This window comes from Rhinopithecus roxellana, chromosome 2 (genome assembly GCF_007565055.1).
Source record: "Rhinopithecus roxellana isolate Shanxi Qingling chromosome 2, ASM756505v1, whole genome shotgun sequence".
Lineage (NCBI taxonomy): Eukaryota > Metazoa > Chordata > Mammalia > Primates > Cercopithecidae > Rhinopithecus > Rhinopithecus roxellana.
In genome coordinates, this window is record NC_044550.1 from 132253786 (window position 1) to 132540577 (window position 286792).

Consider the following 286792-nt stretch of genomic DNA (forward strand, 5'->3'; position numbering starts at 1 on the left):
CAAGGGTTAAATGGATAAACAAAACGTGGTCCCTCCTTACCACGGCGTAACGTTGAGCCGTACAGAGGAGTGAAGTGTGATATGTGCCATGATGTGGAGGAAACTTGAAAGCAAAGTGAAAGAAAGCAGACACAGAGGACCACACACTGTGATTCCGTTCACATGAGATGTCCAGAGCAGGAGCTCTGTAGAGGCAGAAAGGAGATTGCTGGTTGTCTAGGGCTGGGTTTCAGGAGGATAAGGGAGTGATAGCCAAAGTCTGCAAGGTTCTTTTTGAAGGATGAAAATGTCCTAAAATTGCGGTGATGGTTGCATGTCTGTGAATCTACCAAAAACCACTGAATCACACTCTTTCCTTCCTTCCTTCCTTCCTTCCTTCCTTCCTTCCTTCCTTCCTTCCTTCCTTTCTCTCTTTCTTTCTTTCTTGAGTCAAGGTCTCACTCTGTCGTCCAGGCTGGAGTCCAGTGGTACAGTCACAACTCACTGCAGCCTCAACCTCCCAGGTTCAGGTGATCCTCCCACCTCAGCCTCCCGAGTAGCTGGGACTTACTGGCGTTTGCCACCATGCCTGGCTAATTTTTTTGTAGAGTTGGGTTTTACACCATGTTACCCAACATGGTTTCGAACTCCTGGACTCAAGGGATCTGTCCACCTCGGCCACCCAAAGTGCTGAGATTACAGGCGTGAGCCACTGCACCCAACCATGATGTGCGAACTACATCTCAATAAAACTGTTAGGCCAAAAAAAAAATCTCAGTCGAGGACCCTTCCCCCAAGCGGCTTCCTCTGCTGGCCTCTGCCCCTGCCTGGTCCTGACGTATTCTGCTTGTCTGTCTCTCTGTCCACCAGATGGGGGACCCTGAGGCAGGGACTGATTCGCGCACATATGGACAGAGAGCCAGGCCTGGAAGTGCTGCTCATTCTATGCTCATGGGCTGACCTCTGTGACAGGATTTCTTTGCTTTTTAGGGGAATTCAAAAAAGATTCTGCCACATACTCAAAGCACCCAGAGCCTCTGGAAGAAGAGAAGGGACAAGATTCAAATGAGGCCAAGTCAGAGGAGGAAGGTGAGGGCCCCGAATCCCTTCTGCTCAGAGGTCTGCATTCAGAGAGTTTTGCTTCACTCGACTTGTGTTTCTTGCAAGGGTTTATCTATAGCTTGCTGAAAAGCGAGTAATCAAGTTCATCAACTCCCTGGCAACTGTGATGACCTAGGGTTTATAATCCGAGTCAGAGTAACCTACAGAGAGGTTATAATATTAAGTGGAACAAAACAGAAAAGCCGCTAGAAGAATAACAGTAGTGAAAATTACAATCAGATGAAGAATAAAGTTTTCAATGAGGTATAGTTCTAAGCACTTCATACAAATAACCTGTCGTAATTCTCATAAAAGTACTACGAGGCAGGTACTAATATCTCCTTCTAAAGATAAAATGCAGCACAGAGAGGTTAAGTAACTTGTCCAAGGTTGAACAGCTAGTGAGTGGCCAATCTGAGATTTAAATCCAGGCTGTCTGGGTCCAAGAACTCTGTTCTTCACTACTTCTCAACAATGTCGACTATGTAAAATGACACACACATATAAACCCACATCGATGGTAATGGTGGTTGTCCCTGGCCGACAAGATGAAAGAAAATATTACATAATTCTTCTTTCTGTGTCTGCCACATTTTCCCCAATGGATAGATGTCACTTAAATTATCAGAGGAAGAAACAAACTCCATTAAAAATAATTTCAAGGGCTGGGCAAGGTGGGTTACACCTCTAATCCCAGCATTTTGGGAAGCCGAGGTGGGTGGATTACCTGAGGTCAGGAGTTCGAGACCAGCCTGGCCAATATGGTGAAACCCTGTCTCTATTAAATATACCAAAATTAGTCAGGCATGGTGGCATGCACCTGTAAAAAAATTTCAAGAATGAACTGTTTATACAGGGGTACCAGCCATCACCTGCATAAGGAGGTAGGTTCTAGTAGCATCTCCATCTCCTTTTTTTTGTTTTGTTTTGTTTGAGATGGAGTCTTGCTGTGTCACCCAGACTGGAGTGCAGTGGCACGATCTCGGCTCACTGCAACCTCTGCCTCCCAGGTTCAAGCGATTCTCCTTGCCTCAGCCTCCTGAGTAGCTGGGATTACAGGCATGCCACCACACCTGGTTAATTTTTATATTTTTAGTAGAAATGGGGTTTCACCATATTGGCTAGGCTGGTCTCAAACTCCTGACCTCGTGATTCACCTGCGTCCACCTCCCAAAGTGCTGGGATTACAGGAACATCCCCTTTTAAAACTGAAGACACTGTAGCACAGAGAGGTTAAGTAACTTGTCCAAAGTCGCACAGCTAAGGAAGGGGAGGTTTTGGATTGAAAAGAACAGACAATGATGGTCTTCTCTTCCCTTTCCTCTCAGTCAAGGCATTGGAGCTCAGGGAGCTGAGGAGGACTGTAGAAAGAGCTGGAGCAGAGGAGGAGGCCCTGCAGAGGCAACTGGTGGAGTTCCAGGTGATGGCTCCATGTGCGTGCCAGAGGCTTGGGGAGGGAAGCACCCAGGTGGCTCAGCTGGTGGGGGGGGGCCACCTGGAGGTGCCTAGGAAGCAAAGAGTAGATACCACTTGGTCCACTTAAAATGGTACTCTACAAACCCTGCATGCTAGGATGTGTTTGCTATGTACCCTCATAAAATACACAGTGTTTGGTCCCTTGGTGTTCCTGGTGCGTAGGAATCTGTGCTATGAGCCTGCTCGTGTTGCTTGCTTGTTTCACTCAATACTCTATTTCATCCATGCTGCCACATGGCCTCTGGCCTCTTCTGTCAGATCTGCCTTGTGGGCCCATTCCACTCCTGGCAGGTACCAGTTTTCCCCAGCTCCCCACACCCATAGCCAGGAGTATGATGAACATCCTTGCACATGCCCTTTTATGGAGCTGTGTGGTGGGCTCTCTGGGAAGAGGGGTTACCTGGTCATAGGCAGTGTGTGGTGTGGACTCTTCAGTGGCAAATTTTGTAAGTTTATGCAGTCATGATGATTCCCGGTAATGAGAACAAAGGGAATAAAATGAGGAGAAACCATGCGTATTGTCACATTTTAAATATTTGTTGTTTTGGCTAGATGTGGTGGCTCCTGCCTATAATCCTAGCACTTTGGGAGGCTGAGGCGGACAGATCACCTGAGGTCAGGAGTTCAAGACCAGCCTGGCCAACTTGGCAAAACCCCGTCTCTACTAAAAATACAAAAAAATTAGCTGGGCATGGTGGTGCACGCCTGTAATCCCAGCTACTTGGGAGGCTGAGGCAGGAGAATCACTTGAACCCGAGAGGTGGAGGTTGCAGTGAGCCAAGATTACACCATTGCTCTCAAGCCTGGGCGACATAGCAAAGTTTCATCTCAAAAAATAAATAAAATAAAATGAAATAAAATTGTTGTTTTATTCTGCTTATAAAATTAACATGTTCATTGAGACTAGGCATGGTGGCTCACGCCTGTAATCACAGCCCTTTGGGACACCAGAGCGGGTAGATCACTTGAGGCCAGGAGTTTGAGACCAGCCTGGCCAACATGGTGAAACCCCGTCTCTACTAAAAATATAAAAATTAGCTGGGTGTGGTGGCAGGTGCCTGTAACCCCAGCTGCTTGGGAGCCTGAGGCACGAGAATCGCTTGAACCTAAGAGGTGGATGTTGCAGTGAGCTGAGATTGCACCCCTGCACTGCAGCCTGGGTGACGGAGTAAGACTCTGTCTCAAAATAAATAAAATAAAATAAACATATTCACTGAAGAAAATTTTGAAATGTTAGAGAAGTAAATGAAGAAAATGTAAACCCTATTGTTAACATTTCAGTGCAGCAGTTCTAGTCTTGTTTTCTATAAATATCTGAATCTACCCACCTATTTCTCTCTCTACCTAAATATATCTGCATATTATTTGTATATCTGCATATATAGAGATATAGTTAGGTATATTTATTTAGATAAATATAAGATAAGACATAGAGATAGAAAAATGGAGAGAGAGACCCCCATGCAGCCAGTGCCAAGGAAAGGCTGTCTCCCAATCCGTAGAAACACCTGAAGATGGTGATCAGCAGCTTTCCAATTAGATCGCAGGAGCTGGGCAAGTGGGCTCAAGCGCGAACACTAAGAGGCAAAATGGTGGAGTTTAACTGGTCTGTAACCTTCTAGGAAAACTCCACTGGTAAGAGAAGCATGCCTCAAAAGAGCATGAGTACAACTCTGGTAAACACACTGCAAATGCAGCGCCCCCCAAGTACTGGCAGGCCACTGTGAATACAGACAGCCCACCCCAAAGGAAGAATCGGGGAGAAGGGACACAACCCGGCAGAAGCATGCCAACATATAAAACCCAGGGTCAAAGGTCAAACCACTCCCTTGATCTCTCAAGTCGCCCGCTTGGCCCTCTTCCAAGTGTACTTTACATCCTTTCCTTCCTGCTCTAAAACTTTTTGATAAAGTGTCACGTTAGCTCTGAAACTGCCTCAGTCTCAAACTCTGTCTTATGCCCCTAGCTTGAATTATTTCTTCTGAGAATGCAAAGAATTGCGGTTGCCGCAGACCCATATGGATTCACCACTGCTAACATAAGTATATCCCTTGTAATATTTGGGATATACTTATATAAAAGGTATCCATTGTTTATCTGAAATTCAAATCTAATTGGATGTATTAGTCTGGGTTCTTTAGAGGGACAGAAGTAATAGGATAGATCTATATATGTAAGGGGAATTTATTAAGTATTAATTTACACAATCAGAAGGTCCCACAATAGGCTGTCTGCAAGCTGAGGAGCAAGGAGAGCCAGTCCAAATCCCAAAACTGAAGAACTTGGAATCTGATGTTTAGAGAAGGAAGCATCCAGCATGGGAGAAAGATGGAGGCTGGGAGTCTAAGCCAGTCTCTCCTTTCACATTTTTCTGCCTGCTTTATCTTCTAGCCTCACTGGCAGGTGATTAGATGGTGCCCACCCAGATGAAGGGTGGGTCTGCTTTTCCCAGCCCACTGACTCCAATGTGAATCTCCTTTGGCAACACCCCCACAAACACAGCCAGGATCAATACTTTGTATCCTTCAATCCAATCAAGTTGACACTCAGTATTCACCACCACACTGGGCATCCTGTATTTTATCTGGCAACCCTAACACTGACCATGTAGCTCATTTAGCTCAACCCCTTCCTGTCATCACAGGGAATACAGGTGCCCAGAGCGGGAAAGGGGTCCTCCCAGACACACAGCAAATTGGTAGTAGCTATCCCCAGGCACCTGAAACTGAGACAGGGCTTTTCCACAAAGTAACACAAAAGTGGCAGTTCCCAAGTGAGGAGGGGCAGTGCCATGGTCCAGGAGGTGCAGTGGGTGTCTCAGGCAGCAAGTGGAAGGATTTGCCTGCAGAGGGTGGGCAGGGTTAATTCTGGCCTTGGTGCTGCTTCCAGGAGCCTGCAGGACCTGAAGCCCACCCCTTCGCCTTCTTTTCCCCACCTGCCACAAGTGAGTTAGAATAGCTGGGGGGGCTAATACTTCCAGTCTCAACGTCAGCAGACACGCCCAATCCCCACACTCAATCTTATCTCCACCTTAGCTCAGGTGGGGCGCTGAGCAGGGCACCACCTCTCTGAGCCTTGGGTTTCAGATGTGTAAAATGGGGTACCAACACCTGATGGGGTTACTGCAAGAATGAAAGCAGATGTGATGCTTGTATCCTGCAGGGACTCTAGACGTAGTTATTCGTGTTGTTATTGACAGTCACTCTCCCAGGATCAGTTCTGAGAGATGCCGTGATAATAACACCTGGATGGATCGCCTGGTGTGTGCCATGCCTGTGCTGACTGTCTCGTCTCGTGTAATCCCCGTGGTTGAGCCTTATTGCTAAAGTGATTCCATTCACAGTGCACCTTGGGGTTCAGGTTGGGCCTTGGGTTTCATGTCTGGCCAGCAAGCAAGCCCCCCAGCTGAGGTGCCCACACATCTCCACCCAATGAGCCAGCACTTACAAGACCTAGGGCCACCATTCTGGGTCACTGGGGAGGAAACAGCCAAACCTGGGCCTTCAGCATTGCGGGTGAGGCCGGGGAGCGGAGAGGAGTGACGGACACAGACACTGGTGCACACACGCCCCCTCCCAGTGGGTCGGGTCACCAGTGCCAGCCTGGCCTGCACCTGGAACTTGGGTCCCAGGCCTTGGCAGGACATGCTTCTCTGCACAAATTTAAAGTACCCCAGGAAACCAAATCACTAGGGGTGACAGAGCACAAAACAGGACTATGGCTGCCCTGGGACAAAAAGGAATGGGCCGGGTGGGGAGGCTTCCCTGGCAACAGAAGGAGAGATGACTGCACTCATCAGTGAGCCACGACTGTGCCCCCTAGCAAGCAGAGCTGTGGCACCACAGTCTGAGTCACCCTGCTGGGACAGGAGGCACGGTAAGAAATGGATTTTACATACGATCCAGCACACAGATATAACTAAGACCAAGCCCTTGCCCAACAATATTTACTGCACTTCAGAGGTGCTCTCTGACCCTTTGTTTTCTTTTCTATTTCATATTTTTTCAACTACTGTGCACAGCCCACTAAATTGCTTTCAGGACTTCCTAATAAAGCATTGGATCCAGCTTTAAAATCTTAGACAATCCTCATCACGGCCCCTTTAAATTTGACTACCCACTTTTATGACCAGACAAGATGAAGTTGTGGGCCTGAACTACTTCCTCTCTTCATGCTGGGAAGTGCCTAGACCACAGTTGGGGGCCGGCCAGCCCTTCTATCCCAAGAGCCAGCCCCTGTGGCCCCTGAGGCCCCTGCGTAAATATGGAACTCTCCGGCCAGGATTGGGACTGCCAGGCTCAAGCAGTAAACTTTGTAAGTTATTACAAAACAGAAGTGCACACAGGGACACTATAATAAAGCTTATCGGGAGTTACTGAAACTCTCCAACAAGTTTAGAATCTCTGGTTTCAAAAACTATTGCAACATTATAACCAGCAAATATCCAAAACTTAGAAATAGAAATAAAAGATAAAGATGGTCACATTTGACTAAAAGAACAACATTTTTGTACCAAGCTTTGATGACACAATTATTAAAGAGGAAGATAATTTTAAAATTAAATTTCCTTTGTAATTCAAGATACAGTGATAGAAGGCACAAATGGGCAATTACACTGTAGTGCATTCAAGTCTTAAAGCCACTGCTGGTTCTTTGTATGACCCCCAGAGGTTACAGGAAGGTCAGCCATGAAACATTAAAATATCACTATCTGTCTACATTTAAAATTTAATTCAGATTCACATAAAAATGATTTGTATGAAGAGTTAACTATTTTTAGAAAAATTGTTCTGCAAGAATCATCAGCTCTAGATATACTGACATTTGCATTTCAAAATTATCAAAGATGTATCTCAAAGTTATTACAGCCTATAAGATACCCTTAATAGCTCCAATAACAAATGCATCAGCAGAAAGGTCCTTCTTAAAATGAAAAGTGACCTAAAATGACTTGTGAGCTTGTATTTGCCAAGAGCAACTGACGTCATATTCAATTAGATCGATTAAAAACAAAGTTGCTAAAGGCATAAGCTTTGAGGACCTAATAACTGAATTTGCAGAAAAGTGAGTCAGGGAAAGCTTCTAATCCAGTTATCACATTAATAAAGTTATTATTTGTTTTATTATATAAATAATGACAACCAAAATATTATGTTGACAAATTTGTAAGTTGATGTTGTTACTCATGCATCACTATCATCCTTATTACATTGTATAAGTAATAAATTTTTCAAGGGAAAAGTTTTCTATTTAACCCCTTTAACTAGACTTTCCCCCTGCTTTTTGAAAAAGGGGCCTGAATTTTTATTTTGCACTGGGCCTTTCAAATTACGCAGCAAGGGATGACCCCGCAGGTGGGAAGCTCCGGGCTCTGAGTGGACTGTGCCATGCTGTCTGTGATATCTACTAACATAAGAGTGTCTCCCCTCAAGAGTCTACCAATATGTTACTATGGATGTGGGGAGTACTGGCTTTGAATCAAAAGATCCTTGGTGAAAACCCCTGCCTCACTACTATGTGTCCTTGGGGAAGTCACCTCTGCACCTTTTCTTTGGCATCAGGTAGTGAGATGGCACAGGGAAGCCCCTTTGTGGGGACCTGCATGGAGGGGAACATAGATGACTCGAAGTGCTGAATCTCTTCCCTGCGCAAAAGTGTGCTCTAAGCACCAGCCGCATCGACATCACCTGGGAGCCGGTTACAAATGCCGAATCTCGAGCTCGCCCCAGACCTACTGAGACAGAATCGGCATTTTAATAATATTCCAAGATGATTTGTAGGCCTGGGAAAGTCTAAGAAGCGTGGCCCTAGACAAACTGTTTGGGGCAATATTACCTGAGTGCTTTGCCCTTTAAATTAGTCCTAATTCTTGCTATTCAAAGTATGACCACTAGAGGACACAAGAGTCAAGCGGTTAGTTGATTTGCCAAGCAGGAACTTGGAAAAGTCGGCCGGGCGCGGTGGCTCAAGCCTGTAATCCCAGCACTTTGGGAGGGCGAGACGGGCGGATCACGAGGTCAGGAGATCGAGACCATCCTGGCTAACACAGTGAAACCCCGTCTCTACTAAAAATACAAAAACTAGCCGGGCGAGGTGGCGGGCGCCTGTAGTCCCAGCTACTCGGGAGGCTGAGGCGGGAGAATGGCGCAAACCCGGGAGGCGGAGCTTGCAGTGAGCTGAGATCGGGCCACTGCACTCCAGTCCGGGCGACAGAGCGAGACTCCGCCTCAAAAAAAAAAAAAAAAAAAAAAAAAAAGAAAAAAAAAATGTCACAAACAGGGCTGGGAGTTACCTCCAAGAGTCAAATCCTCCTCTACAACCCCGATCCCCACCCCAAAGACAAGAGCTTTCTGCTGACCTCCTCAAAAGCATGGTTTTTATTGGGAGGACCAAGGTGAGGGTTGGGGTTTTTTTTGTTTGTTTGGGAGTTTTTGTTTTTGTTTTTGTTTTTGTTTTTTTGAGGCAGAGTCTTGCTCTGTCACCCAGGATGGGGTGCAGTGGCGTGATCATAGCTCACTGCAGCCTCAACCTCCGGGGCTCAAGCAATCCTCCCACCTCAGCCTCGCGAGTAGCTGGAACCATAGGTGTGCACAACAACGCCCAGCTAATTTTGTTATTTTTATTTTTGTAGAGACATGGTCTCACTATATTGCCCAGGCTGGTCTCGAACTCCTGGGCTCAAGTCATCCTCCCACATCAGCCTCCCAAAGTGCTTGGAGTTTTCAAGCACTTTGCCTCCGTGTCCAGCCTCAAAGGCATGTTTAACCGGAAATGTGCATTGGCAAAGGGCCTCCAGATCTGAGGTTGGAGGACTGATTTCCACAGCGGAGGCCCTACAGTCGAGCCAGCCTGCAGGGATGTGGGAATCCAGGACTGGGGGGCTGGGGGCTTGCACGGCGCTCACTGCTACCAGGTGACCTTGGGCAAGTCACTTCTCTCCTGGCCCTCGTGCCTCTATCCTTGAAGTGCAGGCAGTTGGAGCGCAGGATTCCCAGGGCCCCTCTCGGTTTTAAAGCCTAGGCTTGGATGGTATGGGTCTTTTCCTGTTGCAGCTTTCTGGTTTGTGCCCCAGAATTTGCCAGGGAAATAGAACCAAGCTCCAAGCTTCTGTCTTCGGAGATAAGATGGCCTTCTCTTCCTGTCATCTAAGGCCCTGGGAGGCCCTAGAATTTGGAGTGTCCGGCCCGCCTGGACTATAAAGGTACCCAGCATCCCAGAGGTGATGCATATTTTTCTGTGTCAAGGGGGCTCTGGGCATGGGTAGGGAGGTGTGAGGTCAGAGACGGCAGAGCTGAGGGCACAAACCCAACCATTTCACAGATGGGGAAACCAAGGTTCAGAGGAGGACATGGCTGTAGCCCGGGTCCCTGTAGCCGAGTCAGTGGTGGAGCCAGGACTTGAACTCAAGTATTGGAGTGCAAAAGGCGGCAGCCCAAATGCTGAAGGCGTCCTCCCGAGGGCTCTGGGCCCTGGAGTTGAGTGGGTGCTCATTGCCTGGGTCTCTGGGGGAGCTCGCACTCCCTGGCATTCTCCTGGGCACCTCCTACCCTGGGCAGAGCTCCAAGCGTTGGCCAACAGAGCAGGACGGGCCAGCAGGGGCTACCCACAGTCCTAGTGTTCTTGTGGTTCCTGCTAAGGTAAGAAGAGCAGCAGGGGGCTCCCTCCCCACACTGGGTCCTATCCAGTCCTCTGCTTGGCTCCAGGGGCACTCACTGGGATCCTCAAGCCTGCTGGGCCAAAGTGGTAGAGGCCATATAACCCCAGAGCATGGCTCTGACCAGGCCACTTCCCTGCTTAAAAGCCTCTAGGGGCCAGGCACAGTGGCTCACACCTGTAATCCCAGCACTTTGGGAGGCTGAGGCGTGTGGATCACGAGGTCAGGAGTTTGAGACCAGTCTGGCCAATATGGTGAAACCCCATCTCTACTAAAAATACAAAAATTAGCCAGGCATGGTGGCGCATGCCTGTAATCCCAGCTACTCGGGAAGCAGGAGAATCACTTGAAACCGGGAGGCAGAGGTTGCAGTGAGCTGAGATCGCACCACTGCACTCTAGCCTGGGCAACAGAGCAAGACTTCGTCTTGGGGGGCAAAAAAGGCCTTTAGGGGCTTCCTATTGCCTGGGTGATACAGCAGGTGACATCCACACTCCTCAACCTGGTGTTCGATGTCCTTCGGCTTGGGACACAACCTCCTTGGCCGTGCCCACCAAGCTGTCCTGCCCAAGGGAATCTCTTGCTGGGCCCACTTAAGCCCAAGCCTGCCTGCCCACCTCCCTTTTTCCATCTCTGTTTATAGAGCCCCTGCCTGGTGCCAGGCAGTGCTGTAGGCACTGGGGAGGCAGCAGTGAGCAAACAGAGCCCTCCCTCTTTGGACTCACGTTCTAATGGGAGGCAGGCGAAGAAATCAACAGCTAAGCTTATGGCACCCAGCAGGGAGAAAGGAAGGGGGATGGGATGTTAGGGCTGCAGTGTCCCCTAGGGTGGCCAGGGAGGGTGTCTGAGAAGGTGGCACATGTGTTGGGATCATGAACTGGGCGTGGCTGTGCAGCATCCAGGCAGAGGGAACAGTAAGTGTAAGGACCTGAGGCAGGAGTGGGCTCAGCATGTTCCACCATCAGCAAGGCCAGCTTGAGACCAGTGAGAAAAAAAGGTGGAGGTGGGAGTTGGGGCCCACACCGCCAGGCCACGCAGGGCCCTGTGGGCATTGGAAGGACTTTGGCTTTTACATTGAGAAGACAGAAGCTCCTGGAGGGCTTTGTCCAAGGACTGATGAGCCCTGACATCACCGGCTGCTCTGGTGAGCCTGGAGGGCAGACAAGGGAGGAAATGGGGAGACCATGGGAGATGACCCATTTCCGCAAACCTGGACCCCTGTGGATGCTGTTCCGTCTACCTGAGCCCCTCTCTGCAAGCTGTGCTTGGAGGACGCCTATATGTTCATGAAAGCTAAGCTCAAATGCCATGTGCCTGCTCTGGTACCGGATACTGAGCCTTAGGAAGAAAGCAGGGGGTTGGGCTGGTTTTGCCACCATGGAGTGGTGCACCTGGCCTTTTACACAGGCCCCCAAGCCACCCAGCAGGGCCTGCTGGACAGCCTCACCCAGACCAATGGAACAAAATCTGTGTTGGGGGATGGGGGGTTGAGCTTCTGGTTTCAAAGTTCTTCCGGGGGTTTTAACGTGGGGCTAAAGGTCAGAGACACTTCACTGTCTGTTAGGAACCGCCTGGGGCTTTGGGTTAATTTGTCTCCCTGGGGTTTTGTGTTCATTTGTCTTGCTGGGAGTAGGGCCCAGCGAGATCGTCCTAAATTCAAATCCTACAGCAGCCATAGCAGCTGTGGGATGTGGTCACTCAATGTCTCTGAGCCTCAGTCCCTCTTCCATAGCCCCAGGTGCCCAGCAGGCCGACAGGGGCTGTGGCCGCCTCTCCCACCTCTTTGAATTGGCCTGAGAGACAGACGTGCATCTTCCGGAGAGGACCGTCAGGCTAAAGGAGGCACAGCTAGTGTCTAACTGGAGGGTGGGTTCTAGGGAAGTGAAGATCTATAATGAGGGAAATGAATGAGTGTGATCCTGTTTCTCATACCACAGTGTGTGAGCCTGTGCAAATGCCATATCTGTCCCCTCTCAGGAGAACCCTCTCTCAGAGCTATGAAAATTCCTACCTTGCCTCATTCAGGCTCTCAAAGTCTGAACTCTGTCACTTTAGAGCACAGGACTCAAATGTGACTGTGCTCAGGAATCAGATGGGGGTTGGGTTAGGATGCAGATTCCCATGGGCAGGTCCAGGGCGGAGCCCAAGATTGCATTTCTAGCTCATCCTTGGTGATGCTGGCACCACTGGAAAAACAGATGGCACTTTGAATAGCAAGATTGCAGCCCCTATGCCCTACTGACACAGAATCTGCAACGTAACACTATCTCCAAGAGATGCACTTGCATGCTAATGTTTGAGAATAACCAGTGCAGAGACTTGGAAGAATGTTTATTTGGGCGTTCAGCATGCCCTAGAAAGAGGTCAAGAAATACGTTTGTCATTCTAGTCTCCTTTCAATAACTGTGAGTGCCTCTTTTGGTTTATTGTTAGGTATTGAGTTATTCAGATAATGCCTAGTCTGCTCCACAAAACCCTCTGTCAGTGTGTGCAGTCATGCCTGGCCCCCCGTGGGGGAGGGACAGAGGTTGTACAATGGCCTGGGAAAGGTGTGGGTTCTGCAGAGAGGGAAGTTAATTTTGGTTAAGGCTGCTTACTTGGTGCCAGCTTTTGTGCAGATCACTGCGCCTGGATTAGTTACCGTATATACTCCTCACAGCAGCTTTTGGAGGCAGATATTACTCCTGTGTTACAGATGGGGAAACCAAGGCTGGGAGGAGGAAAGGCACTTGCCCAAGGCAAGCTGGCTAGCAGAGGGTGAGACTGGGACTGAAGGCAGGCTTGTGTGTTAGATGGGACCAGGCTAGCTGCGGCAACATATCAACCCCAGATTGCAGGAGCCTGGTCAACAGAAGTTCATTTTTGTTCCCTAACAGTGCAAGCTGGCGCTCCTGGATGGTGGGCCACCTTCCTCCACACGGTGACTCAGGGACCCAACCTGCGTCTAGCCTGTGGTTTCACGCTCCCCAGGGCTTCAGAGGGCCCCCTCCTGGCTGGCAGCTGGAGGATGACTGTGCAGAGACGGTAGAGGCTTCTTTAAATCCACAGTGCAGAAGTGGGATGTATCATTTCCCAGGCTTCCATTGGTAAGAAGCGGTCACGTGACCACACACAGCCTGAGGGCACTGGGAGCTGTCACTCAGGCTGGAGTGCAGTGGCTCAATCATAACCCACTGTAGCCTTGAACTCCTGGGCTCCAGTGATCCTCCAGCCTCAGTCTCTAGAGTAGCTGGGACTACAGTTGCGGGCCACCATGCTGGCTGATTAATTATTTATCTATTTATATTTTTTGTAGAGACGGTGATATGGTTAGGCTTTGTGTCCCCACCCAAATCTGATCTTGAATTGTAATCTCTATAATCCTCACATGTCAAGGGAGAGACCGGGGAGGTGATTGGATCATGGGGGCCGTTTCCCCCATGCTGTTCTCATCACGGTGAGTGAGTTCTATGGGATCTGATGGTCTGTAAGGGGCTCTTCTCCCTTCGCTCAGCACTTCTCCTTCCTGCCACCTTGTGAAGAAGTTTCCTCGCTTCCGCTTCACCTTCTACCATGATTGTAAGTTTCCTGCGGCCTCTCCAGCCATACTGAACTATGAATCGGTTAAACCTCTTTCCTTTATAAATTACCCAGCCTTGGGCAATTCTTTATAGCAGTGTGAAAGTGGACTAATATAGATGTGGTCTCACTGTGTTGCCCAGGCTAGTCTGTAACTCTTGGGCTCAAGCGATCCTTCCACCTTGGCTTCCCAAAGCACTGGGATTACAGGTGGAAGCCACCGTACCTGGCTGGGGTTGTGATGTTGGAAAATCACACAGCCTTGAAGTGAAAAAGGCTCTGAGGTTCTGTTCATCCATCGGGCAACTAAAGCTGCTCTGCAAATCTGGCAAGATGATCATCCAGCCTCTGCCAGACAAGAAGCTGCAGCAGGCCCAGTGACCTGGAGTCACCCTCTGGTAAGGCTGCTGCCCTGAGACCTGCGTTTCTGGGATGCTGCTGACCTCTGCCCTCCAGGCTGACCTGAGGCTGACCGGGAAGTCCAGTGGTTCGAGAAACGAGGAAAGGTGGGAGTGCTGGCCCTCCCAGTCACCTCTCACCCTCCTCAGGTCACAGTGGTTATCTGATTGATCAGTCAATAAATACCCTGGACTGGTTGCTAGGGACAGTGTGGGTGTACTGCTTGAATGGCCCCTAAATCCATGCCCACTTGGAACCTCAGAATATGACCTCATTTGGAAACAGGATCTTGGAAGAGGTAAGCAAGGGAAGATGAGGTCATTATGTGACCGGCGGCGAATACCCTGACATTCCCAGTGGGTTGGGGAAGCCTTCTCCTGCCCTGCTCATATCTGTCTCACCACCTGTAGCAGCTAGGAGGGGCCCTACTCTGAGGACTGGTGCCCTTTTAAGGAGAGGAGTCCGGGCACAGTAACTCACGCCTATAATCCCAGCACTTTGAGAGGCCAAGGCAGGCTAAGGTCAGGAGTTCAAGACCAGCCTGGCCAACATGGCGAAAACCCATCTCTACCAAAAATACAAAAATTAACCAGGCATAGTGGCGGACGCCTGTAATCCCAGCTACGCAGGAGACTGAGGCAGGATAATCACTTGAACCCAGGAGGTGGAGGTTGCAGTGAACCAAGATTGGGCCACTGCACTCCAGCCTGGGAGACAAAGTGAGATTCCATCTCAAAAAAAGAAAGAAGAAGAAGAAGAAGAGGAAACTGGATACAGACACAGAGAAGCTCATGCCATGTCAACAGAGACAGGGAAGACTCCATGGAACAATGGGGACACGATGGGAGTGATACCGCCGCAAAGACCGCCAGCAACCAGTGAAGCCAGGAGAGAGGTAGGGACCCAGGAAGGAGCCAACCCTGCCCACACCTGGGTTGCAGACTCCTGACCCTAGGACTGTTTGGGAGAATGCATTTCTGTTGTCTGAAACCACTCATTGTGGTGCTTTGTCACGGCAGCCAGGGCACCACCAGCAAGGGGCAGAAACCAGTGGGCGAACCATCTGCAGGCCAGGAAGGGAGAATGAGGAAGACGCAATTCACAGGCAAAGACACAAACAAAATACAAACGAAGGAGACCAAGAGATCCTGCATTGAGCAAGGGTGGGAGGGTGCAGCGGAGGGCAGCAGGAGAGGACGCCATGTGAAGGTGTGGGGAAGGAGGACTAAGAGTGAGCGCCTTTGTGAAGCAGGGACTCTGGGCAGAGAGAGCAGCATGGGCGAAGGCCCTGGACTGGGAAAGAGCCTGGTGTCTTCAAGGGACAGGAAGGAGGCCGGTGTGGCTGAGTGGGTGCGAGGGGCAGACAGGGGCCTGAGCTCAGCGGGGAGGGTCGCTCTGGGAGGCCACGGGAAGGAGTGGGCGTTTTCTTCTAAGTGCATCAGGAAGTCTATGGAGGGTTTTAAGCAAGAGAGTGACATGATGGGATTGATGTCATTTGGACTGCTGTGTGGAGGATGTGAAAACATCCATCCATTCATTCATCATTTCAACAAGTAATAATACAAACAACCTCAGGACTGTGACCAGGCCTGTGGATGAAAGAAATGGCAGAGAGATCACAGCCTTGGGGAGTCAGGGCTGTTGGAGAATTCCCCTCTAAGATGACCTGGAGCAGGGAAGAGTGCTCCAGGGTGGGCAGCGAGTGCAAAGGCCGGCTGGCGGCTCACACCCCTGCAAGCCATCTCTCCTCCAGGCTGGAGGCGGTGCTTCCCACAATTACTTCTCAAGACTTTTTCATTTTGTGAGAAATTCCTGATAATGATGCTCTCAGCTTTCTGTCAAAGAGCTCAATTTTTCCTTAGGCAGTACCGATCTTAATCGTTATGGTCAAGAAATTTTATAAGCACTTTATTTTTAAATTTTTTGAGACAGAGTCTTGCTCTGTCGCCTGTGCTGGAGTGCAGTGGTAAAAGCTCACTGTAATCTCCTCCTCCCAGGTTCAAGCAATTCTCATGCCTCAGCCTCCAGAGTAACTGGGACTACAGGCGTGTGCCACTATGCCCAGCTGATTTCCGTAATTTTAGTAGAGATGGGTTTCACCATGTTGATCAGGCTGGTCTCGAACTCCTGACCTCAAGTGATTCTCCCGCCTCAGCCTCCCAAAGTGCTGGGACTACAGGTGCGCATCACCATGGCCAGCTAATTTTTGTATTTTTAGTAGAGATGGGGTTTCACCATGTTGGCCAGGCTGGTCTTGAATTCCTGACCTCAAGTGACCCGCCCTCCTTGGCCTCCCAAAGTGCTGGGATTACAGGTGTGAGCCACCGAGCATGGCCTTATGAGCACTTTATATTTTGCAAAGCCTTTCTGCAGTTCAGTTCAATAGCCCTTCCCTTGGCCCAGAGGTGTGGGGAGAAGGCAGATGTGCACACAGACCTTGTCTTACCTTCGGGAAGGTCTGACTCCATCTGGTCACACAGGATAACCGCTGTGCAAGTTCCAAAGCAAGGCCAACATAGAGACACATGCCCAGGTGCACTGATGTGAAACGTTCACCCATCATTCAACTCCCAGAGGGACCTCAGAGGCAGCAGTCTAAAATGTGGCAGGTTGATAATGAGCTGGTGGTCAGGGTGTGTCTGCAGGTACAGAGCCCCCCTGCCAGGAGGGAGAAGACAAGATTTGGTCCTTGGCTCTGTGGCCTCGAACAAGCGTCTTAACCTTTCTGAGCCTCAGTTGCAAAAGATCAATTCCATTTGATTCCCACAGGAGGCTCTGAGCCATCAAGAGTGGGTCAGGCTGGGCTGGGCACGGTGGCTCACGCCTGTAATCCCAGCACTTTGGGAGGCCAAGGCGGACAGATCACCTGAGGTCAGGAGTTCATGACCAGCCTGGCCAACATAGTGAAACTCCACCTCTACTAAAAATACAAAATTAGCTGGTCGTGGAGACCAGCGCCAGCTGCTTGACAGGCTGAGGCATAAGAATTGCTTGAACTCAGGAGGTGGAGGTTGCAGCGAGCCAAGATCGCGCCGTTACACTCCAGCCTGGGTGATGGAGCAAGACTCCGTCTCAAAAAAAAAAAAAAAAAAAAAAAAAAACAAGAGTGAGGTCAGGCTGGGCATGGGGCATGAATTCTGCCTCTATCAACTACCACCTGACCCCAGACAAGGCAGTAAAAGCTCTATTTCCTGAACCATAAAATAGGGGGAGTGATGGAACCCACCTAATAGCTGTTCCTTCTTTAAGACTGAGCTCCAGTGCCACCCTTTCCCAGCCCCTCGCAGTCCATCTCTGGATCCTACCGTCCATACTCCACACTTGCCACCCTGAGCCTCATTCTGAAAATACCTGCCTGTGCTGCTTTCAAAGCTCAGCATGTCTTGGGCCCCTGGTGTCTCTCCAGGCAGGGTCTCTGCACAGATGTCAGGCCAGACTGTCCCTCTTTGCTCAAGGACAAAGAGGATGAGCTCTCAAGGTGCCAACCTGTGGTCCCTGAACAGGGGCAGGACAAAGGTAAGTAGAATTGAGAATCGCCACCAGGACTATACTTTCCCCAGGAAAAACTCGAAACGAGTTCATGTAGCATTTTGGGTCCCACCAGAACGGCAGCCCTAGAGAGAGTGCCAAGATCATTCCTACACCCAGGTTTCTTCTCTTTCTCTTACCAGAAGCTCTTTGGCATGTCACAAAGAAAGTTGCAACCAGAGCCTGGCAGCTTCCATTGTATTGAACAACTAAGGAAAACAATGATCTGTGATCACAGCAAGCCTCTGGGTAATTTATATTTCTAAAGATTGTCAAAAACAGTATCTCCTTTGCTAAAACTGTTCAAATTGCTCCCACAAACATCAAAAGTGCTCCCCACCCCGCCCCCCACTTTCTCTGCCTGTCTCTATGGCAACATGGAGCTGTGCTATTCTGATCGCTGCTGCCAAGCCAAGCAGGTGTCCGGAAAGTTTTGGGAGGATTCTGAGTTGGGTAATTTTTGGCTCTTCTTGACATTTCCTAAGTGCCGTGATGCCTAAAATTTTGTTCTATTGTTTCCTGCTAAAGTGAACAAGAAGTTCCCTCTCCCACCAGCTCTGGTTTTTCATTTTTCTTTTTATTTTTCTTTCTTTCTTTTTTTTTTTTTTTGAAACAGAGTCTTGCTCTGTCACCAGGCTGGTATGCATTGGCGCCATCTCGGCTCACTGCAACCTCCGCCTCCCAGGTTCAGATGATTCTCTTGCCTCAGCCTCCCTGAGTAGCTGGGACTAAAGGCACATGCCACCATGCCCAGCTAATTTTTGTATTTTTTGTAGAGATGGGGTTTCACCATGTTGGCCAGGATGGTCTCAACCTCTGGCCCCGTTGATCTGCCTGCCTCAGCCTCCCAAAGTGCTGGGATGACAGGTATGAGCCACCGTGCCCAGCCTAGCTCTGGGTTTTGAAAAGATGATAGGAGGGACTCAGGGCTGAAAGAAGTGAGGGAGGAGGCCAGGCGTGGTGGCTCTCACCTGTCATCCTGGCACTTTGGGAGGCTGAGGCAGGTGGATTGCTTGAGCCCAGGAGTACAAGAGCAGCCTGGGCAACATGTAAGACCCCAACTCTACAAAAAATACTAAAACAAAAAAATTAGTTGGGAACGGTGAAGTGTGCCTGTAGTCCCAGCTACAGGGTTGCTGGGATGCTGAAGTGGAAGGATTGCTTGAGCCCAGGAGGCTGAGGTTGTGGTAAACTGAGATCATGCCACTGCACTCCAGCCTGGGTGACAGAACAAGATTCTGTCTCAAAAAAAAAAAAAAAAAGGAGATGCTGCAAGTGCTCCTCCGCCCCAAACCACACCCCCGGTGTGTTTGTCTGAAAAAAACATCTTTTGTGACCTGTGTGTTATCTTCTTTACAGCCACCTGAAATGCAGAAGGGGAGCTTGCTGGATTTCACAGATGGATAAGTGTGCGGTGGCATTGCCGCAGGAATTGGAGGCTGTCGGACCAAAGAGGTGACCCAGAGTGGCCATGGGCACAGCACTCAACCTCAGAGCCTCTGGTTCTTGGTCTGTAGCCTGGGGATGATCCCACCTCCCAGGTTGTTGTGTGGATTTAATGAGTCACCAGGTGTAATCAGTATTCAGGAAGGGGTGGCAATGGTCTCTGGTGTGGTTATGGAGGAAACCGATGTCCACCAGCTCCACTTCCACACAGGTTAGCTCCCAGGTCTTCCCCATAACCCTTTGGGGCAAAGGATTTACTGAATTGACGCTCAGGGAGGTCCAGTAAGTTCCTCCAGGTCTAATGACATTGCCTAAGCGTGTCATAACCCCTCCCCATGCTCAGTTCCCTGATTTAAAGTCAGTGCCTCTTGGAAGCAATCACAATGTCCTTCAGAAGGTGAGGAGATACGTAAGTGGATCCATAAGCTGTAGTCCATCCAGACAATGGAATATTACTCAGCAATAAAGAGAAATGAGTTACCAAGCCATGGAGGAAGCTGAGCTGCATATCACGGAGGGAAGGGAGCCAGGATGAAAAGTCTACACATGGCACCATTCCAACTCTGTGACATTCCGGACAGGGCAAAACCATGGAGATTGGGAAAAGATCAGTGGTTACCATGAGGCAGCAGGAGGAAGGGATGAATCAGTGGAGCGTAAAGAGCTTTAGGACAGTGATGCCGCTCTGTCTCATGCTGCAGTGGTGGTCCATGTCATTCTCCATTTTTCAAACCCACAGAATGCACAATGCCAAGGGTGGACTCCGATGTAAATGCTGCGCTCTGGGAGATAGCAATGTGTCAGTGCAGGTTATCCATTGGAACAGGTGTGGGGGAGGCTTTGCATGGAGAGCGGTGGGGTCTATGGGAACTGTCTGCACTTTCCACTCAGCTTTGCTGGGAACCCCAAACTGCTCTTAGAAATAAGGTCAATTAAAAAGGCGTAGGGGGTGGCTGGGTGTGGGGGCTCACACCTGTACTCCCGGCACTTTGGGGGGGCAGAGAGATATGGGAAGACCACTTGAGCTTAGGAGTTCAAGACCAGCCTGGGCAACACAGCAAAACCCCTTCTCTACAAAAATACACAAAGTAGCTAGATGTGGTGGTGTTTGCCTGTAGTCCCAGCCACTCTGAGGCTGAGGTACGAGGATCACCTGAGCCTGGGAAGTTGTGGCTGCAGTGACCCAAGATCGTACCACTACACTCAACGGAGTGAGACTCTATCTCAAAAATACTCAGGGGAGTAGGGGGCAGGATAAAGCCAGCACCTCCTCCAGGGAGCCTTCCCTAACCACCGTCACCCGCTGCAATTTCTCCCCCTGCCAGGAAGCTGTAGGCTGACATCACTTCTCCTCCAGTTAGTCCCTCCCTAGAATAACAGTGGCTGGGGTTTCCAGCTTCCGGACATAATAAGCCCCTCCAGGGCAGGTACAGGGCTGTGTGCCTTAGACCCTTCCACCTCACACCATGGCACCCAGCGAGACCTGTGAGGGAGCAGGTAGCAGGTGTTGAACGAATGCCCCTTCCTGCCAATGACTGACATTTGTAAGAGAGACTCAGCATGAAATGACAGCTGTGTGGTGTGGGCACATTGATGTGCTCAGCAAATGAGGCCCCTGCTGCTGCTGTGTCCTGTGTCCAGTGTCCAGTCCTGGTGACACAGCCCTGGGACCTGAGACCTGTGCCCAGGCCCCTTGCTGGCTGCTGTCATGGTCACTCTTCCCTGCATCCAGGGCAGGCTGGGCCCATTTCGAAGGTGAGGGCTTGGGGAGGTGGGGGACCTCACCTGGCACTGCTCAGTGACATAGGGGCATGACTGGGACACAGGCAGTTCTGGGAACAGCGCCTCTCCCCACACAGGGCATTTTCCTTCTGCCTCAAAGTTGCTTTTGCATCCTGGCTTTTTTTTTTTTTTTTAATTTCCCGAATGAAACTTCCCAATGCACTTGGTGACTCATCTGCGGGCTGTTAAGTGGCACTTGCTCTCTGCCTTCAGAGATGAGCACATCACGACTCAGACCCATGGGAGGGCTCAGAGCTACCCGGTGACAACACAGTATGTGTGTGTGCAGGTGGGCGTGTGCACGGGGGTGTGTGTGGAGGTACTGGCAGGCGTGGGCCTCTGATGTGGCACCAGCCCTGGTGACACAGAGCCATGTGACCAGCACCAAGCCCCCCACGACACCCCCACCAGCCACAACTCCAGCCACTTGGGCTGTGATTCCAAGGAGACTGCAGAGTGGGCAGGGAACTCAGGTTTATAAAGGGAACATTGGGAAGGAGGGAGAAGGAGTGGCGGGCCCAGGGTGGGATACAAACAGGGAAGTCGGGGAGAAGGAAGGAGGGGGGTGAGAACCCAGAGGCTCTATGGTACAGCAGCTTCAGGGTGTATGATCCTAGGGAGCTTCCATAGCCTCAGACTCTCGGACAGTGAGGGAGGCCACCCTGTGTGTCACATCGTTTTACGAAGATCCATTGGGGTATAACAGCAAAGAGGGCTTCCTACCTTAGGCGTGGTCAAGGCCCGGTGGGATCGCCTCAGAAAAGAGGCAGCGGATGAGGCACGTGGCCTGAGTGAGCTCCAGACCTTGCTAAATTGCAAAGGCACCCATGTGGCTCCTCTGCTGCACCCCTATCCAGGACTCCCCATAGAATGCAGACTTCTGGTCCAGCTGACCTGGGCAGGACAAGCTCTCCAGGTGGCTCTATGTGCACAGCCTGAGCTAAGCACCTCCGGCTTGGAGCATGGCTTCTCCAGCTTGCTTTATTTATTTATTTAGAAACAGGGTCTCACTATGTCGTCCAGGGTGGTCTTGAACTCCTGGGCTCAAGCAATCCTCTTGCCCAAGCCTCCCGAGTAGCTAGGACTACAGTCACATGCCACCACTGGCTCTAACCTTAATGGGCATGCAAATCCCAAGGGCATCTTATTAAAATGCAAATTCTGACTGAGGAGGTCCATGGTTGGCAGGGGATTCTGCATTTGTAACAGGCATCCAGGTGACTGAGGAATGTTGGATGCTGATGTTGCTGGTCTGGTGGACTCATCACACTATGAACCACCCTGCTTTATAGTATGGGTCTCAAATGTTCCTCAAATCCCCCGCCAGGAACCGGTCACAATGCAGATTCCCGGGCCTGGCTCCCAGGGATGCCGACATGGGTGGTCCTAGGGTTGCGTTGTGCTGGAAGTCCAATGTGTGGCCACCATGCCCCGACATGTTCTGTTCTTTTCTTATCTCTTCTCCTTTCTTTTCTTTTGAGACAGGGTCTCACTCTGATGCCCAGGCTGGAGTGCAGTGGTGCAATCTTGGCTCACTGTAGCCTCGAACTCCCCAGTTCAAGCAATCCTCTCTCTTCAGCTTCCTGAGTAGCTGGGACTACAGGCACGTGCCACCACGTCTGGCTGATTTTTAAATTCTCTTGTGGAGATGTTTTTTTGCCATGTTGCCTAGGCTGATCTTGAACTTCTGGGCTCAAGCAGTCCCTGGGGCTTGGCCTCCTGAAGTGCTGGGATGACAGGTGTGAGCCACCACGCCCAGCCAGCACTACATGTTTTTTGTCGTTGTTGTTGTTTGTTTGTTTTTTGTGATGAAGTTTCGCTCTTGTTGTCCAGGATAGAGTGTGATGGCATGATCTCGGCTCACCGCAACCTCAGCCTCCCCAGTAGTTGGGATTACAGGCACATGCCACCAAGCCCGGCTAATTTTGTATTTTTAGTAGAGATGGGGTTTCAACATGTTGGTCAGGCTGGTCTTGAACTCCCGATCTCAGGTGATCTACCCACCTAGGCCTCCCAAAGTGCTGGGATTACAGGTGTGAGCCACCATGCCTGTCCCATGTTGTTTTAATGTCACTAACTCAGTGGGCTAAAAACTCATTGCCACAACTGAGTAGCTTAAACCACAGAAATGGATTCTGCCACAGTTCTGGAAGCTGGAAGTCTGAAATCAGTATCACTGGGCAAAAATCAAGGAGAATCTGTTCCCTGCTCTTCCAGAGTCCAGGGACTGCCCGCATCCCTTCACTTGTGGCCACAGAACTCCTATCTTCAATGCCCGCATCTTGGAATCTCTCTCTGCTCCATGTCCACATCAACTTCTCTGTGTGTGACCAAATCTCTGTCTGCCTCTCTCCTGCAAGGAGATCAGCCAGGCTAATGGCCCCTTCTCAAAGTCCTTATTTAATCACATCTGCAAAAATGCTTTTCTAAATAAGGTACCATTCACAGGCTCCAGGAAGTGATCTTGGTGGGGGCCTGGTACCCCAATAGCCTGTAAACCCCAAACTCTGCTGTCTTTCAGATGATAACTCACCAAGCCTCTGTTTTCATTTCCTTTCAGTACTTGGCATGTAGCCCAATGCCTGGAACAGGTAGGATGTCACTAAACATTTATATTTTTTATTTTTATTTATTATTATTATTGTTATTGTTATTGTTATTATTTTTGAGACGGAGTCTCACTCTGTTGCCCAGGCTGAAGTGCAGTGGTGTGATCTTGGCTCATCGCTACTTCCGCTTCCTGGGTTCAAGCGATTCTCTTGCCTCAGCCTCCTGTGTAGCGGGGATTACAGGCATGCATCATGACGCCCGGCTAATTTTTTTTTGTATTTTTAGTAGAGATGGGGTTTCACCATGTTGGCCGGGCTGGTCTCAAACTGCTGACCTCAAGTGATCCACTGACCTTGGCCCACCAAAGGGCTGGGATTACAGGCATGAGCCACCACGCCCGGCCAAAAGTCAGTAAACGTTTGTTGAGTAAATGGAAGTAGGTTTTATTTTTTTTTTTATTTTTATTTTTTTGAGACGGAGTCTCGCTCTGTCGCCCAGGCTGGAGTGCAGTGGCGCGATCTCGGCTCACTGCAAGCTCCGCCTCCCGGGTTCACGCCATTCTCCTGCCTCAGCCTCCTGAGTAGCTGGGACTACAGGCGCCCGCCACTGCGCCCGGCTAATTTTTTGTATTTTTAGTAGAGACGGGGTTTCACCATGGTCTCGATCTCCTGACCTTGTGATCCGCCCGTCTTGGCCTCCCAAAGTGCTGGGATTACAGGCGTGAGCCACCGCGCCCGGCCGGAAGTAGGTTTTAAATAGGTGTAGGGAAGGAAGTGGGGCAAGAACTTGAATGCAGAGTCTGAAAATCATGGGCAGACATCAAAGGACTGAACTATGGAGGGCATATTTGGATGTCAGGTTAAAGAGTTTGAACACTGTGCTGTGGGCAAGAAAGAGCTTGTATGAAGTCCTGGCATAGGTGACCATTCACTCATTCATTCATTCATTCAATACTCAACAGCAACATGCAGAGCTCAGCTCTTGGGGGAACGAGGACAGGCGTCCTAAAAGAGATAGCATTGAACAGCTGGCTCTTTCTCCCACCAGAGCTGTGTTTTAATGAGTTCTAGTATTTCTAGCAGTTATTGCTTTAAGTGTGTGGCTACTAGATTTTCTGGCTCATTCAGAGGCGTGACAATGAAATCTCTGTGGATTGTGCCTGGCACCCTTACATAAATACCACTCTGTTCCCGTGCATGCTTTCCACCATGCATTCTTCCTTATCAATAGTAATTTGCCATTTTGCAAATGTCCGCTGTGAGCTTCTACTTCTCAATATTTTTGGTGTGTTTCTTGTAAATAGCGCTTAACTGGACTTTAGTTTTTGCCCCACTCTTACAGACTTGGGATGGGAAATTCAGCCCATTTGCCTGTGTTATGAAGTCTGGTAGCCATGGCTTTATTTACTTTATCTCATCTTATGTTTACTGTCATTAAGCTTATTGTTCTTGCTAGTATTTACTTTTCCCCCTTAATTTTGCTTCCTTACTCTCCCTCCATCCCTCCCCCAACTTCTACGTAGTAATTCAGGAGTTCTACTCTGCTTCTTTCCCGTGAGTTACTACTTTCCAATTCCTGAGAGTCATAATTAAACCAATCTTCCCCTGCTAATGTATTAAAAGTAAATGGTAATGAAGCCCCCCTCTCCACCACCAAAAGGCTTTCCTTCCCCACTCACCAAATCAGATCCTTTTACTTCCTCCTTCTCCCCTCAACCAAATGTGGTCTTAAAGTATTCTGACTTCTCCGTGATAAGATTCTATTTTCTTTTTTTTTTTTTTTTTTTCAGTTCCAGGCTAATACAACTTTCTCTTGCAGCATGTAGCTTATGTTGTAAGAATCCTTATGTGACATTGCTAGTTACAAAATCACAGGCACATGTGGATTAGCCATACTGTATATTTTGCAAGGGTCATTGCTCAACACCACTTCCTGTTCTGAGCGTTTGCTCTATCTTGAAATCTCTACTGTGATTGAACTGTCTTGGTGACAGGGGAACTCTGAATATCTTGCTCTGAAAGGGGACATGACTGGGGTCCTTTCTCTGTCTTTCCACATTGGAGATTTTCTTTCTTTTGTCCAGACAGATGAATCTTGTAGTAGCCATGGTAAGGGTCCTTGATCCTATAATCAGAGTCCCCAGGACATTGCTCCAAAGTCCCCTAGGAACCACTTCGACTTTCCTCCCCCTTAGATGTGACCTGTTCTTTCTGGAACTCTGCAATACCCTCTCTTTTCCCTTGGCATCTGGGATTCCCAGGGACACTTTCTCCTGGCACTCTGCTAACCTCTGTTTCCCCTATAGCTCTTCCTGCAGTACCTGTCCTTTGCGTTATACACCTCCTGGAACTGTCTTTCCAGTCTCTGCTTTTTGTACTGATGATTTTCAAGTGCTTTTCCTCTATATCATACAGCATTTACTCCACATTATCTTCCAGTTTGCTCATTTGTGCTTACCTCCTCTTCTCTTTCTGAATTTGCCTGTTGCTTTTTCAGTCTCCAGCTCCGTGGAGTAAGTTCCGTGTTGCTGTGTTCTGATGGAGACTCCCTAAGCTGTCTTGCAGATTTTTGTTGTACTTTCTCTCTTCCCTTAGACCTCCACAGGAGGAACTCTTCAATCTGTCCTCTTCTCTCTGCTTAAGGAGTCCCTGCAAAGGGTTTGCGAAGTGCGTCAGCCTCTCTGTGATTGTGTGTTCACATTAACATTTATTATTTTCTTAAATGTGCATCAGTCTCAAAATGTGAACAGTAATCATCTTTGAGTGATTTTTTTTCTCCTTTCTACTTTTAAGTAATTCTCCAAATTTTCTACAGTTAGTGTATGATAAGGTGGAAAGACATCTTCAAGACTTTGGGCAAATAACTATGTCTGAGCCTCAGTTTTCACATCAATAAAAATGGGCCCAATGCCACCTGCCTCCTTGGGTTACCAGGGGGGCCTGTGAAAGTTGTGAAAGCACCTAAGCCAACCTGGACAGAGCAGGCAAGGCTCACGGCAGGTTTCCTCCTTCCTCTGCGAGCCTCACAGCATCACAGGTGAACACTGGGGATCGAGGGTGGGCAGTGGGGGCAGCTGGAGAATCAAAGGAGGTGACTGACGTCAACTACGCCACTTTGACAAAAGTCCTCCAAAGTAGTGTGTTCAGAACTCATCTCCAAAGCCATCTGGAATATCTGCTCCCAACATGTTGGTAAGTACTATCTCCGGCAGTCACTCCGAGCCGCAGTTTCTGCTGTGATAACTAGGACAGGTATCTCAGGTTGGCTGTGGGGACCAGAGACAGAGCAGGCAGGGTCTCACATTCCCGAGGGCCTCTCAAGGATAGACTCTCCTCTCATCTCCAAACCACGCCTCCCAGACAGGAACCAAAGGAGAGGGTCTCCAAACTGCCGGAGCCTTGCTCACTCCCTGGGCTAACACAAACTTTAAAGGAATCCCACAGTCACCGTGTGAAAAGCTTGCTACATTGCATTTGATTCTGTGCACTGAAAGCAGCACTTGGCTGCAGGCACACGTTTCAAACAGGCCCCATTTTTCCATCTCTGCTGCTGTTATTAGGGGAGCCCTTAGACGCTCTTGCAGCGCCGGAATAGGCGCTCAAGACGTGTGTTAATATTGCAACAGCAAATGTAATGAATCTGCAGTTGGGGCCGCTGAGACCGGAGTGGTGGATGAAAGGTGGCCGGAGCCTTCTCTACGGGTCCAAACCACCTGTTACAGGAGAAGGCAAGCGGCCTCGCTAAGCAACTGGACGTTCTGTGGCCGGGGCGGGGCCGGGGCCCTAGTCCGCTCGGAAACTTTCGCTGTGGACGAGCCAGACCCGCCCTCTGGCCCCTCGGGCCCACCGCGCAGGGGGAGTGCCCGGCAGCAGCTAGGCGAGGCGCACCCTGATTGGCGGAGGTGTGGCGTGATTGGCGGTTGCACCGACCACTCAGCAGGCCGAGCTGGCGCCGCATCCGGGGGACCGCGTCTGGAGTGGAGGGCGGCCGAAGGCCCCGCCCCTTCCCCGCCCCCTCCTGCCGAGGGCCGCGCTAGCCGGCTCTTCGGCAGCCAGTGTAGTTTGCTCCGCCGCGGCAGTGGCTCTCCCGATTTTGCTGTGTTCTGCTGCTCACGAACAACTTTACTGCCGGCCCAGAGACCCCAGGGCATCGCGGCGCCGCGTGCAGCCCACTCACGGGCCGGTGAGTACTTCGGGGCTGGGGCCGTGGCGCGGTGGCGCGCAGGAGGCGGGCAAGACCCCTGAGGCACTGCCCACTTCGGGCCTCAGTTTCCCCTTCCGAGCTGATGGGTGGCTGGTCCCAAAGTCCCAGCAAGGTCCCCGAAGTTGGAGAGCCGCGGATCCCGTCCGCTCTGCAGTGCGCAAGGCGACCCCTGTCCCGGGCCCGAACGGGTCACTAGGGGGGCGCGCCCCGGGTCCCCGCGCGCTGTCGCCTGGAACCCCGCCGCGGGCGGGACAGCAGGCCCGAGAGGCGGAGCGGCCGGTGAGCAGGCCCCCTCCCCGCGCCATCCTCCCGGCCCCCGAGTTGCCCCGTCATGCCCCTCCCCCGCAGTCTCGGGACCCACGGCCGCCCTCGGTGCCCGCCCGGTCGCTAGAACGCGCCTGGACCCCCGTGAGGTGTTGTGGGGGGAAGGGGAGTTCAGTCCCCCAGGGGGACCCGCCCGCCCGAGGGGCAGCTTAGGGGTCACTCTGAATCCCCACAGCCCACTTAGGAGCACCGTGGCAGTTCCTCTCCCTCTCCGGGTCCCTCAGTAGAGAGTTGAGGGTGTTCAGTGGCAGCCCCTGGACCCTGCCTTGTATGAGCTCCACCCTCTGGATCATTAGTTTTTTTATTTGATCAACGAAAACTTTCTGGAGAATCCTGCCCAGCTCTTTTGGATGTGATGGCGCCCTGGCCTCTCACCCACTTAGTAGTTGATGTTATGAATTCCAAGGAAGTCGCATTTGTGCAACCCCCACCCCCCACCACCCAGATTTAACCCTCTCAGTAGCCTTAGGTGGAGAAGTTATAGTCCCCATTTGGCACCCCAGGAAGCTGAGGCTCAGCAGGGTTTGGTGCCAGCCCAGGACCATGAAGCTGATCAGGACGGAGTCTGGTGTGAGGCCTCTGCCCCGTCTCTCCAGAAGCAGCCCGGCCTCTCCTCACCTTGGACGATGACCCCTGGCATTTGGCCCAGGGCTTTGCAGTTTGTAAAGGGACCTTCTCTTCTGCCAGCATCCATCACTCAAGGAGCTGTGCCCTGGGTACCCCATGTGCTGGCTGCCCATTCTCTGCAGCAGGGTAGGGAGACCACAGGAACCTCAGAGGCCACCTTTGCCACTGTCCCCACCTGTTTACTTCTGTCTCGAAGGGTCTGTGATTCCCACGGAGGCTCCGTTGTGTTCAGCCTCTTTTCCCTGCCTGCTCCTTTGTCCTTCTCCCTTCGCAGACACAGGAAGAGTTGGCTGGGAGACCCCATCTCACCTTCTTTCCCAGGATGGAAGAGCATGGAGGGTGTCTCTGACTTGGGCCTGCCCTGCCCATCCCAGACCAGGGCTGGACAGGCTTCTGGGGCTGGTCACAGAGGGGACCCCAGCTCAGTCTCAACCCCCAGCGATGTCTGCACTGCCAGACCCCAAACACCCATCCATGACAGTAGCAATAAGAATCATAATAGGTCAGGAGCTTTATGCTACATGCTCCCCTCCCCTCCCATGGCCCTACCTCCAGAAGTGGTACCACCACAGCCAGCCAGCCCCAGCTGCACACCAGACCACCCCCTGTGCCCTTCGTTCCTCACTCCCAGTTGGTTCTCTCCTGTCTCTCCTGGCTCCTGAGCCTCACTTGGATGCCTGCCCTGGTTCAGGACCCTTGCCTCTCCCTGAATGGCCCCCAGGCTCCTCCCTGGTCCCGATCCAGGCCTGGCTCCACACAGCCCTGCTGGTTCTTCAGCTGCCACTTCCCTGTCGGCTATCGGGTCAAGTCCGCCTCCTGAGCCAGTATTCTTTCGGGCCCTCAGGGACCCGCCTTGCTGCTCACTCAGCGTCTCCCTCCTGTGTCCTCTCCCCAGCAGTCACCTCCCAGTCACCTGCATGTTCCTGGCCACAAGGCCAGCTCACTGTCCCTCTGCTGCCTCCACTCCTGCGCACACCCCCTGCTGGAATGCCCAGCCACCTCCCACTTTGCCTGGCTCCTGCCTGCTTGTCCAGAAGGCTCAGTTGAGGCCTCCTGCAGGATTTCTGGCCTGCCTCTTCCCACAGTGGAGTGAGGGCCCCCTTCTGTGCCATCTTTGTGGGTATCTGTTTAGGTGTTACCCTTCCCATCTAGATGAAGCTGTTCCAGTGCTGGCCCTGGACGAGACGAGACTTCTCTAGGTCAGGGGTGCCTGGCACAAGATGGACCTACCCTCAGTCCACACCTGCTGCCCATCCAGGCCAGGCCTAGAGCAGGTGCCAGGTGTGTGGTGGGGGCTTGGCCACTATGGCTGTCATGATTGCTGCTTGGGGCAGTCCCAATTCAAATCCCTCTGTGTTCTGTCAGTGTGCCACATTGGATAGAGCTGGAATGTTCCTTGGTTTGGCCCTTAATACTCTGAGCAAAAAATAGGTACCTGGGATCCATCAAGGGCTTTGTGCCCTTGTCTTGAGGAGGAGCACTGTGCCAGGGGTCAGGCCATGCCAGAGCAGACATCCCAGGGCCGGGACCTCCTGGGCCTGCTCCCTTAGGGCTTGCTCACAGATGGGTTTTAAAATAACATTTGCTTTAATTTCAAAAACATTACACACTCATTATAGAAAACTAGGGAAATATGTTTAAAAGAAGAATAAAATGAAACCACGCATAATCTTTCCCCAGAGACAGCAAGTATCTTTTTTAGGGGGCATTTTCTTCCATTTTTTTTTGCAGATACATTTTGTTTTCATCCTAAACAGACTCTTGCTAATATCTTCTCTGGCTAATGCTTTAAATCCTGCCTTAACAGTGTTATGCCGACCTTTTCCTTGTCTCGAAACGTTCATGTACGAAGTCACGTTTACCAGCTGTACAGCACAGCATTGCACCATATGGAGGGGTGTAGATTTTACAGCCAGCCCCTTTCTGGACAGTGCTGAAAGTGCCATGTGACAGACATTGTATGTGAGCCCCGAGGGCATCTCCAGTGGCTCCCCTGGACTGGCATCCTGGAGGCGGAAGCACTGATCAGAGAGAGCGTGAACATCACCTCGGCTTCCCACGGGGGCTGTTTCTGAGGCGCTGGCTTGGGAGGTGGGGTTGCCCTCGCAGAGAGAACAGAATGGGGGTGGCCTGGGTGAGGGCCAGAGCCTTTAGGGCAGAAGGCCACATGTGGTCATTCTGCTGTGGGTCTGAGTGGATGCGTGATCCCTGCAGCCCTCTCCGGGTGGTGGCCTCTCAGCTGAACTCCTTATGTTTGGATGGGATAAAAATACACCACAGTGCTCATGGGGAAAGAATGTTAGCAACTTTGCTTTTGTGGATCTTACACAGTGACGGCTTCTAAGCCACTGCTGTGGTCACCAGTGGGGAGTTGAGGCTGAGCACCCCACCGTGCAGGTAGGGATCTGGGGGTGCAGAGTAGATGTCGCTGGGGACGCCTGGATGCTGGGATCTGGGGGAGGGACTTGCTAAGGTCCCACAGCATTATTGCCTGGATGGTGCTCCTGCCCTAGGCCAGGCTACCTCAGGCTTCTGCCCACATACATTAAGTGCTTAACATAGGCCAGGCAAGGCAGTGTGTCTTCCGAGTGGATAAGCCGCAGCCCCTGCCCTCAGGGCTCACAGTGGCTGTCACACTCAGGAAAACTCAGAGAGGGAAGGACTAGACAGCAGCTCCTTCCACCAGGAGAGCTTTTCTGATCTATCATTGTCCCGGGACCAACCATGACCGGGTTTGCTGGGTTTGAAATAACAAACCCTTTGATCCAAACCAGACTGGGCCAACCCTCAGGGAATCTGAAAATTAATCCCCCGTATTCATCCATTCTTACTAACCACAGATTTTCCTTTACACTGTTTTTTTTTTTTTTTTTTTTTTTTTTTTTTTGAGACGGAGTCTCGCTCTGTCGCCTGGGCTAGAGTACAGTGGCCAGATCTCAGCTCACTGCAAGCTCCGCCTCCCGGGTTTACGCCATTCTCCTGCCTCAGCCTCCCGAGTAGCTGGGACTACAGGCGCCCGCCACCTCGCCCAGCTAGTTTTTTGTATTTTTTAGTAGAGATGGGGTTTCACAGTGTTAGCCAGGATGGTCTCGATCTCCTGACCTCGTGATCCACCCGTCTCGGCCTCCCAAAGTGCTAGGATTACAGGCTTGAGCCACCGCGCCCGGCCTGTTTTTTTTTTTTTTTTTTTTTCAACTGCAGTGTGACATGGTACATAGGCCAGCAAGAATCTGGTTTCCTGAAATGCCTTTTACGAAGTGTTTTCCAACTGAACATGCCTTTGTTTAGCACCTGGGTGTAATGGCTTAGGGTTTTTTTTTAATGCCCAATAGTTTGCTTTCTCTTCCATCATACACATAATCCCCATAGCACCCCTATGTGGGAGGTGCTATCCCCGTTTTACATGTAGAGAAACAGACACAGTGAGGTCATGTGGCCACTAGTAAGGGTAACCGACCCCATGCCATGTTGCTTCCGGCTGTAACTTCTAGCAGAGGGAGGGCTCTGATGGAGAGGTGATCACCTGAGTGCTGTATGTTTACCTGAGCAGGTGAGGAAGACAAGGACTCAGGAGAGACATAGCTTGGAAGCTCCCACAAAGGAGGTGTTGCTGGAGCTCTTGACTGGAAGGGTGCTTAGGGTCTAGGCTGGGGGAGGGGGATAGGAAGGCATTCCAGGAAGAGGGCCCTGCAGAGAGGGAAGTGTGGAGGTCAGTGTTTGTGCGCTGATGTTAAAGGGTAGCCAGCGTTTTGCAGCGATTGGGCCCAGGGAGAGAGGATGCAGTGGCAGTCGGATTTCAAAGTCATCGTTTTCAGAAATGAGCTTGCAGAATCGTTAGAATTGGGCGGGTCTGGATTTGATTTTCAGCTCTGGTACCTGCAGCTGTTTGACCTTGAGCAGGTCCCTACCCTCCCTGCACCTGGGTTCCTGTCTGTGAAGTGGGGTGAGGTTGAAGGATAAAACATTTCCCCATCTATAACTCTGGGATGACAATAGGATCTACCTTCCAGGGCCATGCGAGGAACTCATGACAACAGGACCTACCTTCCAGGGGCATACAAGGAACTCATGAGAAAAGACAAGTACCGAGAACACAGCCATTGTTCTTAATGGCAGAGATGCCCTGGCGTAGGTCAGCCCTCAGTAAAGGTGCCCTCCCTCTCTGTCTGAGAAAGTGACACCTGATTTGGGGGCAGTGGGAACCATGGGAGAGAAGGTAGACATGGCCACATGTCATTTGAAGACCTGACTTTTCACTGTCTCAGGTGGTCCGGTGGCCTGCAGGACCATGGTTCTGTTTGCCCACAGCGTGTGGGTTCTGCGTGCAATCCTGTATTTCTCTACCACAACTGACTAAGAGGGCGCTTAGGTCTGCACGTGCAGTTAAATGGCTGCTTTTGTGGAAGGTGCCAGTTCCCAGGAGCTTGGAACTTGGAAATAGGACGGAGCAGGCTCCCAAGCTTGACCATGCATGGTTTGCACCTGGGGGATGTTTTAAACTGAGGACTCAGTCCCTGTAAGGAAGGACCATGTGGACTGAAATATGCAGAGTTCTTGAGCGGCACGGATCTGATCTTTAGGACCCATTTGCAGTTGGGAATGGAGCAGAAATTGTTGTGTGTGGGACCCTGGGGCCACTCCTGACTCTTCCAGTCGTGGCTGCCCCCAAAAGTGACCTCTGGGCACCTCCTGGAACCCGGCTCCGTGCCAAGCACTGGGTGTTCAGAGGTGGCCGGGGGACTCCCTCGTGCCACCCATGGTGACTGGTCTCACTGGTCCTCACAGTTGCCCTGTCCCCATTTTCAGATGAGGAGGCTGAGGTGCAGAGAGGGATGTGGGCTGCTCAGGACCACACAGCTGGTGGGCACAGAGCCAGGAGCACAGCGCGGCGGCAGCTTGGGGCTGGGAGCGAGATTCTCTGCTTACCAGCCTCTCCCTGCTCTGCCCCTCAGAGGATGGCTGTGGCCCTGAGCTTGGGAGGGTCATTTGGGAATCTGAGGAAAAGTTTCCACTGCCTCACATAGCAGGTACAAGGTCCAACAGCTTCAGGGGTTTGCATCCCACCCCTAACGCCTCTCATCCAGGGCCCCATCCGGGTCCCAGGGCTCGGGATCCTGCAGCGCTTTCAGCTCTGTGTCTGTGGTCAGTGGTTGTCCTTCGTTACAGGGATGGTGGTGTTTTTCCATGTTGCTAAGCAGCGAGTGAGGGCCTCTGTTGAATAAAATAAAGCCCTTGCTCTGGTGTGACACGGGTCACAGGATCTCTGTGCACTCTAGTCTCTTCTGATGCCCCCACCGCACTGTTTGCCTAGTTTGCTTTTTACTATGTGTGTTGATTTCTGGGGCATCAGTCCTGTGACTTCGGTGCTACGGCTTGGGCCTGGGGTGGGGGCTGTGGAGCAGCAGATCTGGGTATGAATCCCAGCTCCACCAGTTTGGCTCCCCCACTTCTCTCCCCTGCCCTCTTCTCCCCTCCCCTCTCATATTTACTTAACTTTACTCAGTACCAGTGTCGTAGTTTCCTAGGGCTTCCATAAGAAACTACCGGAAACTTGGCGGCTTAAAACAACAGAGGTTTGTTCTCTGATGGTTCTGGAGGCAGAAGTCTGAAGTCAAGGTGTGAACAGGGTGGGTCCCTCCCGGAGTCTCTGAGGGAGGCTCAGTTCCTCGCCTCTGTCCAGCTTCTGGCAGTGGCCAGTGGTCCTCCTGCTCCTTGCCCGCTGTCACCCATCTCCACGTGGCTCTGTTACCCTCCTCTTCCTATAGGCCATCAGCTATTGGAGCCAGGGCTTCCCTACTCCAGGCTGATCTCATTTTAAGATCCTTAAGTACGTCTTCAAAGACCTGTTTTTCCAACTAAGTGCACGTTCACAGACGTTGGTGGACACATGATGTGGGGCCCAATTCAGCCCCCTGCAGCTGGGCTCCACACGGGTGATCTCTGGGTGTTGCTATCATCATCCCCGTTTCTTGGATGAGGGAAGGTCAGGGTTGTGTGGCTCATGCCCGGTGAGGCAAGGACTCCAGGCCTCGGCACTTGCCGGTCTGAGATTGTAAGTGCCGTACCATCTGTAGAGTCACATGGGTGAGTGTCCTCCCGCGGTTTCCTCCCTGGAAGCAGGGCTGGCCCATGGGGGCTGTGCTGAGTGTTCGCGAGATCCTGTATGGAGTGTCTGGCAGCTCCTGCCTGCCTCCCTCTGCTTTTCCATCTCCAGCAGACACTAAGTGCCAGAGTGGACTCTGCCGGTGCTGGGTGGGCCTGACCCTGACTTTTCTTCCAGGCAGGATGGACTCTGACACTGCTCCACTGGGCCCCTCCTGCCCACAGCCCCTGTCAGCACCGCAGCCCCAGGCGCGTTCCCGACTCAATGCCACAGCCTCGTTGGAGCAGGAGAGGAGCGAAAGGCCCCGAGCCCCCGGACCCCAGGCTGGCCCTGGCCCTGGTGTTAGAGACGCAGCAGCCCCCGCTGAGCCCCAGGCCCATCACACCAGGAGCCGGGAGAGAGCAGACGGCACCGGTAAGGGGGCAGGCTGGGAAGCCCAGGCTGGGGCTGTTCAGGGATAGCTGGGTGGGAACGGGGTCCAGCCACCCCTGGAAGGTCCCCCCGCCAGGTCCCCTGCAATTCAGCATTGTGCAGCTCCCATGCTGTGCACAGGCATCCGTCCGCTGGGGCCACCCACCTCCTCAGAGCCTTGCACCTATCACCTGTGTGGCACCCACTCGAAGTGGTGCTGGTGCCCTCACCCCTCTGCAGTCCTTCTCTTCTCAGGGCCTCTGCAGCACTTCACAACTTCCGTTTGCAACAGCATCCAAACGTATGGAGTAAATTCACGGGCCCTCTGTAACCAACTAGGGTGGCAGGCCAGAGGTGACAGCCACACTGTCGGGAGTGAGGCCACATGTGGGCGAAGCCCTTGGTGCTGAGTTTCTCCTCTCCCTGAGGGAGACTTGTGAGGGAGGGGCACGCTTCACCTCCATCCTGAGGCGGGATGCTGGGGCCCTGGATGTTCACAAGCAGAGATAAGGCCCTTGCTGTTCACTGGCAGAGCTGACTGAGGCCCTGGGTGTTCACAGGCAAAGCTGACTAAGGCTCTTGGTGTTCACAGGCAGAGCTGACCAGGCCCTGGGTGTTCACAAGCAGAGATAAGGCCCTTGGTGTTCACTGGCAGAGCTGACTGAGGCCCTGGGTGTTCACAGACAGAGCTGACCAGGCCCTGGGTGTTCACAAGCAGAGATAAGGCCCTTGGTGTTCACTGGCAGAGCTGACTGAGGCCCTGGGTGTTCACAGGCAGAGCTGACCAGGCCCTGGGTGTTCACAGGTAGAGCTGACAGGCTTGTTGGTTCCCAGGTGGCGGTGTGAGGGTAGTGGGTGTGAGCCAGAGGAGTCCGGCCCCTGGGCACCTTCTCCAGCTCACTTAGGCCTCAGTCAGCCTCCACTTTTGCTAGAGAGGCCGCTGCCAGGGGAGCTCAGTCCCAGCTCATCACTGTCCCTCCTGCCCATGCAGAAGCCCCAGATCCATGGTGAGTTCCTGCTGTGTACACCAGCCTTGTCCATGTGCCAGAGCGGGACTCCTCATGGCCATCCTGAGAGGGGAAACTCAGGCACTAAGTCTAGGTGACTTGCCAAGTGACCCAGCGGGTGAGAGACGAGGCGCTTGAGTGGCCCAGGTTTCCTTCTTGTTCCAGTCACCTCACTGGCAGGGCCATGGAGCCTCCCTGCTGCGGTCGCAGTGCACTGAGACTCCCATGTACCGCTCATGCTGGACGCGCCCTCAGAATCTCACTGTAGCCCTGGGCCCTGTTTGTCTTTACATCTCCTTAAAAGATCACTGTGCTCCTCCGCTTTGTTTTGGAGGCCTCTGGGTGGACGGGGCCTGACCCCGGGATTTGGGCCCAGCCTCACGACTTCGGGGGAACAGAGACCAGGGCTCGGAAGCTTGGTTTCAATCTGGGTAGTGAGAACAGCCTGCAAAGGACAGAGTCCAAGACTGTGTGTGTTTCAGATAAGAAGAGTCAGGAAGCAGCTGTGGTTTGTTTGGCATCTGTCTCCAATGTGGGGGTGGTGAAGAGCAAGCCCGGAGTGCTGCCTGAGAGCCCAGCCCCCAACACCGGACCTGCAGCTGGGGGCAGTGGGCGTCCCGTCTCCCAGTCACTGGTCACTGATGTGGCCACAGCAGGCCTGGCCCTGCATGCCCAATGGCCACAGGGAGGGCAGGGCCCAGCGTCCCTGCCAGGAGCAGCTGCTGCGAGAGTCTGTTATTTAGCTCCCCTGTCCAGCCAACATAGATGGGTGAGCGTCAGTTAACATACCAACAGGTGGCAACAAGGGTGGCTATTTAACTGAAACGTCCCTGAGCCAGGCATCTTTTTAGGGCATTAGCCCACTTGCTTCTTTAACAGCCTTGGGGGGCAGGCTCTGCTGCTGCCCCATTTTTCAGATGGGAAACCGAGGGATAGAGGGCTTAAGCAGATGACCTGGCGTCCTGTGGCTGGTGAAGGGTGGAGGGGAGATTTGAACATACCCTGGAGCCTGTGCTCACTATGGACCTCAGGTCAGCTGTGCCCAGGGATCCCCATGTCACAGGCTCAGAAGTACACAGAGCAGGTTGGCCTGTCCCTAGACCAGTGCCTGGCCAGGCCCTGATGACAGGAGTGAAGGCTCAGGCCTGCCCTCCAGGAGCCCTGAGCAATATGGGAGACAGGAGTGAACAAGGAACTACATTCTGGGGGCTAAGCGCAGCGCGGGGGACAGCCCACCTTGCAGTCCCCTAGGGGCCCCCCAGGAGAGCCTGGTCACTCTTCAGGGCATCAGGAAGACTGCCTGGAGGAGGCACCATCGGAGGCCCATCTGAGCTGCTCCTTGTCCTGTACACTTGGGAAACAGGAGAAGAGCAGCCTTGGGGTCGCCCTTCTCTGGTTGCCTCCATGAGGAACTGACCCCCTTCTCAGCCCGCCATTCAGCAAGGTTGGGGCAGGGCTGCTTCAGAAACTTCACTGGGCTGGAGCCCCACGCTTCTTTCCCATCCTGGCCCTGTGGCCTTGGCAAGTCACTTGCCACCTGGGGAACCACTGCCGATGGGTCAGGGCTTAGAAACTCAGGGGCTCCTGGGCCCAGACAGGTAAAGAAAACAGTGACTCAGGCTAGAAAGGACACCGCAGGCAGCTGTGAGGCTCTTGGGCGTCCCTGTGCCAGGGCGTGACTCCTCATGGCAGCCCTGAGAGGGGAAACTGTCCTGTGTGGAGTGTGGATGCCCGTGTACTGAGAAGTGCTTGTCTGTTCTGATTTTTGACAGCAGCCCAAGTGATGTGCCAGTGGACCAGGGCCAGCACCTGCCTGTCCATGGCTGCCCCAGGGCTGTTGGGCGGGGGGCTGTTTCTTCACAGGTAGCTGTGGTGAGTCCTGTGATCACCTCAGTGTTGTCCTCAGCCCTGGGGGAACCTGTTGTTCTGCTCAACAAGAGAATAAAGCTGGGCTGGTCACACCTGGTCCTAGGTGATCCAGCAGGCACAGAGACCTAGCGTTGACGCCAAGCCACTCAGTCACCATGATACTGCTGTGCGAGTCCACGCCCTGGCAGAAAGTCTGTTCTGGGCCTGTTCTGTTTAGCCCTGGGGCTAAAGGGCAGGCTCAGATGCACAGAGGAACGGGCCTGGTGCAGGTGGGAGGAAGGAAAGCTTCAGGCTGGGCGTGCTGTGGCTATCATGTGCTTAGCCTGTGCTGAGTGTGTGCTAATCATGTGGCTCTGGTGGGCACTCAGGCCTCCTGGGCACCAGCCGAGGCCCCACCCCTTCCCACTGTGCGGCCCTTAGCTCTCTTGCTGCCTCGGTTATTCATAGGTCTACTGGTAGGACACGGCCCGGGGTTGGTGGAGGAGGAAGGAGGCGAGATTCGGGAGCTCTCCGAGCCGTACCTGCCACTCCGTCTCCGAGCAGCAATCTCATCTCTACAAGTCTCTACAGCAGTGCTGCCACCACCTTGACCGGGGGCCCACCCTACTATGAGGTGGCCCAGCTCACTATGAGACTCTGGGGCAGTCATATGCCCTTTCTGTTGACCCCAGTGGGCGGCCAGCCCACATGGCTGCTGAATCTGCCAGGCCTTCCAGCCATTGGGGGTAGGGGGATCGCTTTGGCAGCCACAGGGACACATATATGGACAGGAGCAGGAGCCCTGGGGAGGAGGTGCACCCCACCAGGAAGCACCCACCAATGCTGACCGAGGCTGCACTGCCAGCCAGAGCTGCTGAGTGAGGGACGAAGAAGGGCCTTCGGGCGTGGGGAAAGCAGGCACCCCAGCTCCTACACTGAGGGCACCCTGGGCAGAGAGGGAGCCCAGCAGAGGGCACCCAAGACCCATGAGGAATTGGCCATGGTGTCAAGAGGTCAGCCAGGCCAAGCAGGGTCCCGAGGGTCAGGGAAGGGAGAGGGGATTGTTGTGAGTGGGCCTCAGCTGTCAGATTTATTGTTTACATTAAAGGCCAGCCAGGAGGCGGAGCAGAGAGGAGTAGCCAGGCCACAGGAAGGCTGAGGGACAGGTAGACAGGGAGGGGAGAAAGCCAGGGTGGCCTCTAGGTTTCTGGCTAGGGCTGCCAGGTGGACGGTGGTGGCACAGCAGGAGGTAGGGTCCTGGGGGTGGTTCCCAGCGGGGTGCAAGCATAGTCTTAGATGGGGGCTGCAGGGGGCCCTAGTGGGGGCTGGGGCTCTGATGCAGATGTAGGAGTGCATGGAGCCCCCGCTGCCCTGGGGACAGGCACAGCAGGAGGTGCTGCTTGGGGCTGTGCTGGCTGCTGGGGCACCTGCCCTTGATTATTTAGGAAGCAGCTGTCATGTCTGTTCTGTATCCTGACCTGGCCCATCTGATTGCTGTGCTCCTGCTGAGCCCCCCACACCACACTGTGAGGACTGGCCGCAGGATCTGGTGAGGCTGAGTCTTCTGGGAACTTGGCAATGTGCCTGTCTTACTTGTACTCCAAGCCTCGGACATCACCTCCAGGAAGCCTCCCACTGCGAGTGAAGTCTACAGTCGTGTACACAGCCCCAGCCCTCACGGGTGGACGTGCTCGTTCTCGCCTGGCCCAGGGCGGGCTGTGGTAAGCTCAGGAGTCCTGCCTCTCAGTGTGGAGCCCTCGGCTGCTGGCACCCCAGACTGGCATTTGGCCATTGCTCAGGAAAGGTCCACTGGGTCAGCGATGGGGGCCCAGTCCAACGCCCCTGGGCAGGGCCTGTTAGAAGGAGCCCTCCCTGCCAGGGCCTCCAGGCCACTGTCTGCCCTGTTCCCACCTCAGAGTTCAGCCAGCCCTGGGAAGAGAGGGCTGAGGACCATTCAGCCTGTTCATTCATGCGAATCATTGTCAGTGTTCCAGAGGCTGACAGGATGCCTGTAGTGCAGGGTGAGCTCAGCTTCCCCATGTGGGGGATGCCCCCGTGGTGTGAGGCCACCACCCTGTGCCTTGTCTCTGGCACAGGGATGATGACAGCACACAGCACATCCTCTTTTCTTTCCACCTTTCCCTTTGGCACAGCCCCTTGTTGTGGGCGTCACGAGAGGAGCAGAGAGATCGTGGAGGTCAAGGGCTTGCCCAGGACCAGTGAGGCAGGGAGAGGGCAGCAGCACCCTTAGATATGGGAGGTTTATATTGTATTTATTTACTCCATGCCTAAGATTGCACTCTTAAGAGCATTTGACATACATCCAAAAATTTTAAACACTATAGAAGCATGTCTGGATGCATCAGTAATGTGAAGGTGGAAGCCAGCTGCCCTACTCCCAGCCCACTCTGGGAGAATTTTGTGCACGTTTGGAGCCAGCTGTTTGGGGAGAGAGGCCCCAGCCACTGCCCCTTGGGTGGACTTGATGTTCTGTGTTTGGGAAGAAGCCTTCTCTCCATCCTTTTCTCTTTCTGCAGAATATCTGTTTAAGTCAGGGAGTTGAGCTTGGCAGTTCAGCTGCTCAGCCAGGCAGGTGCTGTGTATCCTGGACTACACTAGGATTTGGGGAGGAGAGAGGGCAGCTGCAGGCCCTGTTTGCAGTGGCTCCCTCCTGGGATCCCCGTTGTTCCTCCCCACATCTGCTCACTGTGTACTGTCCAGTGCCGTAGTGGAAGCTGGGGGCAAGATGGGTGAGACCCATGGACGTAGATGGCATCCATGAAGGCTGGCGGAACCTGTGATAGACGGTGGACGATGACCCAGGTTCCAGCAAGAAATGGCAGTGGGCTGTGCTGGGAAGGGGCGCATCCTGGAGGAGGCCCTAGATAGTGCCTGAGAAAGTGAGGATCATTGACTGATTCCGCATGACATCCATGAATCTCTCAAATCCATAGGGCCTGTGCGTGACAAATAATTAAAAAGGTGACGGGTGTTCTCCATGGAACCTCACAGGGGGAAGGAGACCTGCCCATGGTATCCAGCTCTGATCACACTGCTGTTTTGTGATTAATAGGCAGACGTTAAAGAATGAATTAGATTCAGGACCCTTTTAGTTGCAAGTGACAAAATCTCAATGTAAGTTGACACAAGCCAAAAAAGTAGAGGAGCAAGGGGTTGATGAGGCCGTGGATCTGCGGAGCCTAGAGTAGCTTGCTTCAGGCATGACTGGGTCCAGGGGCTCGGGTGATGTCATCAGGAAGTACTCGCCCCGCCCCCATTCCACTCTGCTTTCCTGTGCTGCCTCTCTCTCAGGGGCTCTGCCCACAGGGTGACCTTCCACAGTTCAAGCTGGCATCCGTGTGCCAAGATCAGCAGAAGGGGAAATCCCATTTCCCAGCAGTTCTAGCACAAACCCTGTTGGGCCATGTCCATCCTGAACCAGGTGCTGTAGTCAGGGAGATGACCTGGCAACTCTGATTGGCCAGGTGGGGGTGCAGGCCTTCTATGCGGCACAGGGGACGGGGCAGTGCCACCTAGACCATGAGAGTGGGGGGGTTCCCCAAAAGGGGCATCAAGGTGCAGTCATCAGAAAAAGCAAGGAACGAAGGTCGAGCACACAGAAAAACGTGTGTTTCATGGGCCTAGGTGGTCCACACTGATGCAGCCGGCTTCTGGGGGTGATTTTTCTGGCACTGAGCAGTGAGCATGCTGGGATTTGCCTTTGAGCCCGTGAAGACTCCTGCTTCATGACTAAGCTAATTGGTCTTCAGGACAAGCCCACCACTGCCATATGGAAACTGGAATAATGAAGAGAGTGTCTGTCCATCTCAATGAGATTCTGGGCCGGGCGCAGTGGCTCGCACCTGTAATCCCAGCACTTTGGGAGGCTGAGGCAGGCGGATCACCTGAGATCAGTAGTTCGAGACCAGCTGGCCAACATGGTGAAACCCTGTCTCTACTAAAAATACAAAAAACTTAGCCGGGTGTGATGGTGGCCGCTTGTTTTCCCAGCTACTCAGGAGGCTGAGGCAGAAGAATCGCTTGAATCCGAGAGACAGAGGTTGCAGTGAGCCGAGATCACACCACTGCACTACAGCCTGGGCGATGAGAGCGAGACTCCGTCTCAAAAAAAAAAAAGATTCTATATACTGGGGAGATGTCTTGAAATGTCAGGCTGTTGGCCGGGCGCGGTGGCTCATGCCTGTAATCCCAGCACTTTGGGAGGCCGAGGCGGGCAGATCATGAGGCCAGGAGATCCTGGCTAACACGGTGAAACCCCATCTCTACTAAAAATCCAAAAAGTAGCTGGGCGAGGTGGCGGGCGCCTGTAGTCTCAGCTACTCGGGAGGCTGAGGCAGGAGAATGGCGTGAACCCGGGAGGCAGAGCTTGCAGTGAGCTGAGATCGCATCACTGCACTCCAGCCTGGGCAACAGAGCAAGACTCCATCTCAAAAAAGAAAAAAAGAAATGTCAGGCTATGAATAACTTCTGTGAAAAATTAATTACGCACTGGAAGAATCTTTTTAGACAACCACACAGGCTTGGACCTTCCATGTTTTGATTTTTTTAAAGGGAAGAATAATATGGCTTGTGAACTTGGTCAAGTAAAGAGATTGGAATTCGTGAGAGGTGCTGGCGTTGTGGTGAGAAGCACAGCAACGGCCCTGGGGTGTCCTGGGGAAGTGGGGAGGGAAGAGAAAGCCCCCTCTTGTGAACAGCGACTCTGGACCACTCACTGCGAAGCATGTCTTTTCATCATAAACCATCCTATCAGACTGATGTTAACGATCAGATGGAAGCTGCTTCGGAGCAGTGATGTGACTTGCACCAGGTCACACAGCACCTTATTGTTGAGCGTGGATCCTCACGTGGGTCTGTGTCATTGTGACCGTTCACACTGCTGTGTGGGCCCGTGGCCTTGGTGCCTGCAGGCTCTGTGTCTGCAGTTCCTCTAGGAATTGTGAGCCTGCTACTGAGCCTGCAACCAGAAACTGAGCCTGCAACGCTGGGGGGCTGGCGGGGCGACGGCAGCAAGGAGGGAGAACTGTCCTTGATGGATTCAGGGAGCACCGAGGCCTCGGGGCTCTGGGGAGGGTGGTGTCCAAAAGGGCTGCCCTGCGGGGCCTGATGCCATCTCTGAGCAACGTCCTTGAGGACCCCGGCAAGGAAGCCGGGCCCGAAACTCTGTGCAAGAGTTGCATCCACGGAGAGTTAATGTCCAGGGAGAGGGGTGTCCAGGGAGAGGGACATTCAAGGAGGGGTCGTCCAGGGAGGGGGGCCTCCAGGGAGGGGGGTGACCAAGGAGAGGGGCCTCCAGGGATAGGGGCATCCAGGGAGAGGAGCCTCTAGGGAGGGGTACATCCAGGGAGGTGGGCTTCCAGGGAGAGCGGTGTCCAGGGAAAGCGCCATCGAGGGAGAGGGGTGTCCAGGGACAGGGGCGTCTGGGGAGGGGGCATCCAGGGAGAGGGGCCTTTGTGTTGGGGAGTTGCCCATCCAGAGGGCTGGAGTGCATGTGCCTGACCACAAGAGCTTGTGAAGAATCCATCTAATTCTTCCCTTCTGCAAATGCATGTCTCACCCACACAGCTTCACCTGTGAGGGCCTCACCTGCCGCCTGCAACTTTGAGTTGTCCCAGCCTCCCTCTGCCCTCTGCAAACTGGGTGTGGCCCTCCTCTCTGCCTTGCACCTGGCCACATCCCATGCTGTCTCCCACTGGAGTCCTGTCTCCCGTACACGTGGGTCCTCTGAAAGCATTGGCCAGGCAGCATTTGGTGCTGCAGAGCTGGTTCAGAGCCTGGCACGGGATGGTTCTGGGGAGGCCCTGGGTGAATTGGATCAGAAAGGCTGGTCCTCAGTGTGGTGTTACTGGGAACCATGCAGCCTGTCCCATTGTCAGCCAGGCTTGGGTGAAATGGATAAGACTGCATGATGCTTTTGTACATTCAGATAACTTCTTAGGAAGTAAAATACAGCACGAACTGTAGTTGATGTTTGCACCCTTGGTCTAATAATTCAAATGGAGAACCTGTGCTAGGAAAATGACTTCCCAAAAGAAAAGAAACGGTTCATGGCACCATTGTAGAAAACAAGAGGTTATTGGAAGCAACCTACGGACCTGATGGAGAGGAGAGGAGAGGCCCAGTAACCTGACTGTGTCTCCTTGACAGATCTAGGAGCCACCAAAACGGTGAACTGACTGCAGCGCATCGTGGGAAACCAGAGGACGATCCACTGCTGTGGACTGAAAGTTTGTGTCTCTCCCAGATTCATGTGCTAAGATCCTCACCCCCAGTCCGATGGTGTTAGGAGGTGATGAGTCATGAGCAGTGGCTTTACGGTGGAATTAGTGCCCCTATAAAAGAAACCTCAGAGAGCTCCCTTGCCCCTTCCACCCTGTGAGGACGCAGCCAGAAGACCTGAACCAAAAAACAGGCCCTCAGTAGACACGGAGTCTGCAACACTATGGTCTTGGACTTCCCAGTCTCCAGAATTGGAAGGAATACATTTCTGATGTTTGTAAGCCACCAGGGTTGGTCTATGGTATTAATATTTTTGTTATAACAGCTCGAACAGACTAAGGCGTTCACTCTTAAGAAGGAAAAGGTAATATCAAGATGTATATACACTGATTGTAATCTCCAAAAAGATATGTTTTATGTTGGTACGATCATGGAAAACATGAACTTGATCTGTTGGGGTGCTGGGCTTTAGATGCAGGTTCTTTGTATTCTTTAGGTCATGGGCTGTCAAACTTGAGTCCTTGGATCTTTCTAGAGCCCCAGCTGGAGCAGGCCTAAGCCAAGGGGCGTGATGGTGGGACTTGGCTCTGTGCTCCCCTCCTTCCCGTGCCTCCCACCCCAAGAGCTTCGAATTGGTGTTGAACCACCCCACCGCGTAGAGTTTGCTCAGCTTGCTCGGGGCTGCTTGTGATTGGAAGGCAAGCAGTGACTTTCTGGGCATCTTCCCTCCCCTCTCTGTGTCTCTCTGTACTCCTGGCCTGGATTTGAAGGTGACGAACAGCAGCAGATCTGAAGACCGTCCTGCCATCCCCTCCATCCTTCTGACAAGCGACAAAGTTGGCTTTGTGACGTGTGTGTTTGTTTCTTCTGTGTTAAAGGGCCTACAAAAGGAGACGTGGAAATCCCCTTTGAAGAAATCCTGGAGAGGGCCAAGGCCGGGGACCCCAAGGCACAGACTGAGGTGAGGACTGCAGTGCCGGTGGGGACTTCAGGACGCTGCCCCCAGCACGACGGGCCTGGCCGTGAGCTCCACAGCCCACAGAGAAGTGTTGGTGCCTGAGATTGGGGTCAGGAGCCAGCATGATGCACCCTACCCCACTTGAGCCCCATGTTGATGGGGTGCCCATGTTCACTGTGCCAGTTTTCCTCCTGGCACCCCTCTGGGGAGCAGCGCTCATCCCCCTTTTGTCCAGCTCACACCTCATCTTGGGCATCACCTCCTCCAGGATGACCTCCTGGCTTTCTGCGGCTGCCTGGTCTGTGCCACCCCCCAGCATACACTGTGTATGCTGCACACTCTTGTCTCCCTAATTGGCCTTTCACCTGGCTGTTAGCTGTGTGCACAGGGCCCTCAGAACAATGACCATTAACTCAGCATCAGCCACGGGCTGGGCTTCGTGCCAGTGCTGGGGACGTGATGTGGCCCTGTCTTCATGGGTGACAGGTTAGTGGAAGAAGTAGACCCAAAAAACCCAAGTAGACACACAGAAATACAATGATTTTGAATTGCGGTAAGGGGAGAAGCCAACAGTAGGCTGAGACAGGAGGTAGCCGGGGGTCCTGTGTCCTCTGTGGAGGCAAGTTCTCACAACCTCACTCTGTCCCCTTGCACAGGACTCAAGCAGGTGACCACAGTTATCCTGAGCAGTTTCCTGCCCCCTCTTCTCCCTGAAGAGGAGAAAAGCTTCGATGCAAAACTATAAATGAAGAATTTCTGGCCAGGCGTGGCAGCTCACGCCTGTAATCCCAGCACTTTGGGAGGCCGAGGCAGGTGGATCACCTGAGGTCAGGAGTTCGTGACCAGCCTGGCCAACATGGTGAAACCGTGTCTCTACTACAAATACAAAAATTAGCCAGACGTGGTGGTGCATACCTGTACTCCCAGCTACTCAGGAGGCTGAGACAGGAAAATCAGTTGAACCCAGGAGGTGGAGGTTGCAGTGAGCTGAGATCGTACCACTGCACTCCAGCCTGGGCTACACAGTGAGACTCCATCTCAAAAAAAAAAAAAAAAAAAAAAAAAATTATTTCCTGACCTCACAGCCATATTGTACTTAAAAGTTCCTCCGACATCCATTTGCCTGGGCATTTGGAGGCTGGGGGAGCATAGTGAGCCCTTTTATGGGCTTTCTGTGCCCCGGGCCTCACTTTTTCCATCTGTAGAATGAGAAGATTGAACCATTTTAGCAGGGATTTTTTTTTTTTTTTTTTTTTTTTGCAAAGGGCCAGATAGTGAATATTCTGGACTCCGCACAATTTCTTGTGTTGCTCAGCTTTGCTGTGGAGCACATAAAAGCAGCATGGACAACATGCAAATGAGTGGTTATGGTTGTATTTCAATAAAACTTTATTTGCAAAAGCAGGCAGTGGGCCAGTGCCAACCCCTGGCTAGCTGGCCTCTCTCTAGCCCTGGCTTTCTGTGGTCCCCTGACTGTTTTGAGAGGTGTAAAGGACCCAGTCATGGTTCTGGTTTCCATGCACTGATGGTGAGCTTTGGCAGGCAGGAGCAACTCAAGGAAGAGAACCTGTACCAGTCGGAGCCCGTGATGACTCCTTCACTGTGTGGATGAGGTGGCCACACCTTCCTCACCTAGTTTTGAGGAGGAGCGAATGGCTGGAGGCTCAGTAGGGCCTAGCCTAGTGGACATGCCTGGTGTGACCCCATTTCCGCCCTTTCCTTCCTGGCCTGGGTGACAAAGGGAAGTGGGTGAAAGGAGGTGGGCTGGCTGGGAGCGTGGGGTGGGAGAGGGTCTGAGAAGCTGGAGGCTGACTGGTGCCTGTCTTGCAGGTGGGGAAGCACTACCTGCAGTTGGCCGGCGACATGGATGAAGAACTCAACAGCTGCACTGCTGTGGACTGGCTGGTCCTCGCCGCAAAGCAGGGCCGGCGGGAGGCTGTGAAGCTGCTTCGCCGGTGCTTGGCGGACAGAAAGGGTGGGTCTGCCTGAGGCTTAGAACAGCCTCTGGAGGGTTGAGCAGCTGGTAATGCTGCTTGCTAACTGAACAACTAAAATGTTACCAAACCTAATGCCGGTGATGCTGTTGGGAAATTTCAGTTTCTGTTTTGCTGGTGGCCTTGTCGTTTTAGACACTGTTTCTGGACCTAAGATGGGATATTTAACAGACCAAGCCATTTTCATTCTGTTTGGCTTGTGTTGGTGTCTCCAGGTGGTAACTAGACATCCTGCTCCCCTGCTGGGTTCTGATCCAAACGGAGACGTCGATCCTGGGTTCAGCTGAGAGGTAGCTTCCCTGAGGCAAAGCTGGAGACCGTGATGTGACCTGCAGTCAGAGCGGCCCATGCCCCTGAGCTGACGTCCATCCGGTCTGGGTGGACCAGCTGAGGGGCTGTGGGCCCACGCAGAGCTAGGCAGGTGTGCTCACTTTGGGAGGAGGCAGGCTGACCCTTCAAAGATAATCTCTTTCAAACAGAGAGGCAGGGGAGGAAAGGGATGCAGCTCAGGCCACGGGTGCTCAGTTAGGACGTTGTCCTGCGCAACGGAAGTGGCTGTACCTGGTGCCGTGGGGCAGTGTGCTTCCTGAAGATTCCATGTCTCAGGGAAGGATGAAAGTGGGTGTCACAAAGGTGTTTTTTGTAATGATACCTTTGTGTAAGTATTTTATGCTTATCATAGAAAACTTGGAATACGTAGAAAACATAAAGATACAAATTACTCATAACTTTGAAGCCCAGAAGCAGCTCCCATATTTTGGTGTATTGTCTTCTGTTTTTTGTTTGTTTGTTTTTTGAGATGGAGTCTCACTCTGTCACCCAGGCTGGAGTGCAGTGGCATGATCTCGGCTCACTGTAACCTCCACCTCCCTGGTTCAAGCAGTTCTCTTGCCTCAGCCTTTTGAGTAGCTGAGATTACCACCCCAGCTAATTTTTGTATTTTTAGTAGAGACAGGGTTTCATCATGTTGGCCAGGCTGGTTACAAACTCCTGACCTCAGGTGATCCACCCGCCTTGGCCTCCCAAAGTGATGGGATTACAGGCGTGAGCCACTGCACCTGGCTTGTATCATAATATTTTAAGAGTTACGTTTACTATACAGAGTCTTTCTTTGAAAATTAAACTGATGGTTTTGAAAAAACTAACAGTGGCATTGTTAGCCAGAATTTCTCACCAGTCCGGCCTCCTGATTCCAGAGCAGGTGGAATGATCTGGAGGGGGCTCAGGCGGCCCACACGGCTCGTTGTCAGGAGCCAGGGATACCCCAGAGGCTGCTGGAGCAGAGCGTGCAAGGGAGGAGGCTGGTTGGCTCCCTGTGTTTCCCCCAGCTGCATACACCTTCTGATGTGCAGTTGTGCTTTCTGATTTGAAAAGAAATACGTGCTCACGTGGAAAATTTGGGCAATGTTTAAAAGGATCTCCATGCGAGTCCTCCTGCCCTCTACTGGGTTGTGTGGGCGTCCCAGGCCGTTGAGGGTAAAGGGAGGAGGGTAGCCGCTGACCAGCAGTAAAACCTGCTCTCCGTCTCCCTGCTGTCCGAGCCTTCCTTAGAAAGGGCTGAGCTGTGTGTGAGACAGAGGAAAGCTCTGTGGACACAGGGGTGGCCCTGCCAGTGCACCCAGGCTTGTGACTGCAGTGAGACCACCGTGGGTTCAAGACAGCTCTGCCTCTTTCTGAATGTGTGACCTTGGGTGAGCCAGAACACAGGCCTGTGCCTCGGTGTCTGCACCTCTGAGAGAGGGATAGCAGCACCTTCTGGGAGGGTGAAATGGGAACAGGAGGAACAGGAAGAGGCTGCCTCCTTCCCGCCACCACATAGGGGGCGCTTGGGGCTGTCTGCTGCAAGACCAGCCTGGCCTCCCAACTGGAGAGTGGACGTAGCAGGGGCATGGTGCGATGTCCTCCTGGGCCAGGTGTCCATCCATCCTTCCCTGGTAACCAGGTCCTGACACCTTGTATGAGTCTCCCTCGAAAGCCTTCCAGGCAGAGTTGGCGGAGTCAGAGTGGCACTGAAAGCTCTAGGCAGGGCACACAAGGCCTTGACCATGTCCTGTCCCTCAGGCATCACATCCGAGAACGAACGGGAAGTGAGGCAACTCTCCTCCGAGACTGACCTGGAGAGGGCCGTGCGCAAGGCAGCCCTGGTCATGTACTGGAAGCTCAACCCCAAGAAGAAGAAGCAGGTGGCCGTGGCGGAGCTGCTGGAGAATGTCGGCCAGGTCAACGAGCACGGTGCGAGGATTCACCCTGGGCGCCAGCCTTCCCACGGGGCCAGGACCTTCCCTCAGGGGCGGGGTCTTCCCACAGGAGCTGGGACCTTCCCTGTGAGGACAGGGGCCTTCCTTGTGGGGACCAGGGGACCAGAACCTTCCTGTAGAGACCATGCCTTAGTGGGGAGGTGTGTGGGTGGCATTTTGACAGCATCTGCCCTGACTCCAGTGCTCACTCATTGAGCAAACCAGAGGGTATTCTGCCCAGTGCTCTCTGACCACGTCTACCAATGGGACGGACTGTGTCCATCACCAAGTGGGAGCACACTACAGGGTGTGGAGTTCACCCTAGCAGCTGGAGGTGCAGAGGTGTGGTGGCCCCTGCACTGCCTGCCCTGGGGCCCTGTGATCCCCAGAACGTAGGACGCCCCTGGAACTGGTGTGCCCTGGGAATAGTGCATCCGTTTCTGGTGGGCTGCAGGGCACGAGGGGATGGTCAGCCTGTCTGACTGTTAATCCACCCTGTCCCCTGCAGATGGAGGGGTGCAGCCAGGCCCTGTGCCCAAGTCCCTGCAGAAGCAGAGGCGGATGCTGGAGCGCCTGGTCAGCAGCGAGTGTGAGTGCAGCCCCGCCCCGTCTCACCCATGCCTCCTGGCCTACGCCTGCAGGACAACTTCTCCTTCCTCTGTGACCCCATCCTGGCCTGCCCCGTCTGACCCATGCCTCCCGGCCCACGCCTGCAGGGTGACCTCTCCTTCCTGTGTGACCCCATCCTGGCCTGCCCCGTCTGACCCATGCCTCCCTGCCCACGCCTGCAGGGTGACCTCTCCTTCCTGTGCGACCCCATCCTGGCCTGCCCCGTCTCACCCATGCCTCCCGGCCTACGCCTGCAGGACAACTTCTTCTTCCTCTGTGACCCCATCCTGGCCTGCCCCGTCTCGCCCATGCCTCCCGGCCCACACCTGCAGGGTGACCTCTCCTTCCTGTGTGACCCCATCCTGGCCTGCCCTGTCTGACCCATGCCTCCCGGCCCACGCCTGCAGGGTGACCTCTCCTTCCTGTGCGACCCCATCCTGGCCTGCCCCGTCTCGCCCATGCCTCCTGGCCCACGCCTGCAGGACAACCTCTCCTTCCTGTGTGACCCCATCCTGGCCCTGCTAGGATCTCAGGCGGTCCATTTGGGGGTCAGTGTTCTGGATGCTGGGAGTGGACACTGCCCACTTCGAGTGCATGCACAGGACAGAAACCATGATGTGCCAGTCCCTCCTGGACAGGGAAATACTGGGGGTGGGGACCAGCAGGGGAGTCCTGAGTGGGGAAGGATGAGGAGGGCGTTAGGGGAGGGGCTCCGGGCAGAAGGAACAGCATGAGCAAAGGCCCAGGAGACCCAGCGGGGTGTGGAAGGGGCTCTGCCCCAGCGTAGGCCCTTTGTAGGTAGGCAGGGAACAGAGCGGGCAGAGCCTAGGCCGGGGGTTAGAGCTCTGGGGCACACTGAACTGGGGGTGCCTTTCGGATGTTTGTGGTCAAAGAATGTGAAGAGACTTCACATCCTCCAGGTGCAGCTGGCCAGCCTCACTGTCTTCCATTCACGTGGGGTAGACTCTGCAGTCTGAGGCACTGGGAGCTCCTGTCCTGGAGAAGATAGATAGGCGGGGGGCTCAGGGGCTAAGTATCAGTGGGGGCCTGGGCCAAGACCCAGGTCTGCCACAGACTCTTCTTGTGACATGGGCAGGTCTCATTTTATTTTCTGGGTCTCAGTTTCCCCTTCTGAACAGTGAGATGATCAGACGACGGGACTGAGGGACCTCGCCTGTCCTAGGAGCCTCTGTGGCATGTAGAGCAGAGTACAGGTGGGAGCACGGATCCCCTCTTCCCGCTGGGCCAGTGAGAAACTGTCCAGAGGGTGTGGTCAGAGCCCTTGCCTCTGCGTGGGTGGGCATGGTGCTTGGGCTGCTGGTTTCCTGCTCCATTTGGGGGAGACAAAGAAACGCCTCACATGGAAATGGGAAGAAATCTGTGACTCGGAAACCCAAGGACCAGAAGGCTGTGACAGTGTCCTGCCACTGAGGTGGCATGGTGCCTGCTGTCCTGAAGTGAAGCACCTCTGGGCAGGAGCAGCCCAGCCTGGGTCTCCATCCTGGGTGGCACTGCAGGCAGAGTCTAGACCCCAACCTCACTTCCCACTCCCACAGGGGTTTGTGGTGAGCCGGGCACACCTGCTGCTGGGCCCAGTCTCTGCTGCTGGCGGTGAGTTAGGAGTCAGCACGGCCAGCCTGGGGGCCCCTCCGCCAGGTCCTCAGGGACAGGACCCCAGCACCCCCATTGTTTCCCCTCCATCAGAACGTTCCCATCAGGCATCACCTGTTTCTCTGCCCGCTTTTCCAACAGAACTCCCAGAAAGGGGTGTCTGTCGTCCCCTTCTCTCGCTCCCCCTCCCATGCTCTCAGGCCTCTCCCACGTTATTCCACCAAAGTGGCTCATCCAGGCCATCAGTGACCTCCTTGCTCGGTCACTTCCTGTCTTGTCTGACTTGATCCGTTGGCAGCGTGGGCAGAGATGACTGCTCTTCTCCTTAGAGCCCTCTCCCCGGCCAGGCCCGGGGCCCTCGCTGCCACACTGGCTGCTCCTTCTTGGGGTCCCTAGACTAATGTTCTGTCTCTCAGGACAGGACATCCTGCCCGAGGTATTCATCCGTATGAGGACAGGGGCCTTCCTTGTGGGGACCAGGGTCTTCCCGTGGGGACTGTGCCCTGGTAGGGAAATGTGTGGGTGGCCTTGGTGACCACTCTTGTGTGTCAGACGCCGTCCTCAACCCGCAAGCCCCCAGCCCGCCCAGGTTGCCCATGCGCCTTCCACATCTCCTGAACCTGGCTGTCCCATGGTCAGCTCACAGCTCGGGTGTCTACCGTGAGCTGCTGAGGCCTGTGCCACCCGCCACCTGTGTGGGCCCCCCAAGGCTGCCTCATCTCTCTTTGCTGCTGCTACATCTGGGTGCTGCCCCGACTCCTCTCCTCTCGCACACGCAGCTGATCCATTAGGAGGTCTGTCAGCACCCACTATCACGGCTGCCATCTTGGATGCAGCCTGTCTCCTCCCTAGGGTTTCTGCAGCACCCTGGCTTGTCTCCCTCTGCCCTGCCCCAGCATGGTCCTTTCTTTCCCATCCTTCCCATGGAGGCCTCCTGGACACCATCTCACCCACAGCAGCTGGGGTCCTTCAGGGTCCTCATTCCCTCCTTGGGAATCGTGTTGGATGGAGGGGTCAGTGGGCGTGTAGCTCTCGGTGGATCGCGTTGGGTAGAGGGGTCAGTGGGCACGTAACAGGCTCTTGGTGGAACATGCTGGATGGAGGGGTAAGTCGGCCCATGGCAGGGCGCATGTTGAATGGATGGGTTAGCAGGCATGTAGTAGGCCCATGGCAGACACATGTTGGATGGAGGTATTAGCAGGTGCACAGTAGACCCTGGGTAGATCATGTTGAACGGAGGGGTTGAGGGCACAGATCATGTTGGATGGAGCAGTTGGCAGGGTGCTGGCCTACAGGGCGGCTTGTCGCCTGTGCTGTGAGAAGCCACATGCTGGCTGGAGGTAGAGGAGGCTGTCAGCATGCACCGGAGATGCAGGTTGTGAGGCTTGGTAGGTGAACTGGGTGAAAGGTGTGGGTAAGTGGCCTCCAGGCATGAGGAGCTAGGCAGAGAGGGACACTTGGGGTGGGGGACAGCACACCCAGGGGCCGGGGGCCAGGATTGGAGGCTGGCACTCGGCAAGCCTGCCCCCTTCCTTCTCACCCAGCCTGGTCCTCACCCCTCAGGCCGCCCAGGGAAGGGTTTCCTCCACCTGAACCCACTCAGCTCCTGTCTTAGCTTGGCCCCACGCCACCATCCCCAGCCCATTGCTCTGTGATAGGGCGGCAGTGGGGCTGCAGTGTGGGGCCCCCATGCTGTTTTCTCTCATGCTTCAGCCAAGAACTACATCGCACTGGATGACTTTGTGGAGATTACTAAGAAGTACGCCAAGGGCGTCATCCCCAGCAGCCTGTTCCTGCAGGACGACGAAGATGACGACGAGCTGGCGGGGAGGAGCCCTGAGGACCTGCCGCTGCGCCTGAAGGTGAGTGACCGAGACCCCAGTGAGGCCGGAGCCTGCCTCCCAAGGACTCGCACACCTTAGGCAGGGCACCTTCCAGGAAGCTGCAGGTGAGGAGGTTCTCGCCTATCACAGAGTGTCCCAGAACCGTGCCGCTGGTACCTTGGGACATCATTTGTCCTCATAAGGATGTGTCCCCAGGAGGGAGGCCTTTCTTTTCTGAGCTGTCAGGCTTAGAAACCAGGGGCAGTGTTGGGCAGGAGTGCTGGGATGGCCAGCACAGGGCCCTCGGGTCTTTCTATGCAGAGTGTAAGGGGCGGTGGGGCGGGCTGGAGGCCGACTTCCATCTAGACTTCGTCACTTAGCAGATTTCTCCGTGTATGTCCAGAGTGGAGGCCAGTGCCTTGAAGATGCCTTCCCCCAAAACAAAGTGCCATGTCCATCAGGCCAGGGAGGACCTGCAGAGGCACCCACTGCCCCTGGACCTGCAAGGGCTCAGGGAGCGAGGCCAGTGTGGGAGCGTGGTGGGTGGCACTTGTGCAGGGTGACATTGGGCACACCTGTAGGACACAAGCAGCTTGGGCGGCAGGAGGAAAGTGGGGAGCAGGAAGCCCAGCAATGTGGGCCTGACAGCTTGTTTTCTTGGCCGTGTGGCCCTATGGCCTCTCACAGAGTTGCCCACGGTTCAGCTTGCATGGTTCAATTAGATGTGTGCCTGTCTCACTCTGCAGAAAGCACCAGGATTTCCAGAAGCTTGGCCTTATGACCCAGGATCCCCAAGCTGAGGCCAGCACAAGGGGCCCCAGCAGATGGTTGTCACAGTGCCTGCGGGCAGCATCATGCAGACACCCTGGGGTTCTGTCTTCTGAACTGACTGAGAACCTGGAGGAACTGCCATCAGTGTGTTCAGATGGGTGCATGAGTCAGGGCCAGGACCAGGAGATGGTTGGGCCACCAGCTGTCAGGCAGGCAGTAGGCTGAAAGGTCACCATCCTGGAGCCAGGGAGAGAGTCAGAGTAAGTCCACCCTCTGGGGGGGAAGAGCAGGAACCCAGGTGCTGCAGGAGCAGCTTCAGCCCAGAGAGCAGCAGGCACAACAGCCCTGCTCCAGGGACTCGGAGCCAGATGAGTCTGAGTGTGAGCCCCCCGAGTGCCCAGAGCTGCGAGTCCTCTAGGGTTGCAGGTGGAAGGCTCTGCTCCTCCCACTTGTATGTCCAGGGTATGACACTGACCCATCTGCCGAAGTTCTGAGACATAGGCCAGGATGGCCAAGAACTTGAACCAAGGGAGCACATGGTTTTTACTGACGGTCTGCTCAGAGCTGGCCCTAGGCAAGCATATTCACAGATTGGGTGCCATCATCTCCTTACTAATGGGAGATGAGGAAGCTGGGATTCTGGCATGGTTTTGGCAAAGACACTCCCGAAATGCCAGTGAGGGTCACAGGTGAAAGGGTAACTTGGAGAAGACCCTTGGGCCAGGCGGCCATGGCCCAGGTGTCCCAGTTTATGCCGTCTGGTATAAGTACTATTATAATAATGCCTCCTCGCGTATGTATCCTATTTGGAAAATTATGTCACCTACTTATGGATGGTGAGTCCAATATTGTGTAGCACCTGAAAGTCCTATTTATTTATGTTACTTAATGACAGGGTCTTGTTCTGTTGCCCAGGCTGGAGTGCAGTGGCACAGTCACAGCTCCCTGCAGCCTCAACGTGCCAGACTCTAGTCACCCTCCCACCTCAGCCTCCCAAACAACTGGACGACAGGCCTGGGCCACCACACCCAGCTGATTGCTTGAAACAATTTTGTAGTGATGGGGTCTCACTGTTGTTGCCTACGCTGGTCTCAGACTCCTGGGCCAAGTGAGCCTCCCACTTTGACCTCCCAAACTTCTGGGATTTAGGCGTGAGACCCTGTGTCCAGCCAGCCTGAAAGTCCTTTTTAGAAGGGAGAGATTTGAACTATTCTGACAAGAAATAAACAAGGCTCCGTTTCCCTTCGGTTTTTGAAGCTGTCAGAGCACTTTGATTCCTTTGCAGCTTGTCTTCTTAGAAGTCTCTTGTGAGGGAGGTAATGAATCGTCACAAGCATCTCCCAAGGCTGAGAGCTGTCCCAGCTTTTAGTAGCCGTTTGCGGAACAGAGAGGTCTTCACCCAAAGTGAAAATGGCAGATGCCTCTTTGTGAGCCAGGCTTACTCCCACAAAGAAGGTTCCAGACTCCACACAGTTCTCTTCTGGAGCCTGGAGGTGCAAGCTGTCATCGTAGATAAAATCCTCTGAAAACAAACTTAATGATATCTTAAAATCCGAACATTTTTAACGTTACATAATTGGAAAATCCGACACAGGAACATTTTTGCCCAAGGTTGGAGCAGAATCTCGTCTTGGCTCCCTTCCGCAGCCCGCCTTCTTCATGGGTCCGCTCGGCCACCTGTGTGGTGATGCTGCTTCCTGGTTTCTCGTGGCCGGCAGAAGGGCTGATCACCGCGGGCCCAGACAGAGAGCTCTGCAGTGTTCTATTCATAGAAGCAGACTCCTCGCTCATTTTTAAAAGTTCATTCTTTTTCCGTCTCCGGAGTTGCATTTGTTTGAACCTTCTCTGCAGAAAAGGATACTGAACTTTTTAATCCCATGTCAGAGGAGGGTCTTGAGTGGGCACTGCAGGGAGCAGAAATTGGGGCTTTAAAAAGAGAATCGTTCCCTGGTCATTAAGTTCAGATGGATGGCCAGCCCCTCCACACTGTCTGAGCAGAGGCAAGATGCCATCCGACATAATGTTCTAGAATCTTCCTTGTCTTTTAAAGGCCCTCTCAACCAGGTGGCTGTATGTGTTCCTCTAGGCAAAAGAATGTGCATGGCTTTGAGTAAGACGGGATTTCAGATGAATTTTTACCAAGGCCACCCCCTTGCTACCATGGTGGTCATGCGTGAGACAGTGGTAGTAAGCAGCGGCGGGCCGGGCCACCTTTAGTTTTCCTGCTGTTAGCAAGGCCCCCACACAGGGATTAACTGAGCAGGCTGCCGGCTGACGCACATGTTGACTCATTTCTAGCTGTTGATTTTAGCCGGCTGGCCTGGCATCATACTCCAGGGGCTCGCCCCAGACAAACCCTGGAGTAGGTTGGTTTTCATAAATGCCCTCTGGCTCTCTGGCAAGCATTGGAAATGCCCTCAAACCCTGTAGTGCCTGGTCTTCCCTAGTCATCCCTGGCCATCTCCTGGCAGTGTGAGCACCTCTCTGCTCGCGGAGAAGGTTGTTGACCCCAGAGAGAGCTGGGGGAGCTGTTAGCTGCTTTAATCATTTATTTGCTTGTTACAAAACAGAGATTGAGTGGACTGTGACAAATATATACGAAGCAGCAGAGCTGTTCCCCCATACGTGTAGACGTGCATGCACATACTCCTGAACACTTCCGTTTCCTCCATGAGCCTGCCCCTCTCCTCTCCTCTGTGGAAGACTCAAGTCTATGTGTGTATTTGTGCGTGCACACACTCCTGAACACTTCCGTTTTCTCCGTGAGCCTGTCCCTGTCATCTGTGGAAGGCTCGGTCTGTGTGTGTAGATGTGCATGCACACACTCATAACACTCCCGTTTCCTCCATGAGCCTGTCCCTCTCATCTGTGGAAGACTCAGTCTTCCGGTTGCTTCCAGGTGTTCTGGTCCTCCGGAGCTGACAGCCAAGGCTCTTGGCAGGTGAGGGCCACATTCTGGTGTTGTTACCCAGTTGCCATTCACCTGGGATCCCTCCTTGGCCCTCTGGTGGGCCGGGTGGAGAAAGCCTGCCCCAGGGGGTTTGTGGGGCTGGTGCTTCCCCGAGGCCCTGAGCTCGTAGGGTGCAGCTGCCACTTCTTGTCTGTCGGTGCTCCAGCCTGGCTGTGTCATGTAGCCCCTCAGTGGACTCTGGACACGCAGCCAGGCTTCCCTACCCCCATGTGGGGCCACCCCCTAGGCGTCCACTTCCTGGTGTTGGTCCAGGCCCCTGGCACTTCTGAAGATGCCCAGACCCTGCTTCGTATGCCACACCATGCTGCATAAGCACTGGCACCATGGCCACTTTCTTCCACATCCCCTCCAGTCCCTCTGCCTGGCTGCCCCGTGTTCTGGCAGGGCTCAGGGCCTCTTGAGTTCTGCACAGACCAGGCAGGCATAGGGGCTTCACCCCATCCTGATGCTGCTCCCAGCATGCCTCCCTCAGCCCTCTGCTCCTCTTGGCTGTGGTGAAGGCCAAGAGCTGCTTCTGACCTCAGCGCTGTGTGCAGAGCAGGGAAGCAGGACCCAGAGGTTGGGGGAGGGCAGCCTTTGGCCGTGGCTGTATGGGATTGTGTGCCTATTATAAGTACCATGGGGGGCGTGCGCTGGTGTGTATGTATAGGTGCACACGTGTAGGGTAGGTGTGCATATGTGCACGTGTGTAGGGGTGGGTGTGCATGTGTGAGGATGCACGTGTAGGACTGGGTGTGTACGTGTGTGCACGTGTGTAGGGGTGGGTGTGCACCTGTGTGAATGCACGTGTGTGTAGGGGTGGGTCGCGTGTGTGTGAATGTGTGCATGTGTATGGGGTGGGTTGTGTGTGTGTGTATGTGTGTGAATGTGTGTGCGTGTGTAGGGGTGGGTTGTGTGTGTGCATTTGTAGGGGCGGGTTGTGTGTGTGTGAATTGTGTAGGGGTGGGTTGTGTGAATGTATGTGTGTAGGGGTGGGTTGCATGTGTGTGTGTGCATGTGTAGGGGTGGGTTGTGTGTGTGTGAATGTGCGTGTGTAGGGGTGGGTTGCGTGTGTGTGTGTGTGCATGTGTGTAGGGGCGGGTTGTGTGTGAGAGTATGCACGTGTGTGTAGGGGTGGGTTGCGTGTGTGTGAATGTGCGTGTGTAGGGGTGGGTTGCGTGTGTGTGTGCGTGTGTAGGGGTGGGTTGCGTGTGTGAATGTGCGTGTGTAGGGGTGGGTTGCGTGTGTGTGTGCGTGTGTAGGGGTGGGTTTGTGTGAATGTGCGTGTGTGGGGCGGGTTGTGTGTGTGTGCACGTGTGTGTAGGGGTAGGTTGCGTGTGTGTGTGAATGTGCGTGTGTAGGAGTGGGTTTGTGTGTGCACACGTGTGTAGGGGTGGGTTGCGTGTGTGTGAATGTGCGTGTGTAGGGGTGGGTTGCGTGTGTGTGTGTGCATGTGTGTAGGGGCGGGTTGTGTGTGTGAGTATGCACGTGTGTGTAGGGGTGGGTTGCGTGTGTGTGTGTGTGAATGTGCGTGTGTAGGGGTGGGTTACGTGTGTGTGAATGTGCGTGTGTAGGGGTGGGTTGCGTGTGTGTGCATGCGTGTGTAGGGGTGGGTTGCATGTGTGTGTGAATGTGCATGTGTAGGGGGTGGGTTGTGTGTGTGTGCGTGCGTGTGTAGGGGTGGGTTGCATGTGTGTGTGAATGTGCATGTGTAGGGGGTGGGTTTGTGTGTGCACGTGTGTGTAGGGGTAGGTTGCGTGTGTGTGTGAATGTGCATGTGTAGGAGTGGGTTTGTGTGTGCACACGTGTGTAGGAGTGGGTTGTGTGTGTGTGCACGTGTGTGTAGGGGTGGGTTGCGTATGTGTGTGTGTGAATGTATGCGTGTGTGTAGGGGTGGCAGGTGGCCTGGCAGCTGCTTCTCAGGGTCTTCTGCCACAGGGAGGGCAGTTCAATCGGCCACCCCGTGCAGTTGAATGGTGTCTTTGCTGGGAGAGTGGTGCTGGTCCCTCTGCCTGTGTCTGCATTGACCTCCCTTTTCCTGACGCTTGCTCTGCTGCGCCTCCCAGGACTGCCTGCGGCTTCCCCTCCTAGAGCCCAGCCTCATGAGGATTGCCGTTTCCCTTCATGGAGGCTCAGGGAGGTGACGTCCTTGCTGCAGTGCAGAGCTGGGTCACAAAACCAGCTCCCAGACAGGCATCTTAGGGCTCCATCATCTCTTCATGTGGGTGACCCTGAGGGGAGGGAAGTGGGGAGCCCGTGGCTGCTGGAGGTCTTGCAGGGAGAGAAGCACACATGCATCTGGTCACGCTGGCAGAAGGTGGGGAGCCAGGCACAGGACAGAGAAGGGCTCCAGGCCCAGAAGAGGGAGGGCCCACAGGGACCGCGAGCGTGGGGAGGGCCACCTGGAAAAGGATGGAGGGAGGACTACTAGGATGGGGTCGGCGACGGGAAAACGCAGGGGTGCATGTTCCTTTTGCCCAGAGGCAGGGTGGTCAGAGGGAGGCGTGAGGTGGGAGCGGTGGGGGTCCTGTCCTAGCCTGGTTCCCACATACTGTCTTTCCCCTAGGTGGTCAAGTACCCCCTGCACGCCATCATGGAGATCAAGGAGTACCTGATCGACATGGCCTCCAGGGCGGGCATGCACTGGCTGTCCACCATCATCCCCACGCACCACATCAACGCCCTCATCTTCTTCTTCATTATCAGCAACCTCACCATCGACTTCTTCGCCTTCTTCATCCCGCTAGTCATCTTCTACCTGTCCTTCATCTCCATGGTGATCTGCACCCTCAAGGTGTTCCAGGACAGCAAGGCCTGGGAGAACTTCCGCACCCTCACTGACCTGCTGCTGCGCTTCGAGCCCAACCTGGATGTGGAGCAGGCTGAGGTCAACTTCGGCTGGAACCATCTGGAGCCCTACGCCCACTTCCTGCTCTCTGTCGTCTTCGTCATCTTCTCCTTTCCCATCGCCAGCAAGGACTGCATCCCCTGCTCGGAGCTGGCTGTCATCGCCGGCTTCTTTACTGTGACCAGCTACCTGAGCCTGAGCACCCACGCAGAGCCCTACACGCGCAGGGCCCTGGCCACCGAGGTCACCGCCGGCCTGCTGTCGCTGCTGCCCTCCATGCCCCTGAATTGGCCCTACCTGAAGGTCCTTGGCCAGACCTTCATCACTGTGCCTGTCGGCCACCTGGTCGTCCTCAACATCAGCATCCCCTGCCTGCTCTACATCTACCTGCTTTACCTCTTCTTCCGCATGGCGCGGCTGAGGAATTTCAAGGGCACCTACTGCTACCTGGTGCCCTACCTGGTGTGCTTCATGTGGTGCGAGCTCTCGGTGGTCATCCTGCTGGAGTCCACCGGCCTGGGGCTGCTCCGTGCCTCCATCGGCTACTTCCTCTTCCTCTTTGCCCTCCCCATCCTGGTGGCCGGCCTGGCGCTGGTGGGCGTGCTGCAGTTCGCCCGGTGGTTCATGTCTCTGGAGCTCACCAAGATCGCAGTCACCATGGCGGTCTGCAGCGTGCCCCTGCTGCTGCGCTGGTGGACCAAGGCCAGCTTCTCTGTGGTGGGGATGGTGAAGTCCCTGACGCGGAGCTCCATGGTCAAGCTCATCCTGGTGTGGCTCACGGCCATCGTGCTGTTCTGCTGGTTCTACGTGTACCGCTCAGAGGGCATGAAGGTCTACAACTCCACACTGACCTGGCAGCAGTACGGGGTGCTGTGTGGGCCACGTGCCTGGAAGGAGACCAACATGGCACGCACCCAGATCCTCTGCAGCCACCTGGAGGGCCACAGGGTCACGTGGACCGGCCGCTTCAAGTACGTCCGCGTGACCGACATCGACAACAGCGCCGAGTCGGCCATCAACATGCTCCCGCTCTTCATCGGCGACTGGATGCGCTGCCTCTACGGCGAGGCCTACCCTGCCTGCAGCCCTGGCAACACCTCCACGGCCGAGGAGGAGCTCTGTCGCCTTAAGCTGCTGGCAAAGCACCCCTGCCACATCAAGAAGTTCGACCGCTACAAGTTCGAGATCACCGTGGGCATGCCATTCAGCAGCAGCGCCGACAGCTCGCGCGGCCGCGAGGAGGACGACGTCACCAAGGACATCGTGCTGCGGGCCAGCAGCGAGTTCAAGAGCGTGCTGCTCAGCCTGCGCCAGGGCAGCCTCATCGAGTTCAGCACCATCCTGGAGGGCCGCCTGGGCAGCAAGTGGCCTGTCTTCGAGCTCAAGGCCATCAGCTGCCTCAACTGCATGGCCCAGCTCTCGCCTGCCAGGCGGCACGTGAAGATCGAGCATGACTGGCGCAGCACCGTGCATGGCGCCGTGAAGTTCGCCTTCGACTTCTTCTTCTTCCCGTTCCTGTCGGCGGCCTGAGGATGGTCCGCCATGAGGAGCTTCCAGTGCATGTTGCCGTGAGGCCCTTCCCCAGTGTGGCCCCAGCCCGACAGGCGTGCACCAGTGCCGTGTGTGCCCACGTGTGCAGACCTTGGCTGCAGAGACCTTGCGTCCATGTGTAGATTGCGTGGACCCTGACAAAGGGGTGGCCGCTGTGTAGCTCTGTCCACTGTGAATGCCGAGTGTGTTGGGAATTGCATGCCATCTCCACCCCGAGCCCAGCCTTTCTGAGTGACGTGGGTGTGCCAGGCTAGACTAGGAGGTTCCTGTGTCTCGAAAAGCACTTTACAGATGAGATTCCCTCTCCTCCCCCACCTTCAAGCGCCCTGTTGCCTCTTATTTACTTTTGTGTTGGATTTGTTGTTTAAAGAACCAAATAAGCATCTATGTAAACTCCACAATAGCGTTTCTTATTTCTTTGGTCACTGCTAACCCTTAGCAGCCGTTCCCCTTTCCTGGGGGACGTGCACAGCAGCTGGTGCTTATCATGTGGTCAAGGCCCGGCCCCAGCAGAGGCTGGGAGAGGCGGCGCACTGGCGGTATGTCACACTGAGCTCAGCACCACAGGCTGCCTCATGACCCTCCTGTCCAGCAGGTAGTGGGTGAATTTGTGAGGGTCTTGCCTGAATCCATCGGGACTGGGGAAACAGAGAACACTGTGGTGGGGGGTGGGATGAGGGGTCCCTGTCAGTGCTCAGAAGAGCCTGACTAGGTTCAGTGCTGTGGAGCAGAGAGCCAGGGTCCTGAGTGGCTGAAATAAAACCCTCTAGTGGAACCTGCAGTGCTTTCCTTCCTTTCTTTACTGAAAAGAAGTCTTTCTTGTACATGCGCGAGAATCAGCAGAGCCCGTACTCCTGTTGAATGAAATGCAAGTGCGGTCTGAGTTACAAAAGAGCAAGGTTGATATTTCACAGTTGACAGCTTCCTGCCAAAGCCAGACCCTGGCTTCACCTCCGGCTGGGGCATCTGCTGTCACTGTGGGGTGGCCTGGGCATGGGCTGCCTGTGCAGAGACACCTGTGCCGAAGGTGACCATGGAGTGTCAGCCCAGCCATCCTCTCAGATCTTACTGAGCGGAAAGTGCACAGTCACTTTCCGAATTATCTTCGAATTCCAGTTACCCATGAAGCGGAGCCTATAGGGTGATTCGCGGTGTGGGGCTGCCGCCCATGCCAGGGTGTGTTGTGAAACCGCCTCCTGTGTTCCCTCACCTGCCGTGATGACCCCATGGAATTATAAGCAGAACGTAGTCATTCGGGGGTGCCCGAGCAGCTGGAGGTCCCTCAGCAAGCCTCACCCCTCTTGGGCAGCCTGTGTCTGTCCCAGCCCCTTGGGTCTTTGGTGTCTCCCCTGAGGTTGAGGACATGGCCTATACCTGCTCCTGACCCCCGTAGGCTGGGCTGCTCTCTGCTGGGCAGCAGGCCTCGCCTCTTTGCTGTGGGTGGGGAGTGGCGAGTGGTCACACGCTCTGGCTTGGCCACCTGGTGTTGCCGTGCAGGATGTGGCTGCTCCATCTTCCTTGGACAGCACTGGGTGGTGGCAGCTACACCCCACACTGTCCTCATCCTGGCTTGTCCTGCCTGGAGGGGCTGTGTGAAACCACACGAGAGGCAGGAGGTGTCATCACTCCGAGCCACGTGGTGTCATCACTCCGAGCCCCGGGCTCGCCCCTGGGATTCTTTCCCAGGTGGTGAGATGAGGTTGGAGTTCAGTCCCATTTCCTCTCCCCATCCTGCGGATTTGTGAGGCCATGGAAGACCCTTGCTCTGTGACTCTGCCCCCGGGATCCCCACTGACTGTGCAGAGGAGGGAAGCCGCATGATGCGTTCCAAGTGGACAAAGATGACAACACAGCATCTCACAACACCTGGATGAGGAAGATGCTGTAACATCCCTCTTCTGCAGAAGAGGACACCGAGGTTCAGAGTGGAGGCCATAGCACAGTAGCACATGGCACATAGCACAGCAGGAAGGATGGAGCCCCACCTGTCCCCTTCCCCTGGGCCACCACGCTGCCACTCAGCACCGCTGATTAGTTTCTAACCAACCAGCAGAGGCACAGCTTGGAGGAGGAGTGGTGCTGTCTTTTGGGCATGGTCCGGAGTTCCACTCATTCTGCCACAAAGCCCTATACCACTGGGCACCATTTAACACCTGTCCCCAGGCCTCGGTGTCCCGATCTGTAAAATGGAAAGTTCTGGGCTAGGTCAGTGGTTTTCAAAACTTCTTAGCAACACCGTTTTTTGTTTGTTTGAAATAGGGTCCCTTTGTCACCCAGGCTGGAGTGTAGTGGTGCTGTCTGGGCTCACTGCAGCCTCCACATTTGTCCTGGGTTTTACGGAGAGGCTCTCCCCCCTCCGCACCCCCCACCCAGGAAAGAACCTGCCGTCTGCAGAAACAGCAGTTATTTAAGACCCCATCCCGGCCACCTGCTCTGGGCTGGGCCTTCACCCCACGGAGCTGTGGGACAACCAGGGAGGGACCGGGGGCAGAGTCTCACTTTGTTTCCATGAGGTAGTAGCATTTGAGAGAATGAGTCAGGAAAGACCCAACTGGGTGGTGCCATCCCAAGTGCCAGGAGAGGGTTTGGCACCAGAGTTTCCGAGCCCTCTGGAAGCCCAGCTCCCCAGGGCGTTCTTTCAGGGGGCCTTCACTGTCCATTCTTGGGCGGCGAAGCCATCAGAAAGACCACTCTGCCTCCTTTGGACATGCTCTTAAAGACCAGGCATTCAAACAAGTTCAATTATTCAAATGCTTTTTTCCTTTTTTTTTTTTTTGAATCCTACATCATGCAAGTGCACGCCCAAGTGAGGTGACAAAAACCCACATTTCTGCAGATGCCCACGAAGCAGGACCTATATCTCTTGAGTCTGGTACCTGAGGACAGAATCCTGTAACCACCCCAGCTCCCAATCAGCAGGATGGGGTGTCGGGGCTATCAAACAGCCACGTGGCCCAATGCATCTCATCCGGCAGCCCGGGGAAAGCATGCTTTGACGGCCAGGCCCCGATCCGATACATGGTGCTTCCTCTTCATGACAAATAAAATGAACACTCCTTCACTCAAAATATTGAGCCCCTGCTGTGTGCTTCACTCTTCCTGGCACAGGGGATGCAGCAATGCACAGAGAAGAGCCCCTGCCCTGCTGGGAGGGGTGTTTGTGGGGAGATGGACCACGCACCAGTCAGTGAATATAGCACAATAGCAGGTAGAGAAAAGTGCTACAGTCATCTACCGTGAGCGCCGTGATGCTCTGCCCAGTTTCACCAACATTAATGGAGCACCCACTGTATGCTGGACACCATGCATTTTCTCATCCTGGCAGCTGTTGCAAAATAGACAGTTCCCTCGTGAAGACTGTGGGCAGTAGAATCGCAGCCCCCAAAGATGTCCGGGTCCTAATCCCCAAATCATGTTCCTGTGTTCCCTTGTATGGCAAGAGGGACATTGCGGATGGGATTCAGTTAAAGATCTTGATACCGGGGAGATGATTCTGGACTTTCCTATCCAGGAGGGCCCAATGTAATCTCAAGTGTCCTTGTAAGAGGGAGGCTGGAAGGTCGGGGTGAGAGACTGGAAGATGCCACCCTACAGGCTTCAAGATGGAGGAAGGGACCATGAGCCAAGGAATGTGGGCGTCTCTCACGCTGGAAAAGGTGAGGAGATGGTTCTCGCCTGCAGCCTCCAGTGAGACACAGCTGGAGTGATGGCGTCTGACTGGGCCACTGACACGGCTCTAGAGTCCCAGATTCCCACGCCCCCGCCCCTCTGCATGGCTCCTGAGTCCCTCTCTGAGGTGTCTCCTGGAAAACCCTTGGATTCCTGCTCCCTGCCTGTTGTCCCTGAACGTTGCTACCTTTTGCAGCTAGTCTGTCCCTCTCTGAGGCTCATGATGTCATCTGACTGTGTGGGCCCCACGCGTAATTCTAACAGCACCCAGGTAAAGATAAAGGGGCTTTGTTGTTTTTCTAAAAAGGACTTTGCTGTTGCTTGAGTCACTCATAACTTGATCAATTATGTGGAGCTCTAAAAGCTTCCCAGTTGCTAGGAAACCGCACCTTGGAGGCTGGCGAACCATCGTTAAAGTTGCTCCTAAACGGTTGAACCTCTCTGGTGACTTTGGAAAGTAGCCTGGGAAAACAAAACAAACAACAAGAAAACAGAAAAGACTTGGGTTCCCTTTTCTTTCTTTCCAGAAGTGATCAAATCAATCAGCTAAACTCACTGCTTCTAGCTTTCCTCTGACTAGATGATGTGCTTTTTTTCTGCTGTTAGCCAGAAAGGCCATTTTCTTCCTATTTTAGTCACAGAATAACCTGTCTCTTTAGGACAGTGGGGTCCTGTGCTGAATCCCACCCCCAAAGATGGAAAGAACGCGGGTGCTGCGTTGTGGGAAGCCCCAGCTGAGACTAAGTGTATAATGGGCTGAGAGCCGAGAGCCTGGCCCGGCAAGCCAGGCAGTGAGGGGACCCGGTACCCCACTCCCCATTTCTGCTGGAGCTGGAAGAGCCCCAAGGACATCAGAGGAGGGAGCTGGGGCTCAGAGCTGGGTGGGGCAGCTGACTACTCCCTGCAGAACACCTACCACCTGCCAGACACTAGTGGCTGATTTGTGGACATGCTCTCAAAACCCTCAGGTGATCTGCCTGCCTCAGCCCCCCAAAGTGCTGGGATTACAGGCATGAGCCACCGCGCCTGGCTTATGATTACTTTTTGTTTACACTGTGCCTAATAATTATCTAGTTTTTTGTCTATTTTTTTCCACATTGATCACTAATTCATTTGTGAAAAATAGAAAATTCGTCTCAATGTGTTAAAACTATCAGATAAGCTCTCGATTTCTGCTTCCCCAGCCCCCGTAGATTTGTTTTTTGGAACTTTCCATCTTCCTGTGTCAATCTGGACTGTTCACTCTCCAGGCCACCACCCAGCTGTCACCCTGGGGACTCCCTCACTGTCACCCAGGTGTTCCCTTTGCGTCTCTCCTCTGTGGTATCCCTGTTTCTGGGATCCCAGATGGATTAGCTAGGAAACAGGCTAGGCTGCTATAACAGAGACCCCCCCAATACAAACAACAGTTTATACAACACAGAATTGTATTTCTTTCTCAGGTCACCATCTGAGTAAGTGGCCTAGGCTAGTGTGCTGGCTCTAGGCAGGTTTCTTCTCTCTTGTCGCTCTCTCTCTTTTGACCCACATTTTCTATCCTGAGATCTAAACTAGCTGCTCCAGCTTCTGAAACCGCCTTTGCAAAATTATAACTGAGGAAATTACAACAGTGAAAAAAGTCAGACCTAACTGACTCCATCTTCCTTCTAACCTTTAAGCTGTCCTTGTTCATTCCTGGACATAGGCCAGACTAACTTTGGGAAGGACTTCAGTTCATGGTTTGACTGAAATAAATTGGTAAGAGCCCTTTCCCAAAAAGACCCCCCTTCTTGCCTGGGGTCCAGTCTGCCTTTGAAGGACTAACAAATTAGCTACGAGATTAGAAATTAACAGTTTAGGGGTCATGCAACCTCTGGCTCCAAGAGTCTGAACCTCCCCATATTGCTCCTGGGGATAACATCACCATTGGAAAACCTAAGACCAGTGCTTGAGCTATTTTGCAGACCCTGCACTCAATGGATCAGCCAACACCACCCAGACCAGTAATCAGGCTCAACCAGTTCTACCATTGTACCTAGGAAGAGAAGATATTAAGAAGACCTCACTTCAAACCCCCTGGGATTCCATCTCCAACCTGACCAATCAGCACTGCCCACTTCCCAAGCCCCTACCCACCAAATTGTCTTTAAAAACTGTGATCCTGGCCGGGCGCAGTAGCTCATGCCTGTAATCCCAGCACTTTGGGAGGCCGAGATGAGCAGATCACTTGAGGTCAGGAGTTCGAGACCAGCCTGGCCAAGGCAGTGAAACCCTGTCTCTACTAAAAATACAAAAATTAGCTGGTCATGGTTGCGGGTGCCTGTAGTCCCAGCTACTCGGGAGGCTGAGGCAGGAGAATCGCCTGAACCCAGGAGGTGGATGTTGCAGTGAGTCAAGATCGTGCCACTGCACTCCAGCCTGGGTGACAGAGTGAGACTCTGTCTCCAAATTAATTAATTAATCAAATTAAAATTAACACTCTGATCCCCGAATGCTTGGGGAGACTGATTTTGAATAATAATAAAACTCCAGTCTCCCACACAACTGGCTCTGCATAAATTACTTTCTCCATTGCAATGCCCCTGTCTTGATAAATTGGTTCTGTCCAGGCAGTGGGCGAGGTGAACCCACTGGGCGGTTACCCTTCTAGCACTGCGTCTACAGTCTGGCCAGCATTTAGGATGGGAGGGCAGGTGAAAGACAGGCTTCTCCCCTCTTACCGCAGTGCCTGGAGCAGATCACTTCCATGTCCTCTCTGTTGGCCCAACCTGGCTCTGGCGGATGATCCTGTGTCCGGACAACAACTCCACTGTGATGTGCAAAGGGAAGGTCAGATGTCAGGGACAACCAGGGGTCCCTAACTCATGTGTTTCCTTCTTTCCTGGTTTCGTGTTAGCGATGCACACCCTCCAGCGGCTTCCTGAGAAGTTGTCTTTACGTGAATGGGAGCCAGTTTGAAAACTTCCCCACCGTAGGTCCATACCTTTGGGTCGTCTCCTCTCGCAGTGACCTGGGCTTGGTCCTGTGACTTGTTTTGGCCCATGGGACGACAGTACATGTGACACAAGCAGAGACTTGAGAAGCAGGTGTGCCTTGGGGCTTATCTTACTGACCTTGGGAGCTCCAGTGTCAGAGACATTGGAACCACAGTGACTCCATCTTGAATGGGGGCTGGGTAAAATGAGGCTGAGACCTGCTGGGCTGCATTCCCAGGAGGTTAGGCGTTCTTAGTTAACAGGAGATTTACAGATAGGGATTAAGTGAACAATGTTTACCGAACAGACCCCAGACTTAACAAACCCAGGAAATGTCCTGATGTCCCAATACCTTAAGAACAAAAGCATTCTTAGTTTAAAAATAAGTTTGGTGGCTGAGCACGGTGGCTCACACTTGTAATCCCAGCACTTTGGGAGGCTGAGGTAGGCAGATCACCTGAGGTCAGGCGTTCAAGACTAGCCTAGCCAACATGGTGAAATGCATCTCTATTAAAAATACAAAAAATTAGCAAGGCATGATGGCTGGCGCCTATAATCCCAGCTACTTGGGAGGCTGAGGCAGAAGAATTGCTTGAACCTGGGAGGCAGAGGTTGCAGTGAGTGGAGATTGCACCACTGCACTCCAGCCTGGGCGACAGAGCAAGACTCCATCTCAAAAAAAAAAAAAAAAAAAAAAAAAGGTTTGCTGTAAAGATTCTTGCAGAAGAGAGATTCTTGCAGAAGAAAAGATTCTTGCAGAAGAGAGATTCTTGCAGAAGAAAAGATTCTTGCAGAAGAGAGATTCTTGCAGAAGAAAAGATTCTTGCAGAAGAGAGATTCTTGCAGAAGAAAAGATTCTTGCAGAAGAGAGATTCTTGCAGAAGAAAAGATTCTTGCAGAAGAGAGTAGTTGCACAAAGATGAACAATCCCTAGTCACCAGCCCTAGTAGCAGAGCACACCTCCCCCAGGATTTTGCGGCTTTGTTATCTTATATACAAACAAGCACTGTACCTAAGGCACATGCATTCCTCCTCTTGCTCTTGGGAACACCCTACTCTGCCTGTGGACAGCAATTCCTTCTTGCCTTTACTCTCTTAATAAACTCGCTTTCACTTTACTCTGTGGACTCGCCCCGAATTCTTTCTTGTGCAAGATCCAAAAACCCTCTCTTGGGTCTGGATTGAGACCGCTTTCTGGTAACACTGGGGCGATCACAGGGCTGGCCTGGGACAGCCCACTGGGTGACAGAGACGCCTGCTGATGGCATCTGTGTTACCCTGAGCCAACCAGAAAACCTGTGAGTGAGGCTGTTCTAAAACATTCATCTTCAACTCTGCCTCCCAGCCCACACACGGAATTATAAGAAACAGTCAATGTTTACTTTTTTTTTTAAAGACCCTAAATCAAAAGCTAATTGGTACAAAACCCCGCGTGGGTAAAACGTCTTTGTTTCCCTCTCAAGTGTAATCAATAGTTTGAAGGGGCATAGCCAGCATTTGAGGTTCGAAAATTTCTTCTTAGAGTTTGAAAGCAGCGCTCCCTTCCCTTATTGCTGCTGGGAAGCCTGAAGACGTATTCTGATTCTCCTAAGCCATGGTTTACAGTGTTCTCAGTCTCCCTGAGTTCTGATTCCTCAAAGGGATGGCCCTGGAAGTGGGTGGGCTTTCTGCCATCGTGCCAGGCACAGTGGTTTCTTTTCATCTGCAAAGTTTGATTCTTCAGGTCAGAAAAATTTTGAATATTTTCTTGCCTCCATTTTCTTTGTTGAACTCCTCATATCTGTGTGCTGAGGCCTCTTAGAGGAGGTTAGCTTTGTTGTTTATTTATTTATTTATTTATTTTGAGACAGAGTCTCACTCTGTCACCCAGGCTGGAGTGCAGTGGCGCAATCTCGGCTCACTACAAGCTCCACCTCCCAGGTTCAAGGGATTCTCCTGCCTCAACCTCCCAAGTAGCTGGGATTACAGGCGTGCCCCACCATGCCCGGCTAATTTTTGTATTTTTAGTAGAGATGGGTTTCACCATGTTGGCCAGGCTGGTCTCCATCTCCTGACCTCAAGTGATCCGCCTGCCTCGGCCTCCCAAAGTGCTGGGATTACAGGTGTGAGGCACCGCGCCCGGCCGAGGTTATCCCTTCTTCTCATCTGTTTTCTTTGGGATTCTCCTTGATTTTTTTTGTTCTACTTCCTGAGAAATTTCCTCAACCATATCTTCCAATCTTTGCAGAAATCTTTATTTTTGCAATCATGCTTCTAATTTCCATGGTTTCCTTAGAGTCTCCACGTGTTTCCATGGCTATGTTTTCCATATTCTCTTATGTCTATGCAGATATTCATTATCAGAGTTTTGAAAACTATATTCCACTTGGCACTGTAGCTAAAGGTTGCAGCTGTGGAACTGAGCGCCAATAAAGCCCCTGTCCGCAGACCCACAGAACAGCACCTGCCTTCCTCCTGCTGAACCTGAAGCCCAAAACTCCCTCTTGAAATCCAGAGGCAGGGCCTGGCTCCTGGCAGGGTGCAGGGAAACTTACCCACACACTCTCCTGCTTAGCTCAGCAATTGTGGCAGGTGGGGCGGGGCCTCTCTGGCTTCCTGAAGAATCCAGGTACCCTGTCGTTTCTCTCCCCCGAGGCTTCCATTCTCTGGGACCCTCAGGCACGTCTGTGGGGGAGAACTGAATGAGGAGTTATGTGCTACCTGTGTGATTGTGAGCTAATTCTTTAACCTCTCTGAATCAGTTTCCTCATCTGTATCATATTCTCATGGAGAGTGTGTGTGTGGAGATCATGATGGGCCACGCGCACCTGATGCAAGACAAAACAAGACAACTATCATTACGGAGTGTCGTGTGCCAAGCACTGTGTTTTGCACTATCCAAGTTAATCTTGCCCTTTCTCTCCCACCACAAACCTACAAGATAGGGAGTCCTATTAGCTCCATTTCCTCAGTGATGAATTCAGAGCTAGGGAAAGTTAAGAGCTGAATTAGGAGTTAGAGGCAGCAAACCCTTGATGTGAACCCAGCTTCCCAGTGCAAAGCCCATGGGCATCCCCACTTGCCATATTGCCTCCTGATGGGCTCCACCTCCATGAGATTGGACTCATTAAAAACAAACAGCATCCTGGGCCTCGTTTTTGATGTAACATTTGTTATTTTATTGGAAAAAGCTGGTATTAACATATTTATAGTTTTATTCAACAATTGGGTAATTTGTGAGACACCAAAGAGAAAAAGAATGCACCTATGAGTTACAGAGACCAAACTGATCAGGGCTGACAACTTGACCACCATGTATCCCACACCACGACCACCACCACCACCACCACCCCCACCTCCACCACCACCACCTCCACCACCCCTACCACCACCCCCATCACCAAGAGCTTCGTCCTCAGAGAAGAGCTAAATTTAAAAAACCCAACAACTTCACAATGACCATGTGAACGCCCGTACATTCGAGAAGACCAGAAAATGTAAGCAGAGCAGGGATGCAAGTCTGTGACTGTTACGCTGGTCCTTCCGCCATTTCTGGTTTTGTCCCTCCCACTGACACCTTTTCTTAACACACATTTTATCTTCACAATTTGCTTTGGACATCATTATTTTCCAGGGATCCAAAGACATACTTTTCCTCAAAAAAGATCTTTTCCTTTCTTTTTTCTCCTTTTTGGTTTGGTACCCAAAGTTTAAAACAGAAGTAAGGAACTAGGAACCGTATTAAGACCTCCTTTTGAAGAACATGTAAGATTCATACTTTGAAGATGGTAAATGTTAAATCTATGATGTGACAGTAACCTCTAGCTGCAAATACAAGTTTCCTCTCTTAACATTTGACTCACAAAGGGAGATGGATCGCAGCAAATATCCAAGTAATTGGTAAGGCCCTCAGAGCTGGGTTTTGGCTTCAACACACTATCTATACAATTAACCACATTCTCAAACCTCTTTACAAGGGGGAAAAATGTAATCCAATCCTTTGATTGTTAAATTTAATTAGAATAGATATGTACATATAATACTGTCCAGGTCAACTGGATTTTATAGTGATATATAAACAAACATTCTTCATTCACGTTGATTAAAAAAAAAAAAAACAATGATCCATTTCCCTGTGTACATGTTATATGGCCAGAAGTGAGTACACATGCACTTTGTGCTTTTACACACACAAAAGTCTACTGTAATCCACTGAGAATAACCTCAGCTGGGTCTATTTCCTGGGTTATGTTACATCTTGTAAAAAAACAAAACAAAACAAAATGGTTGGATTTGGCTGGGTCTCTGCTCCTCGCTTTCTGAATCAAAATGCCAAACTACGTGGTTCTGCTGTGAGTCCATGAGCAAAGCCGACTCAGAGCGGTGGGCAGGTGTGGTATCATCAGAACAGGAGCATCTACCATGGAAGCACCACCTTCTCTGTGGCCCTCATTGTCAGAGGGGCAGAGTTCCCGAGGGACATGTCCTCTGGGACTGTGTGGTCCTTAAAGTACAGGTATCCTAAAATGGTCAGAACATGCAATTTCCTTTCAGAGGCAGTTCAGTGCATTGGCTCAAGGAGGGTGCAAGCCCAGGTTGAAGTGGAGTCCCGGGGAGGGCCGTACTCCTGAAGCCACCAAGCAGAGCAAGGAGCTCCAGGGGTCTTCTCCTTCTTCCATCCTGCATTTCAGTTCTCCTGGACCCTTGTTGTAGCCAAGTCTGCCATGTCCTATTTTCCAAGACAGAGAGGCATTCCTTTCCAAACCTTCCATTCGAGTGTCACTTAAACATGAGCCACCCACGAGATGGACTGGAGAGAACCTTGTGTGAAGACCCGGACGGGCTCCTGACACCACTGCTTGGCGGGCGCCTGCCATGGGTGACCTGTGCATCTGCTCAGAGCCTCAGTTTCTTCTCGTGGACAGAGGGGATCCTAAGGTTTCCTCTTATCCCCAGCATCCAGCCCAGAGCCTGGCACGCTTCAAGAAGTTGGTGCTTACGATGGAAATGAATGAACACCCACCTCACAGTCAGGAGGAAGATTCCAAAAAATCGTGAATGGGAGCCAGTGTCCGCTCCAGGAAGGTGCCCAGTGAATGCTGGAGGGTGAGGGGAAAGCGGCTGCAGGGAGGGCTGCAGGGGGTAAGTCAACTGCCTCTAGGGCTGAGCACCATGCCCAGCACACAGGAGAGGCTCAGCAAACAGCAGGTGAATCAGATGAGGACACAGGCACGCAGAAGACAAACCCCACCCCGCTCCTCTTGGGAAACAGAACCAGATCTGGGACCTGGGATGTTTCAAGACGTTCAGAAAACCTAGGAAAGAAGCTTGCATCTGCAAATTCTCAGCATGAATTCACCATTCGAAAAACAAAGGTGAGATCATCAACTCTGAGACAGGGCGAACTGCCCCATGTATAACCAAAAGACCCCCTGGCTGGCTCGTTTGAGATTCGTCATCTGTCCCTGGAGCCCTGATCTGGGACCGGTGAGGCCTGGCGGGGAAGCGGCTCCCATCAGCTCCGGCCCCTGCAGCAGGACGCACTGGAGTGAAAAATTAACCCGGACGCATAAAAAGTCCTGTTGATGTGGTAAAGACCGCAGACCGAGACGGTGAAGGGACGTGAATGAAAGAACCCTGAACTGTAAGACTCCACAGTCATGTCCATTTTATGATTCGTGGCGGTGAACGCTTCCTTTCCTTTTTATTTTTTTTTAAACAGACAATTACTGCCAAACACAATTCTGGCCTAGGGAAGCTGGGGTAGGGATGGGGGCTCAGGCTTCCTGTGTCCACACACTGCCACCTCTGTGGCCGTCCTCGTTGGCGCTGTGACTTCCTTCCCCTCCTTGCGTTGCGGTTGTGAAGATCATGTCGGGGATGACTTGCGCAAGGCTGGGTGGCGGGGGCCGGGATCTGCACGTACCTAGTGCATGTCAGAGTTCACCTTGTCCTGGAAGATGTACAGGTTGTTGGTGGCAGCGATGGCAATGATGTTCTCAGCCGGGTGCCAGGCCGTGTGCAGGATCTTCTTGGTGAAGTCCAAGCTGTCCACACTGATGTCGTCACGCCGGCGCTTGCCCCCCACGCACACACGCCGCGGCTTGAGCACAGCCCGGGGCTTGCTGCTTTCCCGCGAGGCCTCCAGGGTCACGTCCCGCTTGGTATTCCGATCGAACATGCGGAAGAAGTTGTTGTAGGCCCCAGTCATGATGACGCTGGTGGGAGAAGGAGAGGCGTCAGGCGAGGGGGAGCACAAACCTCTTCTCAAGAAATAAGCCCAGGTGTGGGGACTCACACCTATAACCCCAGGACTTTGGAAGGCCCCAGTGGGAGGATCGCGTCAGCCTAAGAGTTCAGGACCAGCCTGGACAACATAGCGAGACCCCACCTCTACAAAAAAAAAAAAATTTTAAATGACTGTAGTCCCAGCTATTCGGGAGGCTAAGGCAGGAGGATCACCTGAGCCTGGGGAGGCAGAGGCTGCAGTGAGCTGTGATTGTACCGCTGCAGTCTAGCCTGGGTGACAGAGTAAAACTCTGTCTCAAAACAACAAACAAACAGAAAAGAAAGCAAGCCCAGAGCCGACAGAGCCATCACTCCCTGGAAAGGGAACGCACACCTGCCTCTATTCCCCTGTCTGTTGGGGTCTCTTATATCCCCTCACATGTCAGCTGCCACCAACACGTAGACTCTGGGGCCAGGAGCTAAGATCATTTTTATGCTCTGCACCAATCATCATGAAAATACCCTCCTGGCCGGGCGTGGTGACTCACACCTATAATCCCAGCACTTTGGGAGTCCGAGGCGGGTGGATCACCTGAGGTGAGGAGTTTGAGACCAGCCTGGCCAACATGATGAAACCCCGTCTCTACTAAAAATACAAAAATTAACTGGGCATGGTAGTGGGCACCTGTAATCCCAGCTACTCGGGAGGCTGAGGCAGGAGAATTGCTTGAATCCAGGAGGCGAGGTTGTAGTGAGTCGAGATCGCACCACTGCACTCCAGCCTGGGCAATAAGAGCAAAACTCCGTCTCGGAAAAAAAAAAAAAAAAGAAGAAGAAGAAGAAAGAAAGAAAGAAAAGAAAAGACAATGCCTTCCTGTAATTTCTGTTAGTCCAGGAGAGAAAGCCCTGGCCTTCCAAAGGGACTGTGCGACCACAGCAGGAGGTAGACACGGAAGCAGCTGGGACAGAGAACCACCAGGCCCTGCTTCCCTCCAGGGGCCCGCCTGTCCCAAGGAGTCAGGTGAATAAAGGAACACGCATCGCCATGAGGGACGGGGCGAGCGGTGCTGACGTGCAGAGGCTCACCGCCCTCACCATCCTGCTAAAGAGAATTCCACACCATTTCTTTGCTCTCCCTGCTCCTAAGGAGGGGATCCTGCTGGTGGGAGGAAGGATAAGTTCATCGACGTAGTAAGAGGCAGGAGAGAAAGCACAGCTCTGTGGGCCTGCGCCCAGAGGAAGGGTTTTGGGGTTTGGCCTCTGCAGGGCCCTGGAGCAGCTGTGGTGCGCGAGGTAAGCGGGGAGGAAGAGGGCATTCCAAAAAGCAGCCACGAGATCAAGAAGTTGTCCTGCTGAAGGCTCTTCAGGGAGGAAACCCTGTTTCCTTTTGGAAGCCAAGTTGGGCTTCCTGAGGTTAACACTGCTCTGAGACAGAACCAGGCGGATCCCTGGGTCTCCACGAGTTATGCACAGAGGACAAAAGCTCACACGTGAGCTCAGGCACTGTGGTCAGGGGCTTGGGCTCTGGCCAGTCCCCCTGGGTCTGGATCCCAGCTCTGCCCTACCCTGGCACGCACCCTATCTTAGTTTTCTATCAATATTGGGGTCAACAAGGGAATGCAGCCCCTGGTGAGTGCAAATCAGGGGACGCAGGCTGAACACCCCGCACAGTGCTGGGCTTGGGGCACTTTGTCTCTTGTTATTTACCAGGTACTTCTCGATCCTAATCGTCCATGTGACCGAAGCCACACCTGCTTTATATGTGACTCAGAGCCTGGGACAAGGGAAGCAACATGAGCGTGGGGCTGGGTGAATGAGTCCCACAGAAGGACCCTGCCCAGGCACCACAGGCTGAGTGGGGGAGGCCACACTCCCCGCGCTGGCACAGGGGGAGGCAGCCCCCTTTGTTCTTCAGGGAACAGTTCACATAATGAACCTGCGTGATTTCACACAACGCTGGCTCTTCTGATCCATTTAGTGGAAGGAGAGCGACATAATTAAAGTTATTTGCAACCCACACAGTTCCTGATCTTCCCTCTGTTCAGTGTGGAAATCAGCTGACACGTGCTCTGGGGGAGAGGGAGGGGGCCCCTCTCATCCTAGAGCACCAAGCCGCAGCACCATAAGAGCCATTCCTCACATTCATGCAGGTTTCTTAAATTCCAGAAGATTCCCTTAACAGGGAAAAGGGCAGGTGAGCTGCTTCACCTCTCCTAGCCTCATCTGCACGTGGGATCAAAACGCCGGCTGCTTTCAGCCCCAGTGCTCCCCTCCTCTTTCCTTTGGGGACAGAAAGGCTCCTGCCCACCCCATCCCCACTGGGGCTTATAATCCCAGCTGCTTGGGAGGCTGAGGCAGGAAAATTGCTTGACCCCGGAAGGCGGAGGTTGCAGTGAGCTGAGATGGCGCCACTGCACTCCCTATCCCTGTGAGCTGTCAATCACAGTGCTCTTTCCGCCCCCTGGCCTGGCCAACTGGGTTCAAAAAGTGGGCATGTGACCCACACAGAGCCAATCAGATCCTTCCATGAGAGTTTTACACAGTCCCTGGGAGGGGTTTGCTGGCTGAGGATAATGGAAAGGGAATGATTTGGGAGTCATCTCCGAAGAGGGAGAGGACGAGGCTAGTGTGTAAGGAGAAGCAGGGAGAAACAGAGATGGGGAAGCACAGAGAGAAGAAAATGGCCCTACGGATACAGCATGAGCTCCTGGGGAAGCCTTGCCCCGGGACTTCTCTGAGCAAGTATAGGCGTGTCTGACTCCTGCACCTGAGCACGCTCAGCTGGCACAAATCCCTCCCACCAGGCAGGACAGATAAGGAGAGCTTCATGGAGGAGGGGACGTTGGAGCTGGGTGTGGGAGGGTCTGCGAGATTCCTCCAGGTGGGTAACCAGGGGAAGGGCAGGCCTGCCAACATGATAGTCCACGCAGGATCACTGGGACCCCTGCCTATACAACTGGGATCTTGCTGAAGGCATCACACATGGTCTCATCCCCAAAGCGGCCACAAAGGTCACAGTTTCCTAGAACCACTTTCCAGCTGAGCTGACTTAGAGAGGCCCAGGGGCTTCCTCAAGCACACGGTGGAGAGGGGTAGAATGTGGACCAGAAACTGAGGGAGTCCAGCAGGAGAGCTGCTGCTTCTCCACAGCGCGCTGCCCATCCGTGTTCTGCCGGCGCTGGGAAGCCCCACTGCAGGGTCCATCGGGCGGCCACCATGCAGCAGCCGCGGCGGTCTGTGGGCCGGGCCAATGGTCAGAGGGGGTCAACAGGAATACGAGGGCAGCAACTGGGAGCCCGCGAGGATTCAAGTTTGCTTTGGTCTGCAAGGATGCGGGGACTGGGGGGGAATCCTTGCTTCTCTCCTGAGCCTCTGAGCCCCTGGAAGGCAGGACCCAGGATCTGTTTATCTTGGACTCCTGACCATGGGGCATGTTGTTCTCAGAACAGTGCTCAAAGTAGAGTGGGAGGTGGCACACCTCTATGCCTTCTAGAAACATCCACAGCCACTGGACGCACCTGCCGTCCCAGTGAAGGGCTCAGAACAGGTTGAGTCATAGTAGCCCCCCAGGGCATGCCACCCATTGCGGGAGGTAAACAAGGACAGAGGTTCCAACCGGGCAGACAGAGCCAGGTGTGCAGCGAGAAACAGGGAGGCGGGTGGGGGACCACTAGGACAGGGCGTGGCTGGCGTGTAAAGTGCACGCAGGAAGTTGCAGGTGGGAGGCAGGACAGGAGAGCCCAGGCCTGGACACCACTGTCAGCTTGGAGGAGTTTCGCGGCTTCCCCAGTCCTGGGAGCAGGCGTCACCTGGCCGTGGGTGCCCCCTTGTGGTAGCTTGAAGGAAGGATGGGCTGTGGGTCGCAACCAGTGGGGACCTACCCCCCAAAATGCACAAGAGCTGCAGGTTCCTCTCCTCTGATTTGAATAGACCCTCTTGGGGCCCACTGCACCAGGGAACCCCTAATGTGTCAGGGCCTGCAGCTCAGGAGCATGGGAGGAGCCCTGTCTGCTGGGGGTGTCTGGGATCTATCTGGGGGCAGGGCCTAGAGAGAAGGTCCTGTGTCCTGCCGACCCAGCTGTGCCAGTCCAGCCCCAGGCCAGGCCTCCATCCTGGTTTTCTAAGTATCCTTTAGTGGCCCCCTGTGATCACCATGCCGGCCCCTCGCCTGAGCTCGGGCTCTGCTCAGAGACCCGCGTGGTCAGGGGGAGCTCCAGGATGTTGGCAGCTCTCAGGAATCTCCTTCCCTGGACACAATGGCTTGGCCCCCTGCTTGGATCCAGCCCTGCTTCCAGGGGGCTCCCTCCTAGTCCTGTCCCTGCCATGTCCAACCCCTCCTCTTATCCCACACACCAACCCTGATGGTCCCAGTCCTGTGCCCAGAGCCAGAGAGTCATAGCATAGTCATCTCACATGACCACCACAGTGCCGGCCACTCTCAGAGGTCTGGCAGAGCCAGACTGATGTCATCCACAGAGTGGACACCCCCACCAGGTGACGCCCGAGTCAGGGCTGCTGGCTCTCACTCTGCCCTCCTTGCCCACCACACTGGACAGGACTGCAGGGAAGAGGTGACAGTACATGGGCTCCTGACGGGTGGTATTCTGATCTAGCAGCCAGTGTGGTCTTTATCTCCGCACTGTCTGTCACCTGGAGACCCACTTCCGGATCTGGGCAGCTGGACTAGGAGGCATCCGGTCCTTGAGGAAGCAGCTGTAGGAGACACTGAGAGGCCACCTCTCAGCTTCTGAGCTTGAAACTCACAGATGGAGAATAGGCTTGTCCATTTCAGAATCTTATACTCGGCAGGAGCCTGAGCACTAAGCTGATGTGATTTGGGAGGGCAGAGGAGGGATTTTCCCACCTCCAGAATGGAGGAAGAATCCCAGAGAAGAGACACAGAGGTAAGGACCCACGGGTAGAGGTAAGGGGCCCCTGCCACGACCCCCTTGTCTATACCCACCCTGGGCTGAGCCCAGGCTAGGGAGACACAGGAACTCACTTCTGGCACTTGGGGGCCACTTTCCAAGGAGGTGAGTTTGAGAGACAGCTGGACCTGTGGGTTATGACCAGCCCTGGAGGGTGCAGGGGCTCCGAGGTGCCCCCGAGCTTCAGCGGGCCTGAGTGGGGTGTCACCAGGAAGAGAGGGAGACAGCAGTGGTGATGGGAAGAGGGGTGAGTAGGCCGATGGTCAAAGCCATAGGGGCGCAGGGCTGTCTCAGGGCATGCAGGTGTGGATAGATGATGGTGACCAGGTGTTGGGCTACAGCCCTCGCCCCTGACAAGCTGAGAGAGGGGAGCACATCACTAGGGCCCCTGAATTAACTAAATATGTTCCCACTACTGCCTATAGGGCAGGCGCCAACATGGCTGTGAGGTTCAGTGACAGAAGATGAAGAAAGTTTCATGTCCTGCCCCTTGAATCTGAACGCTGACAGTTGGACCTGCTCTGGAAAGCATGGGCTCCACCCGGACACCTGGACCCATCAAGGCTGAGTAGCCCTGTGCTGCCGGTCACCGGGATCCTAGCCCAGGCCCCTGCAGGGAAGAAACCCTCCCTACGGTGAGGTGAGGTGTGGGCGGAGGTCAGGGCTTACCTGTCGCTCCCATTCCAGGCACATTCAAACTTGTCGAAAATGCAGTCATTCTCGTATAAGGAACAGAGCTTGCTCCGAAGGTAGTCGTGGACCTGGTGGGAGAAGGGATGAGGTGAGTGGATGGGGCACCCCGATCATCCTGGCCCCTCCACAAGGAGGGTCTCAAAGAGCAGCAAGGGTTTGCATGCCCTGACACGGCCCGACGCAGCCCTGCTCATCTCAGCAAGGGTCTGAATGCCCTGACACAGCCCAATACAGCCCTGCTCATCTTATCGGGGGGCCCACGACCAGGCGACCAGGCACATGGCTGACCTCCGAGCTGTGGCCAGAGACGGGAGCAGCACCCAGGAGCAGAGTCTACTGTGACAAACAGAACGCCCACAGCACAGGGGCCAGGACTGCCTGGGGGCCAGGTCCTGGCTCTGCCCTCCCAGCTGTGTGATCTTGGACAAGTACTTCACCTCTCTGAGCCTCAGTTTCTTCAAACTTAAAGTGATAAGAGGGCGAACCCCACAGTAGTTCTGGGATTAAGTGCAGGGCAGGCCTTTTGAGGGTAATGATTACCAAGAACACAGGGTGGCAGCCATGAAGAAAGGGGAAGAGGGAACCTACACAGGTTTCTCATCTGTCCACCGCATGAGTCACTGAGGCTCACAGGGTCACACAGCCTCTAAGAGGCTGACCAGGACCCCTCCCCACGATTCCCGGACCTCACAGGAGAGATGGTGACATCCCATGACCCGCATCCACCTGACTGCAGCCGGTCCTACAAGCCCGGCACCCGGAGGGCCTCATGAGTGCCAGCCCTCTGCTGGGGCTGGAGCTGCCAGGACAATAGCGCACGGGCTCTGCCCTCTGGGTGGGGAAGGGGAGGTAACTGGGTGCCATGGAGCCTGGTTTCAACTCCCAGAAGTTGAAAATAACAACCAATGAACACAGAAAACGTGAAGGGTGGTGTGAATATCAATTTTGTGTGTCAGCTTGGCAGGGCCATGGTACCCAGATCCTCGGTGTTTCTGTGAAGACATTTTGTAGGGAAGGTTAACATTTAAGCTGATAGACTGAGTAAAGCAGGCTGCCCTCCGTCATGTAGGGGGTCTCGTCCAATTAGTCAAAGACCCTGACAGAACAGACAGACCTCCCTGAGGACCGGTGGATTCCGCCAACAGATGCCTGTGGGCTCGCACGATCACTGCCCTTGGTCGCCAGCCTGCTGGCCTGCTCTGTAGATTTAGAACATGCCCCATGAGCCGATTCCTTCAAATCTCCCTCTCTTTCTCAGTCTCTCTCCCCATCCCGTTGCTTCTGTTTCTCTGAGCCATCTGACTAACACAGTGGTAAGGGCTACACAGGAAAACAGAGTGGCATTAGGGGAAGCAGGATTGGGAGGAGGGGCCTGCTATTCACTGCAGACAGGATGGTTAGACAAGGTTACTGGACTCCCGCCTGGGGCCCTGCTCATCCTCCCCAGCCCCCGTGTCCTCCTGGTGACCCCAGCCTTCCCCTTGGGCCCCTGGGCTGCAGCCCCACCAGGCTGAGGGTCACTGTGTTCCTGTCTGTCTGGGACCCTTGAAGGTGAGGCTGAGGTTCTTCCTTCTCTCTGGGCCCAGGGTCGAGCACTGTGCTGGGCACAGGGTACTGGCTCAGTATGTGTAACAACTAAAATCAAGGGGGATGAATGGCAGCAGGTTTTAGTGTTCATGTCCCATCCCGGGGCTGCATTTTTGTGTGTCCCCCTTACTCAGTCCCAGCAGCCTTAGTGCTGCATGCTTCCAAATATGCATGCTGTTCTCTCTCCCGTGCACTAAGTCTCTCCTGCCCTCTAGTGGCAGGGTGAGGAAGAGCTCTGGAGAAAGACAGTGAATGTCAATCTGAGGTCTGCTGCTTGCTGGCTCTGTCACAGATTCGCCATCTAACTCAATGGTCTTCCAATAAAATGGGATGGAGAGAACACCGGCCCTACCTCCCAGGACAGCTGGGAGGCTTGGATGAGGCAAAGTCTACTATGGACTTACCTCAGTGTGGCTCATTCAACACCCATCCCCAGCCCCTTCACCCCTTCCTTCTTCAACCACAGAGGCTGTCAAACTATTAATTTTCCCAGCCACTGTGGTGGCTGCTGGGGACCCATTCTAGACAATGAGGTATAAGAAGTCTTCTGAGAAGCATTCTGGGGAAGATTATACAATCACAGTGAAACACGCAATAGACCCCAGGGGTGAGATAAAGCACATTTCCTATTTCCTGCCTGGAATGTAGGCAAAGTGCGTGGAGGTGTGGCAGCCACTTTGCCACCACGAGGTACCACATATGAAGGTGGAAAACCAACGCCCAAATGATGGCAGACTGGATCACAGAAGGAACCACTGTGGTGCTGCCAGGGTCATGGAGCACCCCCACCTTCCTGAAGTGCCCTCTCAAGACTCCCTGTGGTGGGAGAAAAACAGCCACGATTTGTTAAGCACTGCATACCAGCCGAACACAGTCCTGCTACACACAATTTCTAGCACATCATAAGCCACCAAAAAATGTTGGTTGTTGTGCTGCTTTTATGTAGTTATTACTATTATTTTAGCATCAATAGATCAGCTGGGCCAGATGCCAAGTGCCCAGCTTAGGGCCTCACCCTTCAGAGCAGTCATTCCCCTGCTTCGTGGGGTCCTTCATGAGAATTTCGGAAAGCTGTGCCCCCTTCCCCTGAAAATGCCGGTAGAAAACATTCCACGTAGTTTCAGGGGTTCAAGGGCCTTGGATGACCACAGGGATGGATGTAAGCGACTGGATGAGGGGCCAGCGGGGGTTGGAAATGTTCATTTCCCTGAGCTGCCTCCACAGGGAGCCAGAGAGTTGCTCCTGCAGGCTTGAGTCGGGCTTATCCTGTCCCTCTCCTAGTCTGGGGTCTCCGCCATTCCCACAGGGACAGAGGAGGGCTGAGTCCTGCCTGGGGTATGCAGTGTGAGGAGGGGGCCTGAGGGAGGAACTGGGGCAGCCGCAAGAACTCAAGTATACACACATGGCTGACAAAGGGGCGGTCCTCATAGCGGTCCTTGTGGGTGTGCGGCTTCCAGGGGCGTGCACTGTTCCTCTGGGGCCCGAGTCAGATCAGAGCAGCCCACCCTCTGACATCTGCACCCATTCCCAGAGGGGCCTGTGCCGCCCAGGACACCTCCCCGCCAGGTCTTGGCAGGGAGGAAAGGAAAGCGTAGGGCTCTGAGCCTGGGCTCTGAATCTGTCACCGCCCAGCCCAGAGACACCTCCCTCATCTCCCCACCTCTTAGTGCCCGGGTTCCCTTTCCACCAAATGGGATGATGGCTCCTTGTCACCGGGAAGTAAGGAATGGAGGTGACAGATGTCAAGCATGTGGTACCCCATGTGTAAGGAGTGACACCGTGAGGAACCAGCTGGGGTTTCTGATGCGGTGTTTTCCCACCCATGTTTGCACAGCCGGATCTTACTCATCCTTCAAGGCCTGGCACAAATGCCACCTCCTCCAAGAAGCCTCCCTGATCTCCCCACCTAACTGGAACCGGCTTTGAAGCCATCCCACATTTCTTTGAAGTCCACATTTTATTTTAACATCACATGAGTTTTGTTGTCTACCCCCTAACATATCTGCATGGATCAAAAGAGCAAGATAATAAATAATACTGTCCAAGAAGGGCCCGGACTTCACCTATACTCTGGGCTTATAGGCCTGTGCTGAGGATCTGGAAAGGAAACATGTGCCAAGTTCACCTCTGTGTGCGCTACTTACAGATGCACCCTGGGAGGGCAACGCTTAACCCACTTTAATGGTACAGCTCCGATACAGGCTCCCGGGGGTGAGGAGGGAAGCCATCATCTACATACTCCACTGAGGCCCAGCCTGACGCTCATCTCTCTTCCCACATCTCTCTCCTCCCTTGAATTGAGGCCCCTGGGCCTTTGTTCAGGGACATCCGAAGCTCCCTGTGAGGCAGGACTGAGCACTCCGACCCTCTGCCAAGCTATGTGTGAGGATGAGTTGCTGGATTTCTTCAGCCTCCGTGTCTTCACCTACAAATTGGGCATATGAAAGCCACACCTGGCTAGGAAGGCCCCTCCATGGGGATCTCAGCATAGGGAAAAAAGACCCAGGATTGGAGGTCTCCTGCTGTGGTGCCCACCTGGTAGGTCTCTATGGGTCTTGCCTCCATGTTCAGGTCCCAGACCTTGACTGTAAGGTAATCCCGGGTGAGCATGTAGCGGCCACTGTGGCTGAACTTCACGTCAGACACGGAGGAGATGATTTCCGAGAAGAAGGAGCGGTTACTGGGGTCCTCGGGCTCTTCAAAGACTGTGGAGACAGAGAAGCAATGGCCGTCACTGGGCTGCTCTCACTCACAGGGTTGGCATGACAGATGACGCTGTTTTGCACCTGGGCCCATGCTCTGTTTATTCAGTCATTCATTCATTCCTCAATGAGCAAAGGAGCCTGGTAAGATTCTGTGTGTGTAGAAATAGCCATTATTATCCCCATTCATAGCCAAGAAAATGGAGGAGCAGCTGGCTAAAACCCATGCCTGGGGAGTCAATGCTGGAAGAAAGTGGTAGAGTCGGCATTTGAAGCCAGATCTATACTTGATGTGCTGCCCTTTACTGCCCCCTACTGGTGATGCTGAATGCCAGACTGCAAAGGTGTCCTGACATTCTCAAATGTGCTGGACAATGTCCTCTACCGGGCTGGGCACTGCTTGTGGCTCTGACACTACCTGGCCCTGGGACCTTGGGTGGGTAGTTCTCTCTGTTCACGGTGTCCTGGGCAGGTATGGCTGAGCCCTGTCCACAGTGGGTTTTGTTTCACTGCCACGGGGGTTGTAACAAAATCAAATCTGACAGTCACGGAGGCGGTACAGTCTCCTGTGTGCCACCCACTGACCATCTCCTATTTTCTGGGAGCACCTGCTCCACACAGGAAGTTGCTTATCTGGTCCCTAAAGGCAACAGTTTGCTGCCCACCCTGAACAATTATAGACTGGGACAGAGTGGTCAATGAGGACTCCCCCGAGAGTGTCCCCTCCCCACTACCCCCATAACCTGGCCTTCCTGAACTGCAGAGGTTCCCAAAGTGGGACAAGGTCTCTAAGTTCATTTCTGCTGGTATCTGTCTCACTGGTAGCAGTGACCCTGGGGCTGAAGTAGTGTGGGGACTAGGACCCCTGTTGGGCCAGGCACTAACTCCCTAGGACCTGGGCCACAGACAGACCCAGGGAGCCATGGGAAGAGGACGTGATGGTAGGGTTGACAACCATTCACCAGCCAATCTGGAAGGACCTAAACATATGACAACCTGTCCAGCTGTCCCCATGGAAACCGGCTGAGTGGCAGCCTTGCCTGCTGGCCTGCTCTGGTTTCTACCCCTGAAACAGGGAGGCAGAGCTGATCACAGTGCCCTGAGGTTCCCGAGAGGCCCCTCCTTGCTGGCCCCTCTCAGCCACAAGGTCTCATGTCCTGCCTCCCAGGTCTGTCCCAGTCCCTTATCTCCTCATGGGAAACGGCAGCACCTCATTCTCCTTCCCGTCCAAGGTAGGCACTGTACCTGGCCACTGCCTCTCCAGAAATACAACTCCCGTCCAGCTCCCCTCTGCAGGGCCCAGTGGACGCCCTGATGGACTCATTCATTCATTCATTCATTCACTCACTCACTCAGCCAATCCAAACAGCACCTACTCTGTGCCAGGCCCTGGGATGATACAGTGACCAGCATAAAGCCACTGTTCCCGTGCAGCCAACATTCTCCTTGCAGAGACAGACAATAAAACAAGTGGCACCCTGAACTGCCAGGAAGCAGCACGTACTGGGGAGGAAGAGCCAGTGGGGAGATGGGCACTGGGGGCTGGTAGTTTAGGTAGATAGGGCCTCCATGGGAGGTGCTGTTTGACCAAGATCTGGGTAAAGTTGGGGAGAGATCGGTGGTGATGCCTGGAGAGGGGTGCACTGGGCAGAAGGGATGGCACATGCAAAGGCCCTGAGGCAGGGACACGCTGAGGGCCATGCAGACAGAGAAAGGAGTGAGCAGGGGGAAGAGGGATGCAAGGGGCCACCCACCCAGGATCTCATGGGCCACGGCAAGGGGTGAGGAAGTCACCATTAGGGAAACGGGAGCCACTGAGGTTTCAGAGACAGGAAGGATGAAATCTGAGTCAAGGAGGTAGGGAAGGGCAGGGAGGAGGCTGGAGTCCCCTCCCCATGAGGAAGGAAGTCTTCCAGGGCTGCAGAGTCCAGGTGTCACCACCCTGATCCCAGGCCACTGTGTGCGGGGAGGTGAGGGGAGGGGAGGGAAGCTGCTTATAGGGCAGGAAAAGGCTCCCACGTTTATGTTCATGCCTCTGGTATCCCCCCAAGTCAGAGCAGGCAGGCAGGAGGAAGGTTGCCCCCACAACCTCTCTTGAGAGCAAGGCCTCCAAACACCTGTCTCTGAAGCAGACCCCTGAAGCTCAGGAGCTCTAGAGCTCCGTCCTTAGCCTCTCCATGGCCTCTGAAGAGCAGTGGTGGCCTTCAACCCCACACCTCTGCCCTCCAAGCCGCGGCACTGCACCGGGTATCCTGAGGGCAGGCGGTCGCTCCTTCCAGTCCTGGTGTCAAGAACAGGAAGGTGAGGGAGCCCAGTTTATCCAGTAATAGGTGGTGTCATATTTTGGAATTAGAATGCTGTCAGGCTGGCAGGTGTTGAATTAACAAAACTCAAAACTGACAGTAGGCGCCTCCTTTTCCAGGAGCCCAACCCACCCCTCCACACACCCCCGGTCCCCAGGCCTGCCTCCTGACCTCAATCTCTCTCCACCGTTCAAAGGGATGCCCTGCTCAGTGGCCCGAGCTTTCCTCTTTTCACAAGGGCATGTTGAAGGGAGGACCAGAAAGAAAACCAGCACCATGGAAAGGAGGGGTGAGGCTGCTCGCAGGGGGAGCTGGGAGGGAACAGGCTGCCGGGGTCTGAATCCCTGAGCCCCTCGTGTGGCCTTGACTGCCTTCACCTCCCTGAGCCCTGGCCTTGCTCCTCTCTACAACAGGAGTCAAGGGTGCTTTCCAGGAAGGGGCGGGAGGAGGGGGCTGCAGCCAGGCCTGGCACCACCTTGGGTACAGGCAGGGCCTTAGGCAGCAAAGATCCTGTACAGAGTGAGCCCAGTGCACGATGAGTGCTGCAGCCCTACTGACTTCCCTCCCTCCTTTCCTCCCTCCCTCCCTCCCTGCCTACTTCTCTCCCTCCCTCCCTCCCTCCAAGCCCTCCCTGCCTGCAGAGTAGGACGGGTGGGGCAGGGGTAGTAAAATCTCCTTGAGGGTCACCTTGAGCTTCTGAAACCTCTGAGTTCTAACTGGTCATCTCACATGATAATGTTTTGTGCCCCAATAATAATAATTAAATTGGCATCGTTGTTTCTGCAGAGAGAGATATACATATATATATATATCTGTAGTTTTTCTTTGTTAAGCCAAAGAAGGATCAACCGCAGTTCCCTTTTCTCTCTGATGCCTACAGTAAAGAAAATCACTCTGAACGCTTGATTCCTTAAAGGGGTGGTGATGTGCTGCCTTTCCATTAGCATTGGGTAGAGACCTCATATTTGGGAAAAGCAGGGAGAGGGCTTGAGAGAAGAGGGACCCCTGGTGGCTAAATAGATGGAAACAAGGAACAGAATCTCAGCGGGACCTGGTGGCCCCCAGCACCTGCCCAGGTGAGTGGCGGGAACCCTGTCTGGCCTTAACTAGGCTTTCTGCCACTTGGGGGTGAGGCGGAGGTGAGTCCAAAACTAAGCCAGGGCGGCCTCTTGCAGGCTGACTTTGGGAGTGGCCTTAGTAGCCCCTCGCCCGCTCAGGGGTCTCTCAGATCAGACTCCCCCAAACCTGGAGGGCTGGTCTAGGGTTCCCAGCATGACTTGCAGGTGGATGCGGCCAGAATCACAGGGTGCACCGGCGCTGGGTGTCACAGGGCAGAGCAAATGGCCTAAGCTCCTACCAGCCTCCAGGAGGAAAAACCGCAAAGATCAAAGGCTGAGGGGACAATGGAATCGATAGGTGGAAACAGAAAGCCAAACGATAGTGGCCCTTGTCACCCCACTGCTGGCTGTACTCGGGCATTTCTGAGGGTTTTTAAGGACACAAGGAACAGAAATGCAAAAGATAGATGGGAAGGGATATTAATGTGCCTGAAAACCCATTCCTAAAAGTTCCTCTTTTTCTTTTTAGACATTTCTATGAAATTTTTGATACAATAGATTTTTTTGCAAAAGATAGTGGAATCTGCTATTTCGTATCAATCCCTGGCCCCGAGTGCACACGCGAACACACACACACACACACACCGCTGCACCTCCTTCAAAGCGTTAACAAGAGATAAGGGGTCTCCCCTATAATTGACTGAATCACTAAGGACGTTTTACAGTAATTATTCCTGCCATGGGTTTAAAGAAACGTGTCTCAGAGCCTCCGTCACTTGTGATGGGCCCAGTCCCATCTCAACCCACTCCCCACGCCCTAATTATTTAAAAGTTGGAGAGCTCTCCATCAGCCGAAATTTCCATCCTGTTTCTTTTTAATGGTTTTGCATAATTATGGCTCTCGTGGCTGGAGCTGGTTCCCTGACAACCACATCCCCTCCTCCCTTCGTGTTGCACGGTGTTGTGGGCACAAAGAGCCCTCCCCACCCCCACCCCCGGCTCAGGCCAAGGTGGAGGGGACCTGGGGAGCCCAACCACCGCGTGGGGCGGCTGTGACGGACCTGTGAATCAAAGGAAACGGGAGGTGAAGCCTGAGAGCGGGTGCCCGCCTTCCTTTCCAGCCTCACATACAACCGACAGCTCCTCCTTCTGCTTAAAGCCCTCCTTGGCTCCCCAGTGCCCACAGGATCCAGGATCAAGGTTTAGGCTCCTACCTGTAGCTGACCAGCTCCTTCTCAATGGGTCCCAACCAGCCTGCTGCTTCTGCCTCACACACGTGAGTTCCCCTCTGCCGCACACTCCAGCCCCCTTCCTGCTGGGCCCCTGGGGCACTGCATCCACTCAAAGGCTCGGGGGGTGAATATCTCCTCAATGTTGAGCCCTAGGCATCTCCCCCTGCCTCCCCTAGCCCCTGTCCTGCCATGTGGGGGCAGAGAGCAGAGTGGATCATGTTCTGTGTGACCTCAGACAAGCCCCTGGTCCTCTCTGAGCCCAGCTTCCCTCGTCTGGAGAAGCAGCACGACGGCCTCTTCCGAGGTCGTGTCTGACGGCGCTGGCCCAGTGCGGGGCTTGCAGTAACTGCTCAATAAAACCATGGCAGGATTCCTGGAGTTAGTTTCATACCATTGTCTCTCCCTGAGATCCCTTTCCCATTTTCAGCTGGTCTTTCTTACCAACCCCTATATATCCTCCAGAACCCCAGGCTCACACCTGCTTTCCGTGCATATTGTTCAGATGTTCTCTAAAGAAATCCAGTGCAGAGGGTAACTCTGCTGCCCCCAAGCCGCTGGGCACCTTCTTCTGTGGCACTGACAGGAGGGCCGAGTCCCCTCATGGGGCTGTAAGCTCCCTCGGGCCAGGGGTTCTGCCTTGGTCATTAGTCACTGGCCATCTTGGCGCCTCTGCCTAGCACGGACCCTGTCTCATGGCCCTGCCCTGCTCCCTGAGCAGAGAAGCTTGTGCTGCTGCCGCCGTTTCTGCTCCAGCCCCTCACTGACATCTTTCTTCCTCAACCTGAGGCAGTTCCACTGCAGTTTCCAGGCCTAGCATAGAAGCCTCGACCAACCTGGGGGTGGCCCCTGTGTGCCTGTGGCACTTGCTCTGTGGCCCTCTTGGTGGCACCTGCTGTGCCCCACTCCCGTCGTTGTCAGTGTGTGGACGACACTCCTCTGGGACTGGGGTGGAGGCCGATTGGGTTCAGACGATAGAAATGCATGGGCTTGAGCCATGCATTCAGGGACAAGTGCAGCTCAGTGAGGCCTCTGGAGAAAAAGATGGGGTGCGAGGGACCTGCAGGTGGGTACATGTGGGAAACACGGGAGGAGGTGGCCTGGAGGGGAGAGGGACCTATGGGGTCCCAGGTGGTGATCGCTCCGGGCTACTCTGGCCACGGTTCCCTCCTGTGATCTGATGGGATACAAGGCCATCCATGAGGGTGGAGTGGCCCTGAGCCTGCTGGCCTCACCTTGGGCCGCGCTCCAGGGGGAGCTTGGAGGGTCTGAGCAGCAGAAGAAGGACAATGGGGGTTACGGATCCCGGAGCACCCCTGGACACTGGGTTGCTCCTGGGTTCCAGGTGATGCCACTGTTTGGGGAGGGGCCTCCTGTGCAGCCTCCTTCCCAACCCCTGAGGCTGTACAAAGTGGGGAGGGGGCAGAGAGCTCCTACAAGGGCACGGGTGGGTACAGTAGGCGCTCACTGATGAAGAGATGACAGTTGTCACTCCCTGCCCAGCACCATGTGATCGAGCCCCGTCAAACAAAATAAAACTCAAGCCCAGCTGTGGCCCCCAGGCCCGCGGCACACTCTCCCCTCAACCCATCTTTGCACACAAGAGCCCGCCTCTCCACCTGTTCCAGCCACACGGGTCCTGACGTCAGCCAGGTTCCTCTCAGCCACTACTGTGGGGTGTGGCACCCCCGCTCCCATTCCCAGGCTCTTTCTCATCCAGGGACACCTCTCCTGGCCCCTGGGGAGCAATGCATCAGAGGGCTGCTGACGCCCTTCATGGAAACCTTCCCACTCCGAGGTGCCTATTTATTTACCAGTGCACTTCCTGTGGTTCCTCCACACACACAGGAGCCTGGTCTCTGCACAGAGCCTGAAGCCATCCTGGACCCTCCCTCCCTCTCCATCCAATCCAGCAGCAAATCCAGCAGGCTCCACCTGAGATGGGGCCAGGGCCCAGCACCTTCCCCACCTGCACGGGCCACTCACTCTGCGCACCAGCGTCTCTCACCTGCGTGAACACGCTTGCCCTCAGCTGGCCCCCACTTCTACCTCGCCCCTCAGCTTATTCTCCACTGGGCAGCCAGAGGCATCCTGTGAACACATGGCCAGGCTGGCCCACTCCCTGCTCAGATGGCCCTGTGGTTCCCGTCCCTTTCAGAGGAAACCTGAAGCTCTTGCCCTGGCCTGTGAGGCCTCCTCCAGCCACACACCTCTCTGACCTCACCTCCTCTCGCCAGCCTCTGTATCCAGCCACAGGGCCTTCACATGGGCTATTCCCACTGCTGGGGAGCTCTGCCCTGGCCCCGCACCCAGATAGCTACAGGGTCTGGGCGGGGGCTGGTCTTTCCGCAGCAGACCCATTACTAGAGTGAGTTGACTCCACACAACCCCTTTAAATGAACCCCACTCAGGTGGGGCACAGTGGCTCACGCCTGGAATCCCAGCACTTTTGGAGGCCGAAGTGGACGGATCACCTGAAATCAGGAGTTTGAGACCAGCCTGGCCAACATGGCAAAACCTTGTCTCTACTAAGAATACAAAAAGCCGGGCGTGGTGGCGGGCACCTGCAGTCCCATCTACTCAGGAGGCTGAGGCAGGAGAATTGCTTGAACCTGGCAGGCGTAGCCAAGATCACACCATTGTACTCCAGCCTGGGCAATACAGTGAGACTCCGTTTCAAAAAAAAAAAGAAAAGAAAAGAAAAATAACCCAGCTCACCCACAATTCCTGTAAGAGTTTTAGTTCTCAAGGCTTCTGTGATGAGTAAGGGAGAAAGAGTGCAGGCTGAAAGCATGAGACTCTCTGAGGCTCTATCTTGACTCTACTTTGCTGTGTGACCTTGGGCAAATGTCTTAATCTCTCTGTGCTTCAATGCAGTAGACAACAATGACCCCAAAGCCATCTATCTGCATCCTCCACCCTAGAATCTTTGCACCTGTTACCTCACATGGCAAAAGGGGCTTTGCAGATGTCATTAAGTGAAGGACCTTGAAATAGGGGGTGACCCTGGATAATCTGGATGGGCCCAATGTTATCACAAGGGTCTGTATAGGAGGAAGAAGGAAGGTCAAAGATGGAAGAAAGAGATGGGATGATGGAAGCAGAGGTTGGAAGGATGGGCCGAGGAGAGCAGGCAGCCTCTGGAAGCCTCTAGTAGCTAGAAAAGATAAGAAAACAGCCCACCCTGCAGCCTCCAGAGATAACACAGGCGGCTGATGCCTTCATGTTAGCTCCCTGAGTTCCAGAATGTACAACAGTCTTTTGTGTTGTTTTGAGCTACTAAGCTCGTGGCAATTGTTCCCGCAGCGATGGGAAGTGAGTATACAATTGCCCCTTGACCCTCACGCAACACAGGCTTGAACCTGCGGGTCCCCTGACGTGTGGTTCTCCCAATACATACACTGAAAACGTTTTGGAGATTTGCCACAATTGGAAACAACTCAGATGAACCCTGTAGCCTCAGATACACACACACACACACACACACACGAAAAGAAAAAGTTAGGCATGTCACAAATGCATAAAATCCAGGTAGACACCGGTCTCTTCCAATGTTCATCAGCTGTTGATGTTACCGGTCATGCTCCCCACCAACAGTCGCCTATTAGGAGTGAAGTTTTAGGGGAGTCAAAAGTTGAGTGTGGACTTTCAACTGCGTTCAGGCGCTGTCCGCACCCCTAACCCCCACATCATTCCAGGGTCAAGTGTATTCCATTTCCTCATCTGTAGGATGAAGAGTATAACACACCCATCATAGGTGCTGAGTGTTTAATGAGGTATAAACGGAAAACAGCATGTGTGTGCACTAAGCGTGCAAGGAATGAGCTGCGGTTATTATTTCACCCAATACCGGGCCAGGCACGTCGCTGGGGATCTACAAAGGGTCTCGGCCATCATCACCCCCTATTCTAAGAAATCCCGGTGTTCTGGGCTCTTTCTTTCCGTGGGCTCTGTGCTGTCATAAGCAGAAGTAACTGTCTATTTTGAGGACTCATGTACGGTTGTTTCCATGGTTACCCTGTCACCCTGCCAAGCAGACACAAGACCCGGATTTCTAGTGCTTCGGAGAAAGGTGGGAAGCTGCAGAGGGAATAGAGTGGCCTGTGTGCCCCCAGCTCTGCTCTGATGGAGGAGGGGTCCAGGGAAGTTACAGAGCTTCTCAGACCCTCAGTCTCCTCATCTGTCCAATGGCAGAAACGAGCACCTTCCTGCATCCAGGACGCTCTTCCTTCGCAGTTTGATTCTGTTAGGAAAATGATGCTGTGAGCACATCTCGGGGGTGTCACTATCAGCCGCTCCCTGAGTTTTGAGCAGTAACTGGATACGTGGATGGAAGTCAGAGGTGAAGAACTAATCCTAATCCCCAAATCTCTTTTTAAAAATTAGCTCGGCCGGGCGCGGTGGCTCAAGCCTGTAATCCCAGCACTTTGGGAGGCCGAGACAGGCGGATCATGAGGTCAGGAGATCGAGACCATCCTGGCTAACACGGTGAAACCCCGTCTCTACTAAAAATACAAAAACTAGCTGGGCGAGGTGGCGGGCGCCTGTAGTCCCAGCTACTCGGGAGGCTGAGGCAGGAGAATGGCGTAAACCCAGGAGGCGGAGCTTGCAGTGAGCTGAGATCTGGCCACTGCACTCCAGTCCGGGCGACAGAGCGAGACTCCGCCTCAAAAAAAAAAAAAAAAAAAATTAGCTCAAATAACAGCCATTTGTGTTCAGATTAAAAACAGCCACCACCTGCTAATTGGAAATCAGCTGCGTGCTTGATTTCCCATGAGAGCCTCAGAGCAAAACACAGCCTGGACAAGGCACGCGGAAGGACAGACACTTCAGCCACTCACCCCGATGTGTGGCAAATTAAACGAGGAGAAATGGAAGCTGTAAAAGCATGCTAAAAATTGCTGCACAATCTTTTTGCTGGCATGAAAGAGAAAGTGTCCGTACAGGATATTGAGTTTGAGAATGAAAAATATTCCAGAAAAATTTTAAATAAAATTTGCATAAATCAGTAATCAAAAAAGAAATTAAGCTGGTTTTTTAAAATTTTTCTTTTCTTGGCTGGGTATGGTGGCTCATGCCTGTAATCCCAGCACTGGAGGCCAGGAGTTCGAGACCAGCCTGGCCAACATAGCAAAACCCTGTCTTTACTAAAAATACAAAAAAAAAAAAATAGCCAGGCATGGTGGTACACACCTGTAATCTCAGCTACTCCAGAGGCTGAGGTGAGATAATCCCTTTAACCCAGGAGGTGGAGGCTGCAGTGAGCCAAGATCGTGTCAGGGCAATGGAGCCAAATTCTGTCTAAAAAAAAAAAAGAAAAAAATTCTTCTCTCTCTCAAAAGGACACCAAATAGATCTGCACACAAGTTTTCCTAAGATTTCAAGAAGCAGATATATTACATCAACTGTTCTAGAAAAAGAAAGAAAAAGCTGCCCAGTTCATTTTAGGAGAGTTGAATAATCTTAACATTGGGCAAAGAAAGTATAGGAAAAGAAAATTAAAAACCAACTTCGCCTATGACTGTGTGTGCAAAAAGTGTACATAAAACCTTAGTAAATCACAGGCGGCCCCACCCTGTCTACAGACTTGGGATCACTGGTGGGGGCAAAAGCCCCCAGAGGTCAGCATGATGCCAACCTCCCAGGTGAGTCACTGGGCACAGGCAACAGGCCCTTGGGGATTTCTCAGCAAGGACCTGGCCCCAAGGTCGCCCAGGCATAGTCAAAAGTCCTCAGTGGCCTGGAAGACACCATGTCCCTCTCTCTGCACCTCGGCCTGCCAGAGCCTTCTGGAACCTCAGTGCAATCCGGAGAGGAGCAGAATCTGCCGAGGCCCTAAAGTCAATATTCACTGCAGCCCTGGGAGCTGGGGGTGAAGAATGAAATTGAATGGAGTCATCGAAAATACTCATATTTCTTGTACTCTTGAGTTCGTTGGCTGATTCACACGAGGCTCATACATTACCAGGCATATGAAATTATGTGACTGAAATGGATGCGTCTGTACTTGGACTCACGCAATGTGCAAGGTACATGTGACCGCTGCTTCTGCCCTGGGGAACCAGATAGCACAGGCTTCGGGAGCCAAAGGGGGTCTGACTGCCCCCTCTGGCCCACTGAAAAATGTCACACTAACATTGAAGGGTACACAAAACTGTCCTATGCCTGTCTCTGTTCTCCCTAAATTCCACCCTTCCTGCACACACATGTTTTCTGATTCAAAGTTCAAATCCATCATTAAAATAAAAATACACAGAAAAATAAAAAGAAAATATCCCATCAGTTTCTTACAGCTCACCACTCAGGGACAACTCCGTGTATTTCTTTCCAGAGTTTTCTCTGTTTCCATTTTTTTTGGTGGTCATAGCCTTAATTTTGTTATCCCCTAAATCTTTCATCATCATCACTTCCCCATGGCATTAAAAAATCTTCTACAACAATAGTTGACATGACCAAACTATATCCTGTTACATGGATGTCATCATTGTCGACATCATTTTCTAGGCATTTTAAACTGGTAGCTTAACATTTTCCTTCTCTCCCTCAAAAGGATGCCAAATAGATTTACACACAAGTTTTCCTAATACTTCAAGGAGCAGATATATTACACCAATGGTTCCAGAAAAAGAAAGAAAAAGCTGCCTAGCTCATTTTAGAAGAGTTGAATAATCTTAGCATTTAAGATTAGGATGTTGAGGATGTTTCTGGATTTCCACCCGCATAAACAGCGGGGTGCCATGAAAGCCCATCCTCCTTCCCACAGGGCTCACACAGGGTCGGGGACTGGACCAGGAGCAGGAAGAGTCCCCTCTCTTCCCCAATATTCTCCCATCCCATTCTGATCCAGAGCTGGCTGCACACAGGCACAGCTGGAGGCCCATGCGGCCTGAGTCAATGGGCTGGAGGCGTAGGTGGCGTAGGTGGTGGGGGCAGTGCCCTGCAGTGGGCAGTGGAATGGCCCCCAGCGATGGCTGCGTCCTGATTCTTCACACCTGTGACTATGCTGTGCTACACGGCAAAGTCAAATTAAGGCCAAAGATGAAACCAAGGCTACAACTCAGCCATTCTTGAGATGGTGAAGTCATCCTGGATCATCAGAGTGGGGGCGGGGAGGACAAGGTGATCACAAGGGTCTTTAGACTCGAAAGACAGACAGGAGGGTCAGAGTCATGAGAGAGGCTTGGCTGCTGTGGGCTTGGAGAATGGGGGAGAGGGGCCACGTGCCAGGGAACGCAGCGCCTCTAGAAGCACCTCTAAAAGAGACAGGGAAACAGGTGTTCCCGAAGAGCCTCCGGAAAGCACCAGCCCACAGCACCTTCATTCTGGCCAGTGAGCCGGGTGTGGGACTGTGGCCTGAGACGATACATATGCCCTGTTTCAAGCCACCAAGTGTGTGGTCCTTTGTTGTGGTGCACAGGACACAGCCCCGGGCCCCCTGCACTTGGGGTATCTCAGCTGGTCTCTGGCCTCCCATCCGTCCACGGGCCACTAACTCCACACTTACCTCCAGGCGGCACTGCTGCCTGGACATCTGGCTGCCTACCTGACCCTTTTCCTTGGAACCCAATACGGGCCTCAGGTTTGTAGGTCTGAAGCCTGCCTGCTGGTCCCCTGCACCCCCTGTTGTTTCAGGCCACAGCCCCACCTTCACACACAGCTCGAACCAAACTGCAGAGTCACGCCCCACAAGGCAAAGCTCGACCTCCAAGCAACATCCCGAGGGGCAGCCAGGTGAGCCCTGCCCCACCTCCTAACCCCCACCCCCGCCCTCAGGGTCACCATTTCTTCCTGCAGACCCTGTAGGGGCCTCCGATGCCTGCTCCCCCAGGGACCCTCTGCAGCATCTCCTCCTCGTCCTCAAGTCCCCATCTCACGACAACCCACAGCTTCTCCTCAGCTCACCCAGAACAAAACCCAGTCCCTCCTTTGACCTACAGGCAATGTCTGGAGTCATGGCCACTGCAGTTCCCTCCTTCTAGAACATTCTTCCCCAGAGATCAGCATGGCCCACCCCCTCAGGGTGTCTGTTCCACTGTGATCTCTTCAGGGAGGCCCTCCCTGACCTCCTCTGTCCCTGCACTTGACTTTGTGGGTGTTGGTGCCATTGCTCGCCACACCCTGACATGCGTCAGGTGTGTGTTCACTGCCTGTCTCCCCAGCAGATGCCAGCTCCCGAGGGTTGGCCTCTGCTGCACGCCCATGCTGGGAATAGGCGCCTACTGAATGCCTGGATGGCTGAGTGTGACACACGGAGCGTGGACAAACCCAGAGGAGATGAAGGGGTGGATGTGGGGCCAGAACTTGGCCAAAGAAGGAGGCAGAAGTTGGAGGTTTTGGGGGGCCCTGAGCCTGAGTCCTGGGGCTGGTGTGCACCCTGTCTCTGACTGCCCAGCAAAACCAGACTCCCTAAGGCAACAGTGTGGCCCTGTCACTCCCAACCAGCCCTCTGCCACCGGCACCCAGGCTTCAGTCAGGCTCCTCTGGGTTTATTCAACAAGAGCTTATTTCCAGACACTGTGGTAGGCGCTGGGGACAGACAGTGAGGGGAACCAGATAACCAAAGTCCCCACCCTCTGCCTGGGGGACACCCCCCTCCTGCCTGGCCCCTTGCTAGCCCTGCAGGGCTGTCTGGGAAGGAGGATGCCATGGCCTGATCCCGCACCTTCAGGGGCCTCTGGGACAGCTGTGCAGTGTGAGCCCGTGGCCACAACCCAGTGCCAGGCAGCCCAGCCCTGCCACTACTGAATGTGGGTGACCTTGGGCCAGTAACTGGAACTTCTGTTGCCTCTTTTGAACAGCACCTCCCGGGGCTTGTGTGAAGATTCGATGAGCTCACAGGTGAAGCCCTCGGTGGGGGCTGGGCTCAGAGTGAGTGCGCGGTGTGAGCTGTTATGCTGGGGGTTGCTGTGTCACAAAATGTCCCCTGGAACTCATTCAGCCCCAGACCTCCACGGATACCCCTGTGGGACCCCCACAGCAGGCCCTGTGGTAGGCTCTAGGATGAGGGCACATGTTACAGACTCTGCTCCAAGGAGCCGGAGAAGATGGGCAGCCCACAGCAAGTTCGTCGGGTGTGGCTAGTTCCAGAAGAGGGGGAAGCTTTGGGGGCTGCAGGGCCACAGAGCAGGATCCTCATCTAAAGTAGGGGTCCGGGAAGGTTTCCGAGAGGAGATGACATTTAAGTTTGGTGCCTCCTTACCTTCTGGATGCCCTGACCCTCGTCCTAGAGCCCTGAACCTAGAAGCTGGGATGTTCCTAGCTGTGCAGGGACTCTGGGGGGCAGCAGGTGGCAAGACCAGGCTCCCCGACCAGCCAGCACTAAAGAAACAATGGGCTCACCCACCTTGACCAGTCCAGGACATGCTCATCCCATACCCACCACCACCCCTGCAGCAGCTGCACCAGGACAGGACATCCCCGCCCGCCCACCTGCCCGCTGCACAGCCCCCTACCCCAGGCACGGGCACTTACGCTTGGAATGCTTGTCACACAGGGCAGCTGCCCGCATGTCGCAGAGCCGCAGGGAGCCCTTGCTGCTGCTGTAGACGAAGAGGTTGCAGTGGTGCGGGTGGAACTCAGATGCTGTGATCACCTCCGTGAGGTCCTCCATGTTGGCCGGCTTGATGTCCACGATGTCTGGGAGCAGTGCGGTCAAGGAAGGGGCAGTTAAGCGCACCCTCAATGTTCTGCCTTCCTGGAGGTTTCCGACACCTCTCCCAGGCAAAGCCATCCACCCTTGCGTCTGAACTGCCTCTCTGTTCCTGAGACCCTCAAAATGCATCCCAGCCGAGTGTCCCCCTGAGCTGCAGACCTGCATGGTGAACCGCCTGCCAGCCCCCCCTTCTAGGTGCCTGTCCACTGTCCCCATGGAGCTGGACCCACCACTTCCCTCCTGACCTGCACCCCCCCCGCACCCCACCCCAGTGAGGGTGTATCAGTTCCAGCCACACATAGCACTGACCTGTGGAGCCCCTCTCCTCTGCCCTCCTCCCCCTGTTGGTTGCCAAGCAGAAGGAAAAGAACATTTATTGTGTGCCTACTGCATGCTGGGTGGTGGATGCTCTTGGAGAATGATTTCAAGTCTTCCCGGTCCCTCTTCAAATTGTGTCTGGAATTGAGTGTGTGGGCATCTGGGAGATCCCCTTCCTACCCCCAGCACCCACTCCCCTTCTTCTGGCCGCAGTATGGAGATTCTCCTTTGGGCAAAGGTTCTTCTGGGTTTTGGGGTCGGCCCCATCTTGGTTCTGATCTGTGCCCTCCAGCCCCCAGGACTTGGAATACTGAAAAGGTTGGGATGCAGCTTGGTCACCCCTGCCGGGCTGGGTGGTGTAGAAAGAAGGGGCTTCTATCTGCTGCCAGGATGAGGAGAAACCCTGGAGCTTGAGGGTGGGGCAGACAGTGGAAAGAGTGCAGAGAAAGATCTGGTGATGCCATTGGAATCCTGCATCAAGCTGAACCTGAAGCCATTCCCCACAGAATGTTAAAGATGGGAGCCAATAAATGTCCACTTTTTGTTCAGAGTCACGGACTTTACTGCATGCAAAGGCATGCAAAGGCAGTATCCCTGACTGTTACACTGGAGCACAGAGAAGATGAGCAACTTGCCTGGGGTGGCCCAGGTGTGAGTGGTAAGCCTGGATTCAGCCTCATGACTTCCCCGGCCCCAGCACCTGCTCTTTTCCTGGCCCTTCCCTGCTGCCCAGCAGCAGATCAGCATCTCTTGGAGCATGCAAGGACTGGCCCCCACCGAGCCTCTCTCCAGCTTTCCAGCTTCAGATCCCACCTGTCACCCTGACAGAAAGGCCCTCTCCCCTCTCACAGCAATGACCTTGGGCTCCGGTCTCGCCGGCCCTGCATGGGGCTTTGCACGGTCTGTTCCCTCTGACTTTTCAGGTGAATGTGAACCCTGGAGTCGGAAGGTCTGGGGTTTGAATCCCAGCTCTGTCACCTCCTGGCTGTGTGACCCTGAGCGAGTTCCCAGCTATCCGTGCCTCAGCTTCCTCATCTGTAAAATGAGTCAGCAGTATGACTTTATCACTTTTCTGTGAAGACCATCAGAGGCAAAGCCCTTCACACATTGTCTGATGCGTTGCAAAGCTCAACGAATGTCAGTTTCCATTATTATTTTCTCTCTGGAAAATACGGATTGAAACTCTGAAATCCATCTGCCCTCCCTCTTCCTCCACCCAAGCTGCTGCCTCTCTCAATAAGAAAGCAGTATTTGTAATCCCAGCACTTTTGGAGGCCGAGGCAGGTGGATCATGAGGTCAGGAGATCGAGACCATCCTGGCCAACATGGTAAAACCCCATCTCTACTAAAATACAAAAAAAAAAAAAAAAAAAAATTAGTTGGAGACAAGCCTGACCAACATGGCAAAACCCCATCTCTACTAAAAAAAAATTAGCGGTGGCATATGCCTGTAGTCCCAGCTACTCGGGAGGCTGAGGCAGGGGAATCACTTGAACCCAGGAGGTGGAGGTTGCAGTGAGCTGAGATCGCGCCATTATATTCCAGCCTGGTGACAGGGCAAGACTGTCAAAAAAAAAAAAAAAAAGAAAAAGGTAAGCAAGAAAGCAGTATCTTCCGACCTCTCTAAACACGAGGGTTTGTAAAATGCCAGGAAAAACTAATGGCTGATCTGTGCAGTCAGAAAGCACTTACAAGGGTCTCTGTGCTCGTGCTCCAATCTTGCCTCCCGGGAGCACATCATTAACCAGAAACTGAGAATCACATAAAAATAAAGAGGGAAAAACGAGTTGTCATCACTGCCTGGCTGGTTTCCCGGGAAACTACAGTTTTCCTAGTATGAAAAGAAGCAGCGATTAAATAATGAAAAATGATACTGAAGGGCCAAGGGAAAAAAGAGCCCTCCTCCTGCCACGCCGATTTCGCCAGCGCCCGCCCGGCAGCCCCACCCTCACGGGCCAGATACCTCCCATGGCTTTCCAGGACCTGCTACCCGCTCAGGGAAGCTCTCAGCTCCTTACTGAACTTCACTAAAATGGGATCCAGAGAAAAAGTGCAGCCACTGAGGAAATGTCACACACATTCACAGCCCATGGAAATGTCACAGCCCATGGACAATGTGCACTAGAGAGGCAGGGCAGACGGGGCTAAATTCTCTCTGCACACCCTGAGACACACAAAAGCCACGGGAGGCTTGGCAGCAACAGGAGTGCCCGGGAGGCCGGGTGCGGTGGCTCAAGCCTGTAATCCCAGCACATTGGGAGGCCGAGACGGGCGGATCACGAGGTCAGGAGATTGAGACCATCCTGGCTAACACGGTGAAACCCCGTCTCTACTAAAAAATACAAAAAACTAACCGGGCGAGGTGGCGGGCGCCTGTAGTCCCAGCTACTCGGGAGGCTGAGGCAGGAGAATGGCGTAAACCCGGGGGGCGGAGCTTGCAGTGAGCTGAGATCTGGCCACTGCACTCCAGCCTGGGTGACAGAGTGAGACTCTGTCTCAAAAAAAAAAAAAAAAAAAAAAACCAGAAGTGCCCGGGAATGTGGGTCCCGCATGAGTTCTGCTTGTGTCATCAGGACATGTATTCTCGCTGTATTTCCTGGGGTTATAACTCATGGGGCACAGTGGGTGCAGGAGGACTCGGTTGGGATGAAGTCAAATGCTGACACACAGGGCGTTCCCTGAACATTCCAGGTTCTCTCCCAGGGGAGACCTCTCCCTCAGCCTTTCAGGACCCAGAGTGGCCAGTGGCTTGTTGCTTCTGCCAATGAATAGACAAGTGAGGCATGTTACTTCCAGGCTGAAGTTTTGAGAGCCAGCGCGTGGTCTGCTGTGATACCGTTCCCTCTGCAGTGAGATCGCACCGAAGCCAGCCTGTGACGGACACGTTTGCAGTGTGAGTGGGAGGTTCGAAGTGGGTGTTTGAAGCCTCAGAGATCTTCAGGTTGTTTGCTACCACTGCAAAACCTGCACCCCCCGACAGGTTCAGCGTCCACCCAAACGCTCCTTCCTTTCCCACCTGGGGATGTTTCAGAACTTTTCACAGTATGTAGGAGGTCGGGCGCCATGGTTCACACCTGTAATCCCAGCACTTTGGGAGGCCGAGGTGGGCAGGTCACCTGAGCTCAGGAGTTCGAGACCAGCCTGACCAACATGCCAAACCCCGTCTCTACTAAAAATACAAAAAAAAAAAAATTAGCCAGGCGTGGTGGTGTATGCCTGAAATCCCAGCTACTTGGGAGGCTGAGGCAGCAGAATTGCTTGACCTGGGAGGCAGAGGTTGCAGTAAGCTGAGATCGTGCCACTGCACTCCAGACTGGGTAACAGATCAAGACTCCATCTCAAAAATAAATAAACTAATTAAGTAAGTAATAAAAGTACGCAGGGCTCCATTACATCTGTAGCCCTGTGGCAAACATACCCGAGCCACAGTAACCCAGGGCCGGCCGATGGGCACAGACACTCAATCGAGTACCCCATGTATAGGCTGGGGACACAGAGTCCCCAAAGGCAAAGGGATCGAGGGCCTGACTTTGGAGAGATAAAGTCCCCCAAACCTGGGTCCCACCAACAGCCCAGGACCATGGGGGAGCCATCACAGGGGAATCTCTCCTGCTGTTTCTCTCTGTCTTTGGATAGGGTGGGTGGTGTGAAACAATCATGTGAGTCACAGAGGCCCTGCATCCACATCACCCTGCAGAAAATCACTGTCATGGCCAATGCGGCAGGTCCCCCACAACAGGGTCCCCAAGGTAAGAGCTCCCTGGGGAGGCAAGCAGTCCCGAGCCTCTGAATTCCAGGGCCCAGAGCCGTGCCCAGAACCTCTGGGCAGCACAGGACCCTCCAGGGTGTGGGCACTGGGCTGGGTCCATGCTCACCTGGTGCCTGAGACCACCTCTCCAAGACCTTGGCTCAGGTGGCCATAGGACCTACCCGGGCCTGCAGCCCAGCTCTTTGCAAAAGAAATTAATTACCAAGTGGGGCGGTCCCTGGTGGCGCTCCCTCAATCCGTCATAACACAGGGGCCTGAAGATGGACTCCTGACAAGGGAAGTAGCTGTGGGAGAAGCCTCCGGGGCACAAGAATTAGGCCCAAACTCAGCTACCGCGAACACACCGTTTTGGCTCACATCGTGGCCCCCTGTGTGTAGACTTTGAAGCATTTGGCCCTGTGACTACACTCGGTGGCTTTAACTTTGGCAGGACCAGCACCAGGTCAGAAGCTGGGGACCCCCGGCTGGGCGTCTGGTCTTGGCTCTCACTGGGACATCATTTCCATTCTGCAAGCCTTGGTTTCCCCATCTGCAAAATGAAGGTCTGGGCCCTTTCCTTTCCAGGACTAACCGCAGGTGGCCCCACCCCTGCTTCATGATAGCCGCCTAAATCCTACTTGAAAAACTGCTTCACAAGGTTCATTTCAGGACTGGCCTCCCTTAGGAAAGAGCATAATTAGGCTCATTTAAGAGTCCCGCTTCCCCTGGCAAAGCGGCTTGAATTATTCACCTTCTGTTTTTCCACCTAATTCCACTCCAACTGTCTGGTGGGCTTTTGTTTCACTTCCAATCACACTCTAGCAGCTAAGAGTCATTTTCCCTGCAGGAAAAGTTTGTCAGACACAGGTAGGAATTCCAGAGAGCGGAGCAAGTTACGCAGAGAGGATGAAAAGGAGAGAAGGTAAAATCGCTCTTCAATCCCATACGCCTCAACCGAGCACAGACCATCTTTCTCCAGTGCGGTGGGTTGAAGAGTGGCCCCCACAAATACATTAGCATAGTATACGTCCATCACATCCTAATCCTCAGAGACTGTGGAGTGTGATCTCATTTGGGAAAAGGGTCTTTGCAGATGTAGTTGAAGATCTTGAGATGAGATCACCCTGGATTACCCAGGTGGGCTCTAAATGCAATGACAAGTGACCTTCTAAGAAACAGAAGAGGAGACACCAGAGGAGAAGGCCACGTGGAGACAAATGCAGAGATGGGAGTGATGGCTATAGGAACACCTGGAGCCCTGGAGCTGGAGGAGACAAGGAAGCCTCCTCCCCTAGAGCCTTCAGAGAGAGCATAGCCCTGCCAACACCTGGATTGAGAACTTGTGGCCCCAGGACGGTGAGAATATACCTGTTGTTTGAAGCCATGAAGTTTATGGCAATTTGCTACAGCAGCCACAGGACACTAACCCACCCAAGGTGCTTCTGGGAGTTGGAAAATAAGAGCAGACACAATGCCAGTGCTATGGGCGCCTGCACAGCCCCCCACACCAACAGCCCCCCACACCGACAGCGACCCACACCAACAGCCACCCACACCGACAGCCACCCCACACCGACAGCCCCCCACACCGACAGCCCCCCACACCGACAGCCACCCACACCGACAGCCACCCACACCGACAGCCACCCCACACCGACAGCCACCCACACCGACAGACCCCCACACCGACAGCCACCCACACCGACAGCCACCCACACCGACAGACCCCCACACCGACAGATCCCCCATACCGACAGATTCCCCATACCGACAGACCCCCCACACCGACAGCCCCCCACACCGACAGATCCCCACACCGACAGACCCCCACGCCGACAGATTCCCCATACTGACAGACCCCCCACACCGACAGCCCCCGACACCGACAGCCCCCCACACCGACAGACCCCCACACCGACAGCCCCCCACACTGACAGGCCCCCACATCGCGCCTTTTCTAGAACTCCCCATTTCCCCATCCCCAGCCCTGGGGCACCAAGCCAGGCATCAGGAGAGCTTCTTCCTCATTCTAAGCCCTTCCCTTGTCCAGCCAGTCTTCAGGTCCCGGGGCTCCTCCACCTGAAGCCCCTTCTGCTCTGCCCCTCAGCCCAGGCCATCGGCATCTCTGTCCCCATGGAGATCCGTGCCCAAGCTCAGCTAGAGTGAACTTCCGCAAACAGCTGCGGGACTCCTTACCACCCTGTGTGGGGGCCTCTCCCACTCCACGGAGGAGGTCAGATTTGTCCGGCCTGCTGCCCCTGCCTGCTTTTCCTCAGTCTCACCTTGGCTGCTTCTCCCTCCTTACCCGCCAACCATATCCAGCAGTTCGAAGTTGCCGGAACATTCCAAGTCTCTGCCTGACCACCAAGGCTAGGCCCTACCCATCTGCTCATCCTCAGGACCACCATGCTGTGTATGTGCCCATCTCTCCCGCCCTGCAGTCGGCTCCAGGGCTGGCTCCCCTACCTGATTCACCTCTGTGCCCCCACACCCCTCACACACGACCTGCGCAGAGCTGGTGCCTGGGACATGTTCACTGCATGACTGATCTGTGGACAAATATTAGATGAGGAGACGACTCTGAACCTTTCCCTGGGAACAGCCCTTCCAATTTAGAAACTCTGTTCACAGTCATTTGCCCCCAGCCCCAACCCAACACACACTGACAGGGTGTAGAAGGCAGCTGGTGCTCCGCTTTGCTTTCCTTAGGTCCAGAGACAGGTTCGGAGCGTTCCACAGTCAGTGAGCAGCAGAGCTGATACCTGAGCCAGGGTGCATGATCGCGAATCCAGCTTGGGTTCCTCTGCCCACAGTCCCCCGCAGCCGGGTCCCACTGACCCTTAGAAGAAGCTGCAGGTTGTGCGCATGGAGGAGGTGTCCGGTCAGCCCAGGGCATGATGGGCATATTCCCACTGCAGGGTCCTCACATGCACGCCCTTCAGATCTCTGCCTGAATGCTCCTTTACAAAGTAACCTCCTATAAATCTCCTCTGCCCCTCAGAATAAACATTTATTTTACCTTGCTTAATTATAGATTTTCTGCTTTCTCTTTTTGCAAGCATTAATCACTGTCTATTACATTATTGGCCTGTTTGTTGTTGTCTGCCCCCAGTGAGGGCAGGGACCTGCCTGTCAGGATTGCCACTGTACCTTCAACGCCTGGCACACAGTAGGTGCTTAGTAAGTAGTTGCTGACTGACTGAATGAATGAATCAGCCCATTGTGGTTCCCTCTGATCAGGGCCCAGGGGCAAGAGGTTGCAAACCATCTCAAGGGGAAGCAGAGATAAGAGGCTTGGTCAAGGAGGCCTCAGGGTGTGAGGGGTTTTTTACGAGCCGATGGTCACTGATAAAGGCCATTCAAAGGGGCTGTCCCCCTGCAGTGTGTTGAAAGTATTGCTGCTGTGGTACAAACGCAAGAGCGCTGTGCTGGCTGGGCATGGTGGTTCACGCCTGTAATCCCAGCACTTTGGGAGGTTGAGGTGGGAGGATCACTTGAGGTCAGGAGTTCGAGACCAGCCTAGCCAACATGGTGAAACCCTGTCTCTACTAAAACTACAAAAAAAAAATTAGCTGGGCATGGTGGTAGGCGCCAGTAATCCCAGCTACTCAGGAGGCTGAGGCAGGAGAATCACTTGAACCTGGGAGGCAGCGGTTGCAGTGAGCTGAAATCATGCCATTGCACTCCAGCCTGGGTGACAGAGTGAGACTCTGTCTGGAGAAAAAAAAGAAAAAGAGCGCTGTGGTCTGGGAAGTATGTCACATGTGCTGCTGGTCCAGTGAAGTCCATCAGGAAGAATGGGTTTCTACACCACTTCCTCTGGTCTCCACTGCACTCTGCTCCAAGGCCCACGAGCGAGATCTTTTTAGGTTGCAAATACTGGCTGACCTGCTTGTGTCATTCACCTGACTGTGGGCAAAGTCGTTCTCCTGTTTATATCCCCCAAACCCCAGCCAAGCACCTGGTACCTGCCGCAGCTAACACATGCAGCAGGTTGGCTGCACGGGACTAGCTTTGCATCTGTGGATCATCCAATCCCCTCTGCCTTCCGTGAGTGAGGTGTGCCCCTTCTACATTGGAAACAGAGGCTCGGTGAGGAAAAGCTAATTGCTCAGGGACAAGGAGAGAAGGGTCAGACCAGGGCTGGGACTCAGCTGGGCTCAAGTCTTCCACACACCCTCTGTGGCTCCAGAGTGCGATCCCTGCCCCCTGACGATCTGGGGGTGGCTCCAGCTCTGTTGTTTGCTAGCTATGTATCCTTGAGCAAGTTTCTGAACCTCTCTGTGCCTTGGTTTCCCAAACTTCAGAAGAGCAAATGCACTCCACAGCTACCAGATGAGGATGGGGTAAGGTAGTCTACGTGAAGTGCTGAGAATAGGACCAGGCTCAGAGTGGGTGCTCTGTAAGTGAGCTGCTGAGAAGGTCTGCTGGATGACAGGCCTGTTCTGCCTGGCTGCCAGGGACCGACCCCAGGTCCGAGCCTCAAATCCGCCTTTCATCTGCTGTGGAGCCTCAGGCCAGTCTCTCACGCTCTCTGGACTCTGTGTCATCTGAGGCTCAGGGAGCAGGAGGAGAAACTCACACCTGCAGCCATAGGCATGAAACAGGGACCGTGAAGTCCTGGGCAAGGAGGGGCTGTCAGGTCCCTGGAGGGGCCCAGGGACCTGGCAGTTGTCTGGCTCCAGCCCCCCATGTCTTGAAATGAACCCCCTTTTCCTTCCAGTAGCCGAGAGCAAACATTCAGAAGAGTTGGCAAGTATTTTCTGCAAAGAGCCAGAGAGTCAATAGTTCAGGCCTAGCCAGATGTAGGATCTCTATCGAAACTGCAACAACTCGACTCTGCTGTTGTAACAGAAAACCAGCCAGAGGTGCTAGCTAAACAAAGGATGGCTATGTGCCCAGAAAGCCCCATACACGGTGGATTTGCCCTGCCACCCACAGCCCCAGGCCTAGAGGAAGGGGTGCAGTCTTGCTTGGGTCACACAGCCTCCCTTCTTTACTGCACACAGCCCCAGGTTCAATGTCAGATGGAGCAAGTGCAGCCCTGGAGGGACAGGTGGGCCTACCCCGGTCCCCCATCCACAGTACAAGGAGCTCCTCACCCTGGTGGGTTGGGGTAGGGGTGCTGGGTGCCCCCAGCTGTTCAGACCACCCCTGGGAGCTCAGAGCCTGCACCTGGGGGAGTCAGCAAAACAGGGTTTCTTTCACCAACGAGTGAGGTCTGCAGCCATCCCTGCCAAGGACACAGGAGGTGTGATCCACAGAGGCCTCCCGTATAGTCCTTGGGTATGCAGAGGTTTTTATGGAAACTCCTTCATCTCCCCATCAAGCTACCAATGACTCTTCACAGAATTGGAAAAAAACTACTTTAAAGTTCATAGGGAACCAAAAAAGAGCCCTCATTCCCAAAACAATCCTAAGCAAAAAGAACAAAGGTAGAGGCTTCACGCTACCTGACTTCAAACTATACTACAAGGCTACAGGAACCAAAACAGCATGGTGTTGGTACCAAAACAGAGATATAGACCAATGGAACAGAACAGAGTCCTCAGAAATAACACCACACATCTACAACCATCTGATCTTTGACAAACCTGACAAGAACAAGAAATGGGGAAAGGAGTCCCTATTTAATAAATGGTGCTGGGAAAACCGGCTAGCCATATGTAGAAAGCTGAAACTGGATCCCTTCCTTACATCTTATACAAAAATTAATTCAAGATGCAATAAAGACTTAAATGTTAGACCTAAAACCATAAAAACCCTAGAAGAAAACCTAGCAATACCATTCAAGACATAGGCATGGGCAAGAACTTTATGACTAAAACACCAAAAGCAATGGCAATAAAAGCCAAAATAGACAAATGGGATCTAATTAAACTAAAGAACTTCTGCACAGCAAAAGAAACTACCATCAGAGTGAACAGGCAACCTACAGAATGGGAGAAAATTTTTGCAATCTACTCATCTGACAAAGGGTTAATTTTCAGAATCTACAAAGAACTTAAACAAATTTACAAGAAAAAATCAAACCACCCCATCAAAAAGTAGGCAAAGGATATGAAGAGATACTTTTCAAAAGAAGACATTTATGCAGCCAACAGACACATGAAAAAATGCTCATCATCACTCGCCATCAGAGAAATGCAAATCAAAACCACAATGAGATACCATCTCACACCAGTTAGAATGGCAGTTATTAAAAAATCAGGAAACAACAGGTGCTGGAGAGGATGTGGAGAACTAGGAACACTTTTACACTGTTGGTGGGACGGTAAGCTAGTTCAACCATTGTGGAAAACAGTGAGGCGATTCCTCAAGGATCTAGAACTAGAAATACCATTTGACCCAGAGATCCCATTACAGGGTATATACCCAAAGGATTATAAATCATGCTACTATAAAGACACCTGCATATGTATGTTTACTGCGGCACTATTCACAATAGCAAAGACTTGGAATCAACCCAAATGTCCATCAGTGATAGACTGGATTAAGAAAATGTGGCACATATACACTATGGAATACTATGCAGTCATAAAAAAGTTCCTGTCCTTTGTAGGGACATGGATGAAGCTGGAAACCATCATTCTGAGCAAACTATCACAAGGACAGAAAACCAAACACCACATGTTCTCATTCATAGGTGGGAACTGAACAATGAGAATACCTGGACACAGGAAAGGGAACATCACACACTGGGACCTGTTGTGGGGTGGGGGGAGGGGGGAGAGATAGCATTAGGAGATACACCTAATGTACATGACAAGTTAATGGGTGCAGCAAACCAACATGGCACATGTATACATATGTAACAAACCTGCACGTTGTGCACATGTACCCTAGAACTTAAAGTATAATAATAAAAAAAGAGCACTTGAAATGTAGCTAGGGCCAATGTTGAAATGATAATATTTGGGGTATATTTAGTTAAATAAATTGTATTATTAAGATTTTTATTACTAAAATAATTTTATCATTAAAATTTATTTTACCTGTAAAAAAAAAAAAGAAACTCCTTCATCTCCTGCTACCAGAGGCACGGCCTGCTCTCCTGGAGCCCAGCCATGCGAGCTCAGCCACACCAGCCCCACATGAGGCTGGAGGAGGTGGCTGCACCTCCAGGAGCCACAGCAGCCAAGCTGCACCAGTCTGCACCCCGGTCGTCCTCTCCTGTAAGATGGGCACAGGAACCAAGGGCTGCTTGCTCCTCTACGGGGCAAATCTCTGCTGACTGGAAATAAAGCCAGGTACGTGAAATGAAGAAGCATCACTGGTTCAGTCTGGCAAGGAGCTCAAGTGAGGAGCAGGTATGCAAAGCACTCCACAAACGCCAAAGCAGTGTGCAAGTACTCATTCACATCATGAGGGGCCCCAGTGGAGACCCCACAGCAAGCTAATCGAAAAACCACAGCAAGTAACTGAACTTTGAGACATGGTGATAACCCCAGAGAGCTGTGCCCCAGCACAGGCCAGGCAAATAGTCCACTCCTGCAGGCAGGGACTGCCCATGTGCCAACCCCACCCAGGAGGAGGGGGAGGCCCAGGGCCCGCAGTGATTTGCCCAGGGCCACACGCAGAGCCCTGGCAGTGTAAGGACTGAAATCCTGGCTCCCTGACTTCCAGTCAGCCTCTTTCCCGCTGTTCTAGAGTAAACTCATTTCCACACCATCTACAGCTTTCCCCATGGGGTTGGCACCCCAAGAACCCTGATGCCAGCCTGGCTAGACTGGCTTGTGTCCTCAGCAAGGGGGACGCTGGGTGCAGGGCAGGGATCCATGAGAGAGAGGGCTGCAGCCTTGGGCTCCACCAATTTCACCGAGCACAGTGAGGCTCATCCAGATGTCTCATCAGGAGCCTGCTCTCAGGATAGAGGAAGCTGTCGCCATGGCAACCAAGCAACCACTGGAGTTAGGGATGGAGGCAGCCCTGCCAAGAGCCACGAAAGGCCTCCTGCATGAACTCACCAGGGATTCTGGATGTGGAGGTGCCCTAGAAGGCCTCCTGCACACAGAGGTCATCTTGAAAAACTGCTTTTTCAGCAAATCTTCTCCAAAAGATGACCTGACTACAAACATGAGCTGCAAACACTCAGACCGAGGCATGTCAGACCCTACAGGAGGATTCCTGGCTGCCGTAACAAAATGCCACAGACCGAGTGGCTTATCAATATGTGTTTCTCATAGCTATGGAGGCCCGAAGTCCAATAACAAGGTGTCAGCAGGGATGGCTCCTTCTGAGGCCCATCTCCTCAGCCTGCAGGTGACTGCCTTCTCCTTGTGTCCTCACGTTCCCATTCCTGCGTCTTAGCATCTCTCTGTGGGTTCTAATCACCTCTTCTTATAAGAACACCAGTCAGATTGGATTAGGGTCCACCCTACCAGCCTTATTTTAACTTAATCACCCCTTTAAGGCCCTGTCTCCAAATACAGTCTCATTCTGAGGTTCTGGGAGTTAGGGTTTAACACATGAATGGGGATGGGCAGACACAATCTAGTCTGTAACAGCCTCCTTCCCTTCTCCACTCAAAACACTTTAATGATGATGCAATTCCTCTTGGGGAGCAGAACCCAGCTTGCTGGAACCATGGGAAAGGTGCTGTTCTATTTCACCACTCCCTGCACAAGCCACTGAGCCCTGCACACTCTCTGTGTGATGAGCCCATCTTCACAGCTCTGCCACAGCCCAGCTCAGGTGATTCGTAAGTGCTTAGAACGGAATCAACCAAGCTATGAAAAAGGAAGAAAGTCCTGACTTCTGAATCACAAAGCCCAGAGCCTCGAAGTCCAGCCCCATTGCCTAACATCTGTGTGACCTCTTGAAAACTCAGCCTTCCTGCGCTCTGCTTCTCTTATCTGTAGAACGGGTTGATAACTTCTGCTTTGCAGGGCTGTAATGAGGATTTCACCAGATGACATATGTCACAGGACCCAGCACACGGCTACAGTTAAATTGAAGTTAGTTAAATTAGAATTCCCAATCAGAGTCTTTCTCTCCCTCTGGGGAAAAAAGCATACAACTAAGCAGGATGCAAAAGGTACAGTGCTTGTCACCCCCTGGGAGGTCTAGGAGGGTCTATGGCAAATGGCATGCCTTGGTTTCCAAGAATTGGGAGAGGGAATCCAAGGTTGGACAGAGACGGGACGTGCACCCAGGCAGCGGCACCCCCACAGCACTGAGAAGGAGCAGACCAGACCCTGCCCTGACTGCCGGGGCTCCCAGCCTGGCAGGGAAGCAGATTTAGCTCCACGATCGATCAATGGCCTAAGAGAGACACAGGTGCTCGTGTCAGAGATTTATAACAAGGCCCTGAGATGGTGTAGAGTCAGGGAAGGGTCCTCTGAAGCCCATGGTGAGTAGGAGTTATCCCGGCAGAGTCAGCAGGTGGGAAAGTGTTTGGGGTGAGTGTGTGTGTGTGTGTTGTGTTGGAGGGGGTGAGAGGGTTGAAGAGCGGGACTGCAAGCCTCAGAGGTGTGAGAGGCTGGATGGCTGAGCATGAGGGAGGGAGGCAGAAAGGGCGAGAGCCAGGCTGGAGAGGATGCGGCACCAGCAGGTCTTGGAGGGAGCATGGGCTCTGTCCAAAAGGAGAGGAGTTCTAAGGGTTCTAAGAGGGAGGGAGAGGCTCCAGGGTGATGGCGTGTGAGCTATGAGGGTAGAGGGGTCCTGACATGAGGCTGGAAGTGGCAGGACCCATCCTGAAGAGGGAAGCAGGCCAAGGGTCTGGGGCTCAGGACTGGGGTCAAGAGGATTTTAACAGGGAGCGAGTTCTAGAAATGCCAGGGAGGTCTGTCAGGAAGGGACAGGAGGCAGGCCAGGGTCGCACACCTCTACTATGCCACCTGCAGGGCAAACGGGAGGACTGCCATACAGCTACTGACAGCCATGCTCATCGCAAAACAACCTCCAATCTATCCTGCAATTGGGCCTGTCTTTCCACAGGACCTATAGCAAGAACCAAGAAATACGGCTGTCTCAACAGAGCTGGGCAGGCCATCAGAAGGACACTGGGCTCAGAGGGGCCTTCCGCAAAGGAGCCCACCTCTCAGAGCCCCTCTCCATTCTGCAGAGTTGGGACAGTGACAGCCCCCACCTGGTCAGTGGTCATGAGAGTGAAATGCAACCGGTGGCATCCTGCATTTGTTCATCCCAGCGCCAGGCAGGCTGCAACTGGGGTTGTTACCATCATGCCTGAGAGGCAGTGTAGCATGACAGTTAAGTGCATGGCTATGCATCCAGGTGGCTTAAGTCTGAATCCCAGCCCTGGCACCCCCTTTCCCTGTTTGACTTTTGGTAGATTACTGAAACTTCTTGTGGCTTTGTTTCCTCATCTGTAAAGGGGGGATATTAATAATGCCTACCACATTGTGTTGTTGGGAAAATTCAACCAGTTAACATGGACAGCGTGCTCAGAACACCGTGTAACACAGCAAGTAGTGACAGTGGGGTGGGAGGTGGAGATGCTGACCTCCACGCAGCAAGGGCTCACAACAGGTCAGCACCACGGACAGCGCCATTGCACTGCAGGAAGCCCTCAGTCATGGTGGAGGCTGACTGACCAACTGCCTGGCCTTGTGAAGGCTCCAGAGCAGTTGTGTGCTGGTAACTTGAACAATACCCTCTCTTCCGGGGAGGGGAGAGATTGATTTTGTAGTGTTTGTAGATATCTGTAGAAATCCTACCACCAGGCCGGGTGTGGTCGCTCACGCCTGAAATCCCAGCACTTTGGGAGGCCAAGGCGGGCGGATCACGAGGTCAGGAGATCGAGACCATCCTGGCTAACACGGTGAAACCCCATCTCTACTAAAAAAACAAAAAATCAGCTGGGTGTGGTGGCGGGCGCCTGTAGTCCCAGCTACTCGGGAGGCTGAGGCAGGAGAATGGCGTGAACCCGGGAGGCGGAGATTGCAGTGAGCCGAGATTGCGCCACTGCATTCCAGCCTAGAGAACAGAGCGAGACTCCATCTCAAAAAAAAAAAAAAAAAAAAAAGAAAGAAAAGAAACAGAAAAAGAAAAAGAAAAGAAATACTACCACCATGGCCAAATTCAAACTGCCAAAGAGATGCCCATGAAGCTGGATTTGGGAAGAGATGTGCACACCTGGCTGTTACAAGCCATGTGTGACCTTGTGTCATGCCAGCAGCTAGCAAGACAGAAGGTTGCACATAACCAGATCAAGGGAGACCTGGCAAGGACAGCCCACCCGTTTAAATGAAAGCCAGCTTCAGGACACCAGTCCAGCCAAGAGAGGGGGAAACTGGTGTCCAGGAAGGTGAAGCAACCTGCCAGGGGACCACATGGCAGGCCCAGGACAGAAGCCTCAGTGCCAATGCCTTTCCATCAAGGACTTTCTAAGGAGACCAGGGTCCTCCCCACCTTATTCTAACACCCATCTCACTTTATTGTGCTGGTTCCATTCTTTGAGCATCTACTCTGGACCAGGCATTACTCCAGGTAGATCAAACAAGGTCCCTGCTCTCATGAAGCCGCCAGTCCAGGAGGGAGAGTCAGGAAATGAACAGGGAATGAGGTAGGGGCCAAGTCTTAAGGGAAGGGGCTCGAGGGAGTCAGGGAGGGGAGGGACTAGTTCCGACAGACTGGTCAAGGAGGGTCTCTCTGAGAAGGTGTCCACTGAGTGGATGAGGGTGGAGAAACTTCACAGACAGAAGGAACAGCCAGTGCAAAATGACTCTGCTGCAGGAGATGGCTGGAAATATGGTGAAGGGTAGGGGGCCAGGAAGGCTGAGCCAAGGGAGCAAGGGGAGAGAGGAGAAAGTGAGCCAGGGAGGGGCCAGGGCCAGCTCCTGCAGGGCCTCGGAGGCCACAGAAAGGGGTGGAGTTACTCCAAGTTGGAAGAAGTTGCTGAAGGATTCTGAGCAGGGAGTGACATGATCTTGTCATTTTTATTTTTTTCTCATGTTGTAGGAGAACAGACTGTAAGGAAACACCTGGGGAAACACAGCTAATGAAGCAATGATCCTGCAGCTCAGTGATTTGCCAGGCACTGTGCTAAAGGCTTCCCACATATTATCATCGCACCCAGTCCTCAAGCAGCCACATGGTGTCAACAGGGGCTTCTCCTCACTTTACAGGTGAGGAGCTGGGGCACAGAGAGCCCAAGTGAGCTGACCAAGGCTGCAGAATCCCTATGTCTTGGGGCCAAGGTCTGAGCTCTGGCAATCTGGCTCCTAGACCTAAGAAGGGAGGCCAGTCAGGTCACCATCATGATCAGGGTGAGACAGTGTCCTGGACACATGCTGGGGACACAGAGGCAGGTGGGCTCTGGGTGCATTTGGATGATGGGATCACGGGACTCACTGAGGCTTGAGCAAGAAGAAGAGTATCTTCTTGCTCACCTAGAAAGTTCACCCAGGCAGCATCAGGATCCCCATTCACTCACAAAGTGCCTTCGCGCCAATTATTAAAAGACAGCTCTTCCTTGCAGAACTAAAAAGACAAAAAAGTCCCTTCTTCCCAAGGTGCTTGGCTTGGATCATCACCTCTTTTGGGCAGCAGACACCCCATACAACTATACTTGCAGGCCCTGCCAGAGACCCTGTCTGCTTCCCTAGCACCAATGCTCAACACAGAGCAGACTCTCGGCCAGTGCTACTGAATGAACCAGTGAATGCACAGAACCGCGGGCAGGTAGCGGCAGAGCTGGAGTCAGAACCCAGGGGTCCAGACTCCTGGCCGTCAGTTGTACGTATCTGATACGCTGTGAACAGAGCATTTCTGAGCAGGGCACCCCAATCTCCCTCTCTAAATTAGCACCATGGGCAGGATGAAAAGGCAGCCTGTAAGGTGCCCGACAGTGGGTCATGGGCTGGTGAGGGTTGTGTGTCTGCGTCGCATCAGGCCCCATACTCATCTGCCATTCTCCCTTCACAGCTCCTGGTACAGGAGACACACTCCCACGGGGTGGATGTGATAAAGGGGGTACAGAAAGACTGAGTGACTGATCAGGGTCAGTGGCAGACGCAGGGGTGGAGCCCGGGCTCAGGATCCGTTGGCCCAGCACAGAGCCTGCAAGCAGAGGGACCGTGTCTGCTCCCTCCTTTGTTCCTGGCACAGAGGACAAGCTGAGTCTTCAGGCAGGCATGGGCTGAGAGTTCTGAGCCTCCTGTGGTGAGTCGCTGCACCCCCTCCAGCCCACCTGGCCACGGGACCTGCTCTGTAAATGGGAATTAGAAAAATGTGCTCCAGGCCGAGGCTTGGTGCGATGCCAGTTCCCACCATGAGAAATCACTAAGGGAGAGAAAAATCAATCGAACCCTCTTTAAAATTATCTGGGTGCTAAAAATAAAGCAGAGGTCTATCCACTGAGACTTCCTGCGCAATTTGTTACCTTCAAGACGCATCAGACACAAGAAAAATCACCCAGTGCTGCATTAACAGTCTCAAAATATTGGTATTAAAGGACGCGAGAGGCTGCTTAAACAGATGTTGAAACTGCACCGTGAAAAAAGGAGTTTTACCCATCAGAGATGCAGGGATTTTATGAGAACCAACCTTAAATATCTTAGGGGCTGTTGTTTAAGAGACAAAATAAACCATCCTCTTGCTGGGCTCCAATTAGGCACCAGGCTCTTTATGTGAAAGATTTCTTTAGACCTTACAAATATCCCTTATAAAAGGGAAATTTCCCATTTTGCATTCAGGGAAGCTGATGGCCCAGAAGGCTGAGCAATGGGTCTGAGCCCAGGGCCGCCAGAGCCCAAAGCCTAGGCTCCTTCTCTTGCACTTTAGGGTTTGGGGTCTCTGATTCCCCACGAGCCCAGATCAACAAGGAGGTGTCTATATCCTAAGACCACACGGAAATGGTGAACTTCCAGCCCACTCCACCTACAACCGTTCACAAGCACCTCCTATCAAGGTACTTATGAAAGCCTACTTTCGGGTACTTAGGAAACCCCTGAAAGCCTACCACACAGGGCATGCAGAGAGGCCTCACCCCGGGTTCCTCATCTCAGGGCTGTCAACACAAAATGGCGGAGGCAGAAAACTCAATGTGACCAGGGGGCAGCCAAGGAGCTGCAGGCTTAGAGGGGCTCTGACCAGCCTGGGGAGGTGTGGCAGGGACAGGGCAGAGGCTGTCCCAGGCAGTGGGCTGTGAGATACTGCATGTGGGCAAGCAGGAGTCAGCCAGGGCAAAGAGGCAGATGGCACGGTCAGGAGAAGGGATGGCGGATGGCAGTGCTCCACCCCACCCTGCCCCACCCCAGGGACCCAGTGGCTGAAGGAGTGAGCCAGTGTGACCAGAGAGGTGGGCAGGGGCTGATCACCAAAGGCACAGGGCACTGTGGATGGGCTCAGGCTTTCTTCAGAAGCCAGAGGGGAACCCCTGAGAGCTTTAAGGGGAGCTGACATGGTCAGACCAGAGGTTCCGATGAGCCAATTTCACAGCTGTGCAAAAGGCTCTGTGCAGGGCAGGGTGAGATTCGGGCAAGTGTCAGGGGAGAGTAGAGAGGGCTCAGCACCTGTTTCCATTCTGAGGGTGAGGGAGAGGGAGGAGGCTGGGAGGGCTCCTGTTGCTTGAGCCTTGGTGACTACACCGAGACAGGTCACAGAGCCGCGGTATCACCAGGCTCCCTCCCTCCATCTGAGAGCCAATGACGGCATTCCAGCAGAGATGTCCTCTGAGTCACCTTTCTCATTGTGCAAGGGTCAAAGCAATGCCATCTTTTTCTCCTTTACTAAAAGACGTTTTCCTTTCTCTTGATACGGTTACTCAAAGTCAATTTTGCTGAGACGGAAAGTGTTAGTGATTGGACTTAGGAGACATGACGCAGTGGAAAACTCCAGTAGGCACGGAGGACTGAACAGCGTCATCGGGCCAAGTGAGGACCCCAGACAGCAAGGGTCAAAAGGACGCGAACCCCAAGTCCAGCCCACGCCTTTCCCTGGCTCTGCGTGGGCGCAGGCCTCCCGACCCTGGGTTTTTCTTGTCAGGACTAATCACAACTGTCACCCTCTGACAGCCAGAATCCACCCTACTGAGATTTGCTCAAAAGGTGTCTCAAAAATTCAGAGCAATTCCCAGCTCTGCATGGGGTCTCAGCTGCCGTTCTGGCCTCCTCCGATGTCAGAAATGAAACGCCTCCTCTCAATTACTCGGCTGCTGTCAGTCCCATCGCGGCACCTGCAGCCCACAGTCCCGACACCTTCCCTGCCAAGTGAGGCTTGTCTCTGTGGTGTGAACCCTGGGTCCCTGTCTTGTCACTGCGGCAGCAGGCCATGGGGAGTCAAGCAGCAACAGGCCATGGGGAGCGCCAGGTGCACTGAGGTTCCCCAATGAACTGATCCAAGCAGGGAGGTTTCCATGGCTACCACGTGCCCCTGGAGACTCCACTCAACTCCTGCCAAATGCCTAAGTTGACTGGTCAGGGCTGCCTCAAGCCCAGCTCAGAATCTTGTGCATGCTATAGACACACATTCTTCTATCACTAAGGCCATTTCGATAAATTAATACGATCATTTTCACAGAATGGGAAGTTACACAGAGATCTGACACTGAGTTACATGGCAGGGTGTGCGGCCAGGGATGTTCCCAGGATCCACCGAGGCCCCCGATCTGCCGACACTCCTCCCTCGTCACTGTCCCTTGCCTGGCTCAGATTCTTTGGTCAATAATCATTATTTTCACTCCCTTGCACACACCATCAGCTCCATATCTACATCTTCACTTGGCAAAAACCACACCCCTGGCTCACCCTGCACTGACCTGAGACCTGCAGCCAGCAGCAAGCGTGGCTGGAGAGAAATGTACATGGCTGTGCTGGCTGGGCCACCGACTCCCTGTAGCATCCACGGACCACCCGCTCCAAAGCCGGGTGTTTTACCAATGGTTTATCATGTGTCCACTCCTGCAGGTAGAATCTTTATCTAGTTCCAGCATTACCCACAAGGCCTGGCACACAGTAGGTACTTAATAAATACCTGCTGGTAAATGGTGTGCTCTGCAACATGTGGACAGGGCATAATCTGTGTGTTTGGGACGGGGCAGGAGGCAAGGCTCATGGTAATGGCCAGGGAGGACTTTGCAGTCCTGGGATGAACCAACCCCCTTTTCTTATTCACAACCAACTTGTTCGAATGTCCTGTGGCCAACCCGATCCAAAAATAGTTATGATACCACCCAAATCTATGACATCTCCATCCTTACAATCTCACTCCTCCACCGCCTCCCACCATGGCCACGTTCTGGACCTGCCTCTCACTCTCTCTCCCCGGGTCTCCTTGCTGGTCCTCAGGCCGCCAGCCTTGTCAGCTAGAATCCAATTCACCCACGACACACACCCATGGCACCTCCAAAGCTGACTAGTGACACGCCCCTGTTTACGGTACATCAATAGCTTGATAGCTTCCCATCCTCTGGAAGCAGGGAGGTGGGAAGTCAGCACAGCCTCCAGTAACGTAATATAGATGCAGACACCGAGACAGGATTCAACCCTTCTGATGAATGAGGGAGGATGTCTCTGTTTTCACTCTCCCACCTTAACACTGAAGCACATGTTTACCTCCATCTTTTCAGAGAGAACCAGCTTCAGGGTCTAAGGGCAACCTGGAGAGAGGTTGCAGCATCTGTTCAGTAGCCGCTGGCCACATGTGGCTATTTCATCTGAAGTATGATTAACCAGAACTAAATCAAATTAACGATGTCGCTCCTCAGTCACCAAGCCACATTTTAGGCACTCAGTAGGCACATGGGGCTGGTGGCTGCTGCCAGGTGAGTGCAGACAGAGCGGTCTATTATTACGGAAGGTTCCAACAGGCCTGAGGCTGGATCTTATTTCCACCATTTTGTGTGCATCGCCGTTATGGTTGCGGCTGCCTCCTGTTTATGGTATGTGATATACTTTAACTTAGGATGGTGAAATTCAATTCCCTTTCAAAAGAAAGTTACTTAGGCAAAAATAAAGCAACTCAATTTAAAGAAAACAATTTTTTTTTAAATGGGAAAAGTAAATGGAAGCATGTGGGGCACTGCGGAGGCAGTCAGAGCTGTGGGGGTTTTGTGAATGACTGGCTTTCGGGGCCCCCTCCCCAGGAGAACGCCCCCTGCCCACACCATCCACAGCGCCACAGCTCCGGCACCTTCCGCCTCCTCATGCATCTGCCTCCCGCACACCCATGCTCTCAGGCAGCCTCCTCGAGCCCAGGGAGCTTCCTACCCAAATTCCTTCTCTGGCCTCCTCGGCGGCCCCCGCAGCAGCTTGTCCAGACCCTGGGCTACAGCAAGGATGGCTCCCTCCCTTCCACTGCCATGGCAGGGCTGTGTCCCCCAGCAGCCCCTGAGCCCTCCAGGGAAGGGGTGAGTTTCTGTCATTCATCCCTGTGTCCCCAGGGCTCAGTGTGGACCTGGGAGTAGAAAGGCACAGGGAACGAATGGTTGAATACATGAAATGAAGCAGTATTCCTTCCATACTCCAGGGCTTCACGGTTCTTCAGAAAGGGCTTCGGCACCCATAGTGTCCTGGAATCCTCACAGCAGCCCGGACAGAAAAACCGCAGCAATTACCATCCCCACCGAAGTCCAGCAGGAAGGAGGTGGGGGCTCGAGGAGGGTGGCTGCCACTGTCCCAGGGTTGCAGGGGGCAGGCCAAGGCCAGGGTGAAAGCCCTGGACCAGGCATGGAGGCCCGAGCATGAGCTCCGGCTCTGCCCCTGCTAAATGGGGACTCTGGGCCAATCCCTCATCTCCTCCAGCCTCCATGTCCTCATCTGTGACATGGGGTGATCATCACATTACCACTGTCTCTGAGCACCAAGTGAGACAGTGAACGGCAGGCTGATTTGTAAACTGTACGGTACTGCCTAGGCCACTCAGTGAGCCCCACATCCTCCCCATTTGCAGACCTGGAGCCCCTGCTAGGAGACCGCCTCTCCCCCACATCCAGGGGCTGAAGGCGGAGCTGACTTCCTCCAGCACCAGGGAGAGATACAGGAGTCCGGCCTGGCCAATCACAGCAAGGCATTCACCCCCAATGAGAGCCCACGGGGTGCCATCTAGGGTCCTGCTGGGACAGTTCAGAGAGAACTGGTCTCATTTCTCCTGTACTTTATTCTGGGAGGGTGGGGCGTGAACTACTGGCACCTGCGATTGAAGCCACAGGAGACAGCAGAGGCAATCAGCTCAGAGAGCCATCGCCCATGCTGCTCCAGCCCCTGAAGCCACCAGGCCTGAAGCTCTCTTACAGTTACCCACATCTAACATGCTCGTGCAGCAGGAAGAGTCTAACCAACCGCTGCTGTGAGCACCGTGGACTGGTGGGGCCCGATGGCCTTTCAGCTTCAATGGAGGGTCAGACAGATGTCCAGCCCAGCCCTCTATGTACAGAGAAATCTGAGCTTCAAGCCTTCAAAGCGGCTCGGGTCCCAATCCTTCCTGGAAACTTTCTGGCCATCCCAATCCAGCCTCCTAGCTCTGGGCACTCCATGCTTTTGGGACAGGAGAAGGCAGAGACTCTGATGTTTCCTGACACCCACCAAGTGCTGACTTAGTGTTGGGCACATCACACAGAGGGGTTCACTGATGGTACCCTGCAGCTCTATGAGGAGGGATGATTGAAAAGATGGAGGCTCAGAGACAGAGATCACTCACCCAGGGTCACAGAGCTTGAAGGTGGCAGTCAGACCCAAACAGACTTTCTGCCTCCGAAACCCACACATGTGCCCCGCACCCTCTGGCTGGCTCAGGGGACATCCGATGCTTTGCTCTGTTCCCTTCCTGCTGTTTCCTGAGGGTCTCCCTGCCCAGCGGTCTCTGGCTGTGCCTGGCTCTCAGCCCACAAAAGCCAATTTTTACTCTCTTTCGCCCTTCCCGGACTGCTCCCCGCCTCCCCTGCTCCCCACAGCTATCCTGGCTTCTATTGCTCCGAGGGATACAGCCCACTGGTGACTGGTGCTGGGTGCCCAGGCTGCCTGGAGTTGGGAGGCCATCCGGTTGCATGGAGGCTCTCAGGAGGGTCTTCCCACCCCTTCCAAGACACACCTGGGCGGCATCCTCCACAAAGGGCAGTGTAGTGTGGAGGTTAGAAGCGGGGAGTCTGGGCCTGAGGGCCTGGGTTTCAAGCCCAGTTTTGACACTTGCTGGCTGTGAGCTTTGAGCTAGTTAACTTGAGTGCTCTGTGACTCAGTTTCCTCATCTGTAAAGGAGACTTATAACAGTACCTACCTCGTAGGGTTGCTGTGAAGATGAAATGAGTTAAAATGAATGCCTGTTGATGTCAGTCACAGAGCCTGGCACACAGAGCCTCACTGTATGTTGTTATAATTATTATCATCATTGTTTGTATGCAGAATAGTGACATCTCCGCGACCTGCCTGCCTGCCCACCAGCCCCCGCCTCCTGCTCCCACCAGCAGGTCAAGCCTTGCCCTGCCTGCAGGCCGGTGCTCATGCCATCACCAGCTCTCCCCTCAGCAGTCGGCGGGAATTGTCAATGCTGCTGCCCCCAGCTTGCCCTGACACGGGAACACCAAGCAGGGGGCTCTCAGGACCCCAACTCAGCTGGGCTTCTGACACCCTGGTTTGCGCCCAAAGCCCTGGTTGGGGCCCCAGTGCTGGTCCTCTTAGGCTAACACAGCCTGCCTTGGGCCCTGGTGGGGAGGGCCCCGAACAGCCTCCAGTGGACGCTGAGCCAGGCCAGCAGTCCCTCATCCAAAGCAGCTGAACCCTGAACTCTGTCTCCTTCCTGGCCGCTGATGAGGCCCCAGGATGAGGGGGATCATGGCCACCCTGAAGGAGGCGATGGGTTATGTGTGATGCTCAGCAACCGTGATTTTTGTGGTTTTCAGAAACAGACGTGACATATGATTCTGTATCTGGGCCTCACACGCATACTAGGAGCCAGAGGTGCCTCACTGAAGAAGTTAAACAATGCAGCCACCCCGAAACCAGCTGGCTGCCAACCAACCAAACCCGCTGCCCACCGGAAGCCACCCTGCCTGTGGGAGGCACCGGCCAGGCCATAGTGAAGGATACTGAAGCTCCTGTCAGTGATGGCCAGGTGCCAGAGGTTGATGCGCAGGTCATCCGCCGACATGTAGGTCTCGCAGTCACTGTTGACGGAGATGGAGTTGATGTGGTAGGTGTGGCCATTGGCAAAGATCCTCCGAGGGCTCACCTCCACCATCAGGTCCATGGGCTTTAGCACCGGCACCTGCAGAGGATGGGGAGGCAGGGAGGAGGTGAAGGCCAGGCGGCGGCATCAGGACATAGCATGCCGTGGGCACGTGATCCAAACTGGAGGCTGGAACACAGGGGTGGGCGTCCATCCTGATCCTCCGTGGTCTGAAATAGGCAGTGACAGATGGCAAATGCCTGCCGCCCACCAGCCCTGCATGAGAGGCGTGAAAGCTTACCCGCTGTGGGTCTGTGAATAAGTGGCTGAACCCTCCTATACCCCAATTTCCTTAACTCTAAAATGAAATGAAAAGATAATGTGGCAGAGCCAGCCAATTGTCTACCAAGCCTCCTCGCCTCCCTCCTGCAACACAGTGCTGTCACTGGGAAACAGCTGTCTACATGTGGACTACATTTCCCAGCAGCCTTTGTGCCCAGGCATGGTCATGTGACTAGTTCTGACCGATGGGATATGAGCAAAGTGATGCCTGGCCCTGATACAGTTAAGCAGCGGGAGCACCTCCCCATGGTGGAAGGTGAGGACCCAAGCCTTGGGGACTGAGACTCACGGGATGGGGATGGAAGGAGCCTGCAAGAGAGCTGTATCCCAACCAGCACACCCACACTGAACCTTCCCATAGTGAGAAATGCATTTCTGAGCTCAGCCCTGGACTGATGGGGTTGTTTTGTTACAGTGGTGGAATTAGCCTGACTCATACGAACTGTCATCTCAGATGGTTGGTGTGAGGGTCCTTGCCATGGCATCAGACATTGGACTTTCACAGCCCCGAAGGTCCCTTGCACAGCCCTGACCAACCCTGAGGCTGTCATCTGGTCCCATCAGCTTTCCTAGCCAGCGAGGCGTCACCTCTTGCTTAACTCTCCATCTCTCTGGTGCTCAGTCCAAGGCCTAGCAGAGAGGCTCTCCAGTGAATGAGTGAATATGTGAGTGAATGAATGAAAGGGCTGTGTCCCTGAACTCTCAGGGAATAGCTGAGATGGGAGGTGACAGCCTTGGTGCTGCAGTCAGAGTGACAAGCACTGAGCTCCTTTGGAGCAGAGGCAGCTCTGCAGCCCACATTAAATTTCCCCACACACCAGGGCACCCAGCGTGTGTGTGTGGGAGTGTGCATGGCTGAGAGTGCATGTATGAGTGTGTGCATATAAGTGTGCATGCATGAATGAGTCTACGTGTATGTGCATGTGTCTGTGCGTGTGTGTGTGTGTGTGTGTGTGCAGCACCAGTGTGAGTGCCAGCCTGGCTCTGGGTGGTTTTTGTGTCGCTGCCTCTGTGTCTTTGCTTCTAGGTTGTGTGCCTGGGAGTTGGTGTTAGTGTGTCTGGACTCCTCCAAGGCATCCTCCCTGCATGTATTCCTGTGTCAGATATTTTAGGTAAGCTGCTAACCTTCCCTTCCTTCAGAGTGCAGCCACTGCCCACCCTGGGGATCCCTGGACTCTCAGGAGAGACAGGGAGTCCAGCAGCTCTGGAGGAGGGCAGAGCATCACTGGCCCAGCAAAGTCTTGGCATCTCAATCTGCCTTCCCCTTCCTTCTGGCAACATTGCTTTCTGTTTTCTCCGGGCAGCCTTGGGACCCAATTTGCCCAGTGCTCCAGCCATTCGCTGCCATCCACCAAACCAGATCTCAAAGCCAGTTTTTTAGTAAAGGGAGGAAGAGAGAAAAGAAAACCTTCCCTAAGGTTTGGGGGTTTCATGAGTAAAACATGCTGCCTCCACAGAAGCCACAGTCTAGTCAAGGCGAGAGGCAAGGAAGATACAGATACTAAGGACAGACAGTGTTGGATGCAAAAGGCAAGAGTGGATACAGGAAAGATCACATTTTTCATCTGGCCTGTGCAGAAAGGTTTTACAGAGGTGAAGGCCAGTAGAGTTTTATAGGATGTATGGGAGTTCACCAAATTGACCAAGTAAAGAAAGGCCTCCTGGGGTGCCCATGGCCTCTCTGTGTCCCTCTGTCACAGCACTGACCGCCAGTGTGATGGTGATTCCATGTCTGTTTCCTTGGGGGCTGGGGACACGTTGGGGACAGGTACTGAGTTGAACCTTGCTCACCTCTAGGGCCCCAAGGGCTAGCCCAGGGTCTAGCGTGGAGCAGCTCCTCAGTAAACAACAGCTGCCTCCAGTGTGAACTGCGCAGGGTGGGTAGAACGCTGTGCAGGGTTGGCACTGGCGTGGGTGGAATCGGAAGCAAACAAGGTGAGAGGCAGGATGAGGACAGACCAGGGCACCCACATTCTCAGTGACAGTTAAGTGTCTTGGGATGTGTGTGACTTACAGAGAAAAACCTCCAACGCTGGGAGGGACATAAACAGGATTTTTATGAAGGCCACTGGCTCTGCCCCAAACACTAGGGTGATCAAGATGTGATCGCTGTATCCCTCCCTCTACATGAAACCCCCATAACCTTTCTTGGGACTGGGGATGGGTCAGGGGGCACCATCACCCTCATTACTCAAGATCGAAGCTAATTGGCTGCCCACTTCCTCAGAATTTATTTGTGCAATTTGCCGGTCATTTAAGCCAATGTATTTAAACATTTATTTCTTCTTCTCAGGAAGAGCATTGACTACCGCTTTATATTTATGCAGCTTACTGGATATTGGGCACGTGGGTGTCTGTTTCAGGTATGTCTGTTTCAGGCCTTTGTAGATGCTGCAGGCCTCACATGGTCCAGGTGTCCCTCTGCTCTCAGTAAAGGACTCAGGAGCCACAAAGCTCTGCTGACCCATTCTCCTTCTGCCTTGGCCTACTCACTCAGTTGAGCAGTTTTAGGTGAGTCACTGTCTCTCTCTGGGCCTCACTTTCCCCCTTCTTATAACAAGGGATTATCTGCCTTGCTCTCCACCCTCAGCTGTAGGTGAAAAACACTTTATAGCCATGCACCGTCCCTGCATGCTCACAAAATGCCTAGAAGAAACGTGGTCATCTCTGTGCTGCTGGTGAGGAAACTGAGGCAAGGGGCAGGGAGATGCCCGTGGCTGCCCAGCAGCCAGCAGCCCAGCCACGGTCTGCACTTGACTCTGGCTCAAATCTCAAAAGGTTTTAGAGCCCTAAAATCCTCAGGTGTAATAAAGAGGCGTGTGCCTGCTTCCTCCTCGCCGGAGCTCACCTGCAGTGATGTCACTGTGGACAGGTCCTTAAGTTTCCCCTCTTCATCCTTCAGGTTGTATCCTTCAGGCCTTTTATCTCGTTCGGTAATCTTCCATAATTTGATAGTTTTATCTTTAAAAACAGAACAAAATAAAACAAGTCACATAATTAACCAGATGGATGGAAGAGAAGATCCACTTTAGGAGGTCATGAGGCACCTCCCGGGGGAGGAGAAGGTTCTGCCAGCAGACGGCTTTGGACCAGAACTGCAGCTCTGCCTCGAGGCCTCCAGCCTTTGGCCTCCCTGCAGACTTCAGACCGGCCAGCCTCCACGGTCACGTAAGCCACTTCCTTAAAATAAATCCCCCTTTCTCTTTCCCACTCTCATACCCTACTGATTCTTTTTCTCTGGAGAACGCTGACTAATACAGGAGTCGAAACAAATGGCACCATGTTGATGAGAAGGAACTGGGAAGAGAATGGGCGTCAGTGGGGCATTTGGAAGGTACCCAAGGCCCTGCCATTAGGAAAGAGTGAAGCCGGGATTCAAAACCAGGCTGGGAAGCTTCGAGGGAAGGGGAGCGTAGGGAGTGCTGAAAGACAACCTTTTCTCCAGAGAGGCAGGAAGAAAGTGGCATGTCTTTTTTTTTCTTTTCTTTTCTTTTGAGACAGGGTCTCACTCAAATCACCCAGGCTAGAGTGCAGTGGCACCATCTTAGCTCACTGCAGCCTTGACTTTCCTGGTCTCAGATGATCCTTCCATCTCAGCCTCCTGAGTAGCTGGGACTACAGGCTCTCACCACCTCACCTGGCTAATATTTTTATTTTTTTGGAGAGATAGTCTCGCCACATTGCCCAGGCTGGTCTCAAACTCCTGGGCTCAAGTAATCCATCCATCTCGGCCTCCCAAAGTGCTGAAATTACAGGCGTGAGCCACTGCACCAGCCTGACACGTCCCTCTTAAATATTTTTAAAAGGAACAGTTGCATGGGGCTTAGCACTCACCCGAGGCTCCTGTCCCCTGGGGCCTGCCCTTCGGGAGGACCTCTCATGCCCTGCTGGCTCAGGTGACAGCTTTGCTGGGCAGGGCCCCTTACGGGACACAGACCCTGCCTTTGGGGTGCCTGGTGGGAGAACACCATCAGAACATCAGGTGCCCAGAGCGGGGGTGAGCCTGAGTTAAGAGGAGCCAAGGTATCACAGGAGGAATGCCTGGCTCAGTGGAGAGGTCAGAAAAGGCTGGCACCCAGCGAGGCTTATAGGATGAGGAGGGAGTTGGCCAGATGCAAGGTGAGGACAGCCTTCAGGCACAGGTGGGCTGGCAGGAACTGAGCCTAGTCAGGTTCAGGAAAGCATCGGAGGCCCTGCTGAGGAGCTTGGACATCCTCGGGGAAGGCGTGGGGACAGCACCTGGAAGCCTGGCTGGTGCTTGTGCAGCAGTTACTATTCTCAGGGGGTTGAGCAGCCACCATTTCACGGACCCCAAAAGGGAGCTGTGTCCACCCTGCTGAGGCTCAGGAAAGCAAGGCCACTGCCTAAGGGAGGCAGGGCAGGGACAGAATCCAGGTGTGTCCTGGCTGGACACAGTGTCTCATGCTTGTAATCCAAGCACTTTGGGAGGCTGAGGCAGGCGGACCAGCTGAGGTCAGGAGTTTGAGATCCACCTGGCCAACATATAGTGAAACTCCATCTCTACTAAAAAATACAAAAATTAGTTGGGCATGGTGGTGGATGCCTGTAATCCCAGCTACTTGGGAGGCTGAGGCAGGATAATCGCTTGAACCCGAGAGGCAGAGGTTGCCGTGAGCAGAGATCATGCCACTCTACCCCAGCCTGGGTGACAGAGCGAGACTCTGTCTCTCAAAAAAAAAAAAAGAAAAAGAAAGAAAAGAAAAGAATAGAATCCAGGTGTATACTACCCGACCCCAGGCTGCCTGGGTCAGCAGAAGGCCCAGGTGAAGGAGGATGGGCGGGGGGCGTGAGTAGGGGACCCAGGCCCATGGTGAGCCAAGCAGGACAGCCCTTGCCGCTTCCTCAGAGTGCAGCCTGGGAAGCAGGCATCGGGCCAGTCCCCAGGGCCTGAGGGGCACATGCTCCTCCCTGAGGCAGGAAGATTAAGAGGCCAGCCAGGGTCCTACACCAAGGCTGCTCCCACTGCCCCGCAGGGCCGTGGTGACAGCCCCAGTTTGGGGGTCTGGATTCGGCATGGGGAGGAGGGGTTCGCTTTGTGTCAAGTGTCCTCTGCATCTGCGACCTGCATCCTTGTCCATCACAATCCCTCATCCCAAAACAAAGACCTATAAAATGGCCCGGACGGCTCTTTTCACAGTGGAGGACAGCCCCGTGTCCAGCCATGGGGAGCGTCTGAGGGGGTCTGGCATCCTCACTCATGGGATTTACATGCTGCTCAAAATATTATTTTCTAGAAGTTCTAAGACACAGAAATGCTCACAATATAAGCGAAATACAAACCAGCATTTGGTAGAAACATCTACAGCCCGTGCCCCTGCATGCGAGGCCGGGCGGCGCCTCACCGTTGGTGGACAGGAGCGAGTGGGCGGCGTTCTGCTGCGGGAGCCACTTGATCTTGTTGATCTTCTCCTCTATCTCCAGGCTCTTGAGATAGTCAAACTCCGGCTCGTGGCTCTGGAAAGTGCTGTAGACGTCGTACTCGCCCTGGCTGTGGGGCGCATTTTTACTCTGCAGGGAAACCCAGAGAAGGGGCCTGAGCACCGCGACCCGCAGGGCGATGGCTAGGACCTCCGGGAACCCAGCAGGGCCGGCCGTGGGACCACGCGCCCAGCCGTGCCATGGATCCAATTCGAGGGTCAAATGAAACTCTCTGCAGTTTAAGCGGCCCATGACTCGCAGTGTGCCAGGGACAAGCCCTGCTCCTGCGTGATCCCACGAGCACGCACACCCGAGCCAGCTCACTTGCTAATGCGAATGTTCCCCGGCACCTGCTACATGCTGGACACCCCGCTAAGTCTTCCCCACACCATCGCATTCTACCCTCCAGGCCTCCTCTGCTTGAGCACCATGACTCTTCCCATTTCACAGACCAGCAAACAGAGACTCAGAGGGGAAGTGACTTCCCAGAGCCATGAGGCCACTCACTGGCCAGCACCCCTCTGCTGAGGCCTGCCTGACGCCAAGGCCGAGGCTCTGGCCACCCTCGTGTCTCGGGCCCTGACCTGCTCCTGGATTCCATGTGTCCAACTCAGGCCTGACTTGAATAAATGAATTTAGGAGCAGACTTTAACATTGGGACAGAATGTCTGGCAATGTCAGACCTGGATTAGAATCTGTCCCCGGCTTTCCTCAGCAGTGCTCGGCCTGGTTTAGGGAACAGAGCTCTTTCTAATAAAGACCCCTTCACCATGGGGCTCCCAAAATAGTCAGGTGATGAGTCCACTGTGTGTGCCAGGGACCACGTTCCCAGGAGAGAGTTCAAGTTCATACGACAACATGAAACCCCAACCAGCCCAGAACGATTTCAAGATTTCCTGGTAATTTTTTTTAAGTATCTATTTTTATATTTCTGTCCCTGTCTTGCTTTTGAAAAGCTTCAAAGTTCTCCAATATCTTTGCCTCCAATTCACTTCACTTCCCACGAGCACTCGTTATGACAAAGGTCAGTGGGGCCAGAAGGAAGAAAACACTAAGGGAGAAAAATTCAAAATGGAGAAAATCGCATCAACCAATCGAATCTTTCTGCAGCTTGGCAAAAAGAAGGCTGAGCTTCGCGGTGCCTGGTGGGACACCTGGTGCAGCTGGTGAAGCCCACAGGTGCTGGCAGAGTGCTGTGTTTGAGGAACTGATTTGCAGCTAGGATGTGCCCCTTGTAAACTATTTTAACCTTCTGCACTCTGGGCTTCTCATCTGTAAAATGAGGGGAATAGCCGCACTGCACTGCACCCATAGGGTCACCGTGAGAAGGATTATGTAAGCCATCAAGATAAAGTCAGATTCAGGGAGCCTCAGCTCATGGGCCATGCTCAGGAGTGAATGGAGGGAGAGATGATTCTGCAGGTCCTCTTTTCGCCCCCGCTTCCTCCCCTCCCTCCTACCTCCCCTTCTCCACCTCCTCTTCTCCTCCTCCCCTCCCCCTCCTCTCCTGCTCCATCCCCTCCTCCCTCCTCCTTGGTTTCCTGGATGTCTTCTGCAGCTAATTCCAGGCACAGTCCATGTTTGCTGGGGGAGACGCCCCTCTCTGAGGCTGGGTGGTGTGTGATGTTGCTGGCCACCATCCTGGCGTCGGGCAGCCGGGCTTCCATCCCTGGTCTGCTGTTCGCTAGCTGGGTGGCTTCTCTGAGTTCCCGCATCTGTCACAGGAGTGTGGATCTGACCCTCGGAGGTGAGCAGCGCAGAGTAAACGAGAAGCAACTCCAGAATACTCAGCAAGTGTTCTCAGTAAATGGGCTTTCGTCCCGAGGCTCTTTCAGCGTTCCAGAAATGTGGTCCTGGGCAGGCTGTCCAGGCCACTGCTGTCTTACCGAGAGTTCTGCTGGACAACAAGCCTCCGGGGGTGGGGGTGAGGACAGGGGTGAGGACAAGGGCCCAGGCCTGAGCAAAAACCACCTAGCCCAGCCTGAGGGCTGTGACAGCTGGGCGAGAGTGAGTCCTCCCGCTCCCCAGTCTGGCCAGGACAATGCAGGTCACCCAGGCAGAGGAAGGTTTCACTGAAGCCACGAGCTGGGGCAGCAGCTGGCTGTGCCACATCCTGACCGTTCGTCCGGGGTCTGGGACAGAGCGTGGGATGCAGGGAGCTCTCCGCAAACATCGGCTGAGGGCAGGGGGCTCAGATCCCGGCTTTGCCAGCCCACCAGGTGCACTCCCCCCACCACCGCCCACCACTCCCCCTTCAGCATTCCAGAGCATCCCATTCCCACCCCTGGAATCCATGCCCCTGGGAGATGCGATCCAGGCAGGACGCCCCACACCTCCTGTCAGTTAAAAGCCCTCCTTTGGGTTGGAGTATAGTCCCCTACCACCTCTCGCCACACCACCCCTTATCCCCCTTATCCTTATCCTCCTCCCACCATGCCCACCTCCCACCTGACTCTGCTCCCCACTCCTCCCACCTCCCACCAGACCCAGGGCTTCGCACCTCTGGTTCCCGCTGGAAGATGACGACCCGGCCGCCCTTGTCACCTGTGGCCAGCAACTCTCCCGTGTGGTTGAACTCAACGGTAGAGATGATGTCAGCTGGGAGGGAAACAGCAAGACAGGAAGGGGTGGCTGTCAGAGCCCGCCTCTCCCGGGTGCTCAACAGTACCACAGAAATAGTGAGCTCCCCACTCCCAGAGGCCCCACAGCCCTGGGCAGGAGGCAGCAGGGAGCCCGAGGGGTCAGGAGCATTGGCGAGGGGCCACTAACCTGTCCCCTCCTGCCCTCCTCTTCCCGCTACACTGGCTGCAGGGCAGAGATTTCGGGACTTGGCACAGGCCTGGGGTGACCACAGTGGCTGGCAGACTTTATAGTAACTGGACACTCATGGTAGTATCCGAAACCACCTGGATGTGGCCTCTTCCTCCTGTCTTGAACCCCCGACCCCCACCCCTGCCACCCAGGCCCGCGTGTTCCAGCAACCTGGGTCAGGGAAGCCCTTCCCAATATCTCCGTAGACAAGCAAGGCAACCCTCTGCTAGGGGCCCACTCAGGGCTTCCCACATAGTAGGATGGAGGTGAATTACCCCCTCTCCTTCAGACTCCTGCTCTGTGGCCCCACCTCCAGGCAGGCCTCCGGGATCGCTCTCTAATCTGTGCTCACAGAAGCGGAGCTCAGCCCTGCCTGCCCTGACCCTCCCTGCACTTCATCCCAACCGTGTTTCTTCAGGTCGCTCAAGAACCTTTCCTTATGGAGTCACCCCCATACCTGGAGTCTTCAATGCCCAGGGCTGGCCTTCCTGGATGGGCAAGTGTTTGGAGAAAAATGACAGCCCCATCTCCAGGCCCCACTTTTTGCATGTGGGAACTAGGGGAACACCCCTTCCGTCACCAACATTCTCAGGTTCTAAGAGTCACAGAGATGAGTGGCCTGCACATTCTGGGTGGCGAGCCCTGGGAGTGGGGGAGAGCAGGGGAGGACGGGGCCCTGGCCTAGAAGAGGAACCCCCGCTGGGTGACAGCTCACCAGCCTGAAGCCTGAGGCCTGCTCCACCACCAAGTTTGCCTGCAGCCCCAAAATGATTCTGACTTTTCATTTGAAGTCATTCCTAATATTTGAAAAGTAGAAGATTTCCTATAAAAATCCACATTTCCAGTATGTCTTGGAAGATGGAAAGTTCTAGAACACCATCCCCATAGGCCCAAGCAGCAACAGCTAGTAGGAGCCCAGGATAGCCCACTGCTGTGAATGGGACCTCTGTCGTTCTTTGCTCTCCTGGCCTGGACTCTGTAGGCTCCAAAATCTCTGCTACCACCTTTAGCAAAATGGATCTACTTTCAAACAAGCCACAGATCTGACCACTGCTCCCTGCAGCCGCAGAGAGGATGCTCCACAGGGCTCTCTGTCCTAGCCTGTGTTCTCCTTATGGCAGCCAACCTGATGGCCGAACTCCTGAGCCAGGACATCCCTGTGTCCCTCTACTCAAAACCCTTCATTTATCCCCGTAACTGAATTCTGATCTCTCCTCGACCTCACCCTCTGCAGCTTCTCCAGTCTCAGGTGATGACAGCTCTCTCGTTCACCTGCTTGGGCCCAAGTCTTGGAGTTGCGCTCTCTCTCCCTCTCTCTCTCTCTCTCTCTCTCTTTCTCTCTCTCTCTCTCTCTCTCTCACACACACACACACACACACACACCCCACATCCAATCCTGCCTGCTCAGCCTTCATAGCATATCAGGATGCCAGCCGCTCTCCCACCTCTCACTGGATGACTGCCACAGCACTTTCTCCCTGGCCTGGCTACGACGTAGCCTCAACAGACTGGCAGGAGAGAGGCGGGTAACACCCAGGACTGATCCTGGCACTCCCCTGCTCAAAACCCTCCAGCAGTTCCCATTGTATACTCAGAGGAAAGCACTGAGTGTTCTGAAAGCAGCACCCATCCCCCGCGGCCCAGGTGGGCCGCAGCCGGAGCCAAACCTTCACCTCTCCCACCGTGGACCAGGTAACCTGTTCTCTGCCCCCCACCTTGATTCTGGGCTTGTCCCTGTGTTTTGCTTTGGCCTGCAGAACGGCAATTCGACAAGCCGCAAACAGAGATGCAAAGGGGCTTAGGTACTGGGGGGTTGCCATCCGCGCCTCTGGCGGTGCCAGGAGCAGGACCTGCGCAGGCTGGCCGACTGGTCCCTGAGGGGGAGGAGGAAGAGCGGGTGCAGCAGAAGCCCCCCTACCCCTGGCCAAGCCCGCCTCCAGCTGGGCCCCGCTGACCCACAGAACTGGGCAAGCCCAGCCAAGCCCAGACCACAGAATCGCAGATGCAAGATGATGAAAATGTTTACTGTTGTATGCACAGGGTCTCGTGTTTTTAACTCAGCAAAAGGTACCTCCTCCCCTTCCCCAGCCTCATCTACTGCTCTCCACCTGCTTATTCCCCTCCAAATGCCAGGCTGCTTGCCCTTTCCCAAAAGTCCTGGCCACCTTCTGTCCCAAGACCTGCTCCCTCAGCCTGCAGTGGCTTTCCCGTGGGCACCAGCACAGCTCCTTCCTGTTCTTCCAGTTCCGCCCAACTGCTGCCTTCCTGGTGAGCACAGCTGGGACCACCTTGCTGAAATTGCTGTCTGCACCCCAGCGCCCTCATCCAGGACACCCTGACCATCCCTGCCCCAACCTAATCTGATGTTTTTCCTTCTCTAAAGGCTTTTATCATCTGTTGGCTGTCTTCCTGGCCAGAACGTCAACTCCACGAGGGCAGGAATCTCAGGCTTAATTCACAGCTTCAAATGGTGCCTGTACGCAGTAGCCACGCCAGAGATATCTATCCAAGATATCTCTGTTTTTCAGTCCAGGCCTTTTAGGACAGCTCCTGGCCTGCACTGGCCTTCTGAGCCATGAGTCAATGCCAGCTTTGAGGCAACAGAAAAGAGTGAGAGAGGATGGTTAGAAGTGGGATGACAGGCTGGATATATCCCTCCATCCATCAAGACAGATGCACATGTCATTAAACTTAAAAAGACAAGACAAGAAAAGCAGCTCTGTGGGAACACGGAAACGCCCACCGGGCATGGAGTCAGGAACAGGGTCAGGTGTGCTGACCCCAGCTGTGCTAGCTAGGGTCCCCGATGGGGCACTCATTCTTGCTCTTTCATATTAAAACCCCCTGAGGGGGAAGGAAAGGGATATAAAATTGAGTATAAAATGCTAGTAATGATCTACATCAATGATCATAACTATGTGAAATAAGGAAAGAAACTGTGTAGGGGGGAAAAAGCTGCAAGACAATTCCCCAAAATGTGAACAGAGGTAGCTTTAGGGTAGCTGGAATGAAATAATATTTCCTCCTCTTTCAACTTGTCCATGTTTTCTAGATTTTCTGTAATGAAGTTACATCATTTTAAAATAGCTATATTGAGGTACAACCAATATACAAACAACTACACATACATAACATATAATTTGATGAGGGTGGGCATACACATAGTGTATATTATTTTTATGATGGGAACATAACCATGCTATTAAATTAAAATGCCAATAGAACTATTGCTATCCAAAGCAAATGCGGTCCACAAATGCTGGGTGGTTGCCAAGCAACACACACTGATGTCTGTGGGCAATTTACAATTTATTTGTCATTTTCATATCTGCCACCTCCTTTAACCTCACGCCAGCCCCTGCAGGAGACACTACTGTGATTTCCATTTGGCAGCAGAGGAGATAGAGGCTCCCTCCACGAGAGACGACGCCATGAGCTCTTTGCAGACAGAAGTGCTGGTTGGAGTCTCGGCTCCAGTCTCAGCTGTGTGGTCTTGAGTAAGCCACACAACTTCTCTGAGCCTTGGTTTCATTATCTGTAGTGTGCTTATGGTGGAGCCTTCCCAGGATTAGAGGTTCAAGTGAGACAAGGAGGTAAGAGGGTGAGGGAGGAAGAGAAGACAAGGACTCCGGGAATAATGAATCACCAAAATGTATAGGACAGAAGCTAAAGCTCCTGGTCACCTGTGCTCTTGGCTGCCACAGAATTGACAACCACAAGCTCTGCAATGTGGCGATGGATCTGGGCCCCAACCTCACTGTGGATGGTCCTGCCTACCAGTCCCGCCAGTTGCCCCCTGCAAACATCTACAGAACTACCACCAGACCTCAGATCCCCTCTTGCCCAGGCCAGGGCATCGCTTCCTCCGGCCCAGAAGGAGCTAGTGGATGTTTAACATCTACTTATTTTTAGAGGTAAATGTCTTCAGGATTTGCCTTAAGAAAAGTTGCCTCCCTTGAATGCCAGAAATTCTCATCAGTAAGGCCATAAAATTCATTGTTTTGGCAGCCACCTCTGTGAAGAAAGTCCATCTTCTCATGTTGGATTATCTGACACATTTCCAGCTCCAATACCACCTCCTCCAGGAAGCCTTCCTGGACAGTCCCCTTTCCCCCCCTCCCCAAGTTAAGTGGTCTCTCCTACAACTGCAGTCTTCTATTTTATTCATTTATTTTTTTGAGACAGATTCTCCCAGAGTCACTCCAGAGTCACCCAGGCTGGAGTGCAGTGGCGGAATCTTGGTCCACTACAACCTCCACCTCCTGGGTTCAAGTGCCTCAGCCTCCCAAGTAGCTGGGATTACAGACACCTGCCACCATACCCGGCTAATTTTTGTATTTTTAGTAGAGATGGGGTTTCACCATGTTGGTCAGGCTGGTCTCAAACTCCTGACCTCAAGTGATCTGCCCTCCTCAGCCTCCTGAAGTGCTGGGATTACAGGTGTGAGCCACTGCGCCCGACCTACAACTGCAGTCTTAAGGCTATTGTGTGCTCTTCACAGGGTACTGACACCTCCTGCATGGTGCTGTCTGTCTCCACGTTGTCTCCAGCCTTGACCAGAGGAAACAGCGCCACATTGTGGTTGACCACATTAACCCACATTTCTTAAGTGCTTACTGTCCGCCAGGCCCTGCTCTAAACGCTTCTGGTAATAGCCTAGTAGCCCTAGTGCGGCAATTCTCTCACAAATAACTATAGACTATAAACTCTTGACAAAACAACAATAAAACGACGCTCTCTGAAGGCATCAGAGGGCAAGGCCTCAGCAGACGCTGCAGGCGGTCAGCAATTGGGAGGAACAGCCGGCTTTCCTGGTTTCATGGTTTTCAGCCTGAGGACAAGTCCCAGCCTGTGTCATAGGGCTGCTGGAACTCAGACGGAAAGCCAGAGTCTCACTGGCTTGACAGAGCAGAGAACAGAGTCTGAGACACTCGCAGCAGCTGGAAAAGTGCGGGAGTAAATCCTGGAATGAAGAGAGCCACCAAGACGGATCCCCAAATGGGGCAAATAAACTCTGCCCACATCTCGGGCTGACCCCAAACCACACACACACAGGACAGACTTCCTACAGCTGCAGCCCAGCCAGGGCTAAAAGCAGTGAACAGAGGCTCCTGCCACTGACCACCACTCACCACTGCGGGTGGCTTACAGTTGCTTTCAGCCAAGTTAACTGCTTGCAAATACAAAGCAAAACAAAAATGCTCTTTGGGGAGAAGGAACAAAAATCTAGAGTTGCTCTTATGCTATCATTCACAAGACCCAGGATATCATCCAAAATTATATGAAGATATACAAAGAAATAGGAAAACCAGCCATACTTAATATAACAGCTAGTCAGTGGAAACTCACCTGAAATGCGCTGGCTACTGCGATTAGCAACTAGAGCCTTTTAAAGTCGCTAACAACTGTGTTAAAAGATGTCAAGAAAATTGGCTCATACTTAATGAAAAGAAAATAAATCTCAGTAAAGAAATATAAACAACTTAAAAAAGAACTAAATGAAAATCTATAACTTAAAAATACCATGCCTGAGACAGAAAAAAATCACAGCTTAACAGAAATTGCTTAACAGAAAGTCTGAGAAAATAGAAGAGGTAGTGAACTTGAAGATGATCTCAATAGAAATTACCTAATCTGAAGAATAGGGAGAAAAAAAATTTTTTTAAAGAAAAAGACCCTCAAAGACCTGTTGGATAATATCAAAAGGTTCAACACACATGTGATTGGATTTGTAGAGGGAGGGGAGAGAGAATATACTAAAAAGAAGAGATGAAGAAATAATGACCGAAAAAATTCCTCAATTTGGTAAAAGACATCAATTTACAAACTTAAGAAGCTTAGCTAACTCCAAGCAGGATAAATATAAGGAAAATTACACCAAGATACATCCTGGTCAAAATGCAAACTACTAGGAACTGAAATAATGAGAAAATGTTAAAGCAGCTAGAATAAAAACAACATATTACATCCAGAGACACCGGGACTCAGAGACTGCTGACTTGTCAGCAGAAATAATGGCCCCAGAAGACTCTTTTAATGTGCTGTAAGAAAACTTTAAAACCTGGAAACCCAGAATTCTTAATTCAGTCGAAATATTCATCAAGAATGAAGGGCAGGCTGGGCATGGTGGCTCACACCTGTAATCCCAGCACTTTGGGAGTCCAAGCCAGGCGGATCATCTGAGGTCAGGAGTTCGAGACCAGCCTGGCCAACATGATGAAACCCCGTCTCTACTAAAAATACAAAAAAAATTAGCCGGGCATGGTGGCGGGTGCCTGTAATCCCAGCTACTTGGGAGGCTGAGGCAGGAGAATTGCTTGAACCTGAGCGGTGAAGGCTGCCGTGAGCCAAGATTGCACCATTGCACTCCAGCCTGGGTGACAGCAGTGAAACTCTGTCTCAAAAAAAAAAAAAAAAAAAAAAAAAAGAGTGAAGGGCAAAATAAATAGACATTTCAGCTGAAGCTTTCCCAAGGACCGGCACTTTCATCTCAGAACAATCCCATCGACCAATTATCCCTCTCTACTTACAGACAAGGAAACTTGGTCAAACTTGCCCACAGACCCCTAAGTGGCAGGGCCTTTGCCATATGCTCTTTTTGGTCGTCCCTGCCCCCACACTGCAGGGCCTGGAGCTGCCACTGACTGCAGCCTCGAACTCGGGGCCCCAGATCAGCCACTGGGAGCAGTGTTCCAAGTCACTCTATGTGGGTGACGAGAAGCCCATGGAAATTCATGCTGTCCTTCCTCCCTGAGGTGCCCCCTCCCTTCCTGGACGGCTCTAGGGCAACCCCCAAATGGAGAGGCACACAGGGACCACCAGACAAGGAGGCCTCAGCCAGCCCCCTGGTGCTGGGCACAGCACAGGCCTACCAGTGGGTGCCCGGAGAGGTGAGAGGTGGTGTCCCTAGTGACCTGCCCAGTAACAGGTCCCTGCACGCCAGAGCCAGAGACGGGCAAAGATGGTATCGTGGGTTGAACAACTAACCCCTGGTACCTATGTTAAAATCCTAACCCCTGGTACCTATAAATGTGAACTGATTTGCAAATAGAGTCTTTGCAGATGATTAAGTTAAGGTGTGGTCATGCTGGATTCTGGTGAGCCCTAGATCTAAGGACTGGTATCCTGATAAGAAGGCCATATGAAGACACAGCACACACAGATACAGGGAGGAGGCCATGGGGAGACAGAGGCAGAGGCTGAAGGTATGCATCAAGAATCAAGGGCAGGCCAGGCACGGTGGCTCACAACTATAATCCCAGCACTTTGGGAGGCTGAGCCGGGCCTTCCGATGCCCGGAAATGCCCGGAAATGCCAAGGATTGCCAGCCACCACTAGAAACCAGTGGGGAAGCCTGGAACAGAGTCCTCCCCGGAGCTGTCAGAGAGAGCCCAGCTGTGCCAGCATCACGATTGCAGACTTCTGGCCTCCAGAACTGTGAGAGAGCAAATTTCGGTTGTTTTAAGCCACCAGTTTGTAGCACTTTGTCACAGCTTCCCTAGGAAACTGACACACAGCTGAAACGAGAGTGTGCGGGCTCCAGCCCCCGAGAACTGGGCTACCCCCAAGCCAGTGGCACTTGCTGGCTTTCTTCTCCATGTGCCCGCTGGGGGAGACTTCACCCTTGGATCTTACAGATGCCCCCTGCAGCTTTCATCAAGGCCGTGGTAATCCAGTCCCAGCCCCACGACTTACGAGCTGTGCACCCTCACCCAAATCACTCACCCTCTCTGAGCCCTGACTGCCTCATGGATACAATGGGAATTGTCATCCCTGCCGGGCCATGGTTCTCCTAGGGTCAATGTGAAATTCATACGATTCTGTGGACTAGGATGTTCCCTGGAAACTCTGGTCAAGGCCTGCAGACAGGAGATGAACATGCTCGTCAGGGACTTCCTCCCCAGCACGGCAGGGGACTCACTCCCCTCGTCCATCACCATAAGTGCTGCTGACACCACTAATGATCCATCAGGGCTCAGGGCAGAGAGGGGGCCTTAGGCAAGCCCAGCTTAAGCCTTCTGATGAGGTTGTTGCATTTAATTAGCATTGTCAGAGGTATCAGGGCTGCTAAGGATGGAGGTGGGTGAGGAAGGAGGGGTCTGCCTGCTGCTGAAGGGAAATGTCAGGGAGAGGAAGGGGCTCCTGCAGTCATCAATGACTGACCATGGGCTTGGGGAGAGGATTTACCCAGCAGCGGGCTGACACTGGGATAAGAAGAGGGGGAGCCCCGACCCCACAGAGTCCAGGTCTAGCGGGGTAGTGTGGTGCCTTGGGTTATAATAGTAAACCTTCTGGGCACTTCCTGGGAGCCACGCCCCAGCTTTGGCACTTTACACCTATTACTGACAACTCCAAGAAATTGTTTTGTGCTGTTATCATCCCCATTGTGCAGACGAAGAAACTGAGGCACAGAGAAGACAACTTGCCAACAGCTGCTCAGTTAGTACGGGCAGGGGAAAGATTGGATTTCAGCAGGCTGTCTCTTGAGTCCTTGAACTTGCCCCCCAGCCCTGGTTCTCCTCGCGGCATTTATGGGGTCAGAGGTGGGGGGCTGAGGAGTTGGTGAAGGAGAAAGCAGGGGCTGAGCACAGGCCCCACCCACCTCTGTGAAAGAAACTCTCAAAAGGCCCAAAATGTTTCCTGCAGGTGGGAGACCTTAGCCTGAGACTCACAGCAAAAGGGTCTGGAGTTTGGGGCCTGATTCTGCCAGGGATGCAGCTTTTACCTCCACATACTTCCAGGGCACAGGGGAGAGCTGGCTTGGGACCACCTTAGGTCCTGAGTGCTGGCTGCCCGGAGGGGCATGGAGAACACAGCAGAGGGAGGCTGTGCCTGGGGGATTGAGCAAAGCCACAGGATGCTACTGGCCACAGGACATACAGCAGGGGCTCCCTAGGTAAGGACTCTGCAGGAGATGACTCTACAGGAAACTTCCAGACTGCCCTGTGAAGGACTCACGACAGGTACGAGCAGCTGTAATCACCTGCCAAGCGCACCCAGAGTGGGCACAGCCACCGGCAGGTAGAAGGCGGCCCATCCCCAGGCTCCCTTCCTAGCCAAAGAGAGCTGCCTGAAAGGGGCTGCAGCCAGCTCCTTCCCCATGTCGCCCTCCAGCAGGGAGCATGCCGGGCGGCGGGCGGCGGGAGCAGGCAGGGGAAGCACCAAGTCTGAGCAGAATCAGACTGTTTCCGGGACTGGACATCACTGCTGAGTGAGTGACGGAAGGCTGCTGGGCTCTCCAAGGGTGGTCAGAAAGACCAGGACCTCATCCCAGGCCAGGGAACGGAATATTCCTGATGGGATTTTGTGAGAGGGGCCTGAGAGTCGCAGGGCCACCGAGGTCACAGGCCAGGCCTGCTTGTCAGCCCTCTGCACTCACCTCCTGGCCAGCTACCACCCGGGAACGGTGATCACCTGATTACTGAATTCCTCTCTCGCTGAAGAATCCCCACATTTCATCACCATCCCGCCTTCCAGCGGGCCTGGTGAGAGGTTTCCTCCTGCAGCCTGAGCTTGGTGGAGGTGGGGCAGCTCCGAGGCCTGTGGTCAGAGGTTGGGTGGGAGAGTGGGGACGGTGTGGCCAGGGCAGATGGGCTCTGAGTTGTGCTTTGATCACTTGGCTGGAGGAAAATGTGAAGGGGCTGGTGGGAGCATTTTTAGGGGGTGTCAAGGAGTGTCTGTGTGGGGTGGGTGCCAGTTGCCACCTGCCCACTCATGTAACCTGGACACCCAGGACCCCAGGATCTGCCCGTCAGGGCTCTGCCACCCTGGCATCTGGCAGGACCCTGGGTCCCACCCTCACACACACCTTGGGGAGAGTCCCTTTTCTACCTCATTGTGGCTGTGACCCTAGGCAAGCCACCTCCCCTCTCTGGACCTCCCCCTCCTCCCCCGTTGTGTAGAGGACACGAGCAGATGAGGGAGGAGGCTGAGACGAGCCCGATGGTCGGCACTGTGCAGGGAACTCACCCTTATTGCCACCTTGAATCCTCTGCACACCCGCTGGGCCATGCCAGGCAAGTCCTGGACTTAATATCACCTCCCATGAGCTTGGTTTATAAAAAGAAAAGCACACCGCAACAGCAGACCTGGCGGATGATGAGTTATGTAAACATTTAAACTGGGCACAGTATCGATTTGTCTTAAAGGCCATGGAAAAAGGATTCCATGATCCCAGCCTCCACCCCAAGAGCGCCAGGTGAAACGGGATGCTGAAGCCTCCAAGTATGGTCCCAAGACGTGCCTGTGACCGGTGGTCAGCCTGCCAGAGCCGAGGGCACCAGAAACGTGTGACCGACACAGTGACCCCTTGCGGGGAGGGGCAGCAGGGGAAGCCCTGGGTGGGGCCGGAGACCTGGAGCTGCCATGGCTATGCCCTTCGCATGCAGTGATCCCCTGGGACTGCCACTGTGTAGAAAGGGGGAAAGACCTGCGTCTGAATCCCACCCTGACCAGCTGTGTGACCTTGGGCAAAGCGCTTCACCTCTCTGAGTCGATCTGTCCATCTGTGAGACAGATATGGGAACACACACCCCCCGAGAGGCCAGATTTACTGGCGCATCATCTAGCATGTGACCAACACGCAGGAAATACACTTAGTCATTCAATTATTCATTCAAAAGAATATTAATGAATGGCGAGTTCTTGTTTATCGGGTACAGAGTCTCTGTCTGGGATGATGAGAAAGTCCTGGAAATGGATGGTGGTGACAGGTGCACAGCAACGTGAATATACTTCATGACACTGAATTGTACGTTTAAAAAAGGTTCGTATGGTAAATTCTATGTCATGTATATTCTACCACAATAGAAAATTTAATTAAAAAGCATTAAATGAGCACCTACTGTCCCCTCAGCACTGTTGCATACACTGGAAATTCAGCAGCGCACACCCCCCAGAGAAAGCCCACTCTCTAACGGGAGAGACAGCCAATAAGCAAATTTTCATGGCAATAAACAACTCTTGGAGGGAGATATAAGGGCTAAGATGAAAACTACAGTATGGTAAATGGGATGGGAGGGGTGGGAGGGGTGGGAGGGGCTGTTTTAGCTGGGGAGGCCAGGGAAGGCTTCCTGGAGGAGATGCATTTGAGCAGAGACCTGAAGAATATGAGAGAGGGAGCCTCACAGATATCAGGTGACCAGCATGAGCAAAGGCCCTGAGGTAGGGTGAGTTTGATCTGTTGCAGGCCAGCAAGGAGGTTAGTGTCATGTGAGAGGGATGGGGCAGGACATGAGCTCAGAGAGGTGGGCCGGGCCGGGGCCCTGCACCCAGCAGGCTGGGAGAGGCCTGGGGATTTTATTCTGTGAGAGCTGGGAAGCCACGATCTGACTTAGGTTCAATGACCACCCCATCCTTCTGTCTCTCTAGCATGGATGAGCTCTTTCAGGGGTGGGCGTAGACCCTTCTGTGCCCAGTCCATGTCTCACACATGGGTGACTCTCAGGCTTGTTAAGTAAGTGCCAGAGGAAGCAGACCCTCGCTGGGCAGGCAGCGGGTGACAGGAACCTCTCCTTCACCCCACCCCTCATCTGCCTTATATGGCTTCTCTCTCGGGGCCTCCCTCCAGGTCTATGAGTAGAGGCGTTGCATCATGATGATTTCGTCTTTTCTGTTTTAGCATTTCTAAAGTTGAGATACAATATACATAACATGAAATTCACCACTATAAAGTGTACACTTGATTGGATTTTAACAGATTCACAGAGTTCTACAACCATCACCACAGTCTAATGCCAGAACATTCCCACCTCCCCAAAAACCCAGAACATTCCCACCACCCGAAAAAGAAACTCCACATCCGTCGGCAGCCATTCCCTATCCCCTCCTCTCCCCAGCCCCTGGAAATCACTAATCTACTTCCTGTCTCTATGGATTTTGCCTACTGTGGATACTTTACATAAATAGAATCATACAGCACGGGGCCTTTGGGGTCTGCCTGGCTTCCTTCACTTAGCAGAATGTTTTCAAGGTTCATCCATGTTGTGACACAGATCAGTACATCATTCTTTTTCGAGGCTGAAATAATAATTCCATTTTAATCACGGTGTCTTTTAAGACTGGTCCCTTTCTCTTCCAGCAGAAACCCAGTCCCCAGAAGAGAGTGAGAAGGGAGTCATGAGCCTACGAATGCCCCCATGTCCCTGGCCCCCAACCTGTGTCTACACCCAGCTCTGCTACTGCAGGAGCCAGAGCCAGCATAGAATGCTACTGCCCCTCCCATGGGCAGTGCACAAGGGACAGGATCGGGAAGGCCAGGGGCTGCGGCTGCCAGTTTCTCCCTGGCCAGGCCAGGTGGGGCCCGCCCGATGGAGTGTCTGCCAGCCTGGCTGGCCCAGAGGCAGATGGGCTTGGGGGAGGGTGGACGGGGTAGCTGTGGATTTGTCTGTGGTCAGGAGGATCCAGTCAAGCTGCTGGGTTTGACTCTAGTCAGACTGGACTTGCTCGGAGCCGGGATGACACCCAGTCTGGCTTCAGTACGACCAACCCTCCATTGGACCCCCGTGGACCTTCAAAGGTGACCAGGCAGCCCGAGGCGAGGCCAGCAGCTGGCCTTGGGACAGGGTCAAGGTGAGGGAGACCGAGAGAAGATCACATGCTTCCTGCCTTCTTTCTTGCAACACAGGCTCCAGAAAGCCCCACCCTGTCACCTGGGCTTCTCTACTAAAGACGAAGATTCCCAAGGCTCTGCCCAGGCGGACAGGACCAGAATGGCTGGAGCCTGGAATCTGCATTCTGACAGGTTCTCCTGTGATGTGCCAAGGTTTGAGAACCACTGGTAAAGGGGTGACTGGTAAAGCACCTCAGTGGGGCTGCCTGATTCTCAGCCAGTTATAAACAGTCTCTGGGCCTCAGTTTCCTAATCTCTAAAATGGGTTTCATATTCGGGATTGGTGGTGAAGATTCAATGAGGCAACAAAGACAGAAGAGTCTGGCACCAAGAAACTGCTAGAAATTGTTGCTATAATTATTGCTACTATGTACCCAAAGCAAATCACAGAACTATGTGGGCACTGAAGGAAAGATTAATCAATGGCAGAGAGAGGGAAAGGGTTTGAGATGTGGTGAAGGGTTTGAGATGCGGTGAACTGCTGCTGGGGAACTTGGTTCGACTGTCTCCTGTCCTGCTTGTGTGAGTCAGAGTCATTTTACCTCTGAGTCTCAGTTTTCCCATTTGCAAAATGGCAATAAGAGCCACCCCTGCCGTAGGGCTCTGCAAACTGTGATGTGCTGTTCCCATCCCAGGATGGGGGGCATGGAAGCCTGACACTGATGCGGACCGATAGCTTGAGTCTGAGCCGGGCCAGATGGCTTGGGCTGGCTTCTGTGCTCCCAGCACCTGGGGTCCCACAGGCCCTGTCCTCTCTGCTGGGGCTGCAGCCAGCTTTTTAGACCCCGGCCAGCAGGCGGGCGATGGGGGCCAAACTGGCCTGGTGACAAGAACACCTCTCAGGTCCCATCACATCAGCGTGTCCATGAGCCCCCTTCCCAGGCCTGTCTGCTCCAGGGCAGGGGTCAGGCTCTAAGCTGCTTTGTCTCTGGCCATTAATTCCCAGAGCTGGGTGCTGGGGTCACAGTTGGCAGAGCCAGCAGTCCCCCTCCACCCACCTCCCCTACCTCCGTCCTGGCCTGGCCATGGTCACCTCTCACCCACAAGCCTGCAGCTGCCTCCTCTCTGGGTTTCCTGTCTTCATCTTGACCCCATCCACCCAGTAGCCAGAAGGACTCTTCTAAAATGAAAACCTCATCTGGTGGCCTTCCCTGAAACCTTCCATGGCTCCCCACTGCCCTTTGAATAAAGGCCTCATCTGCCTGGCTCACCCTCTCCCTCCCCACTCCTATCACTGCCCCTTCCCTGTGGCCAGCCTGGGCATTGTTCATTTCCCCAAAGGAGGCCATTTATTTATCTGACAAGTATTAACTGAGGACCTACTAAGTGCCAGAGCTTATGCCAGGCAACGGGAATTCAGAAATGGACACCATGGGCATGTCCAGGCCCTCCCAGACCAGTCTGACCAATGGGGGTTGGGTATGCAGCAAGGACCACCCGGTGTCCAGGGTGAGGCTGGTTTCCACCTCCCTTTCCTCCCTCCTTGTGGAGAGGCTCCGTGTCTCGGTCTCTGGAGGACAGTCTGCTACAGGGTGACAGTCCACCCCTGTGAAGGTGTGGGGTGGGGTGTGGGCAGAGACGGGACCCCCCGCAGCAGGGGCTGATCAGCAGATCCAGCCTCTGTCATTGTCAGGGCTGCTGTGGTGTGCCAAGGGCATGGACCTGCCAGTAGGACAGAGTGGTCAGCTCTGGCTGTGCACTGGCCCCGTGACTGCTGGCAGCTCAGTCTCCAGAGGCTCGATTTCCTCCCCTGTGAAATGTGCAGGTCCTCCTGAGTGAGCTGCGGTTGCTCTCCAGAGGAAACTCTTTACTGGCAAGGAGCATCCTGGTGGCCCCCCAGCTGCAAGCCTTGCTCCCTGGCTGGTGTGAGTCCCAGCCTCCCCCAGTACCCCCTCTCCACAGGGCATCAAGGCTTATGGGCCCCCTGCAGGCAGATGTTCTGCTTGAGCCACCAGGCAGCAAACAAGGAAGTGGCTTTGGAGATGTTCCTGTCCTGGTTACACGTCGGCCACCCCAGTGGGACCTGCGTCACCGGGGAACTCACACAGGAGCATCACACAGTGTGCGCGAACCCTCGAGGCAGCCCTGGCAGGTGTGTGACATGCTGCCAACTTCCACACAGGGAAACCACAGCTCCCGAGGGTTGAACTTGTACTCCACCCAGGAGCAGGCTGCTTCCCTGTGCCTGGCGGACTCCAGGGCCTGTGCTCCTGATGCCATGAAATGCAGGTCAGGCCAGCCCCTGGTCCCTCCACTGTGGGACAGCCATGCACCTGAGCCGTGAGAGTGACAGAGCTGCAGTCAGGCCATGCCTTGTACCTCGTGGCCTGTACCCCTAAGCACACCACTCCCCTCCCAGCTGGGATCAGTGCACCCATTATAAAGATGAGCAAACAGAGGCACATTCAGCAGGGCTGACGGAGATAGGCAGGTTTGGAGTCCTCACTACCCCAGCTGCTGCCCGTGGGTTATCGGGCTCCTTTCCTCCAGTTTTTCCTGGAGACACCAACTCCCGGCCTGGGTACATTGTCCAGCTGCTGCCATGAGGAGGACCATGGCAATGGCCAGGGTGCTGGGCACCCCTCACACTTGCGTGTCACACTCAAACTGTTCACAAGCATGTCATACCCATGATCTCATTTAAGGGTGGTGATGCCCTAAGGGGTGGGCATTACTCTTCCCCTTACAGATGAGGAACCTGAGGCTCCAGGAGGCAGAGTCAGGGGTTTGCCAGTGCAGTTAATGATCAGATCTTCGGGTTGGGGCTGGGAGCGGGTAGAGAGAGGGCCCGGATTTGTGGTATTTGCCGAGCCCGTGGCATGAATACTCAAGCCAGGGCTGATTTCCATGCTACCCACAGTTTAACAACTGGCTCAAAAAATTCCTAAAAATGTAACTATTGACTCCCACGCACTGATGTGAGCCAGCTCTGGCTCCCACTGGGCCAAGTGAGTCACCTAAGTCCATACTGGCAGGAATCCTTAAATCCCAGTGTTCAACCTCAGAGCTTGGACTCCTCACACAGCCACACGGGCGCCCCTATAAGGGCAGCATGGCCCTTCCAAAGCCTATGTCCCAGTCAGCAGGACCCTCATCCTACACGAAGCCCCCAGCCGCACAGCAGAGACCAGGACAGGAAGCTGGCTCCGATGACAGCCAGGCCCCCAGGTACCCCCGCTGCTCCTCACCATGAACCAAAAATCACCCCAGGCCAGTGGGAGGCCTCAGCCTCGGGGCCTGGCTTGATAAACAGAATCTTGTTGCCTGGGAAGAAAAATCCGAAGGGACGCTCCCTGCGCTGCAGGGGTCTCCCAGCCGAGGTGAAGGGTGGAACAGAGGCGGCCCTGGGGGTCCCTCACTGACCTCTTTGGGGCAGGATAAACAGAAGTTGGACCAGAGGCCTCATACAAGACCCCCTCCCCTGCAGTCTGCCCCTCTGGGAGGGACATCTGGTCCCACAGCTTCAGAGGACCCCACCTGCCCAGCCTACTCTGTGCCAGCCTGGGGAGGGAAGAGCAGGCCCTGGTCCTCCTCCCACTCCTCTGTTTCCTCCTCCTCTCATAGAAGCATAAGAAGTCTCCGTCTCATCAGCAGGTATGGGCCAGTCTGGAGGCGAGGCTGGGCCCTACGCCTGGTGGTGCATGTGCAACCTAGGACAGCCACAGCCTTCCATGGGCCACACCGCCAGCTCAGGCCATAGGGTCCTGCCTCCACTTCCTCACCAGCATGGCAGCTCCCAACTGAGATCCCAGGCTAGTGGGGCCTCAGCCATTCCCCCAACGTTCACCAGTGCCCACTCTGCACCAGGTCCACAGTGGGGAGCCTGGAAGTCAGAGTCCAGTTTCTACCTTCGTGGTGTCAGTGGCTCAGAGGGAGACAGACAAGGAAACCAACACACTCATTTCAGCCTCACAAGTTCTTGGCTAGGGGTGTGTATCAGGAATGGTTGGAACCCAAAGAGAGGGCAGTGCAGCTGCCAGACCTACCAGTGACAAGGCTCACTTCCTCCTCAGTTACCTGGGAAAGTTACTCATCCTTACCAAACCTCAGTTACCTTATCCATAAAATGGGCTTAATATTCACACCTGCCTCAGAAGGTTCTAAGGATTAAATAAGTGAAAATGTGTTCCTATCAGAACAAGACCTAGAATAGCCAAAATGACTCTGCAATAAATAAATAAATAAATAAATAAAGGAACACAGTTGGAGGACTTACCCAAGCTGATATAAAGATACAGTGATACAGACAGTGCAGTCCTAGTAAAAGGACAGACATAGGGATCAATACAACTAAACAGAGAATCCAGAACTAGACCCACAAGTCTGTGGCGAACTTAGATTGTTGTCAAAGGCACTCAGGCAATTCCATGAGGAAAGTACAGTCTCTCCAATAAATGACTGGGGGAAAATGAATATCAACTCTTACACCATCTGACAAACTGACATTGAAATGCATCATCTACCTAAACATAAAAGCTAAAACTATGAGCCTTCTAGGAGACATTATAGAAGAAACTCCTTGCAACTTTGATTTTTCAAACAAGACACAAAAAGCATGAAAAACAACAAAAAACTGACAAACTGAACTTTATCAAAGCTTACACCTTTGCTATGTGAAAGAAACTGTTATGAAAAGAAAATGGCAAGGCATGGAATGAGAGAAAACATTCGTAGTACATGTATCTAGTAAACCCCTTGTAGCCCAGATGTATAAAGACCTCTTACAACTCAATAATATAAACACAAGCAACTTGATTTAAAACGGGCAAAAGATTTGGGCAGACGCTTCCCAAACCAAAATACAAGAATGGTCAGGAAGCACATGGTAAGTCACTCAACATCATCAGTCACCACAGGATGCAAATGCAAATCACAATGACATACCAGTGTACACCCATCAGAGTGGCAAACATTAAAAAGACGAGTAATATCCAGTTGGTGAAGATGTGGAGGAAACAGCCCCTCACACGCTGCTGGGGGAACGAACAATGATAGAGCCCTGTGGGAAACAGCTGGGCCGTTTCTTAAAGCGTGAAAATAAGCACGTGTCTACCATGCGACCCAACCATCCTTGTAACCAAGAGTAACGAAAGCTCACAAACTCACAGAGGCACATATGTACATGTTTATAGCAGCTTTCTGCACAGTAGCTCAGAACTGGAAAAAAACTCAAATATCCATCAGCAGGAGAAGGAATAGATAAATCGTGGCATATCCGTAGAACGGAATACTCATCAAAGAAAAAGGAACAGACCATTGACACACACAGCAACCAGAGGCGAAGCTCAAAAGAACCACACTCAGTCAAAGAAGCCAGACCAAAAAATGCATGCATCTATGACTCTACTCTATTCATATGAAATTCTGCAAAGGGCAGACTATCCTACAGTGACCAAAGGCAAATCACTGGCTACCCAGGGTGCAGGGCAGAGACAGGAATGGACCATATAGAGAACAGGAAATGCTTTGCAGGTGAAGGCCATGCTCCAAATCTTAATTATGGGGGTGATTTCACAAATATATATATATATATATAGCTTGCCAATTCTAAGAATATGGAAGTCTATACTTTAAGTGGATGGCATTTACTATACTTAGTAAAGGTTTGAAAAGTCTTTGTTTGTAGTAAAAGGGAAAGAAAGAAAAGCGGGGAGGAGTGCCAGCAGCCAACTGCTCTCATCTGAAACTTCCAGCAAGCTGCTAATTTAATCCCCTAAACGTAATCGAGTCGACCACCCAAGCAATCGCATTAAAGGAAACAGTCATTTGGTGCATTTTTCATCAACTAAGATCACTGATCGACCCACAAGTTCATCCAGATTTGTCCAAGGTGGTCTGATCCACCCTAGCCTTGGCATGAGAAATGTATCGTGCCAGTCATATGGTAGAATTCATTAATTGCATGCTGAATAAATTAACTATCACCTCACTCTCCCAGGTGCACACAGCGTCCAGGGGCCAGCAGGAAGCCATAGCCAGCGTGGGCAGCCTGAGCTGACCCTGGGAGATGCCCAAGGCTGCCCACCTCCATAGAAGAGGCCTTTTATAGGACATTCTCGGATGCTGAGAAAGGCAGAGTGAGGACCGTTTAGATGTGGCATTAGGGGTTCAGGTGAGCTAATGGGTATTCAACAGCCTGCAAATCAGTGGGCAGCTGACAGAAAGTCAAATGCAGAATGTCCAGTCCAGCTGGACAAGGGAAGTCTGTGGCTGATTGAAACCACTGAGGACAGTTGAGCCAAAGATGAGGGTCTTTGATGGGAGCCTGAAGTCAAGCCAGCCATGGCTGTGTTTCCTGCTGTCTCCATGTTGGGTTCAGTTAGGGCTTTGATGATCCTCAATGCATGTGAGTGCACTGAAGTCTCCTGGGGTTGAAATGTTTTCTCTTTTGTCTTCATCTTGATTGAGTTTCACCCATCACCTAAATCAGCAGTTCTAAGACTGTGGTCTAAGTACCTCTGGGGTCCCCAAGATCCTTTCAGGGGATCGTGGGGTTCTCCCTTTTCCAACTACTTATCTATTTGAGGATAGATGTTCGACAACACTTCAACCAAACAATGTATCACAACGGACTGAATGCAGGAGCCGATGTGAGAATCCAGCCATCATCTATTAGGCTAGAGATTAAAGAGACTGATACACATGCCACTCTTCTCACTTTTTAAAACACAGTTATTTTCCAAAAAAAATAGTATTTACATTAACATGTAATGGGTTTACTCTTTTTATTTTTCAATGAATTCATATATAAATCTTTTTAACTGTCTGAGTTTTCATTTCAAATTTGGCAAATATTGAAGGATATAGCCCACATACACAAAACCTCTTTGGGAGCCATAATAATTTTTAAGAGTGTAAAAAGCGATCCTAAGACCAAAAAGGTTGGCAACCATTGCCCTAAAAGTACGTTGGGTGATTTGGGCGTTTGATCTACTAAGGCATCTATTGATTTAAGCAACTAAGGTGTCTATTGACCTAAGTAACTAAGGCATCTATTGATGCAAGCCACATTCCTCAGTGCTTGGAGCTCCTGGCCCATCCAAGCCTCTCCCATGTTCTAAGACTTATGTCATTCATCATAAGATGCCTAGAGCTCAAAGGAGAAGTTAGGTTGGCCAATGGGACCCCTAAATGCAAATGTCTCAGAAGTGAACTGAAGCCGTCGCTAGCTGGCTGGCTGGCTCCTCAATCCTCTCTGTCATGCTTCGCTTCTGCTCATGCGGTCAAGGGGATGCGGAAGGAAAATTGAGCTGGGAGTTTTGGAACATTTCAAGGGGTAGAAGGGCCGCCACTCATATAGACAGTGTGTCGAAAGCAGAGACGTGTCCCACACACAACTCGATCAAGCGGCACATGGCAGGATATGGAAACTGACATTTAACCCAAGGCCAAATAAAATATCTATGAGCACATCATAGAAAGAACTTCTGGACTATAAAATATGAACATGAAAACAAGTCTCAAATTTTATTCAACATTTTAATCATTAATCGTCTTGGAAATATTAGTACTCCCATTATTCAGCTGGCCTGTCCCTCTAAGAAAAACCCACCCAGGGGAAGATTTTCCCCTCCATCTCCTGGATGTGGTTAATGGTAAGGAAGCAGTTTCACCAAAGCAACTCACAAATAGAAACTCTGGCCAAGGCCTAATGAAGGGGTTTCCGAGGATTGTCAGGAGCCATCTTCGGACTGTCTCCTTCACTTCTACGTTTATTTTCAATATTACTGTACATGCTTGCACAGTAAGTTGTTATGGACACGGGCTATGATGGCAACATCCGAGATTCTAGAGTCATTCATCCCAGAGACTTTCCAGATGAAGAAGATGCAGCTATTCAGTCTTCCAGAGACCAAGGGCAAAGGCAAGACCAAGGCCTGAAAGAGCAGCTGGGAGCCAAACACAGCACCAAGACCTAACGTCTGGAGTATCCCAGTCTGAGATAGCCCTTTGAGCTCCACCCTCCTCTGTGTGATCCCATGAGCCTGAGAGCCCTCTGTCATTGTAATTTTGTCCAAGTGGCTCCAGGGACCACACCAATGAGTGGTGGCCACAGCTGAGCTCAGGAGCACCCTGACGATGAACTCACAGAGGAAAGTCACAAGTGACACTGGAGAACAGCGCTGTTTATCTTCCTGCTGCTCAAAGGGCAGAACCTGGCAGGGGACGGTGGGTATCTACCATGGAAGCTACCTGCCGATGCCAGATACAGTACTGGATGCCTTCATACCTCACACAACAGAGTGGAGTCAATGGCACTGATATCAGAGCCAAGAACCCATGCTCAAATCCTGGCTCTGTCACTCACTCCCTGTATGACTTTGGGCCAGTTGCTCAACCTCTCTGTGTCTTGGCATCCTCATCTGCGCATTGAGGTTAATGATGGGGCAAGGATCAACTACCTTCTGGGGCTGCAGTGAGGGGCTGCAGCCAAGGTAATAGGCAGGAAAGCCAAGGTTCGAAGCCAAAGGTGCCCTGCCCAGGGTCACGGAGCAGATAAGTGGTACCCATAGGTACTCAGGTTGGCTTTGCATCCACACCTGTCCGACTTCCAGCCCTCAGCACTTTCCAATTTGCCTGCGGCTCTTCATACAAGCTGCCCCGTTTTCCCAAATCAAACAGCAGTTGTGCTAGGCTGAAGGGAAGGTATAATGAGCTGGCAAGGGTATGCTTGGCCCTGCCACTTCCCGGTTATGTCTACTCAGTGTTCTCACCTGCAAAATGGGCACAGTGCTACCTGCTCACCCTCCCTCTTTACTCTCCTCTCCTTTTTCCTTCTTCCTTCCTTCCTCCCACCCTCGCACCCTCCATTTCTGTAGACACGTCCTATGCGACCGCACTAGACCAGGAGTAGGTGGGACATGGAGCGGCTTCTGCCCCCTAGGGGCTCCCAGTCTCATGCGGCAGTCATAGATGTAAACAAGAACCATATGGCATGGTCAGGGCTGCTATGGAGGGAGACATGGGGATTCTGAGGGCCCAGCTTGGGAATCAGGGATGACTTCCTGGAGTAGGAGGCACTGCGTAACCTGAAAGGTCAGAAAGAGCAGAGACACTGCTAGTGGGAGGCATTCAGGTGGAAGGGGCATGCAAGTGCCCAGCTGGAACACCTATCCCATGGAGAGTGGTGGCAGAGAGGAGGGAGGCAGGACCTCAACAGCAGTTAAGAGCCTCAACTGCCCCCTCTGCAAAGCCATGAAGATCGAGAAAGACCGATACAGCAGAGGGAGTGCTACGCTCTGCACGTCTCTTGGCTCACTCACACCTTCAAGGACCAGCTAGTAAGACCAGGCGGCAGGAGGGCCGTAATTTCCACTGAGGCCAGAAGGGGCCACTTTGAGCTAATTAGAACCACTGAGCAGTCTGAGGATTTCAATTATGCACACGGCAGGACAGTGGGTGCCTTCTCACGTGGGTGGGAGATTACTGCCGCTGGCTGGGCTGTCGCTCTCATGCAAAATATTAATAAAAGGCAGGGCTCACAGCAATTCTCATCTGGCTGAAACGGGAGGATTGATCATCTCAGAGGTTGGAGCCTCAGAGACAGAAATGCTGGGAGCGGAGTGGAGCCCCTTAGCAACTGGTTTGGCAACAAGAATTACTCCTTGACCTCTTCCTCCTCACTTCCTGCCTCCTAAGTGTTTTTATTTGATTAGAAAAAAAGAAAAAGAAACCAAAATCACACTTCAATCCCAACTCTGTTTACAGCGGGGTGAGGCTGTGCTCCAGGGGCCGGGCTGCAGGAGGTCCCCACCCCCATGGAGGTTTCCCAAATCCTTCCCTGGCCTCCCCTGGGAGCATGCTGGCTGACGCTGTCTTTAAAGAGCTTGGAACCTTTCCACGGACATAAGTATTTAGTTGTGGAGGATTAAAAATACAACCTGGGAGGCTGAGGCAGGAGGATCATTTGAGGTCAGGAGTTCAAGACCAGCCTGGCCAACATGGTGATCAACATGGTCTCTACAAAAATACAAAAGTTAGCTGGGCGTGGTGGTGTGTGCCTGTAATCCCAGCTACTCAGGAGGCTGAGGCAGGAGAATCGCTTGAACCTGGGAGGCGGAGGTTGCAGTGAGCAGAGATCACGCCACTGCACTCCAGCCTAGGCGACAGAGAGAAACTCTGCCTCAAAAAAAAAAAAAAAAAAAATACAACAAACCCCCTCCTGCCTGACAAGGATACCCTGTGCTATTTCACCCGTCACTGTCACGGGAAAAAAGAGCACTGGGATGGGAGCCAGGGGACTGCCCTCTCTCTCCAACCTACCACCACCTAGCTGTGTGACCTTGTCTGTGACCTGACCTGCCTGTGGTGTCCCTGACTGTACCCATCTCATGCTGAGGTGCTCAGCATTTGTTCCCACCAGGAGAGTCGGTGTCCCAGGAAGGGGACGCCTGGGGACTGCCTACCTTAACCATGAGGCTGGGGTGCTGGGCACTGCAACAGACTTCTGGGGAGCTCTTTGGGACAAGAAAGGTCCTTAGAGGTCCCCCCCCCCATACACAAGTTCCCTAAAGCCCGGCTGAAGGTGCCTTGATATCCCTGAAGTGCAAGGTCCTTGTGCCCAGTAAGGGGCAGGCACAGACAGGCACCCTGTTGAACTTGTTCTTCCATGGCCAAGAAGGCAGCTACTTGCAGATACTCCTACCCTGTCTCGCCAGGGGCATGGAAACCCTTGGGGAGGGGCGCCAGCTGCTCCCGACCTCGCTTGTCTGCACAGCACTTTGCAGACACAAAGTGTGTTCACTTCCTACACTTGAACACTTGCAACATCAGTTGTGAAGCACCCAGGTAGCACGCTTGTCACTCTAAAGGTTTGGAGGGATGGCCTTAAGTTGCCTACTGAGAAAGCAATCACCGGAGGGGCTCATTAGGAAATCATGGTCCCTGGAAATTCTGAGTTGTGGAAGGACCCTGGCGTGGGGCCTAGGAATCTGTATTTAACAGACTCCAAGGGAGGTTCTAAGGAGGCAGGTGCCCATGAGGAAGCAGGGGTCTGCACCAAGCACAAAGGCGGGGAGGCATGGAAAAGCGAGGTGGATTCAGGGCGCCCACAAATGGCAGTGGAGATTCTGAGACACAGTGGGCAGAGCAGGTGAGGGGGTTCCATGCGTGCTGAGAGGCAGGCAAGGGAGCACCAACTGCGGTCAGGTCCGCCAGGCCCCGTGCCCTTCCACTGTGCCATCTTGAGCAAGGCACCGCACCTCTGCCTACCTCAACTGCCTCATCAGCAAAGTAAGAACCATGGACGTGACCTTCTTCCTGGAGTTACTGGCAGATTAAGTGAGTGAATAGACAGAAGATGCTCAGAAGTGTGTCAGGCACAAAATAAGTGGGATATGAGACTGAGGGCTGCTATTACCACCCTGCGCCCGGCAGTGTGCGGGAGTTTATATCCATCATCCCCTGTAATCCTCACAGCCACCCTGGAAGGTAGCTGCTATTATAATCAGTCTTCCCGTCTTACAGATGAGGAAGCCAAGTGAGCGGGTTCCCCAGGTCGCAGACGTCCCGCACGGCAGAGCTGGCTCAGGGCGGCTCCACAGCCACTCTGCTCTTCCCACAGCAGCCTGGCTGCTCCCACCTCTGCCTGTTGAGAACAGGAAGCTCAGTGCCCTAAACCGGCTCTCAGTGGGCATTCAACTGTGGCTTGATAAACAAATAACTGGATAATAAGTGCTGAACAAATGAATGGGGGGGAGAAGGGATGAACAGACCACAGGGAGGATAAAACCCTCTCTTCCAGCTCAGAGGCAGAAGGAGGATTCCCAATTTAATTACGAGGAAAGGACCCCAAGGGCAACCCCGTGCAGAGCAGTCACACAGCACTTTCATTACTCTTTATGGCTTCCTGGGCCCATTAGCAAATCCCCCAGGTTCCTGGGGAGTGATTAGACGGAGGGAGGGGCTGGGCCTACTCCTGGGCCACAGGGGAGGGTCAGGGTCTGGGAAGCAGCCCCTCTTGAATCCAGATGCTGACATGACAACATCACGAAAACCTCATTTGCAAACCCAAATTAGTGCCATCTTGATGATCATATAAAAGAAGGATGGGCCTATAAAGCCAGCCACGGACAAGCGTGGCCATGGGGAACGGCTTTGCGGAGGGGCAGGGAGAGTCCAGAAAGAAAGGTTTTGTCATCAAAACCCATTTGGTGACTTATGGATTTGGCATTTGGCTCGATTCTTTGTTTTGTATCCTGGCGGTGGTGGGGGGATCTCTTTTTCCCTTCACTTACCTATTACCAGTCTTATTAATCACAGAGCTATAGGATAGGGACATACATATATAACAATGAGAATTACAATTACCACAATTAAATTGAGCATTTATTAAGTGCTTGTGCTGAGCCTCACCCTATTCAGAGCACATTACAAGAACTAACATTTATTTTTGAACAATTTGAGACATTCTTGCCTTTCTGCTGTCTTTGGGTTTGCCTTCCTGAATGTGTCTGATGTGCTTCTTCTTCAAATTGACTCCCATCTAGTCCTGGCCAAGGAATCTAAAGCCCAGCCAGTGTGGACCAGCACCTTCCTCTTCAAATTGACTCCCATCTAGTCCTGGCCAAAGGGATCTAAACCCCAGCCAGTGTGGACCAGCACCTTCCATGGGGAAGTTGGTCTTTCATAACTCACTATCATTTTATGCATTTCAAAGCTTAGAAAAATAAAGTTTTTCTAAAACACTGACATCTCACTGCAATGGGTTAAATGGTGCCCCACAAAAGATATGTACACACCCTTGACTGGTGGGGGGGCTCACGCCTGTAACCCCAGCACTTTGGGAGGCCAACACGGGTGGATCGCTTGAGCCCAGGAGTTCAAGACCAGGCTGGGCAACATTTTGTCTAACATCTGTTGGATGAAAACCCTGCCTCTACTAAGGAAAAAGACAGAAAAAAAAAAAAAAAGAAAAAAATTAGCCAGGTATGGTGGTGCACGCCTGTAATCTCAGCTACTTGGGAGGCTGAGGCAGGATAATCCATTGAACCTGGGAGGCAGAGGCTGCAGTGAGCCGAGATCGCGCCACTGCACTCCAGCCAGGGCAACAGGGCAAGACTCTGTCTCAAAAATTAATTAATTAATTAATTAATTAATTAAAATAAAACAAAAAAACAAAAGATATGTCCACATTCTAATCCCTGGAACTTGTAAATGTGATCTTATTTGGAAAAAGGGTCTTTGAAGATATAATTAAGGATTTCGAGATGAGATCATCCTGAATTATCTGAGTAGGCCCTAAATGCAGGGACAAGTGGCTTTATAAGAGACACACAGAGGAGAAGACACAGGGGAAAGAGGAGGAGGTGATGTAAAAACCAAAGCAGAAATTAGAGTAATGTGGCCATAAAGCATCAAGAGATGCTGGCAGCCTCTAGAGAAGGAAGGATCCACCCCTACAGGCTACAGAGGGAACGTAGTCCTGTGGACATCATGATTTTGGACTTCTGGACTGTAGAACAGGAAGAGTGTAAGTTTCTGCTGTTTAAACAACCAAATGTGTGATAATATGTTATGGCAGCCACTGCAAGAAACTAACAAGCTCATTAATCAGAGATGAATGTTGATGGCGTGCTACGTGGCCTTAAAAGTGTGAGGCGAGTGGGGGAAGTCAACAATGACCCAGCAAAAACAGGACACGAGAAGTCAGGATGAATGGACTAATCCTGCAAAACTCCAGCAGATTTTAGGAGCATTTATTGCTAGAAACTCAACTGTTTTGTTTCGTTTTGTTTTGTTTTGTTTTTGAGATGGAGTCTCACTTTGCTGCCCAGGCTGGAGTGCAGTGGCACAATCCCAACTCACTGCAACCTCACCTCCCGGGTTCAAGCAATTCTCCTGCCTCAGCCTACCAAGTAGCTGGGACAACAGGCACCCACCACCACACCAGGTTAATTATTATTATTTTTTTTTTTTGTATTTTTAGTAGAGATGGGGTTTCACCATGTTGGTCAGGCTGGTCTCAAACTCCTGACCTCAAGTGATCTGCCTACCAAAGTGCTAGGATTACAGATGTGAGCCACTGAGTCCAGTCAAGAAATCCAACATTTAAAAGTCAAATACCCTTAGACAAATGGACTGGGAAGTTCTTAAACTATTCAAAAGTGGGCAAAATGGATTCAAAAATATGTACTTCCCCAAGGATACCAAGTAAAGCCATCATTTAGTGCTGCACCATCCAGTATAGGGACCACCAGTCATGGGTGGCTAATGAGCCCTTGAAATGTGTATAGTCTCAGCTGGGATGGATGGTAAGCATAAAACACACGGAATTTTAAAGATTTAATATGAAAAATGAATATAAAAGGTCTCAATTACTTTTAGATTGATTACAGTTTATACCATTTTGGATATATAAATTATTACAATTACTTTCACCTGTTTCTTTTTACTTGCATAATGTGGCTATCAGAAGTTTTAAAATTACACATATAGCTTCCGTTACATTTCTATCACTCAGCACTAACTTAGAGGATGCTGGAAATTATTGGGAATTTAAAAATTAAGTTGTATGTGCTCTTGGGTTGGTTAACAGGAAATCAAAGTGCCAGAAGAGACCCAGACCCCCAAAAGGATGCAAAAACCCCCACAAGGGGCCAAATGTTAGATGAGCTGATACAGACAGTAGAACTGGTTTCTCCTCCTCCGTTTCCCTGGTGCCTAACTTCCCCCAGTACATGTTCTTCACTGCATGAGCACACTCCCATGCTGCCCTCCACTGATTGGATCAAGAGGTAGCCACACCCTCCTAAAAGCAGCCAATCACCAGGCCGCCCAGAGAACTGAGCCAATCATCTTTCTCTCCCAGGATGGGTGAGAACCTGGGCCATGGTGAGCAGTAAGGATTCATTGGGGAGGATGGTGTAAACTGAGGCCACCCCGGAGCACAGGTAATCCAGAGCAGGCGAGTGGTTTCAGACCTCAGCTGCAGGACAATTACAGCGCGCTTGTATTTGGATTCCTTGACCCTGGCTCCTGCAAGATTGTGCGGGGCCTGGGAATCTGAATTTTAAACAAGCCCCTGAGCACTTGAGCCATAGGTGATCTGCGGGCCACCCTGAGAAACTCCAAGGGCGGAGGATGCAGAGGCAGTGGGTAGAGAGAACGGAGCCTGGGGAGTGGACAGGGGACTGGAGCTGGTCAGGAGTGTCACTGTCTCGAGGGCCTCTCAAGGATCCTGTGGCTTTTTTTGGGATTACAAATATTCACCTTTTATTTTAAATAAAATACTTGTTGATTTTTTTAAACATTAAAAGATGCCAAGTGTTGCATTTTATTCACCACCCCGGACAATTAAAACTGTGGAGACGTAGGCAAACAGCTAGAGTGAAAGCACATATAAAAGGACCATACTGGAATTAAAATTTTAAAAATCCAGGAGAAAATAGCAGTGTGTGTTCCCTGTGGCACCCAGCATTGTGCAGCACCCATTGGGTCCATTTTATGACACAAAATACAGAGAACAGGAACTATATGACTAAATAATTGCTATACTGCAGGAAGGTAATCAAGGCATCATTTTATAGTGAACTTTTATTTTAAAAATAAATACATTTTATGCTTAAAAATATACCATAAAGCAAAGGAGAAAGGCAAAAACGAAACAAGGTCACCTTGGCCTAGGACCTGTGAGAGTGCAGCTGACTCCCAGGCCAGAGAGAAAACAAGACCCATTCAGGGTGGTGTCAGTGAATTTCCTGGAAGACAAGCCAGTGATGCCAGGCCCCAGGCCCACCAGCATGGAACGGAGGGACCGAGAGCCCCACGCCCCAAATAACAGCTCAGTCCACCTTCTGGGGCTGCCCTGAGATGTGCCCAGAGCAGCCAGCCTGTGAGGAAGAGGACTGGAGGAAGCAGACACTGGGAACAGGTCTCGCTGCAGGAGAGTAAAGTGCCACCGTCACTGGCCAGAGAGTAGCAAGAGGGAGGCACAGAAGCCCCACAACCGAGACTCCCTGTGATCACAGACCAGAGGCTGCCACCCCCCATAACCCAGCCCTGGGGACACTGAGGTTGGTCGGGGTTCAGAGCTCACCCCAAGTCATGGGTAGAGCTGGGATAGAGCCAAGAGGAGAACTCAGGTCTCTGGCCCCAGGGAACACACCCCGCTCCCCAAACACACAGTCCTCTTTTATCCTCCAAGCCTCTGCCCAGACTTTCCCCTCTGCCTGGAACACCCTTCCTATCTTTTATCTAACATCTGGTGGATGAAAGTTCCATTTTCGCCTCCAACTGAGACCTTCCCTGCTTTCAGGGTTCGGGAAAATCTGCTCTCAGCAAGTAGAGTTTAAAGCGAGCCAGTCTGGTGTCACCATCTGCATGACATGTGTCCCTCAGAGGCCTTTACTTAAGCAGAGGGGGCTCCAGCTCCACACCACTGGGCAAGCTGGCTCAGGGCAGACACCCCTGCTCAGAAGCAGGCTCCCAGGCCTCAAGCCCACTCTCTTTAGAGCCCAAAGGTGGGAGCCGTCCCCACGGCCTCAGAGAGCTGATGAAGCTGAGTGTGAGTTGTGATTACACCAGGCTCGAGTCTGCTGGGGTACTGGGAGCAGGCTGGGCACGCTCGTTCGTACAGAGCCTAATGAAGCGTCCCGTGTTCTACAAACCTCAGCGTGTGATTTAATTAGCCCTCCGTTCCGGGTATGCCCTCGTCACCCATCATGGACAAAGGGGACTCTCGATCCCTGACCGGGGGGTAGCAGCCATGAGTGAGTAACTGGGGCATGCACTAGAAGCAGCTCCAGCAGTAGCAGAGCAGTGGCCCTGTGCACCTACCAGCTAGTGAGGTCTGGGATTACAGTTCGGATTTAGGTGGAAAGCAGAGTATCAAAAAGATGGAGATGGGCAGAGAGGCACGCCAAGTGGTAGGTACTGCGTGGGGAAAGGTGCAGCAGAAATGTATGTGGTACGCCACGCTGGCTGGTCTGCATGTGTGTGAGGGGGTGTGGTTGGACATGAAGCAACCGCATACACCTGCCTAATATCACAGTGGAGACATGGAGAAGCCCAGCTCTGCCACTTACCACCCCAGTGAGCCTGGCCAGGTCACCCTTTCTCAGAAACATGTGCTCAGAACCAAAGTCCTTCATGAACGTTGATCTCACTAGATCCTCACAACAGCCCTATGGAGTAGGGACTATCATTCCCCCCGTTTTATTTACTTATTTATTTATTTAGAGACAGAGTCTCACTCTGTCACCCAGGATGGAGTGCAATGGTACGATCTCCACTCACTGCAGCCTCGACCCTCCCAGGTTCCAGCAATCCTCCCACCTCAGCCCTTCCAAGTAGCTGGGACTACAGGCGCATGCCACTACGCCTGGCTAATTTTTGTATTTTTTGTAGAGATGGAGTTTCGCCATGTTCCCCAGGCTGGTCTTGAACTCCTGAGCTCAAGTGACCTACCCACCTCGGCCTCCCAAAGTGCTTGGATTACAGGTGTGAGCCACCAGTACCTGGCCCCTAATCCCATTTTAATGATGAATAAATGGAGGGCCAGAAAGAGTAAGTAACGTGCCCATGGTCACACAGCCAGGAAGTGGTGGGGCCAGGACTCCAGCCCCCACCATCCTCCTCCTCACCACTGCACCTTTCAGCCCCGCTAGGAGGACCCTGCTGCCAGCCTCACAGGGCTGGAGTAAATACTGGTGCTGATGGCGTGACGCTCCCAGCCCAGGCTGGCACGCAGCAGGAGCAGCAGGAAGGAGGTGCCTCCTCCTATCATTCCTCCCTAGTAAGCCCCTGCTCCATGCTAATTCCATTTCTCCCTAAACTGCCCATACTCTTGTTGCTGCCTCTTAAGTTCTCTAATTTGTGTCTGTACTCCACCCTGACTTTTCTAACAGCCCTCTATCCCAGTGGCCCTGCCATGTTTCTTGGTTACTTAACATCCCCGGTGCATCATCTAGGAAATAGCAATAATTAACAATTAAATGAGTTAATAGTTGGAAAGTGCTTAGAACTGTGATTCCAGAAGACTGTGTCCCACCTGAACATGAGCTCCTCAGAGCTAGTTCCAGGATGTCCAGCTCTGGCCCCCACAGGCCCTGGCCCCAAAAGGATGGATCACACAGGAGCCTGGCAAATCCTCACTGAATGGTCAGCTTGTTTAAAAGACACTCTGGATCAAAAGTCAGTTTTGATGGCATCATAATAGTTTAAAAAGACATTCTCTTAATGACTTCAGAAGGTGATGACTATTTGCCAGTCAAAACCAGGGAAGAGGAAGCTGAAGGGATGGAACAGAGCACTGACTTTTTTTTTTTTTTTTTTTTTTTTTTTGAGACGGAGTCTCGCTCTTTCGCCCGGGCTGGAGTGCAGTGGCCGGATCTCAGCTCACTGCAAGCTCCGCCTCCCGGGTTTACGCCATTCTCCTGCCTCAGCCTCCCGAGTAGCTGGGACTACAGGCGCCCGCCACCTCGCCCGGCTAGTTTTTTGTATTTTTAGTAGAGACGGGGTTTCACCGTGTTAGCCAGGATGGTCTCGATCTCCTGACCTCGTGATCCGCCCGTCTCGGCCTCCCAAAGTGCTGGGATTACAGGCTTGAGCCACCGCGCCCGGCCCAGAGCACTGACTTCTAAACAACGTTCAGGGGCTGTGCAAGAGACTGTAACTGTTCACCTTACTGACCCCTCAAAGTAATCCCTGAGGAGGAGCCCCTGCCCTCATTTCACCAGTGAGAAAAATGAGGCCCTGGGAGGGAAAGCTGCCTGCCTAATATCACAGGGGCTCACCCCTCTGTTTCTATCTCCCCAACACACAGCAGGCACGTAGATGCCAGCTGTGTGCTTGAATAAGAAATGAAGGAATGCCCAAGTCACACAGCTCCTGAAGGGCACAGTTGGGGTTTGAACCCCGATCTGAGTGCTGTTTCGAAATGGCTCCCAGCCCAGTGCTTGTGTGCCATGGATGTTACAATGTGTCTTCTCTTATGAATCTGGCAGCACCCTCCTTTGCAGCCCTGCGGAGAGAAGGCTGATTGAGGATGGTCACAGATGGAATGGCTGCATCCCCTCAAATTCGTATGTGGAAACCCTAACCCCAAGATGATGGCGTTAGAAGGTGGGGCCTTTGGGAGGTGATGAGGTCATGAGGGTGGAGCCCCCATGAATGCAATTAGTACCCTTAGAAGAAGGGCCCATGAGAGCTCTCTTGCCCCTTCCCCCACGTGAGGACACAGCAGGAAGTTGCCACCTGTGAACCAGGAAGAGGGCCTTCAACAGACACTGAACCTGCTGGCACCTTCATCTTGGACTTCCTAGCTCTAGAACTGTTAGAAATGTTTCTGTTGTTTATGAACCACCCAGTCTATGGTATCTTTGTTATGGCAGCACCAACAGACTAAGACAGACTCTAACAGTATCATAAGCCTCCACCCATGAAACTTACGCAGTCATTTTCTTACAAATTGCCTGCTATTTCCCCCAAGACTAAACAGAGTGAACGTGCACAGTCATGCAAGCACACACTCTCACACTCACATTCACACACATGCCAATGTGCTCGGACATATATGTGCACACACAGTTGTTGGTACACACTAACACACAGTCATGTACTCGCACACACATTGCCATGTGCTTACACCCATGCATGCTCACTTACCTGCATGCACATTCACACGATACACACTGACACACTTCCACACTCATGCATGTGTGCACACACAGCCCATAAGCAGAGACTGAACTGCCTGTTCCTTCAGATACTCAGGGTCAAAGCTACTCGGGGTCAGAGCCTCCAGAGGTGAGAACCTGCCCAATTTCATCACTTATGGAGCCCAACACAGCCCATCTCAGCCGGTAGTTAAATCTGCTGGGCAGATGCTGGTGGGTGCACATACCAGAGGCTGGCAATGTTTGTCCTGGTGCAGTCATCAGAGCAAGACCCGAACCCGCCAGCAGAGAACTTCCTGCCGCCTCTCAGCCTGCACAGCAGCACACACCTGTTCCATTCCTGATGAGGGGAAAGCTCGCATATCCCCTGAGGGCCAGGGATGACCCCCATTTTCATTCTTGGACACCTCAACAATCCTGGTGGTAGCAGCTGGGGTCACTGAGACTCTGAGAAGTGGAGACTGGCCAGAGGCCACAGCTAGCAGGGGACTGTGCTGGGGCTCCCACTCAGGGCTGGCCAGCTCCACGACGGGGACCCTCCCAACCATCATGATCCCCCACAGTCCCTGCTCACCCATGTCTCTCCTTCCCATCAGCGTCCTCGTTATACTCATCAGAATTAGGCTGCTCCCTGGTGGCTCTGCAGCTGGCCACTGCCATGTTGCCAGTCAATGGCCAAAACCAGATCTATGTGGCCCAAATCTAGAGAATTATGCACGGGACAGTAATACAAGTTTTGCCTGTGTGTGTGTCTGTGCAAGTGTGTGTGTGTGTGTCTGTGCAAGTCTGTGTGTGTGTGTTTGTGTGTGTGTGTGTATGTGCAAGTCTGTGTGTGTGTGTGTATGTGCAAGTCTGTGTGTGTGTGTGTGTGTGTCTGTGCAAGTCTGTGTGTGTGTGTGTGTCTGTGCAAGTCTGTGTGTGTGTTTGTGTGTGTGTCTGTGCAAGTCTGTGTGTGTGTGTGTCTGTGCAAGTCTGTGTGTGTGTTTGTGTGTGTGTGCAAGTCTGTGTGTGTGTGTGTGTCTGTGCAAGTCTGTGTGTGTGTTTGTGTGTGTGTATGTGCAAGTGTGTGTGTGTGTTTGTGTGTGTATGTGCAAGTGTGTGTGTGTGTTTGTGTGTGTGTATGTGCAAGTGTGTGTGTGTGTGTCTGTGCAAGTGTGTGTGTGTGTTTGTGTGTGTGTATGTGCAAGTGTGTGTGTGTTTGTGTGTGTGTATGTGCAAGTGTGTGTGTGTGTTTGTGTGTGTGTGTGCGTGTGTGTGTGTGTGTGCGTGCGTGTGTGTGTGTGTGTGTCTGTGCAAGTCTGTGTGTGTGTCTGTGCAAGTCTGTGTGTGTGTGTGTGTCTGTGCAAGTCTGTGTGTGTGTGTGTGTCTGTGCAAGTCTGTGTGTGTGTGTGTGTCTGTGCAAGTCTGTGTGTGTGTGTGTGTGTCTGTGCAAGTCTGTGTGTGTGTGTGTGTCTGTGCAAGTCTGTGTGTGTGTGTGTGTCTGTGCAAGTCTGTGTGTGTGTTTGTGTGTGTGTCTGTGCAAGTCTGTGTGTGTGTGTGTGTCTGTGCAAGTCTGTGTGTGTGTGTGTGTGTGTCTGTGCAAGTCTGTGTGTGTGTGTGTGTGTGTCTGTGCAAGTCTGTGTGTGTGTGTGTGTGTCTGTGCAAGTCTGTGTGTGTGTGTGTGTCTGTGCAAGTCTGTGTGTGTGTTTGTGTGTGTGTCTGTGCAAGTCTGTGTGTGTGTGTGTATGTGCAAGTCTGTGTGTGTGTGTGTGTGTCTGTGCAAGTCTGTGTGTGTGTGTGTGTCTGTGCAAGTCTGTGTGTGTGTGTGTGTCTGTGCAAGTCTGTGTGTGTGTGTGTGTGTGTCTGTGCAAGTCTGTGTGTGTGTGTGTGTGTCTGTGCAAGTCTGTGTGTGTGTGTGTGTGTCTGTGCAAGTCTGTGTGTGTGTGTGTGTCTGTGCAAGTCTGTGTGTGTGTGTGTGTCTGTGCAAGTCTGTGTGTGTGTGTGTGTATGTGCAAGTCTGTGTGTGTGTGTGTGTCTGTGCAAGTCTGTGTGTGTGTGTGTGTTGTGCAAGTCTGTGTGTGTGTGTGTGTCTGTGCAAGTCTGTGTGTGTGTGTTGTGTCTGTGCAAGTCTGTGTGTGTGTGTGTGTGTATGTGCAAGTCTGTGTGTGTGTGTGTGTGTCTGTGCAAGTCTGTGTGTGTGTGTGTGTCTGTGCAAGTCTGTGTGTGTGTGTGTCTGTGCAAGTCTATGTGTGTGTGTGTGTCTGTGCAAGTCTGTGTGTGTGTGTGTCTGTGCAAGTCTGTGTGTGTGTGTGTCTGTGCAAGTCTGTGTGTGTGTGTGTCTGTGCAAGTCTGTGTGTGTGTGTGTGTCTGTGCAAGTCTGTGTGTGTGTGTGTCTGTGCAAGTCTGTGTGTGTGTGTGTGTCTGTGCAAGTCCTGTGTGTGTGTGTGTGTCTGTGCAAGTCTGTGTGTGTGTGTGTGGTCTGTGCAAGTCTGTGTTTGTGTGTGTGTCTGTGCAAGTCTGTGTGTGTGTGTGTGTGTGTGTCTGTGCAAGTCTGTGTGTGTGTGTGTATGTGCAAGTCTGTGTGTGTGTGTGTGTGTGTCTGTGCAAGTCTGTGTGTGTGTTTGTGTGTGTGTCTGTGCAAGTCTGTGTGTGTGTGTGTGTCTGTGCAAGTCTGTGTGTGTGTGTGTGTCTGTGCAAGTCTGTGTGTGTGTGTGTGTGTGTCTGTGCAAGTCTGTGTGTGTGTGTGTGTGTCTGTGCAAGTCTGTGTGTGTGTGTCTGTGCAAGTCTGTGTGTGTGTGTATGTGCAAGTCTGTGTGTGTGTGTGTGTGTGTCTGTGCAAGTCTGTGTGTGTGTGTGTGTGTGTGTCTGTGCAAGTCTGTGTGTGTGTGTGTGGTCTGTGCAAGTCTTGTGTGTTTGTTGTGTGTGTGTGTCTGTGCAAGTCTGTGTGTGTGGTGTGTATGTGTCAAGTCTGGGTGTGTGTTTGTGTGTGTGTCTGCTGGGCAAGTCTGTGTGTGTGGGTGTGTCTGTGCAAGTCTGTGTGGTGTGTGTGTGGCTGTGCAAGTCTGTGTGTGTGTGTGTGTGTAGTCTGTGGCAAGTCTGTGTGGTGTGTGTGTGTGTCTGTGCAAGTCTGTGTGTGTTGTGTCTGTGCAAGTCTGTGTGTGTGTTGTGGTGTGTCTGTGCAAGTCTGTGGTGTGTGTGTGTGTCCGGGGTACAAGTCTGTGTGTGTGTGTGTCCTGGTGCAAGTCGTGTGTGTGGGTGGTGTCTGTGCAAGTCGGTGTGTGTGTGGTGTGTGTATGTGCAAGTCTGTGGGTGTGTGTGGTGTGTCTGTGCAAGTCTGTGTGTGTGTGTGTGTCTTGTGCAAGTCTGTGTGTGTGGTTGTGTCTGTGGGCAAGTTCTGTGTGTGTGTGTGTGTCTGTGCAAGAGTCTGTGGGTGTGTGTGTGTGTGTGTCTGTGCAAGTCTGTGTTGTGTGTGTGTCTGTGTGTGTGTCAAGTCTGTGTTGTGTTTTGTGTGTGTGTGTGTTTGTGTGTGTGTGTGTCTTTTGTGTGTGTGTGTTGCAAGTCTGTGTGTGTGGTGTGTGTTTGTGCAAGTCATGTTGTGTGTGTGTGTTTTTGTGTTGTGTGTTGCAAGTCTGTGTGTGTGTGTGTGGGTGTGTGTGTGTATGTGTACAGGTAAACAAACATTGAAAGAAACAAACTACGGCCTAGTATGCCTTTTTCCTCCTCCTGGCTGGAGCTAGAACCGGCTGGAGCTAGAACTGGCATGAGCTGCTAAGTTCCTCGGAGGCCAGGCAGGCAGTGGATTTATCTGGCAGCACTCTGCATTACTTCCTACATGTACTAAAAGAACCAGTTCCACTGACCGGAGCTAGGCTCGCAAACTCTCTGATCATGGGCACGGTGGGCATTCCGTGGAAACTAACAAGAGAGCTTTCCCATTTGCAGGCAGCTCCAGGGTTCGTCGCTGGGATGAGGGAAGTCAGGCAGAAAGCAGGAGGCTGGCGGGAGGAGCACCAGGCAAGCAGCAGTCTCTTTTAGCCTCAAGGATAGCTTCAGGCCCCAACATCAACTAGTCACTCAGGACAGCACTTTACAGTTTACATAGACAGCCAGTATCTGGATCTCATTTCACCATGTCATCGAGCCCTATGAGATGGGCAGGAGGTTCCTCCTGGTATATGGATGGGGAAACTGAGGCTCAGAGAAGCAAGGGGGAAGGAAGGGGAACTCTTGTTGGGCTCCTAATGCACCCACAAGGCCCTGGGCTGGGTGGAGGGAGGAACAGGGGGTGGGAGAGCCCAATGGGAATCACTACGCCATCACTCCTTCCTGGCTGTGCAACCTCAGGCCAATTGCCTAACCCCTCTGAGCTTCAGAGACCTCATCTGAAAGCCCGGATGAAAAGCCCTCCGTCCCTGGCCACCTGTGGATGCTCACCACATGTGCTTAGTTTTCCTGAACAGACTGCTCCCCTTTCTCTGTGAAGTCAGGGTCACCCTCCCAGTGACCATAGGTACCCAGGGTCCACAGGAGAGCATCTTGCTCACACGACAGGAAGGGATGGTGTCAGGAACAAGTGCAGATACCTGGGGGCACAGGGCCACGGAATGCCAGGACAGTGGACAAAAGGCCCCGTCCTCCCACAGAGCTGCTGCCTCACAGTGCGTGCACCTCTTCCACATGCTGGAGGACCTGCCAGGGCCTTCTCTCTTGGAGGTGAATATCAGGGGGGCTTTCAAAAGGTTCAAACCGGCCAGTGCCGGCGTGTCCACCGTTATAGCGTGTCCACCGTTACAGCGTGTCCACCGTTACAGCATGTCCACCGTTACAGTGCGTCCACCGTTACAGCGTGTCCACCGTTACTGCATGTCCACGGTTACAGCGCGTCCACCGTTACAGCGTGTCCACCATTACAGCGTGTCCACGGTTACAGCGCGTCCACCGTTACAGCGCGTCCACCGTTACAGCGTGTCCACCATTACAGTGTGTCCACCATTACAGCTGGCCTGGGGGCTCAGAGCCCCTCTGAAACTACCAATGGCACATCCCAAGGTCAGACCGCCGGCCATTTCAATTCGTTTGCATTTGGCAGACGTTCAGCCTCTTATTTCAAAGGCAAATTTATGCTTGCTTCACTATTTCTGCTTTTTCAAAGCAAAGAAAAAAAAAGCTTTCCCAGCTTGGGGCTCAAGCATGTCTGGGTCACTGTGACAGTGACACTTTGAAAACCACCTCCAGGTGCCTCCAGTCAGGGTAAGCAGGCTTTCTCAGAACCCACGCTGATCCAGGCCGAGGGGAACCTCAGCTGCGAGGCGGGCACGGTCACTCAGAGGACGGCCCTCACCCACAGCTCATTCCAGACAGCGGAGCAGCCACCAGGAAAGGCTTGGCCAAGTCACCGTGCCTCAATCGGCAGCATTCCAGCAGACTTCTGACATTCAAGCCTGAATCCTGCAGAAGCCAGCAGCAGTGAGGGGCTTTGAAGAGCTGTGGTCACCCAGGAAGGGAACTGAAGGTCATCCAGTCCAACCCTCTCTGTGTCTGAACCCTTCTACAACAGACTTCCAAGTAGTCCTCCAGCCAAGACTAACATACCTCCTACGATGGGGAGCTCACTACCACATTACACAGCTATTAAGATAGCTCTGATGGTGAAAGCATTCTTCTTCTAAATTTTCCTCCTAGGAGTTTCCCTCAACTGGTCCAATTCTGCCAGCTGGGCCCAAACAGAGCACCCCAACTCCTTTATCCACAGGATCAGTGACCAGGACCCCAGTACCAATTTTTTACCCCAAGTTCCTAGCGGTCCCTGCTGTCACCCTGGGTCTTTCTATTTGAATTTCTCACCAGCAATTCAAACACAACATGTCTAAACCTAAGCCCACCATTTTCCAAAAGCAACCTACTCCTCTACCACCTTCGCTCACCAGCCTAACCGAAAAGCGGGAGTCAGCTCAACGCTCCTCCCTCCCTCACCTTCTGTGACAAGGATATGACAATCGGCTACCCATGTGCCCAGCCCTGGGGTGGCTTCCTTAGGTGCACACAACCACCTCCACGATGGGCAATTTTCCCCATTTTACAACAGAGAAAACTGAGGTTCAGAAAGGTCACATAAAGTCACACCACCACCCAGAGCAGGAACCGGGATCCAAACCCAGGTCTGACTCAAAGCCTCTTTCCACCATCCCATGAAAATGCTCAGAGGCATTTCAGCACAACCTGCAGATGTCCCTCCCAGTTCCTCCTGATCCTCACCTCTGCCCCAGCTCAGCACTCGCCACCAGGGTCTCCAGCACTGCCCACCCCATCCCTCCAGCGGGAGCTTTCCCAACAGAAAGCAGCTGTGGCCCCCAGGGTGAAGCAGGATTCCTGGCTGCATCCAGTGGCCTGCAGGCTCCTCTTGTCCCTGCTCCCCTCCCCCATCCTCTGCTGCAGCCACCCTGATGCGCTGGCCAGGCATGAGCTGCCAACATGCCCTCTAGCCCGAGACCACAGACGCCAAGCAGCAGCACTGGGCTCTGAGTCCAGATCCTTCCACTTCGGGAACCCTGCAGGAGGGCTGGGACCATCTGGCAGGGCTGAGGGAGGAGAGAGACACTTCTTCCAAGCCTGCTGGGCCCCCTGTGTGTGCCCCAGGGGAAGGCTCCTGGCCTCTCTCCCCACCTCCATTGGACAGAGAGCGGCTGACTCTGGAGTACTGGGGAGGGAGATGGGAAAGAGTCCAGCTCCGCCTCTCCCCTCCTCCTGGGGGAGAACAGCCAGGGGACACTGTACTCTGCTCCACGCTCCCCTGCTCCCTCCACGCCTGCCTGCTGGGGTCCAGCACTGGGGAAGCCCACCGGGCCCCTGCACTTAAGCCAGGTCCTGCAGCACTGGCAGCTGGGCAGTGGCAGTGAGGTTCCGTGTCTCTGTTTGCTGCCCCTTATGCTCCATGGGTCCAGCCCCAGAGCGGGCAGGGGGATGCCATTTACCAGACCCCCTTGCAGACCCCACAGAGCGGGAGGGAGTAAGAGAAAAAGGAAGGGTCCGGGTGGTAATGCTGCTTCTGAGAAAACAAGCATAGCCATCACCAGGCCCTGTCCACGGGATTTTCACAGGGACCCACCTCGGGGTTACATGAATTAAGGACATGACCATTACCCCCGTTCCACTGTCTGCTACCCAGGCCTTGGGAATCTTCCAATGAGAAGAACCACCTTTTCTGGGGGTCCTCCCTCCCTCTTCGTGACCTAAGTTTGCCCCCGTTGGGTGGTAGCCAGCCCCTGCCCTTCACACTGAGAACAAGCCTCCAGTTCCCAGGATCCCAAAGACAACACCACGGGGCATGTTTCCAGGCCCAGTCTGCCTGGCACACACCCATGCCAGGTCCCTCTGGGCATTGCCCAGGCTTCTGGATAAACATGCTCTCCTGCTGAGGCTTTCAGGCGCCCCCCCGGGGACCCCAGTCCATGGCCACAGCCTTGCAGCAGTGAGTCAGAGGTGCCTCTAGTGAGGGCAGGCAGGCTTTCTCAGAATCCGCACTGGGCTAGGCAGAGGGGAACCTCGGCTGCATGGGGGACATGGTCGCTCAGAGGACAGCCCTCGTTCACAGCTCATTCCAGACACCCAGAGCAGCCAGCAGGAAAGGCTCAGTGAAGTCACCAAGCCTCAAACGGCAGCATCCCAGCAGATTTCTGTCATTTGACCCAATGATTTGAGATGACGGAGGCTCCCCTTAGCTCTGGCAGATGTGGCCTGACCCTCCACCGCTGGGACAATGCCTGCAGCGGGCAGGGGCTCTGGAAAGGGAACGAGGGGGTGGAGAGAAGCGGGTTGGGGTCCTCGTTCTGCCCCTCACCTTGCCTTGCCACCTTGGGAACTCACTTGCTTCTTTGGGCATCTGCTTCCTCATCTGTAAAACGGGGTGATCATAGCAACCTACGGACGGTGCTGGGACAGAAAGGGGATGTGGGCAAGTGGACATGAACTGCTCTGGACGGAGAGTGGTCTAGACAAAAACGTGGGGCTCAACCATTCAGAGCCACCCACCCACAGGGCTGTTGCCCAGGTGCCCCTGGGTGCCTGGCTGCTCATGCTCTGGTCACCCCATCCTCAGGACAGCCCTGACAGGCAGGACTTGCTATCCCCTCCTGGAGAGGAAGCTAAAGCCCAGCAAGGTTAAGACACTCATCAAGGGCCACACAGCTGCTGCCACGCAGCAAAGCTGGAATTCAAGTCTGGGTCTAGCTCCAACTCCACGCTCCTGTTACCAACCAGCATGCTGAAAAATCATTCTCCTCTTCTCTAAACTCCTGCATCTCCCGGGTGAACCTCAGCCCCAGCATTCTGGCTACGCTAGGGTAGGGTGGGGTCAAATCGCCCCTGGGCCTGGGCACCCCCCACATAGGCCGAGCTGCTTCCCCCGGGCCATCAGTCCCTGTGCTGGGTCCACTCACTTCAGAGATGACTCAGCCAGAGTCCTGTGCTCCCAAAGGGACAATGGCGTGTCATGGAAGTCACTGCTAGGATGGAGGGAAGCACAGAGGACTTGGGTCTCAGAGGAAGACCTGCCCCCGCCTGCTGGGTGGTCAGACAGGCTTCCAGAAATGTTCCTCATTCTTCAAGCAAATCTCCCCCGAGCTCGGCCTGTCCTGTACTAAGGGCCGTGCCTGGTTCTGGGGAGTAAAGTGTGAAGCAGACAGCAGGCCTGGGCACAGAGACAGGAGGCAGACAGCAGCCCAGTGCCTCCCCCGGGTCCTCCCTCAGGGAAACCATCATTATTCCCACTGACAGGGGAGGAAACTGTGCCGATTCAGCTTCGTGTGTGGTGAGGGCTCCTTAAGGGTAAAATCAATGACATCCAGCCTAAGAGCTAAGAATGTTTTCTGCATTTCCAAAGGGTTGTGAAACAAACAACAAACAAATGACAACAAAACAAAGAAAGAAAAATATGCAACAGATTCCAGCACTTTGGGAGGCTGAGACGGGTGGATCACCTGAGGTAGGGAGTTCCAGACCAGCCTGGCCAACATGGGGAAACCCCATCTCTACTAAAACCACACACACAAAAATTAGCCGAGCGTGGTGGCATGTGCCTGTAATCCCAGCTACTCGGGAGGCTAAGGCAGGAGAATCGCTTGAACCTGGGAGGTGGCGGTTGCAGTGAGCTGAGATGGTGCCACTGCCACTGCACTCCTAGGCCACAGAGTGAGACTCTGTCTAAAACAAAAAGAAAAGAAGAGAAAAATATGCAACAGAGATTTACACAGCCTGCAAAATCTAAAATATCTACTATCAGGCCCTTCGCAGAAAATCGAACTTGCTCTGAGCCCACACTTCATTTTGCAGAAGAGGAGTATCGGGGACTGAAAGTGAGGGCCTGGGATAGGTCTGTGTATCAGTGTCCTGCGGCTGCTGTAATACATTACTACACACAGACAGCTGGAAAACAATCGAACTTTATTCTCTCCTGGTTCTGAAGGCCAGGAGTGTGACATCACGGCGTGGGCAGGCCTGGCTCGTTCTGGAAGCTCTAAAGGAGGAGCCGTTCCCCGACTCCCTCCTGGCTTCTGGTGTGTAGATAAATCACCCCAATCTCTGCCTCTGTCATCACACGGCCTTCTTCTCCCTGTGTCTCTGTGTATCCTCTCCTTAGAAGGACACCAGTCATTGGACTTAAGGCCCACTCTAATCCAATATGACCTCATCTTATAACTAGTGACATACACAAGAACCCTATTTCCAAATAAGGTCACATTCTGAGGTTCTGAGTGGACATTATTCCTGAGAGAGGGACACATTTAAACCCACTACAGTCTGGAATCCCCAATATTTCTGCATCCTCTGGAGAACTATATTCTCAGAGGTTCAGACACTTCTGTGTGTGTGTGTGCATATGTGTACATGTCTCTCTCTCTCACACACACACACACACATACAACTACTCCACAAGACAGGTGAGCAAGACTTCCCAAGGACAGGATGTGCAATGACAGGAGGCTGGCACACAGCCATGACAAATGACTTGTTTCTTGCCCAGTCCCACTGCCAATGTCTCCTTCCATCAGAATGTGCCATCAGTGATAAAGGTAGAATAAGATCATTCACCGTACATGAATCAAAAGCATCCCCCACACCTGCCCCATTCTATCAACAGCAGGCAGCCAGGGTCTCACAAGTCCAGGGACTTGGGGCTCCATATGTGGTCTCTCGTCCCAGGGACAGATGTACTTTTTCTGCAAAGTGTCTCCCACACCCCTGCCTCGGGAGTCCGGAGGCAGCTCCCCGAGCCATGGCCCTGCCTTGGGAGCCTAGAGGCACCCCTTCACCCTTTCTGTATGCTCACCTCTGGTTCCCACCTGCTGAGGTCTGGAAAGGGAACCACAGTTGGTTAAGCTCTATCTGTGGGGACATGAACTGTCATCCAGGAAACTATGGGTTTGGTCCTCCAACTAACTCAACAACCACCCGCAGAACAAAAATGGAAAAGCTGATGCCCAATAAGAGGACTGGTTAAACATGAGACAATGGAGCCATAGGGTTGGAAACCAGACCTCAACGATGACAGCACAGGTAAGTATTTGACATGGAATGACGGCTGGGACATGCCAGGGCCCAGGTCGGTGCTGGCACACATAGGTGCTCACTCAATACTTGTTGGATGTTACTGATGGGATGTGGTAGATGATGTCCCATCAGCTGCTTAGCAAGCCTCCTCCTAGGCCACCCACCAGGCAGGCCTCAGAAGGGCAGTGGCCAAGAGCCTGGGGAGCTGGTTTTTCTCGATGTGCCTGAGGAGGGCTTCATGGAGAAAGGGTGCTTTGTGTGCACCCTCCTTCCTATTTGGGGTGTCCCCTCACTAGGCGTGCTCCACAGAAGTGGAGGGGCCACACCTTTCTCTCTGTTCCCCCCAAAACACATGTAGGTATAAGACCTAGGCTCAGCCTATCACACACCACTTCCTGGTTAGCACATGACCAGTGAGGGCCAATCAGATGCTCCCACCTGGACCCAGGAGCCAAGGTCACAAAGGGGTCACAGCTGTGTATTCAATCATGGTCACACTGGCCGGGCCCTAAAGGCCGCGGGAGTCAGCAGCTGGCCAGACCTGCCAAAGACAATCCTGTGCTTTCTACTTTTGGGATTCCCAGGCTGCCATTTTAAAAAGCTGGTTCTTCCACTCTTGCTGAATCTGCAAGCCCCAGATGGAGTGAGGGTTTGTCCTCATTTTTGCAATTCAGAACACCCCAAGTGACACCTAAGTGTTTGATAAGTGTTTGTGGATTACCCGGAAGTACCGCTCTAGATATTCAGTGTCACCCGCTTTGCACCAGGCCCTCTGCTGGCAGCCAAAATGGCGGCCGTGAAAACGAAGCCCACAGACCTGGCTGGAAAGCTCACGGACAGACGGACCATGGGACGATAAACCAGCGAGGCGCCTCCAGACGCGAGGGGGCTGAGAATGAAGAGGAGAGGGCGCGTGGCATAGGACTGCCGAGGGGAGCCACCTGCACTGGCACTCAGAGGCCAGCCTCTCTGGGGGGCTGACACCGTTCCTGCCCACCCACTTCACAGTTACCCCAAGCACAGAATTAAACAGGATGTAAAAAGGGCTTTGTGAACAGGCCAGGTCTGCATACCTTCAATAATAGGGTTGTCATCTTCCTCTACCTCCCGATAACCAAATGCTTTGCATGGCTGAGCAGAATGTCAGTGAAGTCAATTTGGGAAAGAAATCCCATAATGCTTCATGAAGAGCTACTCCCTGTTGAAAAAACCGAATCATGCCCCTGAGATGCTGCAGCCGGATGGCACATTGGTGCAACTTTTTTAGAAAAAAAAACCCAGAGTCTTGAGTAGTCAAACCTTTGTTTCTCACAAATACTCAACCACTCTTCAGAGGTGCACACCAAAAGGGGGAATTGAGACCCCAGACTTGGGAGGTTGATGAGGCTCCAGAAAATATTGACTTTCTAACCAGCCAATAGCAGGGCACTGAAATGGAGACAAGTGCCTCTGGGCTTGGCTGCCACTTGCTTGAAGCCAAGGCAGACGGCACGGCCTGCACCGTCTCTTGAGGAACACTACTGGATCAGGGTTCAAATATCAGTGCCAACGCCCGCCAGCAAGCCATGTGACCCTGGCAAATGAGTTCACCTCTCTGAGCCTCAGCATCTTCATTTTTTCATGTGGGGGAAATACTTTGCTGCTAGAGAGAGCCTGAAGAATTACATTCGGAAACTATTCATTTCTAGGGCCACCATAACAAAGTGCCCCAGACTGTGCCACTTAAACAAAAGAAATCTATTTCCTCACAGTTCTGGAGCTGGAAGTCCAAGATCAAGGTTTCAGCAGGTTGGTTTCTTCTGAGGCCTCTCTCATGGTTTGCAGATGGCTGTCTTCTTGTGTCTTCACCCAAGGAAGACACAGTCTTCTTTGTCCTGCTGTGTGTGTCTCTGTCCTAATCTCTTCTTATAAGGACACAGTCATATTGGATCAGGGCCCACCTTAATGATCCAATTTAACCTTAGGTACCTCTGTGAAAACCCTGTCTCAAAATACAGTCACATTCTGAGATGCTGGGGGTTAGGACTTCAACATGTGAATTTTGGAGGGGACATAATTCAGCCCATAACAGTAACACAGTAGGACCTCAATATATGTCAGGCCTACGTGACTAGAGTTTTTAAGTAACAACAACTAGCCTTCACAGAGCACCTGCTAAGCGCCAGCAGCATGCCATATACTCTACATGCACCACCCCTAATCCAGGGTGCGCCCCAGTGAGAAGGGGTTGTCATCGCATCCCAGGGTCACAGCATTCACGTCTGTCAGGCTGGCTCCCAGTTGGCTGTGCCCTACCTGGAAGGGGCTGCAATACACTCACCCAGGCACTGTTTCATTCCTTCAACAAATACTCACGCAGCCCTACTGTGTGTCAGGCCCTGTGCTACCCACTGGGGATATTTTGGGGGTTTTCTTGTTTTTGTTTGTTTGTTTTGAAATGGAGTCTCACTCTGTTGCCCAGGCTGGAGTGCAGTGGCACAATCTCAGCTCACTGCAACCTCTGCCTCCCTGGTCCAAGCAATTCTCCTGCCTCAGCCTCCCAAGTAGCTGGGACTAGGTGCACACCACCACGCCCGACTAATTTTTGTGGTTTTAGTAGAGACATGGTTTCATCAGATTGGCCAGGCTGGTCTAGAACCCCTGACCTCAAGTGATCCATCCACCTCAGCCTCCCAAAGTGCTGGGATTACAGGCATGAGCCACCACACCCGGTCCCCACTGGGGATATTTTGGGAAGCAAGAAACACACAGGCACCCTGCCCTTAAAGATCTTATAAACCAATGGGGAGGCAAAGCCCAAACAGGTAAACAGATCCAAAAAATAATCTTTAACTGTAATCCAGTATTTTGGAGGAAATGAACAAAGGGTTGAAACAGAGACAATGGGGGAATCTTTTTTTGATTCGTTGAGGAGGACCGGACCTCAGGGTGAGGAGGAGTCGGGGGAGGGAGCTGGAGGGTAGGAACCAGCTCGGTGTGTTTGAGGAACTGAAATATCAGGGAGGGAGTGGTATGAGCAGAGGCCAGAAAAGCAGGTCGGGCCAGATTATGCAGTAGGGCCATGGAAGGGAGCGCCCTTATGTGTTTTACGTTAGAATCAGATATTTTGGGAGTGTGTTTTGACTCAGGTGGTTCCCTCCTGCGCAGACTTTGTTCATTCACTGCCTTCCTGGCTATCCTGGGGCCAAGGCACCTCCTCCTGCTCATGCGTTCTGCCAGGGTCCCAGCTGGAGGAGGGGCCAGGGCGGAAGCTGCTGAGGATGTGGCTTAAGGCCAGGAGGCTCTTCCTCACAGGGAAAGCCAGATTAGGAGGAAGGGGCTGCCCAGGGAGGGGAAAAGCTCAGCCCCTGAGCTCCAGCTCTGGAGAGGAAGTCACAGCAGCAGGTCACCAGGCTCCTAAGCACTCTAAGGCCACGTGCTTTCAGGGCCACTGTCCCGTCATCACCCTTATCAAAAGATGAAATGGAGACCCCACTGGGGAGCTCTGGAAAACCACCTGCCATCCTGTGTGAGCTGACAGTTCCTCCAGATGAAAACAGAGTGGTCTTTAAATCTTATAGCTGGTGCTAAGTCAGCAGTTATGACCTGGGGCCCCTCTGCAGAGAGAAGACCCTTTGTGGTCCTCCATTCAAGCCACGGGACACTGCTGACCCATGTCAGGACACTGAGGGGTGACCATAGTATGACTGACCTGAGCCTGCCCTAAAGGGATTGCAGAGCTGGGGAAACCTGGGGATACACAGGGAGACCATAGAGCCAGACCTCGCCAGGCAGTGTGGACGACATTGACGCGGGAGACCAGCACATGCCTCCTCCAGAGGGGGCTCTGGGGTGGCTGCTGAACAGTGCTGGGGTTTGACAAAGTGAGGGGAAGGGCATTAAGGCAGAGGGGCCGTGTGTGCAAGGGTTCAGGGATGGGGTCGTGTGGGAGATGCAGGGGTGGGGGCAGATCACCCTTCCCAGATCCCTCAGCCCCCACGAGACCTGGGACACGTCACTTCACTGCTCAGAGTCTATTTGTTGGAGGTGAGAATGAACCAAGGCTAAGACTGTAAAGCCAGAGTTTCTGGGTTCGAATCCTGATGCCGCCACTGCCCAGCTGCATGGCCACAGGTGAGCAGGCAGCCTCTTTAGGACTTACTTTCCTACTCTGTAAAATGGGGACACAAGATTCTCTACTTTTAGGGCCATCATGAAGAATGCCTGAGTGGTGTGGACAAAGAGCTTAGCATGTGCCTGGCAGCCAGAGGGGTCTTTACAGAGCGCTTACTCCTATTCCTATTCATAGAGGGTTGCCGTGAGGATGACAGGAAGTGCCAGTGCTGGGGCATGAGAGTCAGGGGGCCTTCTCGGTGGTGTCCCTACAACAACCAGCACAGCTCCCTGTCCTCCCAGCCTATCATTCCCTGTCCACCTGTCAGTCCCTCCCACAAGGCTGTGCACGCCCAAGGGCAGGCACTCGGACACGTCCAGTGTGAGCATCATTAAGAGCCCAACTGCTAGCCACGCCCAGCTGTGCACCTTGCCTGCTGTGTGTTCTGGGCACCCGCACAGCCTCTCTGATCCAAATCACCTCACTGTAGAGTCCACACCTGAAGTGCAAGAACATGGCAACCCCCCCTCATGAGTCGTGTGAGGATCCAGGGACATCCATTGCTGCTGGAAGCCCGGGGGTGTCCCCACCAGCACGAGCTCAGAATCAGCCCGAGAGTGCAGCTCAGAGGCTACGTGTTCCCCTCAGCCTCCCCCATGACGTGTGAACCTGAGGCTTTTGGTTTATGAGCACACTTGAAACCCACTGCCTTTTTGCACAGGCTGCCTGGGCAGCTGCAATTCCCCCTTCATCACGTGCAGGAACCCACAAAAATGCAGGTCCCTGTCGTCCCCATCACCGCATGGCAGCCAGGGCACTTTGGAATCCTCCCAGGTGCTAGAAGACAGGGAGAGTCTGTTCAGGCAAATCGGTGTGCATACAGCAGGGCCCAGAATCGATGCTTGGCCGTGTGTGTGTGTGGTGTGTGTATTGTGTGATGTGTGTGTGTGTGAATATGTGTGCATACACACGTGCATGCATGTGCATGTGTATTGCGGGGAGAGGCAATCTATGGCTCCAAGTCCATCAGTACCGGGCCGGAGCAGGGGTGGAATGAGCCTTTTCCTGGGGACAGCCTGCTTCCTTCACGGCTCTGATCCCCCGTCTAATCCAAGGAGCAGGTAGGCTGCCTGGCATTGCTATGGCACCTGCAAGGCAGCGGCTAACAGCCTTCCTTCCCAGCAGGCTCTGCGCTGGGACCAACTCAGTCCCTCTGCCCAGTCTTGGGGTGTCAGGAAGAGGCTACTTGGATGAGACAGCAGCCACAGCCTGCCGCCCTCCTCATCCATACTCATCACCCTAGCCAGCTGGGCAGTGAGAGGGAGGCGGGCGGAGACGGCCTTGCAGTCCAGCTCCCTTCCACGGTCAGCTGCTGAAAATCCCAGTGGCGAGGATTCTTCTATTGCTGCCTGTGTTTGCTCCACAAGCACTTCCTGCAGCCTACTGTGTGCTGGCTCCAGGGTAAGACTAGGGATGCAGAGAAACCTGTCCTCCTGTGTTCCTGGCTTCAGGACAGAACAGACTGACCAGGAGGGACAGAGCCCCAGACTGGGTGTAGTCACTCCTTCAGTGGAGGGAAGTGTGTAATCACTGAAGACATTTACACCTGCATGGCAATTGTGGTCCTTGTATTTCAGACACAAGCATCATCTCCTGAAGCTACAATATGCCCACTTTATTCCGCACCCCCTGCAGTGTTCAGAAACGCACTCAGTGTCAAGATCAGGGAGGGGCAGAGTAGACTCGGGAGCAGCAGAGCTGGGACAGCAGCCTGGGAAACACGGGCTGGACGGGGCCTTGGAGAAACCAAGTTCAGCTGCCTCCGCCCACTCCAGACACCAAGCCCTGAGCCACAGGGGCAAGTGGGGCTCTGCAGGCCCAACAGCTTGGGCCACGCCAAACACTGGCTCAAGCAAGTCTTGCTCCCCAAGTTTTGCACACAGAGCTCAATGAGGCAGCTGTCCCACTGGAGAGTCCTTGAGCACCAAAATGAGGAGGAGCCAATTCCAAAAGCTAAGCTAATTTTGAAAATTTCTTCCATTGGCCTGAGACTGAGGTGGAAGCACGTACCATGGAGGACGCATCCAAGGGAGATGCTGGTGAACCCCAAGAAGAGAATACCTGACCTGGCAATGCCATGTGCCAATGTGTACCAAGGGGGCAAGGGTGACACTCGAGGTCCTCCTGGTCACTGCTTCACACCCACTGGGCTGGGAAGCCAAGATGAGCTGGGGACCCCACTGTATGTCCAGTGCCTAGAACAGTGTCTGGCACACAGTAGGTACTCAATGTTTGTTGGATGAATAAAAGAACTAAGCTGGAGAATGAGGGACAGTTTAACGTTCAGCATCTCAATGCTCAAATGAGGACCTGGGAAATCCTGGCAGGACAATGCCTTCCAGCTAACTCAACCACCACCTCCTTAGTCCTGCCATTTGACACGAGGCCAGAAGCTCCCACTTGGGGGCTCTTCCCAGGACACTGCTACTAACATCCCACTCTCAGCTCCCATTTCACACCCTGGGCTCCAGCAAGGCCAAAGGATGGGCAAGCTCCTCACTGGGCCTCTGGGCTTCACATAGGCTGGCCCTGCCAGGAATGAGCCCTACCCCGTCTTCCTGGCCGAGCCTTCTTCTTGCCCTCCTCAGTGGCTCCTTCCCCTGGGAGCCTTTTCCAGACACCTCATTTTCGGCCATGCTTGCCCCTAGGCCAGGACTCATCAATATACTCAGTGATGGATCTGTTTACACATCTAACAGACAGAGCCCCTGGAGGGAGGGAGAGGCCTTGGCTTTAGGAAGTTTTAGCAGACAGTGTCTGAACCCCCAGTCTGAGAGGCTGAAATCAGAGGGACATTCTCTAACACACATGAGGTCTAGAGGTGGATGGCTGTGGGTATCAGGTCTGCACAGCTGTCTGGCACAGGAAGGACTCTGGGAAAGAGGCTGTCCCTCCTAGATCACTTACCATCTCAGTCGATCCCCTAACAGCCCAAGGAGGTGGGCACTGTTATCTCTGTTTGCCAATGAGGGAACGAGCTAGATAGCAGAACAGCTGGGGTGCCAGGATTTGAAAGAACACACATGTGCCCACACCTGTGCCTCTGAGGAGGGCCACCCAGCACTGTAGGAGGAGCACCCCCAAGAGTCGCACGTCACAATCCATACCTTCCTCTTTACGCATGTCCTACAAGTTCATCCTATTGCTTTGCGCAAAGTTTTAAGATCAAGACTGTTTGGTGGGTATCCAAAAAGAAGGCCAGAAAGGTGTCAGGAGAGGAGGGTCTCATGCCCTCCATTTGCCTCCAGGTTCCCATCAACATGGCTGTGTTTGGATCCTCTAAACCCGGCCTGGATGGACAGTGCTTAGAGCAACTCCACAAGACCTGCTCATCACAAGAAGCCAAGGCAGGGCAGGCCTGAAGTTTCCACAGTCCAGCCAAGTTAATGGAAGCTGATTTCTAGTGACTCTGTCCTGGCCCACCAGCCTTTAGGCCTGGATAACAGCACAGTCTGGAAGCTCAGATGGTTCTTTTTAGAGGAGCAGGAGACAGGGAAGAGACCAATTGCACAGAGTCACCTGTGACTCTACCATCAGGGGCCAGGGCCGCCTCCATTTTTGTGGTTCAGAAATCTCATCATATCAGGGCAGCAGAAGTTTCACGGGCCTGGAGGGTTGACTCGTTTGGGGCACACTCAAGAGGGTCTGACGAATAAGCCAGACATCACTGACACTGCAAATGCCAACAGTGATATTGGGATACCACCCCCCAGGGAATGGACCCCTTGTTGAGTGTCTCAGTCTCCAACAACAGCCATGCAAATTGGGCAGTATCTGGCTGCATTTGACAGAGACAGAAACAGAACCCTGAGAGGAAAAGGCAAGCAGCTTGAAGTCACAATCAGGAAGTGGCAGAGCAGGTTTCGAACCCGGGTCTGCCTTACTCCTGGTCCTGCACAGTCTTTCGCTATAGGTGATTTAACCTTGTGCCACAAACTTTCCTCTAGACCAAGGGCCAGCAAATTCTTTCTGCAAAGGGCCAGATAGCCAATATTTTAGGCTTCGTGGCACATATGTCCTCTTGGGCAACTCTGCGACTCTACCATTGTCGTACAAAGGCATCCACAGACAATGGGTAGATACATGGGCATGACTGTGTTCCAATCAAACTTTATTTACAAAGACAGGCAGTGGGCCAAGTTTTGCCCATGGGCTGTAGCTGCCACCCCCTGCAGTGTACCATGTGACAGAGAAGAAGCAGCCTTAATTCCTGACCGTGACGCTGCCTTTTCTAACTTCAACACCACACTTGCGATTTCATTTCTAGGCTTATTTTTCACATGTCCTTAAAAAGTAAATGTATGGTTCTAATCAGATAATCAATAATCAATTAACAGTGACTCTCAGACCCTTGCACCTGGTACGAAGACAGTAACGAAAACCAAAACCTTCATTCACTTGTGTTTTTTAAGATGTTGAAAAATAAAAACCATTAAAGAAATCAAAACATGGTAAAGGAAACCCAAAACAGGTAGCCAGGTATCCCAATGAGTGTCAACAGTATGGACTGAGAATGACCTCAGAGAGGCAGTGGTGACAAACAGCACGAGACCCCCACAGTCTCGCCTGCTGCTAGGTTAAGCAGCATCTACCGCGCTGCTCCCTGGCACTTCTTGTTGTCTGTCATAAGAAAGCTCCGACAGGGATGAAAAGCCAAATTTATGACCCGTCTCACAGTGTTTCCCCAGCTCCTTGAAGCTTTCTTGTGTGCTAACACCATAGTCATCAATTCTTGGTCCAAAGGAGTTTGCTGGCAGAGGAGAAACGAATGCCCAGTCACAGCCACGAAGAAAGGGTGTGAGAGTGCAGGCCAGCCCCTGAGAAGGCACCTGTGGAATGGGGGCCAGCTGGATGCCCACAGCGTCTGAGAGAGTCTGGGAAGGAGGCCTATTGGAAGACGACCTGCTTCTACTGAACAGGAGGCCCAGAGAGGTCACATACCTTGCCCGACGTCACACAGTGCATCAGCAGAGTCTACGCCCAACTGAATGCTCCAGTTTTATCATCTTAGGACACCACCTGAAGCCTCACTAGTCCCCACCTCATATGTGGGCCATGATCAATCTTGGGGCCTTGAATTCCCATTTAAGAACTGGGCACATAAATCCATTTCCTCTTCTATGAGAATCAGCCACATTTTCCCCAGCACCAAGATCACTGAAAGCAGCCAGGACTATGTCCTTGATGGGATGGTGCTCACACCTGCACCTGCACCGTCCTGCCCGACCCCCACGAAACCCTAAGTATGAGCATCATGATTTTCCAGGAGGAAGCTGAGGCCCAGAGAGGCAAAGCAAGTTGCCTGAAGCCACACAGCCTGCACCAGACATCCAGCTCCAGAGTCCATGTCTTCTCTGATCCCCTGACTGCCTGGTATCAGCAAGAAGCCAAAGGGGACCAAGAGGTCCAGGAAGAGAGAAATGACTTCCCTATGTGACTCCCTGACTCCAGAGTGCTGGGGAGAACTGGTTTTCGGAGTCTCCGTGAAGGAAGCCTCAGACCCTCAGAGGAGAGCGCACGCCTCCTGAGTGCACAAGGGGGAACATGTTGAAATGTTCATTTAGCAGAATCAGGCCAACTTTGTAATCCTATCCATGCCTCCCTTTCAATAGCTTTGCAGATCCGGCCGGGCATGGTGGCTCATGCCTGTAGTCCTAGCACTTTGGGAGGCCAAGGCGGGTGGATCACCCAAGGTCAGGAGTTCCAGACCAGCCTGGCCAACATGGTGAAAACCCGCCTCTACTAAAAACAACAAAAATTAGCTGGGCACAGTGATAGGCACCTGTAATCCCAGCTTTCAAGGCTGAGGTAGGAGAATCACTTGAACCCAGGAGGCAGAGGTTGCAGTGAGCCAAGATTGTACCACTGCACTCCAGCCTGGACAACAGAGCAAGATTCTGTCAAAAAAAAAAAAAAAAAAAAAAAAAAAAAAAACTAGAAACTAAAAACTTTGCAGATCCCTGATCCTGTTTTTTTTTTTTTTTTTTTTTTTGAGACGGAGTCTTGCTCTGTCGCCCAGGCTGGAGTGCAGTGGCCAGATCTCAGCTCACTGCAAGCTCCACCTCCCGGGTTCACGCCATTCTCCTGCCTCAGCCTCTGGAGTAGCTGGGACTACAGGCGCCCGCCACCTCGCCCGGCTAGTTTTTTTTTTTTTGTATTTTTAGTAGAGACGGAGTTTCACTGTGTTAGCCAGGATGGTCTCGATCTCCTGACCTCGTGATCTGCCCGTCTCAGCCTTCCAAAGTGCTGGGATTACAGGCTTGAGCCACCGCGCCCGGCCCCCGATCCTGTTTATTGGAGGATGTTTATCAGTGGCTTCCATAGACCTGGGACACTGCCATCTGCCCCTTCCGGGAGCCCACTTTTGGGGTTGGGGTTACCGGGGAGATTCTGGGTGACAGAGATGGTTCCGCCTGCAAGTCCAAGGACAGTATAACTGAGCAAGGGGAGGAGCCGCCTGCGGAGGGGAAGGTGTGAAAGCCGCCAGGGTGTGCAGCTCCGTGTTTCCCTGCACCTGGAGGGAGGGAGGCTCTGGAAGGCAGCCCCTGCCAGCTTCCGTGGTGTAAATACCCCTGCCCTGGCCAATTTCAAACTACCAGCAAGATGTCCGCTGGCTTCTCCAAACTTAAAATTAAGCAATCAACCTCACAAGCTAGTATGAGGGGCTCCAGAACACCATGGAGGGGCTCTGCTCCCAGGACAAAATCAGAGGCAGGTCCCAGGCTTCCAGGACCCTCCTTGGAGAAAGCTGCTCAGGCTGAGACTGTGGTCCCCAGAACTCTGGAGAGCCCAGAGGTCAGGCTGGCAGTCACCCTGGTTACTTTGTGACCCATCCCCAGCCACGTCTGTGTCCCTAAGGGGCTGAGTCCAAAGCCGTGGAGGGGACATGGTTTCGGTCCCCTCCTTCCCTGACTCCTCTGTGCTTGAGCCCCTCCTACTTGTCCCTGGAACTCCCCTGGGCACACTTTCTTGATAAACCATTTATACTCTAGTCCACACCTCGGGGCCTGCCTCTGGGGAGCCTGGACAAGAGAACCTGGACCTCTAAGACCCCAACCCTGCCTCTGATACCCTTCCCAGCGGTGTGGCCTCAGGGGGTGGAGGATGGGCCATGGACTTAGTCATCTGGGACTGCTCCCACAGAATACTACAGACTCGGGGGGCCTATAACAACAGCCATTTACATCCCACAGTTCTAGAGGCTGGAAAGTCCAAGATCGAGGTGTGGAAGCTTCGGTGTCTGGGGAGGGCCTCTTGGTAGTTCATAGATGGCCATCCTCTCACCATGGGCCCCCTTTATAAAGCCACTAATCCCATTGATGAGGGCTCAACCTTCATGACTGACCACCTCCCAAAGGCCTCACCTCCTAACACATCACCTTAAGGCTTAATTTCAATATATGAATTTGGGAGAACCCAGACCTTCAGACAACAGCAGTAGGCTTTGATGACCACCTCTCTGGCAACTCAGTCCCTCTGCCATCACCATGGCTATGGTCTTTACCCAGTAAATGGCTTCTGCCTCCTATCTGTCCCTACCCTCCCTTGCCTCTCCTGAGCCATGTTCACTCACTACTCCAAGTGACCGTTCCAAGAGACAAGTCAGAGGAGGCCACAGCTCTGCCTTCCAGGACTCACAGTGGACTGAAGGCCCCTCACTGATTCAGCAGACACCTCTGAGCCCCAGGGATCAAACAAGTGTTGTGCCCCACATCCTCAGTAGGTGTCCAAGGACTGTCAGGACCCAGTGCCTACTGCCTCGTTTCCCAGTCTCCCCTCTACTCCTTCAACGACCTGGAATTCCCTGAACACACACCAGCTCCACTGTCATCACCCAAATCCCAGGGCCTGGGCCCAGGATTTCAGGAGAGAAGATGGTTTGGGCTGTACAGTAATGTAGTGCACAGGTCACCTAGGACATCTGTCACCCCCGAGGTCTTCTGGGACAACATGCAAACGCATTTCTATTTCTGTACATAACATATGAAACTTCACACTACAGGGATAGATAAAGGCTATCAATGGTTTCACATCAATTTAGGTTGGGTTTCACTGCCAAATAAGTTAAGAAAAAATCTTTAGGCTTTCAGAGCCTCTTGGATTTTAGAATACTGTTGACCCTTGCACAACACGAGTTGAGCTGTGGGGTTCACTTATACATGATATTCTTTCGCCTCTGCCGCCCTGAGACAGCAAGACCAACCCCTCCTCTTCCTCCTCCTCAGCCTACTCAACATGAAGACAACGAGGATAAAGATGATAGTGATCCCCTTCCACTTAATGAACAGAAAATATATTTCCTCTTCCTTATGATTTTCTTAATGATGTTTTCTTTCCTCTAGCTTAATGTATTAGAATACAGTATATAATACATATCACATACAAAATGTGTGTTTATCAACTGTTCATGTTTTTGGAAGTCCAGTCAAGAGGAGGCTACTAGTTAAGTTTTTGGGGAGTCAAAAGTTATATGTGGGTTTTCACTGTGCAGGGGCTTGGCTCCCCCAACCCCGTGTTGTTCGAAGGTCAGCTCTGTTGCTGCATGGCTCTTTGTGCAGAGCTGAAGGCTTCCCCGCTATTTACCTAGAAGGGGAACAGAGGGGCTGCAGGCCTTGGAATATCTGGATATTGGCAAATGACTTTGCAAATAGTTGGCTCTCATATCCATTTCCAGTGGTGACGTAAGTTTCCATTTCTCCAGCCCCACCCTATACTTGGCATCGTGAGACGTCAAGAGTTTTGCAGATCTAAGCGGTGCCGCCTGAAACGGTGCCAAGTTTTCCCATCATTCTGTAAGACCCAGCAGCATTACTTCCCCTGGGCAGCTTCCCTGAAGCCCCGGCTAAGGCCCCCTCCCTGTGCCCTTTACTGCCTGGCTGTGGCTGTTCTGTGGCCAAGTCATCCTCCCCCATTGGGCCAAGAAGCATAGGGGCTCCAATTCCAGACCCTGGGTTCAACTATACACGTCGTCATTATAATAGCTAATTTGACTGTATTTATTTTGTGCCAGGTTCTGTCCTCATTCTTTCCCTCGAATTGACTCAGTTCATCCTCAACAACTTATGAAATAGGCACCATTGTTACATCCATCTGACACCTCTGAGACCCACAGAGGAAAAGTAACTTGTCCAAGGTCACACAGCGAGTAGACAGCCCAGTCAGGGTTTGAACTCGAACAGCTGACTCTAGAGCTTATGGTCATAACCTAAGCTGTGCAACCTTTGGTTAAGAAATGAGTATAAAATGCAAAGGGCACAAAAAAGCTAACAGTGAAAATAAGTCTCCCTTAGGCCCTTCTCCCACTCACTCAGCTCTCCTGTCTAGGGGCAACCACTCTGAGCAGTTTCAGGTACATCACCCTACTAGAAGGAGTCTATGCACAAGCAATCATAAGATACCATATTTTAATCATAAAGGACGTCATGGATCATCCACTATTTTGCACCTTGCTCATTTCACCTAAAGAATCTTTTTTTTTTTTTTTTTTTTTTTGAGACGGAGTCTTGCTCTGTCACCCAGGCTGGAGTGCAGTGGCCAGATCTCAGCTCACTGTAAGCTCCGCCTCCCGGGTTCCCGCCATTCTCCTGCCTCAGCCTCCCGAGTAGCTGGGACTACAGGCCCCACCACCTCGCCCGGCTAGTTTTTTGTATTTTTTAGTAGAGACGGGGTTTCACCGTGTTAGCCAGGATGGTCTCGATCTCCTGACCTCATGATCCGCCCGTCTCGGCCTCCCAAAGTGCTGGGATTACAGGCTTAAGCCACTGCGCCCGGCCTCACCTAAATAATCTTAGACATCATTCTACATCAGTGCACCCTGAGCTGTCACATTCTTTTCAATGCTATCCACTACCACACTCTGGAATAATTTATGTAAACAGTCCTCTGTGATGGCCATTACAGATATTTCCATTCTTTCCCATTACCAACAATGCTATGACAAATGTGAACAAATGTCATTTCTCACCTGCATATTTATTTTTTCTTTTCTTTTCTTTTTTTTTTTTTTTGAGACAGAGTCTCACACTGTCACCCAGGCTGGAGTGCAGTGGCACGATCTCAGCTCACTGCAACTTCCACCTCCTGGGTTCAAGCAGTTCTCATGCCTCAGCCTCCCAAGTAGCTAAAATTACAGGCATGCACCACCACACCTAGCTAATTTTTATAGCTTTAGTAGAGATGGGGTTTTGTGATGTTGGCCAGGCTGGTCTCAAACTCCTCACCTCAAGTGATCTGCCCATCTCAGCCTCCCAAAGTGCTGGGATTACAGGCATGAGCCACTGTGCCTGGTCTCTTACTTGTGTATTTCCATCAGACGATGATTAGAAGTGAAATTCATAGCTGAGTTTTTGAGAGTTCCTCTTTCTCTTATATCCACACCATCATGGTGATACCAGCTATTTTAGTCCTTGCCTATATGATAGATAAAAAACAGTATCTTAACTTGGAGTTTTCCTATTATGAATGAGGTTGAGTTTTCATGTGTTTAAAAGATATTTCTATTTCCTTTTAGGTAAACTGTCTCCTCATCACATCCTTTATCTATTCTTCTATTGAATTTGGGGGGGGGGGCTCTTGATTAATGAGGAAATTAGTCCTTCTCTGTTATATATCTTTCTATTGACCTCACCATATCAATATTTTCTCAGCCACTCACTATATTCCCTTTCAGTCCATAAATTCAAATCTTATTTTTAGAAAGTTATGGAATTGTGTCTTAAATTTTTTAATTTGATTAGTTTCAGTCTCATCTTTAGGAACACCATTTATGTGTATGTTGGATCCCCTTGTCTGTCCTCTGTATCACATTCTTTCTAATATTTTTCTATCTCTCTTTATATTAATTTATCTTGCTTTTCCCAATCCCATCTTCCATATCTCTTACTGTGTTTCTGTGTTCCCTGTCATGATCATTCCATTGCAGACTTCATTTTTTAGATGGGTTTATTCCTTAATCTGTCTACTTTGTGGAGCTAATCATATCAGGTTTCACTCTCTTCTGTAATGTTACCACCTCTCCTGAGTTCTTGTATCTCAACTTTATACTCTTGTTTTATAAGTGTGATTGCTCAATTAGTTTTTTCCCTTAATCCAAGACATTATGTACAGTTGACATTTTCATCTGATTTATGGCAAATGTTTTCTTGTTCATATTTTTCTTCTGTTACTTTCTTCATTTTTGGAGGATCTTGAGATAGAGCTTCCACTGGTCCTTACTGATTATTACTCATCTCTGAATGTGGTGAGTTCTTCCTGAACCATCCATTTATACAAGATTCATGCACAAGAGTGTCCAAAAGAGTAATCTAGTTCTTATAAAACAGGATCGTGAGTGAGATTCAGTTCTTTTGGCCTCTACTTCTTTCTTGTTAAAGATCAGATGCCACAGGCTGGCACATAACACAGTCCCTTTTCTCCACTTTGCCTCTCTAGTTGACTGCTTGTTGAAAATATGGCTTGTCCATGTGAGACTTGCTCACCCCAGACTTTCCTGATTTCACTTTGTGCAAAACTAGATCTAGGAAGGCTCCCACACCAGCTGTTATGGTTTGAATGTGTGTCCCCCAAAAAATCATATATAGAAATCTTAGCCCCCATTGTAATGTTCTTAGGAGGTAAGGTCTTTCAGAAGTGATTAGGTCTTAGAGGGTGGAGCACTCATGAATGGGATTAGTACCCTTATAAAAGAGATCCCAGAGAGCTCCCTTGCCCCTTCTGCCATGTGAGCAAACAGCAAGAAGGCACAATCTATGAACAAGAAAACAGGTCCTCAGCAGACACCAAATCTGTCACACCTGGATATCAGACTTCTCAGCCTCCAGAACTGTGAGAGATAAAAGTATGCTGTCTACAAGCCACCCAGTCTATGGTATTCTGCTATAGCACCATGAACAGACTAAGACACCAGTCAATGCACTTGTTCTTGTTGCTCCACGAGAGGAACTATAGGTCTTGCCATCTGAGCCCACCACAGAAGGTATAAAAAATTCACCTTTGTTTGCTCTGTCTAAGCTTTACAGCCCTGGGCATTTTCTTTCCCTTTTGAGACATCCTGCACCCATTTTTGACCTTTACTGCACTTCCACACATATGAGTTTCCAGATGCTATGGTTTCATTAACGATGGCATTTGTATTTCCATTTGTTCCATTTGTTGCTTCAGGATCATTTCCAAAAGGAGAAAAGAGAAGCACTCTCTACTCTGTTACTAGAGTTCCCTGAGCCAGGCTTCAAACTCTGGTCATTCGGCTCCAAATTCAGAATGTTTCCTGCTGCTCCATATGACTCATTGACATGAACCAGGGGTCAGCAACCTTTTTCCATAAAGGTCCAGAGAATAAATACAGGGCCATACTGTTTCTTCACAACTACTCAACCCTGCTGTTGTGGTGTGAAAGTAGCTCACAGGCAATAAACAAATAGGTGTGACTGTATCTTCATTTAAACTTTATTCACAAAACAGGAGGTGGGTCAGATTAGCATGTGGGCCATAGTTTACCAACCCTTAATATAGACTATAAAGCTGAGGTCCAAATGCCCAAGTTGTCTTTGGCTAACTTGGTTCACAGACGGGCTTTGACCCAAATGATGTTTACACATTGCCAAGTGAACATTTCAGTATTAAAAGATTCAACATGTAGACCTGAATTTCTGATTTCTCTCCAGAAATGGTGAGAGCTGTCCAATGCAGAATCCCACAAGGCTATGCTTGCCAGCACGCCACAGTCCCCACCACTCCTTGATGCATGGATGGACTGTTACTTTGCCACTCTCAGCATCATGATGCACTGTGTCTTGCTTATACATTTTGTACTTTGTTCACTGATATGACCTTCCTGGTTTCTTTAGGCATCCATGTTTTAAAAACCACCAAAGTAAAGGACAAGCATCTTGTTCCATTTCCTCAACAAAGTTTGGTAAAGGGCTAGGCTGAACACAGTAGTCAAGAAATAGTCAACAACTGTAATTGCTCAGAAGTAAACTGCATCTCTGGCCTCAGCCATCCCTTCATCAACACAGGATCTGAGACAGAAGGCCTGGCAAGACCTTTTGTAGTTGTCTGATTCAACTGTTTCATTTTAAAGATGGGAAAACTACAGCCAGAGCGGGGAGTGCCTTGACCAGAGTTAAGAGGAAGTTAGGGACAGAGCTCTTGTCAATGTCACCTAATCCAGGACTCCGTCACTTCTAAATCCTCCAGGCCCTGCTTCAAAACTGAGCTCAATCTAGGTAGAGTCATGTCCCTTACTGTCTGTTTTCTACGTTGACTAGAATGTACTTTTAAAGACTCACGAATATGCTCAGGGACTCAGTGCACAGGAAAGGTACAGCGGCCAACAGTATGCAGTTATTGTCTCTTAACTGCCTATAGAAATGACAGGTGTCATTCAAATTGTGGAAGGAAATCTTTGTCCCCACAATGACAACACTGTCTCCACAGTGTGTTCTTTCAGGCCTAATCTCATTCAATCCTCAACACCCCTATGTAGATGCACGGCCTCTGTTTTTACGTGCATCAGCTGCTGTCTCATCATAAAAGAACTACAGGCCTTAGAAGGGAGGGGATAGAAATATATTAGCTTGTTTTTATTCCTTCAGTCTTCTGGATCAATCCCAAACCCATGGGGTTGCTGGCTTACTTTCAGTTTTACCAGGTTTTCTGGAGGGCAAAGAAGAGTGGTTTCATGGATCTTTGCCAGAGTTCTCATAAAACCATCTCCTTCGTGTCCTTTTTCCTATCAGGCTGGAATGATACTCCTGAGTCACAACCCTATTGCAGCCCTGTTACAGCAGTACCTGGCCTGCATTTAACAACCTGACTCACTATTGTACAGTCACATTAACCATTGCTTTTGCAAAGTAGGTCATACGCAATTAGTACATAGAGGAATGATGTCAGTATAATGTAAAAGTTAGGTTGGTTCAAACACAGCCTTTCTCAGTGTGTTAATGTTTTGTGCCAGCCAGAGGAAGCAACTGAATGCAAAATAAACTAATGGCTGAACATCAAGCCTCAAAGGAATGTGGCCCAAGAGAACAGACACATTTCCTGCGCTCCTACCTCTTAGCTCAGTTTGGAAGAGTTGGGTGGGCAGGCCTCCCTCTGTACCCGGGCCATGTCTCCAGCCATAGTTCAGCTTCCTTACTTTCAGCCCCTTCCATTAAATAACCTTCACTTTTTCCTTCAAGATAAGACTGTATAATGGTTGGAATGTTTCTTTATCAGGAATTAATATGGTTTTCTTTAATTGTGCCAGATTTTTCTAAAACTTAATATTTTTATGGGTGTCTGGTGACACATTGCATAGATTTCCAGTCATCTATCCCAACCCCATTCTGTCCATCAGCTCTGGTGCCATTTGTTTGGGATTTTGCAGAATGAGAAGTTTCTCAGGATGTCTCTATTTCTTTAGAGCAGAAACACCTGCACTTGTCTTTGGTTACTTCTAATTTTGGCCTGATTTGCTGGTTTTCCATTTATGGTAGAGGGTCAGCTTTTAAAGAAACCTATTAGGTGAATAATACATGACTGGTATCCAGGTGGTCCCTGACACAGTGCAGGCACACAGCAGGAGACAGAACATGATCAGATTGATCCAAGGACCTCAGCACACACACGGCAGCTTCCATTTGGACAAAGGATCCTTTCTTATTGAATCTCTCAACAGTGCCAGAGATGTGGAAGAAACCCAGTAAGTGTTACCTGTTACTATTATTACCACACCTCTTTCTAGAAGAGGCAAGAATGAAATAAATAGGATGTTTCCCCTCTAGAAATGGGTAGAAGAGACACACAGCAATGCTCACAAGCAATTGCAAAAGCAGTTCAAATACATTTGCTCTCCATTAACACTGCACATGCAATGGTTTGCCAGTATCAGCATAAATGACTAATTAGTCTGAAGCCCAAAAAGATAAAGAATTAGATTTATTACAAATGCAAGGCTGCACACTCTTGTAGAAATCACTCCTTCTGCAGTTTGTGACGTGCACTGATTTATGACACTACGTTCATACGGGGATGCTTTTCCAGTTTCTAATGCTCTAAATGAGACACGGATTAAAAGGAAAATTAGAAATCTAACTTTAGCGTGATTCAAAATAGCTCATTTCCATCCCAGAAGAGGCAGAGATGAAAAGGCTCTTTCCTTTCATTTTCTTCTAAATTAGGGAGACGTGATCTGGGCTGATAGATGGCTCTGGTCACAACCACTCACAGCCAGGCCCTGGGACTAGCCCCTCCCACTTCGTCTCCTAGAAAGTCTGCTCTTTTCCTCTGCTCTTCTGCCTCCAGCCCACCCCCATTTCATCCACTCTCCCATCCATGAACACAGAGATCTTCCTAAACTAAAGATCTATCCACATCACACTCAGACATACATACGTCTCTGTTGAATGGCTGCATTTTCAGCATCAAGTCCAACTGCCTGGACATGACACTCTCAGGAGTCCTTACCAACCAAGTCCACACTTCTGGCCCAAACTCAACCAGCTGGAGCTTAGCCCACCCCATGCTATTTGCTGCCCCTTGCAACACTGTTCCTTTTCAGGACCTTTAGGTGCCAACCCTCCACTCCGCCTGCCCTACATCTTCACTTCACTGCGTAGAAAACTCTTGCTAATCTCTTAAAACCAACTCAAGGAACAGCTTCCCAAGGGAGCTTCCCTGACCCCTCCACCATTCCCCATACCTCCATCACTACATACAGGTCTCATAGCCTGAGTGGCCCATCTTTTCCCAGAACTTGTCAAAATGACATTATGGCTGTCTTTCTGTTCACCTCTATCTCCCTCCACATGGGTATGACCATAGGGACCAAGCCATCTCTAGGTCTCCAAGGCCTGGCATGGGGTCAACAATCAACTGAGATATATACATGTTGGATGGGTGGGCAGATGGACAGGAGAGTACATGTTTCATTTTCTATCTGAGTTCTCAGAAAAGAGTTCTAACCTTTAGAGTTTTGTATCTGTATGATCAGTTATCTGTCCCAGCAAGCTCAGGCCAGACTCCCAATCCCATGAGCTGGAAAACCAGAAACAGGGAAACTCAGAGTCCCCTGGGGCCAACAATTTTCAGGGCAGGTGTGGGGGGCAGGTCTTAGCAACTCCCTAAGGGAAGCTCAAGCTCCCTCAGCACCATGGCACTGACCAGAGGTTTTCAACAGTGGGGACACAGATAGACGTAATGTACTGGCTCTGTAAACCCCAGCAGGCTGGTCTCCGGGCCCAGCCAATTGGGAGACCCAAGATGTGAACCCTGGCAGCCTTGGTGCTGTCCATGGTGCTTACTTCTGGCCTCAGGTTTGCTGTGGCCTCAGCACCTCCCTCCCTGACTGGCACGTCACAGAGCCTCCTGGCATAGCTGATGGACGCTGCCTGTGTCTGTATCTCACCATGCTTGTCTTAGTGCCTCAACACTTTTGCTGCCCTCTGCTAGGCTGGGTTCTCTAGAAGCAGACCCTGAGGCCAAGATTTTTCTGGAAGTGATTAGGAAGTGTTGCTGGGAAAGCCAGGAAGGGTATAGGGAAGTGGGGCCAGGACCTGAAGGAGGCCAAGTGGGGTGTGATGACAGGAAAAAATCTCATGGAGGGCGACTTGAGCTCAGTCCCATGGGAGCTCTGGGGACAGTGTAGGTCCCATCTCGAAGTGTCCTGATCAGGAGGGAAGGAGCTGGGGTATTTATACCACTGCACCTGCCAGTGTCTGGGTGAGGGCTGACTCTGGCAGAGGACATGAGTTTCCAGTACTCCAGCTCTCCAGGTACACAGGAAAAGAAGGTTCCAGCAGCCGGAGGGAAGCCACCAACAGGGAACCCCAGTGCAGGCTCTGGAAGGAAAGTACCTCAGGGCCCTCATGCATGAAAACAGTAGAGGGATCAGGGAATCTCAAATTGCTACAGCCCCTCCCTCCAATCTCCTCACTTCAAGCCCCTCCACACCGACACCACAGTGACCCTTCTACACCCAATTCTAGTCCCTTACTCCATGGCTTAAAGCCCTTCCTGGCCCCTCCAGCTGCCGGAGAGGAGCCACACTCCTTAGCCCACCCCATGAGCCCCATGGGGCCTCCATGACCTGCAGCCTCCCCAGTTCCCAGCCTGCATGTTACAGTCTTGCCCTCCTGAACTGCCTCCAGTCCCCACACACGAGCACTCTCTCTCCACCTCGCCTTTGTCCAGGCTGTGACCTATTCCTGGACAGCCCTTCCCTGGCGGATGGTTCCAGCGCCACCTTCTGCTCTGTATGTGTCACCTGTAGGACACAGACAGGGCTCTACCCTCACCCATGCCCAGATCCTATGCCACTGCTCCCCTCATGACTGCCCCAGTGAGGGGCAAAGGGGCCTTAAAGTTGAACTTGATAAGGAATAGAGGGGTGGTGTTGAAGAAAGGAGGGGATGGGGCCCAGCCACACCCATGAAACCCGATGGCCCCACTCTTCACTGTGGGTCTCTGGGCAAGCACTGACCCTTGAGTCTCAGTCCTTCATCTGTAGTACAGGGTACAGCCCCCCAGCACTGTGCTCAAGATTAAATGCATGGGGCATGGCGGCTGTTCACCACCGGCCATTCCCTTCCTTCTCCACCCTACTGCTGCAGCACATCCCACTGCATAGTGAAAGGCTCCTGACCACCTAGGTCAGGCCTAGGACACAGCCCTGTCAGAGCCAAACGGTGTCCATGGGTGGGGGAAGGCAGCCAGCGGAGAGGACCGTCTCACTCTGGAATCCACCCTGCTCTTTGATCTGGAAACGGCCAGTGCCTTGGGTGGACCCAGGATGAGGACTCTGTGGCCTGATCTATGGGGAGGCCACCAGACTGTGTCTAATGTGCTGTCTCGGCACACAGGCCAGGTTTCCAGTGGCTGGCCTGCAGCTCCCCACTATCTGCGCCCCCAGCAGCAGGCCTGGCCTCCCCTCCCAGCCGTGGGCTGATTCTGCCCAGAGACGGGTGTCGGCTCTGCCCGCTCTCAGCAGGAGGTGGGTGAGTGGGCAGAGGCCTGGGCTCAGAAACATCGTACTTGGACCCAATGGAACCCACACAGAGAAAGGAAAACTATCCTTGGCCACCTGCTTCAGCCCCTGCAGCCACCAAGCTGTGACTGTGGTGGTCGGTTGACTGACCATTCAGTCCAGTTTAGTTTGGTGGTTTCAGAGCCCATTGCCTACCACAAATAGCATGGCCCCAAGGGCTGGGAGAGGGGACAAGGTGACACTAGTGATGATTATGGGAATAATCACAGGCACCAAGAGGAACTGAGCACTCCCTGCATACCAGGCACTCACTCCCTGTTTTATATGAACGAACGCACTTAAGTTCCAACACCCCTAGGGTGTGGGGTACAGCTTCACTCTCCCCATTTCATAGATGAAGGAACTGAGGCATGGAGAGTTACACAACTCACCCCAGGCCACACAGCTAGCAAGGTGAGGAATGGGGCTCTGCAGGCAGGAATTCTGACTCCAGAGTCCATGCTTGCACCGCTGCCCCAGCACCGAGCAGCTAGTGGCTGCACAGCAGTGGGCTGCTCTGTGTGATGAGTTCTGGCTCCCAGAAGTCGCCAGAGGGAGGCACCCATTCCCCCCATCGCAGCTAAGGAGACCAAAGCTTGGAGATCTCGCATGACTTTCCCGGCCTCAATGACTACTTCACAGCCTCCCTGCTTGGTGACCACTGTCCACCTCCCATTTCTGCGTGCTGTGGGAAGCCCTGTTTTCCACCCCAGGTACCCAGGAGAACAAAGCTCTGCAGTGGCCTTAGCTTATTAAACTTGTGGGAGAGATGAGGCCCCTTCCCTCTCTCTCCTCGGCACTACTCTTGTTAGGATCCCATCCAGCCTTCCTGGCAGGTGCCTGGCCACCGCCTGGCAGGACTAATTCCACACACACTCTGGCCCCATCAACCTTAATAGGATTAGTGTCATCTCTGAAAACTGAATTTGGCTTCTCTATCTTCCACCAATTTCATTAGAAAGGCTTTATGGGCAAAGCATACTTTATGATACACACAGGGTGCGCTCCAGAGGCAGGGTGCTGCAGGATGCCATGCAGGTGCTGGGTTAAAGCCCCAAGGCTGCAGAGGGACCTGGGTGCCCTCAGGCACCAGGCAGAGAAGTCAGACCACCCCCGCGTGAGTCACCCCCTTCCATGGTACTTCTCAGAAGTCACTCTGCTGGAGCATTCAGCTGGAACCTCAGCAGCCTGGTGCAAAGAACACTAGCCTGGGACTCAGGAAGTCGTGGGTTCAAACCCCACCTCTGCCACTTCCTGGCTGGGTGACTGTCGCCAGTGACTCAGTCACTCTGAGCCTCGTGTTCCTGGGCCGTATAAACATGATGGCAATGCCCAGCTTGTAGGGCTGTGCTGAGGCTCTGGAAGATGCTGGGTGCTCGGCAAATGTATTCTCTCCCCACCCCACTGTTCCCCCCCGCAGGAGTCCTTGCAGACCATCTGGTCCAAGGGCTGCAAACAGATGGCTCCCGGGTGCATCTTATCTGGCTGTCTCAGCCCACACTGCCTCTCAGGTGCAGCGACGAGGCAAGTGCTAGGCGGCTCCAACACAGCAGCAGCCCAGCAGCCCAACCCTGGCCCATGTGTAGCCTCCCGCAGCCCCCTGACAGCAAGAGAGCTTGGAAACCCAAGCAGGTCCAAATGCCTGATTAGGACAGAGCAGACAGTTTAGAAACACTATGGCCCAGGACCAAAGAATCCACAAGGATCGATGGGACAGACACCCACCATGTGCCTAACACGGCTAGAGGCAGCGGCCCTGTGAATGGAAATCAGATGGATGAATAGAACAAGGGTCCTTTGACACCCATTACAGGAGGTCTGCTCCCGCGGAGATCACGGAGGGCTGGGCCAGTTGGGTAGGCCTGGTGGAGACAGGGATGGAGGGCCAGGCACCATGACCACTGTTTTCATACCCATTTTCTTATTCAGTCTTCCTGACAACCCCAAAGCTTAGTCGTTACTTGTCTCATCTTACAGATAAGAAGACTAAGGCCCCAGATCCCCTGAATATTAAGGGGGGAATGAGGACTACTGGAAATTCCAAATACGCTCTGACACTCTCAGGGATCCTCACACAGCCCAAGTGTAAATCTCCCTGAGGTTTCTCAAAATGATCAGACCCCTTATTTCCTATTTTTCCCTACCCTACCACTTCAAAGAAAGTGACTCTGCACTTCAGCGGGTCCTAAGCGGGGGCCCAGTTTCTTAATTTCTTTTAAGCCATGAAGCTGCACGTGGAGAGAGAATCATGGCACAAATAGGTAAAACGTCTCCATGTTTCCAAGCGATGCCTGGCCAGGCAGATGGCTCTACTCTCAGCAGTTTTCACTTTGACACAGTATAACAATCTGGATAGATCAGAGACACGTCCACTGGATACACAGCAGGTGGCAGGGATCATTTCCAGGTGTTCACCTTCACATCCGTGGCCCAGTGCATCCAAAAACCTCTCCAGGCTGGGCACAGTGGCTCACGCCTGTAATCACAGCACTTTGAGAGGCCAAAGCAGGTGAATCCCTTCAGCCTAGGGACTCTAGATCAGTCTGGGCAACATGGTGAGACCCCATCTATGCAAAAAAAAAAAAAAAAAAAAAATACAAAAATTAACCAGGTATGTTGGCGCACGCCTGTAGTCCCAGCTACTCGGGAGGCTGAGGCAGGAGGATCGCTTGAGCCTGGGAGGCGGAGGTTACAGTGAGCTGAGATCACACCACTGCACTCCAGCCTGGGTGACAGAGTGAGACCTTGTCTCAAAAAAAGCAAAATAACAACAAAAAAACCCTCTCCCAAACCTTTTCAAGATGATTGCTGGTAATCTCTGCAATGGCTGAGAAGATTCTAGATGCTTATGTTCACTATCCAGCTAAGACATGACCTGCCAGAATCATTTGCACACACTTGTATAAGCAACCATGCATTTAATTAATCCAACTGAAATCAATTTAAGAGAATTTAACCAAGTTTGCAAAAGGGTAAGATGTCAAACGGATTTCAGGCTGTTTACCTGTTAATCAAATATTCAAAGAGCAGGTGACAGTGACTGCTCCCATCTCATACAAAGGCACAGTCTCACAGACAGACAGATGGGACTGCAAAGTTGAAGCTGTTTCTTTTCATGAAAACAGAAAGGGAGTTTGAGTCAGGTGCTGTGGCCCACGCCTGTAATCCCAGCACTCTGGGAGGCCCCGGCAGGGGGATCACTTGAGTCTAGGAGTTTGAGGCTGCAGTGAGCTATGATGACACCACGGCACTCTAGTCTGCATGACAAGGAGAGACCCTGTCTCTAAATAAATAAATAAATGGAGCGTCAAAGGTATAACTTTCACTAATGCAAGTGACCCAAGAGGTGCTTTCTAAGCACAGAGGCCTGGCTCTAAATGTCTCACACCAACATGATATTCTAAGGGAGGGCTAGGGTCCTCAGTCCTCTGCCCACGGTGTCACAGAACCTAACACAGAAGGACTCCTGTCCCACATGGCCACATGGCCTGGAGACAAGCCCAAGGCTTCCCAGCTTAGGCAACTGCCCTGCACGCCCTCCAAGGACCCTGAAAGCCAAGCCTTCCTGATGCTCACGGGTGTGGGCTGTGATTCACATCCTGGCTGAGTGACTCCAGTCACTTTACCTAATCCTTCTGTGCCTCAGTTTCCTCATCTGTAAAAAAGCCAGTAACAGCAGCATTTATCCTTAGGGTCACGCTGGATATTAAAGTGCTCAGAACAGCACTTGATCCACAAGAGCCGCCTAGAACCACTTTCTGAGACTCCAGAACTCAGAGCTACCCCTGCAGCATCATCAAACCCCCTCCCCTTTTCAAAAGGACTGAGCTTCCCTCCCCCACAGTGACACACCCACAGACACCAAGCACAGTTTGACTTGGGAGAGCATCAGACGTTTTCCAGCCCCAGCTTCCCACTCCTATCGAGGCTCATTTTTCCTCCTGTGTGGTTTTAACCCCACCTGCACTGCCAGGAGGGGTAGCCAGGCCACGGGGGAACAGATGGATCCTTGCAAAGATCACGTTGCCTCCCTGAGCCTCAGTTTCCTCATCTGTACAAGGGAAATGAACATCACTCTCCTCAAGGTGGCATAAAAATCAGATAAGATTTCACATGGGAAAGCCCAGTACACACTGAAAAGCACTGGGCCCAGGCAGGGCTTGTAGGAACTGATGAATCTTGTCATCCCGGGGCACGTCTGCAGGTCTCCAAGTTCCCTGCCTCCAAGAACGTGTCCATCAGCCATCAGCTGATTGGAAATACTGGTATACCTGCTCAGACTCCCTGCCGACGGCCCACCGTCCCCCTGCTTGATGGAATCCTCACCAACCAGACATGGCAGGTACCACTGTTCCCACTAAGCAGATGAGAAAAGGGAGGCTCAGAGAGGTTACGGCCGCTCACAGCATAATTCTTTTATTGAGCAAAGTGTCTGCTTGTAAAAAAAAAAAAGAAAAGAAAAGAAAAGAAAAAAAAACTTGTTGGATGGACGAGTGAGGGGATAAATGTGAGCACTGCAACAGAGGCGAAGGGGTGCTGGGCTGATTCAGGCCATGGTGAGGGGCAAGGTCTTGGCAGAGGAACAGCGGCTCAAAGCACAGAGGTCCTGCCAGGAGGTCCTGCCAGGAAGCTGTGGCTGGCGGCAGCCCAAGACAAAGACCCGCCAGAGAAAAGAGACCATGGGAAGGACCAGGCCTGGGGGTCCCTGGGGAGCTGGCCTGGCTCTCACTTACACCAAGGAGCCCTGGAGTCTTGAGCTGGGTAGACAGGGCGGGAGCATGAAAGGCGAACCAGCCCCTCTCGGGTGGGTGCCTCCCACTCTGAGGAGGCCCGTGATGCGGAGAAGGCCCCTCGCACCCTTCTGTGGGGACACGCTGCCACCTCAGCCAACTCCCATTATACAAGTGCTGTGAGGAACCTCCCACTCTCGCGTTTCCATGGGAATCCCCTTGAAATAACCCCATCACGGGCTGTTGTTCTTCCCTGCGGAGGAAGAGCTCCGGATAAATGCAAGGGAGGAAGGCAGGGGCTCACTGACACCCAGGATGTTGTGGAAAGTTGGAAATTTCAAGGGCCCAGCACCTGGTCTCCTAGCTCCCCACCCCCACCCACTCACACACACACCAGCAGAGAGGGCGACCTGACCTTTATCCTCCTCCTTCCCCCTGCTTTAGGCGGGTGCAAGAGACCACTTCCTTGGCAATGTAATGAAAAGGAGGAAATTGGCAATCACATCTGTAACAACATCCATCTGTCTCCCTTTGAGAAGGCTGCTCCAAGCTTTGCAGGGACACAGCCTGGGGTCAAATCCAGGGTCCACCTTGTAGGAACAGCGTGACCTGGACAAGCCTCTGAACTTCTCGGAGTCTCCGTTTTCTCCTGTGCCTCAGCTGTGGCTGGAATAACAGCAGCACAAGCCGCAAGCACACCCCTGCAGGGACCACAACCCACCGCGGTCGCCAGCTCCCTTCCCACAGCGAGGATTGTGTGCGTTTACCTAATCACCCTAAGCGTGATAGGTTTCTGGGATTCACTCAGTTATTCCTGCTGCAAATACTCTCTGGGCCCTTTTTCAGGAAGCACAGGAGGAGCAGAGGCTCCCGCACACACCCCGTGGAAGCTGCACTCAGGTGGGGGATGCAGAGCTAACAAATGATAACACCCCGCACAGAGGGGCTTCCAGAGACCACCCAGGGTGAGAAGAAGAAAGATCGTCAGCAGAGTCATTCATTGGGTGCATCGTCTGTGCCAGACTCGGTCAAAGCCCTCAGGTGGCTCTCACCATGCTGCAGGATTTAAGAACTGTTTCATCCCTGCTTTACTGATGGGTACACTGAGGTACCGAGAGGTCACACAGAGAGGGGGTGGCGGAGCGGGATCCAGGCCCAGGTCTCCTGACACTTGTCCTCATCCCACTTAACAAGCTGTTCTGGGACCCTCCTGCCCTCACCAGAGCTGGCCCCACCCCCAGAGAGTTCCAAGCGGCTCCCAGGTGGACCCTCGAGGTCAGCCTGTCAAGACCACCACCCTGCATCAATGACTGAGGGATGAGGAGACCACCACCATCTGGATCGTCCTTCTCTCCCTCCATCTCAGGGCCGTTTCCTCTCTCCCACTGCTGCCACACCCTGGAGTCCTCAGGGCCAGCCCCGCCCTCCTAACCCTTCTGACTACCCAGGGAGGTGGGGCCGCAGAAGCCCAGGGACACTCCCTGGGCCAAGGACTAGAATTGCCATCCCCAAGCCCCTTTCACCTGTGCCTGGCTGTCCTCCTCCCCCTAATGAGCAAAGGAACCACAAGCCAATGGCCACCACCTCACGGGGACGTGCCGCAATGCGCCACCCGCAGGAAGGTTCACGGAGGTCCTGCTGAACTCTGGGCGGGGGCTGACCTCAGCAGGTGGGGGCAGTGCCCCCACTTATGTGGCCTTAGTACTCAACCAGCCAACCTCCATGCCGTGGAGCAGCATTCAAGACCCGGGCCAGGTTTAGGCAAGCCCTGGGTAATGCTCAGCGGCTGCACAGCGGGCAGGCACAGAGGAGGCCTCCAGACCGTCAGAAGGAAAGGTTCCGGGAGGGCTAGAAACACATAGGCCCGTGCAGGCACCACACACCCAACCACACCAATTCCACGTGCAAGGCCCCACCCTCTGACCCTCCAAGGCCCACTGGTGGGATCTACCCTCATAGACACTGTCACAGCCGTGAATTCGCAGCACCATGCAAAACAGGGGAAAAACACAAAACTAGACACGACCTGATGTCGATCAACAGGCAACTGGATGAATCAAGCGTGCTCCGTCCCAATGAGACGAGACCCCGGCAGCAGCTGCAGAGAACAGGCACGTCTCTAAGTGCCCATTCAGCGAGAACTGTACTTTCACAGTGCACCTCTGTGTGCCCTCAGTCTTGTTTACTCTATGAATACGTGACTTTAATTTTTAATAATAAAATGAGTTTATTTCCACTAAATACGTGCTGGAGAGGAGTGAAAACACAGAGCTATGCTGATGTGAGACACGTGGACCCCCGCCACCGCCCAGCCCCTGTCGGGAGGGACTCCCATGTCCTGTCGGCCATCCTCACCCCCATATCCTCACGTCGTTGCACAAAGCAGGCACGAGAAAGCAATATATTCAGCAGGAAAACAAATCTCTAAGTCCCTGAGCACCAGGTGCCCCAGGCAGCCCACGGGCCCCTGCCTGCCACCCTGGTCCCTGCCCCAAGAGTTCTGGAAAATGGGTTCCGTCCCCCACAAGGTTCTGCTCTGAGTGGCCAGAATCTTCTCTTCTCCTTTCACCGGAAGCCAAACACTGCCGGGGGTATGATTTCCAGAGAAACAGCCAGTCCTGGACGGAGGCACAGGGCTCCCGGAGGAGGCTTCGAAACGCCTCGCCAGAGAGGACTGAAAACAGCCCCGCCCCAATCTGCTGGCAGAGGCTTCGGCGCCACCTCCTCTCCAGGCTTCCCCCAGAGCTGCCGAGCCCCATTTTTCTAGGATTCCCTCCTAATTCTCTTTCATCGAGTTGCCTGTCCTAGATAGCTTTGCGGGTTGGAGTTCCAGCCGCAAAATTAGCTCTGGGAGACACTGGGTATGGTGGAAATAGCATTGGCTTTGGAGGCAGACAAGGCTGGGGCCGAGTCCCAATTCCAGCATCCCTGCTGGCTGTGCAGCCCTCAGCAAGAAGCCTGGCCTCTCTGGGCTTCAATTCTCTCATCTATGGGGTGGAGTGGGGGGTTCAGCACCAACTGCAGGTAGTGGTCAAGATAAAGGTTGGGATGCTCTGGCTGTTATCTGGCATCTCCTCCAGGCTGACAAATACAAGTACTGCCTTGCCCTCGCTGGTCCTCAGTGCCCCCACTTTAACCGGAACATGGGGTTTCTCACCTTATTGAGCAAATGGTTACCCATTTCTTCATCTGGGTCACACAAAAATCAAGCAACAGTTCAACCTCACTCGCAAGCTCACCAAGCATTGGAAGGAAAAGGAAAACGAGCCGCATGGTGGGTCAGCTCGGGGGGATTCCAGCCCCGACCGTCAAGGCATCCAAGTGAATAATGAAGGAAGGTGGTGGGGGAGGGGCCTAAGGAACACCAGGAAAGACCCCAGACACAGCACCCACCCAGGCAGCTGCCTGGAGCCCCCGAGGAGCACGGAGGTCAGTGCAGGCCTGAGTGAGGGATAGATTTGGTGTCTGCAGACCTGGGTTCAAATCCCGGCCTACCCATTCCTGAGAGGTGAAACCCCCACTTCAGTGTCCTTCTCTGCCAGCTGGAGATAGCAATTCCACACCTGGGTGGGGAGTGGGGTCTGGAGACAGGTAGAGACACCTCCGCCTGGCCCTGCCACCTGCCATATTGCACAGCTCCCTGCTCACGTGGGAACCCGCTGTGCCCCTCCCGCGCCTCCATCAGCAGACACTTCAACCCCAGAGTCTGGAATGACTCAGGGACTCTCCCATTCTCCCTGTATCCCTGACAGCACTCTCAGTGTCTAAGCATCGCTGGCTCTGATGAACGTGTGCTGAACGAATTCACTTCTTCCAGGAAGCCCTCCTGGACCTGCCACCACCCAAGCTGGTCAGGTGAGGATCTGGGCAGCTCAGCCTATTGTCTCTTCCACCCGACATGTCACCATCACTGACCACATGTCCATCTCATCTGATCTGGGGGCCCCACAGGACAGACCTTGTCAATCGTACCCACAGCCACATCCCCCACTCCCAGCACAGTGTCTGACACAGTGTGGGCTGGATCAGCTGTGGACTGTCCAGATGAGCCACTGTGCCGACCCTGCCAGCGCTCCAGCGCCTGCCCTCCCGTAGCCCAGGTTTCTCAGCACAGCCCACAGCTTGCACCACTCTCTGCCTCTTTCCTAAACCTCCCATGAGCCCCAACAAAATCCACTTTCTTATTGTGACAGATTCCATCGAAAACATACTACAGCTCAACGTGCTTTCCCTTCTGCTTCTTGCATGAGGTGGGGCGGGGGCAGGGAGGGTGATAGCAGCCAGCATGAGGTGGGACCTGCTTTGCAGGCTTCTCTTGGGGAGGGGGCCTGGGTTATAAATCCATCCGGCCTGTTTTATGGAGAAGGTGCTGCATGCTGATAGGTTTTTATAGCTGCCTATTTACAAAGACAAAGCATAATGAATGCTCAGCCACCCCAGGTTTGTGTGGAGGTTTGGGGATGGCCAGGGAGCGAGGACAGAGGAAATGCCGCCCATCTCCTCCCATCCTCCTTGTCCCGGCCTCAGTGCTCTGAGGGACCTGGTCAGGTTGTCTGGGGCCCAATAAATGCCACCCCTGTTCCTGTCTAAGTTTGAAACCCCCAAGGGAGAGAGAAGAGTTGGATCGGCAGAGCCAAGCAGATGGAGGGCTCCGTGGAACCCTCACCCCTGAGAAGGGCCTGGCTACAGAACAAAGTGTGAGCAGTGACACCACCCCAGAGCCAGGGGCGCCCTCACCTGCTCCACCCAGCACAGGCAGTGTGGACTCAGCTGCAGGACTGACCCATTATGCTTCCAACTTCTCCCAAACCCACAAATCACAGCACCCTCCTCTGCCCCAGAGGAGCCTGTGTAAGCGTGGGGAGGCTGGGGAGGACAGGGCTGGGAGTGGGGTCCCAGACCCAAGAGCCTGGACAAGAAGCAGGAGGGACCAACTGCCTTCTGCTTGTCAAACGTTGCTGCCAAATGACTCTGCCACCTCCTGCTGGCCTGGGCGCCATCTGTCCCTTCAGGGTGACACTGCAGGTCCCCATCAGCTCCAGATCCTGTGAACACTGGCAGTGGAGTCTAACCCTCAGGGCGCAGCTGGATTTTCCTCACTTCCCGGCTCCTGGGGCCCACCCCAGTCTACCCTGGTCCCCTCTCTCCACTCTTGGCTCATGGTCTTAGGTCTTCGTGGGATCCCGTCTGGGGCCTGGGCCCTCACACCTGCGTGCTGCTTCCCTCAGCAGTCGCCCTTTCTTCCAGAGAAGACACTGGCATTTGTGGCCCCAAGATAGAGTCCTCATCTCACAGAAGAGGAAACTGAGGCCCAGAGGGCTGTGCACCCTGCACCACCTTAGAAGGACCCAGCAGCCCTAACCCCTAGGCTTTCAGCCGCTACCCTGAATTATCACATGCCCTCCCACTGTCCCCACGTGGCCATGCCTGTGTGGCCAGAGAAGCATCCCAGTTTGGGGTTTTGATGAGGGGGTCACCTGCCAAGCTGGTGCTGTCCACAAGGCTTATGTGGGGCTCACAGGGTGAGACCAGGAGACTCCCAGTCTACTCTGAGTGTTCTCAAGCCTGGAAGCAAAGTAGCCGACTGAGTTCTTGGCCCAAAGGCACAGGGATACTGGGGACAAGTTCTGTCCCACAGAGAATCTCGGCTCCATGATCAGCAGGCTTGCCTACTGCCTACTGTCTAGAAGGGCTGTGCCATGCCTGGCTTCAGCTCCCCATGGCCACACTGCAGGCAGCCCTTGGTTGGTTAAAGGGCGAGGCTGATCACGGTGGAGCAGAACGTCTTTCCCTGGGACACTGAGAGCCAGGATGGATGCGTGTGGCTCCCTCCGCCCGCAGTCCCACTGCTCATCCTAAAGAAGAGCAGGTGCGGGGCCATTCCTGAGCATGAGACACACCTAACGCCTCAGCTCCATCCACCCTTGAAGGGATCCCCCAGAGGATATTCTTGTCTCTGGCTTAGAACTGGAGATACGGAGTTGAGGGAGGGCCCACCACAGGTCACACACAATAGAAGTGACACAGGATGGTTGGCCCCAGGCCAGAGTCCCTCTCCACCCTGAAGATGTAAAGGCAGCAGGGACAGTGTGGGAGACGGACCCCCAAAGAGGAAGGAGCAGCGTCAGGAGTCGCAGGAAGTATCCCTGGCATCCCCCAGCCCCAGCCACCCCAGCTCTGCCTCCTCAGCTCAGGAAGACCTCCAGCAGCTCTATCCCATGGGCAAAGGCTGGAAACTGCCCACCCCACCCCACCCCAGGGGCAGACACACGGTGAGCTCTCCCTGAATGGGAGGGCGGCTTCCTGTGCCTCCATCATATTCGCTGAGAATGGTCCCCACCCCCCAGTACGGGCACGTAGTGTGCACCAGCTCCGGGCCCAGACCACCGGGGCTGTAATGGTTTTTCATAAAACTGCTTCTGCGAGGCTGAACAAACAAGATGATGGGGAGGTCAGTGTGTCCTTCTTGGAGTCAAGCCACACTGAATTAGCCAAGCAGAAAACTCAGCCCAGCTCACCTGTTTCCACTCTGCAGTCCTCCCTACCGCAGTGGCCCTGGCACAGAGGCAAGCACAGCCCCACCAAGAGCCATGTGGTCCACCGAGGGCCGTTGGCTGATGTGGGCATCTGCAAGCCTCCTGTGGAGGGGGATAGCCAGAGGGGCGGTGGCAGCCTGCATCCCCACCCAGTCCTGTGTGTAAGATAATTTCCACTTGGTGCACACCCAGGGCCGCTGGTCCGCCTCACATCTAATCTACCCCTAAAAAAGCTTTCACTCACCTCCTTCCCTCTGTGTTAAATGAGCAAAAGTATGGGATGCTTTCGCTATTTTTGAACAGGGAAATGGCAGGGCGAGAAGGACCTGTGCTTCCTGTGACTGTTCAGGGATATAAGAGGGTGTCGCTCAGGAGTGGGGCAGTGGCTCCAAGGTCAGACAGAGCCCAGGGGAGGTCCTGGCTCTGCCCAGGCTGTCTGCGGCACAGTGTTTCCCAGGGAGGGCCAGGGCACTGTCTCCTATTCCATCTGCTTTTCTACCATGTAACCTGGCCCTTTCCACATGTTAAAGGTTGAGTCCAACTGCCCTTCAACCCGGGCCAGCCTGTGACTCGCTTGAACTAAATGAAGGTGACACAATTGATACTGAGGTGTCCAAGGGATCAGGAAGGGCCAAGCAGCTTCCACTTGGTTATCTGGGGACAGGAAAGCCAGCTGCCATCAAAGGAGTCCAACTGCCCTGAGACTGCATGCTGGAGAGGGGAGCCCCGCCTTCCAGCTCTCCCCACCCTGCAGGAAATGTGTGAGTGAGTCCATCTCAGTCCCTCCAGATAGCCCACCCACCGGCTTGGAAGACTCATCAGTGGCCATTTAGAGCAGAAGGTTTGCCCAGCCCAGCTCTGCCCAAATTCCCGACTCACAGCATCCAGGAGACAGAATAAAATGGTTGTCATCACATCACTGAGCTCCAGAGTCATTTGTTAGGTAGTCATGGTACCTGCGGCACTCCCTGTGTGGCCTTCGCCCTAGGGACTCAACCTCTCTGAGGCTCGGTGTCCTGATGTGCAAACGCGACATCATTCTCACCACCTCCCAGAGTGGACACAGAGCCCTAATGTGATCACCAATGTGTCATTACACAGGAGCTTCCTCCTCATCACCACCATCGCTATTATTTCGCCATGAAGACAAAACAGTAATGCCTGCGGAGATAGGTGGTGCACCACACGGCTCCTCCCTGGCACAGCCCGAGCCCATCTCCTGTCAGACACCTACCAAGAGATGATGAACACAGCACAAGCCACCATGTGCTAGAGCTGAAATCAATCCTTTTGTGTAAGCAAGAGAGATAGAGACCAATGGGCTTGCTGGAATCTTCAGATGACTCCAGAGCCGCACGGCATTTGTGGACTTACTCTTCTAAAAACCACCCAAACAAAAATGTTTTGGCCGATTTGATTTTTAGTCTAGTAGACAACATCATATTCAAATCTTTATGCAAGCCCTTAAAAACACCTCTAGCCTTACATCAAGAAATTGCATTCCTACCTGGCCAGACACAAGAATAATCTGGAATACGGGACAATGGGCCTTCATAAGAATGCTCATCCCATCTTAACCTAAACACCAAAAGATGGGGCAGCCGGTGTCCGGCAATGGGCAGAAGCTCTCTCCATCCTCCACCTGCTGCCATCTGTACCCCCAGCCTTCTAGCCACACTCTTGTGGTCTCGCATTGACCAAACACCATGCAAAGAGGCCCAGCCTTCCTCCAACACACTGGGCAGCTCCCAGCTTGCCTGGAAACCCTCTCCACTCCACAATCTTCACCTCCACTCCCCTTCCACTGCCCACCCTGGCCAACTTACTAGGGGCCTTCTCACCTCTGCTGGAAGTGCTCACACCTCCTCTGAGCCCTCCTACTCTCCTTTTCAAACTCCCAAAGACTTTGGATGACTCTCAGTTCCCTCTCCCTCCCCTGCCTGGACAGATCACCACCACACCTGCCAGGATCTCCAAGACTGTAAGTGAACACTCCAGCAACCCTGAACACACCACGCTGTGCTGTGCCCATAATATCCCTCCTGCCACGAACGCCACCCCCTCCCCCTGCTGCCTACTGCTGCGGACCACCAACCACTTCTGCCCACAGCCTTCACATCTCTGACCACCTGCTCCCAGGCTGCAACCGGGCCCACTGCATCCCTGCCCCTCACACAGGATCACCGCCATCTGTTATGTCTCCCTGGTTCCAGAAATCCTGGGGAAGGGGAGCTGCGTCCTATTCCTTCTTCCTGTATCCCCCTACCCCACCCACACACCTATTATAGACAATCGACACTAATCGGATCAATGAATCCATACATAGTTATTGAATGAATAATTATACCTACACCATGAAATATTATGCAGCCAATAAAAATTGTTAACTCAGAGTGCACAATAATATGGGAAAATGTTGACAGTGCGTTTAATATTTTAAAAGACACAAAATGTATTTATAGTACAATCTGCAGGGGGTAGTTAGAAGGAAATGCAACAAAATGTGAGCAATGTTTCTGGAGTAGTGAAATGAAGGATGTTATTTCCCCCCATCTCTTTATTCTACTGTCTACACGTTCAAACGTTCTGTAAAAATAGAGAAATAAAATTAAGATCTTCTCAAAAAGAGCACCTTAACATATACACAACTTAGCTCACAGAGTCTGCCGATACAGGACACATTATCATGATGGATTATATTTTCACAGCTTCAATAAAGAGCCTTACCTCTCCTTGGGGCTATAAAATATTCAGGGCTGTTTTTATCACCTTTCACATTGAAAGCTGGTGTAGGAACCACACCATTCAGTCCCTGGCTCCTTTGGCCAGTTCGTTCCATGATGGATTGCTCCCGAAGAAGACAGGCTGGCTGGAGGGCTGCACACTGAACACAGTGGATGGGGAGCTCTGGGTGCCCCTCATGGTGAACCATGGGCTGCCTTCCCACTTCCACAGTGAGGAATTCCCGTGATTTAATATTCTTGAGCTGCCGCCTTTAGTAAGGAGGATATTGACTGCAATCCCCCAGCCAGGGTTTGAAACATCACTGTGGCCTGGCCACGTGGAGGGGCCACGCGGTGACCACTGACCACTTGGAATGAGCGCAGGCAGTCCTTGCTGTACAAGTGGTATGGATCCATAAAAATGAGCATGAACCAGGTGCGGTGGCTTGCACCTGTAATCCCAGCACTTTGGGAGGCTAAGGCTGGCGGATCACCTGAGGTCAGGAGTTCGAGACCAGCTTGGACAACATGGTGAAACTCCATCTCTACTAAAAATACAAAAATTAGCCAGGTGTGGTGGCAGGCACCTGTAATCCCAGCTACTCAGGAGGCTGAGGCAGGAGAATTGCTTGAACCCAGGATGCGGAGGTTGCAGTGAGCTGAGATGACGCCATTGCACTCCAACCTGGATGACAGAGTGAGACTCCATCTCAAAAAGAAAAAAGAAAAAAAAAAAAAAAGCATGAAATCTGAAATCATTTAAAGCCATCCTAATGATCAATGAGGAAATTACAATTGTTTTGTGGCCTTTAAAATTTTTTGTCAAGACATTAAAAAGTCTTTTATGGACAGTTACAAATGCATAGGGAATTTTTTTTCTTTTTGAGGCAGAGTCTCGCTCTGTCACCCAGGCTGGAGTGCCGTGGTGCCATCATAGCTCACTGCAGTCTCAACCTCCTGGGCTCAAGTGATCCTCCAGCCTCAGCCTCCTGAGTAGCTGGGATCACAGGTGCATGCCACCATCCTTGGCTAATATTTTTATTTTTTGAAGAGACAGGGTCTCACTATGTTGCCCACGCTGGTCTCGAACTCCTGGGTTCACACGATCCTCCCACCTCAGCCTCCCAAAGTGCTTGGATTACAGGTGTGAGCCACAGCGCCCAAACAGGAAAGTTTTTTTAAAAATAGTACAACTAACATTTATTTAGTACACTGTAATTTAAAACATTAGAAACATTGAGATGTTGAGTGCTTTATTTCTTTGTAAAAGAAGTATCGAGAGAGTTTGCACAGTGCTCGTTATTGTTATTGTATACCTTACGATACCAAAAAAGCACCCTTTCTATGCTTTGGAGAATTATCTTTCTCCAGGTCAGCTTTCAGGATTTTATCCTCTATGATTTCAACACTGAAATATCTTCAAGAGTTCCTTTAACGTTTTTCCCAGGCTCACTTCTCTGGGACACCTCCATGCTTCGGGGCACAACTCCTTTCCTGGTTCATATCAGTGTGTTCACCTTCACTCAGCTCCTCTGGCTGCATATAAGAGTTTCTTGAAGGGCAGTTTGCCAAGATCATGGACTTCTATGTCTCCATTTACCTCCAATGCAAATTTCACTTCCAGCATTAAACATTTTCCATGTCTTTGCTGAGTATCATCTTTCTTGGCCAATTCCTTCTTTCAGTGATCTGTTTGTGTAAAATGTCATGTGGGCTCATCACTGGGAGTGGCTTAGTCTGTTCAGGCTGCTATAACAAAATACCACAGACCAGGTGCCTTATAAACAACAGGCATTTATTTCTTACAATTCTGGAGGCTGGAAGTCCAAGATCCAGGCACGGCAGATTTGGTGTCCGCTGAAGTCCCACTTCCTGACTCACAGACAGTGTCTTCTCGCTGTGTCCTAACATGACAGAAGGGCAAGGGAGCTCTCTGAGGTCTTTTATAAGGGCACAAATCCCATCCATGAGGGCTCCACCCTCACAACCTCATCACTCCCAAAGACCCCATCTTTTACATATCCTCACATTGGGGGTCTAGATTTCAACCTGTGAATTTGGAGGGGGGACTGAAACATTCAGATCAGCAGGAAGGCAAGGAGGCAGCACAACTACATGCTTTGCTGTCTGTGCATGAACTAACAGGTGTGCACAAACAATCAACAATGGCCTTTGGAAGACAGCAGGTGCTGAGCTGGGTGCAGGGTGCAGCGGAAGCAGGCATGATCCAGCAGGCATGGTGTCTACTGACACGTTATGGGATGGGACCCTGGGCTACATTTCAGAAAGGCCTGTGTTCCAGTCCTGTCTCATGATCTGAGCTGGGTCACCTCTCATTGCTAGGGCTGGTTTCCCATGTCTGTCAGTTATAAGCAACAGAAATTGACCCAGGCTAACACAAGCAAAGAAGGAAGTTACTGGAAGGCTCTGAGGGATCCACAGAATCACGGAGAGAACAGAACATCTAGACAGGTAGCCTGAGAAGGAGGAGGACCAGGAATTCAATGTCAGGAATCCACGACTCTTCCAGTTACCCATTGCTGTGTAACAAAGCACTTCAAAATCTAACGGCTTCAAGCAGAAATCATTCATTTGGTTCATGAATCGGCAGTTTGCGTAGGTCTTGGTGGGAATGGCTCATCTCTGTTCCATATGGATGGCTTGCCTGAGGGCTGGAGGCTCTATCTGTAAGATGGCTCACTCACCTGCTGGCAAGGTGGTGCTGGATATTAGGCAGACAGCTCAACCAGGGCCTTGGTTCCTCTCTGCATGTGCCTCTCCACAAACTGCTTGGGCTTCCTCACAATATGGTGGCTGGCTCCAAGGCAGAAATACATGACCTATTTTTTATGTAGCCTCCAAAGCTACACAGTGTCACCTCCCCCATATTGTTGGTTCTTCTCATGATTGTGGAATGGGAGATCCATGCTCAGCAGGACAAGAGTCATGACATCTAACCACATAAAATCAATGCTACCAGAAACAACAAACCAAGGGTCAGTATTTGCAACAGAGATGACAATGACAGTAGAGAAACAGGCAAAGAGTGTGCACAAAAAAATTTAAAATTGAATATATGCCATGATCAATAAATATAATAAAGGAAGCTCAACCTCACTGAAAAATGCTTTTAAAGAACACAGCCTATAATCCCAGCTTCTTGGGAGGCTGAGAGACAAGAATTGCTTGAGCCCGGGAGGCGGAGGTTGCAATGAGCCAAGATCACACCACTGCATTCCAGCCTGGGCAACAGAGCAAGACTCTGTCAAAAAAAAAAAACAACAAACCTGCAATTTTTACCATAATATTGGCAAATATTAAATATGTTGGATCTAGTCACCACTAGCAATGCTCTGAGGAAAGGGAGTTGTTAGTGCCAAGTTTGGTCATCAGGAAAAGTTGACATTAGATGAAGATACTTCAGAAACTCTCAGACCAAACTCTCAGAAGCAGCCATTTGACACCCTAGGGAAATAACCAAATACGCATGCAAAAAGGTGCTAAGATGACCTCACAACACTGCTCACGATCTTAAACCAACCTTAACTTCTGATACCCACCAGCATGGAACTCATTAAAATACACAGAAGCATGTGACTGATATTACCAATGATGATGGGTGCTTCAGGCTGAAATGTGCCCCCTCCCCAAGATTTCTTTGTTGAAGTCCTAACCCCCAGAACCTCAAAATGTGACTATATTTGACAAAAAAAGGCCTTTAACAAGGGGATGAAGGTAAAATACCGTCATGTGGATGGGCCCTAACTCAATATGTCTGGTGTCCCTCTAAGGACACAGACACACACAGGAAAGACTGAGTGAAGACACAGTAGGGAGACGTTCATCTATAAGCCAAGGAGAGGGGCCTCAGAAGGAATCAACCCTGCCAGCACCTTGGTCTCAGACTCCCGAGCTCTAGCACTGTGAGGCAGTAAGTCTCTGCAGTTTCAACCGCCCGGTCTATGGCACTTTGTTACAGAAGGCCCAGCAAGCTAAGAAAATGGGCTGCGTATTTTCTAAACTAGAAATCTCCCATATCATTAAGGGAAAATTTTAAAGATTACAAAATAGGATACACACACAGTAGATACTCAAAAACCACTTTTCAGTGAATAAAAAAAGTAGGAATATATATAAACCTAGATAGTATGTACATACACATGCAAAAACATATATACCCAAATATTTTCAGTGGTAGGATTTTCTTTTCCTCCTTTTCTCTTTCTAAATTTTCTGAACTTTTTGCTATGACTACATATGCTTTTTGTAGTAAGACAGCCAATAGAAATCAAAACACTTTCAAACAAAGGGAAATGCCCCATCTCCATCTGGTTCCACAATGTCAATAGGATACAATCCAAACTCCTTATCTTGGCATTTGAAGCCTTTCACAAACAGTCCTGCCTCCCACTTCCTATCCCGCTCCAGCTCCTCTCTTCACCCCACCCCACAAACATCCTCTAAATCTCGCTGGCCCACAGACCCCTCTCTACACAGGATGCCCTCTCCCAAGACACCAGCCTTTACCCCTGCTGCAGCCAAAACCCAGAACCCCTCTCCTACCTGATCCACCTGGGCACCACCTATTTGGCTTTGCAGACTCAGCTCAGACATTGCCTCTCCCAGGAAGGCGTCCCTGACCTCCTAGCCACTGCATGACTCTGGACTCTGCATCTCACAGCACCGTGCACGTGTAGACACTGAAGCAGGGAGAGGGGAGAGTCAGGGGTTGAGTGAGGCTGTCTCCAGCACAGGACTCTTAGTAGGGTGTTTTGGACTGAGAATGTAAAGGCTTGTTTTGTGGGTCATGTGGCAAAGATGGCAAGTCATTCACCAAGATGCAGGTTCTTCCCACTGCAGAGTAGCCACTGGGCTGCCCAACCAGGGACTACATTTCCTAGCGCCCCTTGCGTAAGGTAGGGCCATGTGACTAGCTCTGGTCAACAGAATGTGAGGGAAGTGACAAGTGCCACGTCTGGGCCAAAGTATTTAAGGAGGGAGTGCACCTTCCCCACACCCTCTTCCCTGGAGAATGGAGAGGACACGGGAGCTGACAGATGAGAAGGGCCTGCAGCCCCTCATCACTCTGTGGAAGAGACTCCTGGCCAACTAGGATCATCCACAATGAACTGTTACAAAGGGATAAACTTCTATGGCATCAAGCCCCTGGAATGTGGGGGTTTCTTCGTAACTGGTATTAATCAGAGTAACAAACTGTCTTCAGCATCCAGACTTCCCAAGAGAATATCTCTCTTCCCTCAGAAAGTGCTGGCCCTGCTGTATGCAGTGACCAGCTGAGGGGTGTCTCCCCTACAGAAAGTGAGCACTGTGTGGGCAGGCAGTGGCTACCCCAGTTCCTGACACATCCCCATCATGGGGGTAAGACAGGGACTTGCAGGCACCAGACCCACGGAGCACATAGCATGCACCATCTCATTCAATACCCACCACATCCCAGAGAGGATGGTGCAGCCACACTCACCCCTAGCTCAGATGTGGTCACCCAGGCACAGCCTGGCTGGACAACTTGTCCAAGATCACTCAGCCAGGCAGTGATGAGGGCACCACTCTGCAGAGAGGGGTCCTGGAGGATAGAGGGGCAGCCTCAAGGCCGATGCCCAGGTCCAGGCAACCACTTCTCAGCCTTCCAGACCCATAGGGCAAATGGAATCCAGGCACAAATTAGGGACAGTGGGGGTGACACTATAATCTCTAAAATAATAATGAAGGCAGATTTAAGGAGGGAGTACACCTTCCTCACACCCTCTTCCCTAGAGAATGGAGAGGACATGGGAGCTGAGAGATAAGAAGGGCCTGGAGCCCCTCATCACTCTGTGGAAGAGACTCCTGGCCAACTAGGATCATCCACAATGAACTGTTACAAAGGGATAAACTTCTATGGCATCAAGCCCCTGGAGTGGGGGTTCTCCTGAGGTCAGGAGTTCAAGAGCAGCCTGACCAACATGGTGAAACCCCGTCTCTACTAAAACTATAAAAATTAGTCAGGTGTGGTGGTGGGCAACTGTTTGTAGTTGCAGCTGCTTGGGAGGCTGAGGCAGGAGAATCGCTTGAACCCGGGAGGCAGAGGTTGCAGTGAGCCAAGATCACGCCATTGCACTCCAGCCTGGGCGACAGAGTGAAACTCCGTCTTAAAAAAATAAAATAAAATAATAATGAATATCTTCAACAAGTCGGTGGCCCGAAAAGGGGATGGAGGCCGAGTCTAGGTCAGAAAAGACGAGAGACAGAACAGCCAAACACAGGTGCAGGACTTTGGATCCTGGGCCAAACCACCCAACCATAAGAGACATTTCCAAGACAACTGGGGACATTCATAAAATGGACCAGAATTTAGGTAACAAAGAATCAGGATGTGCTTTGTGAGGTGGGATAACAGCACTGGGCTATAAGAAATGCCCTCAACACTCAGAGATGCCTGCAGATAGAATGGGGAAATGAGAGGAGTCTTGGATTTGCCTAAAAATTCCTCAGCCAAAAGCAGGGGAGAGTAAATGAAGGAAGTACAGCAAGATCTTGATAGATTGGAAGCAGTTCAGTGGATGATTTTCTCACAAATGCAAAGAAGTTTCTCCTCTTGTAACACTTGGCCAGCAGTCTCTTCCACAGACTGATGAGGGGCTCCAGGGAGTGGCATCTCTCCTTCCTCTGGGAAAGAGGGAGTGGGGAAGGTGCACTCTCTTCTTAAACACTTTGCCCTGGAAGTGGCACAAATGTGAAAGTTTGCGTCAAAACTTTTTTGAAATTGTGAAAAAACATTCAGAAGCTAATCATGATCATGAAAGATCTCCCTTTTATTGAGATTAACGTACAGAGTGTGCACTATTTCATTCAATTCTGCCTGAAAGCCTTGCTGGTTGGGAGCTCTCTCTCTCTCTGCTTCATAGATGGGGAAATTGCCCAGAGGATGAAGAAGCTGCCAAGGGCAAGGCAGCTGTGCCAGACCCAGAGCACAGGCCCAGGTCCAGCCTCCAACAGCAACAGTTCTGGTCCTGGGGAGGGGTGGGGGTTGGGCTGCAGGAGGCCAGGCTGGCCCAGAGGAGGCCCTTGGCCTGCAATCGGAGATCCCATCCCTGCTTGGGGCAGCCCACACCCCAGCTGGGAACCTCTGAGCAGCCTTTGTTCTGCCTCAATGGGACATTCAGCCACGGGTTCTGGAGGACAATGGCCCCCACTGTGCAAGGAGGGCAGTGCCCGTCCTGGGCAGCACAGGGGCCCCCAGGTGTGTCCTGCTCCCGGGCCGGCTGGCAACTAACTAACTGCCTCCTGGTCTCAAGCAGAGGAGCCAGACACTGTCAGGGGGCAAGCGTTATGCCACTTGGTACATGCTGTTCCTCCCACCCAGAATGCGCTAGAAAGTCATGTCCCAGCACATCATCACCCCCGACCTGGAAATGCCACCTGCCCTTCAGTGCCCGGACCACGTGTCCACCTGTGGCCTCTGCCACCGCCATCCATCTGTGCCGTGAAGGAGATCTCTCCTCCTGCTGACCCCTCTCAATTGCCTTTCATCGCAACACAGATAGCAAGAGCACCAAGCCAGGCAGTCTAGTTCAAATCCCAAAACCTCCTAAGTGCGGTGCATAATCAGAACTGAACAGGCCACCCGTCCCTGCCCTGGGTTCCCAGCCAATTGATATAGCAGTCAGGAGTGTGAGTTTGGCAGGCTGCATTCAAAACCCAGCTCTCTCCCTTACAAACCATGTGACACTGAGCAAGCACCTCAGCCTCAGTTTTCTCATCTGTAAAATGGGGAAATAATATACATAACACCAGGTTTGGGGCATCTCTAATAAGATGCACGTAGCTTCATGTCCGGCATATAGTATTATAGTACGTAGCCAATAAATGGTGAATCATAACAATGGCTGTTGTGTTTGTTTTATAATTATTTCATCCTAAAGTCCACGTGAATCATTCTGCCCAAGGCCTTACTGGTGAGATGTCTGTCTTTGCAAGATCCAGTGTAACTAACAGGACTCCCCAGAGTGCGAGGGATGTGCAGACTCCTCCAGCAGCTCCAGACTCTCTCCTGAGAAGCAGCTAGGTCCCTCGGTGGCATCCAAGACACTGGGAAAGGAGAGTCCACATTTCAAGGCAGACACAGCCTTGCTCTTCAACTTTGTATGTCTAGAATCTAATGTCACCCTGGCACACAACAGGGATCAGCCAATACCCACTGAACAAAAGGAAAAAATGTTCAGCCTCATTGGTATGCAGACGTGAATTACAACAAATATTTTTCATCTTTGATATTTGCAAAGGTCAAACAAATTAGACTACCTAATGTTGATCAGCATGTGGTAAAAGAGAAAAACTTTCTGGAGAATAATCTGCCAATGTGTGTCAACAATATTAAAAATGCTCGTGATCTTTGTATGAAATAGCACGTGTGGAATTCCTTCTGAAGAGAATCATTCCAAGGTTAGGAGGAAGAATGGGAGTAGGGGGTCTTCACACACACAAATGGTGTTCATTCCTGCAGTGTTAGTTATGAAAATAAGAAGGGGAGAGAGAGAGAGAGAGAGAGAGAGAGAGAGAGAGAGAGAGAGAGAGAGAGAGAGGGAGGGAGGGAGGGAGGGAGGGGAGGGAGGGGAGGGAGGGAACTAAATATCCAGCCATAAGGAGATGATTAATTGAACTACTGAATGATGACACATTTATCACAGGAATAGTATGCAGCCAATAAAATGATGGTTGTAAATACATGTACTGTGTGACTTGGGGCGGGACCAAGGTAACCAGTCACCCTTCTTCCTTGCTGGGACTTAGGATTACACAGAAAAGATTGGCCGCAAGACAGGAATAAGAAAATCTACTTTATTAATGGTAAATCTGTAGGAGAAAAAAAAAAGAGCTACGGACCTCTACTTCACCTCCCCACCCCCTGGTCCTGTGGGGAGAGGTAGGTCTAACATCTAGCCTGTAAAATAAAAGAACTGTTGGCCTCTCTCCTGTAGAGCAACCTGAAGTCAGAGGCCCATGGACCCAATGGGTGAGAGAGGAGCACGGACCTTTAACATTGTAACCCCTCCCCATAGGGAAGAGCCACCCAGTGGATGGCAGGCTCTCACCATTTCCACCAATCACGAAAGCCAAGAGGGTAGAAGGCGGAGCCAAGGAGTTCACCCTACCCAGAGTTTCAGCAAAGTAGGGTCAACCCTATAATTTGTGGGGCACAGGGAAAAATGAAAATGCAGAGCCCCTTGTTCAAGAAGCAAAGGAAAAGCATCATGGAAGATACTAAGACACAAAGCTTTTCCATGCCATCCATATTTTGTCATGAGGTTATTTGCTATTTAATGTCAATTGAAATTAAAAAAAAAAAAAACAAAAGCTTAAACTCTTACCATGCATTTTATCACTCACCATTCTGTTGTGCGCTTCCAATTTTAAATGCAAACTTAGGAGCATGTAACGAACGTAGACTCACCGAAATGCACAAGTTATATTTCGCAGATGGATTTTTTTCTTACCAGAGCAGAGGAAACTAACTTAACTGTTCTTATTTCACTTCTAGATATGGGTACATTCTACCAACACCCTCTACCCTTGGTTCAATAATAAACAAGGAAGGACTAGGAGGAAAAGGAACTGTGGGTACCCTATTTTTCCTTTCCCTTCTGTGTCATCATTTTCACTGTCAGTGATTGGCAAATATGGGCACGTAACACACGTTAAGAAAAGACACCATTGGGTTCCTGCGCCATTTGTGTTTCTTAGAAGTCACTGCATTAGAACATCAGTGCCTTGGAGCATCAGTTGAAAGCGTGGCCCCTGCCTGTGAAACTGCAGACGCACTGAGAAGGTGCATGAGCTGTCCACTGTGCGCGGGGCTCAGACGCTCAAGTGAACACAGGGTAGCGTGCTGTGGTGTGGGAGCCACTGTGTGGAACCACAGACTTGCCTGCCACACATGCCCCTCTGCTCATTCCCAGTCTCCCCCGTCCCATCAGACTTCACTTACAAAACACAGGATCCAAAGTGAAATTCTTAAAAATGTGAAGATAGTAACAGCAGAGCATGAACCCAAGCACAGGTCCTTCTGAGTGTGGGGTCCTAGATGACCACATGGGTTGCATACCCATAAAACCAGCCCTGGAGCAAAGCCCTGGAAAATTCTTATAATCTCAGGCCAAACTAGAAAAGGAACCTTCAAAATTGTTGATACAGACAGATGACAGTTTTCATTAAAACTAGACACGAGCATTAAAACAAGACTGGAAGGAAATACCCCAGTTGCTGAAAGTGTGGCCCTCTGCTTGGTGGACTCGCAGGAGTTCACTGTCCTTCTGTTACTCCCCACCATGCTCTCCATGGAACCTAGCACTTCATACAGTGGCTCTTCCAGTCTCAAGGCCTAAACACTTCTTACCAAACATCCCTTAGCTCTGCAAGCTTTAAGGATAAATACTGAAAACTGTAGCAACGGCAACAGCCAGGAGATGGAGTGGAAAAATTTTATTAGAATTTGATTTCCATCTTCCAAAAGAAAAGCTGTGACTGCACCAAGCTTTAAGTTCGGGTTGATTAAAAAGAAACGAGCACATTGCTTACAGCAGGGGTGTGGGAGCTGGCCTACACTACAATTTGGGGAAATTGACAGCAGTCGCCTTTTACACGTGTAGAACTTCAGAGTCCACATGCCCTTGGTTCCTTTGAGCCTCATGACAACCCAGGGCACTAGATGGTGCAGGGAAACTGAGGCTCAGAAACTGAAGTGATTTGACGGAGGACACCCCAGCACTGAAATGGGGCCCACACCCGCTGTGAAGCCCAAGGGAAGCTTATGTAAGTGGCATTTCCAAACGGAAGCAAAAGGAACACAGAATCTGAACAGTCCACATCTTGATTTTCAAAAGTCAAAGGCTGACTCTGCCTAATCTCCCTCTGTGCCACCACTAATGTCTCCCCTCTTAGCCTCAGTTTCCCCATAGGTTGGGGGTGGAAGTTGGGCTAGCCGGTCTGATGACAATTCTAAGGGCTAGTCTAACTCTGGCCCCTAAAGAATAGACATCATCACTTACCGATTATATTTATTAAGAATAAACTGAGGCTCAGAGAGACCGTATGACCAGCCTAATATTACAGACCCAGGGTCAGACCTCACCAGGAACCCAGATCTCCTGACACCAGATCTTAGGCTCTCTTATCTGGCCAAAAATACCCCCTCAATAGGACTGAGGAAGGAAAATCAGAAATTGGTAACCTCGACTTGAGTGAAATGAAAGAGAGTTCTCAAAACAGAAAGCAAACAAAAATCCCTCTGGGTTTTATGTATCTCGAGTCTTAGCTGTGGGTTACAGATCAGCCTCCTAGTTTTCTTGATAGGCAGTCAGGGCTGTGTGAGTTGGGGTGCTATTGGCTGCAAGTAACAGAGACTTGAAAGTACACAACGAAAAGGAAAAGTATCAGCTCATGTAACTGGAAGTTCAGAAGTGGGCTGGACATCAGGCCTGAATGCCCTGGATCTCACTCACTCTCTGCCCTGCGATCAACGGTGTTGGCCCCATGGTGTTGGCGCTCATGGTGTCAAGATGGCTGCCAGCCACCACAGGGTTTCCCTGTTCCCATCACAAGAGAGAGACTAACTTACTTGTGGTTCTCCCTATTTTCCACTCAACCTCCAGAACTGACTCCCACATCCATTCTGGAACCAGTCACTGCAAGGGGAATGAGATCATCCTTGCACTGATCAGATCCAGCTATGGCCCGAGATCTCTTACTAGGAACCATATGTGTTCTCCTTGGGAAAAGAGAGACTAACTGTTGTGGGTATCAGCTGCAATGTCCACCATAAGGGTGCAGATTTCACTGAATGCTGAGTCTCCTACAAGCAGCACCTCCTCTTCAGTGTGGTTTCCTGGGCAGAAAATAGATGGCATCCAGGGCACAACCAGTTCAAAACCTGCAGACAATTCCATGTAGGAAAATCTGCCTGCCTGCTGCGTTCAGACAGGCCCAGGACCCCATGCTGACCTTAGCAATTCCCAAGCACCCTTCACTTCCTCAACTATAAAATGAGGACAACTCTGTGGGAATAAACAGACTACTCTGAAATCACGCAGGACATCTAGGGATGGGAGTCAGGAAAACATGGGTACATCCTTTTGCAGATGCAAAAAGCACGAGTGTCCAACAGAGTGTGATGGCTGAGATGCTCATCACGAGGGGAAGCTGTGCCTCTGGCCTCAGCTGAAAAGCATGCTCCAGAAGTGCCTTACCTGTCAGGCACATGAGAGTGACTGTTGCTTCCCAGAGAGACCCAATCACAACAGGATCTACCTGGTCAGCCTCAACCACCTCCCCTTGGCTGAGCTCCTGTGTCTTGGTCATCACTGCCTGCCCAGGGGAGGATGTGCTTGGCAAATGGTGCTAAGCAAAGGAAGGATGGATGGGTTTTGTAAGTTCAGTCTAGTCTGGAAATGCTTATTCAACTCACCCTAAAGCTAAGTACTGGGGCCTGCCGCAAAAAGAGAAAGAACAGAACCAGGAAGAGTCCTTCCCGGAACCATAGCCAGCTCCTGAGAACTGTCTAACTAGATGGAGACTTCGTAGCAACCTCCAGGCCCTATCAGCTGCTCTGCTCTCCCCACACCCTGACCCTATTCATGCAAAGTTCTCTGTGCCCCCAGGTGGCCTGCATGTGCACCTAACGATCACCACAACCCTCAAGGCAGTTGAGCCCAGCCCCGAGTAAGCCCCCTAACCCTGCCACCAAAAAAAAAAAAAAAAAAAAAAAAATCCAACCTGCTCTGACTAATTCACACCAACATGTGAAGGACTAACAAAACCTAAACTCTTCCCAAGATGTTTGAGATTTTACAAGAGACTCAGGAACTCAAGCAGGGCTCCCGTGGGTAAAGATGACATTTGACATGGGGCCCAAAGGATGAGAAGGAGTCAGTGGCGAGAAAGGCAGGAGGTGGGTGTTCCAGGGAGAGGAACAGCCAGTGCAAACGCCCTGAAGCAAGAAAGAAAATGGCCTGCTCAAGGAACAGGAGGTAGATCAGAGTAGCTGGGGTGTGGTGGGGGAGTGTAGACGCAACCACAGGTAGAACAGGAGTTTGTGCACCTAGCTTTTTCTCAAACTGAGTTTTTTAGCATCCACTATTTGCCCACAGGCTCTTCCAGTTACAAGCCAAGCACTGTGCTGGGCACTTTCTGTATTAGCAAAATCACTGATCATCCCAGCAACCCTGTATGAAAGATCGTTATTATTTCTCCCTTTACAAAGGGAAAGTGAAGCTCAGGAAGGTGTAGTAACTTGTCCAAGGCTGCACAGCAGTCAGGAGTCAGAGGCAGGATTTTAACATGATTCAAATCTGACATTCTAACATTCAAATCTGTGACCTTCCCTGTGCACTGAGCACAAAATATAGTCAGGATGCAACAGTGTGAAAGTGCGTTTTTCATTAGGGAGGCCAAAATTCTACCTATTATAATGATGATTATTGTTTCTTGTTCTGATTCTGCTCTCTGCATCCGCAGCACCTCAGCCCTATGCCCTGCACACACTGGCACTCAGTCTGGACCAGGGACAAGGCTAGGCCTTGGTTTGTTCATCTAAAGGTGGGGATAAGGCATAGGTGGGCCTTCGAATGAGGTCCCAGCACACAGCAGGTGCTCAGCATCCTTTGGCTGCGTGTTAGCAATGCACAGCTCCGAATGGCTCCTTCATCACCATTGCACCTGCTCCTCACAGAAACCCCCCAGACCCTGAGGGCAGGATTCACTCCCATTTCACAGATGGGGAGACTGAGCCCTGGTGAGAAGACAGACCTCAAGGTCACATAGCTCCCTGATAGAACACAGGCCGCACAAGGGCAGGGAGTTTTTGTCCAGTCCCCAGGGATAAAACAGTGCCTGGCACGCAGCAGGTGCTCGGTAAATATCTGGTGTCTGGATGAAGGATTGGATAGCACTGCTCTGACTCCCGGAACTGTGCCATCCCCGTTGCTGTCCCCTGCTGAGAGCTGGTGAAATTATTAAAGAAAAGGGTGCAGAGGGAATTAATGTTTGAAAATGTCCACCATGGCGCTTTTTACACCTAGTCCCACAACAAGCCCTGCACCCCATCTCATCATCATCCCCAACGTAGAGATGAGCAAACAGAGGCTTGCTCCAGGAAGCCAGACCACAGCGAGCCTGGGAGCAGGAAGCAGCGGGGCAACCTGCCAAGATCCGCTCTCGGCCAGAGCCAGGCCACCGAGGCACGGGCCAGCAACCCGGCGGCTTCCTCCAACCCTCTGTCGCTGCAGGCTGCGAGCAGAAAGCATATCCCGGACCCACGCTGATCCCGACTCCGCCTCGCCGAGGCAGGCGACAAAAGGCCGCTCTCAGCTCCCCCGGCCTCCCAAAGCCGCGGCCGGGTCAGAGCCTCACTGGCCCGGAGGCTCGGGCAGCCCTGCCCCTCTCCCGCACACACCCGGCGGCGAAGCGTGACTCAGCGGTTCTCCCGCCGGGAGCGGGCGCGGGCCCCGCAGCCTCCCTCTGCCCAGGTCCCACGCCCAGCCTCTGCCTCCCGGGCCAGGGCGCCCCGAGCCCGCCCACGCCCGAGCTGCGCAACGCGGGCCTCCGCGGGGCTCCAGCTCCGCTCGGCCTCATTTCCGGCAGAGCCAGGCTTCGAGGAGGCGGACCCAGCCGCAGGAGCCCGGTCCCCGCCGCCCGGCCCACTCGGTCTCCCTGATACAGGCACCCACGCGCACCTGCCCCGCGGGACCTGTGCCCAGGACCCCTCCCACTGGGGCACCCACCCAGGGAACCCATGCACACTTCTGCGGCCGGGCCGGCAGCCCGTGGGTTAGCGGCTGACCGTCCCTGCATCCGGGCAGGGCTCCAGCACAGGCGTCCCCGCGCCCAGACCTCCCGGTCCCCATTCTCCATCGGGGTCACTCCGCGGGCCCTGCCTGCGCGCGGAAGCTGTCCCCACTGTTCCCCTAGCAAGGCAGAGCAGGGGGCCCCGGAAGTTCCCGGCCTATAAGAGAGGGGCGCTGACCCACCAGCCTCTGGGTAGGGTGGGTGTTGGGGTTGGGTTTGTAGGGCCAACTTAGGGATTTTAAACAGGGCCTATTTGGGATGACATGTCCCACTTTTTTGGAAAATCCCGACAGTTAGCCCAGCTGCTCCTGTCTCAATATAACTCACCAGGAATAAAAAGGCCAGCCCCAAACCAGCCGCCTTCTCCCTCCCATTCAGGGACCCTGCCTCTGGAGGACAGGGAGGGGCCCAGGCAGGCGGGCCTCCCAGGAGGATCTGGCAATGGATTATGTTTTTTCCCCCCAGGTCCCTCTTCTTCTCCAGGGAGAGGACAGCCTAGAAAATTCTGCGGGCTCCTGGCAGGGCTGAAATTGCAAATCCAGGATTTTAAACCATTAAATTTCCCCGAGATTTCTTCACCAGATTAGCCACAGGCATGGCCTTTTAAAAAATTATGGTCAGGGCCGAATCAGGATGCCACCTGGCCTGAGAGCGGAAAGCTGCCTCCCGGAGGGCGGCGCGGAGGAGGGCGCTGCCCTGTCCGGGCGCTGGGCAGCGGAGGCCGGTACCCTCGGGCTCCCTCCCTCCTGGGCCCCGGGCAGGGTGGGATGGGGTGGGATGGGATGGGGTGGGGCGGGGGGACACGACACACATCGCGCGGTCCAAACCTTCGGAGGGCATTCGGTGCGACGGCATCCCCACGCCGCGGCCGGCCGGAGGGGTCTCAGACAACACGTACGTTACCTTCAGTCACATAGCTGTGGTCCCGCAGGAAGCTGTGGTTAATTTTCCGCGTGTCCGTGTCCTCGCCCATTGAAGGCCGTGCCCGGTGCTCTGGGCATGCCCCGCCGCCACACACCGATGCAATCCGCAGAGGTCGCGCCGGGCGCGCGGGCCATGCCGCCGCAGCCTAGCAGGGGCGCGGGCCGCCGGGGCCCCGGAGGGAGGGCATCGCGGCAGGGGGACGGGCGGGGGCGGCCGGGGGAGGGCGCCGCGGTCAAGCGAGCGCGCGGCGGGCGGGCGGCGGCCGCGGGTTCGGGCGGGCCGGGGCCCAGGCGCGCATCCCGGCCGGCCCGTGCGCGCTGCGTCCGTGCGCCCGGCGGCGGGGCCTGGTGCCGGTGCGCCTGGCTGCGGCGACGGCGGCAAGGGGACGCGCGCGGCGCTGCGCCGCGCCGACCAAGCCGGGGCCGAGCTGGGCTGCGCGGGCTAGGGCCGCCGCCGCCGCCGCCGCCGCCGCGGCTGTCGCAGGCCCCTCCCTCGCGCCGCCCGCTCTCCGCCCCCGCGGCCCTGCAGGTGGAGCCGGCGCCCAAGCTGAGGCTGCACCGCCGTGCTCGGGCCCTCGCGGTAGGCACCTTGGTGCTGGGTGCGCCACGGGGGAGGAAGGAAGGAGACGGCCGGCTTGCGGGGAGAGTGTGATCAGCTGAGCTTGGGGGGAGGGTACCTTGGGTGCCCAGGTGCTCCAGTTATGGGAGAGAAGGCCAAGGGCGGGGGTGCTGGGAAGGGGGCAGGAGGAGGGCAGCCTCGCAGGCAGAAGGCAGAAAGGACTGGGAAGGAAGGAGTGGGGTCGCAGCTGAAGAGGACGCACCTGGAGAGTGGGTACTGGGGGAGGGGAAGGACACTGGCCCCCTTCGTTTTTGGAAGAGGGTGGGTCTGCAAGTTCTGGGGCCCCATGTGAGCGCCGAGTACATGTGAAGAAGCTGGGTGGAGGGGGTCCAGCACCCGACAAGGCACAACTGGATGAAATGGCTGGAGGAGTGAGTGGGCCTCCCCCAGGCAGGGCTCTGAGATATCCCCTGATGCCCGCCTCTCCTGACAGGTGAGAAAGTTAAAGACACACAGCTAGGTACATCCAACACCAGGCTGGAGAATGCGTCCCCTCGTCCATCCCCTCCCTCCCTCCAAACCCAGGACTCTGCCAAACAGGAACCTCCCTCTGGTCATCAGCCTGGCACATAGTGGGCCCTCAAAAATATTTGCCTCCTGTTTTGCCAAGCTGCCACCTCCACCGTGACCCACCGCCTAATGAATCACAGTCCCCTGCACGGGCAAAGCCTCAGTGGGGATTCAGAGGTGTGGGTGAGGAACCATCAGGCCTCCCTAGCAGCTCAACAGAGCCTTCCTGGAAAGGGAGGGACTCTGCGGCTTGCCTGGGAGGGGTAAGTGCAGTGGGGTAACCAAAGCTGCAGGGGCTCTTGGGTCTAAGGCATTAGTGGAGCCATGTTCCACGTGGGGACTGGTCTGTAATGGCCTCCACTTGTTTCAAATGGTTTTGGGAGAACTCCAGATAGCTCCCCAAACTGCAGTGGAAGTAGGTGAGTCCAAAGGTGTTGGGGCAGGGAGAGTGGGGCTGTGGGAAAGAGGAGGGAAGGTGATGCCATCTCAGGCTTCTTGGAGAGTGAGAGGGAGTTTTTGAAGCTACAGCTGGGCTTTTGTGCCTTTGAAATCCCCAGAATGGACCTATGAGGAGATGAAAGGCCCCCAGCAGCCCCACCAGCACTTTGCAGGGTGTCATGCAAGGGCTGGCCTGGGGAGAGGCCCGGGGGCCCTGCCAGCACCTGCTTTGGCAAGTGCCCTGCCCTGTCACAGCCTCCACCTTTTCACTGTGGAACAAGCCAAAATCTCCCAGGCGTGCAGACTCCATTCAAAGACCAGGTAAATGCAAGGGCTGGAAGGATGTGCTTGTTCTATGTCGCTTTCTATGCCGTAGGAAAGTGAATGACACCCACATCGGCCCCCACCCACCAGCCTGGCATGTTCTCCTCTCTCTCTCACACCTGTCTGCTCATATGCCCCCCACCTCACATCCTAAGCCCAGCCCCCCACTCTCTGTCCACACCCCCTCTCCTCTCTAGCTGGGGCCAGCAAAATAGCTATGCTGGGAGAAAGACAAGCTGGGTTCAAGTCCTGACCACGAGGCAGCCCAGGCACAACCTCATCATCATGTGATGGCAGGAGTGGGAGTGGCCCCACGGGTGTGGGTAGCCAGTCCTGCTCAGCAGGGGCCAGGCGTGTGAGCTCTCTTGTTATCACGCTAAGGCCCACCCTCCTGCACATTCCTCAGTCTCCCTCTCTGATCATGGAGAGGTCCCCTCTCCCCATCTGCCAATCCTGCCAAAACACCCACCCTATGCTGGCATCAGCCTCATCTCCCGGGATGTCCTGGACTGCAATGTAAACAGCCCCACTTGGTCCGACACAATAAATCATCCCTTTCATCAGCTTCTGAGCCATGCTGGGGACCCTGCAGTGGGTGGTCTTTCCAACCTGACTGGGCCCCAAGGCTTGCATCCATCCCCTCTTCACTCCTCACTACCCCATCCTGTCCCACCCCCACCACAAGTAGTGGCTGGGATCCTCCAGACTGTCTCCTCCATTTCCTGGAAGCCCTCCCCCTCCAGCAGAACCAAGGACTCTTCTTCAGCCCCCTGCCCACCCCCGACCCCCATTCAATCACACAATCTGCTGCTTCCTCATGTGTATCTGCGCACAGCCCTGCCCCCGCTGACAGAATCCTGAGCTCCAGATCCTGCCACCCCCAGCCTCTCTGTACAGACTCCTCTCTGTGCTTTCATTCATTCATGAGGAACGTTTATTGAGCATCTACTATGTGCAGTCATGTTCCCAGCTCTAGGGTAGTGTGGAAGACAGAATCGAGAAATGCTCCACTCCCGTGGAGTTGGCCTCCCAGTGGGGTGAGATGGACAGCATAAAGAGAGCATGAACTGTGTGGGCCATGACTGGTGCAGAGGAGAAGGCGGGATGCAGGGATGGAGAGGAACGGGGAGGAGGAGGTGCCATTTTATAAAGGTGAGTGTAGAGGACAGCTCAATAAGGTGAAATTTGTCAGCATCTCTGCAGATGCTTCCCACAGCAAAAGCCTGCTTGGGTCTCTTCCACATTCAAAAGCTGTCCTCACTCTATGTCCCTTCAGCCACCAGTGCATTGCATTTCTGCCATTCACAACCACAGTGCCAAAAGAGCACATCTACACTCGCCATCTCCTCACTCACTGCCGTGCCCTCCCACCTGGCTTCCTGCCATCCATCCCACCCCAGAAAAGAAACTGGTGTCACAGGGCATGAGAATGAGGTTCCTATTTCTGGAACCAGTAGACACATACTGGCCTCTCTCTGTGCCAAGCTCTCATGAGTCTCACCCTGTGGACCACGCGCTTCCCTTTACTTCAGTGGCACCACCTTCCGCTGCCACTTCTCAGCAGGTTTACATGCTCCCCTCCTTCTGATGGCCCCACCAGGCTGTGTCTCCCTGTGCTTCTGTGCCCCCAACTTGTTGTAATTGACGGAGAGAACATGCATGGAAAGTGTGCACCGCACATGTGCACTGCACCATGTCCCCTCAAATGCACATGCTGAAGCCCTAACCCCCAATGTGATGATGTTTGCAGGTAGGATCTTTGGGAGATGAGGGTTAGACAAGGCCATGAGGGTGGGGTATTCATGGAGAGATTAGTGCCCTTATAGGAAGAGACCAAAGAGCTTGCCCACTCTCTCCTCAGGTGCTCACGGGAGCACATGGCGAGACAGTGGCCGCCTGCAAACCAGGAAGGGGCCTCACTAGGAATCAGATTGGCCAGAACCTTGATGTTGGACTTTCCAGCCTCCAGAACTGTGAGGAAGTACATTTCTGTTGTTTATGCCAGCTATCCTGTCATGTTTATTATGGCAGCCCAAGCCAACTGCACAAAAGTTAGATGTTCAGCTTGAAGAGCAACCACAAAGTAAACACTCATCTAACCACCAAGTCAGGAAAGGGTGCTAGCCACCTCTCGAGGCCTCCCTCACTCCCCTCTCTCTCCACTTCCATGGATTGAACAGCTGTGACTCCCAAAATTCATATATTGAAATTCTGTCCCCTAATATGATGGTTTTAGGAGGTGGGGTCTTTGGGAGGTAATGAGGTCCCAAGGATGGGGCCCTCATAATGGGATTAGCACCCTTATAAGAAGAGAGAGAGAGAGTTTGCTTCCCTTCTCTGTCCCTCTCCCTCTCTCTCTGTCCTATGAGGACACAACAAGAAGTTGGCTATCCACAAATCAGGAAGCCCTCATCAGACACAGGATCTGTCTGCGCTTTGACCTTGGACTTCCCAGCCCCCATTACTGTGAGAAATAGATCATGGTTCATGCCATCCAGGCTACAGTATTTTTGTTCTAGCAGTCCAAACTGACTAAGACACCACCCCAAAGATAACCCCCATCTTGACTTTTAACACTGTAGTTTTACTAGCTTACTAGTAGAATTGTAAGGTAGGAATGTTTTTGTAACCGCTTTCATTTGCACAATGTTTTGCTTCTGAGGGGCACTCATGTTATTTATATACGTAGCTGTAATTTATTCATTTTTCATCGTTGCATCATACTGTATGGTGGAAATACACTGGGGCTGACCCCACTGTTGTTGGGCACGTAGGTTGTTTGTTCAGTGTGGAGGCTAATTATGAACAATACTTCCATGGCTCAGCATTCATGTGTACACAGTTCTGGGAACTGATTGAGTGCAGCGGCTCATATCACCAGCACTTTGGGAGGCTGAGGCAGGCAGATTGCTTGAGCCCAGGAGTTCAAGACCAGCCTGGGCAACATGGGACACCCCATCTCTACAAACAAATACAAAAATTAGCCAGGCATGGTCGTGCACGCTTGTAGTCCCAGCTACTTGGGATGCTGAGGATCACCTGAGCCTGGGAGACAGAGGTTGCAGTGAGCCAGGATGGTGCCACACTGCACTCCAGTCTGGGTCACACAGCAAGATTCTCTTAAAAAAAATATTCTAGGAATTGCTGAGTGAGTGATAGGGTCTGTTTGTTTAGCTTTAGTCATGGATGTCAACCAGTTTACCAAAGAGGAAACAGAAGATTGTCCCTGTTGATCCACAACCTCCTTAAATGAGGTATTGTCATTTTGATTCTAACCATTCATCACCTCTAATACCAAACCCAGCATCCTCTCTTAAAACTGGACTGGACCTCCTCTTCGTCTGCACTTAGGATGCACTGGAGTCATCCCGACTCCCATGCCTTCACCCCACACAGCCTGTCCTCCTTCCAGCCCTGTCGACGTGCACTCACACAGAGCTCTCCAGCCCTTCCCCTCCTCGAGCCAGCCTCCCTGAGTCAGAATTCAGAGCCTCACTCCTCCCTCATGTGGCCGTGTTCCCCTTCCTGGTTCAGATGTTCCAGGCTCCCAGCTCCATATGACGACATCTCAGCTCAAAGGTCTTCACAGTCTGGCCCCAACTGCATCTCCAGCCAACTCCCTGTGTGCCACGTCACTTCTTCCCTGGACAGTTGCCCCTCCCAGACTCTGCATCTGCACACACTCGTACTCCCGCCAGCAATGCCATCCCCACATCTCACCTTTTCTCCATTTGGAACTAGCCTAAATGCCATGATTAATGGTGACTCTAGCAGTGGCTAGCATTTATTGAATGGCCACAGGGGAGGTCATTAGTGCTGACCACACACATCCTGCTTCTGGCCTCCTTCTGCGCCTGGGGTAGATTTGCACTTTCCTATCCCTTTGAATATAAGGTGTAGTCATGAGACTTGCTTTGCAGAGTACAAGGTGAGGTGAGTGACTCGCATCTCTTCCTCAGTGGCCTCTGTGGGGTTTGCCAAATTCTTTTTTTCCCTGACTCAGGATCTTGGAAAAGCACTCATCAAGATAGATTGTCCATCAGCCCAAGTCCTTAATTGAGTACAAATAACAGGGCCCCTGTTCGATGTGCTGAGCAAGTGAGAAACACCCAGGTGATGTGTTTTGTCACTGAGAGTTGTGAGTTGTTGGTGACAACAGTACATCTCATCTACCTGCCTGCTACCTCCCCCTTTGCCAGCTGGTGGCTGAGCACTTCACAGAGGTGACTTCATTCTGTCCTCAACACATGACAGCCCTGCCTCAGCCGGAATGAACTAGAAGACTGCAGTCATGAATGACCCTCCAAAACACAGCGGCTTCTAGGCTATTTCTCACTCATGCTGGATGTTCATCTCGAGTGGGCTGCAGCTCTGACCCCTGTTGTCTTCTTCCCCGGATCCCGGCTGATGGAGCTGCACATGGCTGCGTTTGTGCAGGGGTAATAGAGAGAGACAGGGGCCATGAGCTCACTCTACAGTATCGCTGGCCCAAACAAGTCACAAACCACCGCATGCAAGTTCAGTAAGGGCAGGGAGGGCACTGCAGGTCACATGGCCACGTGACCTCAGCGGAGCATACAAGTACAGTCTCTTTCCAGGATGGGGCTGCTAATGTGTTGCACAATAATACAGCCAACCACAGGACCTGCTTTACAAATGAACAAACAGCACCTTTCTCCCAAGTTACTCAGCTCCTAAGCGGCAATCTGGAGATGTACCCAGGTCTGTGATTCCAGAGCTGGTACGGTCACCCCATATACCGCCTGGTATAACACAGCAGCTAGCTGTACTAACCTAGCTGCTTCTCTGCCAACATTCCCCTCCATGACCACTCAGGTCCCAGGGCCGAGCTTCCAGTTGGCTTTCTTGACTTGTTCCACCACTTTGAACCTTGTAGAGACTGGGCAAAAGAGTGCCGCAATGGACCTTTCCTCCAGAGAAATGATAAGACAAAAGCCTGCCCACCCCACCTACAGCCCAGGTCGCCATGCCTCTGGATGGAGAGAGAATGTCTTGGAATTCTGAGATATGCCAAGACCCAGCAAATGAAGATCAAGTCTGTGTGGAAGGGCCCAGAGCCATAATCCAGCCCAACACCTTCAAGGTTAGTGATCTTCTGCCCCTGAACAAGTAATGCTTGCGACAGAAAATTTGGAAATAAAGGAAAATATAAAAGTTATGGTCCCCAGTCCAAATATAATTGCCAGAAACCTTTTCGAGTGTGTTATCCCAGGACCTTTTCAAGGTAGAGTTTTGTTTTTACATAATCATGATCAGACCTTATTTTTTTGTATTTTATTTGTTTTAGTGACATACTTCAAAGAGACTACAATGTATTATTACAATCCCCTACCTTTTGAATATTGATTCAAGAGGAATCAATATTAGCATTGACGTATTTGCTTCAGCTTTTTTTTTTTAACTTTTTTTATTTTATTTTATTATTTTTTATTTTGTTTTATTTTATTGTAGAGACAGGGTCTCACTATGTTGCCCAGGCTGGTCTAATTCCTGGACTCAAGCAGTCCTCTCACCTCAGCCACTGAAGTAGCTGGGACTACACGCACAAGCCAAAGCACCCAGCTTTGCTTCGGTTCTTTTTATTTGAGAAATGAGACCACAGAGATACAGCAGAAGTTCCTTTACATCCCTTCCTAGTCCTCATCTTTCCTTTTACTTTCCAGAAGCAAACACTATCCCCAAAGTAGTGCTTTCTTCCCATTTATGTTCTATTCCTTAACATACATACATGTCTTGGATCATTTTACGTAATTTAGAAATTTATATAAACATGATCATATTGATCACACTGTACTACAAACTGCTTTTTTTTCCTAAGCATTATGTTTTCAGCTCTACCCTAGTTTCTCCATTGATCTTGCAAGCTGGCAGAAAACAATCAATGGTGTGCCGGAGCTTGCTCCAAGAACCTTCTGGCAAGAGCTGATCATGCATGTCTTTTCCCAACCCTGTGTCTGATGATGTCACGACGGTAGCTAGAGATCAGCCATGGCAGAGTATTTACATCCCAGAAATTGGCAGATTCTACAAATTTAGGATTTTTCCCTGGATAGCAGGTTGTTAAATATTTGCCAGCATACAATTAATGTATTATTTCTTCTACCTGCTCTCTACCCTTCCAGATAATATTAGGTTGTTTCTAACCTTTTTGGATTTCAAACAACACTGCAGGTACATCCTTTTACTTAGTTCCTCATAGCCTGCAGTGTAAAGGTTTCCTAGGATAGACAGGTGGAGGGCGAGACTACTGAGTCATACTGGTGACATTCCTTCTGGGTCATGCATACTGGAATATATACATATTTAACTTCCTACTCGTTGCCAAATAGAGAAGCAATTTACACTCCTACAGCAGTGTATCACATTCTCAAGTGACACTTGGAATAGACTTAAATTCATGTGAAATTGATGGGTGAACGGGTATGTGATGATTGCTTACTTTGCATTTCCTGATTCCTCGTGTTTGGGAATCTTTCCACTTGGCCATTTGAATTTCCCCTTCTATGAATCGCCTGTCTTTTCCCATTGCCCATGTCTCCATTTGGTTCTGTGACTTTCTCCTTACTGGCTTCCAGAGATTTTGATACAATTGTATCCTCCACTGTTTATATGTGTTGCAAACCTATCCTCTGTCTGTTTATATGTTGCAAACATTCTCTTCTAATTTGCCCTTTTTGTCTTAACTTTGTTTATGGTACTCTTGTCCTACAGAAGTCATTCATTTTGATGTGGGAAATTTATCAATATTTATCTTTTAAGCATTTCGCCTTTTGTGTTCTGTTTTACCAATACTTGTCTACCCGCTGAGTTATAAAGGTAGTAAACAGAACGTCCTTTCTTCATGTTTTAGGACATATATTTACCTCATTTACAGTGTGTTTTTCCATTTGCGGTGAGGCAGTGATCAAATTACGTACTTTTTCCAGATGAAGAAAATAATATCCAAATCATTCATTGAATAGTCCATCTTTTCCCCACTGATTTAAAATGCCACTTCTTTTCTATACCAAGCTCCCATATACATGTGGCTCTATTTCTGGACTCTCTGTTCTGTTCCATTGGTCTTTCTGTCTGGCCCATGTGGCAGTACTACCTTGCCTTAGAGAGGCAGCCTTAGAACAAGTCAATATCAGGTAGGTTGAATGGCACAGACTTTGCCTTTCATCAAAATTGTCTTGGCTATTCTCGGACTTTTGCTTTTCTACACAAATTTTCAGTTTTTCAGATCCCAGTGAAAATCTTGCTGGGGCCGGGCATGGTGGCTCACGCCTCCAATCCCAACACTTTGGGAGGCTGAGGCAAGTGGATCACCTGAGGTCAGGAGTTCAAGGCCAGCCTGGTCAACATGATGAGACCCTGTCTCTACTAAAAATACAAAAATTAGCCGGGTGTAGTGGTGCATGCCTGTAGTCCCAGCTACTTGGGAGGCTGAGGCAGAAGAATAGCTTGAAGCTAGGAGGCGGAGGCTGCAATGAGCCGAGATTGCACCACTGCACTCCAGCCTGGGCAACACAGCGAGACTCTGTCTCAATAGAAAAAGAAAAAGAAAAAAGGAAATCCTGTTGGGATTTTCACTGAAACTTCAATTAGCTTATAATTAACCAGGAAAAAATAGACATCTTTCTGATGCTGAATCATCCCATCAATGGATATGGTCTGTCTCTGTATTTATTCAGATCTTCTTTCATGTCCTTCAATTAAATTTTACAAATTTCTTCTTAACAATAACAACCATTTATATAGAAGTTAATATGTGCCAGCTACTGTTCTAAACAGCTTATATTTATCAACTCAATCTTCCCAGCTTCCCTATGAGGTGAATAATATTATTATCTCCCTTGTACAAATGAGGAAACTGAGGCACCAAGCGATCAAGTAATTTTCCCAAGCCAGGAAGCAGTAGGGCCATGATCTGAAACCAGACAATCTGGATTGGGATCCTCTGCTCTGAAAAACTGAACCACTCTCTTATACTACCTCCAAAAGAGCTGCTATTAGATTTTCTCTTAAGTGTCTTATAGATTTTACTGCTACTGTAAATAGGATTTGCCCCTTCTTATATGTTCTAATTGGTACCGTTGTTCAGTAGGAAGGCTATTGATTTCACTATGTTTTCTTGTGTCCAGCAATTTTGTTGAACTGTCACATTTTTCTAATAGTTTGAGAGCAGCTTCTCTTGGATTTTCTATGTAGACAATTATGTCATCTGCAATTAAAGACAATTTTGGTTTTACCTTGCTGTTCTTAACCCACTTGCTGTCTAATCCAATTGGTTCCAAAGCAAGGCAGTATCGAACAGCAGTGGTGGTTGAAGGCTTCTTTGTCTTAGTTCTAGCAATGCTTTTAAAGTTTCATCATGAAAAATGATATTTGCTGTCAGGTTTTGATAGATACCCTTTCTCAGATTGAGTAAATGCCTTTCCTAGTTTTCTGAGAGAGTGTCCTTATAATAAGTATTAAAATTTGTCTAATGTGGATGCTTTCTATTTGGCTGCTTGCTTTGTTTTGTGGTATCTATTAATAAGATAATATGACTTTTGCCTTTAATCTATTAAAGAAGTGAATTAAGTTAACATTTTTTGTCTTTAACTATGCTGACATTCCTAGGGTGAACCTTACATGTAATTAGATTACTGATAGATAAATAGATAGATAGATAGATAGACAGATTGATAGATGATAGATAGAGCCATATTTGTTTTGCTGATATTTTTAATTTGAATTTTGCACCTACGATTAGAAGTGATACTGATTAATAATTTTCTTGCAATTTTCTAGCAAGTTTGTACTAACATCATAAAATAAGTTGAAGAACTTTCACTTTTTATGTTTTTATAGAATAGTTTGTGTATTATAGAGATCCTATTCCAAACAGTTTCCAAAATTGTTACATCATTTTACATTCCCATCAGCAGTATATAAGAGTTCCAGTTTATCCATATCCTCACCAAAATTTGCTATAGTCAGCCTTTGTAATAATAGCCATTCTAACAGGTATGTAATAGTATCTCATTGTAGTTTCAATTTGCATTACCCCCGTGACTAATGGCGTTGCTCATCTTTTCATGTACTTATTTCCCGTCTGTATATCAGTTTTGGTGAAACGTCTGTTCAGACATTTTGTCCATTGATTCATTGGGTTGTTTGTTTTCTTACTATTGAGTTTTGAGAATTCTTTATATATTCTAGAAACAAGCCATTTACCAGATACATGCTTTGCAGAGAATTTCTGTCAGTCTAGGGCTTGTCTTTTCATTCTCTTAAGTGTCTTTCAAAAAGGAGATGTTTTTAATTTTGAGGAAGCCCAATTTATTAATTTTTAATTTTACGCAACCTGCTTTCAGTGTTATATCTAAGATATTTTTGACTAACTGAAGGTCACAAAGGTTTTTACTCTGTTTGCTTCAACAACAGGAATTGGTAAACTATGGCTTGCAGATCAGCTGCCTATTTTTATATATAAAGTTTTAGGCCGGGCGCGGTGGCTCAAGCCTGTAATCCCAGCACTTTGGGAGGCCCAGGCGGGCAGATCACAAGGTCAGGAGATCAAGACCATGGTGAAACCCCGTCTCTACTAAAAATACAAAAAAATTAGCCAGGCGCGGTGGCGGGCGCCTGTAGTCCCAGCTACTCAGGAGACTGAGGCAGGAGAATGGCATGAACCCAGGAGGCGGAGCTTGCAGTGAGCCCAGATCGCGCCACTGCACTCCAGCCCGGGCGACAGAGCGAGACTCCGCCTCACAAAAAAAAAAAGAAGTTGTACTAGAATACAGCCATATCTATTCATGTATTTTCGATGGTTTCTTTCACACGACAATAGCAGAGTTCTATCGTTACAACAGAGTCCATGTGGCCCACAAGCCTAAACTACTTACTATCTGGTCCTTTAAGAAAAAATTATTCACCTCCTCTTCTAGAAGTTTTATAGGTTTAGGGGTTTATATTGAGATCTATGATCCATTTTGAATTAATATTTGTATATGGTACAAAATATGGATTGAAGTTCATTTTCTACACATATACAATCGTTTTAGCACCCATTATCTAAATATTCTCCACTAAAGTGCATTTCAGTCTCTATTCAAAATCAGCTATATCAGCTGCCATATACGCATGCGTCTATTTCTGGACTCTGTAGTGCATTCCCTTGATCTGTTAATCTATCTTGACACCAGTATCACTTGTATCAATTACTGAAGCTTTATAATAAATCTTGAAATCAGATCGTGTTAGTCCTCCAACTTTGTTCTCTTATTTCAAAGTTGTTTTGGCTATCCTAGCCAAAACATTGTATTTTTTTTTTTTTTTTTTTTGAGACAGAGTCTCGCTCTGTCACCCAGACTGGAGTGCTGTGGCCGGATCTCAGCTCACAGCAAGCTCCGCCTCCTGGGTTCACGCCATTCTCCTGCCTCAGCCTCCCGGGTAGCTGGGACTACAGGCGCCGCCACGTCGTCCGGCTAGTTTTTTTTGTAGTTTTTACTAGAGACGGGGTTTCACCATGTTAGCCAGGATGGTCTCGATCTCCTGACCTCGTGATCCGCCCGTCTCGGCCTCCCAAAGTGCTGGGATTACAGGCTTGAGCCACCGCGCCCGGCCAACGTTGTATTTCTATATGAATTTTAGGATGAGTTTTTCAGTTTCAAAAAAAAAAAAAAAAAAAAAAACCTCTTCAGATATCATTTACACTGTGTTGAATTTCAGATCTATTTGGGGAGAACGGACATCTTAACAATATTGAGTCTTCCAATCCACTAACATAGTATATCTCTCCACTTATTTAGGTCTTCTTTAATTTCTATCATCAATGTTTTATAATTTTCAGTACAGAAGTCTTTCACGTCTTTTTTTCAGATGTATTCCTCCCTACCTCATATTATAACTGGTAGTTTTTAAGTTTCTATTTTGATTGATCTTGTGCCTTGCAAACTTGTTAAACTCATTTATAAACTCATTTATTATAACTACCTTTTGTAGATACCTTTGGATTTTCTACATAGATAATCATGTCATCTGTGAATAAAGACAGTTTTACTTCTTCCTTTATAATCTAAACAACTTGTTTCCTCTTTCTTGCTTTACTGCACTAGCTATAACTTCCAGAAGAATGTGTGCTGAGAGTAGACATTTTTGTCTTCTCCTGATCTTAGGGAGAAAGCACTCAATCTTTCATTTAGCCTGTAGGTTTTTCTCATAGACACTCTTCATCAAGTAGAGGAACTTCACTTCTATTAGTGGTATGATTAGGTTTATATCTCTCATCTTGATATTCATTTTCCATTTATTCCATTTTCCTTTGTCCCCTTCTTTCTCCTTTTCTGTCTTCTTTGGGATTAACTGAGCGTTGTTCAATGATTCCATTCTATCTACTTTCTGGCTTCTTAACTATAACTCTTACTGTTTTAGTAGTTATTTTTAGGTTTATAGTCTACATCTTTAACTTATCACAGTCTACCTTCAAGTGATATTATAGCATGTCAAATATAGTTTAAGATACTTATACTTACTTATAATAGTATACTTCTATTCTCCCCCTCAGCCTTTTTGCTATTATTCAGTTTACTCTTCTATATGTTATAAACTTCACACTACATGGTTATTATTTTGTATCAAGAGCCTATTATACTTTAAGGGAATTAACAAGAGAAAATATTATATCTGACCTATGTAGTTACTGTTATGCTCTTTGATCCTTTGCATAGATCTATATTTCCATCTAGTATCACTTTCATTCTGTTTGAAGCACATCCTTTAACATTTGTTGTACTACAGGCCTGCTAGTGATGAATTCGTTCAGCTGTTATGTCTGAGAAGTCTATTTTGCTTCTATTCTTGAAAGATTATTTTCTGGATATGAACTCTAGGTTGATTACTTTTTTTTAAATTTCATGCTTTGAGGATATTGTTCCACTGCCTTCTCACTTGCATTATTTTTTAGGGAAATCTGCTGTAATCCATATCTTTGCTGTTCTGTATATAACATGTTTTTCCCCATCCCACGTCTTTTTCTGGCTACTTTTAAGATTTTCTCTTTATTAGTTATTTTGGGCTGTTTAATTATAATGTGCCTTAGTGTGGTTTTTTCCCGTTTTTATTGTGCTTGCGGGGCAATGAAATTCTTGTATCTGTGGGTGTACCATGTTCATCGAATTTGGAAATTTGCCAGCCATTATTTCTTTAGATATTTTTCTGTCCCTTCTTCTCCTCTCTTTCAGAAACCCCAGTTATACATAAATTAGGCCTCTTAAAGTTGTCTCACAACTCAATGAGAAAGTCTCTTTCTCTTTAAAATTTTTGTTCTTTTTTTGTCTTTTTACTCTCTTTTTGGATAGTTTCTATTGCTGTCTTCAAGTTAGCTAATCTTTTGTTCTGCAATGTCCTGTCTGCTGTTAATCCTATCCAGTGTGTTTTTCATATTATACATTGCAATTTTCATCTATGGTAGTTTGATTTATGTCTTTTCTATATCCTCCATGTTGATTGTATGTCCAATCTTTCCTCTAGCTTTTAGAACATACAGAACATGATTATAATAAATGTTTTGATGACCTCGTCTGCTAATTTTAACATCTGTGTCAATTCTGGATCAGTCTCAATTGATTGACTTTTCCTTCATTATGGTTTGCATTTTCCTGCTTCATTGCATGGCTAGTAATTTTTTACTGGATGCCAGACGTTGTGATTTTTGCCTTTTGGGGTGCTGGATTTGTTTGTATTCCTATAAATGTTCCTGAGCCTTGTTCTGAAATGTAGTCAATACATTTATAAACAGTTTGATCCTCGCCAGGTATGGCAACTCATGCCTCTAATTCTACCAGTTTGGGAAGCTAAGGTGGGAGGATCACTTGAGCCCAAGAGTTCAAGACCAACCTAGGCACCATAGTGAGACCCTGTCTCTACAAAACATGGAAAAATTAGCCAAGCATGGTGGCATGTGCATGTTGTCCCAGCTTCTCAGGAGGCTGAAGCAGGAGGATGGCTTGAACTTGGGAGATCAAGTCTGCTGTGAGACATGATTACACCACTGCACTCCAGCCTGGGTGAAAGAGCAAAACCCTGTCTAAAAAAACAAAAGTGAGACAGTTTCACCCTTTCAAAAGTCTTGCTTTGATGATTTGCTAAGCATGCTTGCAGAAATTGTCAATCTAGGACTAATAATTCCCCATTACTGAGGCAAGACTTTCCTGAGTTGTCTACCCAATTTCCTGTGAATTACAAGATTTTCCAGTCTGGCTGGTAAGAGCAGGCAGTACTCCTGACTGTGTAAGTGCTCTAAGTACTGGTATCACAGGTCTTTTGGGGGGTTCTTTCCCTGACTGTGTAATTTCCTTGCATGCATGTGATCAGTACTCAACTGAGCACTCAAGTTGGACTTCTGCGTAACTCCAGAGCTCTCTTTCTTTGCAGCTCTCTCCACTCCATTAGTCTGCCCTGTGAAATCCAGCCACTTTGATCTCCCCAGACTCAGCTCATTCTTTCAACTCGGGGGTTCCAGCAGATTCTGGTGGGCAACCTCTCCCTGCAACATGGCCAGGAATCTCCCAAGGAAGTAAGCTGGAGCAGTCCTTGGCCTCACCTTGTTTATTTCCCATCACTCAATGATCACTTTCATGTCTGATGTCCAGTTGCTTGGAAATCGCTGTTTCATTTGTTTTGTGCCCTTTTTTTTTTTTTTTTTTTTTTTTTTTTTTTTTTTTTTACTTGTTTAAGGTGGGAAGGTAAGTCTGGTCCCTATTACTCCATCTTGGCCAGAAGCCCAGCAGCTCCATTTTAAGCCTTGAACCCTCCCTCCACATTGGGCTTCAAGTAAGTGGCAGGTACCTCCTATTACTCCTCATGCAGAGATGGGATTCCCAGCACAGCCCTCTCCAAAGCAGTACACTCCACAAAACCCCTTTTATTACGCACCCCTCAACCGTTTCATACCCTGCCTGTCAGTAAAGAGTTGGAGCATCCTTGCAACAAACTTTTGACAACTTTCTTTGAAAATATTTCTTCAACTAGTTCCTCACTTTAATGTGTCATATTTATTTTATTTGGTTATCTCAGTGAGAATTGAAGGCACAGATATACCTCCTGGCACATCATGGGTGCTCAGGGAGTCTCTATTACCCCTAACTTTTTCAGATTCTGCCAGTCCACTACTCAAACAAGTGAGCCGAGTCTTGTGGGGAATGGGTTTCACAGAGAAGCCCCTCTTTGCCATGCCAGGTATGACAGGAAACCACCTGTCAGCATCTGACTTAATTGCATCACTATTTTCAAACTTAACACCAAAGAGAAATGGATGGTATAACTTTTTACCCCAAACACTGAATTCAAACAAAATAAATGGACACAGAGCTAATCCCTCCCCTAGGCCAGCCCTGGGGAAATTTGGAAAACAGGCAATTAAGCATGATCGAGCAGTCTGGCCCAGGAGGAAAATGACCTCCGCCTGCACATTGCTCTCTAGAGATCGATAATTCACAGCACTTGCCAGCCACGTGTGCAGCCCCCAGGCATCCATCCCTCCCACCAGCTGGCTCAGCCCTTTCAAGAGGTGCCCAAAGGCCTGATGCTCATTCCCACCTCCCACCTGGGCCTGGCCATGTCAGGAAAATGAGATTCCAAGCCTTTTGTGGGCAGGTTCCTGGGAGTCCTCATCTGGGACTTACGTCCTCCATCTATAAAGGGACTGCAGGGAATGAACTCTACCCAGCCTTCAGCAGGGAGATGGCATTCTTCTTTCCCACTGGCATTTCCAAGCCATCCTCTCATGACACTTCCTTCATGGAACCTTCCTTGATTACTTCTGTGCTTAGAGTCATCACTAAGTCCATACCGCATTTATTAACTATTCATTAATTTTAAACATGATTGTTCACCAATTAAACATCAGGACTACAGGACATACTGGAGCAGAACCAATGAACAGCACCCACTCCTGCCTTGAGGGCTCGAGGAAGCCACAGTCCTGAGAAACAGATGGATGGGGAAACCAGATGGCACAGGTGGGACAGAGGAATGGGGAAACATGACTGCAAACCACACCAGTCACATCCCCTAGAGTGAGGTAGGGAGGAAGACCCACCCTGTCTCGCCACTCCAGGGAGAGGACGTGTCAGGGCACAGTGTTAGGGCAGTTCCGCATCTCTCAAGATATTTGGAAACAGAACATCAGCCATGGCGAGAAGCTGAGGTTGCAGCCCCGCTCCCATGCCGCACCCTGGACAAACGCTCCTCGCGCATGATTTCACTCCACTTCCATACACTCTGTGCGTAGGGACTCTTAGTGTCTCCCTTTCACAAATGGGAAAACTGAGGCTTAAAGAGGTTAAGCAACCTCCACCAGGTCACACATGAGCAGTGGATAAGACCTGACCCCAGGAGGCCTGGCTGCAGAGCTGGGCCCTAGACTTCTCCTGAACGTGGGGCACCACCCTACATAAACTCTCTGCCCCAGCCCCAATGCTCCAAGGCCCTGCTCTGTGTCACTCATAGATCTGTTTTACCCCATTTCCCCCACTGTAATGTCTTCTCCATGGACAGGGATTTTTGCCTGTTTTGCTCACTGTGTAGTGCACCCTAGTGCCTGGTGTGTGGCAGGAATTTGTATTTGTTGGATGAATTTGTGGATGAGTGGATGATCAAGGAGGCCAGTATGTGGCTCAGGTGGTCAGCCCCTCATCCTGCCCCCTCCCCAACATCTCCATGCCTCCTGCATGATGGCGGCACAGGCTGACCAGTGAGCTTCTGCACAGAAGATGGGGCAGGCTACTGGGGTGTGTCATGGTGGGCCAAGCCAGGGGGCCATGAAGGGCAGCAGTCCAGGTATTCCCTTGGGGAACTGGAGAGTTGAGTCAAATGAGGCTATCAGAACCCAGAAGGCCTTGAGAGCCAGGGAAGTGATGACTGGTTCAAACAGGAGGGTGGCAAGGCCAGGCCATCAAGGGGTAGGTCTCTGGAGGTGGCCAGCTGGGCCAGTGATATAATTTAGCTCTGTGTCCCCATCCGAGTCTCATGTGAAATTACAATCCTCAATGTTGGAGGAAGGGCCTGGTGGGAGGTGACTGGATCATGGGGGCAGACTTCTCCCTTGCTGTTCTGGTGATGGTGAGTGAGTTCTCCTGAGAGCTGGTTGTTTAGAGGCGTGTGGCACTTCCCCCTTCTCTCTCTCCTGCTGGCCATGTGAAGATGTGCCTGCTTCCCCTTTGCCTTCTGCCATGATTATAAGCCTCCTGAGGGAAGCTTACTAGCCATATTTCCTGTACAGCCTGCAGAACTGTGAGTCAATTAAACCTATTTTATTAACAAATTACCCAGTCTCACGTAGTTCCTTATAGCAATGCAAGAACAGACCAATACAACTGGGCTCCACCCACTGGCTCTGCTGCAGGGCCTGAGTGAACTACTGTCCTCCAGGGACTGGTAACACCAGGAACAATAAAGAGGCTTAATCAGGATCCTGTGATTGCAAGTAACAAAAAGCCAGCCTAAACTAACTTAGCAAAAAAGGGGACACAATCCCAGGCCCTGACAGTGCGCCCTGGGGCTTAAACTCCCTGGGACCCTCTCTGCCTCTCCTCTCTGTTTCTCTCATGGGGTGGACACAGCCAGTAGCAGCTCCGAGGACAGTACCAGTCCCACAGTGCCTTCACCAGAGCCAGAAAAGGTCTCGCCACCCACTGCCATCCAAAAACCTAGGATGGACTCCAACAGGGTCAGCTGGGACCCCTGCCTCCCCCTGGCCAACCCCACAGGCAGGAAGGTCTGGTCTTTGGCCTGTCCAGGGTCGTGGTGCTGAAGACTTGGTGGGGTAGGGGGATGCCACGAGAGCCTCCCCTTGAGTGTTCTGGCGTCTTTCTGCATTCCACTCCAAGGCCTCTGCCCACACTACTGGGCCTGGAGCACATGCTCAAGTGTGAGTGAAAGTCAGTGCCCCCATGCCAACCCTCTATCGTTCTGAACTGAGAATCCCTGGAGAACTGCTGCTGCCCCACTGTTTTATAGAGATCAGTTCTGGAGCCCTCTGTATAATTCTCAGTAGACTGGAGCCCCCATCCCTACAGCAAGGACCCAAATGATGTGCCCTAGGATCTCATCCCAAATAAACCACCTTCCCCCACATGCCTGGCTCAGGCGCTGCTTTCATGGAATGCAAACTAAGAGACACCACAGATAGGAGGCCTAGGGTTTGGAAAACACACAGCAATGACACAGGTGCAGACCGCTCCAAAAGGAGCAAGTCAGCCTTTGGCAGGAGAGAGGCCTGTCAGAGGCATGGGCCCCAGGTGTGGGACTGAACTTCGGGGTTAGGATTCTGACCTGCCAACACAATGATGTCCTCTCAGTGGCCTGGGGACCCTAGAGGATCTGCTTCCCCTCCCCAGTCTCCCTCCTCACTCCATTCTGACACACCAGCCTCCCAGCTGTTCCTCCAGCTCGACGTGCATACCCCTGCCTCTGGGACTTTGCAGCTGCTGTTCCCTCTCCTGGGCCATTCTTCCCTCAGATACCTGCAGCCTCGGCCCCTCACCTTATACAAGCCTTGACTCAAATGTCACCTTCCTAATGAGGTCAACCAGGTTCCCCCTACCTACAGTTGCAATCAGCATGCCCACCATCCACCCACCCACACACACATGCATGCACGCACACACACACACACGCACACACCCCTCCTGGTCCCCCTTTCTGGGCTTTGCTTTAAAATTTTTTCTTGTTTATCATGACCATTGTCTGTCTCCCTCAATCAGCTTCAGGGAGCCAGGGCAGGGGGCGCATGGACAGAGAGGAGAGTCTGGGGGCTTCTTTCTTTTTCACTGTACTATCCCAAGCAGGGCACACAGGAGGCAGCAGCACAGCCTAGCAAAGGCATGGTGCTGGGGAGAGGTGGGAGTTGTGTGCAACATAAAAATGGCACAATGCATCCTGCCCATCAAGATGACACACTCCGTACATCTGGTACACTAACAGTGCTGTGTTAGAAACCTGACACATACTAGATCGATTTGGTGCAAAATGAAAGATAAATTTATGCTGGTGTCTTCCTGAAGCAGAAGCCGGTGTCTGTTGTCAGCTCTCCACACCCGCAGCGGAACACACCCTTGAAGGACAGCAGACACGGAAGGTGGACCTGGCTTCACTCTCATTGCTCCCAACAGTTCCCTGTCCTCTGGGTTGCATTTAAACACTGCCCCCCCTCTCCAGCCCTCACCCCGATTAATGGTTTTCTCTTTCTGTTGAGTCTTTAGTCGGGAGCCGTAGCTTTAAAATCACAGCAGCCTGGGTGTACTCTGTTACCTAGCAACAGCCATAAATCAACAGAACATGCTGGAATGTTAAAGCAATCCTTCCTGGCTGTTAGATGCGTTGGCCTTTTTTAATCCAAACATGCTCATTTGCCCCCACGCCTTGACTGCACCCAGCTTCCAGCCTGCAGCATACCTGGGTTTGCACATTTTTTAAACCACCTTAGGGTCTGTCTGATTTCTCCACCTGAGTCTTTTGTGCTTTCTTGGCACTCTGGCCAGTACCCAGGGACAGGATCAGGCAGGCTCTGCTGACATGACTGGGGCAGGACCCGTCGGTCCAGTCTGAACTCGTCCATCTCAGCCCTACAGCCAGGGGGCCCAGACTGGCCCTGCAGTATCTAGAAACACAGGGGTCACAGGAGACCCTGGTTCCTTATCATAGGTCCCCAAATCGCCTGTCAACCTGGTCCCCTGGGTGAGTTAATATGAGTGTGAAGATCCTCCCCGGGGTGTCCAGGGGAATCCCTCACTCCCCCTACATTGGACCCTGTAACACATTCATTCATTCATTCATTTATTCAACAGACAGGAACACAGCACCTCCTGCATGCCAGGCCTTGCCCTCAAGAACTTGCATCCTACTGGGGCGAGGAGCTGAATGTAACACCGAAGCACTAGTCTCCCAGGCGGAGGGCCACCTGCACCACATGGGTGCCAGATGCCCAGAATACAAGAGGGACACAAACCCAGCACCTAACTCAGACACTCACAGCCCAGGTGGAGGCCAGCAAGCACCCAGGGCTCCAAGTACATGCGGTATGCCGTCCAGGTGGGAGCCCGGGGCACAGGGAGGCATCAGCTGGGAGCAGGACAGACGGGCATTCCAGGACAGAAGTCAGGGCTGCACGGGGAGGGAGGAGGCCATACTTCCTAGAGCATGACTGGAGAGCCTGGGGCCAACTCTCATGCAGCTGTGCCCAGCTGCTGCTGCCAGGGTGGAAGCAAGGGGAAACCTGAGTAAAAGGGTTTTATTCAAAGAACTCTCCTGGCTATCCTGTCCAGAGGCTGCCCTGAGACTAGGCTGGGGGCAGGAGACTACAACAAGGATGGTGGTAGCCTGGCCCAGGAACATGCTGTTGGGAGGACTCTGCTGTCCCTGTGACAGGGGAAGCTGTCCACACAGAGAGGTTGCTGGAGGAAGAGCAACTTGGGGAGGCCCACAAGCTGGTGGGCACAGCCCACCAACACCCCATCCCACAGCTGAGGGTCCTGCCTCTCCTGCCCATCCAACCTGCCCTGCCCTCCTGCCCATCCAGCCTGCCCTGCCAAGGGGCTACGCAGCCTCCACAGCCAGCATGAAGTCCTCAGGCTGACAGCCACAGTGTGGGGTGAGTGTCAGGGCCACACAGCCTGGTCCACTCTGTCACTCGCATGTCTGCCACACCTGGGTCCACCCAAGTGACAGCAAGCCAGTGTCGGCACAGGAAATGCCATATGGCCATCAAGGAGGCTGGAAGAACAGCTGGCCCCAGAACACAGCAGCTGGGGCAGGCCTGGGGCCCCTGCAGAGCAGCACCCTGGAAAACGGTGTCCCAGGCACTCCCAGATCACCAATGCCTGGCACAGTACCTGGCATGCAGAGGGACTCGCAACCTGGGGCTGAGTGTGACAGCTGCCGGATCCCACCTGGGATGAGCCACGTCCCTGCCCAACCCCATACCCTATGTCCTCCTGGTGAGGGAACAGGCCTGGGGTCCGGTCTGGGTTCATCCCATGCTCTGGTAGTGATTCCAAGAGAAAGCAACACTGCGTGAGGGTGAGAGTGAGGTGAGGATACTTTCTCTACCTGGAAATGGAGATAGTAGGCCACTGAGCCTTCCTCCCGGGGATGTGGTGAAAATCAGCTCAAAGATGCCAAGGCGCTTTGAAACAGAACTGCTGCCGGGAGGGGGAGGAGGCTCTTGGGCTGACCCTTCCGAGTTTCTCCTGCTGGATAACCTTTGCATTGTGTATGAGTTCCCAGGCTGCCATTACAAATTACCACAAAGTCCGTGCTTAAAACAACAGAAACCTGTTCTCTCACAGTTCTGGATGCATCTTACAGGGCTAAAATCAAAGTGTTGGCAGGGCTGGTGCCTTCTAGAAGCTTCAGGGGAGACTCTGTCCCAGGGCCCCCTCCCAGCTCCGGGTGGCTGCACTCTTTGGTGCCCCTTGGCTTGTGGACACATCGCCCCAGTCTCTGCCTCCTCCTCTGTATCTCCCTAACCCCTGTGTCTTTTCTCTTATGAGAACACCAGTCGTTGGATTTAGGGCCGGTTACCAGAGAGCAAAACCAGGATAATCCCGTCTTCAGATCTTCTTTAATTACTTCTGCAAAGACTCTTATTTCCAAATGTGTCACATTCACAGTTACTGCAAATTAGATCTTGGACATATTTTGCGGGGGGACAAAGTTCAGCCCTCTATTTATGGAAAGAAAATCCTAACTTTGAAAGAAACACATTCACAGTGTGAAAATAATCAGACCAAAGAATCATCCCATCTGGACCCCACCAGCCCAGGCCTCTGAGGATGGGATTTACTGAGAGCTGATCTGTGAGATGGACACAACAAAGGCTTTGCTTGGACACCCATCCTTGCATTTCCAGTGAATGCCCACCTACAATCAATACGTGATGAAGGGAGGAGGGAAGGGCCATGTTAGGGGAAGAAGAGCCAAGTCTAGGTGTAAGTCCATTTGGAATCAGGGATATTCCCTAGGCACCCTCTGTGCATTAAAGTCTGTGATGGGCCGGGCACGGTGGCTCACACACATAATCGCAACATTTTGGGAGGCTGAGGCAAGTGGATCACCTGAAGTCAGGAGTTTGAGACACCCTGACCAACATGGTGAAACCCTGTCTCTACTAAATACAAACAATTAACCGGGTGTGGTGGTGCACGCCTGTAATCCCAGCTACTCGGGAGGCTGAGGCAGGAGAATCGCTTGAGCCCGGGAGGCGGAGGTTGCAGTGAGCGAAGATTGAGCCACTGCACTCCAGCCTGGGCGACAAGAGCAAAACTCCATCTCAAAATAAATAAATACATACATACATACACACATACATACTTACATACATACATAACGTCTGTGATGGACGCAGGGAGGGTGATGATGCCATACATAGGGATGAGGGGATGGGGGGCATAGCAAATAGCAAGGCAGGTATAACAGCGTGATCCAGAGACTGCGCCAAACAACAACTGCCCTCTCTTCCTGAGGGATGGAGCATTTCCAGAGGCCTTTAAGGGGACAGTGCTTGATTTGAGTCCACACCTGAGCAGTGGTCATTTGGGGGAAAGAGGGAGGGTGCACCCCAACTGAGGAAATGGCACCATGAGCACTGGCAGGACACCCAGCAGCAGGGTATGATTATGCCGCAGGAGGAAGAGTGGCCAACTACTTATTTTCAAAAGAGGCATGGATGGAGATGGCAGGGAAGTGGGGAAAACGTGCCCTACCAGATAGCAAGGTTGTCACAGATACTTAAGGCCATGTGATGCTGGTGCAAGGATGGACAAATAGGTCCACAGAACAAAATGGAATCCACACTGTGCATATCAGGAAATGACAGAGTACAGAGAGGACGTTCCAGACCAGTGGGAACGGGTAAATCATTCACTTGGTGGTGCTGGGAGATTGTTTTCCTTTGGGAAAAAAATAAAAAAATTAAAATCCCTACCTCAAACCCTACACAAAAATAAAGTCCAAGTAAACTAAAGATTTAACTGTGAAAAGCAAAACTGAAAAACTTACGCAAGACATTATAGAAAACTTGTTATTATAACCCTGGGCTAGGATAAGACTTCTTCAGCAAGCCCAAAGTACAAACCATCAAAAGAGCAATGCCTTCTGCGACATTAACATCATCATCAACAAAGCGAAAAGACAAGCTACATGCAGGGAGAATGCATTTGCCATGACTAAAATGAACAATGATTAACAGAGAAAGTACACAAGGCCCTTCAAGGTAGCAATAAGAAGTCAAAGGACCCAAAAACAGGGTTTGCACAAATCAGAGAACAGTGTTTTCTAGAAGAGGTCATGAGAAGTGCCTCAAAACATATGAAAAGCTTTCCAGGGAAATGGAAATTAAAATCACATGAGACACCATTAACAGTCACCAGATTGGCAAAATCTAAAAGCCTGCGAATGTGGAGAGCTGGCGAGGACTTACAGCATCCATACGCTGTTGGCTTTGGTGCCAGTACATACAGTAAAGCTGACGTGCACACCCAAACCCCAGCCATTTCTCTCCAGTAAACACCCTAGAGAAACTCTTGGAGTCCAAATCTTGGGAGACACGATCGTGCAAATAAGGGAACAGGGCACAACTGTAGAAATTAGCACATTGCCCTACACACATTGACACGGAACACGAAATGAAGGAAGCCAGGTTCCTGAAGAACACACACAGCATGTTCCATTATATAAAATCTAAAAGCCTTGGGCAACTCAACACTAGATGGTTTAAGGCTACATCTTTGTGATGCAACTTAAAACCGGGCAATGGTGGAATTAATATTAGGACAGCGGTTACTTTTGTGCACAGGGAGAAACTCAGAGAATAATAGGCTCGATGCTGAGCACAGATCCACAGATGCTGCAATTTGTTGCTATGCTCCATAACCTACAGACATGATGATACAGTCTGTTGCATGTATCAAATATTTCATAATTTTAAATGCATAAATTAGAAATTTAAAGTATCAAGGATTTAAAAAAATAGCAATGGGGTGGAGATAATTCATTAGTTGTGCCGTGAATATTAATGAGGGTCAGCAGTTTGGAAAAGGGACCATGGGAGGTGACACCCTGCAGTGCGAGCTCCAAGGTGGAGGAGCTGGTGTCTGTGCTCGGTGACAGTGAGAGACAGTTCACTCACCCAGGTGGCAAACACACCCACTGAGCCCAGTGAACTCCCAGGCTGTGCTAGGGCCTGCACGGGGACATGAGCGACTCAAACAGTCATCAATAGGGAAAAGGACTCTTCTCAAGCCATGGACATCACCATGTTTCTTGACGGGGCTGGTATGGAAATGGGGGTCCCTGAATCTACATCTCTGATTTTTTTGGTGACAGAAAAGGCAACTAGACAGTACCATATTCTTCTCCCTCTCCTTTCTCTCTTCTCCCCTCCCCTTCTCCCCACTCTCTCCTCTCTCCCTCTCCCTCTCCCTCTCCCTCTGGAACTTCATCTAACTTGGGAGACATACCCAAGTTAGACACCTCAGGGCAAAGCGGACCACACAGCCAGTCTGGCTGGCAGAAGTGGCTGGGACGTGGTGCCCAAGGTAGGGTGGGAGGGGAAAAGCAAACCAGGTGGCTACTCCTGCTTTCAGGTGCCCCCACTAGACTGGGGACCTCAGGAGCTAGGACTCCTTCATCCTTTCAGTGCTTGGGTGTGTTGAGTGACTAAACAAAAATCCCGACTGTGAGCAGCCCAGGGGAAGAACTGACTCACCATCTCCAATCCTCCCAGGCGTCTGGCTCAGGAAATATTGAGGGAATCAGATAGGCATGAAGGACACCTGGAGCACTCCAGAGCGCGACCCTGCCCCCTGCAGCCTCACCCCACCCCATCCTTCTCTCCCTTCCGCTGCATGAGTCTTCTTGCAATGCCCCTGACACGCCACACACCATCCCACCTCCAGGCCTTCACACCTGCCCAGGCAGGGTGCTTCCTTCAAGACGGGGTGCTTGGTACCCTCGTTGGAAAGGGATTTTCAACGTAATGTTTTCCTCCCACGTTCTTGTCTTTCCCTCCAATGTTGGCCAAAGTATGCTGAGGAAAATGCATCAAGGGCTCAGCTCTGCCTGATCGGTCATCTAGGGTTTTATAAAGAAGGAGGGGATTTTTTTTTTTTTTTTTTTTTTTTTTTGTCTTTTCAGACTTGCTGGGGAGTGGGTCATTTCTGAATATAAAAATTTGTAATATTTAAGGTATATTTATCTTACTGTTCTGAATAAACAGAACGGACCATTGAATGACAAAAAAAAAAAAAAAACTCCTACCCCAGACACTTGCTGAGCTCCCTCCTTACTTCATTCAGCTGCCTGTGCCCAAGGTCCCTTTCTCCACTGACCACCCCATGCAAAGGTATGCCCCTCCCCACCAAGCTACTGTCCTTCCTCCTTCCAGGCTTTCCTCTCCTTTCTTCTTCCAAGTTCTTTCACCACCAGTGATTAGACACAGGAATTATTTGTTGATCCATGTATTTCTACCTGCTCCCACTAAATGTGAGCTTCAGAAGGAGGAAACTTCTGGCTTTTTTCACCACTGTATCCCCAGGCTAGAACTGTTTGTTCCTAACCACACCAGGTCCTTGATCAACATGAAATGAATTAAGGTTGCAGTAGCAGAAGGTATTTTATTTATTTATTTATTTTCGAGACAGAGTCTCACTCTTGTTGCCCAGGCTGGAGTGCAATGGCGTGACCTCGGCTCACTGCAACCTCCACCTCCCGGGTTTAAGCGATTCTCCTGTCTCAGCCTTCCGAGTAGCTGGGATTACAGGCGCACGCCACCATACCCAGCTGATCTTTGTATTTTTAGTAGAGATGGGGTTTCACCACATTGGCCAGGCTGGTCTTGAACTCCTGACCTCAGGTGATCTGCCTGCCTTGGCCTCCCAAAGTGCTGGGATTACAAGCATAAGCCACCACGTCCGGCCAGCAGAAGGTATTCTAGAAGGGTGAAGATGAGAAGACAGGAGTCACCCTAACCCTATTTGATCTCATCCACTCCAAGCTGTCGGCCTTGGACCTACCATTATTTGGAAGGGGCCCATGTCACAGGAGATCCCCACCTTGGCCACAGTCATCCCAGGAGGGACCCAGGACATTGCCAAAGAGCCTGCTTTCAGGGTTGTGTGTGACCAGGAAGGAAAGAGGGGGGTTCATTTGAGCCCAGTCCTGGGGTTCATCCGGGGCCCTGGACCCCAAATGACAGCCCGAGGGCCTTGCCTGGTACATACCCTGTAGGTGCCCCAGGATTAAGGGTTCAAACACCCTGAAGCTGGGGACAAATTGCTCTAATCTGAGGAATCATCTAAAACCCTGCAGGGCCCCGAGGGAGCTGGGTGTTCAGGGTAGTAAAAGCTGACATGGGAAGAATGGCCACATTAACCACAGGGCTGCGAAGCCGAAGCCGTCACATGGCACACATCCACATGGGAGAGGCAGGGAGCGGGAAGCCTCTCCGGGCAAGACGGCAGAATGCTTGCCTACCGCCACACAGCCAGGCAAGCTGCCCAAACAGGGCCCGCAGCTCTGCGGGGGAGAGAGAATCATTGTGATCCAAGGCTTTTTTAAGTTGGAATAATTAACTATAAATTATTCAGTGATCTGGGATGCTGTTTTGTGACAAATGTAAGCCCAAACTCTGCATTTGCTCTGTGCCCAGGACGCTGTTCTCTGATTGCTGAACATCTAACCCAGCTGCTGCCATAAAATGTAATTGGCAGATGCTGGAAACAGATGAGGCAATCACCCATTGGCCCTGGGAGCCACTCTGATAGTGGGACCTGATGGACTGGCACGGGCTGTACCCTGCGAACAAATAAGCCTCATCTGCATCAGGGATGGGGCAGATACCAAGAATACAGGAATGGAGCCTGAAATCACACCCCCCCTCAACCCAGAAAATGCTGACAGAGACCCTCTGGGTTTCCCAGCCCAGTTCTCAAGATCGACTGGAATGGGTCAGCTGAGGAACCATGCCCCTCCTGAAATCCTCCAGGGAAGAGAAGCTCATGGGCACTCAGAGGTTTATGCACGTTAGCACCATTAATCCTTATAACACTTTCATTCATTCATTCATTCATTCATTCATTCATTCATTCAGTGGGCTGGCACTGGGCTAGCCTCTAGAGAAGGAAGCAATGGGGAAAATGTGGTCCTTGTCCCCTGAGGAAGGCATGCATGTTGGCCCATTTTAAAGACAAGAAGCCACGGCTTAGGGTGGCCTGACCTTCCAGATACTCACTCTCTGCCTGGCTCTGCTGGCCCTCAGTCCGCTCTCTCAACCACGAGGACCTCAGCCGCCAGAGGACAGAGGGAGCACCTGGTCCAAACAATGGCCTATGGCAGGTCCCATGAGGAGGGAGACCCAGTCTCTTTGTCTTTTGGGTCCCAGAACTTAGCAGAAAGCCCAGTACATAGCAGGTGCTTAGAAAACATTTGCTGAACAAATAAATGAGGAATTGGAGATGGGAGAGGATTTGGTCTGGAAAAGAGATGCCCAGGGACATGTCTCTGTCCTCAGGTGTCTAAAGGGCCACCAAATGGCACTAGGAACCAGCCTGTTCCACGCGATCTGGAACAGGATGGAGAGTGGGTTTCTAGGGGATGAGGACGAATGGATGCGACATGTTTCTTTTCCATGTAAGAATAAGTATTTCTGTAATCAGAGCCCCTCAGGTGGGGTAAATGAGTCCCACCTTCAGGAGCTGTGCTTCTCGGTCACTGGGGACTGTCAAGCCAAGCCACACCTGAGCCTAATTTGAAGTCCACAAGGCCTTTCCATATGCCCGGGAAATCCTCTGGGACTTCGCCCTAAAAGAAACAAGCAAACCTTCCCTCTGGTCTGTGATGCACGGTGCAGCTGTGTGGACTGAACAAGCAAACACAGGTAGGGTGTCTGAAGGACAGTAACTGTGGTGTGGCCTCAGCCTTAGGTGAGTCCCTCCCCTGCCCTCCTTCCCTTCTTCCTGCCCTCCCTCTGTCCCTCCCTTTTTCCCTCTCTCCCTCCTTCCCTGCTTCCTTCCTTCCTTCCTTCCTTTTCTCCTTCCTTTTATTCCATAACATTTATTGAGTTCCCACACATGCCACACCCAACCTGTGCTAGGTCCTGGCATTTCTTCTGGGGGGCTAGAAAGACAATTAGTCAATCAATCAATCAGTTCCAGATACCCTGGAAAAGACCAGGCAGGGTAATAGGATAGAGGGACTTTGCACACTTCCTGACCCCCTCCTTCCAATGAGGGTCTATTTTCATTTTATCTGAGCAATACCCAACATTTGCACTATTCTAATACTCAGGCCTCCAGTCACTGGGGCCGAAAAACCTTGGAGATGTCCTGGATGCCTCTTTCTCTCACACCCACATCTAATGTCCCAGCTCTACCTTCAAACAGTATCCCAGACCCGGCCGCTACTGCCACCTCCACCCCTTCCCTCTGCTATACTGCCGACACCCTGGGCTGCATGTTCCAGAAGCGTCTTCACTGGCTCCCACTTCTCAGCCCTTCCTCACTGCTATCTGTTCTCAGCACCTGTCCAGAGCAACTCTCCTTAAACTAATGTCCAAATCTTCCAACCCATGCCACTGCTGCAGACCTTAACAGCTTCCTGTCCACCGCAGGAAACCCAGGTTCCACACAGTGGCCCAGGAACCCCAGGTCATCCACCCATGGCCTGCCCCAGCACTCCTCAGACCTCAAGACCTCCTCCCTTCCTCAGCCCACCCCACTCCAGCCACACCTCAGGGCCTCTGCAGCCACTGTTCCCTCTGCCTAAAATGTTGTTCCTCAGATATGCACACACCCACTCAGCCACCACCCTGGAGTCCCTTCATGTTCCTTTTTAGCAAAGCCTCCCCTGCCCAGCCAGTTTTCAGTAGAAGCCCATTGCCCAACTGCCTCCCCTCCCATCACTTTTCTCAGCCTTCTTTTTCTCCCTAGCACTCAGCATCTGCTAACATAGTATAGGTGATACCAATGGGACCTGTTTCTATTTACTGTATGTGTTTTGTTCACAACTACATCCCTTGTGAATGGTAGCCCCTGTATCCCCTATTTACAGGCTCATGGGAGACCCTATAAATAACCAATCTGACAGTTTTGTGTGAAGTCCTAGACACTGACCCAAGAGAAAAGAACACTTATGTCCATACAGACTTATGCATAATGTTTATGGCAACTTCATTCCTAACAGACAAAAACCTGTAAGCAAACCTAAACATCCATCAGCACAAGAATGGACACGCACACTGTGTAGACATAACAGTGGAATACTACTTGGCAATTTTTAAAAACCCAAAAACTGAGGATTCTGCTTCTAGCAATGCTAACAAATGCAAAGTAGGTCCTATCAGACCAACCCTCCCACAAGTAACAGCCATGAACTCTGGACAAAATATAAAAAGTAACCACCTAAGGCACCTAACGGCAATCAAAAGCAGATGGGTACTGGAGGGGCCAATTCATGTAAGAAGGGAAAAGCACCAAATGGTTTGTGCTTTGTGGCAGTTGGCCTGAGAGCAGTCCTCCTCCTGCACCATTCAGAGAGCTACAACTATGATAGAAATCTCCCATCTTAGTGGCTTTAAGAAGTAGCTGACAGCATGTGGGGCAATCTTGGCTGCTGGAAACTGGCAGGGAATGAGGAGGAAGAAAGATGAGGAGCACGAAGTCCCATGTATGAAGTCAACCCAGATCTCTGTCTTCTCAGGACAGATGCCAAACAGTCCACCAAAGGCTAAAATAATTAAATGGAGGATTTAGCTGCTACCCTCTGCAAGGGGGACATTTTACAATCTGAGTACAGTCAACTTAACTGCCTATAACAAAAAAACAATACTCTTAGGAGTAACATAATAGAACCCAGAGTGTCTACAACGTACCACTCAAAAATTCAGGATACAAATCAAAATTACTTGATGTAAGAATAAATAAAACCCAAAAGAGAAGAAAATCACCTGAGATGGACCCCAAATGCTGGAATTGGCAGACAATAATTTTAAAGCAGCTATTTGTACTATGCTCAAGAATGTAAAGGAAAGTATATTCATAATGAATTAAAAAATAAGAAATAGAAACTACTAAATAATAAGTTAAATGGGAAATCTAGAAATGAAAAATACACAACCTGAAATTTTAAAAATTCACTGAATGTACTAAAAAGCAGATAACAAATTCCAGAAGAGTCAGTGAAAGCAAAGGGAGATCGACAGAATCTTTACTCTATCTGAAAAACAGAGAAGGGAAAGGTAAAATAGTAACCTAGCCTCAGGAACCTGCGGGCCAAACACCAAACGGTCTCCCATGGTGAGACTGTTGTCAAAGAAGGTGACAAAAGAACGAGGCACAAAAGTATAACAATGGCTGAAAATGACCCCAATTTTTGTGAAACACATAAATTTACAGATCTAAGAAGTTCAGTGAATCTCAAGCAGGGAAAAAAAACGCAAAGAAAACCACATAAAGGCACTGTCATAGTTAAACTACTAAAAACCAAGTATAAAGAAAAACTCTGGAAAGGAGCCAGAGGAAAATGACACATTACAAACAAAAGAACAATTATATGAATCGCTACTGACTTCTCATCAGAAACTATGGAGGCCAGAAGGCAGTGGGATGACATCTTTAAAGTGCTTGAAAAAAAAAAGCCTGTCAATCCAGAATATTATATTCAGTGAAAATATCCTTCAATGATGAAGATGAAATAAAGACATTTTCAAATTTAAAAAAACTAAAGGGATTCATTGCCAGCACACCTGCATGACAAAGAATGCCAAAGGAAGTTCTTCAAAATGAAAACACAGATTTTCAGGAAGCAATGAAGAACACTGGAAATGGTAAACATGTGGGTAAACATAAAAGACCATTTTTCTCTTAAGGTCTATACAATACATATGATTATTTAAAGCAAAAATCATTACATTGTATTGTGAGGTTTATAGTATATATCAATATAACCCATTTGATAGACATAGCAAAAGGATGAAGGAGGAATTACATGTACCTATTGTTATGCTTTATGTAAAGTGGTTGAAAATTAATAAACTTTTCATAGTAATGAAAAGTTAACGATGTATAGTATAATCCTAGAGCAACCATTAAAAACATAATGCAGAGACAGAGATTTAAAAGCTCATAATGAAATTTTTACAAATCCAAGCATGAGGCCAGGTGCAGTGGCTCACGCCTGTAATCCCACCACTTTGGAAGGCCGAGGTGGGTGGATCACTTGAGATCAGGAGTTTGAGACCAGCCTGGCCAACATGATGAAACCTCGTCTCTACTAAAAATACAAAAATTAGCTGGGCATGGTGGTGCATGCTTATAATCCTAGCTACTCAGGAGGCTGAGGCATGAGAATCGGTTGAACCCAGGAGGTGGAGGTTTTAGTGAGCTGAGATCATGCTACTGCAATCCAGCCTGGGCAACAGAGTGAGACTCTCTCTCAAAAATTTTTTTTTAGAAAGCTGAAACTGGATCCTTTCCTTACTCCTTATAGGAAAATTAATTCAAGATGGATTAGAGACTTAAATGTTAGACCTAATACCATAAAAACCCTAGAAGAAAACCTAGGTAGTACCATTCAGGACATAGGCATGGGCAAGGACTTCATGTCTAAAACACCAAAAGCAACAGCAGCAAAAGCCAAAATTTACAAATGGGATCTAATTAAACTAAAGAGCTTCTGCACAGCAAAAGAAACTACCATCAGAGTGAACAGGCAACCTACAGAATGGGAGAAAATTTTTGCAATCTACTCATCTGACAAAGGGCTAATATCCAGAATCTACAAAGAACTCAAACAAATTTACAAGAAAAAACAAACAACCCCATCAAAAAGTGGGCAAAGGATATGAACAGACATTTCTCAAAAGAAGACATTCATACAGCCAACAGACACATGAAAAAATGCTCATCATCACTCGCCATCAGAGAGATGCAAATCAAAACCACAGTGAGATACCATCTCACACCAGTTAGAATGGCAATCATTAAAAAGTCAGGAAACAACAGGTGCTGGAGAGGATGTGGAGAAATAGGAACACTTTTACACTGTTGGTGGGATTGTAAACTAGTTCAACCATTATGGAAAACAGTATGGCGATTCCTCAAGGATCTAGAACTAGATGTACCATATGACCCAGCCATCCCACTACTGGGTATATACCCAAAGGATTATAAATCATGCTGCTATAAAGACACATGCACTCGCATGTTTATTGCAGCACTATTCACAATAGCAAAGACTTGGAATCAACCCAAATGTCCATCTGTGACAGACTGGATTAAGAAAATGTGGCACATATACACCATGGAATACTATGCAGCCATAAAAAAGGATGAGTTTGCATCCTTTGTAGGGACATGGATGCAGCTGGAAACCATCATTCTTAGCAAACTATCACAAGAACAGAAAACCAAACACCACATGTTCTCACTCATAGGTGGGAACTGAACAATGACATCACTTGGACTCGGGAAGGGGAACATCACACACCAGGGCCTATCATGGGGAGGGGGGAGGGGGGAGGGATTGCATTGGGAGTTATACCTGATATAAATGATGAATTGATGGGTGCTGACGAGTTGATGGGTGCAGCACACCAACATGGCACAAGTATACATGTGTAACAAACCTGCACGTTATGCACATGTACCCTAGAACTTAAAGTATAATAAAAATAAATAAATAAATAAAAATAAATTTAAAAAAATAAAAATAAAAATAAAAATCCAAGAATGAAATACTGCTTCCTGCAACAATGTGAATGAATTTCACAGACATGCTGGGCAAAAGAAGCCAAACATAAGAGTACACAGTGTATGATCCTACTCACATGACATTCTAAAACAGGCAAACTAACGTGTTGGCTCTTCAGCAAGCAGAAATAATGGGCTCTTCAGGTGTGGTGCTGGGGAGATAATGGACAACTGATTGAAAGAGGAGCAAGGGATTTTTTCTGAGGTGATGAAAATTTCCAGTATCTATTTTGTGTAATGGTTACATGTTTGTCAAAACTCATCAAATTGAACATGTAAGATCTGTACACTTTAATGAAACATAGCTACCTCAATTAAAAATTATTAAATCATATAAGTTTACGTGGGTCTCTGTATCATGATTTTGGCATTTAGACAGAAAACAAACATCACGTGGAACACAGCTATGCCAACATTCCACAACAGATATTATTCGCATGGAAACAGAACACAGCCACAGAAATAAACCAACTCTGAGATCACACGAGGCCTCTCTGAGAAGTGACTTTCAAAGAGCAATCAATGAGAAGGGCTCAGTCATGAAAATACCTAGGGAAAGAACTTTCAGCACACAGGAGATAGGAAAGCAAAGATCCTGCGTAAGTGTTCCAGTTACCTACTGTTGTGTAACAAACAGACCCTTAAAACAATTCATTACCATCTGCTATAGTGGTTGTGCAGACTGACTGAGCTTAGCTGAGCTGTTCCCTCTTGGTGTTCCTCATGAAGTTGTGGACAGCAGTGGGGGCTGTACTCATCTGAAGGCCCAACTGGGCAGGATATCCAAGATGGCTCTTTCACATGTCTGGTGATTGATGCTGGCCATCAGCTGGGAGTTCACTTGGGGTTGTCAACACATGGCCTCTCATGTGGGTTGCCATTCTCACACCATGACTGCTGGCTCCCCCCAGGATGAGCATCTCAAGAGCAAACTCAAAAGACCCAGATCACCAGATCACCGGATGGAAGCTCCATGGCTTCTTATGACACAGCCTCAGACATCCTAGGAGGAGGATCAAGGATGAGTCCTAGGTGTTGGGCCTGCAGAACTAAGATGGGAAAGACCAGCCAGGACAGTAGGAATGCCAGTGAGGAAGAGGGCTGGAGAGAAAATTCCAAAGTTCCATCTCTGTCATGTTAAGTTTGCAATGCCTGGTGTAGACATCTAAAGGAATGTCAAGTTGTAGCTGGGAACAAAAGCACAGGGGCTCAAGGATGAGGTCTGAGCCTCAGTTTCCCCAGCTATAAACTAAAGGGTTTGGCCTGGGTGATCTTGGAAGACCTTCCTGCCTCTGACCACATGCAACACTGGGAACATGAAGGCCTTGGGCAAATGTACTGATGCTGCAGTGACGTCGCAGGAAAGCCTTGAGCAATAGAAAGAGACGGAAGTGACTGTGTGACTTAAGAGTTCGTGCAGTTTCCACTCTTGCCTTCCGGCTGTCCCGGGCTACCCTGTAAAGAAGGTGGGCTACCCTACTAGACTCTCTATGTGGGGAGAGAGAGGCCAAGTCAGTCTCCAGCTGTTCTAACGAGCCCAACTGAGGCAACTTGGATCATCCAGACCCAGGTGAGTTTCCAGATGACTGCTGAAAGTCACTAAGTAGCCTCAGGTGAGACCAGCAGAAGAACCACCAGCTGAGCCTGGCCCAGATCACAAACTCTTGAGCAAATAAATGGCTGTTTTAAGCCACTGAATTTTGGGGTGGTTTGTTATACAGCAATAGTTAACTAATACACTACGTAAGATTAAATTGCCCACTCCTCATGTCTTCACTAAATCGGTCTCCTTCAAGATCAGCTGTGACCCTCTGGGTAAATCATTTTTCTTCCTTAGAATTTAATTTCCTCATCTATGAAATGGGAGGGTTGAACATGATTGCTGAAATACCTTTCAGCTCTGAAAATCCAGTAACCTTAGAAGACAAATCAAAGTTAGGATGAGCTGTAGAGCAAAAAACAATGATGTAGCATTTGATGCTGGGCACAGTGACACAAGCTCGTAGTCTCAGATACTCAGGAGGATCGCTGGAGCCCAGGAGTTTGAGGCCAGCCTCAGCTACATAGTGAGACCCCAGTCTCTAAAAATAAAAATAAACAACTATGTAGTATTGTTAGAGTAGGTAGTTAGGCAGACATGAGCAGGGCAGGAGAGCCTGCACCAAATGAGGAATGTCAGGTGACCATCAGGTGATGGTCAGGTGGTTATTAAACTCTTGCTAAAATAATAATTGGTCACAGCTGGCATCAGGGAAAGGCAGTCTCCCAACAGAAACACCTGAAGCTGCTGACCAGCAGCTTCCTGACAGGATCTAAGAGTTGGGCGAGTGGGCTCAAACATGCACACTAAGAGGCAAAATGACAGCGTTTAACTGGAGTATGACCTTCTAGGAACACTCCACTGGTAAGGGAAAAATGACTCAAATGAGCACATGCACAACTTCTGTAAACACATTAAGACGCAGCCCCTCCCAGGTGCTGGCAGGCCACTGCGCATGAGGACAGCCCACCCCAAAAAACACATCAAGGGAAGAGAGGCACAAGATCCCAGAAGCACGCCAATGTATAGAACCCCAAGTCATAGGTCAAACTGCACACTTGACCCTCTTCCTGCTCTAAAACTTTTTAATAAAATTTCACTCCTGCTCTAAAACTTGCCTCAGTCTCTCACTTTGCCTTATGCCCCTCAGACGAATTCTTTCCTCTGCGGAGGTGAGCATTGAGTTGCTGCAGACCCATACGAATTTGCCGCTGCTAACAGTACTTGATTCTTATGGATTATCAGATCATTGTTTTAACCGCAGTGTTTAAAACACCTTGAACTTCTCAGATAGCAAACTGTACATGAAGCTGGATTTTCCCATGGCTGGGAAAGAACAGTAGCAAAGCTGAAACACTCTAGCTTGAAAACAGGAGGAAATTTGAAAGCCTTGCCTGGCAGCCCTTCTTGAGAAGTGGTATCTTCATCTCAGTCTACATCTCAGCACTTCCCATAACCCTCCACCCACAGAGCCAGTGTAACATGTCAAAGATTTATTAGCTAAAACACAAGAGATATTCGGGGGGGAAAAAAGTAAAAATGTCATTCAGAAATCAATAACTGCAATGAAAAAAAATCAATAGACCCTCTGGCAAATAAATAAATAAATAAATAAGGAGGTTAAACCTTTACACCAGGGGAAATGGTGCGTTTAATAAATCTGCCCAGAAATCCAACCAAACTAATCTACCCTTACCACAATCATATTCAAGCGGCTGTGTCTGCCTCTAGTCCAATGAAGCCACCCTTGCCCATTTGCAAAGCTGTGAGCTATGCCACCTTGAACTCACTTATCCATTCAACAAACACTCATGGAATGCCTGTGAGTCATGCTCCCTACCTTCTAGCTGGGTGACTAGGCTCTCCCTGCCTCAGTTCCCTCCTTGGGTTTCCATGGTGATCACCACAGCACCCACCTTCCTGGGCTGTCACAAGGCCAACTCCACGCAATGCACATGCGTAGTAAGTGCACTTGGTGGGAGCTGTCACCAGGATCCTGGGCCCTCCCTTTCCTGCACCCTCCACGTGTAACTGATCTGTTGTGCTTGTCTATGTCATTTCCACAAGTGTCCCAGGTGCTTCTTTTTTTTTTTTTTTTTTTTTTGAGACAGAGTCTCGCTCTGTCGCCCAGGCTGGAGTGCAGTGGCCAGATCTCAGCTCACTGCAAGCTCTGCCTCCCGGATTTAGGCCATTCTCCTGCCTCAGCCTCCCGAGTAACTGGGACTACAGGCGCCCGCCACGTCGCCTGGCTAGTTTTTGTATTTTTAGTAGAGACGAGGTTTCACCATGTTAGCCAGGATGGTCTCGATCTCCTGACCTCGTGATCCGCCCGTCTCGGCCTCCCAAAGTGCTGGGATTACAGGCTTGAGCCACCGCGCCCGGCCTCCCAGGTGCTTCTAACTTCCTCTCATTCCACAGCCACCACTCCAGTCAGGCCAGCCACGTCTCTCACCTGCAACTTCAGACTGGTTTCCCCATCTCCATTCCTGCCCCTCTCAATCCATTCTCCACTCGGCAGCCCAAATGGCCTTACAAAACCTACAGAGGATCACATTACCCACTTCAAACCCCTCCCATCTTTCATGGAGTAAGCCCAAACTCCAACCTGCATGGCCTGGCCCCTCTCACCGCCTCCCACCACCCCCACCCCTACTCAGGACCCTGAAACTTCACCAGCCACTTTCTGTCCCTGGATCAAGGCTGACCAGCTGGGCACTTACAATCCCTTTCCCTGAAACTCCATCCCCAAATCTCCCCCTTGTTCTCTGGTCTCAGTTCAAATGACACCTACTCTGATCTTCCCTGGACATCCTGCCTCAAGTGGCCTTTCTCCAACACCGCCTTCTATCCATCACCCTGTTTGAGCTTCTTTGTGGTGCTTATATGTACCTGAAATTGTTTCTGTTCATTTATTCTTCACTATCTGTGCCCCTGCCCCACCCCACATGCATGCACACGCACACACACAGGCACACGCATGCACATACACACGCACACACACATGCACACCAGAATGTAGACCCCTGCCTCTGTCTTCTTAGCCCAACAACCCCTAACCCCTGGAATGGTGCCTGATACAGAGGAGGCCCTCTTAGAAAATGTTTGTTGAGGTTGGGCATGGCGGCTCACGCCTGTAATTCCAACACTTTGGGAGGCTGAGGTGGGCTGATACTGAGATCAGGAGATCGAGACCATCCTGGCTAACACAACGATACCCTGTCTCTACTAAAAATCCAAAAAATTAGCCAGGCATGGTGGCAGGCGCCTATATTCCCAGCTACTCTGGAGGCTGAGGCAGGAGAATTGCCTGAACCCAGGAGGCAGAGGTTGCAGTGAGCCGAGATCGCACCACTGCACTCCAGCCTCAGCAACAGAGCAAGACTCCATCTCAAAAAAAAAACAAAAACAAAACAAGACAAAAAACAGAAAATGTTTGTTGAATGAATGAATAAGAGGAACCTTATTTGATTTCTGTCTCTGACACTCACTAGCTGTCCCTGAATTTATCCTTCTCTTAATTTCCTCATCTGTAAAACAGATAATAATCGCCCATTGCATGGGCTTTAGTAAGTATTACCTGAGAAAAACATGCAAAATGCTTGGAACAGTGCCTGGCATGGAGTGAGTGCTCAATACATGTTAGTTGTTCTGCTGGTGATGGTGATGCTGATGCTGATGGTGATGTTGGTGGTGATGGTACTGATGGTGGTGATGATAGTGAGAGTATTGATAACTACAGTGATGGTAATGGTGGTGGTGGTGGTGATGATGGTGGTGACGGTGATGATGGTGATGGTGGTGATAGCGGTGATGGTGGTAATGGTGGTGATGATGGTGATGGTGATGGTGGTAGTGATGGTGATGGTGGTGATGGTGGTGATGATGGTGACGGTAATAGTGGTGGTGGTGATGGTAGTGGTGGTGATGGTGATGGTAGTGATGGTTGTGACAGCAGGGATGGTAATGGTGGTGGTGGTGGTGGCGACGGTGGTTGTGGTGATGGTGGTAGTGGTGATGGTGATGATGGTGATGGTGGTGGTGATGATGGTGATGGTGGTGGTAGTGATGGTGGTGATGGCAGTGATGGTGGTGGTGGTGGTGACAGAGATGGTAATGGTGGTGGTGATACTGGTGGTGGTGAGGATGGTGAGAGTGCTAATAATTACAATGATGCCAATGGTGGCAGTGAGGATAAGACCTCACCTGGGCCAGGGCCTGCACAATGATATAATGTACATAACAGTGTCCAGTGTGGCACCTGACACTTTTATGATAAGGGCCCAATAACTGTAGGTTTCAGTTCAATTCAGTTCAAAAGCAAATGGTTCATCTTATGATAAAACCCAGTGAAATCAGACCCAATAAAATCACATATTTAAAATGCTGATTTAATAGCATTAGCTGGTCCACATATCAGGATAAAAAAAAATACTTCATTGCACTTTGTTGCATCTTGGGGGATTTTATTTAATGATACAATTAATTTTGCTCTAAGTATATGGGCTTTTTAAAGACTTGCTGCAGCCAGTATAATTTGATTATATCGCAAAGCTAGAAAATTTACCAAAGGACAACACCTAATTCATACATTCACTCACTCACTCACTCATCACAAGTATTTAATAAGCATCTACCCAGTAAATATGTTCAATCCTGAGAACTTAAGATATTAATGAATAAATTACAGCCCTGCAGGCTTTGGTTTTCAATCCAGTTTAACAAACAGGCCCTGGGATACGATGGAGTCTGTCCAAAGAGTGGGCACGGAGATGCTGTGTTCCTTTCAAGGAGCAGTAGTGCTGGTGCGTGGAGAGGAAGCCATGGTCTCTGGGCAGAGGCAGAGTGACATAGTGTGTCTGGGGAGCCCCAGAGGAGGGTCCTCCCAGGGGTGGAACAGGGGGTGAAGAGTAAGCCAAAAAACACTTCCCAGAAAACAAGAGGCTTGCCGGTCACTGCGAGGGAGGGGCCATGCCAACCAGCCTGAGAAGCCAGGAATTGCCATGCACAGACCCTATGTGTGGAGCTCCCTGATGAGCTGGAGGAGTCTCAAGTAGGTGGGGTGAGTATGAAAGGGACAGGTCAGGTGTGAGGGTGGACAAGCCTGGACCAGCTCGCTAAGGGCATCTGTGCCAAACCAAGGAGCTTCAACTGAGCTCCCTCATCAGCAGTGCAGACCCAGGAAAAGGGTGTGCACTGGGCCACACCCCAGAAGGGGTGGTGGACAGACCAGGGAGGGGCCCCCAGAGGCCCCTATCTCCTCCTCACTTGGCTCAGTTTTCTCCATTGGGGAGCACCCACTCTGAAGACACCACCCACTCTCTCCTTGAATGAATCACCTCCGGTTCAGAATAACTTAGGGAAATATTTTGCAAATCTCTGGTGGAAATAAATTAAATCAACACTAATTCTGAGGCATGCTAAAAATGTTCAAATACAGATGGGGTGTATAATTGGGCCTCTTATATTTAGGAAGCTGAAGAATACAAAAGCAGAACCATGTTCATGTGCACCAAATTCATTTTATGTAAGGAAAAAATAATTTACCTTCCTTTGACTTTTTTTTGGAAGGTACAAAACCCGGTATAATTTAGTTATTCTTTTCCTATGTATCTAAATAGCAGGAGACAATGTTGTGCAATTAATCTTTTCAATTTTGTGAACCTATGAGACTAACAGAAATTTAATTTCATTTACTAAATGAACCAAGTGGAGGAGTTGGTATTCTCTTTGGTTCAATTCAAGTAGCATTTATTGAAGACCAGGTAAGACCAGGTACTGGCCGGGCGCGGTGGCTCAAGCCTGTAATCCCAGCACTTTGGGAGGCCGAGATGGGCGGATCACGAGGTCAGGAGATCGAGACCATCCTGGCTAACATGGTGAAACCTCGTCTCTACTAAAAATACAAAAACTAGCCAGGCAACGTGGCGGGCGCCTGTAGTCCCAGTTACTCGGGAGGCTGAGGCAGGAGAATGGCCTAAATCCGGGAGGCAGAGCTTGCAGTGAGCTGAGATCCGACCACTGCACTCCAGCCCGGGCAACAGAGTGAGACTCCGCCTCAAAAAAAAAAAAAAAAAAAAAAAAAAAAGACCAGGTACTGCCCAGGTATTTGTACATCTGTTCCCCCTTAACCCTCATAGGTCTCAAGGCAATATTGTTATGGCCACTTTTATGGAAGAGGTGATTGGTGATCAAAGACGTGACCTAGCTGGCTCAAGGTCTCAGCACTGATAAGGAGTGGAGCTGAGTATTTGCACCCCAGTGGCTGGCCCCAGGGCCCTTGGTTTTTGTAGCACTCACCTCCCACAAGCTCTGAACTCAAAAAGAGATTGTTCCAATGGTGGGAACTATTATGCCAGGGAGGTTTGGACATGGGGTTCTGGAATATGCCCAAAGAATGTGGGATAGAAATTAGTGCAGGACAAGCACAGGTCAGCTCTGCAATGCCTGGGGTGGATATTCATTTCCTAGGGCTGCCATGAAAACATAACAACCTGGGTGGCCCCAAACAAAACAGAATCTTATTCTCTCCCAGTTCTGGAGTCTAGAAATCTGAAATCATGGTGTCAGCAGGGCCACGCCTTCTCTGAAGGCTCCAGAAGAGGGTCTGCTCCACGCCTAGCACAGCTTCAGGTATTGCCTGCAAGCCTGGGCACTCCTCGGCTTGTAGCTGCATCACTACAATCTCTATCTCTATCACCATGTAGCCTTCTCTCTATCACCATGTGACCTTCTCCTGGTGTGACTGTGTCTCTTATAAGGACACTAGTCACTGGATCAGGGCCCACCCTAACCTAGCAGGCCCTGCTTCATCTTCACCTGATTGCATCTGCAAAGACCCAACTTCCATATGAAGTCACATTCACAGGCATCAGGGTGAGGACCCCAACATATCTTTTGAGGGGACATAATTCAACCCACGACAGGATGCTAATGTAGGTGGGAGCTGGTCATTTTAAAGGTAGAATCAAATCAGCTCTTATTTATTAAATCTTAACCAGTCAACCAGAGGCTCTGGCAAACCGGGGGAGGAGAGCAAAATACTTCTCTTGTTTGACAACCGAACACTCTCACAGAACCAGAACCTTCTTGGCACAGCTGGGAAGACCATTCAACAAGTACTGGATGGTGAGCATTTCCCGAGCACCTACTCTGTGCCGGGCCAAAGGCTGGGTGGCAGCATTGCAGGGCTGACCAGCAAGAGCTTGGAAGTTAACACTGATGGGGTCTGGATCTCAACTCAGGTGCTTATGTGACCCTGGGCAAGAGACTCATCTCTTTGTGTCCTGGTTTTCTCATGCATGAAAAGAGAACCACAGGAGGACTCACCTCAAAGAGCTGTTGTGCAGACTACATGAGTGAGTACTTCTAACATGCTTATAAGTATGCCTTGCATAAACACACAAGAAATTTTAACTATCATCTAATCCTTTTGCCTATTGCTTGATATGTAGTAAGCACTCAATAAATATCATTCATTCAGCAAGCATGTATCAAGCCCCAACTGCATGCCAGCACTAAGTTAGGTGCTTGTATTGGTTTGCTAGCACTGCCATAATAAAGCATTGTAATTCTGTCTTGGAAACTGGAAGTCTGAGATCAAAGTGTCCGGCAGAGCCACCGGGGATTCAGGGGACGAGTCTTCCTTGCCTATCCCAGCTTCTGGCATTGCCAGCAATGGTTGGTGCTCCCTGGCCTGTAGCTGCAGCATCCAACCTCTGCCTCTGTCCTCACAAGGAGTTCTCCTGTGTGTGTCCCTGTGTCTCCTCTCCTCTTCTTATAAGGACATCAGTCATGTTGGGGTGAGGACCCACCCTGCTCCAGCATGACCTCATCTCAACTAACTACATTTGCAAAGACTTTATTTCCAAATATGGTCGCATTCTGAGAAACTGGTTAGGACTTCAACATGTATTTGGTGGTGGGTGGGGCGGAGTGATGCAATCCAACTCCTATCCACATGCATGATGTTTTTCTGGCAGGCGTCCTTAGGACCCACCACAGTGTGCTCCTGGCTGCCCATCGTCCTCCACACATCCCCAGAACCCTGCACTGGGGGCTCCAGGACTATCCTGGGAGTTTCTTGGCACTGCAGCCTGCAAAGAGGAGGATGACAATGACTCCTTGTGTACGTAGCAAATTCCTGCCCGTTGCCTCGTCTTACCTGCAGTGCTGCTTTGCAAGGTGGGGATCACCACTCCTCTGTGCAGCTGAGCAAGCTGTACCTCAGAGAGGGGCTGACTAGCCTTTAACTCCCCATTCACAGGGCCTAATAGGATGCCCAACTCCTGTGCCAGGCCGTCCATCCATCTGTCCACCCTCCTCCAGGTGTGGGCAGCACCACCAGACCCGTGACTCCTCCTCCCAGGCCCTGTGGGCATGTGCTGCCCATCGCGGCTTCTATAAAATTCTGGAGGAATTAGAACAGCATGGACCCTGCAGCGAGTTTTTCATTTAAAAGAAAATATTCCATTTGCTAGCCTGCACTTTACTTTTCTACATGCTTTGGCGTTAACACATTTCATATCTGACAAGACAGTGATCATAAGGGATCCTGTTTTTAGTCCTCACCTGGCAATATAAACAGTTGGCACAATGCAGTCCCCTTGAGTGTCTGTGGAAGATGTCACTGGTTCATGAAACCCTGCCCCAGCTGACACCAAGCTCCCTCCCGCTGCGAAATCACTCAGCAGTCTTGGCGAGTGGCACGTAGGCAGGGCGCTGCCTCACTGTCCCAGAAGCTCAGGAACTGGGGACAGTGTCAGGAGGATATTTATAGACAAGGCAGAGTTTTCTTTAAAAAGCCCTGCTGCAGTGGGTTCCTCCCACGCCCACACTCCCAGGGATAACCGCGAGTGGCTTTCCCCTTCACCAGCCCCAGGCAGGAGGGAGACCCTGATGCCAATATGTGGCCTTCTCCCCAGCAAGCCCACCAGGTTGCTCGCCTGGCAGAAGGTAGACAGGGGTCTCTGAGTGAGGGACAGATGCTGACTCTCACTCAGCATCTGATGCTGACTCCCCAGAACCACACTTTGCCTGGCACCTGCCCTACGTGAAAGGCACCATGCTGGGCACACAACTGAATCTCAACCCAACAGCTCACCCTGGAGTCAGCCTACCCAGGTCCAAAACCTGGTTGGACAACTCAGTAGCTGGGAGAGCCCAGGCACATTACCTAGCCTCTCTGAGCCTCACTCTCTTCTCCATGAAGTGGCAATGATAAGAGGGACTACTTCCCAGAGGCCACATGAAGATGCCAGTGACAGTGGAAATTGGCCTGTGCAAAGCACCCCCTACACGTCAGGTGCTGTCATTATTATCCGTCTCTAATACATATTATCCCCATTTTGCAAATGAAGAAACTGAGGTTCTAAGAGGTGAGAGGGCCCAGCCTACACAACTAGGAAAAAAAGACAAGAAATTACCCTGCAGCTCTTTCGGATGTCTTCCTACAGAAATGCGTCCCCTCCCCGATGCACCCTTCCTTTCTTTTATCATTTCAACAGTCCATCATGCTGAGCCCAGGGGCCCACCTTGGAGCCCAGTGTGGGAAGAAGGGGAAATGTTGGGGTCTGGAAGCCAGGTAGACAAGGGTTCCAATACCAGCTCCCCTACCTACAAACTCTCCAGGTCCATATTACCTGGGAAGTTGGTACTTTGCCCCCTGCTCTACAGATGAGAAAACTGAGTCTCAGCTAACAATTTGTGCACAGTCCCAGGTGAGGCCAGCAAATCTGTCTCCAGGCAGAAGGGAGTCTACTGTGCAAAATGGAAAAAGAAGCAAAAATCCTACCTGACGGTATCAGAATAGGAGAGGATTGAAACAACACACTTCTGTATAACACATGACTCAAAGAAGTCTCAAGAGAAATTCACAAGTATTTTGAACTAATTAAAAATGAAAACACAACTTATCAAAATTTATGAGAGGCAGCAAAAGCTGTGCTTAGAGGGAAATTTATACCATTGAATGTATATATTAGAAAAGAAGAAAGATCTAAAATCAAGCATCTAAGCTTCCACTTCAGGAAACTAGGAAAAGAAGAGCAAATTAAATCCAAAGTAAACAGAAGAAAATAATAAAAATTAGAGCAGAAATCAATAAAATTGAAAACAAGAACTCAACAGAGAAAATTAATAAAATCAAAAACGGGTTCTTTGAAAAGATCAATAAAATTAATAAGCCTGTAGCCAGGCTAACAAGGAAAAAGGAGAAGGACACAACTGATAATACTAGAAATGAAAGAGGATACATCACTACAGATCCCATGGACATTCAAAGGAAAATCAAGTAACACTGTGAATATCTCTACGCTCACACATTTAATAACCTAGATGAAATGCCATTTCCTTAAATGACACAATCTGCCAAAACTCACACAATAAGAAATAGACTATCTAAATAGGCCTGTATCTGTTAAAGAAATGGGCCAGGTGTGGTGGCTTAGGCCTGTAATCCCAGCATTTTGGGAGACTGAGGCAGGTGGCTCACCTGAGGTCAGGAGTTCGATACCATCCTGGCCAATGTGGTGAAACCCCATATCTACTAAAAATACAAAAATTACCCAGGCGTGGTGGCACGAGTCTGTAGTCCCAACTACCCAAGAGGCTGACGCAGGAGAACTGTTTGAATCCGGGAGGTGGAGATTGCAGTGAGCCAAGATTACACCATTGCACTCCAGCCTGGGCAACAGAGCAAGACTCTGTCTTAAATAAGAAAAAAATAAAGAAAAGAAAAAGAAAGAAATGAAAAGAAAGAAAAAAGAAAAAGAAATGGAACCAACAATTTAATAATCTTCCCAAACAGCAAGCACCAGGCCCAGATGGGTTCACTGGTGAATTCTAACAAACATTTAAGGAAGAAATTATAGCAATTCTCCACCATCTCTTTTGGAAGACAGAATGGAGAGGATAGTGAGCAGACCCCTGAGAGGGGAGCATTTTGCCACCACCCACCCTTCTGACTCCCCTAGAGTACCAGCTGTGCTGCCCCCAGCTATGTTGGGAGACCAAGTTTCCAGGGGCCTTAGGTTATAGGGCATGCCTGGTGCTGGAGTCATATGAGAGCCCCCACAGCACCTAGGAAAGAAGGGAACTGTGACAGGAAGAGATAAATCACAGTGCAAGCCAAAATAGTCCCTGTGGTATGAGGAGGGAGAACAGAGCCAGGCCCCATGCTTTTGAGAGCCACAGAGAAACCTAAAACCCTAAAAGATCACCCAGACCCCACAGGACAGGCCCGTGCCTAGCTCCCCAGCCCCAGCTCCCATCATGCAGCCTCCCTCTCCTCTGAAGTCACATAGGCCTCTGGGCCATGCTGCCTTCTGCCACAGGGCCTTTGCATCTGCTGTTCCCATGCCCATTTGATAATTCTGTGCCTCCACTACTCGGTGGTGAGTCATGTACATTCAGCCCCATTCTGTCTGTACCTATTCACAAACAGGCACTTAATGATATTCATTAAATGAATGAATAAATAAGCAAGTTGGGTAACAGAGGAGCTAACAGGGAGAGTGTGGGAGGTCCTGCCCTCTTCCAGGCAATACTGATATGCATGCTGTGTGCAAGCAACCAAGTCCCTCAAACACCAGTGTGGGAGAGCAAGAAGGACCTGAAAGTGATCCATAGAGACACAAAACTGCAGAAAAAGGAAGGAGGAGACAGAGTGGCCTGAGATAGGGGTGCGGGCTTGCAGTCAGGTAACCAGGAAGTCCTGGCTTGCTCATCTTATATCTCACCACGTTAGGTGGGCTGCTTCGCCCCTGCAATTCTGCCTGGTTATTTGAAATGAGGGCATGATACCCTCAGAGGGGACAGAAGAATGACAAGATGGGCTGGGTTGTTATTCCTCATGGAGCCCCCAAGGGGCTTTAACAGCCAGAGAGGGGCAGGATCAGATTCACAGGTTAGACCAATGGCTCCGGCTGCAGGGGGTGAGTGGATGAAGGGGGACACTGGGGAGTTGAGCAGGGTCCTAAGAACCTCAACAATGACAATGATGCCTGCCCCAGGGTGGGAGATGTGCAGAGGAGGAGGGAAGCATGGAGTAGACACTTAGCAAGCGGGGCTTTGGCCCAGGCCGGAGTCACAGCAGTCCTCTGTCAACAGCCAACATTACCACAGGGGGCAGTGTGGTCTACACCCAAACAAAGGGCAACTCTGTCCCTGAGCAGCTCACTGTCCACGCATCCTTCTGGACAAGATCTCCCAGCCACTGCCCTGAGTGGAGTGGATTCCATCCCAGGCCAGCAGCAGCCCTGTCAATACTGTCAGGGCGACAAATGACCCACGTCACACACAGGCAAGGGGCTACCTGAAACAGAGCATGACAGGGCCATCCCCAGGGCACAGAGCACAGCCCGAAACCAATAAAAACTGGCAGCCCTGTGTGATTCAAGTCCAAGGGGTGTATGACATGAGCTTCACAGCTCCTCACTCCCCAACAGCAGCCTTCCTCACCTCCACTTTGGGGACAGGATGCCATGCGGGGGCCTGAGGGAGACAGGAGAGCACTGAGCTTGGAGCCTGGGAGCTGTGGTGTGGCTGTCATTTATGCAAGGCCCATCATGTGCCCAGGTGTGCTTGGAGTCTTCTCTGCACTGAGTCACAGATTCTTCCCAGCAACTCTCAAGACTGGAGTTATCAGCCATGTTTTACACAGAGAAACTGAAGTGCAGGAGGCAAAGTGCCGAGGGCTGGGAAGTGGCCGAATGGAGACTGATTTCCGTATTCTTTGTCCATTGTTCTTATTAATTATCACCATGACCTCTGGGGCTTACATATCTCCTTGTCCTGATAGGACAGAGTGCAGATGAGGAGCAAATTCAATTCCCTCAATTAGCAGAGTCTGAAATGCACAAAGCTTGGAAAGTAAGGTTCAAAAACGCTAAGTAACCAGCCTTTTTGGCCACACAGCATCAGCGGCCACAGCGTCTATCTGACTCCAAGCCGGGTGCCCACCACTGCACATTGTCTGAAGGAAGAGGATGCCTCCAACGTGCAAATGCAGCACCCAGCTCCAGCCGTGTGCCCTAGGCAAACCTGCTGTTGAGGGCTTTTGGGGGCTTCTCCTGCCACTTGTAGGTTGTGTTCAGCTGGTCGTAAACCACTGCTCACATTAGCTACCATCAATTAGATGCCTACTCTCTACCAACCGCCTCCAGGACCTTCTCATTCACCAGGGCTCCCCTCTTCCATGATCTAGCCAGAAAGCGGGGGCTTCAATGTAGGATGATCATTCAGGTGCATTAGAAGCTTCTGCCATTCATTGAGCCCCCTCAAGGCACTAACAAGGGATACCCCACACAGTGGCTTTCTCCCAGAGCTCCAGAGAGGAGCCCACCCATTCGGAGTATGGCTTCATCTCCCTGCATATGCGCTTCTTAGGGGTCGTCTCTCGACCTGCCCCTCCAGGGCCCTCCTCCCCTTCCTCAAGGTGATGTGAGTTCATACATAGGAGGCACTCACACAGGTGCTGGTGCTGCTTCCCCTGGACCAGCCACCAGTCTCCTGTCCAGGGGGCCACTCTCCCTTGCCCACCCTGCGTCTGCAGAACAGCCCGTTTGTGAACACGTACTACCGGCCAAGAGCTAGCTATGAGGGAGGAATTATTGCTACCCTCGTATTACAAATGAGGAAACTGAGGCACAGCTCATGGAAGAGCCGGCAGGCACACCAGGCCGTCTGCCTCCAGAGCCACCCACTAAACCTGCCTCCAGCGGTGACTGCTTTGCTCTCATCGGGTTCTGTTCTCCCCAAGAGGCAAGGGCACCGTAAGCCAATGGCCTTGGGGGCTGCGACAAGTGGGGGCCGCTGAGCTCTGGGAACAGAGATGTGTTGTTTCCAAACCTCACCCGATGGGCCTGTCTCTGTGAAATGCACCGCTCCTACCTGCACTCTCCCAGCCACTCACAGCCCTCCCAGCCGCCCTCCGGCCTCCTCCTTGCCTTTCCTGGTCCCTTGGCCTGGAGTCTGCCCTACCCTGGGAAAAGGGTATCTGGGACCCAAACAGAGGCAGAACGTTGCTGCCTTTAACCCTTTTCTGAGACCCCAAAATGTAAGTACCCAGGAAGGCTGATGTCATTCTGTAGTTGTTCAAATGAACATAACACCAGCCATGCTGGGAGCACTCCCAGGCATTGCCAATCCTCACGGTAGCGATGGGAAATTGAGGCTGCGGAGGTCCTCAATGTGCCCCCAGACCCCATAGCTGGGGACACAAATGAATCCTGACCTAAGATTCCAAGACCCTCACGCTTCCCAAGTACCTGCTTCCAGAGCTCCAAGAATTCCCGCCCTGTGTTCCCTCCAGCCCCAAGTTCTCCATCCGGGAATGGCAGGGCTGGGGCCCCTGGAGTCACTGGGCATGGATGGACCCACAGGAACCAGACTGAACACTGAGTTCTGCTCAAATGCGGGCCCAGGGGCCAGCTGGCGTGAGCACCCAGAAGTGGCCACAGGGCACGGAGGGACCAGCTGCACCAGTTTCTGATACCACAGGATGGCGAGGTCTCAGCAGGGATCTGCCCTACAGCCCTCCTCCTTGGTCCCTGGGTCTTGGCTAACATCTGCTGAGCCAGACACAGCTCCCACTTTGGAGGCTATCTGCCCAGGAGGGAGACAGACAGACAGACAGACACATCAATAGGGACCATCCCCTGACACTCCTGATAGCTTTCTAAGCACTGTGGGATCCCCTTCCTCTCTCACCATTACGCAGGTAAGGAGGCTGAGCAGGGAGAGGGGCAGGCCACAGACACAGCAGCCTGGCAGGGGTGGACCTGGGAGGCTCCGAACTCAAGCCTCGGGTCAAGAAGTCATACCCGCTGTGGCAAACCCTAAGCCAGTGTTTATCCGATGTGGTCCCAGGGCCTCCTGCTCACATTCCCCAGGAGTATCCTGTTGAGAACCACATCCAAGGACTCTGTCCTCAGAGGGGCAAGTGCTGTGGTGGGGTAAGAAGCCCAGGATGCACCCCAAGCAGCTGCTCCAGAGGAAGGGCCTGCCCTAGTCCCAACCACCAGCTCCCTTGTGTCTGAAAGAAAGAACACAAGACTTCAGAGTCAGGCCCACTGGTTTTCTGAGGCTGTCTTCCCTCCTTCTTGCTGTGTGGCCTGGGGCAAGTTACTCACCCTCTCTGATCCTTGTTTGCCTCAAGGATGATAACAAGAAAAGACAAACAACCCAATTTAAAAATGGGCAGTGACCTTGGATACAGACATTTCCCTGAATGGTCAGCATGCACAGGATAGGTTGCTCAACGTGGTAAGTCATTAGGGAAATCCAAATCAAAGTCAATGAGACAACGCACACCCACGAGGATGACTGGAATCCAAATGCAAAGTGAGTATTGGGTGTTGGGAGAGACACACGACCTGCACACACTGCTGGGGGCAGGTGAAGCAGCAGGGTCACCACAGAAAAGCTCGGTGCCGTCTCAGCAAATTAAACCTGGAATTATCCTAAGACCTAGCAATTCCACTCCTGGGTGTTTATCAGGGAGCACTGAAAACACACATCCACATGAACACTGGAACACGAATGTTCCCAGCAGGCTTATTCATAATGGCCAAACAATGGAAACACCCCAACCATCCATCCACAGACGAATGGATAAGAAAATGTGGTCCATTCATACAGTGGAACATATTCAGCCCGGAGAAGGAATGAAGATTTTGGTTTGTTTTTGTTTTGAGACAGAGTTTCACTCTTGTTGCCCAGGCTGGAGTGCAATGACGTGATCTCGGCTCACTACAACCTCCGCCTCCCGGATTCAAGCAATTCTCCTGCCTCAGCCTCCCCAGTAGATGGGATTACAGGTGTCTGCCACCAGGCCTGGCTAATTTTGTTTTTTTTTTTTTTTAGTAGAGACAGGGTTTCACCATGTTGGTCAGACTGGTCTTGATTTCCTGACCTCAGGTGATCAGCCTGCCTCAGCCTCCCACAGTGCCAGAATTACAGGCGTGAGCCACTGTGCCTGGTCAGAAGGAATGAAGCTCTAATGCGAGCTACAGCCTGGATGAGCCTTGAAAACACTCAGCCAAGTGAAAGAAGCTGAATATAAGCGTACTGTATGATTCCATTTCCATGCGACGTCCAGAACAGGCAGATCCACCGCGACAGAAGGTGGACTCATGGTTGCCAGGGACTAGAAGGAGGAGGAATGGGAGTGACTGCTTACTGAGTATAACAAGTTAAAATTAAGAGTTTAATTGAGCAAAAAATGATTCACAAATCAGCTGCTCTCAGAACCAGCACAGGGTCCAGGAATTTATGTCTGCACCGTGATCAGGGAGCATTTATGGAGGCAAAACGGAAAAGAGGGTCAAGACAGCTTGACTGGTTACAGCTCAGCCTTTGCCTTATCTGAACGGTTGGCCACCTGGGACTGGATTGACAGATGCCCAACTGCTGTGGTTGGCTGAGCTTCACCTATATGTTACAAGAGCCCCTCCCAAGTCAGGCTTCCATTAGTCACAAACTAAGCTAGGTTGCAGTTCATTAAGAAAGGATTCATGTACAGCGGCATCTTCAGGCTAAATTTCATTTAGTTTGAAAAATAAAAATAGGCCGGGCACAGTGGCTCATACCTGCAATCCCAGCACTTTGGGAGGCTGAGATGGGAGGATCCTTTGAGCCCAGGAGTTTGAGAGCGGCCTAGGCAACATAGCAAGACTCCATCTCTACAAAAACATTTTAAAATTAGCCAGACATGGTGGCACACATCTGTGGTCCTAGCTACTTGGAGAGGCTGAGGCAGGAGGATCACTTGAGTTCAGGAAGTTGAAGCTGCAGTGAGCTATGATGGTGCCACTGCACTCCAACCTGGGTGACAGGGCGAGACACTATCTCCAAATAAACAAACAAACAAACAAACAAACAATAAAAATAAAGGCCAGGTGTGGTGGCACACACCTGTAATCCCAGTACTTTGGGAGGCCGAGACAGTTGGATCATCTAAGGTCAGGAGTTTGAGGCCAGCATGGCCAACATGGTGAAACCCCATGTCTACTAAAAATACAAAAATTAGCCAGGAGTGGTGGCACGTGCCTATAATCCCAGCTACTGAGGAGGCTGAGGCAGGAGAATCTCTTGAACCCTGGAGGCACAGGTTGCAGTGAGGCAAGATCGTGCCACTGTACTCCAGCCTCGGCGACAGAGTGAGATCCCATCTCAAAATAAATAAATACATACGTAAATAAATAAATAAAATCCTAACCACCTCCAGATGACTAAATGGACCCCCTCTTGGCCAAAGGGACCCCAGAGAAACCTTAGAAAAAGAACCCTGAGTTCTAGGCCACAATGGGACCGGAGGTCAGACACACTGCATTATACCTCTCCTTCGCTAAATGTCATTACGCTTTCCCTCTTAAGGGTTAAGCAGAAACTAGCCCTTTCGAAAGACTTGCCCCACTGCTGATCCCAACCAACCGCTCAGCGCTGCCCCTCCCTTTTTCAGTTTCAACAGACTGTCCTTTTTTTGGCGGGGTAGGGGGTCTTGCTCTGTCGCCCAGCCTGGAGTAGAGTGGCGCGATCTCGGCTCACTGCAACCTCCGCCTCCCGGGTTCAAGCGATTCTCCTGCCTCAGCCTCCTGAGTAGCTACGACTACAGGCGCCCATCACTACACCTGGCTAATGTTTATATTTTCAGTAGAGATGGGTTTCACCATGTTGGCCAGGCTGGTCTTGAACTCCTGACCTCATGATCTGCCCGCCTCCCAAAGTGCTGGGATTACAGACTTGAGCCATGTTGCCCAACCCAGCATTCCTTCTTGATAAGAGAGTCCCAGTCTTGAAGTGGTTTCTGGCTCATCTACGGAGGCTGCACAGAGGCTCTTCCTGTCTTCTGCTTCACCTTCCAACGTGTAGGGCCCTGACTGTAATATTTAAATATTAAGTCTCTACTCCAAAGTCAACATGGGATGCATGTAACATACATGTTAGCTTACGACGAACGCACACACGTCTCCGTGAATATTCATAGCTCTTCCTATAGCCTGTTGAATATGTATACTTAGCTAACCTGTTCATCATAAATTCCCTTCCTGGAAATGCCTGCTTCTGGCTCCTGGCAGAGGCTATGCTTCCCCGCCTGCGGTTGGCCAGCCTGCAGGCTGCTACCCTTCATGAGGAAAAAAGCTCTCCGCGCTCAATGTGTGGTCCTGGCAATTCTTCAGCTGACAAGTTGAACAGTTTCTTTTTGGGGTGATGAAAATGTTCTGGACCTAGATAGTGGTGATGGTTGCATAACGTGAATGTACTAAATGCTACTGAACTGTGCACTCTAAAATGGTTAAATTGGTGAAAAGAAAAGAAGAGGGGTGGTAGTGGACGCTCCGTGTTGAGGGCACCCTGAGCGCAGTGCCTGCCTGGAGAGTGAGAATGTGCATCCACCTCCCTGGCCTGTTATTTGGGGCTGAAAGCTGGCAAAGGAAAGAGGGAATCCAGGGGCTGGTCTTTGGGTTCCAGTGACCCAACTGGAGGAAGAGGCCGAGGGGTGAGAGGGTGCAGAGAACCAACCCTGGTTTTGCATAAATGAATATGCATCATAGCCACCTCCCACTGAGCAGAAAATGCAAGCTCAACACCTCCCCACCAGCCTCATTAAGTGCAATCAGGCCTGATTCCCTGAGGAGGGGGACAGCCATCACGGCAGGCTTTGTTACAGCCCTGCCACCCACCCATCCACCCTCTCACTCCAGCCCCGAGTTCCCCAGCTGCTCACTAGCCTACTCCATGGTCCCGAAGAGTGGGAGATGCCAGCCACGGCTTCAATGCGGAGGAGAAGGAGCCCAGTCTGGTGTCGGGAGCTGCGGGTTTGGATCTCAGCTCCATTATAAATCGCTTGATCCCAGACGGCCTCAGCCACCCTGAGCCTCAGTTTTTTCATCTGTGCCATTGACATATTTCTATTTCTGCCTAGAATTCCAAATGAACTGACTTAATATTGGCTATTTGCTACCAACCTGCTGAGAGAACTTGGCCAGTGAGCAGGGATGTGTCCCCTCTCAGGGCCTCGGTTTATCCTGCTAGAAGGAATGCACCGGACAAGCTGCCTCCAGTCCTTGCCAATTTCTGGCTCTAAAAAAAGTCTGGTGTGAGATAAACCCACAGAGCTGCTGTGCACCCCTGAGCAGTGCCAGGCGGAACAGAACACCCCTCTCTTTCTCCCGGTGCCCTAGACGGTGATAGTCACCTCCCTGCCATGCAGCATCTGTGGCCAAGGTGCATGGACCTACCAAGTGTCCCAACCAACATGCGCCATGAGAACACAGCCCCACTCCTCCACAGCTTGCCAGGGACTTGCCCAGACCTGGGTGATCCCGCCCCACCCCACCCCACCTCCAGGCACCACTTCCTTATGCCCTGGCCACATGAGACTCCGGCCGTTTCCAGAATGCACCTCTCTTCAGGCAAGGCTGGCTCCACAATTTTCGAGGCCCAGTGCAAAACCAAAATATGGGACCCCAGCTGTGAACAGAGACGTTGGCCCCATTCCCACAGGCCCCACCACCTCAGCCCATGGAGGACAGGCCACTCTTGAGCAATGGCCACCCAAGAAGTGACCTGGCTGCCACCCTGGACAGAAGGCAGGGCCTGGGGCCCCCGCGGGAAGAGAGCAGGCAGCTGAGAACCTGTCCCAGCAGCTGGGGAAGGGACAAAGGAGGCATAGCCCATGAGCCCAGACTCCAAGCCCCAGGACACAATCTACAGTCCCAGCAACTCCACTTACAGAACACCAAGGCCAGGATAAGACGATGAAGAATCTCAAGACGGTGAGCTCAGAGCATCCACCCCAATGGGCCCTTCTGAGCGCAGGGCCCTGTGTGACCACCTGGTTGCAGGCTGGGAAACGGGCCTGTGTTTTCAGGCTGCTGCCTGCCCTGTATCCTCGGCCTGGGAAGCCCTCAGCCCCTACCCGGGCAAACATCTCTTCCTCTTCCCAGCCTGCACCGCCCGCCCTGGCTCTCTGCAAGGCCAGCTTGTGCAGGGAGCTGGGGTGGAGGGTGTTGGCTCCGGCTGGGAGGGCCCTTCCTGCCTGCCTGTGAACATGTCCTTTACACGGGCTTCCAGGGCCTATGCTCAGGCCCAGGCAAGGTGGCACAGCTGAAGGGTGGCTGCCTGAGCTGGTGAGGGCCCTGCCTCCGAATCTTCAGGATCCCTGCAGACCTAGGCATGAATCATCAGAGAGCATTCCTCCACTCGACCCAAACTGCCTGGAGCACCAGTCACCAGATCTGACGCTGGTGTCTGAGAGCCACTGTGTTCTGACAGCCAGGGAGACTCAGGAACAGATCTGGCCACTAAAGCCCAACCTATCACCCATCCTTATTTTATTTCCTGCCATCACCAGGTGCAGAGCAGCCCTGAGCTGGTCTGTTCACGTCTCCATAAGCAGATGGCTTGGCTGGGACCTCACAGGGACAGGGAAGGGGGCAGTTGGAGGATGAGGGGCTGCTGGGCCATAGGCCTGAACTCCTGGCAGTCTCAATGGCAGCCGAAGCAGAGTCCTAGACAGCCAGCAAAGGCTCACGGTCAAGGAAGCGATGCAGGAGTTCCCACTTCAGGCTCTGGGCAGGGCCAGGGATTAACCCAGGGATTTCACACACCACAAAGAGCCTCAGACTGGCCTCTTCCCTGCAGCCCTGGCTTCTCCTCTAGGCACCACCTGAGCCACCCACCTAAGTGGCCAGGCTAGGAGCTGGGAGGGGGCTCATAGTCAGTGTGTGCACACTGCGAGCCAAGCTACACGGCCCCGTGGAATATGTCACCCATTAGCCTCCAGACAACCCTGTGAGGTAGGTGCCAACACCTCCAGTTTGCAGATGAGAAAACTGAGGATTCCTGAAGCTCAGTCCTGTGCGCCCGTGAAAGTGCTGGAAAGCCACTGGGTTGGGGTTCACATGCAGCTCCACTGACTCCAAAGCCCCTACCCCATCCCCCATCTCTCCTCCCTGGCACAGTCCTCCCAGAGGGAAAGTTGGTAAGGCTGAGAGGGTCCACATCTCTCTCTGCACGTTAGACCGTGAGCCCCAGGTCTGCTTTGCCCACTGCTGTGGCCCCAGCTACTGACCCAGGGCCGGGTACACAGTAGGTGCTCAATAAATGTATGTGACATGAAGAACAGTGGGTGAGGACCACTCACGTCTCTGTCGGGACCCTGCTTGGGAAGGCCTCCCATGACAAGGATTCCCCCAGGAGGACAATGGCCAGGAGACTGGGAGGGGACAGCAGCGAATGGGAGGAGAGGCTAGAGCACACGCGTGACGGAGCCCACTATTCCCGCTGTGAGGTCACACTCAGTGCTGGGGGAAGCAGCTGGATGAGTCCCAGAGAATCATTCACTACAGCGTGTATCTTGGGGACACAGATTCACAAACCACAAAGCACCACGCCTGCTTTACAGGAACCCCAGGAAAGCAACAAGAGTAACGTTTCTTGAGGGTTTACTCTGGGCCAGGCTCTGCCCTTAGCACCTCCCACGGAATGTGACGTCATAAGCCGGGGTCCCAGGTTTGGGGTTTTCAGGTACACACCGTGAAAAAGCACCCACTTGTAAGTGCATCTTGAGTTCTCCTTGTTTCAGAAAAGTTTCAAGCCCATACTAAACCCCCCCGCCCCAGGGAGGAGCTTATCCGCCATTTTCCATACACATGATGTATGTAGAAGCATGATCCGTCACCGCACCTGCACTGACCTTACCCCCTGACAACCACTGCACCTGCACTGACCTTACATCCCCATGACCATCACGCCTGCACTGACCTTACCCTCCATGGCCCCCACACCTGTACTGACCTTATCCCCCCACAACCACTGCACCTTACACCCCCATGACCACCGCACCTGCACTGACCTTACCCCCCCACGACTACCGCACCTGCACTGACCTTACACCCCCATGTCCACCGTGCCTCCACTGACCTTACCCCCCATGGCCCCCACACCTGTACTGACCTTATCCCCCCACAACCACTGCACCTTACACCCCCATGACCACCACACCTGCACTGACCTTACCCCCCCCACGACTACCGCACCTGCACTGACCTTACACCCCCATGACCACCACACCTGCACTGACCTTACCCCCCAACAACCACCGCACCTGCACTGACCTTACACCCCCATGACCACCACACCTGCACTGACCTCACCCCCAAACGACCACCGCACCTGCACTGACCTTACACCCCCATGACCACTGCGCCTGCACTGACCTTACCCCTCCATGACCACCACACCTGCACTGACCTTACCCCTCCATGACCACCGCACCTACACTGACCTTACCCGCCATGGCCACCATGCCTGCACTGAGCTTACCCCCCCATGGCCACCACACCTGCACTGACCTTATACCCCCATGACCACTGCACCTGCACTGACCTCACCCCTCCATGACCACCGCACCTGCACTGACCTTACCCCTCCATGACCACCGCACCTGCACTGACCTTACCTCTCCATGACCACCGCGCCTGCACTGACCTTACCCCCTCCATGACCACCGTGCCGGCACTGACCTTACCCCTCCATGACCACCGCACCTGCACTGACCTTACCTGCCATGGCCACCGCGCCTGCACTGAGCTTACCCGCCCCATGACCACCAAGCCTGCACTGACCTTACACCCCCATGACCACCACGCTTGCACTGACCTTACCCCCCCATGACCACCACACCTGCACTGACCTTACCTGCCATGGCCACCGCGTCTGCACTGACCTTACCCCCCCATGACCACCGCGCCTGCACTGACCTTACCCGCCATGGCCACCGTGCCTGCACTGACCTTACCCCCCCATGACCACCGCGCCTGCACTGACCTTACCCGCCATGGCCACCATGCCTGCACTGACCTTACCCCCTCCATGAGATGGCTCAGCCCAGCAGCCCCGTGAAACCCTGGGATCCCCTCTGCCCGGGAGGCGCTGCTTTGGGGACCATCCCTCGTGTCCTCCTTACTTGCTGCAAGTCCTACAATCCCCTTGTTAAGCCCTTCTTGGCTGTGGTCACTGGACTGTCACCAACCACACAATTGAACCTGCCCACTGTGTGAGTAACAACATAACAGCAGGGTGTGACTCTGAGCCGGACTGCTGGGCTGCAGCCCTGGCCCCCCACAACAGGCTGTGTTTTTGGGAAACAACTTCTCTCAGCCTCAGATTCCTCTTCTGCCAGATGGGTACTGCCCCATCCCCTACCTCCTAGGCCACCATGAGATTTGTACCCATTGAACATACAAAGCTCTCAGAACAATGGCGCAACCACTGCAAACGGCCGTTCCAACTAAACCCCAAGGCAAAACGCAAGGCGGCTCCTGCCATCTGGCCCTTTCTACAGGCGCATAGGGTGGTTCTCAACCAGGCTGCTGTCGCCTGTCACAGCGATGCCCCAAATGTTGACCAACAGGAGGGACGCATTCCTGCTTCTTAAGTGCAGCTGCGGGTCACTGTGCTCTGGGGTCTCAAAATGGGTGTGGTGGGGAGGAGCCTGCTCTGAGTGACAGGGACCACAGAGCCAGCTTGGCACCCCCAAGAAAGATCACCCCTCCCAGGGCCGGGAGCTGTGCCTGGTGGCACCAAAGGCAGCAAAGGCGGGTGGGGTTCCACTCACATGGTGCCACCTGGGAGGCTTCCCACCCTGAGACAGCCTGCGCCGCTCTCCGGGGCAGTGTCCTTTGAGATCTCTCAGCCCCTTGAGGAACCCCCCACCAAGTCTCATGTTCTGAGGGTGAAGACGGCAGTGAGGAGGGGCTGAGGCAGGCTGCAGGGGCCCAGAGGTGCTGTGCAGCTTCACAGAGGAGAGGACGTCAGAGCCAACCTGGGATGGCAAAGGCCATCTGCCCAGAGCAAAAGACTGAGGTGCAGGAAGACCACCAAGTGTGCCCCAACCGAAAGGAAGGGCATCCAGGAGAGGGCGGCTGACTCACATCTACAACTACCGGGAAACAAACAGTCCCTGGTCACCCAGATAACAAGGGACTTGAACGAGCAAAGAGGGAATGAGCATGGGTTTCTTTCCCTTTTTCCGTTTTTTTTTGTTTTGTTTTGTTTTTTTTTTTTTTTTTTTGGCTAACACTTATTGAGCACCTAAATGTCCAGGTTTCACGACTTTCACCAAAAGATCCTGCAGGCTGTTTGCAGAGCAGGTGCTCTGTGAACCCCAGCTCTTCCTCAGTTGCTGTTATTATCATTATTAGAGGGCAAAGTTACATTTCCAACATACATCCACTTAAGGTAAAGCCCTGAGTGAGTCTCCCCACCTCGTCACTCGGTCCCCAGCATTCTCCAAAGAAGGCTGATGAGCGAGCTGTGGTTAAAATGGGGCAAGTGAAGAGGTTCAGGCACCAGAGCCGGTGGCCCAGGTCTGGAGCAGGTGGCAGCTGGCAGATACCGGATGCCCCATCCTGCCCGTATTCACAGGGGCCTTCTCAGCTCTCATTCCCCGAGGCTGCACGTGATAGAACCCACTCAGCATGGATTCCATTTTCCGGAGTGTAAATAATTTGAGGATCCAGTGCTTTGCAAAGGGCAGGGGGCTGACCCTGTGACATTGTCGGGAAGGTTTAGCCATCAAGGGCTGCATCACCAGGTCACCCTCTCCCCCATCACCACAGGTTCCCTCCAATGACACCAACTTATCCTCTCTAACCCGAACACAGCACTTTACAGATGGCCTGGCCATGGCAAGTGCGATCTATGCTCCTGACAACTGCCTTGGTTATGATCGTCATCCCCAGCCCATAGAAGAGGCTGTGAAGGCTCAGAGAGGGTGAGGGCTTTGTCCAGGGCTGCCCAGCAAAGTCAGAGCTGGAGAGGAAGCCATGTTTCCCGATGCCCAGGCCAGGGCTCTCACAGCGTTGAGCAGCCTCGACCTTGCTGGGAAATAATTCCTACCCATCCCAGACCAGACTGGGGCACCCTTGACCCCCATTTTGGGCCAGGCCTTCCAAACACAGAAACAAAAGGGCAGAACTCAGCATCTCCAGAATCCAGCTGTCTGGGGAGGCACAGGCTCATTTCCACTAGGAAAGGGGGATTCGCCTTCTCTGAAATGCGCATTCCACTCTGTGTGTTTAAAGGCAAAGTAAAGACATTCCCCAGAAGCATTAAAAACAAGGAACAGAAAAGTCCAAGGATCACAGTGTCCAGTCCCTGGCTTAGAAGATGAAGCAGTGTCTGAAGGCGCCTGTTCTTCCCAAATTAAGCCAACAGCCGCCATCTGCATCACTGCGGCTGCCTCCTCCGCTGCCACCGCCATCACACACATGGCCCCTGCTCCCTGTTCCTCACATTGCCAGCCAACATTCTGAGTCAAGGCCCAAGGCAGCAGCACCAGGGGGCCATGTGTCTGTGCCCTAGCTGCAAGGGAGGCTGGGAGACACGTCCCCAGCATTGTCGCTCTACTCATAGAGTGGGAGGTGAGCTCAACACAGGTACTGCACTTCACAGTTTACACGGCACGGTGAAGCCCACGCTCTGCCCTCAGCATGGTGCAGGGAGGCAGGGGTAAGCAGGAGGATGAGAGACAGCTCTGGTCATGAGTTAATGACACAGAATTCGGAAAGGCTGGGCTTGCAAACGTGACTTTAGAAAGCTTTCTATTT

The 286792-nt window shown here is 51.8% G+C and overlaps 2 protein-coding genes across 3 annotated transcripts; one reads left to right on the forward strand and one right to left on the reverse strand.

The window, feature by feature from the left end:
* Nucleotides 1-27458: 27458 nt before the first annotated feature.
* On the forward strand, nucleotides 27459-62369 carry WFS1 (wolframin ER transmembrane glycoprotein). Of its 2 annotated transcripts, none has more exons than XM_010370046.2 (8): nucleotides 27459-27655; nucleotides 34908-35144; nucleotides 45115-45197; nucleotides 47025-47169; nucleotides 49250-49420; nucleotides 49934-50014; nucleotides 53359-53507; nucleotides 59756-62369. In XM_010370046.2, exons 2-8 carry the CDS (start codon nucleotides 34913-34915, stop codon nucleotides 61565-61567), a joined length of 2673 nt encoding a protein of 890 aa, XP_010368348.2. In that variant the 5' UTR covers nucleotides 27459-27655; nucleotides 34908-34912; the 3' UTR covers nucleotides 61568-62369. The 2 variants fall into 2 exon arrangements, with proteins under 2 accessions (XP_010368348.2, XP_010368349.2); XM_010370047.2 differs by having other exon boundaries at nucleotides 27494-27655; nucleotides 34912-35144.
* Nucleotides 62370-72188: 9819 nt separating this feature from the next.
* Nucleotides 72189-226219, reverse strand: PPP2R2C (protein phosphatase 2 regulatory subunit Bgamma). Its single transcript, XM_010370045.2, has 9 exons — nucleotides 225933-226219; nucleotides 130979-131076; nucleotides 128403-128568; nucleotides 125888-126000; nucleotides 122619-122796; nucleotides 98390-98554; nucleotides 84162-84331; nucleotides 80016-80107; nucleotides 72189-74408 (listed from the first exon to the last, which is right to left on the reverse strand). The coding sequence occupies exons 1-9, from the start codon at nucleotides 226000-226002 to the stop codon at nucleotides 74117-74119; spliced, it is 1344 nt and encodes a 447-aa protein (XP_010368347.1). The 5' UTR covers nucleotides 226003-226219; the 3' UTR covers nucleotides 72189-74116.
* Between the last annotated feature and the right edge of the window lie 60573 nt (nucleotides 226220-286792).

Excerpts from the sequence above, each read along its gene's own strand:
- WFS1 (XM_010370046.2), top strand. The coding sequence starts at position 34,913 with ATGGACTCTGACACTGCTCCACTGGGCCCCTCCTGCCCACAGCCCCTG. Across the intron at positions 47,170-49,249 it reads GTGCTTGGCGGACAGAAAGG|GCATCACATCCGAGAACGAA; the intron begins GTGGGTCTGCCT and ends CCTGTCCCTCAG. Across the intron at positions 50,015-53,358 it reads GCGCCTGGTCAGCAGCGAGT|CCAAGAACTACATCGCACTG; the intron begins GTGAGTGCAGCC and ends CTCATGCTTCAG.
- PPP2R2C (XM_010370045.2), bottom strand. The coding sequence starts at position 226,002 with ATGGGCGAGGACACGGACACGCGGAAAATTAACCACAGCTTCCTGCGG. Across the intron at positions 126,001-128,402 it reads CTCGCTCCTGTCCACCAACG|ATAAAACTATCAAATTATGG; the intron begins GTGAGGCGCCGC and ends CTGTTTTTAAAG. Across the intron at positions 80,108-84,161 it reads GACCCATAGAGACCTACCAG|GTCCACGACTACCTTCGGAG; the intron begins GTGGGCACCACA and ends TTCTCCCACCAG.